The sequence below is a fragment of the Cynocephalus volans genome, chromosome 4 (genome assembly GCF_027409185.1).
Source record: "Cynocephalus volans isolate mCynVol1 chromosome 4, mCynVol1.pri, whole genome shotgun sequence".
Lineage (NCBI taxonomy): Eukaryota > Metazoa > Chordata > Mammalia > Dermoptera > Cynocephalidae > Cynocephalus > Cynocephalus volans.
The window spans coordinates 167,945,921-168,187,617 of NC_084463.1; the positions used below are offsets into that span (position 1 = coordinate 167,945,921).

Consider the following 241,697-nt stretch of genomic DNA (forward strand, 5'->3'; position numbering starts at 1 on the left):
TGATCCATTCATGGAGTAATGAGTTGTCACGGGTGTGGTTCTGATGGCTTCCAAGGAGGGTGAGTGAGCAGGTTAGCTCTGTTGCTCCGCCTCTTTTCCCATGGAACACCCTGCATTGCTGTAGAGAGTCACCGCCCAGAAGAACACCCTCACCAGGTGTGTTCCCTGGACCTTGGACTTCCCAGCCTCCAAACTGTAAGAAATAAATTTGCTTTCTTTATAAATTACCCTGTTTCAGGTACTCTGTTACAAACAACAGAAATGGACTAATACACCCAGCAACTACTGATCTGTTCTCCATCTGTATAGTTTAGCCTTTTTGAGAACACCATGAGAATGGAATCATACAGTGTATAAACTATTGAGATGAAGTGCCTTTGAGATTCATCAGGTTGTTGTGGGTGTCATCAGTTCACCCCTTTTATTGCTGAGTGGTGTTCCATGGCACAGATGGGCCACAGTTTACCCACGCACTTGGTGAAGGACATTTGGGTTGTTTTCAGTTTGGGGAGATTTTGAATGAAGCCACTGAAAATGTTAACATGCAGATTTTTGTGTGAACATAAGTTTTCATTTCTCCAGGGAAGAAACCCAGGAGTGGGATCCCTGGGCCACATGGTAGGTATAGGTTTAACTTTATAAGAAACCACTGAACTGTCTTCCAGAGTGGCCATGCCGTTTGTATATTAACTTTTGCAAAGCACTGTCCCAGTGACCTTGGGCCAGATTTCTCTGAGGTATGTGCCCAAAAGTGGAGTGGCCAGGGTGTAGGATATGCCCACCTTCAGCCTCCCCAGATGTTGCTAACTTGCTGTCAAAGTGGGGATACTAATATACATCCCTACCAGCAGGAATGACAGCTCCAATTTTTAACACCCTTGTGAATACTTGGAATTTTACACATTTAATTGCATTTGCATTGATTGACAGATTAGTTTAGAGGAGAACACTAGAAAGTCTTCTCCCCCAGGCACATTTATTTAGTTTTTAAAATGTCTTCTATATTGCTTTATAATTTTCTCCGGATAAGTCACTTACCAGTCCTGTTAGGGATATCCCTACTTACCTTATAATTTCTGTTGCTATTGTGAAAGGCTTTTAAAAAAATCACAACTTCTAATTTGTTGTTACTTGTGTATAGGCATGACATTGCTTCAGCCTTTCTGATTTCTCTTCTTAGTTTTAACAGCTTGCCTATAGATTCACCTGATTTTCCAGGGAGGTAGTCATACAATCTGTGAATCCCCACTTTTGCGTTTTTCCAAACCTCACATTGTTCATTTCTTTTCCTTGTCATATTGCATTGGCTCAGATCTCTATTATAATGTCAATACACAGGGTGATCGTGGGATCATTCCTACATTCCTTAGAAAGCAGCCAAAGACAAATCTTAATGCAAATGTTTTCTGGAAGGATGCCATCCCAGGGGAAGGGAGAGGGAACACCATCAAGCCAGGGGAGGAGGGGAAGCAAATGCAAGGTGGTTTCTTACCCCACTGGCCACAGCCTTTTAGGAAGTTGCAGCCGGTTGCTTGTCTACATGCCATCTCCTGGGAGGCCTTACGGAGACGTGGCATCTCAGAACAGTCTGCAAGGAGGATGGAGGGAGAACAATTTATCTGCAAGCTCCTTCCTGTCTTCGGCTCTCACGGGTCAAAGTTTGCCTCATGGAGAATTAACCTCCTGCTCCTTTGGTTGTGTTACTGGCCCCTCTGGGCAGCTGCTGGAAAGGCTGGAGCATCTGAGGGTTCAGCAAATTTGGACCAGGGTGCAGGAGCTTCTGGAGGTCCTGTTGCTGCAGACGTAGTGACAGTCAAACCAAAGGCTGACCCCCTCTGAGAAGTAAGGAAAGGGACTGAGGGCCATGTGTGGGGGGGTCACAGGCCGTACTGTGCAATAGATACTCCTTCTGTTACCTGAGCTCTGTTTCCCAAAGTGAGCTAGCTGCTCTGCAGGCCTTGCCCCAAAGCTGTCATCCTGGGATCTCCCTGTGCCACCGCTGGGTGACTTACTTCAGCCATAAAAGTTTGCAGCCCCCTGTTCCTCCCCTTGCCGTGGCCTAAACCTCACCCTTGTGCGAATGCCCCTTCTCCTGAAGGCCATCAAGTGCAGGGGTGCAGACTGGGCGTTAGGAGCGCCAAGGAGGAGTTTGTTTTAAGGCAGCCATGTGCTCCTGGCCCCTCCAGCAGCAGATGCTCAACCTCCGCCAGGCCAGTAAGTGCCCCTCGGGTCTTCCCCTAGCCCCCCATGGCCTGAATTTCTTGGTTGCTTACCCCATCAATGTCATCTCTGGGGACCCTGAGAGCATTTGTTATTCCTGTCCTGGGTTTTGTCAGGCATTGTACAGGCCTTGTCTGGTTTGGGGCTGGGAGATCTATCTTCCTCCAGGACCTTTTTAGGACCCAAATCATCACAGCCCCCCACACGGGGCCTCTGAGTACCCACAAGCAAGGTGGTGGCACCTCCTCCTTGTAGAGGCAGATCCTAACAGCCCATCAGCCGTTCTCTGCAGCCAGTGGGGAGCAGCCGTGGCCTCGGGCTTGAGACAGCCCTGACACATAGGCCATAGGACTTTATCAGCCTTGGGATATCTCCTGGCTTGGCCATACTGGGGTCATTGAAACAGAAATCCAAATAGCAACCCCACAGAATGGATTGGAGTGTGGAGCTGCCTGGGGGATGCCCGGCTGTGGCTGCCAACTTGGAGAGCGTGACTCTATTGCCCCTTGGCCCTCAGACCACCACCACCCTCAGTCTGCTGACCCAGGCATCTGGTCCCCCCCCCTTCCCTCTCTCTGTGGTCCGCGCCCACGGGGTGACCAGTTCCCTGCTTTCTTTCTGTCCTGACCGAGCACACAGAGTTGCTCTGACTGCTGTGACCCGGTCAGCTGCAGGCATGAACCCAAGCAGAGCTGGGCCTGGAACATTCCCAGGCCCCGATGAAGGCGTTTAGGTTCTTACCTGAACACTGAAAGATCAAATATGTCATTAAACACATAGAAACCAGCCCTGTCCTGAGCCAAATTCCTCACACCCTTGTGCGAACTACATAACCTGAGCCCTCGCTGTGGACTCACCTGGTGGAACACGCCTGTCTTGCTGTGTCCGTCTGGAGAACACTGTATGTAAGTCCCCCTGATAAGTGCTGTGGACTGATCACCCTGCTGTTTACTGCTTCTTTCTTTGGAATCCCAACCAGCCCTATTGCTGGAGGATTCGGCGGAAGCCCTGGTGGGAACTTTCCTGCCACCACATGTGGGGTGCCTCCTGCCACGGATCCGGGTGGACAGAACAGCCTCTCTGTCCTCTGCAGAGGGATCACCTTGCCCTCGAGATGGTCCTGGTCATGGCTGTCAGCACAGGGCATGGCTGTGCTTTCTCTCCGGGGCCCGGGGGCTCTCCTGGTCCCCTATCCCATGGGAGAGCTGGCACGACCATGGCTCTCCTCGGCGGCTGGTTTCAGTCCATTCTGCCCGCTCAGCTCCCGTCCATCAGCAGGTAGTGCGGTGGCTCCCGGGGAATTTCTTCACGGTACATTGTTAGCTCGTCGGCATTTCCTTCTGATCCTGCTTTGTGCTGAAGTTTCATTTATTTTTTAAATCATGAATGGGTATTGAATTTTATGAAATGCTTTTTCTACCTCGAGTGGGATGATCATAACTTTTTCCTCTTTTATTCTAGGAGTGTGGTAGATTACATCAATTGGATTTTGAGTGTCAGATCAGTCTTTTGTTTCTTTCATATAACTAGATTTGATTTGATACTTTGCTAGATTGTCACCCTTGTTCGTGAGGAATTTTGGCATGTAAATTGTCTTTCTTGTATGTCTCTGTCTGGTTTTAATGTCAAGAGCATGCTACTCTCATGAAGTAAATTGGGAGGCGTTACGTCTTTTACGTTCTCTGAGTTTGTGAAAGATTTGTTTATCGGTTTCCTATTGCTGCTGGAACAAATTCCCACAAATTTAGTGGCTTAAGATAACACAAGTTTATTACCGTAATGTTCTGAAAGTCAGGAGTGCAAAATAGGTCTTACAGGCTGGGACAAAGTGCTCAGCAGAGCTGTGTTCCTTCCGGAGGCTCGAGGAGAGAATCTTCTGCTTGCCTTTTCCAGCTTCTAGAGGCCCATCCATCTGCTCCTTGACTTCAACCCTCATGCCCCCTCTCATAAAGACCCTTGTGATTTACATTGGACCCACCTGGACAACCCAGGATAGTCCCCCTATTTCAAGGTCATTAACCTTGATCACATCTGCAAAGTCCCTCTTGCCATGTAAGGTTGCATATTCACAGGTTCAAAGGATTAGGATGGGGACATCTTTGGGTGTCCATTATTCTGTCTACCACAATCGATATTATTTCTTCCTTAAATATTTGGAAGAATTTATTCTCAAACTCATCTGGCCTGATGCTTTCTTTGTGGGAAGGTTTTTAATTCCAGATTCAGTTTTTTCAACGACTGTAGGACTGTTCACGCTTTCTATTTCTCCTTGTATCAGTTGTGGTAAAGTTGTGTTTTTCAAGGAACATGTCTCTTTTGTCTAAATTTTCAAATTGTTCACATAAATTTATTCTCAATGCCTAGTTATTATGTTTTTAACGTGTAGGATATGCAGTGATGTGCCATTTTCATTTCTGTTATTCATAGTTTATCTTTTTTGCTATTTTTCTTGGGCAGTATTGCTAGTGGTTTCTAAATTTCATTAATCTCTAAGATGAATAAACACTTGGCTTTGTTAACTTTCTCTATTCTACAACTGATTTCAGTGTGACGGATTTATGTCCCTACCTTTATTTCCTTTCTTCTACTTTATTTGGATTCAATTTGCTTTTCTTTTTTTAGCTTTTTGAGATGGAAATTTAGACAATCACTTTTCAACTATTCTCCTTTTCTAAAATATGTATTTTGGGTTTTCTCTAAGCACGGCTTTAGCATCATCCAACAGGTTTTGATGTCATATTTACATTATAAGGTAGTACAAAATATCTTCTAATTTCTACTGTAATTTCTTATTTGCCTTAGTTATTCAGAAGTCTATGACTTAGGGCTGGCCCCGTGGCTCACTCAGAGAGTGCGGCACTGGTAGCGCTGAGGCCGCGGGTTCGGATCCTATATAGGAATGGCCGGTGCGCTCACTGGCTGAGTGCCGGTCACGAAATAGACAAAAAAAAAAAAAAAGAAGTCTATGACTTAATTTTTAAACACTTGGGGATTTTAAAAAGATATCTTTCTCTTATCGATTGCTAGTTTGATTCCCCTCCTTCGAGGAACTTACCCTGTAAGATTTCAATATATGTCAGTTAGGTCAACCTGGTTAATCCCGATGTTCAGATCATCTGTATCCTTATTGATTTGTTTTATCTTCCTGTTATATGAGTTACTAAGAGAGATTCATTGAAATTCTCAATTATTCGCTTAAATTCCCAATTATAACCAGAAGTATATTTGTGGATTTGTGTATCTCTTGTTTTAGTTTAAAAATTGCTTTCTTCTTCTTTTTTTTTTTTTAAGATGACCGGTAAGGGGATCTGAACCATTGACTTGGTGTTGTCAGCACCACGCTCTCCCAAGTGAGCAAACCGGCCATCCCTGTATAGGATCCGAACCCGTGGCCTCGGTGTTATCAGCACCACACTCTCCCGAGTGAGCCACAGGCCGGCCCAAAAACTTGCTTTCTTCTGTTAGCTTTGGAGTTATGTATTCACATATTCTTTAATGGCTACCCTAGAGGTTATATTTTACATCCTTGACTTATTATAATGCACTATAAATTAGTAATCTCGTGACTTCCTGAACCTTGCACCTGTTTATTTCCACTTACCCCTCTCCTGACTTTTGTGCTGCTGTTTTCACATATTTTACTTTCACAAAGATTAAGAATCATACAGGGTAATAACATACTGTTTTAAGCAGTTCGTTTTCATTTATACCTACCTACATATTTGCTCTTTACTCGTTCTTGAAGTTCCGTGCTTCTCTATGGGGTTACTTTACTTCAGCCCGAAGAACTTCCTTTAGTATTTCAAGTGGGGTGAGTTGTTTGATGATCACTTCTCTTATCTGAAAACAGCTCTTTCACTTGCATTCTGAAAGTTATTTTCACTAGGTATAAAATTTTAGGTTGGCAGGGTTTTTTCCTCTCCTCACCTTAAAATATCATTCCATTATCTTCTGGCTTCCATCATTTAGGTTGAAAAGTCAATCGCCATTTCTCTTGCTGTTCCTCCAAAAGTAATGTGTCTGTTTTCTACTGTTGCTTTTAAGGTTTTCTCTTGCTCTTTGGTGTTTAGAAAGTTTCCTATGGCATGCCAACTCTGTTATGAGTTGGCTGAGCTTTTTGAATCTGCAGACTCATGATTTTTACCAATTTTGAAAAAAATATTATGCCATTATCTCTTTTTTCTTTTTCTTTTTCTTTTAAAAGATGACCAGTAAGGGGGTCTTAACCCTTGCCTTGGTGTTGTCAGCACCACGCTCTCCCAAGTAAGCCACGGGCCGGCCCATTATCTCTTTTTTCTTTAAGACAGGAGAAGAGATGATTTATTGTATGTATTTAAGATGATTTATCTCACTTGGCCACACTGAGGGCAGAACTAGTCCAGAATGCCACGGGTTCAGGACAAGGGACTAATTTGGTATGAACAAGGTGGGTCTCTCAGTGGTGGTCTCGGCAACCAGATGGTGATGGAAGTTCTAGACTCACTGAGAGAAATTCTAGACAGTAGCATGCAGCCCGGTGACTTGTACCAGCATCCCCAGCCTTTGGCATCCTGTATGCTGCTCCTGTGGCCTCCATGGGTGCACGAGCTGGTGGTTTACTTGGACCTTTTGTGCCTGCACATTTGCTTCTTACTGCAGTCGGCTCTCGTGGTGTAGAGGTTTCTAAGCAGAAGGTCCTGAGGCCGTGAGTGCCATGAGCTCTTCAATCTAGCCTCTGTTTCATTATTTCTTGCTTCTCCTTCTGCAAGCCTAGATATGTTTTAAGTGATGTTTCACACGTCTCTTGTGCTCTGTTCCATTCTTTTTATTTATTTTCTCTTTTTTTCATGGCTGGACAGTACAGGGATTCAAACCTGGACCTTGGCGTTGTCAGCACCACACCCTAACTGGCTGAGCTAAGCGGCCAGCCCGTCTATTCACATTGTCTATATTTTTTCTTTCTATGTGTCAGTGAGGACTTTCTACTTATATATTTTTGTGTTCTTTAAACTTCTTGTCTGTTGTTAAGTCTGTCCAATGAGTATTTAATTTAAGGTATTCAGATATCGCATTTCTTGGTATTAGAATGTTCCTTTAAAATTTTATAATACATTCCATTCTCTGTGGAAAAGTCTGTCTTCTCATCCATTTTGTTTATCTTTTTCTTTATTTCCTTTAACATATTGATCACAGTTACTTTAAAGTCCTTGTTGGCTAGCTCCGATGTGCGGGCCATCTGAGAATCTGCTCCTACTGTTAGTCTTCCCCTTGATCGTCGATGTCCTTCCCTTGCCACCCTCCGTGTCTAGTAGTTCACGGCTGTATGTCAGACATGTGTGTAAGACAACGACGGAGGGGCTGTGGCGCCCTCCAGCGGGGAGCACTTGGCCTTTTCTCTCTTATGTGCATAGACTGAGGAGCTGAGCACTTCGATCCCGTTAGAAGCTGGGCTGTGTTGGCTGACCCATCAGCTCAGTTGGTTAGAGCACAGCCTTATAACACCACGGTCAAAGGTTCAGAGCCCAATACCAACCAGCTGCGCCCCAAAAGAAAGTGTACACACGCACACACGCACACACACATGCACGCACGCACACACACATGCACACGCACATGCACACACACGCACGCACACACACACATGCACACGCACGTGCACACACACGCACACATAAACACGCACACACATGCACGCACACACACACACATGCACACGCACACACGCACACACACGCACGCACACGCACACGCACATGCACACACACACACGCACGCACACACACATGCACACGCACGTGCACACACGCACACACAAACACGCACACACACACGCATACACATGCACACGCACATGCACACATGCACACACACGCACGCACACACGCACATGCACACGCACATGCACACACACGCACACACAAACACGCACACACACACACACATGCACATGCACACATGCACGCACACGCACATGCACACACACACATGCACGCACACACACACATGCACACGCACGTGCACACACGCACACACAAACACGCACACACACACACATGCACGCACACACACACATGCACACGCACGTGCACACACACGCACACACAAACACGCGCACACACACATGCACGCACACGCACACGCGCGCACACACACACGCGCACGCACACACGCACACGCGCGCACACACACACACACATCCAGCAAAAAGCTGGGCTGTGTTTAGGCTCACTGCACTTTAGTGACCTGCTCTCACATGTGGCTTTCCTGCACTTTGGTTCAGAACCTGGCCAGTCTCTGTCTTCTCAGCCCTGAAGGGCTTTAGGAGATTCAATTCTTCCCCTTAGATATTTTGTTTCTGTTTTTGCTTTAGTGTCTGGCTGGTATGGGGATCTGAACCCCTGGCCTTGGTGTCATCAGCACCTGCTCTAACCAACTGAGCTAGCTGGCCAGCCCCCTAACCCCAACTTAGGTATTTTAAGCTTAGCTCTTCAGTTTTCTGCTCACTCAACTTCAAAATTTGGAGAATATCTTAAGGTGCAGATTAGCCTGTGCCCGAGGCAGGACCCCGTTCTCCAGAAGGAGTCTGTGTTCCAAGCACCACAAGGCCACACGAGATCTCACTTTGTGGAAGCCCCAGGCCTGGCTTCCTAGCCTTTCTCACAGCCCCAGAAATTAGCAAATGTCCCAGTTTTCTACACCAGCCCCTGTGGCTGCTAAAAGCGCCGCTGGTTTTTATTCTTCCCAGTACAGTCCCTCTTGCTGGGCCAGGCCTGGCGCTCAGCTCACACCAGAATTGGTTGGTTCCCGAAGGAAGAAAACATGGCAATGGTGCTCAGAAGGGCCCTTCCCCTCCGGGATGTTTTTCGTCTGGTCTTCGGTGCTCCCGCTGGTCTCTAATGTCTTTTCTACAGATATATTTTTCCAGTGTTTAAAAACTGTGGTTAAAATACACATAATCTAAAACTTACTGATGTCTTTTAGCCTATGAGTTTTGTAATTAATTTGGTCTTTTCTGGTTGCCACAAGGGAATCGTTGACCTTCCGTGAATGTTACATCCCTTTAGAATGTAGTATTTATATTCTTCTGGTTTTTTACGCATTATCACAAGCCTTCGTATTTAGAGGCTGAGGACATGGCCTCAGAACCAGGCTGCCTGCGTTTCAGCCCCGGCTCTGTGGCTCTCTCCGTGGGACGATAGACAAGGTGTTACTGTTTTGTGGTTGCTCTTGGAAGATGGGATCAACCCTGCACCCAAAAATTGGGTTGGGTGTCTACACTGATGACGTGACACACGCACCGAGGTGGCAGGAAGGGCGTGTACCCTGGCTGGGCAGAGCAGGTGCAATGGTCCAGAGAGGCTGGGGGGAGCACGTGCTCTGGTAGTCACAGTGGCTGGGGCTGGGGCTGGGCTGGGGTTTGAGCGGTTTGAATGTCCCCACCAGTGACGATGGACTTTCTCATGGCTTGCCCAGATGTGGAGTAGAGAGGGGAAGGTGGAGGGACGGGCCGGACATTGTCAGTGGTCCAACGTCAAAAGCGGGGCCAGGAGCTGGCCAGTGAGCTCGCTTGAGTGTGGTGCTGATAACCCCAAGGCTAGGGGTTCAGACCCCAGTCTAGGCCAGCTGCCAAAAATTTTTTTAAAAAAGTGGAGCCAGACTCTTGATTCCGTAGCCCCCTGTGTTTCAGTCTCGCCCCCAATGTTGGGGCTGAGGCGGCATGTGGAGAGCCAGGCCCCCAGGCCCACGCAGAAGACACTTGGGAACTATTTCACTTTGGCCTGGCGGCTGCAGGGAAGTCACTGAGGGCCACAGCGCGTTGGCTGGGCACTCGGGCATGGGTGTGCTCGAGCTCTCCAGCCTGCAGCCACCGGGCCGTCCACACAGTGCTCCGGAGGCAGGTGACCTCGGCAGCCCAGTTCGCAGGTGTGGATGCTGCAGTCCTAGGTGCTCGTAGTTGGTGGGTGTTCGGGGCACAGGGTGGGGGTGGAGAGCACAGAGCGCCCCAGGAGCAAGTGCCGGGAGTGGCCAGGGCTGTGAGCAGGCTGGGGCCGGAGCCCAGGCACCCCAAGGGCGGTGGGGCGTGGAAGGTGGCAGCAGGTGCCCCACAAGATTGGCCTGGCAGCGTTTGGCAGATAGAAGGGAGGCTCTGATGGCAGGACCCTGAGGCTTGCAGGCAGGGCAGTCAGTGGGGGCTCCAAAGAGGCAGAAGGAGCCTCAGCTCTGCTCCCACGGTGGGGACGGCCCCAGCCCAGCTCCCAACCTCGGGACGGATCCCGTCAGTGTTGCTGGGCCAGTGTCCCCACTCACAGCCTGCATTCCCTGCCTCTAATTATTGAATTGGTCCTTCTCTCATGTCCAAGCTGGGCCTTCTCAGGAGGAGTATGAGTCTGGGGACCAAATGCTCGGCCCTCGCCCTGCTCCAGCACTGACCCCTTGGATATCTCCTCCTCCCTGGACAAGCAGAGTCCTATCAGTGTCCTGTCCCTGCACTGGCCGCGAGTCCCAGCGCCGCCGTGCACATTCATCTGGTGTGGGGAGAAAGGTTACAGCTGACGGCGTTGGGTGGGCTTCGGCCCCAAAGCTCAGCCCACCCTCAGCAGACGCGCCCCGTGGGAGCCCGGGGGCAAGGAACTGAGCCGCCTGCCGAGTGCCTTGGGAATCAGAATGTGGACACAGTGCTCAAAGGGACAGTTCAGCAGTGGCAGCTGAGGCCAGAGGTCTACAGAGAGAAACTGAGAGACAGGCCGCGACTGTGACCGGGTGACAGCACCAGCAGGCGGAAGCTGCCGGAGACAGACCCCCAAACTCGACCCCCACACGCCCCTCAGTCCTTCCTGTTCTTGCCCCTCCCCTGCCCCCCACCCCCTCGTCCACTCCTCCCCGCCAACCTCCGACCTTCCATCTCCCGACACCCCAAGTGATCACACTCCCTCCAGGCCTCATCCCCAGAGTCTACAGTGAGGCCCAAGTTTGAGGACGAGGGAGGGAGGGAGGCCGTGCACATGACACCAGAGTTCCCTTGGTGAGCTGGAGACTGCTGCGGTCTCAGTGTGTGTCCCCCCAGAACTCACTGCCGTGGTGTTAGGAGGTGGCCTTTGGGAGGTGATTAGATCATGAGGGTGGAGCCGTGATGAATGGGGCCAGGGCCTTATAGAAGAGGCTGCCTTGGCTCTCACCACACCTGCCGGCACCCCGGTCTCAGGCTTCCACACTCCGGAGCTGTGCGACACATGCTCCTGCTGCTTGTAAGCCGCCCAGTCTAAGGCACTTTGTTATGGCAGCCCAAGGGACCAAGACCATGAGGACACCCAGTGCTTGCTTTTGCCTGGTCAAGGCAAGACCCCGCCCCCAGCCACGTGCCAAGTAGGTGTGGTGGACTCTGTACAGTGACGGATGTGCCAGGCGGTCACTGGAGCTCCTGCCTGCGACAGCAACCACAGGCCTCCAGTCTGGTTCAGGGCGTGTGTGTGTTTCCTGGGGAACAGAGTGGCCATGGGCGTTATTCCAGTGCAGTGTCCCCCACCCCACACCAGACAGAAATAAAGAGATAAATACACCGACACAGCAGTGGGGCGCTGGGCAAATGGCTTTATTCAATGTTGAAAGGACACGGATCTGAGCTCTGAGTGCTGCTGAGTGAGCTGGCCGGGAAGCGCTCATGGCCACCCCTGCATGGCGTCCGCTCTGGAGAAGGTGCCAGCTGGGCAGAGGCTGGCGATGGGCACTGGCTGCAGGTGGCTAGGACACGTCTCTAGATGCTGGAGGTGAGGCCCTGGAAGTCATTCTTCCTGGATGTGAGGGCCCAGAGCAGCTCTTGGCAGGAGGTCAAAGGGAAGCGTTCATGCTTGCCAAGGGGGAGGAGAGCCAAGAGGGCAGCGGGAGGAAGTGCTGGGAAGAGGCAGGTAAAGGCTGGACTGGGGGCCGCCACAGGAGCCACAGCCCCCCTTAGAGCCGCCACAGGAGCCACAGCTCCCTTTGCCACAGCTGGAGCAGGAACAGGCTGGCACACAGCAGCGCACGGGTTTGCAGCAGCAGGTGGGCACACAGCAGCTGGAGCCGCAGCCCCCACAGCCGGAGCCGCAGCCCCCACAGCTGGAGCCGCAGCCTCCGGAACAGCCACAGCAGCCCATGGTTCCGGTGGTTGAGGGTGGAGTGGGTCTGAGGAGCAGGTGGGGACGGAGTGTTCAGGTGTGGAGCCTCCTGGGCCTGGGCCCTTTATACCCCTGCCAGGGTCGGGGGGCGCTGGGCTCGTGGTCATGTCTTGGTTCCTGTTTGTGCCGTTTTTTTCTTTCTCTTGTTTTCCTCCCGATATCAGCCCCTGGCGTAAGGCCTGTGTGCCTTCGGTGACTTCTCGTCTGCTCAGTGGCCCAGCTCTCTTGCTGAGCCCATGTCCTGATTTGAGGGAGGCCCCAACAGTCCAGCTCATCCCCGTTGACCACAGAGCCACGTTTGATTTAAAAAGTCATCTACTATAGCTGTACAAAGGGTACAGAGAACAGTACGTCAAATAACATGGAAAAACGCCCAACCTATGAGAAATCACACAAGCGGCAGCCGCACCCTTCCTGCCTTTCCCCACATTGTTTCTGCCTAGTCCGTGAGTTCCTGGATTTGGAATTCACTGCTCTCATGCAGGTCCTGACACGCCTACTAAATACACATGTTCTTTAGACATATTTTGCATGCTTAAAACTTTACGTAACTGGCATGACACCATCTTTCTCTCCTGCAAATTGCTTTTGAAAACGTTGGTGCTATGTTGAAGAGATTTTCTCCAGGTGATATGTATGCCTCTAGTTTATTCTTTTTTCCTCATCTCTAGAGAGTCACCATTGACTTTTCCATTTACCTGCTGGTGGCCACTCTGTTTCATTTCTTTCAAGCAATGCTGCCACTTTCTTGCTGGAAGCTCCTGGTGCTTACGAGAGTGGCGTGGAGCCGAGCTGCCCGGCCCCGCAGGTCCAGCCTTTACCAGGTTGCCCATCGTCTCCCCAGGGCTGGTCCCAGCAGCTGGTGTCCAACCAGCACTGCAGGAGGATTCCCGTTTCTGCACACCCTCTCCCAGACGGTGGCTGCCCGCCTGAACCCCTCCCGATCTGACCAGATGGAGGGTCCTGTGGCTCGCTGTCCCGTGTGCCTGTTCCCTGCGACGTCATGCGCCTCTCCCTGCGCTCACCTGTCAGCAGAGTCTCGATAATTCCTCTTCAAATCCTTTGCCCACTTAAAATGGAGTTCCTTGTTATTTTCACTGGTGTCTGAAGTTCTTTGAATGATCACGATTCTAATCAACAACAGGCACTGATTACAGATCTCCTTTCCCAGTCTTGGCTTTTCATATGATTTCCCTGGTGATTTCTGGTGGACCAAGCTTTAAAATCTGAACGTTGTAAAATGTGATAATCTTTTCCCTTACAGTTTATAGTTTTGCTTTTTATTCAGAAAATCATTTCCTTTCCCAAGGTCATTAAGATAATCCTCTCTGTATTTTTTTCAATCTAAAAGATTTTTTTTTTTTTTTTTCCTGGCTCAGACTTTACTCGCTCCCAGTGCCATGAGCACAAGAAGCACCACCCGGAGTGTGGGACCCACTGGGCAGGGCTCTGCTCAGCACCAGGCCTCCTGGGCATCCCAGGACAAAGGGCTCTGCGGGGCTCCGCAAAGCCCACCTGGCTTGGGAGCTGCATGGCTAGCACAGGAAAACCAGGATTCACCCACTGCCCACAGGTGCCCTCATGGCCAGCTCAGGCTGTGTCCGCAGGCACAGGAGGGCAGTGTGGTCACTTCCCGCCGGCTCTCTTCTGCACCACTGCAGGCTCTGACAGCGCCTGTTGCTGAAACCGCTCAATGAGCTCCTCCAACTGCACAAATGTCGAACCTACTGTTTGTCCCCTTGGGTCTCTTTAAAAAACAACAACAAAAAAAAGCTTTATTGCGACAAAATCCACATACCGTACAGTTCGTCCGTTTAAAGAGTACAATTTCATGGTTTTTAGCACATCCATAGAATTGTGCAACCGTATCACCATCTCCACCCCAAAAAGGGAACCCCATGCCCATGTCAGTCACCTCGTGTTCCCCCACCTTCCCCCCCACCCCAGTGCCCAGCCACGTCCTGTCTCTAGATTCGCTCACTGCGGACATCTCATGTAAATGGAATCGTGGACTATGAGGTCTTTGGTGACCAGCCCCTGTCACTCGCAGAGCACTTTTGGGGTTTGCCCACGTGGCAAGGCACACCAGCACTCCCTCCTTCCTAGGCCAAGCGATAGCCCGCTGTTTGGACAGTGCCAGTGCACGTGACGTTTGCCTGCTCATCAGCTGAGGACATCTGGGTGGCCTCCACGCTTTGGCTATCACGGGTGGTGGCTGCACACTTGTGTACATGTTTTATGTGGGTTTATGTTTTTGTTTCCCTGGGGCAGATGCCTAGGAACAGAGTTGTTCAACCTGAGGTGACTCTGCAGTGACCTTTTGACAAGCTTTCGGACTGTCCCACATGTCCTAGCTGACCCTTCTCAGTGACCATCTCTTGTCTCTCAGGGCTACATTCTGGACATTTTCTTTGGATTTACCTTCCTGTTCACCTAGTCTCCCTTTGGATACAATCGTTGATGACTAAATTGAGTTTTTCATTTTCAGCAGGTCTGCTTTGCCCTTCCCATGTGCCTGGTCTATCACATGAAACTATCTTGAACGGTTCTGATTTTTGCATCTCAAATATTTCAAGCACATTCTGCTCCTTCCCTGAGATTACTGACATCTGACGCTCCTGGGATTCCAATTCTGCTGACGGCTTTCGGGCTGACTCTCTCCCACAGTGGTTTGTTCTGGTGGTGTCTAATTCTGAACTGTGACCTCAAGGTCACTAGCACTTAAGCTGTGGTAGCCATCCTGTAGGCCTGAGGTGAGGGAGCACTTCCCAAGAGCTTTTCTTATTTCTCACACTGGGGCCACTTCATGTGACCACACAGGGAGTGCCACTCTGCATCCCACGTGAGGGCAGGCCTGAGTTCCTGGGGGGATGTGTCTCCCGAGTATGCAGGCCGAATCAGACAGGTGTCCTTGTCAATGTCTTTACCACAGTCTGGAGTCTTTCTGGCCGCCCTCTCCCTGCAACTGAGGGTTCTACTTGTGCGAGGGGGTCATTCTGACCCTTGCCAGCCTGTGATCTCTGAAATCGTCTTTGGGTTTGGCCAAGACCCCTGGGACACTTCTGCCGGCAGAAGCTGCCGTCCCACTCCGACACTGCTAGTCCACACCCCCCGGATTCTGCTCTCTGTGTCTCGCACTTATTCTGGTGGGAGACATGCGCTGCTCGCCATGGCCACTGGCTGGAGAGGAGCCTGGTGGGGCAGGGAAGAGCTCGGGCTGGCGCAGGTGGCACTTGCCATCAGTTCCTTTGTTGTCTGTCCTCCAGGTCGCAGTGAGAAGGGAGACGTGTTGGGAGGCTGCGGAGAAATGCGGATCGTCCAGACCACTCTCCCACATAGCGTGAGGACATGTCTGTCCCCACGGGAGGCCAAGCGGGCTGCAGAGGTGGCCGTGGAAGACGGTGCCAGCTGAGGCACGGAACAGCGGCCCAGATCCGGCTGTGCTGCCGGGCAGGGTCTGGCAGGAGTCTGGATTCTTCAGAAATGAAGAGAGGGAAGGAAGGTGGCGGTGCTGGCCTCTTGCCCGGCCCTGGACCCGGTCTTGGTCTCTGTAGTCCGGGTGGGTCTTGGTGGTCCCTTAGGGCGATTCCATCCCTGAAAGGCCCGGAAAGCTTCAAGGGTTGTCCTCTGCAAGAGGAAGTAGTTGGGGGTCTCAGACAGCACATGGGGCTACAAAACCCACGGCTTACACGTCTTACTTGTGGCCCATGGACACCGAGTACTGGATATTTCTGGAAAACACAAAATTTTAGAAGCGGTACAAGAAGGGCCGACCTGTGGCTCACTTGGGAGAGCCTGGTGCTGACAACACCCAGTCAAGGGTTAAGGTCCCCTCACCGGTCATCTTTAAAAAAAAGAGAGAGAGAGAGAGAGAAGCGGTACAAGAAGAAATAGAAAAATTGAATAACTAACAACTATTAAAGGAATTGAAATGTTCACTGAAATTCTTCCTGCCTTTCAAAATACCAGACCCATGTGGTTTTACAGGTGAGTTATTTCAAGAAACACATAATCCCTACTGTGTGCAATTTATTCCTAATTCCAGATAATAAAAAAAGAACGAAAGCTGCTTAGCTTGTTTTATGTAGCCTTAGTAGCAAAACTAGATAAGGATAATATGAGGAAAACAGAATAAACCAATGTCTCTTATGAAAATAAGATGAAAAAAATTCTAACTCAGATATTAGCTTACCAAAACGTGCAGAGTATTAAAAATCATATATAAAAATCAAGGAAGGTTTATCCCAAGAATGCAAAACTGGTTCAACATCAGAAAATCCATCAGTAAACCCATTGCATTAATGAACTAAAGGACAAAAGTCCCTTCAACAGGAGCCAAAAAGACAAAGTTCGGCACATGTCTGTGATGATGGCTCTTAGAAGACTAGGACAGGGAGGAAATAGAAGACTTTCTGTACTAGGGGAAGGCTAACAAAAGCTTGCAGCAGAAATGACACTCAGTGAAGAAGTTTTAGAAATATTCTCTTTAAGATTGAGAACAAGACAGGGCTGACCACTGTTGAACACAGGATGGGGGAAGAGAGAAAATCATTATATTCTTGCAGAGAGTATGATAATTTATATTAAATGCCTCACAGAATCAATAGGTAACAAAATAAAATTAATGTTCTTAAGTTTGCCAGATCAACCAACAAAAATAGAGCATTTCTCTTCACTGTAAATAACGTAGAAAATCTAATGGAAAATAATGTATCATTTAAAATATCAACAAAATCTTGTGCATCTGAGAATTAATCTGTAAAGAGTGCCTGAGACTTCTATGGAGGAAATGTAAAAATTGTTTGTAAAAAAAAAGAACCTGGAAGAACTGGATAAATGGAGAAATATACCATGTTCACGGATGGAAAGTCTGAACGTTATAAAAAGAATTTTCCTCATATTAATGCATATATTCAATGGATTTAATTCTAGTTCCAGACGAACTTGATTTTGGAGTTTTTCCCATGATATGAAATTTATGTGTGAAGTTTGTGAATAACTGAGATAATTACAAATAATATGCAGAAGGGGGTCTCTGCCAGATATTAAGGCATAATAAAGTCTCAGCTATTAAAACACCACTAGCAGCATATAAATAAATAGAATAAGACACAGAATAGGAGCCCAGAAAAGATCTATGTATTGGGAACTTTAGTTTTTAATAAATCAGATAGGGAATAGGCCCACTCTATGCAGAAAATTATCATTAGCTACCTACCTCCCACCCTCTGAAATCCAGATGGATTTAAGATCTAAAAGTATTTGTAAAAGTGAAAGAAAAAATATAACAAGAGTAGAAGATAATGTAGAGGTTGTGTTTATTATCCTGGAGTCAGGAAAGGAATTTCTAAATATCCCCAGAGTAAAAACAATAATTAGGGAAATGCTGGGTTTAACCACATCGTAGCTACAGATTTATGTCTGGTGGTCACCACATAAAACCATTAAGAGATGATTGATAAACTGGGAGGATGTATTTGCTATGTTTATAACCACTAAGAGGTTCATGTCTAGGCTGTACTAGGAACTCCTGCAAATCCACAAAAAAGGACAGGAAACCCAGTGGAAAAATGGTCAAAGAATAACAATAGGCCACTCACAAATGGCTAATGAGGACATGAAAGGATCTCCAACCTTGTTCTTAGCCCGAGTAAAGCAAATGAAAACAAACTACTTTATTGTTGAAGAGAGTGGAAACCCTTTCAGTCTGCAGAGCAATCTGTCAGTACCTAGTGACGTTAGTATGTGCTTACCTTTGACATATGCATTCTGCCCCCGGGTACATACCCCAGAGAAACTCTCATACAGACGCTGAGGAACAAGACTATCCATCATGGGGTCTTGTGCGCTAGCACGGAGCCCCCAACAGGGCACTCGATATGGGAAGTGTGGGGTCTGAATCTAGTAGAACATTCTTCAGTGGCCAGAAGTAGTGCACTGTATTTTCATGTAGCAATGCAAATAAATCTCAAAAACACCAGATTTGCTTAAAAAAATGAGAAACAGAGCAAGATTTATAACAGTCACACTGTTAAATACACTGGTAAATACATATTTGTTGTGTCTCTATGCACATATGTAAATAAACCTATGGAAGATGGTTGGAAAGATACGAACAAGGATGGGCACCTATGGGTGGGAGATAATGGGATTGGAGATGATGGCAACAGAGAAAAAGTTTGATAAAAACAATGTCTGTAGGATTCATTAACAGAGTTACAATCTATGCAATTCTCAGCACATATGTGATGCATAAGTATATATATGTGGATGTTTTATAGATGCGTATGTTAATTTTGTAGTATGAAAAAGCTGCAAAGGTAGGCTATGTTCTCAGTATAAAATGTAAAAATCATATTGTCGTGCTCCAGCTAATGTCGGAATCCTGTCGACATCACCATTTGTAGAGCTCTTAATCCTGTTCATGACGCCAATTGTAAAGCTCCACGACCACGCCAGTTGTCGGGCTCTTTTACCTGCCTGTAATCCTGCCAACTGGGCTGATTGTCAAGCTAGGGCTGGGTCTGGAGCTCACAGACCCCTCAAGCCTGTTCACAGACTGGGTCACAAACCCTTCACAGGCCAGGCTGGTCACCAGACCACTTACATGCCAGGCTGGGTCACCAGACCCTTTACAAGCAGGTTTATGAGCTACATAATCGACAAACAGGTCCTCGGAAGCTGTAGGCTGGAGAGCATGGCCGAGGGGAGCTGATGCCCGAGACAGACGCCAGCCAAGGTGGCAGCACCTGGCATGCACACTAAGTCCACCCACACACGCAATTTGCTTACAAAGAATGCCCTGCACCACCCCCAACCAGACCTAAGGCGAGGAGACCCTGATTAAATTATTCTATTTCCCCAACACACATATAAAGAAAAAAAGTGAAAACCCTGCTTTTCTCCTCACCTTGTACGATATGAAAGACGTCGCAACTGTTAACAGGTTGAAGAGATATATCGTGTAATTTGCTTATTTTCACCCACTTTTACCTCATTCTTGAAAGCTGTTGGTCATAGTAAGATGCTATATTGGTCAAAGCTTTTGTTTTTTAACTTCCAACCATTTGTTCCAGTTCCTTTTCTTAGTGTCTGGCTTATTTCTGCTGCAGAGACGGCTCATGCCCTGTGCAGTATCAGCCTTTGCTGAGTCACTTCATGGCCAGCCTTCCTTAATTTCTGTAAATGTTCCATGTGTTCTTTAAGAGAATGTGTGTTCTGTAGTTGGTGTGCAATCCTCTCTCTCAGTGGTTTGGATCAGCTTGTTAATTGTGAGGCTCAAATACTCCAAAGCTGCCCTGGTAATTTTTGTCTATTTGTGTATAAATTAGAGACAGGAATGTTAAAATCTTCCACTATGATCTTGGTTTTGTCTTTTGCACCCTGTAGTTTGTCAAATGTTGCTTTATGTATCTTGAGGCTGTTTTATTGTGTACATACAAATTTTACATGGTTGGTGCGTCCTGGTTTATTGAAATGGTACCCTTTGTCTCTTATAGTTTTGTTTTGGCCTTTATTTCCTGTTTTCTTTTTTTTATCTTTTATAAACAAATTGTGTTAATACTATCTGGTGGTAAAGAAAAAAATCACACATGCATACACACATATACATGAACATACACACAGAAACAGATCTTACAGATTTTTATTTTAAACCCTTAACCATGTACAATAGGTATGATAATGATGTCAGAGGTAGGGTTCGGGGGCTCAACGGCCGGCCTCAACCCACCCCGTCCTCTTACCAGGTTCTTGGCTCCACCACAGGACAGAATTCAAGGGCAGAGTCACAGCGGACAGTGAGAACAGGTTTAATATAACAGATAAGAACTGCAGGTTCCACAGAGAGGGTGCGGCATGCTGCGGAGACTGAGCGGGGCCCACACCAAGTCTAACACAAAAGCAAGTTCAGTACAGACACCGAGTCCAACACAAAGGCAAGAAACACACACTGAAAGCTCAGTACAGAGCGCAGCTGGCTCCAGGGAGTGCGCGGCCGCTGCTCAAAGTAAGTTCGACACAAAGAGAGAGAAACACGCGCTGCAGGGCAGAGTGTAGCCGGGTCCAGGGCAGCGAGCAGCAGCCCTGCCTTCTGCTGGGATTGGCTTCTACAGTTTCTCTATCTAATGAACACTCAGTTAAGGGGAGGCTCCCAGTCACAGAACATTTAGTCTTGCACGTGCTCAGTCGGTCTCTTCCTGGAGCAGGTTCATGGTCAGACCTGGTCACATGCACCAGACATATTCTAGAATGTTCTGTGCTCTCTACTGAGCATGCCCAGCCACAGGACTTGCATAACCCAGCCCCTGTGGTCTCATTTTCCCCAAGTTGGTGCTGAAAATAAGTCTAACTGGCAACAGTCACTTTCCTCCAGGGGAGAGCCCAGAGGAGGGGGCCTGAGACCTCAGGGAGTGGCTGGAAACCCAGAGGCCTGTCCTGAAACCCCAGCCCAGGGACACTGAGCTCCTGTTGTGTCAACAACACAATACTTGCTAGCTTACAAAATGTGGATTCAAACTGTGTTTTTATCAGACGAGCATGTTAAGATTACTCACCTTGATGGCTAATGTTTTTTCCTAATATTCATAGATGAGACAAGATTTCTATTTGCCCAATTTCTAAATATCTCACTTTTTTCTTCTTTTCTGATGAGTCATCTTCCCCACATTTGCATTTTAAAAAATAGCTATTATGTCCTAGAGAAGACAAGGTAGAAAATTTACATATAAAAGGCACAGGGCATAGCTTTCATTATTTGTGGCCTTTATTTCTATTTTGCCTATGATTGTATAGCTTTCTGTGCAGTTATGTCTGTTTTTAACCTTTTAGTATTCTTACATTTTAGATGCAGCTTTTGAATTTTGCATGTAGCTGGATTTTTAAAAAATCTAGTCTAGCAATTTAAGATGACCTGTAAGGGGATCTTAACCCTTGACTTGTTGTCAGCACCACGCTCTCCTAAGTGAGCCATGGGCAGGTCCCTAGTCTAGCAATCTGTATATGTCAACTAGAGCATTTTGTTTACTTGTGTTTAATATAATTACTGAAATATTTGGGTTTAGATCTACCATGTTAATTTGTATTTTCTATTGCATCATCTGATCTGTATTTCTTTTCTCTTTCTTTCTTTTTTATTTTTATTTTTATTTTTATTTCTTTTGGTTAATGACTTTTTCTTATTCTGTTTTCTTCCTGTAATAGTTTGAATGTCATACACAGCTCTTCTAGGTTTCTAAGAAAGACTCCTACTAGGTGTTATGTTGGATCCTCTTTGCCTATTTTCAAGTTTTGTCATTTTCTCTTGAATCCTTTTTATCTCTTCATTTCTTTCTGGCTTTTTAAACTTGTGCTTGTTTGGTCTTGTGCTGTTTCCATTTTAGACTTTTATTTCTGAAATGACTTTTTCTTCCGTCTCTCATTTTCGCTTTAGTGCTGTCACTTCTTCTAGTAGTTTTTCTATTTCTGTTGCTGCCATATGTCTCGTACCATTTATTTCTGTTGTGTATTAGCTTGTTTGGAAACAGTAGGCTGACCTGTTCATCTGTTCTCTGGCATGTCTTGCTTGTGTTTCTTTATTGCCTGCAGGGACTTGACAAGGGCCCTTGCACCCCCTCACCACTGGAGTGAGGACAGCCTCCCCGCTGCAGTGCTGAGTCCAGAATGCCTGCTGTGCTTGTCCAGTGAGTACCTGTGGCCATCTTGAGGTTCTCCTGTTTCCAGGTCTGTCGGATATCCCTTTGCCTCTCTTAGCTTTCTCCTGCACAGACTGATACCATGGAGGACAGTGGCTCTTGGACCTTTGTCCCCATTTGTTGGTACTTTTGGGGTTCACCTGGTTTTGTTGCAAGTTTCAACTGTGAAGTTTTGCTTTTGCTTTCTAGTTGCTTTGTCTGGTTTTACGTGGGGTGCAGGAGCACACAACACTTGGCCACAGTGAACTTGGGCTTCCCCCGCTGCTGCTGCTGCCCTCTCCTGAGTCCCACATTTGAATTTCTGACCGAAAAAGTATCAGGTAACAAACAATATCCACGTTCCCTAGTAAGATGACACCTTTGGCACACTCTTATTCTCTCTCCTAGATGTAGTTGAAATACTCTAAATTGTTATTTCTAGATTATTTTATTTTTTTCTTGCATTGTATCTCTTTTGTCTCAGGAACTCTTCAAAATTAACATTTTTCTTACTGCTTTACCAACAGTTATTGAGATTTTGCTACATGTTTTATTGGAATTCATTGGTCTCCAGTGTTTGCTGCATATTGTAATTTTCTTTCTTTTCATTTAGTGTTTATTTGGCTGGAGAATGTCCTCAGATAACTTTTGTCTTCTCCTCCCCAGAAATGGTGCAATTTCTAGAACGTCGCCTACTTGCCCTGTTCAGAGGGTAGTCTCCGCTTGGCAGCACATCATCATGGGACAGTTTTGCTTTGCTCAGGGTCCCCTACGTGCACCACCTTAATCTTCCCTTTCTCGCTGGCACACCAATCCGTGAATGACGCCACATGTAGTTCTGTAGCTTTCTGGTTACATTTATTTATTAAAAGCCTGTTCAGCTTATAATTCCAATTTTGTATTGAATACAAAACACTGATTTTGTATTGAATCAAAGGAGGGTGAGTGGCTCGGTGGGGAGGGAGATGGGGTCTGCCATTTTACTCCTCCCCTCCTCTGACCTTGGCCTGCTCTGGGATTCTTCCAAGGGTTCCATCCTTGCAAGGACCTGGGAGGAGAATGGGAAGAGGGGAGCCCTGCCTGGTTGGTTGTCAGTGCACAGGACCTCCTGTGGTGGGCACCAAGTGCCGACTCCTCCCTGGGCTGAGCCCTCTCATCCTGCAAGCAGAAAGAGTGAAGACACATGGTGGCCACTGGGAAGACAGAAGTAAATGGCGTGGTTCTCTGTGGGTGTGCCGGGCATTCTGGCAGGGATTTCCCAGCTGAGCTGACAGATCCCAAGCACACATGTGGGGGACTGCGGGTTAGTTCCCATACAGGGAAGGGGCTGCAAAGAAAGATTTGCACCAAAGTATGCAATTGGTTTACTGAGATGGGAGGCTTTATTAAAAGGAAATTTATTTGTTATTTTGCTTTTTTTAAAAAAAACAGATTAAGTTGGAGGCAACAGGAAAGAAGAAAGCCTCTTGGCGAGGTGAGTCATAAGGGACTACAGAGTGACGCAAGAGGACCCAAGGTTCCAACAGTTGAGAAGCTGGTTCAAGCAATCCTCGACTGATCACTCAGAAACATCAGCCTGGCCTTGTGGGGTCAGCCCTTGCATCTCATTCAGCCCAGGGAGAGGCAGGAGGTGATCCACAGCCAAGTCAGGGCCACCGTGGCATTCAGCTGGGCACCTGCTTCTAAGCTGCCTCAGGATGACATGCTCAAGTTTCTCCGTGACACGCTGTCCGTGGAAACATGCTTCTCCAGCATCCAGGAAACACGCTTCTCCTGAGTGAGGAGGAAAAAGACAGGGTGCAGACAGAGAGCTGAGCCATGCAAGGAGATAGTGCATGGATGAAAAGTAGGAAAATGTAGATCCTCAGGGAGGACGTGTGGAAGGAGCTGATTCAGGGAAACCGCAGGAGACACCTGATGGCCTGGGTCCAGAGCCTCAGATCATGCACTGGCAGCACATGGGGACACAGTAGCTGGACTGGGAGCACACGGGGATGCAGCAGCTGGACTGCGAGCAGTGGGGCTTGCAGCGGCTGCACTGGGAGCACACCGGGATGCAGCAGCTGGAGTGGGAGCAGTGGGGCTTGCAGCAGCTGCACTGGAAGCACATGGGGACACAGCAGCTGGACTGGGAGCACACGGGGACACAGCAGCTGGACTGGCAGCACACGGGGACGCAGCAGCTGGACTGCAAGCAGTAGGGTTTGCAGCATCTGGACTGGGAGCACACGGAGACATGGCAGCTGGACTGGGAACACATGGGGACACAGCAGCTGGACTGGGAGCAGCAGGGCTTGCAGCAGCTGGGCACTGAAATTCCCTGGAATTGAAGATTTTGTTTTCAGTAGGTGGTAACTGCAAATTCAGTTTCTTTGGTGGTTATAGGACTGTTCCAGCTATCTATTTCATCTTGAATAAGTTTTGCAAGTTTGTGTTTTTTGAGGAATTAGTCCAACTTTGGATGTCTTCTTCACAATTGTTTTGGCTGTACTAATAGGTCTTTTGAATTTCCATATAAATTTTACAGTCAGTTTGTCAGTTTCTTCAAAAAGGCCTGTTAGTAGTTTTATTGGTAATGCATTGAGTCGTTGGATAAGTTTAGGGAAGACAGTCATATTACCAGCATTAAATCTTCTGAACGAGGAACATGGTATATGTCTCCATTTCCTTAAGTTTTTTTAAATTTTGCTTTGTAATATTTTGCAGCTTTTAGTTTACATCTCTTGCACAACTTTTGTTAAATCTATTCCTGAGTATTTCATTGTTGATGGTATTGTAAGTGGAGTTGTTTCTTTAATTTTTATTGTATACATAATGCAATTGACCTTATTCACTGCAACATTCCTAAAGTCACTCATTCTTTCCAGTAGATATTTTATAGGTTCTTTAGGTTTATCTACATATATAAATATATTGTGTGCACATATAGACAGTTCTGCATCTTTCTGATCTTTATGTCTCTCATTTCTTTTACTTGTCTTATTGCACTGGCTAGATCCTTCCACAATGTTAAATAGAAGCATTAAGAGCAGACATCCAAGTTGTTTTTGATTTTAGAGTGGCCTTTACCACTGAGTGTGATGTTAGCTGCAGAGCTGTAAATGTCCTTATTTTGTTGAAGATGTTATCTCATTTCTAGCTTGCTGAGAGTTTTTATCATAAAGAGTGATTTTTTTCAAGTGCTTCTCCCACATGTAATGAGATTATCATTTGTTTTTCTCCTATATTTTATTAACATAGTGGATTACATTGACTGGTTTTCACGTGTTAAGCCAACCTTGCATTCCTGGAGTAAGCCTTACTTGGTCTTAATGTATTAGCCTTTGTGTATATTGTTGGATTCAACTTGCCAGTGTTTTGCTATGAATTTTTGCATCTATATTCATGAGAGGTATCAAGCTATAGTTAGCTTTTCTTGTCACTGGTTTTGGAATCAGCATAAATAAATATAAATTTTTTTATATTTTGAATTTTTAAAATTTATACTCATATCTTTATGAATTATGTCATGTCTTATTTGCTCTTCTTTTACTGGATTATTAAGGTAGAAGTTTAGATCATTATTTGAGACCTTCCTTTTTTCTACAATAGTAACCAAATGCTATTAATGTCTATGAAATGCTTTAGCTGCATTCCACAAATTTTGATGTGTTTTTGATGTGTTTATTTTTGATCTATTCAAAATACTTACTAGTTTTGTTTATAGCTTCCTCTTCAATCTATAGGTTATTTAGAAATGTGTGTCCCAATGTCCAAGTAATTGGGGATTTTCCGCATAGCTCTCTGTTGTTGATTTTTTAGTTTAATTCCATTGTGGTTAGCGAACATATTTTGTATGATTTCGATTGAGTTGAGTTTTGTTGGGTTTTGCTTTATGACCAGAATATGGCCCTATTTTTGTGAATGTTCCATGTGCACTGGAAAAGCATGTGTCTTCCTACTACTGTAGGGTAGATCATTCTGTCCCTATCCATCGGGTTAGGTAGGTTTATAATGTTCTTTCAGACCTTCTTCGTCCTTACTGATTTTCTCTCTACTTCTTCTATTGCTTACTGAGAGAAAAGTGTTGAGGTTTCCAACTGTATTTGGATTTGTCTTTTTCTCCTTTCATTTCCATAAGTTTTTGCTTCACGTAGATTACAGTTCTATTGTTAGGTGCACACCCATTTAGGATTATGAATTTTCTTCTTGACTTGACTCCTTTCTTACTGTATAGTGTCCCTCTCTGTCCTTGCTAATATTTTTTTTTTTTTTTTTTAAAGATGACTGGTAAGGGGATCTTAACCCTTGACTTGGTGTTGTCAGCACCACGCTCAGCCAGTGAGCTAACCGGCCATCCCTATATGGGATCCGAACCCGTGGCCTTGGTGTTATAAGCACCGCACTCTCCCAAGTGAGCCACAGGCCGGCCCATTTGCTAATATTTCTTGCTCTCAAGTCTAGCTTGTCTGGTAGGAACGCAGCCATTCCGGCTTTCTCTTGGCGTGTGTCAGCATGGGACATCTTTTCCATCCTGTCATTTTTCACCTGTGTATGTGTTAGTATTTACAGTGAGCTTCTTGTAGACACAGAATCAATTGTGGCTTTTTTTTTAAATCCAGTCTGATGATCTGTCTTTTCATTGAGTTGTCTATACATATACATTTAGCGTCATTGTTGACAGAGTTGGATTTAAATCTACCATCTTGTTAGTTGTTTTCTATTTGCTCCATGGTTCTTTGCTCCTTTTTTTCTCAATATATGCCTTTTGTTGTTGTTTAATTAAACATTTTTATTATTCTATTTTTATCTCAGCTCAAGGGAAGGCAGCCACTGGAGGTCACACTTCGTACACAGTATTTATCAAAGTCAGGCCCACCACATATGTGCAGTATCCCCCCGTCCTGTGTCCAGAGCCTGTGTGACAGGACCCCAGAGGGGGCTGAGGGACCCTCTCTGAACTTTTCTGCCCCACCTACCCCACCCCACCCCCACCCCCCAGGAATCTGCTGGACCTTGGCTGTGCACAGTGGCCAACCCAGATCCCTGAGGCACTCACTCAAACCACACAGCGCAGTGTCTCTGCCTGAGTTTATTACCGTAAAGCAAAGGATTGAACAGACTCAGAAAATAAATATCTGCAGCGAGGAAAGCAAGCTTAGGAGGTGAGGAAGCTCAAAGAGTCAGCGGGAGGATGGGGAAGCAGGGGCAGGGTGGGGCCTGCGTGGCCACGCCGACCCCGCTCACTCCCTCCCCAGACGCCGGGGGCTGGAGCGCCGGGCACGGACGGAGGTGTCTTCGCTGGTCCACTGGGGCTCGCAGACAGTGTCCTGGCACAGGCAGCTCTCGATGTGGGTGTAGGTGTAGTTCAGCAAGCCACCATGGGGGCAGCTCAGGAGCACCTCGCGCTGGCTGGTTGTCTCCTCTTTGCAGCAGGAGCATCTGTGGTCCAGGGACTGGGCCTCGGCAGAGTACCTGGGCGAGAAGGGCTGGGAGTGAGCAGCCACGTCTCTGGGGCCTCCCGGCAGCCACGCTGGGCTCCACTGCCCCCCACCAGGGCACACTCGCAGCCTGGGACTCACATGGCAAAAGTCCCGCAGGACCCTGAGCAATAATTCATGGTGACGTTCTTGGTGCAGCCAGCATGAGAAATTTCCCTGATGGTGGGGATGGTGGAGCAGGGAACTCTAGTCTGGTTGCGTGGGGTGCCTGGGCAGAGGGAGGCAGAGGTTCAGGGCTGGGGCCTCCGCTGCTCTGTGGGACCACACCGGCTGTCCCTCGCTGCTTGCTCTCCCCTCCCCACCACCTTCCGGGAGGCAGGCACCAGTCCCCAGCTGCCCTGTGGCTGGGGCTCTGTCCTGCTTCTCCCTGGGAAGGGACTCAGGCTTCCTGGGCACCCCAGGTGATACCCTCAAACTCAGCATCTGGAAGGGAGGGGAGCAGGGCTCCTGGGGCACCAGCCCCCTGTGCCTTCCTCTCCTTGAGGGGACCCTTGGGTAGTCACCCCCTGCCAGGCCGGCCCTGCGAGCCACTGGCTGGCAGACTGCACTCACATGTTCTGCAGCACCCGTTCGACATGAATGTGATGGAGCCCTGGAGGGAAAGAAGAATAAGCCGGGGCCCCCAGGTGCCCCCCCCCAGTGTGTGAGCACCCCCTTCCTGCAGAAGGGCCAGGGCTAAGCCTCCCGGGGCAGCTGCAGACCAGACCAGAGGCCACCATCCCAGCATTGGGGACCCCCCATTCCCAGCAGAGCACGCGCGGCCAGTGCCCCAGATGGCCTACTCACCGGGAGGCAAATGCTGGGGTCGAAGTCGGGGCAGCTGATGTTTGAGACGGATGAGATGAGCTGGTTGTGGATTTTCACACAGCTGAAGAACGTGCAGTTGTTCGTGGGGTCGCTCTTTACGTCCCCAGGCTGTGGGGCAGGGGAGAGTGCTGGTGAGGGCAAGTGGGCAGGCCCGCCCCACAGGCCAACCCAGGACAGACCAGAAACTCCTGGCACCTGTGGTTTCCGGGACAGGAGGGCCGGCCTGTGGGCCCAAAGCCATGGGGCAAAGGACACTGGGCAGGGCCCAGGGACAGACACAAGCCTGTAGTCCATACAACCCAAAAAGGCATAACCACGTTCAAACTGCCAGAACCCGTGCATGTGACCGTATTTGGACAAAGGGTCTTTGCAGGTGTAATTAAGTGAAGGCTCTCAAGATGAGAGCATCCTGGAGTAGACGGGCACTAAATCCAATGACAAGTGTCCTTGTAAGAGACAGAAGAGGAGACACAGACACAGAGGAGAAGCCACGTGAAGATGGAGACAGAGAGTGGAGCAAAGCTGCCATAAGCCCAGGGACGCCTGGAGCCCTGGGAAGCTGGACGATGCAGGAAGGATCCTCCCCGGAGCCTCCACAGGGAGTGTAGCCCCGCCACGCCTGAGTCCTGCACTTCTGGCCTCCAGAACCAGCAGAAGCAGTTTCTGCTATTTTAAGCCACCCAGCTGTGGTTGTTATGGCAGCCCCAGGATACTGGGACACAGCTGTGCCGGGGACTGGGAGAATTCAGCCAGGCAAGCCAGAGTCATTCAGTCCTTGCCATGGGCTCTGGTGGGCACACTACGTCAGGGGCCCAGGGGCCGTGGAGAGCTGGTGCACCTGGAGGACGGCGGGCTCACTGCCGGGCCTGCTGATGATGCAATGTGTCTGCACGCACCTCTTGCAGCACTCGCCAGGGACCTCCAGGAGTTCAAAGCCCTAGGACACAGACACACCCAGGCTGAGCACATGGGGCCACGGGCAGGCTCAGGCCAGGTGGGGAGTTGGGGACGGACACAGATTGTCATTGAAAAAAGGAAAGAAACTGGTAGGACAACACTCCATGGGTACACGTTTAGGGCCTGTGAGCACGTACGGGGCTGCAGGAGGTGTTGCAGGACACGTGGGTGCAGGTGATGACATTGAGCATGGTGCTGCTGTTCACGGCGCTGGTGCAGATGCAGTCCTGGCACTTGGAGGAGTAAACTGGAGAACCGGGCTTCGGGCACAGGGAGAGATGGTGAGGGGCCACCTTCAGCGTGGGGCCCTCCCCAGCACCCAGCCAGCCCAAGAGCCTGCCAGGGACCCCCACACCCCAGCCCCATCCCCTCACCCACCTGCCCTCCCTGCCCAGGCCTTACCTGGTACTCGGCGTTCTCGTGAACACACACGCCCTTAGGCTCTGCGAGAAAGGGACGGAAGGGCCATCAGTCCTGCAGCAGTGGCCCCACCTGTCCCCATGGCTCCCAACAGACAGGGCAGGCACTCGGGGCTGAGGCGGGTGTGTCAGCCCTGCTACTGTCTGTGTCCCCTGAATCCGACACCCCTGGGAGGGAGCTGTTGCACTGCAGCCGCCCCCTCCTGCCGCCACTGCAGGCCCCTCTTACCACACCAGTAGACGGGGCAGCACCTTCCGGACACCATCTTGCTCTTCACCTGGAACCCCAGTGGGCACACAGGGGGCTCCGCCTTGCACAGGCTGGTGTTGCACTCTGAAGGCAGGGCGACACGCAGCCGTGAGGACCGCTGAACATGGCTGGGCTCCCTGGGCCAGCAGCCGCCTGCAACACCCCCTCGGGTGGGCACATCCCAGCCCCCAGCCTCCAGCAGGCCCCCAGCCACTGTTCCCTCACTCGCCGAGGAGGGTGCACGGTCCCCAGGGGCCTGGGCTCAGTCCCTCCCGGGGGGCGGCCTTACTACACAAGGTGATGTTGCAGCAGGGATTGGCTGGATTGGCCTCCGTGGCGAGGTAGGTGCCATCCTCCTCGCACTGGGTGGGGGACTTCTGGTCACAATTCTTGGTCTGGCAGACGATGCCACGTCCGCCCTCCAGGCAGGTGCAGTCCTTGCAGTCGAACTCAAAGCTCTCCCCGAACTGCAGGGAGGAGGAGTTGAGCCGGGAGGAGAGGCGCTGGCCGCCGGCCTCGCCAGGGCTGCACCGTGGCGCGTCTGCAGCTGGCAGCCCGTGGAGGGGCCCCGTGCCAGCCACATGCCTCCCACCTCCGAGCACTTGGGGCAGGTCCTGGCACAGGACAGCGGCTGCCCATTCAGGGCACCAGGTTGCTAACATCACAGAGCCATGACCAGTGCACCAGCCTCTGCCAACACAGGGGCACGTGGCAGGTGCACTGCTGGTGTCTGTTGGGCACGTGCAGCATGGAACAAGGGAGTCAACCCATAGCTGTGACCTCACGCAGGAGACACAGACAGCACTGGTGGCCAAGACGTCACCTCAAGTTTAGGCAGATCATTTTGTGACCATGAGTGGGTGGCGTGGATGGACGGACAGGTGGGTGGGTGGCTAAAGGTCCCTGCTAGCTCAGCTTCCGGGACTTAAAGGGCTCACTTCCCCATCTTCGAGGCTCCCAAGTCCTCCTTTCCATCCCATCCCATTCCCCAGCACCAAGCGGGAGAGCCCACCTCTCGGGGCACATTGTCAGGTCCCACGCAGCCTGGGGAGGAGGAAAAGACAAGTCCTGTTAGCAGAGTCCTGGTGTGGCAGGTGGCCCCCGCCTCTGTGGACCCCGAGGAGGAGGCAGGAAGGAGCCACGTGAGAGGGGGACATACCGCAGGTCTTCACGCACACATCGAAGCCGGGGGCGTAGTTCATGGTGCCCTCAGGACAGAAGCAGCCCTCCACCAGGCCCGTGCTATTCTGCTGGGAGGAACTGGGGGCAGAAGGGCGTCATCAGCTGGGAGTGGGCTTGCAGGACCACCATGCCCAGACAGTGCCACCCAGGTGCATGCCCAGAGGGGCGAGCCCATGTCCTAGCAAACCGTCTTCAAACCCACTTCAAAAAAAAAATGTGACGTACATGGACTTGCAGGTGGATTCCTGTGCAGGGCCACAGGCCTTGTACTCCCTGTGAGATGGGCACGTCACAGCTGCGGGAATCAGAAGGGCCAGGTCAGGAGGACCAGGCCCATGTTGCCCTTGAGTGACAGTGCCCAGCCCCTCGGCAGAGCCTGGAGACCCCCTGGCCCACAGGCCCCCAGCACAGGGGCAGGGACAGGTTACTTACAGCAGGTCCCTTGGGTGTGTTTCCTCCAGTCGATGCAGATGCCCTGCTGTGCACACAGGGCCGCGTAGGTCTGCAGACTGGCACACTCCATGCCCGAGTCGGGCACGAAGCAGCTGTCGAACACGCAGGCATCGTAGTAGCGCTGGGGGGGCACGAGGGCGTGGCACTGGGCGAACAGGCTGTGGGGATGGGTCACGGTCACGCTCCGCCGAGGTGCTCAGCACTGCCGCCCCCACCCTCCCCATCACCTGCACCACCAGACAGTGCCCGAAGCTGACTGTAGCGGGCAGGGCCGGCCTCGGGGAAGGAGGCTGGGCACTGAGGCTCCAGCATGCGGCACTGTGTTGTGGCTCCCAGAGATGGAAGCTGCTCGGCTACGTGGCCACCTGGTGCCAGGATCCCCTCCAGCAGCCCTGGTAGAGGGCCACCCAACTTCTACTCGACGCACACACATTGGGGGACCGGGCACTCCCTCCCTGCGGCCCCCAGCTTTGGGAGAGCCCCCACCACTGCCCTATGTAAGCCCAAACCTGCCTTCCCAGTATGAGCCCTGGGTGCACACCCTGTCCTGGGCCCACTGGTCTACCCCGGGCCTCAAATTCAGCTGACCCTGCACCATCCTGAGAGGCGGGAGAGTTTTGGGAGGTCAAAAAAGGCACAGGGAGGGCCAGCCCGTGGCTCACTCGGGAGAGTGCAGTGCTGATAACACCAAGGCCATGGGTTCGGATCCTATATAGGGATGACCGGTTCGCTCACTTGGGAGAGCATGGTACTGACAACACCAAGTCAAGGGTTAAGATCTCCTTACCGGTCATCTTTAAAAAAAAAAAAACAAGAAAGAAAAAGACAAAAGGCACGGGGAAGTCTAACATGGCAGCTTGGTCCTGTGAATACTGAAGCCCAGCTCCTGGGCCCCTTTGTCACCTGGCACCTGCCCGTGGTGTCATGACCTCCTGCCTTCCTAGTGCCACACTCTACGGGAGCCGCCGCCGCCTCTTTGTAGACCTTGTAGGGGCTGGGAGGGCATCGCGGCCACTTCCTGAGGCCCTGTAACTCACTAGTGGCCAAGGCCACAAGCAGGCCTAGGGTCAGGGTCACCTGTCCTTGATGAGCTGGCAGAGAAGAGACTCGGTGCAGGTCTTGTTGCTCCCTGGCTTCGTGGGGACAGGGTGCTGGGTTGTGAAACTGCTGTGTGTACAGTGTGGCTTGGAGGGGTCGTTCACCACCCACTGGTCAGCTGCGACCTCGCAGTTGGAGATGACTTCCCTGCTGGGCAGCATGCAGTCGTCCACAGTGGTGTTGGTGCAGGTGCCTGCCTCCGCAAGAAGGGCCATGCTGAACCGGCACTGGGCGACGTCGCCCAGCACACAGGGCAGCCCCTCAGCTCCCTCCCCTCTCCAGCCCAGATCCCCTGGCATCTGGCAGACCAGGGCCGAGGGCGTAGACTAGGCCAAGCCACATCTGACTGGCTCCCTGCAGGGACCACCACCACGGGTGGCCCCAAGCAGAGGAGCAGGAGACCCCCAGCTGGGCTGGTGGCACTCACTCCGCCCTGGCCCAGCCACCCTCCCGGGGCAGAGCGCGGGTGCTGGTGGGGCCGCAGGGCTCACCACACTGGCCCTTGGTGTTGTTGCCAAATAGGTGGTAGGGCAGCCTGATGGAGAAGGACAGGCCATTGTAGGAGATGAGGGCGCCCAGCTCGGGGATGTCCACCACGTAGTTGATGCCCGATTCGTACACCTGTAGCCCATACTTCTCGTAGGGCAGTGCCACTGTCTGGCCGTTGACCTGCACCTGTGACCAATACACCTGGGGTCAGGGAGGGCCTTGGGGGAGGAGCTGGCAGCCACCTGGCTAGAGCTGGCCCTGCCCTGGCATGCCCCGTCCTCTCCAGGAGCGCTGTGTTTCTGGCCAAGCCACCCGAGCCACATCTTGGAAGAGCACCTGGGGCCGCCCCTCCCCCACCTGCTAGACCTACACATGCAGTGGGGGGCCTCTGGCCACGCCCCTGCCCCTCCCCCACCCCCATTCTTGCTTCCTTTTCATTGTGCAGAGCCAGACCCTTGTCCCAGCTGGTCCCAGGGTAAACCAGAGAAAGTGCTCCTGGGAGCCCCCTGAGGGGGTAGGGCTCCCCAGGCCTCTGCAGGTGAGGAGGAGGAAGCTGGGAGTGTGCAGAGCCCCTGCCCACCTTCCCCTGTCCTCAGGGAGGGGGCATGACCTGCTGGACTCAGAGGGGTGTCCCTGAACACACTTGGAAAGCCCGTGGGAACAGGGTGTGTCCCCGAGTGAGGCCTCCGCCCTCTCCCACTTTTCCAGCCTGGCTCTGGGGGAGGCTGCACTGGGGCCACTGAGGCCAAGTCCTCTGTCGCATGGGGAACCACCATGTGAGAGGGCCCGCACCGGCATGCGCCACCGAGGACGCCAGTGACTGCAGTCTCACGTACCTGCACCTCCATGGGCGTCATCTGCACGGTCTTGATCAGTACCTCCTGGGTCTCATGGCGCACGATGATTGTGCGGGGACAGGACACTTTGTCGTTGACGTCACAGTGGTAGTTGTCAATATAGACCCCGAAGTTGTCCACGGTGGGGGTGACCTCCTCCACCAGCACGTAGGTGCAGTTACCCTGGTAGCTGTAGTAGAGCCCATCGAAGGTGACGAAGTGCGGGTCCCCCCAGCCTGTGCAGTAGCCTGCAGAGGGAGCTTGGTGAGCTGGCACCACAGAGCTGGTCACAGCCCCAGGCCAGGGTGGGGTGCGGGGACCAAGGCTCTGTCAGGATTCACAGGATAGGCTGGAAGAGCAGCAGGAACCAAGGGGGCCCCGAAAACCCTGCTCCTGGGCTCAGGCACGTGGCGCACACGAGCTCGGTGGATCCGGTGCCGCTCGTGGCACCCGTTCTGTAGGACGGAGCCTAGCTTAGGAGCCAGAGATCCAGGGTTCCAACCCAGCCTGTCCCTCTCAGCCTCAGAAGCACCCTTGTTGCAGGCAGGTACCCGTGCCCCACCACGCAAGCCTTCCACTTGCCCAGGCCCCCTGTCCAAGACGGCGTGAGAAGTCTCTCAGACTGTTCCTGGCCCTCAGCCGGCACTCGGCCATTGGGGCTGTGCCGGTGGAGTCTCAGCCCTTCCACTCCCCAGACACCGGCCCTGCGCCCCCACCCACAGAGAAGGGGGGTGGCCGCAGCACGTACAGTCGCACTCCCAGTGCCAGCAGCAGCCATCGGGGTCCATGACTTGCACTGGCTTGAGGTCATTGGAGCAGGTGGGCATGGGCGGGGGCTCGCACTTCACCTCCTCGATCTCCACGGTGTTGTTGTGCTTGCAAGTGGCGATGATGCAGTCACACAGCGACCAGGTCTCGTTCTCCTGTGGGTGGAGGGTGAAGGGCGGTCAGTGGGACCCACCGCACCACAGACCGCAAGGAGGGGGTGGGCCATGCTCAGGAGGCCTCGGCGTGAGTGCCCAGAGCCCTGCCCGGGAGGCAGAGGGCTGGGCCTGTCTTCACTGGCCACTCACTATGGCAAGCTTGGGCACAGAGAGAGGGGCAGGGCTCGGCAGACACTGCGCCTGGGAGGGTGTTGGAAGCCTCAGCCCTGCTGGACACGGCGCAGAGTGCAGCAAGAGGAGCATCTTGGATGACCACCAGAAAGGTGGCACCTGGTCCCTGAACGCCTGGACAGGGTGCACTTCGTGCCGAGGGGACAAAGCCACCATGGCCCACTGACCTGTCTGGGAGGATCAAAGTCTGGGCATGCAGGGGGCTTGGTGGTGGCTGGAGAGATGTGGGTCGGTGTGGAGGGCGAGCTGGGCGTTGGTGCGCTGGGTGTTGGGGAGGGTGTTGAGGGGCAGGATGAGTTGTGGAACTCGAAGGTGCAGTTCACTGAGCAGTTCACGTAATAGCAGGTGTCTCCAAATGTTCCGTTGTACACCAGCTCACCTGCCCAGGGAGAGACCCCATCCCAACACCATAGAGAAGCAAGTTCCCACAGAGGCCCCCAGAGGGAAGCCCACCATGCCCTATTTCGGGCACGTGGGTGTCCCCACCTCACTTAGCCCCTGGACCACAGGTGAACTCTGGTCCCCAACTCATGTTTCCAGCAAGCTGGGCTGGCCCCAGAGAGGTCCACCCCCACCCGGCATCCAGCTTCCCAAGCAAGCTGCCAGGTTGGACCTTAGCCCTGATCCTAAGCATCTTCAGAAGTGCACAGCACGTTACCTGGGCCGTAGTATGTGCCATTCAGGACGCAGCATATGACTAAACTAACGGTGGTGAGTCCCTGGCCTGTGCTCATGCTGATGCTGGGAGAGACAAGCGGGCTCAGCGTGGGGGTCGGCGCCCTGGAGGCCGAGGTGCTGGTGGTCTCGGGCATGGTGGGTGTGGTCCCATTGCTTGGAGGGGTCTTGGAAGAGGTGGTCGTGCCTGTGAGGAAGGTGGTCAGGAGTGGGAGTGAGCAGTGAGGTGGGAAGGCCTCATGTCCCTTCCCGGGCTCCCGTAGTCACGAAGAAGGTGGGGCTGCGGGGCTGCAGTCACAGTACATGGTGAGTGTGACAAGGAGATACATGGGGGAGCTGGTGCTGCAGGCAGCACACAGCTTGCTGGCAAACTCTACTGCCAGCAAGAGGTGGCTGGAGGGGGATTTGCCACAGCATACCAGTCCGCCTCAGAGAGGCTGGACCAGCTGCCCTATAAGGCCACCTGTGCCAGGCCAGAGAGGCCCCAGAGGTGCCGAGTAGGGAGGCACAGATAGAAGTGGGAAGGGAAGCAAGGGTCTTTCAGGGCACCTCACTGGCAGCCTCTGCCCCACACAGCCTGGCCCCACACACTGGAGGTCTCCCCACGGTATGGGTTTGGTCCACATGGCTGCACCACAGAGTGGTATGCTGAGGGGTCTGCCTTTGGGCTCTGCTATCCACATACAGGCCGGTGGTCAGTGGCTCCCTGAACACAGAGTGATGGGGCTCAGCAGGCAGAGGCTGCCATGAGGATTCCTGGGAATCGGCCCTCACTGGGCAGAGCAGGGACCCATGGCACAAGGTGGCACCCAGACCAGAGTTCCCTGGCAGGAGAGTGGATGCTCCTGGAAGAGGAGGAACCAGATGTCTGTTTACCTGGAGGCGCTGTGGAGCTCCCACCTGTGGGGACCACGGTGGGTGTTGGTGGAGGAATGGGCGTGGCTGTTGGTGAGGTGGTAGAGGTGGTCGATGGTGGAAGGGTGGGCGTGGCCATTGATGAGGTGGTAGAGGTGGTCGTTGATGGAGCAGGGGACGTGGCTGTTGGTGAGGTGGTCGTTGATGGAGGGGTGGGTGTGGCCGTTGATGAGGTGGTGGCGATGGGCGTTGGTGGAGGGCTGGGCATGGCCGTTGGCGAGGTGGTAGAGGTGGTTGTTGGTGGAGGCGTGGGCGCAGCCGTTGATGAGGTGGTGGTGGTGGGCGTTGGTGGAGGGCTGGGCATGGCCGTTGACGAGGTGGTAGAAGCAGTTGTTGGTGGAGGCGTGGGCGTGGCCGTTGGTGAGGTGGAAGAGGAGGGCGTTGGTGGAGGGCTGGACGTGGCTGTTGGTGAGTTGGTAGAGGTGGTCGTTGATGGAGCAGGGGGCGTGGCCGTTGGTGAGGTGGTCGTTGCTGGAGGCGTGGGTGTGGCCGTTGGCCAAGTTTTAGAGGTGGTTGTTGGTGGATGCGTGGGTGTGGTCGTTGGTGAGCTGGTAGAGGTAGGTGTTGGTGGAGGACTGGTCGTGGCCGTTGGTGAGGTGGTAGAGCTGGTTATTGGTGGGGGTGTGGCTGTGGCTGTTGGTGAGGTGGTAGAGCTGGTTATTGGTAGGGGTGTGGGTGTGGCTGTTGGTGAGGTGGAAAAGCTGGTTACTGGTGGAGGTATGGGTGTGGCTGTTGGTGAGGTGGTAGAGCTGGTAATTGGTGGGGGTGTGGGCGTGGCCATTGGTGAGGTGGTAGAGCTGGTTATTGGTGGGGGTGTGGGTGTGGCCGTTGATGAGGTGGTAGAGCTGGTTATTGGTGGGGGTGTGGGTGTGGCTGTTGGTGAGGTGGTAGAGCTGGTAATTGGTGGAGGTGTGGGTGTGGCTGTTGGTGAGGTGGTAGAGCTGGTTACTGGTGGAGGCGTGGGTGTGGCTGTTGGTGAGGTGGTAGAGCTGGTAATTGGTGGAGGTGTGGGCGTGGCCGTTGGTGAGCTGGTAGAGCTGAGCGCTGGTGGAGGTGTGGGCGTGGATGCCAGTGTTGTGCTCCCTGTGGTTGTGGTCGTGGTGGTGGTTGCAGGGGTGGTGGGTGGCGAAGGCCCAGAGGCACACTCACAGCAGTAAACGTTGATCTCGTAGTTGAGACAGTAAGGCATGGGGATGGTCCCCCCTGACTTTTGGTCTTCGTTTTTGCACACCAGACCAACAGATTTGTCACACACCACTGTCTGTCCAAGGTCTCCAATTGGAATGTCGGGGTATGCTGTGGCTCTGCAGGATATGTTCGCTGTCCAGCCTGCACAGACGTCTTCAGTCAATTCAACATCTCCACCTGTTTGAGTATAGTCGGGTTTACCAGAATCAAACCAGCCAGTCCATTTACAGTCAGGCACACATGGGGTGGTTGATGATCCGGCGGTGGACAGGGTAGTTATGACAGTGGTGACTGATTCTGCTGTAGGCATGGTGGTGGTTACAGTTGTAGTGGGCTCTGATGTAACTATGGATGTCGTAGTGGTGGCTGTCACCGAAGTAGTCCTTTCTGTGGCAGTGGTGGTTGTGGTAGTTGTCGATGGGAAAGAGGTGGGAGTTGTTGGTGAAGGTAATGGAGCGGTCATTGGTGGAGGGGTGGGCGTGGCCGTTGGTGAGGTGGCAGAGGTGGTCGTTGATGGAGGTGTGGGCGTTGCTGTTGGTGAGGTGGCAGAGGTGGGCACTGGTGGATGTGTGGCAGTGGCCATTGGTGAGGTGGTGGAGGTGGGCGTTGGTGTATGGCTGGGCGTGGCCGTTGGTGAGGTGGTAGAGGTGGGCGCTGTTGGAGGGGTGGTCGTGGCTGTTGGTGAGGTGGTAGAGGTGATCGTTGGTGGACCAGTGGGCAGGACCGTTGGTGAGGTGGTAGAGGTCGGACTTGGTGGAGGTGTGGACATGGCTGTTGGTGAGGTGGTAGAGGTGGTTACTGGTGAAGGCGTGGGTGTGGCCGTTGGCGAGGTTTTAGAGGTGGTTGTTGGTGGATGCGTGGGTGTGGTCGTTGGAGAGCTGGTAGAGGTAGGTGTTGGTAGAGGGCTGGTCGTGGCCGTTGGTGAGGTGGTAGAGCTGGTTGTTGGTGGAGGCGTGGGCGTGGCTGTTCGTGTAGTGATAGAGGTGGTAGCTGGTGGAGGCGTGGGCGTGGCTGTTGGTGAGGTGGTAGAGGTGGGACTTGGTGGTGGGCTGGGCCTGGCTGTTGGTGAGGTGGTAGAGGTGGTCACTGGTGAAGGCGTGGGCGTAGCTGTTGGCGAGGTTTTAGAGGTGGTTGTTGGTGGTTGCGTGGGTGTGGCCGTTGGTGAGCTGGTAGAGGTAGGTGTTGGTGGAGGACTGGTCGAGGCTGTTGGTGAGGTGGTAGAGCTGGTTATTGGTGGGGGTGTGGCTGTGGCTGTTGGTGAGGTGGTAGAGGTAGGTGTTGGTGGAGGGCTGGTCGAGGCCGTTGGTGAGGTGGTAGAGCTGGTAATTGGTGGAGGCGTGGGTGTGGCTGTTGGTGAGATGGTAGAGCTGGTTATTGGTGGGGGTGTGGGTGAGGCTGTTGGTGAGGTGGTAGAGCTGGTTACTGGTGGAGGTGTGGGCGTGGCCGTTGGTGAGGTGGTAGAGCTGGTAATTGGTGGAGGCGTGGGTGTGGCTGTTGGTGTGGTGGTAGAGCTGGTAATTGGTGGAGGCGTGGGTGTGGCTGTTGGTGAGGTGGTAGAGCTGGTTACTGGTGGAGGCGTGGGTGTGGCTGTTGGTGAGCTGGTAGAGCTGGTAATTGGTGGAGGTGTGGGCGTGGCCGTTGGTGAGCTGGTAGAGCTGAGCGTTGGTGGAGGTGTGGGCGTGGATGCCAGTGTTGTGCTCCCTGTGGTTGTGGTCGTGGTGGTGGTTGCAGGGGTGGTGGGTGGCGAAGGCCCAGAGGCACACTCACAGCAGTAAACGTTGATCTCGTAGTTGAGACAGTAAGGCATGGGGATGGTCCCCCCTGACTTTTGGTCTTCGTTTTTGCACACCAGACCAACAGATTTGTCACACACCACTGTCTGTCCAAGTTCTCCAATTGGAATGTCGGGGTATGCTGTGGCTCTGCAGGATATGTTCGCTGCCCAACCTGCACAGACGTCTTCGGTCAATTCAACATCTCCACCTGTTTGAGTATAGTCGGGTTTACCAGAATCAAACCAGCCAGTCCATTTACAGTCAGGCACACATGGGGTGGTTGATGATCCGGCGGTGGACAGGGTAGTTATGACAGTGGTGACTGATTCTGCTGTAGGCATGGTGGTGGTTACAGTTGTAGTGGGCTCTGATGTAACTATGGATGTTGTAGTGGTGGCTGACACCGAAGTAGTCCTTTCTGTGGCAGTGGTGGTTGTGGTAGTTGTCGATGGGAAAGAGGTGGGAGTTGTTGGTGAAGGAAATGGAGCGGTCATTGGTGGAGGGGTGGGCGTGGCCGTTGTTGAGGTGGCGGAGGTGGTCGTTGATGGAGGTGTCGGCGTTGCTGTTGGAGAGGTGGCCGAGGTGGGCACTGGTGGAGGCGTGGCAGTGGCCATTGGTGAGGTGGTGGAGGTGGGCGTTGGTGGATGGGTGGGCGTTGAAATTGGTGAGGTTGTAGAGGTGGTTGTTGGTGGATGGCTGGGCGTTGCCGTTGGCAAGGTTGTAGAGGTGGTTATTTGTGAAGGGCTGGGCGTGACCATGGGTGAGGTGGTAGAGGTAGGCACTGGTGGAGGGGTGTGCGTGGCCGTTGGTGACGTGGTAGAGGTGTGCGTAGGTGGAGGGCTGGCTATGGCCGTTGATGAGGTTGTAGAGCTGGGCGGTGGTGGATGCGTGGGCGTGGCCGTTGGTGAAGTGGTAGAGGTAGGCGTTGGTGTATGGCTGGGCGTGGCCGTTGTTGAGGTGGCAGTGGTGGCTGTTGGTGGAGGCGTGGGCGTTGCCTTTGGTGAGGTGGCAGAGGTGGTTGTTGGTGGAGGCGTGGGCGTGGCTGTTGGTGAGGTGGCAGAGGGGGTTGTTGGTGGATGTGTGGGCGTGGCCGTTGGTGAGGTGGTAGAGGTGGGCGCTGTTGGAGGGGTGGTCGTGGCTGTTGGTGAGGTGGTAGAGGTGGTCACTGGTGAAGGCGTGGGCGTGGCTGTTGGCGAGGTTTTAGAGGTGGTGGTTGGTGGTTGCGTGGGTGTGGTCGTTGGTGAGTTGGTAGAGGTAGGTGTTGGTGGAGGGCTGGTCGAGGCCGTTGGTGAGGTGGTAGAGCTGGTTACTGGTGGAGGCGTGGGTGTGGCTGTTGGTGCGGTGGTAGAGCTGGTTATTGGTGGAGGTGTGGGCATGGCCGTTGGTGAGGTGGTAGAGCTGGTTACTGCTGGAGGCGTGGGCGTGGCTGTTGGTGAGGTGGTAGACGTGGGAGTTGGTGGTGGGCTGGGCCTGGCCGTTGATGAGGTGGTAGAGGTGGTTGTTGGTGGAGGCGTGGGCATGGCTGTTGGTGAGGTGGCAGAGGGGGTTGTTGGTGGATGTGTGGGCGTGGCCGTTGGTGAGGTGGTAGAGGTGGGCGCTGTTGGAGGGGTGGTCGTGGCTGTTGGTGAGGTGGTAGAGGTGGTCACTGGTGAAGGTGTGGGCGTGGCTGTTGGCGAGGTTTTAGAGGTGGTTGTTGGTGGTTGCGTGGGTGTGGTCGTTGGTGAGCTGGTAGAGGTAGGTGTTGGTGGAGGGCTGGTCGAGGCCGTTGGTGAGGTGGTAGAGCTGGTTATTGGTGGGGGTGTGGGTGTGGCTGTTGGTGAGGTGGTAGAGCTGGTTACTGGTGGAGGTGTGGGCGTGGCCGTTGGTGAGGTGGTAGAGCTGGTAATTGGTGGAGGTGTGGGTGTGGCTGTTGGTGAGGTGGTAGAGCTGGTTACTGGTGGAGGCGTGGGTGTGGCTGTTGGTGAGGTGGTAGAGCTGGTAATTGGTGGAGGTGTGGGCGTGGCCGTTGGTGAGCTGGTAGAGCTGAGCATTGGTGGAGGTGTGGGCGTGGATGCCAGTGTTGTGCTCCCTGTGGTTGTGGTCGTGGTGGTGGTTGCAGGGGTGGTGGGTGGCGAAGGCCCAGAGGCACACTCACAGCAGTAAACGTTGATCTCGTAGTTGAGACAGTAAGGCATGGGGATGGTCCCCCCTGACTTTTGGTCTTCGTTTTTGCACACCAGACCAACAGATTTGTCACACACCACTGTCTGTCCAAGTTCTCCAATTGGAATGTCGGGGTATGCTGTGGCTCTGCAGGATATGTTTGCTGCCCAGCCTGCACAGACGTCTTCGGTCAATTCAACATCTCCACCTGTTTGAGTATAGTCGGGTTTACCAGAATCAAACCAGCCAGTCCATTTACAGTCAGGCACACATGGGGTGGTTGATGATCCGGCGGTGGACAGGGTAGTTATGACAGTGGTGACTGATTCTGCTGTAGGCATGGTGGTGGTTACAGTTGTAGTGGGCTCTGATGTAACTATGGATGTCGTAGTGGTGGCTGTCACCGAAGTAGTCCTTTCTGTGGCAGTGGTGGTTGTGGTAGTTGTCGATGGGAAAGAGGTGGGAGTTGTTGGTGAAGGTAATGGAGCGGTCATTGGTGGAGGGGTGGGCGTGGCCGTTGGTGAGGTGGCGGAGGTGGTCGTTGATGGAGGTGTGGGCGTTGCTGTTGGTGAGGTGGCAGAGGTGGGCACTGGTGGAGGCGTGGCAGTGGCCATTGGTGAGGTGGTGGAGGTGGGCGTTTGTGTATGGGTGGGCGTTGAAATTGGCGAGGTTGTAGAGGTGGTTGTTGGTGGATGGGTGGGCGTTGCCGTTGGCGATGTTGTAGAGGTGGTTATTTGTGCAGGGCTGGGCGTGACCATTGGTGAGGTGGTAGAGGTGGGCACTGGTGGAGGGGTGTGCGTGGCCGTTGGTGAAGTGGTAGAGGTGTGCGTAGGTGGAGGGCTGGCTGTGGCTGCTGATGAGGTGGTAGAGCTGGGCGCTGGTGTATGCGTGGGCGTGGCCGTTGGTGAAGTGGTAGAGGTAGGCGTTGGTGTACGGCTCGGCATGGCCGTTGTTGAGGTGGCAGTGGTTGATGGATGGGTGGGCGTTGCCTTTGATGAGGTGGTAGAGGTGGTTGTTGGTGGAGGCGTGGGCGTGGCTATTGGTGAGGTGGCAGAGGGGGTTGTTGGTGGATGTGTGGGCGTGGCCGTTGGTGAGGTGGTAGAGGTGGGCGCTGTTGGAGGGGTGGTCGTGGCTGTTAGTGAGGTGGTAGAGGTGGTCACTGGTGAAGGCGTGGGCGTGGCTGTTGGCGAGGTTTTAGAGGTGGTTGTTGGTGGTTGCGTGGGTGTGGTCGTTGGTGAGCTGGTAGAGGTAGGTATTGGTGGAGGGCTGGTCGAGGCCGTTGGTGAGGTGGTAGAGCTGGTTATTGGTGGGGGTGTGGGTGTGGCTGTTGGTGAGGTGGTAGAGCTGGTTACTGGTGGAGGCGTGGGTGTGGCCGTTGGTGAGGTGGTAGAGCTGGTAATTGGTGGAGGTGTGGGCGTTGCTGTTGGTGAGGTGGCAGAGGTGGGCACTGGTGGAGGTGTGGCAGTGGCCGTTGGTGAGGTAGTGGAGGTGGTTGTTGGTGGATGGGTGGGCGTTGAAATTGGCGAGGTTGTAAAGGTGGTTATTTGTGCAGGGCTGGGCGTGACCATTGGTGAGGTGGTAGAGGTGGGCACTGGTGGAGGTGTGTGCGTGGCCGTTGGTGAAGTGGTAGAGGTGTGCGTAGGTGGATGGCTGGCTGTGGCCGTTGATGAGGTTGTAGAGCTTAGCGTTGGTGGATGCGTGGGCGTGGCCGTTGCTGAAGTGGTAGAGGTAGGCGTTGGTGTATGGCTGGGCGTGGCCGTTGGTGACGTGGCAGTAGTGGTTGTTGGTGGATGGGTGGGCGTTGCCTTTGATGAGGTAGCAGAGGGGGTTGTTGGTGGAGGTGTGGGTGTGCCTGTTGGTGAAGTGGTAGAGGTGGGCACTGGTGGATGCGTGGGTGTGGCCGTTGGTGAGGTGGTAAAGGTGGTCGTTGGTGGAGGGGTGGGCGTGGCTGTTCGTGTGGTGGTAGAGGTGGTTGTTGGTGGCGGCGTGGGCATGGCTGTTGGTGAGGTGGTAGAGGTGGGAGTTGGTGGTGGGCTGGGCTTGGCCGTTGATGAGGTGGTAGAGGTGGTTATTGGTGGTGGCGTTGGGGTGGCTGTTGGTGAGGTGGCAGAGGGGGTTGTTGGTGGATGTGTGGGCGTGGCCGTTGGTGAGGTGGTAGAGGTGGGCACTGGTGGAGGGGTGTGCGTGGCCGTTGGTAAAGTGGTAGAGGTGTGCGTAGGTGGAGGGCTGGCTGTGGCCGTTGATGAGGTTGTAGTGCTGGGCGTTGGTGGATGAGTGGGCGTGGCCGTTGGTGAAGTGGTAGAGGTAGGCGTTGGTGTATGGCTGGGCGTGGCCGTTGGTGAGGTGGCAGTAGTGGTTTTTGGTGGATGGGTGGGCGTTGCCTTTGGTGAGGTGGCAGAGGTGGTTGTTGGTGGAGGTGTGGGTGTGCCCGTTGGTGAGGTGGTAGAGCTGGTTACTGCTGGAGGCGTGGGCGTGGCCGTTGGTGAGGTGGTAGAGCTGGTTACTGGTGGAGGTGTGGGTGTGGCCGTTGGTGAGGTGGTAGAGCTGGTTACTGGTGGAGGCGTGGGTGTGGCTGTTGGTGCGGTGGTAGAGCTGGTTATTGGTGGAGGTGTGGGCATGGCCGTTGGTGAGGTGGTAGAGCTGGTTACTGCTGGAGGCGTGGGCGTGGCTGTTGGTGAGGTGGTAGACATGGGAGTTGGTGGTGGGCTGGGCCTGGCCGTTAATGAGGTGGTAGAGGTGGTTGTTGGTGGAGGCGTGGGCGTGGCTGTTGGTGAGGTGGCAGAGGGGGTTGTTGGTGGATGTGTGGGCGTGGCCGTTGGTGAGGTGGTAGAGGTGGGCGCTGTTGGAGGGGTGGTCGTGGCTGTTGGTGAGGTGGTAGAGGTGGTCACTGGTGAAGGTGTGGGCGTGGCTGTTGGCGAGGTTTTAGAGGTGGTTGTTGGTGGTTGCGTGGGTGTGGTCGTTGGTGAGCTGGTAGAGGTAGGTGTTGGTGGAGGGCTGGTCGAGGCCGTTGGTGAGGTGGTAGAGCTGGTTATTGGTGGGGGTGTGGGTGTGGCTGTTGGTGAGGTGGTAGAGCTGGTTACTGGTGGAGGTGTGGGCGTGGCCGTTGGTGAGGTGGTAGAGCTGGTAATTGGTGGAGGTGTGGGTGTGGCTGTTGGTGAGGTGGTAGAGCTGGTTACTGGTGGAGGCGTGGGTGTGGCTGTTGGTGAGGTGGTAGAGCTGGTAATTGGTGGAGGTGTGGGCGTGGCCGTTGGTGAGCTGGTAGAGCTGAGCGTTGGTGGAGGTGTGGGCGTGGATGCCAGTGTTGTGCTCCCTGTGGTTGTGGTCGTGGTGGTGGTTGCAGGGGTGGTGGGTGGCGAAGGCCCAGAGGCACACTCACAGCAGTAAACGTTGATCTCGTAGTTGAGACAGTAAGGCATGGGGATGGTCCCCCCTGACTTTTGGTCTTCGTTTTTGCACACCAGACCAACAGATTTGTCACACACCACTGTCTGTCCAAGGTCTCCAATTGGAATGTCGGGGTATGCTGTGGCTCTGCAGGATATGTTCGCTGTCCAGCCTGCACAGACGTCTTCAGTCAATTCAACATCTCCACCTGTTTGAGTATAGTCGGGTTTACCAGAATCAAACCAGCCAGTCCATTTACAGTCAGGCACACATGGGGTGGTTGATGATCCGGCGGTGGACAGGGTAGTTATGACAGTGGTGACTGATTCTGCTGTAGGCATGGTGGTGGTTACAGTTGTAGTGGGCTCTGATGTAACTATGGATGTCGTAGTGGTGGCTGTCACCGAAGTAGTCCTTTCTGTGGCAGTGGTGGTTGTGGTAGTTGTCGATGGGAAAGAGGTGGGAGTTGTTGGTGAAGGAAATGGAGCGGTCATTGGTGGAGGGGTGGGCGTGGCCGTTGGTGAGGTGGTGGAGGTGGGCGTTGGTGGATGGGTGGGTGTTGTCGTTGGTGAGGTTGTAGAGGTGGTTGTTGGTGGATGGGTGGGCGTTGCTGTTGGCGAGGTTGTAGAGGTGGTTATTTGTGCAGGGCTGGGCGTGACCATTGGTGAGGTGGTAGAGATGGGCACTGGTGGAGGGGTGTGCGTGGCCGTTGGTGAAGTGGTAGAGGTGTGCGTAGGTGGAGGGCTGGCTGTGGCCGTTGATGAGGTTGTAGAGGTGGTCGTTGATGGAGGTGTGGGCGTTGCTGTTGGTGAGGTGGCAGAGGTGGGCACTGGTGGAGGCGTGGCAGTGGCCGTTGGTGAGGTGGTAAAGGTGGTCGTTGGTGGAGGGGTGGGCGTGGCTGTTGGTGAGGTGGTAGAGGTGGGAGTTGGTGGTGGGCTGGGCCTGGCCGTTGATGAGGTGGTAGAGGTGGTCGTTGATGGAGGTGTGGGCGTTGCTGTTGGTGAGGTGGCAGAGGTGGGCACTGGTGGAGGTGTGGCAGTGGCCGTTGGTGCGGTGGTAAAGGTGGTCGTTGGTGGAGGGGTGGGCGTGGCCGTTGGTGAGGTGGTAGAGGTGGTTGTTGGTGGAGGCGTGGGCGTGCCTGTTGGTGAGGTGGTAGAGGTGGGCGTTGGTGGTGGGCTGGGCCTGGCCGTTGGTGAGGTGGTAGAGGTGGTCGTTGATGGAGGTGTGGGCATTGCTGTTGGTGAGGTGGCAGAGGTGGGCACTGGTGGAGGCGTGGCAGTGGCCGTTGGTGAGGTGGTGGAGGTGGGCGTTGGTGGATGGGTGGGCGTTGCCGTTAGCGAGGTTGTAGAGGTGGTTATTTGTGCAGGGCTGGGCGTGACCATTGGTGAGGTGGTAGAGGTGGGCACTGGTGGAGGGGTGTGCGTGGCGGTTGGTGAAGTGGTAGAGGTGTGCGTAGGTGGAGGGCTGGCTGTGGCCATTGATGAGGTTGTAGAGGTGGGCGTTGGTAGATGCGTGGGCATGGCTGTTGGTGAAGTGGTAGAGGTAGGCGTTGGTGTATGGCTGGGCGTGGCCGTTGGTGAGGTGGTAGAGGTGGGCACTGGTGGAGGCGTGGGTGTGGCCGTTGGTGAGGTGGTAAAGGTGGTCGTTGGTGGAGGGGTGGGCGTGGCCGTTGGTGAGGTGGTAGAGGTGGTTGTTGGTGGAGGCGTGGGCGTGGCTGTTGGTGAGGTGGTATAGGTGTGAGTTGGTGGTGGGCTGGGCCTGGCCGTTGATGAGGTGGTAGAGGTGGTTGTTGGTGGAGGCGTGGTCGTGGCCGTTGGTGAGGTGGCAGAGGTGGGCACTGGTGGAGGCGTGGCAGTGGCCGTTGGTGAGGTGGTAATGGTGGTCGTTGGTGGATGCGTGGGTGTGGTCGTTGGTGAGCTGGTAGAGGTAGGCGTTGGTGTATGGCTGGGCGTGGCCGTTGGTGAGGAGGCAGAGGTGGTTGTTGGTGGACGGGTGGGCGTTGCCGTTGGTGAGGTGGCAGAGGTGGGCGCTGTTGGAGGGGTGGTCGTGGCTGTTGGTGAGGTGGTAGAGGCGGGCACTGGTGTAGGGCTGGGAGTTGTGGTGGTGGTGGTTGTGGCTGGGGTGGACACAGGGCACTCATCCATCGGCAGGCAACATTTCACACGTATCTCGTAGTCATAACATAGTCCGAATGGTCCATTCCCGAATTGCTCTTCATTCTTGCAAATGAACCCAAGCGATATGTCGCACTTTGCCTTCTGGCCGAGCTCCTCCCAGCTGAGGTGAGGCTCTGTGGCTGACCTGCATTCAATGTCCTCAGGAGCCACACAGACACTGTCGAATGTCTCTTGGTCCCCGTCATCACCGCCACTGCTCGGGTGGTCTTCGTTGATCCAGTCAGACCAGAAGCAGCACAGCTCTGGGGAAGCAAAGCCCAGCATTGGTCATTGGTGCCTCGGCACAGGCACCCTCAGGAGGTGATTGAGAGGACTCAGGGACCTCCGTGCCCATCCCACAGATACAGCCCATCCCTCCCCATCACCACCAAGGGACCAGGTTGTAGGGCATAGTGGAGGGCTGGACACCACTTCCCACTTCACAAGTGAAAAACTGAGGCCCAGAGAGAAGGGGCTACCCAAGGACACTCCTGGGTATGACCGACCCAGGTCTGGAAGCTCCAGCCCAGTGTCCTTCCTCAGCTATTTTCAAATCCTTGTGTCAGAAAACTAAGTAGCAAAAGGACCACCCATCCCAGTAAAGGAAGTGTGCCAGAAGGGGCTTCGTCTCTGCTCTTGACCAACAATGTTGTCACCCGCAGCCAGTCAAGTCCCTCTTCATGAGTCCCAGGACTCCATAAACCATGAAAAGTCAGCAAAACACATGCATCTTTGGTGCACAGGCAGCTGGGACCAGCCCAGCTTGGCCTTGCACCGGGCCCTGAAGGGAGCTTCCCGGGATGGGGGCGGCTTCGCTCTTCTTTACCCTGTTTAGCTCCAGAAGAATCAATGTCACTTACTTGGAGTTGTCGATAACGCTGCAATAGAGTGGGGGAAGAGGCTATCATTATATAGTTCGAGATTTTTAAAAATCTTCTTTTAATTTTTAAGAGTCCATTTTCTGCATGGCAGTCATATCCCTGGCATCTTGTTCCAAAGCTGCTACAATTCCAACCAGAACAAGCACAGAGGAATTTAAGGAAATGGCTCTCTAACCCTGAGGGATATTTTCTTGCTGGTATTTGGAAATTTCCCCAAGTCGCTTTCCACTGTGGTCTGGGCTTGGGGATGTGGTCATAGCGCTGGCATCCCAACTCACAAGGCCAGGGGACTGGGGACACTCCCCCCACGCTCAGAGGAACATCAGTGTCACCTTGTTATGAACTGACTGGCTGCACCATGCTGGTCCCCTGCCCTACAACAGCCATTTGTGCTGGGTGCTGGGTACTGGGGAAGGCAAGAGCCTCAGTAGGTAAGGGAGGCATGGCCACGGGGGCCTCACCTGTGCTGGGGGTCGGGGTGGTGGTGGTGGTGGTGATGGTGGCGGCGGTGGCGGTGGTGGTGGTGGGGACGGTAGTGGAGGTCGTCAGGGTGGATGGGGGTGGTGTGGTGGACACACAGATGTTGAAGTGCTTCTCCACTGTCCCGTTGGGGCCACAGATCTCCCAGTAGCAGAAGGCGCCATCCTGGGTCTGGTTGAGGATTTGTCCTGGGGGAGAGAAGGAGGCCATCAACACGTCGTGGTTGGGGGAGACAGAATCTCAAGGCTTCCCCCCACCTGTTACAAGTGAGGGAAGGCTGGGTGTCCTCCAGGTCTAATAAGAGGCAAACAAATGCCCCAGTGAGACCCCATCTCCAGAATCCCTCCCTTTGAAGAAGAGGACCCCATCAGAATACAGAAGCAGGTTCCAGTAGAGGAGCGACAGAAGTCCCCACAGGGCACCATCTCCCCACGGGGTCGCCACACAGCAGAGGCAGGTCTGAGCTAGGAAGGGTCCCAGGGAAACAAAGGGGCAGAGCCCAGGAGGAGACCAGCCCCCACCCAGCTGTCCCCAGAAGCCCAGGAACAGGGGCTTACCTTCCTCCGGCCGGCAGATGACTTCTGAGGAGCTGGAGCACACGCTGTAAAGCAAGCACAGTGCTCAGGGGGCACCAGCCTGGCTTCGCCCTCCTGATCAGACACCTGCCTCTGTGCCCGAGCCCCCCTCTGGCACTGCCCCAAAAGCCAGCTCAAAGGAGCCCCACCCATTGGGTTCTGTGGGCAGAGCGGGGACAAGAGGAGGTAGGAAAAAGCCGGATTGCAAGGACAGGATGAGAAGAGAAACACCCCTCACCCCCATGGAGAGCGACCGGTGGCTCACGTGGCATGTGTGTGCCTGTGTTTGACAGTGCATCCCTGTACACGTATGCATTGTGTGCAGGTGTGTGCAGACACGTGTGCGTGATAGACACGTGTGCATGATAGGCACGTGTGCATGTGCACCGTGTGTGTGGCTGCGCCCATGCGTGTGCTCACACATGTGCGTGAGTGTGTGTGCCTGTGTGTGTGCTGGCCTCCCCAGTCCCCTGGGATCTGGGCTTAGGTACCAAGACTTGCAGATCTCCTCAGTGGGAACTGATGATCCGGGTAGGTAGCGGGTGTCCTCGACATAACAGCCACACTTGTCCCCCGAGACACACTTCTTCAGGTCCTCATCGTAGATGGGCCTGTTCTTGGGGCACCGGGGGTAGCAGCCTGGTGGGCACAGGGCAGGGGCTTGGACCACCACAGAGGACCCTACCCATCGTCCCTAACCTGTCAGGCCTTTCCCTTGAGATGTTTCTCTGGGAAGACCAGGTATGGGGAAGGTAGAGGCTTGTTGTCTCCCCACTCGACTGGGCCCCACACAGTGCCACACAGCCACATAGCCAGCACAGCTCTGCCCAGGCTCTTATGGCCCCCTGAGCCACCACCCCCGCATCCCGTGGTGGGATCCTCCCTCCCCGATCTTCACATGACTCACTCTGTGTCTCTAGTTCTCAGCTTGAATGCCAGCGCCCGCCAGAGGCCTCCCCTGACCTGGGTCTGAACACCCCACCTTGCCCTGCTCTGTGTGTTCCTCAGCACTCCCCGCCCCTGGCGGGTCAGCTTGTGTACTAACCTGCTCCTTTTCTGCTCTGCTGTGAGGGCAGGGCCTCAGCTCAAGCACCAAGCCCACCGTGCAATGAACAAACTCTGCAGCAAGCTAAGCCCGGCCCACCCTGGGCCTCAGGTCCCCCTGGCCCTCTCACGCGTCGCTCTGGGTGTCCCCATGGGTCTCCAGACAACACTGGCCTTCAGCCTCACAGAGGCCATCACATTCCCTGGACGGCCCCGCCCTGCACGGCCACCAGCACCCACTCACCCTCCAGGTAGGACACAGAGATGTTGGAGTGGATGCCGTTGATGGTCCTGCAGGTCTCGAAGGTGCGGTTCCCACAGGGCTCGTAGTGCCACTCACACTCGTCCCGGGGGTTGTAGTAGTCACAGAAGACGGCTGGGAGTGGACGGGGATGGGGTCAGACTAGAGAAGGCACAGGGGGGTGCCAGGGGGAGGGCGGGCTGGGGTGGGGGGACAGGGGCAGAGACACGTCAGACTCGCTCCTGCCAACCCAGGTCCCCCAGTGGGCGGGTGAGGAGTGCTGCCCCAGCCTGCATGTAGTGGCCCCCAGCCCTGGGCCCAGGACAGAGGGCACTCACGGCACAGGTCTGGTGTCCTCCAGAACACACAGGCGCCCTCCTTGGTGCACTCCTGGGCATAGGAGGCCACAGCAGAGCAGAAGCACTCGCAGTCCCCGCCAGTGTCACAGGAGCACGAATCGTGCACGCAGGCATCATAGAAGACCGTGGGGTCCACCTGGGGAGGAGACCTCGGTGTGCCCTGGGTCCGTGCTGCCTTCATGGGGCCAGAACTTGCCCGGTAGATCCCGGAGCTCAGGACCCTGAAACTGGCCCTGCTCCTGGACAGGGTACAGTTAACCAGGTTACCTAGCACCGGCCTCCCAGGGCCCTGGTGGGGCTGATCCTGGGACGGGGGACTGTCCAGAGACATTTGGCCAGTCCTGGCTGTTCAGACCTGGTGCCCAGCCCCTCAGGGCCTTGGGGTCCTCAGCTGTAAGACGGCAGTCCTAACACCTGCCCATCCCCCATGCCGGGAGCCAAGGGACAGCTGAGCACTAGGGAATCTGCATCCTTCCTCTTTTCCTGGTGAGCATGGCAGCCTGGGGGTCCAGCCAGGGGTCTCAGAGGGCAGGCTGGTCATCTGACCACGTGTCTAAAGGACACAGAGCCAAAGGACGCAAGAGAACGGAGATGAAGGACGAGGGCTGCACGGTGATGGGGCCGGCGGCTCCCAGTGTGCAAAGAGCGCCCCGCCCCCAGCCAGCCTAACGCCCTTCTCTGCCCATGCGCGAAGCCGGCCCCGGCCCCACCCACTGCCCTGCTCCGCCTACGGCCGGCCCCGCCTCCAGCCGCACCCGCCGCGCGCCCCGCCCCGCGCACGCGCGCCCCGGCCCGGCCCCGCCCACCTTGCTGTGGCAGGCGCCGAACACCGAGCTCTTGAGGATGCTGCACTGCTTCTCGGCCCAGGCGCGCCGGTGCGGGTTCAGGCTGCAGGGCTCGGGGGTGGTGCTCACGTCCGGGCAGGTGGGGGCCTCCTTCCAGCTGTTCCCGAAGTCCAGCTCGCTGCTCACCACCATGTGGTCCCGCGTGGTGAAGTCGTTGTTGGAGCGGTAGTCGAAGTTCCCGCACAGGCCGCACACCGTGCCCTGCAGGAGACAAGCATCCCCGGGGCGCTCGGGTGGGAGGGAGGGCAGGGGGCTCGCTCCCCCGCGTGCCTGGGAGGCCCGGCGGGGCACGTGAGAGGGGGCCGGCCCGGAGAGGCCGGGTCGGGCAGGGGCAGCCCACCTGGTAGGAGGGGGCCAGCTTGATGAAGACGGTGGTCCTCTTGTCCCAGATGACAATGATGCCGATGCTGGCCTCGACCACCAGGTACTGGCCCACCTCCCGCGTGGTGTAGGCCACGTGGTGGCCCTCGTCGCGCTGGATCACTATGCGGTGCTTGTCTTCCAACTTCAGCTCCGTCTTCTGCTCGGAGGGGGGAGAGGGCCGGTCACTGGCCAGGTCCGAGGGTCCCCGAGGGCTCACGCATCCCCAGGGGCAGGCAGCACTCACCCCCAGGAAGATCTTGATGGCCTTGGAGCAGGTGACACCAGTGGTGCCACAGGGAACATTCTCAGTGATGACACTGAAGGTGCCCAGCGAGGAGTTCTGGCCACAGTAATCCTGGGGGCCAACAGGGCAGCGTCAGCTGGACGCTGGGCCACAGGTGCCTGGGGTGCACCCACCCCAGCTGGTGGGGCTGGGGCAGCCACTGAGCAGACCTTGGCTCTGCCCCTTCCAGTCGGGGAGGCTGAGCCCCACTTCAGACCTCACAGAGCCTCAGCCCCTCCTGTGGTGGCTGGGATAACCACGGGGTGTGGGGGATTTGGATTGGCAAAGCTCCTGGCTCTGACCCTCCCTTGGCCTGTCATAACTCCCCCCACCCACCACACACACACACACACACACACACACAGGCCCCTCATCCCCCATGGCTGGTCTGTCAAACCTATCCCCTCCTCTGTGTTCCCGCAGGAGGATCATGGAACTGGACGGTGGAGAGGGGGGCTTCATCATGCCCACCCCACTCACTGCTAGAAACCCAAATCCTCCTGACGGGGTGGGGTCTTGGGAGGAGGAAGGGCCAGCCCCTCCCACTCCCAGGTCCCCCACATCTCAGGGCTTCCTTGCTGGGCTGAGCAGAGCAGGCACAGGCCTGGCCCTGGCGGTTCCACGGCCTCACCTGAACAGCCACGTAGGAGCAGTGCCCGTCAAAGTCATAGTATTTCCCGTCAAAGGTAATGTAGTGGCCACTCCCATAGATGGAACAGGTGCCATGGCACATGGACTGGGTGCACACCCAGTGTCCTTTCTGGCAGGTGCTGCAGAGATCAGAGAGGAGCCTGAAGGCACCTGCCCAGATGGTGGCCTGGCCGAGACCCCAGGGGCCACGCGGACAGCTCCCCAGGAAGCCCACACGTGACACCTGCAAGTGCCCACAGCAGCCCCAAAAGTGCCATCGCAAACATGCACCCACACCCCTGCGCCAGGCCAGTGGCAGACAAGAGACCACCCTGCGGGCCTTGGGCAGTAGCCAGGGCCAGGCTGGCTCACCAGGTGTTGCAGTCCACCTGGATCTTGTCCCCTGGGGAGTACAGGTCCTTGTTGTGCACACACGGGCACTCTTCCTCCACCACACAGCCACCTCGGCCATCATCCATCAGCCCATCGGGACACACGCAGCCGCTGATACACTCCGTATGGTACTGGGGGCAGCCAGAGAGTGGGGTTCAGGGAGGGGACAGGTGAGGCTGAAGCCCTCCCTGGAAGTCAGGACTACATGGCAGGCTAGGGAAGGTCTGACAGCTCAGATTCCCCCCGTGTCCTGGGACCCCTGACCTCCCTCCGTGGTCAGGCCCCAGGACCCCCTCCCCTCAGGCCCACCACTGGGCAGAGAAGCCGGTGAGGGTTGCCTGCCAAGGGCCCCTAAACTGGCCCCTGTGCCCAGTGGGCACACAGAGTGCCCCTTCCCTCCCAGCAACAGGAGTGTCAAGGCCCATGTGGCCACAGTATTTGGCCTCCAGACCCTAGGGTGGGGCACAGTATGGGAGTCTCCGTAACAGGCTCAGACAGTCAGATGCCCGCCCAGCCCTCCCACAGCGGCCCTGCCCAGCACGCACATAGCCGGCAGCCAGCGTCTGGCAGCTCATGGGGCGGGGTTTCAAGACGGCCAGCGCCGTCAGATTGCTGCAGTCCACGTGGATCTTCGGGTCCGCACAGCCTGCAGGACAGACAGGGCTGCCTTAGCTCAAGCTGAATGTGGGGGGCCCCGGGGGTAGGGGAGGGCATAGGGGAGCAGGCCTGGCGGCGGGGTCCACGCACAGGGCAGCAGCCACTTACTCTGGCCCAGGAGCTTGACCAGCTGGCAATGCAGCCTCCCGTTCTGGCAAACGCTACAAGAGAGGGGTGGGAGGTGAATGGCTCCCGGGCGCAATCCCCACACAGATGGTCATGGGAAGCCACCACTGCCTGGGGACGGATGCAAGCCTGGCCACTCTTAGAATCCCCCTCCCCAGGCACCTCTGTAGCCCTCGGGTTCTCAGCTCCACCAGGTAGAGCCTCCCCGTCCTCAGCTTGGAGCAGATTCAGAAGGAGCCCCCCACGTCCCACCCTGTGCCGTCCCTTCCCAGTTCAGGCCACCCACCATCGCTCCTCCTGCCTCAAGACCACGTCCCCCGCCTCCAGGTAGAGGCCTTGGTGGTAGCAGGAGCACTTGGCGAGGGGCACACAGCGGCCCTTCTCATCCTGGAAGGTGCGGTCGGGGCAGCCGCAGCCGTCCACAGGTGCAAAGCCCTTGAGGCAGTGAGTGTCAGCCTCGGACAGTGAGCGGCACGTCCGCTGGCAGGTGGTCAGGTTGTACAGGAAGATCTGCGAGTTAGGGCAGGAGTCCACGTCCTCGTCTGCAAAGGAGACATGGGGGCCGGCGTGAGGGGCAGGAGAGACTGCACCCCCAGCTTCTATCCCTGTAGGCTGTCCCTGAGCCCTCACTCTGCCAGGATGGCAGATGCCCACCCAGCCACCCTGGGACCCCTGCCCTGAACTTGGCTGCCACAGCTCCAGGCCCGTCACAGGCCCCTGGTCCTTGCAACATCACAGCCCCTCGCTGCAAGCAGAGAGCTGGAGGGGCTGGTTTCCCGCCGCCCCTGGCAGATGGAGCTGGGAGGTGGGTTGCTGGCTGCAGGGGGCTGACGCCTCTTCTGGACTGCCCATGCTCAGGGCCCCCAGCCCTGTCCCAGGATGCAGCCAGCAGGGGTGGTACTCACTGCAGACCCGCTCCCGCCAGCCCCACAGCATGACGCCCTTGGTGGCACAGGCGCGCGCATAGGAGGACAGAGCCGCGCACATGCAGTCCTCGTTGTTCTCGCAGTTGCAGGTGTCATATCTGCACCTCTGGGAAGGAAACCGAGCCAGCGGACAGTGAGGTGGGGAGGCTGGGACATGGCCGTCAGCCCCCCATGTCCACATGCCTGCATGTGTGCTGGCACTCACAGACACGTGCTTACACACACACATGCACACTCAGCACGCCTTGAGGGCTCTGGGGACCTGTCCACGCCATCATGTGGGTGGGGGTGGGCATGTGTGCAGGTCCCACTCACCTTGTAATACTCAGTGGGGTCCACGGCTGAGTGGCACCTGCCAAAGGGGGTCTCCGTGCTCTTCAGGAGGGAGCACCAGTGCTCAGCATAGTTGGCTGGGGAGTGAGGGGTCAGAACCTCAGCAGGGGCTGGGACCACCTGCACATGTCCCCTGGGTCTGACTCTCTGGTCACCCAGGCTGGAGTGGACCCAAGTCCAGGCCTCTTCTTCCCATGGGTCAAATCTCTGGGCAACTCCAAGCAGGATAGGGCCCCCTTGCAGGATGCCCACTGCCTCCCTCTCTTGACCCCAAGGGCCCAGGCATCCCCGGATGTGGTGGGGTGGCAAGTAGGAGGGTATGCTGTCATGGCTCCAGGCAGCCCCTGGACAAGGGCCACCTCCCAGCAGTTAGCTGGCCTGGCCCTTCTGCCATGCCGCTTGGCAGGTGCCACCATGGGCCATCATAAACCAGCAGCACAGCGGGAAGCAGTAGGCAGACAGGCTGGTGTCCAGCGTGGAGGGCCCTCTTACCTCCACCCACCTCTCACACACCACGTGCCACCAGAACCCCCCTGACCCGAAAGGCCACGCTGGCCGGGGGTCAGCTCTCCCAGTCAGGCTGCAGGTAGCAGCATCCAGTGGCGCCCGAGCCTCACCACTCTCGATGTTGAGGGAGCAGGGGTCATCCAGCCAGTCCAGCTTGTCCTGGCAGCTCGACTGGGCCTTCCAGGTGTTGGCAAAGCTGGCTCCTGTGGCCTCCACCAGCCCGCTGGCTGTCTTGAAGTCATCGCTTTCCAAGCCATTGAAGTTCCCGCAGAGGCCTGGGGGGCCAGGACAGGGTTGGGGAGGGGCCGAGGCTGGCAGGGGGTAGGCCCCAAATGGGGCCTTGGCAAGGGCGAGCTGAGTGGGGCCACTCACCCTGCACCTGCCCCTGGGCGTCCTGCTCCAGCGTGGCAAAGAGCTGCATGACAGGGACCAGCTGCACCTGCAGCCGCAAGCCATAGGCCGTGTTCACGATGATGTGGTAGGAGGAAGGTTGCAAGATGGAGAAGCTCGCTGCAAGGCAGGGAGCACAGTGAGGCAGCGGGGCTCCCCACACCCTGCCTCGCCCAGGATGCCTTCAGCAGGAGAGCAACAGCCTCCCACTGTCCCCCCTCAGCAGAGGCCCAAGGATGTAGAGTCCGCCAGATGCCACAGGGGTACCCGCTCCCCATGACCAACCTCCTGGGCCCAGAGCAGCTGGCCGTGGATCACGGCGGGCCCAGCTGAGTTGGAAGTGGTTCCAAGGCCCCATCCTGGACCAGGACTCACCAGTCACGTGGGGCAGGTTGACCTGCAGTTCATTCAGCATCACGCTGCCGTCAGTCTTGAAGACCACCACCTGCAGGAAGGTCAAGGGTACATGGGGCTGAGAAGGGCCTCGAGGACGCTGGGTGTGCTGGGATGGGAGGGCGGGCACCTACGTTCTTCCTCTTGTCGGCCAGCAGCACCACCGTCTTCAGGCAGGTCTGCTTGTCCGTGGAGCCGCAGGGGGCCAGCTCGCCCAGGAGGGCGTAGGAGTCGTTGTGGTCGCCCTGTGTGGGAAGGCACGTTGTAGCGACTGGTGGCCAGGGGCAGGAAGCACCCCAGGAGCCCGGCGGTGGCTCGGAAGGGAAAGCCCGCCTGTCATTCGGCCTGAGAGCGGCAACCCCCTTCTCAGCCCATGGGCACTTCTCCAGGGACCATTCACCTGCCCACCCCGGGACCCAGGCAGTCTGGGTGCCAAGCCCCCAGCTCCACCCCACCCCAGGCCTTGGGCCTGCCTACCTTGCTCAGGACATAGTAGCAGTCCCCATGGAAGGTGAACTTTTTCCCATCAAAGGTGGTGATGTGCGAGCCACCTTCCAGGGCGCAGGTCCCGGGGCATGGCAGGTCTGTGCACACCCAGCGGCCGGCGTTGCAGACACTGCCGGGCAGCGGGGCACAGGGTTAGGGCTCAGCTGCCACCCAGCCTGCCCCAGCCCCCAAGCCCAGGGCCCAAGACTCACCAGTGCTCGCAGTCGTTGGTAACCTCCTGGCCTGGTGCGTGCAGGCGTCCATGCAGCTTACAGTGACACTGGCTCACAGGGATGCAGCCGCTGCCCGCAACGTCATCATATACAGTGTCTGGGACAGCCAGGGACATGACGTTACCATAGGCAGGCCTTGGAAAGTGCCAGAGTCCCCACAGTGCAGCTGCCCTTCAGGCCTCCCACCAACAGGCACCACCGGTCTTTGGGCCAACACCCGTGATCCCCACCTAATCTCTGGGTCAGGGGTCTGCCCATGGGGGGTGGGCCTCCAGGCCACCTTCCTGCCCCTCAGAGTCCAGCGCCTTCCAGGGGCCTACAGGCTCAGGGCTGGGGGCGGAGCAGGAGGAGTTCCGTCCATGTATCCCCTTCTCAGAGCCTCCCCGAAGCCACCATGTGGGAGGGTCTTTGGCATTTATGTCCCTTCTGCCCAGACCTGCCCCTGATGTCAGGGTGGGACTGGGGGGTACGTCCTGTACCATCACTATCCCCACATCCAGCAAAGCTCTTCCCTCGATGCGGGTGAGAACCCGAGGCCCAAGGCACAAGGCCGCTTATCCAGCGCACGAGCCAGGGTGGGCTGCATCAGGGCAGCACCCCCTTGTCCTGCCCTGCAGCACCCCCGAGCTCGCACCTTCCGGGCAGAAACAGCCGTCCATGCGGTGCTCCTCGCACAGGCTGCTGACCTCCAGGTGAGAGCAGGTGTCCATGCAGGGCGAGCCGCTCTCCAGGTAAATCATGTTCCCGGGGCAGCTCTTGGCTGGAATGGCAAAGGCAGCCCCGTGAGCCGGCTCCACGTGCGCCGCCCCGAGCGCCCCCCGTGGTCCCCCGGCCCTTACGGCAGAGCGTGTCGGTCCTCCAGGTGCCGGGCTGGCCGCCGGCGTGCGAGCACTGGCGGGAGAACTCGGCGAGCGTGCTGCAGACGCAGGAGCGGTTCCCCGCGCACTGGCAGCGGTCCTGCATGCAGGCGAGCACGTAGGGCTCCAGCGGCAGCAGCGCCTGGCACGGCTCGAAGGCCTCGGCGGTCAGCAGACTCTCGCAGTCGTCGCGCTGGTGGGAAGGACGCCGGGGACCGGCCGTCACACCCCTCTTCCCACCCGCACGGGTCCCCAGCAGAGGTCGGCGGGTGCCGGGGTCCCCGAGAGCCCTGGGGGAGAAGCCACTCTGCTCCTGGAGGGCCCTCACCCTGGGAGCGGCTGGGAGCCCCAGCCTGGCGACTCACGTGCTCAGAGCAGGACTCGGAGGACGTCCCCGTCACCTCCTCTGGGTCCTCACACTCCACCTCAGGCTTGCTGATCTTCTGCATGTTCCCAAACTCGATGGGACTGAAGAGTATGCCTGGGGGAGCAGGGCCCGTCAGGGAACGGGGCCCTCCTGGGAGCCTGGGAGCCCTGCCCCACCCTGCCCCCCACTAGCCAAGTCCTCAGCCCCCCTCACCTTCAGAGAGGAATTCCGAGTAGGTCTGCAGGCCGTTGTAGTCCCCACAGAGGCCGCAGGTGTGGTTCTGGAACTTACTGTCCAGCTCCAGCTATCCGGGAAAGGGGGCAGGTGAGCTGGTCTGTGGGCCACTGGGCACCACAGGGTCCCAGGCAGTCAAGGGAGCCACTCCTCCACCGGACTCTTGTTTGAAGGATAGCAGGTGGGGCAGGAGGGCAGGGGTCAGTGGCCAGGGGGTGTCCTGTCACTGCAGGCCACTGAGAAGCAGCATGTGCTTGTGGGAAAGGGTGAGGGCCAGTCCACTGCCCCCGAGGCCCTGTGGGCCCTTCCTAGGGCCGGGCAGGCTTCCGCTGCTCCGCACTCTCCCCACCCGCCGCCCCTCCACCTGCCCTCTTGGGTGAGGGGTCGGACCGCAGTCCTCCCAGTCCTCCCTCACGGCGGCCCCGCACCCCAGGCGCCCGTGTCGCTGGCGCCCACCATGAGTGAGTCCTCCCGGTTCCACATCAGGGTGATGCCGCTGCGGGAGTAGACCTTGGTGTAGGCCTCGTTCTTCTCAATGAGCAGCCCGGAGCTGTAGTGCGGGGTGCTGACCCTGCGAGGGGACACCAGGAGTCGTGCCAGCCCACCGCCCAGGGCCCGCCAGCGCTCATCCTCCCTGGGGTCCTGCTGCCCACAGGGGGCTGCAGCTGTGTGCATCATGTGTGGGGGGATGGCCCCCAGCCCAGTCCTGCCAAGACCAACTCCTGCCTGGAAGTCATGAACTTGGAGGAGAGATGTGAGCAGTGGCCACAGAGCCACCGTCCGCCATGGCTGGCCAGGCTTCCCCTGGGCACAGCCAGGCCCTTCCCTACACCCCCCTCCTCGGGGGTGTCCTGGGCAGGGACCCCTCCCAGAATCTAGGGGAGGAAGGAGGTCTGGGCTGCCCAAACCCCTTCCTGTCCCTGTCCTCAGAGGGATGTCCCCTCCCACAAGGTGTCTGCCTGGGTTGGGGCTTCTCCAGCCCCTGCCCACCCCATCCCCCTGGGGCCGTCCCTGCTGCTGTCAGGGACCCCACCCCAACTCCTGCCAGTGCCAGTCACCCCAACCTCGGTGCCTCCACCCCCAAGAGCCCTCCACCTCACTCCTGTCCCCCCAGGAGACTGAGGCCGACAGGGCAAGGAAAATAGTGCGGGAAATAGAGTCCTGGAGCCGCGAAAGGGCACGTCCCGCAGGCGGGGAAGCCGCTGGACAGGAATGCGCTTAAGAGAGCTTCATTGTTCCCGGGACAATACGGGAACAATAGGTGGGTGCGGGGAAGGGGCCCCCACAGCCTCTCCCTCACCCTGCCCTGTAACTCTAGCCTGGGGAACAGCACACAAGACCTCAAGACAGACGGCCACCAGGACCGGGACCAGAGCTGTCCCGAGCCCGGTGGGCTCCGAGGGGAGGGGCTGTAGGGGACGCAGAGGATAAATAAAAGCCCTGGCCTCTCGAGGGGGGCTTCTGATGGGGGCGCACCAGTGTCTGCTGAATGAACCAGCGACCCAGACTCAGACCTCAAGCCTCTCCTTAGCGGTGTGCTGGGGCACAGGGGGTCTCGCGGGGGCTGCCCAGGGACGGCTGGCTCTCAGGAGCCATCAGGCCCTACCCCCATTACTAGGGACTGTGGGAGGAGACAGTGCCCAGCCCCACTCACATGGCCCCGTTCACCACCACCAGCTGGCCGGTGAGGTAGATGGTGTCGTCTCCGACGGTCAGCAGGACGGACTCGACCTGGGGGAGGCCCCCGCCACTGTCCAGGCCCCGCTTCAGGTGCACGGCGAACTCTTTGTAGGAGTCTCGGCAGTCGGAGGCGAAGTTGTAGTCGCAGAGGCCGGGAAAGCGGAAGATGTCCCCGTCGAAAGTCTTGTAGTGAAAGTCGCCCCAGGTGCTGCAGACGTTGTGGCCGTGGTTTTGGGTCCTGCCTTCTGAAGAAGCAGGGGACAAGAGGTGAGCAGCCCAGGCCCGGGGAGGGCCGCTCCCGCCCCCAGCCCCCAAAGCTGCCCACTGAAACCCCTCCAGGAGCTCCCGGAAGCAGCTTAGAGCCTGTCAGGGTCCTGAAGCAGGGCCATCAGCTGGGGCAGGTCCCTCCCTGCAGGAGGGGCCTGCTGGGCCTTGCTCATCTTGCCCCCGGGGCCTCCAGCTGCTACGTCCTCCCACCCCTGTCCTAGTGTGGAGTGCAGCCATTTGCTGAGCAGGGAGCCGGGGCAGAGGGGCTTTTGGGCACCCCGGTCGCCAGGTCCACCTGGCCCAGTGCCCCCCACTGCTCCCTGCTGTACTCCCTCCACTCGATGCCTTCCCAGGCCCCCCAGCGCCCCTCACCCAGCAGGAGGACTAGGCTGGGCCCCTCCGAGGCTGCCCACACCTTGTCCATCCACAGGGACACCAGGGTCTCCTGCACCAGGATGTGACCCCACTACGGCTTTGCATCCAGCTGATGGGATGGGGGTTTCCCCGCGGTACATTCGTGGACTTTTCTGGCCAAAGTGACCCTGCACTAGGTGGACAAGCACCCCACGCTCCAGGAGGAGCCATCTCGGCCTCAACACTCAGAGGGTCCCTGATCCCTAGGCCTCCTGGTGGTGCTTGGGGCCCTGGGACCTCCCCCAGCATGGCTCCTCCAGCCTTCCCTTCCTCCCCACACCCACGGCTCAGGTGTGGCTGCCCGGGCTGCTGTTTCCGCCTGGCACCACCCCTGGACCCACACTCTGGCCGGGCAGCCAACCTCAGGGGGATGGGGGAAACCCAAGACCCCGTCCTTCTTTCCTAACCCCTGGAAGTCAGCAGGGAAGGAAGACCCCTGCAAGGAAGCCTTGGCTGCAGCTGTCCAGGCTGTCCTGGGGCATCTCGGACCACCCCAAAGGCTAGGCAGAGGAGAACCACCTCCTACTCCTGGGTACGACGCGCCAGCTCTGGGCTGCCCCAGCCTTCCTGCCACCACCACAGGACCTTCTTGCCTGGTCCCCTTGCCCCCTGGCCCAGCCTCTCACCTCTCTGGAGCTCTGAGCCCCTGGCCAAGGACAGGGCCAGGCAGACAGCTGCCAGGCGGGCCAGTGGCAGCCCCATGGTGGCTCAGGAGGGCGGTGTGGAGGAGCAACCCGGGCAGGGGTCCGGGCCTTTTATGCCCCAGTGGGAGGGCGGGAGGGCAGGGGAGGGGCGAGGGGTGGGTGGGGCATTTGCCAGATTATCAAGAAAACAGCTGTGGGGGCTCCCATGAGCTTATCTTTTATGAGGTTTATCTTTTATGGCTCCCTGGGTAAACTTAGCCTTCCTCAGGATGCAGCAGCCCCGATTGCCCCAATGCCAACACACGCCCAAGCTGAACCCTGTCCCTCCCAGCTGCCGGTGGGACCAGGCCCGGGGCGGGGGGAGGGTTGTGCCGGAAGCATGTCCTGGCAGGCTCCATGGTCCGCCACGGCCTCCCAGACCCCAGTCTATCCCCCAGCACAGCCCAGGTCAAACAAGGTGCTTCTGCGCGGGGGCCCCTGCCCAATATTCGCTTCTCTCTCCCATCCTGGGGACACTGCCCCTCACTGAGCAGCACGGACTGAGGCCCCACAGGCCCCACAGGCCTGCTCAGGCCCATGTCACCCTAGGGGAACCAAACCCTCCCCCAGCGGGGGCCCAAGCTCTGGAGTGGGGGGAGAGATCCAGGACTCAGCGGTCACCTGTACCTGACCACAGCAAGCAGCCTCCCCGAGGGCAGGGGGACGTGGGCTCCCGTGGGGTCCAGGGGCCCCGCCCCATCTGGATGTGGGGCTCTCGCTCTGTCCGAGGCCCTCAGCTCCATTTACCCTGCAATCTCCTCCTTTTCCCAAGCTGAGCCGGTCTCTGGAATTACATGTAATTGGAACTTGGGGAGCACCCAGCCCAGCCAGGGGATGCTTTACGGGATCAGGTCCTCTGCGGCACAGGGGGAACTGGCTCCCGGCCCAGAGTGGGCGTCCCTGAGGGGAATGGGGCCGGTCCCGGACACAGAGCCAGGCAGAGGTGGGGAGGACGTCCCCGCACCCGGGCCCTGCTCCTGCAGGTTCCCACTGCTGCTCGGGGGAGCACAGGCTCTCCCGGGCCACACTAGTCAATGGACAAAGGAGGGTCCTGCCCCAGAGAGAGCTGCGGCCTCTGATGCATCTCAGACCCCCCCCCGCCAGTTCTGGGACTGGCCGCTGTCCCACCGATTGTCTGGAAAACCCTTGGGGAATCGTAGTATGACATTCAAACTTGAATCAACCAAACACGACCCCACCAGGCATGCCAGTCTTTGTGGCCAGCCCAGGAGGGCACGCGCAGGCACGACCTGTCACTGGTGGGTAAACTGAGGCCTGCGGGTCCTCCCTCTACGTTTTCCTCTTCCTGAAAACAGAGACAGATCTGGAATTTAGTTTCTGACATTGGCCAGAGGGCAGACTGTGGGGAAGGCTTGAACCCCAGCCTGGTCCCTGAGTTCCAGGGGCCGGGGGGTGGGATTCTTCCCAACAGTTAAGGAGACTCTGGGCCAGGGGGCACTGAGCTCCTTCCCCCAACCACCCCACTGCCCTGATCAGGCCCCCACACAGAGGTGGTGACCCCTGCTGGGGCTGAAGCCCTCGCTTGGGCCGGAAGCCTGTGTGGGGAGCCTCGCCGGCCTCCCGCAACAGCTGCGTCCAAGCCCTGTGTGCTGATGTCACCTGCCACTCAGGCCTCCGGGCCCTGCAGACAGGACCTCCATGCCACAGGGACAGACCAGGGGCCAGAAAGGGGTCTCTGCACTGCTAGGACGTCAGGGATGCGAATGAACAGGAACCCGGAGCCTGGGAGGAGGCCCGTCATCCCATCCTGCTGCGCCCACCAGCCTCAGGCCCAGGTGCTGTCCTACCTGTAAGGACTTGGGCACATGGGGACGCTGAGTGTGTGGCCTGAGCCAGCAGGAGCAGGGATTAGGAAACCAGAGCCGGCTAGGCCACAGCAGGGCCATTGTGCCACTTCCCTGTGTGGGCTTCACACGTTGGCACCGAGCCCCGGGGAAACCCAAAGACGGGGCCTAGCACCTGCGCCCCTGGGAGGAAGTGATTTTCCACGCCGGGCCCCTTCCGCCCTGGTGGGGGTCAGAGGAATCCTGACTAGACACAGAATGACCAGCACAGCCACTCCTGCCCTGAGGTCTGAAAAGTGGGTCCTCCCAGGATGGAGGAGGTGGGTCCTCCTGGGTCTGAGAGGGTCCACCCTATGTTCCCTCTGGATGGAGAAGTGGTGGCGACCCCTTCTCAACCCATCAAGGGTCTCAGGTGGGGACCTTGTGTGAGCTGTGACAGCAGGCAGCTGTGCATGCGGCAGACACCAAGATCCAAACCTCACTCCCTAATGGAGGGAAAGGAGCTGGTTGGGGAAGACGGCAGTGATGGCTCCGACAGCCCGGGGTGACTGGAGTCACCCCCACCGCCCCCAAAGTGAGAGTGTCTCAAACCACATCCCAGGCCCAGTCCACCATCAGATCCCTGGCCAGGCTTCACTGCCAGCTTCTCAGCTGCCAAGCACAGTCATCACGGTGCCCCTGGCAGGTGACGGGGACCAGGTGGGTGCGGGAAGGAGCTCAGGGTAAGGGGCCAGTGCTCCACTACAGGACAACAATAAACTTGGAAATGCCCAAATCAGGCTGCAGACGCCGCGGTGCACTTAGACACTTGGCTTTATCCAGACATAACACGACAGACGCAGGATGACGGCTCTGTCTGCCTGGCTCGCCGCTCTCCTCTGTGCAGCTGGGGGGCAGGCAGCTGTCACCAGCCTCAGAGCTCAATTCTCTGCCCTTGACAAGCACAGGGGGACCCCCACCACCGCCCTGGTGGAGGGAGACAGTAGGGGCTTCCGACATGCTGTCGGTACCACTTTTCTGTGACACCGAGGAGAGGGGAATGGCCACCCCACCCAGCCACAGGGGGACGCGGCTGGGCCTCGTGGAGCACAAGCCCCCAGGCTGATGGGGTCCGAGGCGCCCGGCCTCCCCGGCCAGGCCCCACACCCAGCAGTAATTACCCCCATGCTGTTGCCAGCGACTGCACGGAATCTGCGGTCATGACCACAGGGAGGAGCCAGCAAAGACGTCACGCAGACGCCCAGAATGACTGTCCCACCACTGTGTGTCCACAAACCCTGACTCATCAGGAAGCCGGGGACGGGGCAGAGGGGCAGTGATGGTGCGGAGGGACTAGAGCCACAGGAGGAGGAGGGAAAGGGAGAGGAGGAGCGGGAGCAGGGGGGCGAGAGGAAGGGCCGCGCCCTGCTGGAGACAGCAGGTGCACCCCAGCCCCCACCCCTTCTCAGTCGCCTTGTGTGATGGTTACTTTTATGTGTCACTTTGGCTGAGCAGATGACCCCCATACTGCGGGTGGGCTTCGCTCTATCAGTCGAAGGCCTTAAAAGCAGCAAAGACTGAGGCCCCCCAAAGAAAGGGGATTCTGCACCCAGGTGGCCTTTGGGCTCCAGCGGCAGCGTCAACTCCCTGGGGTCTCCAGCCCGCCCTGAAGATTCCAGACTTGCAGCCCCACAATCACAACAGCAATCCCTTAAGATAGCACCCCACCCTGTCCCCCCCATGCACACACACACACGGCCACACCCTACTGGTTCTGTGTCTCGGGGGAACTCTGACTGACGTACCCGGCATGGCCCGGATCCCTCCCACAGGGCTTGTGGAGAGCATTTTTCCTGCCTGCGCTGCAGCTTTGGGATGTCCCGCCCCCTGAGCCCTCCTTTCCCTGCCCTGTTTTGACCCAAATGCAGCCCACGCTGACATTTACTAAAATGACGCTTCCATCCTTACTCCCTGTCGGTCACATATATCATCTCGGGCCATCCCCTCATAACTCCATGGGGTCAGTCCAATGATTAACCCATGTTACGGAAGGAGAAACTGAGTCACTGAGCGTCTAAGGCAGTGTCTCCCAGGGAGCAGGGGGTGAGCCTGGCTCAGTGCCATGCTGTTGACCATCGCCATCCTGCCCAGCCAAGACCCGCCAGCACCAGGCCACCCAGCCCCACCCGCTGCTGGACTTAAGTGGGGCAGCACAGGCTGATGGCCCAACCCTAGTGCCACGGCTCTGGCCTCACCTTAGAGGGCAGATGGAGGGTGGGCCCAGAGAAGCCACAGTTCCCACCCTTCTGGACACCCAAGGGAGATCCCAGTCTCAGCCACCCACAGGGACAGAGTGGCAAAGCCCAGACCTCATCCCTGGTGGGCAAGCATCTGAGGACTCAAGACACCAGCCACCTCCACCCCCATGTCCTCCCTCAAGACATCGGAAGGGCAAACTCAGACATCACAAGCATGTCCACTTCCTCAGCCTTCAGAGGTTCAGAACAGCCTGGGGGTGTGCACATCTGACCCACACTACCTCCCCTATCCAACGTGGGGTTAAAAGCAGCATGTCGGCCTCACTGTCTTATGCAAAGGGCAAGTAAACACACAGAGGTGTCTGTTCTCGGGCAAGAGGGTCAGGAGAGGCTGAGTTGGCAGGTTGGGCTCCTTGACCAAGCCAGGGCTCCGATGAGCAGGTGAGCATTGGACAGGCCTCCTTGTGGGGAAAGGGCAGCCCTTTCCACCATCAGGTGGGTCACTGCACCTCAGGATTTAGCCACCCTCAGGCAGTTACCCTTGTCCTCTCAAGACCTGGTCCACATGTCACACCTTTACCCTGATGACTGTCCTCCCCACCCTGACCACACTGTGTGACCATTGCTGCCTTTCTGCTTTGAGTGCTCTGAGGACAGAAGCTTATGAGGGCTCTTCCATGGTCCACCGTCACAGTAAATGCAATTGAAAACTTTGCTTCTGGATGGGTGGATGAGCGGATGGCTGGATGGATGAATGTGTGGATGGGTGTGTGGATGAATGGGTGGGGGGGGGATGGATGGGTGGTTGAGTGTACGGGTGGATGAGGGGTGGATGGATGGATTGATGGATGGATGGGTGGATGAATGGATGGATGATGGGTGGATGGGTGGGTGGGTGTGTGGATGGATGGGTGGGTGGGTGTGTCGATGGATGGGTGGGTGGGAGGGTGGATGGATGGATGGATGGATGGATGATGGGTGGATGGGTGGGTGGATTGTGGATGGATGGGTGGATGATGGGTGGATGGATGGATGGATGGATGGATGAATGGACAGATGGATGGATGGATGGACGGATGGATGAGTGGACGGGTGGATGGATGGATGGACGGGTGGATGGATGGATGGATGGGTGGATGGATGGATGAGTGGGTGGATGGGTGGATGGATGGATGAGTGGATGGGTGGGTGGATGGTGGATGGGTGGATGGATGGATGATGGGTAGATGGGTGGGTGGATTGTGGATGGATGGGTGGATGGTGGATGGATGGATGAACAAATGAAATCTCTGGGGTAGTGGGGTGGGCCTTCTGTAGCAGCTCTGCAGAGCTCCTCCTTTCACGAGGGCTCCTCATGTGCAGGCACAGGCCAAGTGCTCAGTAGTCCCACTTCACTAAAGCCCTGCACAGCCCTGGGAGGCCGGCACTCACATTACTCCATTCTACAGACAAGGAAACCAAGACTCAGGGGGTGAAAGAGCTCCTTGAGCTTGTCCAGCCAGAGAATGGCAGAGCTATGAGGTGGCCACAGGGAGTCCTCCCAGCCCCAACCCATGCTGTCCCCCACTTTTTTGCAAAGGGGAGACTCTTGCTTTTTGGAGAAACCCTGGTCATGAATAACAGAGAAATTAGAGATTCCTGGTTGGTGTCACAGCCCCAAAGGAGGAAGCTTGTGTCCCTTTCCCCCTTGCTGAGGTGCCCCACTGGAAGAGCCTTCAATTTCCCCTGACCCCCTTCAGCGAGTTCATTTCATGCATTTGTCATGTAATTGGGTTGTTGCATCACATTCTGCACTCCATCCTGGGATCCCCCAGCCTCCTCCTAAATATTTTTCAATTTTGCCTACATTAAGGTTCACTCTTTGTGCTATACAGTTTCCTGGTGTTTGACAAATATACAGTGTCAAGTGTCCACCATTATGGTATCATTCAGAATAGTTTCAGCACCCTAGAGTAGGACCTGTGCCTCAACTATTCAACCCTTCCCCCAAATCCCTAGTAACCACTGGTCTTTTTTATCGTAGCTATAGTTTTGTCTCTAATATATTTTTATGATTAATTTCTAAGAGCCAAAAATTCTAGAATATCATGCAGCCACTATAAATTATGACTACGATTTTATTTAGCAATAAGAAAAACACTTATGACTTACTGGTCAGGAAAGTGCAGGATAGTATTGTCTAGAAGCTCCCATCCAAACTATTTTAAAACAGCTTTACTGAGGTGTAAATGATCCGTAACAGACCGTACGTGTCTAAGTGTGGGATCTGGTCAGCTTTGACATGGACACCTGTGTGACCACTGTCACGGTCAGGGTGGTGACCATATCCACATCCATCACCCAACTCCCGCCCTGCTGGAACCGCTCCCCTGCCCTTCCCCACTTGGGAGGTCACCACAGACCTGTTCTCTGTCACTATAGGTTAGTTTGCATTTTCTAGGACTTTATTAAATAGGTCCACACAGTATTTATTCTTTTCTGGTTCGGATTCCTTCACTCAGCATAATCATATTGAGATTCACCCGCATTGTTGCACGTGTCGAGAGTCCACTCCTTTCTGGGGACATGTCACAGTGTGTTCAGCCCCTCACCTGCTGATAACATTTCTGTCGTTTCCAGTTTGAAGCTATTGCCAGTAAAACCGTGAGGAACATTTGTGTACAAGTCTTTGTGTGGACATGTGCTGTCTTTTCTCCTGGGTAAATACCCAGCGGCAGAGTATTGGTAAGTGTATGTTCAACTTTTTAAGAAACCACAAGACTGTTTTGCAATGTGGTTGTACGTTTTGCCCTCCCGCGAGCGGTGTGCGAGAGCCCAGCTGCTCCCAGCACTCGGTGTGTTGGTCCTGGTCAGTTCAGCCATCCCGATAAGAGTGTGGTGTCTCTCACGATGGCTTTAAGTTGCATGTCCCTAATGATGAGTGATGCTGAGAATTTTTTTCTTTTGGCAGCTGACTGGTACAGAGCAGAGTGTTTGTTTCTATGTGCCTACCTGCCATCACGTGTCTTCTTTGATGAAGTGTCTACTCAGATCTCCCGCCTGCGATTTGTTGGGTTACTTGGGTGGGTTTTGTTATTGAGCTGTAACAGTGATTTACATATTCTGGACACGAGCTCTTTAGCAGAGACGTCCTTTGGGAACACTGTCCCCCCAGGTCACGGCGCGTCTTTTCATTCTCTTCGCAGTGTCTTTTGACATGAGAAGAAGAGTTTGATTCTCCCGAGGCCTCATTTGCCCGTTTACTCTTTTCTGGATTGTGCCTTTCGTATTATATGTAAGAAATAGTTGCCTAACCTAGTGTCACAGATATTCTGCCCTGCATTTTCTTCCAGAGATTTTATGGTTTTCAGTTTTACGAGTTCTGCTCTGACTCAGTTTCTGGGCGTGGGGTGGGGCGCGGCTCACAGCCCGCCTGCGGCGTTGGCTTCGCAGTTCTTGGCACGGCCCGTTGGCAGGGCCGCCCTCTCTTCGCTGCGGTGCCCGTGCTCCTCTGCTGAGATTAATGGCTCACACACGCGTGGATTTATTTCGGGCCTCTGTTTTCTGTCCCATTGACCTGTTTGTCCGTCTTTATGCTAACACCACACTGCCCCGACTGCCGCAGCTTTGTGATAAATCTTCGCACCGGCCAGGTCAGTGCTCAGCTCTGCCTCACGTTCTCTCTCCGGCTTGCTTGGCGAGTCTACGTCCTCTGCACGTCCATCTGAATTTAGAAGCTACTTTCCAATTTCTACAATAAAAATTTTTTTTAAATAAAAGCCTGCAGGGCTTTTGGCTGAGATCGAATTGAACATAGATGAGTTCAGGGAAAATTTACCTCTTAGCAATGTCGAGTCTCCCGACCCACGAACAAGGCCTGTCACGCCGTTTAATTAGGTCTGTAATTTCTCTCTGCGGCGTTTTGTGGATTTCGGCGTACTAGTCTTTCACATCTTTTGTCGGATTTTTCCCTACATATTTCATATTTTTGATGCTATTGTAAACGGTATTACAATTATTTTCAATTATTTGTCGCCAATATACAAAAGTAAAATTGATTTTTTTTCAAGATTTTTTATTGTGGTAAAATATACGTAACATTTACCATCTTAACCATTTTCTGTGTACAGCTCGGTGGCATTAAATACATTCATGATGTTGTGCAGCCATCAGCCCATCCATCTCCAGCCTCTTTTCATCCCGCAAAACTGAAACTCTGTCCCCATTAAACGCCAGCTCCCTGTCCTCCCCTGCCCCAGCCCCCGGCACCTGCCACACAACTTCCTGACTCTACGAATTCACTGCTCTAGGGTCCTCTGTCAGTGGAAGTTTCTGTGCCAGGCTGACCTCCCCTTGCACCCACGCAGCACGTTTCAGAATCCTTGTCCCTCTTATACTGGAATAATTCTCCATCCCGTGTCCACACGACAGGCCGCCTCTCACTCACCCGTCAGAGGACACTTGGCTGCTCCCACGTTCCAGCTGTCGTGAATAATGCTGCTCTGCACGTGCTCACAGGCACACAAATATCCCTTCGAGGCCCTGCTTTCAGTCCTTTGGGGTATGGGCATCCAAAGTGGAACTGGCGAATCACGTGGGAATGCTGTGTTCAGTTTTTGGGGAACTGCCATGCTGTCTTGCACGGCAGCTGCACCGCTGCAGGCCCCGCCAGTGGTGCGGGATCTAATTTCTCCGCATCCTCAGCGACGCTTGTCACTTGTTTTGTCACAGCCGTCCGGAGGATGTGAGGAGCTGTCTCACTGTGGTGTCGTTTGCATTTCCCTCGTGAAATGACGCGGAGCATCTTGTCATGTGGTTCTTGGCCATTCTGTGTCCCATGTGGAGAAATGTCTGCTCAGGTCCTTTGCCCACTTTTAAATTACTGATTTTTTTACATTGATCTTGTGGTACCCGCAGCCTTGATAAACTCACCCATTGATTACAGTAGCTTTTTCGTAGGTTCCAGATTTTCCACATAGACGATCATGTCGTTTGTGAATGAAGACAGTTTCGCTTCCTCCTTTGCTTTCTAGACGTTTTTTGTTAACTTTCCTTCCCGGTTGCCCTGGCTGTGATTTCCAGCACAAGGCCGATCAGAGGACATCCCGGTCCGACTTCTGCTTCCAGGGGAAAGCGCTCGGTCCTTAGGTTCGATGTCAGCTGACTGCTTTCTGCGAACGCTCTTTGTGAGGCTGAGGACGTTCTCTTCTGTGTTCAGTTTGCTGAGAGTTTTTCACCAGGAATGGGTGTTGAATTTTGTCAAGTGCTTTTTTTCTGCGTTTATGGAGATGACCGTATAGTTTGCCTTGTTTAATCTGTTTATAGGGTGAATTACACTGACTTTACATGTTAAGCCAACCATGCATTCCTGGAATAAACCCCATTTGGTCACAGGTCACAATTTTAATCTATTGTCAGATTTCATTTGCTAAAATTTTGTTTAAAACTTTTGCTTTTTTTTTTTTTTTTTTTTTCTTGCAACGTCTTTGTGTGGTTTTGGCGTTAGGGTAACACCGGCCTCGGCGAGAGTTGAGAGCATTCCTTCCTTTTCGACTTTTTGGGAGAGTTTGTGTATTTCTTCCTTAAATGTCTGGTAGAATTCTCCGCAGGACCATCTGAGCCTGGAGTTTTCTTTGTGGGAGGGTTTTGTTCTGCTGCATTTTAATTGCAGTTCAATCCCTTTAGTGTACGGGCCTGTCCGAGTCACTCCTGTCTGAGGGAGCCTCAGGAAATTGCGTCCTCAAGGACTTTGTCCATTTCACCCAGTGCTGAAGTTACTGGCATGAAGTTGCTCGTGGCGTCCGCGTTCCTGTTCGGTGTCTGTGGAGTCTGCAGCGGTGTCACCCTCCCCCTGACACTGGCTGCTGTGTCTCCTCCCTTCCTTCCCGTCAGTCTGGCTGGAGGTTTATCAATTTTATTGATCTTCTCGAAGAACCAGCTTTTGGCTTCTCTGAGTTTTCCCCAGTGTTCTGTTTTTTCATTTTATCAACGATTTTCCTTCTTTCTGCTCGGCTTGTGTTTAATTTGCTCTTCTTTTTCTTTCCTGATTTCCTAAGGTACAGAGTCATCGATTTGAGACCTTTCTGCTTTTTTGATGGAGCAGTTCAGTGCTGTGAGTTTCCCCTAAATGCTGCTTTAGTGACGTAACAAATTGCAAATCCCCCTCCTCCCCGGGTTCTGTCTCCTCGTCTTCTTTCTGGTCTTTCTCCAGCCTCTGTTCCTTGAACTGACCTTGGAGACCCACTTTGTATCCATTACTGTCGAGACAGAAGGAAAGCACCGGTAGGCAGCTCAAACAAAGGGAGCCGGGACAGAGAACCGGTTACCCAGGTGCTGAAAGCTGGAAGAGCAAGACGGGGCACTGAGGCACCCGGCATTATGAGCAGCAGGAAGCAGCCTCTGCGCCCGGGTTGAGGGAACAGAAGGGAAGATGTGGGACGACCAGAGCCCAGGAGCAGGGACAGGAGGGGCCCTGAGAGGTTTTGGCAGAGCTGGTATTCGGAGAGCCAAAAGCAGCTGCAGGCTGGAGCGGGAGCCACCTTCTGTGCCTGGAAGGACTCCGACAGAAGCTGGCAAAGGCAAGGAAGTCTCTTCTCTCCTCTCCACACCTCCCAACAGTGCCTTCCAGGAAGGCATCTGGTCAAGGAGGCTGGAAACATATTTTTCAAGGTCCCAGCCATGTGTACCAGTCAGCTATTGCTGTATAATAAAGCACCCCCAAACCCAGTGACTTAAAACATAAGTATTAGATAGATGATAGACAGGATAAGATAGAGATGCGTGCATGTGCGTGTGTGCGTGTGCACGTGTGTGTGTGCAGGCTAGTACACATATGTGTCTTCTTCCAGTGCTGTCCCTTGAGAAGGCCCACGAGCAATGACATCCCAATAGTAATGACCACGCCTAATGCTTAGATCTTGGTTTCTAAATACCATCCTCCAACACAAGGAACCACAGCTCCTTGTACAGGTAACTGAATTTCTGGGCAAGGAAATTACAAGATAAGCCTGGAGTATTTTGTGGCACCAGAGAATGAGAAAATGCTCTTTAAAAGGACACGAAAAGGACACAAAAGCCAATGTGAAGGAGCTCCCAGTGGCCGAAGCTGAAATCATATGAGCAACAAAATAAAGAAGGTATTGGTTTATAACCCAAAGAATGAAACAAATACCTATGAATCTCTATTGATATAAATAATTGCACAAATAAATGAGAGAGAAGAAACAGCTCATTTTTATAGAAAAATTTCAATTAATTAATGTAGAATAAATGAGGGAACTAGAAAACACCATCAGAACCCCACAGTATTAATTGCTACAGGCAGTTTCTACAGATAGATACTAAAACCCGTGGTCTAAAGTTTGAAGAAATACATGTTATGTGCAAAATAGTAACTTGGCAGTGGAGGAACGTGGCAGACACCACCTTAACCAAGTGACCAAGGTTAACATCCCCACAATATTAATTGCTACAGGCAGTACCTACAGATAGATACTAAAACCCGTGGTCTAAAGTTTGAAGAAATACATGTTATGTGCAAAATAGTAACTTGGCAGTGGAGGAACGTGGCAGACACCACCTTAACCAAGTGACCAAGGTTAACATCCCCACAATATTAATTGCTACAGGCAGTACCTACAGATAGATACTAAAACCCGTGGTCTAAAGTTTGAAGAAATACATGTTATGTGCAAAATAGTAACTTGGCAGTGGAGGAACGTGGCAGACACCACCTTAACTAAGTGACCGAGGTTAACATCCCCAGCAGTGGGCATGTCAACGTTACACGTTCTCTAACAAGATGTGCTAAGAGCACATGGCTCCTGTGGGATTCTTGCCAAAAATGCATAACCCCAATCTTAATCATGAGGAAACCTCCTGTGAACTCAAATGGAGGCACATTCCACAAATGCCTGGCCAGAGCTCTTCAAAAGTGTCAAGGTCATGAAAGACAAGGGAATGAGGATCTGTCGTGGGATATATATGAAGGGATATATGGCAGGTGCTGTCACAGGCGCTGAAAAGAGAAAGGACAACTAATGCAGCCTCTGGTCTGGTGGGGTGGAGGACCCCGTTCGCGATGTCAACTCAGCTGTCATGGTCACTTGGAGTCCATGCTGGGCAGTCCCCACAGGGCCCAGGAGCAAGCCAGGACCTGGCAGGCTGAAGGCTCTGCATGGCTCAGCAACACAATTACCCTGCTCACCACAGAGGCCAGCCCCCTGATCCCAACACAGTGCCATTCCCCAGGGGACAGGCCAGCCACTTGTTCCCCATGCACCATGGAGGGCCAGCAATTGGTCCCCACAGTTTTCCTGGATATGGATTTGCTTTTCCTTCCCACAGAGCTTCTTCCAGCCCTGCATTCGTGGACTCAACGACATCTTGTTACCACCTCACTCCCACATTCAACATGGCTTTTTTTTTTTTTTTTTTTGTCTTTTTCGTGACCGGCGCTCAGCCAGTGAGCACACCGGCCATTCCTATATAGGATCCGAACCCGCGGTGAGAGCGTCGCTGCGCTCCCAGCGCCGCACTCTCCCGAGTGCGCCACGGGCTCGGCCCTCAACATGGCTTTCTGAAAAGGATTCATCTCACAGCCAGAGGAGAGCCTGAAGGGCTTCAACCCGTGTGACCACCGTCTTCCCTTCACCGGACCCCACTGGCCAGGGGCGGCTGGTCTGATGCCGTGGTTCAATGGCCCACTGAAGAATAGCTGTGGAGCCAGGTGGGAGACCACTCCTGAAAGAATGTGGATCTCTGTCCTACAGGATGGACCAGATGCTTGGAGTCAACGTCCAGTACTGCTTCCCCGTGGCCCTGATGCACAGGTCTGGGAATGAAGGGGTGGACGTCACAGTGGCTGCTCTTGCCGTTGCAGCTGGCCACCTGCTCACAAGACACTGCTGTCTATCCCAGCTTTGAGGTCTTGCTTCCTAAGAAACAAACTCTCCCTGGGGGCATGGCACTGGCTGCATGGAATTAGAAGTGGGGATGCCTCCAGAGGTCTCTCTTGCCACTGAGTCGACAGGAGAGAATGTGAAATCGCTGTCAGGGCTGTGGGTGATGGATCCTGGTCACCGAGGGAGCAGAGTGGCTGCTGCTACAGTGCGGGGGCAGGGAGGACTATGTGTGGGGTTGAGCCCACAACGGAGGCCAGAAGACCTACAGACCCTGAGCAATAACAAACGCTTATTTTTGCATACTTGTTTCTTTTATTGTACATATTCATCACGTACACCATGATGGTTTGAAATATGTGGACATTGTGGAATGGCTAAATCAAACTAATTAACATGTGCATCACCTCACACACATCATTTTTTGTGGTGAGAACACAAAATCTCTTTTTATCGATTTTCAAGAGTGCAATACAGTATTATTAACTTTAGTCACCATGTCGTACAACAGATCTGAACTTTTTCCTCTATCTAATGGAAATTTCATAGACTTTAACCGGCATCTCCCCAATGCCCGCCTCCGCACCCCCAGCCCCTGGCAGCCAACATTCCACCCTCCGCTTCTGTGAGATCAGCTTTTTTAGGTCCCACTTATACGTGAGACCATGCGGTGTTTGTCTTTCTGTGCCTGGCTTATTTCACTGAACATAATGTCCTTCAGGTTCATCCATGTTCTTTCAAATGACAGGATTTCCTTCTTTTTAAAGGCTGAGGAGTTGGGGCCGGCCCGTGGCTCACTCGGGAGAGTGCGGTGCTGATAACACCAAGGCCCCGGGTTCGGATCCCATATACGGATGGCCGGTTCGCTCACTGGCTGAGTGTGGTGCTGACAACACCAAGTCAAGGGTTAAGATCCCCTTACCGGTCATCTTTAAAAAATAAATAAATAAATAAATAAATAAAGGCTGAGGAGTATTCCACTGTGTATACAGACCACATTTTCTTTATCCAGTCATCCATCAGTGGACACTTAGGTGGGTTCCATGTCTTGGCTATTGTAAATAGAGCTGTGATGGACCTCAGAGTGCAGGTGTCTCTTTGACATACTGATTTCATTTCATGTATATGTATACCCAGTACTGGGATTCTGGATTATACGGTAGTTCTATTTTTATTTTTGCTGGAACCTCCATACTGTTTTCCATATGGCTGTACTAACGAATTTCTTATCATAAAATAATTTTAGGCTTGAATAGTTGTAAGAATAGTACAAAGAATCGTGATCTGCAGAAGAGGCCATGGCCTCACTTCTAATACCCAGGTCCTGTGCTGGGCTTTCCCACAGAGCCCATGAGAAACTCTGTGGGACATCTCTGTTTGCCACAGAAACTTCTGCCAAGTTGGAGACACATAAACTGTGCCAGGTGTTTCAAATGGAGGGTTTTCAACACAGAGAATTTTTACAGCAGGGTTGGAAGGCTTCTAGCACCACAGAGGAGTCCTGAAGTAACCAGATATTAGTGAATGCAACAATGACTCCTAGGTCTAGAGGGCAAAAAGGAAGAGGTGGGGTTAGCAGAACCCAGGCACTGAGAGGAGGGGCCCCTCGCAGCCAGTGCTCAGGCTGAGGGGTGTGTTGCAGCTGCAGCCAGTATCTGGGAGCAGGCTGGCATGGTGCAAAGGGGAAGGAGGCCCGTTGGCCCCCCATCTCCCACCAGCTCCTCTCATAGGCAGTGCCCATCGGAAGAACCTGGCAAAGGAGCTTTTGGGAAGGCCCCATAGGACAGAGCACAGGGGGTGGCTCAGGCTGAGAGGCAGAAAGAAGGGAAGCACACACACAGCTCCCCTGGGAAGGAGTACCCTGGAGGGAAGGGGTGTTACTGAGCCCTGGGTCCACCTGACTTCCCAACACTACTGGATCCTGCAGAGACCAGTCGGGGAGGCAGGGGGCATCCTGTCCTGACCCTAAACATGTTCCTCTCCAGAAAGATTCCTGGATACAGACATGGAAAATGTGCTCTCTCCCTAAACTCAAGAAATACAAACTACAGACACTGTTTCACTGAGCAGCTTAGCAAAGAACTGTCTCTTAAACAAATTGTTTGAGAAGTGCTGTGGACTGAATTGTGTCCCCACCAAATTCAGGTGTTGAAGATCTAACCCCTAATGGGATGGTATTTGCAGATGGGACCTTTGGGAGGAGATTGGGGTGAGGTGAGGTCATGAGGGGGGCCCCAGGACAGGATCAGTGCCCTTGTCAGAAGAGACACTGGAGCCTGCTCTTCCCACCATGTGAGGGCATAGGGAGAAGGCGGCCGTCTGCAAGTCAGGAAGAGAGCCCTCACCAAGAACCAGATCTGCCGGTGCCTGATCTTGGACTTCCAGCCCCCAGAACTGTGAGAAATAAATGTGTATTTTGTGAGCCCCCCCGTCTGTGGTATTTCATCAGAGCAGCCCAAGCTAAGGCAGAGAGCAACACCTCGTGTCTGAGGACATCACCCAAAACTGGACAAGGTTGATGGGGCAGTCCTGGAGATTGGTGACACTGGGTCAGACCAGAGGAGTGGTCCTCAGTAGCACAGTGAGGAAGGAAGGGAGCGTGGTGCGGATGGGGGAATGTTGTTGTAAATCAGCTCCCAGGATTGTCCTGACGGGATGGGGAAGCCCACCAGCCCCCGGCTGAGAGTTGCCCCTGTGGCTGCAGGTGAGCTCATAGGAGGACAGGGGGTGGGCCAGGCTACCCTCTGCCACAGCCCACCCCCATACATGCCAAGCCCACCACTGAGACTGTGCCCGTGCTCCTGGGTGGCAGCTGGCCCGTCTGTAGCTGAGTGTGTAGAATGGAAGGGCCAGGGGACAAGCGAGTTCCCACCGCTGCTGCCAGTCCTGAGGTCATTCCTGTTGACCACCCCCTCTTCTGCCACCCTTCTAGAAGCCCCTACCCGTGATCAGCACTGTCACTGATCTATGCAGCTTACCTGTTGGACGTGGAATCACCAGTCCGGGCCCCAGTAGATACTTGCCCAAGATCCAGATGTGCCCAAGACCCAGCCCACATCCTGTGGCAGCAGCTTTAACTCCGTGAGGTCATCCGGTCTGTGACTTCTGCGCACGAAGCAGCTCTGTCTCCGTTGGCTGGTCTATCTCGACAGCAGCCAGTCAGGATGACCAGGTGGGAACCCTAGCTTCTGGTGGAGAGGAACCCTGGCTGTGTCCGCTGCTGAGGTGTTCCCGGTGGTCCCACATTGCCTAAAGTTATGAGCATTGGAGACTCCAGTTCTCAGGTGTGGCATATGCCACCTTCCATATCCAAAGAGGCCACCAAGTGCCGTATATCTGTTAGCAGAGGAAGGTGTGAGGGGCAGTGGCTGTCCTTTACTGCAGGGGTGTCCTGCCACTCCTAAATGTCTCACCAATGTGGCAAGCCCCTCAGTCTTTATAGAACTGGTCTCCCACATTTGGGCACAAATGTGTCTCTCAGGGTAACCAGAGTCCCTTCCAATTCTTGTTCCCGAGTCCAAGTAGCATGATGTCATCAACATGGTGGACCAGCCTGACCCCTCTGGGCTCCATCTTGCCGGCAGATCCCTGGGGCCAGGTGCTGAATGTGTCTCGCTGCCCTTCCCGTGGCAATGAGAGCGATTTAAGATCCTGTTGTCCGCTGGAGATTGGAAAGGACACTTTAGACAGATTAACTACCGTGCAACAAATGCCAGAGGCCGTGTTAATCTGCTCTGAGACGCCACCTCGGGTGCAGCCGTGGAGTCTTTAGCTACCGCTTGGTCGAGCTTCTGACGGTCCATCACCCGCACCACCCCCTGGTTGCCTCAGGGGCCACACAGACTCTGAGGACAGCAAAAGCCTCTGGGATTATGGCCGGAGTGCAGAAGTCCCCCCATTACCGATCTGCTGTCTCAGCTGGGGCAGGCAGTGAGTTTCAGACCCTCCCATTTGCCCCTTTTGGTGTCGTAATGGATCTTCCTTCAGAGGCCAGGAGCCGGAGCGTGGACTCCAGCACACGCTCACGGAACAGGAAACTTCCAGGCGGAGCCCCCAGACCCACCGGGCCCAGCGTGAGGGGGATTTTCACCAAAACTCCATTCCTCGCCTGGGTCCCGCGCCTCTTCACTCCAGCAGAGATGACATGGTTTCTTGGGTACCTGGATGTCAGCGTCCACTCAGGCCAGCCCGCCAGCCCTTGACAAACCTGGCTGGTCTCGCTCCTCCGCTACGGCTGCTGTGACAGGCCTGGGGGGGAGCAGGGGCCGGCTGCGGGGGGTCGCCAGGTGGCCCGCGGTCAATGAGCTCGGGTCAAGGACCAGTGCAGGTGGGGAGCGGCAGGGCTCCTACTTTCCCACAGGTGTGGCCTCCAGTCTCCAGCTGTTGACCGTTTGGTCACATAGTAGGTCCAGCGACGTCCTCGGGGGTCCCGTGCATATTCCTCCGTGCTGTGGGCCGAGGCCCCTCACCCGCCTGCCGGCTCTGCTGCCTTCTGTGGCCTCTCCTCCTGCCGATCCTCACCGTCCTCCTGCCCTTCAGACGGCTCCACTCGCCCCCTGACCCCTCCTGTGGAAGTGCCCACATGCGGCCTCTCCTCTCCTCTGTCAACACTCACCTGGCAATGTCCGTCCAGCCTCAAGGCTTTCTGTAGGACGCCTCGCACGGGTCCACCTCCAGACCGGCCTCCCTGGGAGACCGTGCTCCTGTGGTCACCTCACCCCCGGATGTCTGGAGGACACCCTGCTGGATGCATCCAAAGGCCGCTCCTGTGCCTGCTGGGTCTCCAGCTTTCAGTCCACGGTGACTCCATCCTTCCACCCGCTCCAGACAGGAACATCCTGGACTCTGCTTCCCCTCACACCCACACCCGACCCGTCAGCAAATCCCGTCTGCTAAACACACACGAGAGTCCCACTGCCCCTCACCCCACCCTGGCCAGTGCAGAGCAGAGTGCGGCGGGTGCTACTAGCAGGGGAGCGAGGGAGAGAGGCGGCAGGCTTGCTGTCACGTGCTACAGCGGCTCAGGGGTGGCCCCAGAACATGCCTATCCTTAAAATCCATCCTCTAAGTGGAAATGCATGATTCTTCCACTTAGAGATGCAGGGACGTGTGTGAGAATGGATATTAACGGTGTATAAACGAAATGCCAGAACTGCCTTGGTTTACCACCCAGGGAAGGATCCAAAGGCTTAGGGAGATTAGAAAGCCGGAGAGGATTTGTCACTTAAGACCTACTCACCCTGGGAGGCTCCGGGAGACGCACCTGTCACCAGGACTTTGAGAAACAGATCTGTGAGGGGAGCCCCAGCGTCCTGGAACAGCTCCCAGGTTGCTCTTCACTGTAGGCCCGACCTTATGGCGGGAATCACAGCCACTCGCCTGGGAAACCTAAATGCCGTGGGACTAATTGGTCCAAGAGTGGCGGAGGCCGAGGCCGGGTGGGCGTGGCTGCCGTGACGGACAGCAGAGACAAAGCAGCGGCCAGAGCAGCCCAAGTCCCGCAGAACCAGGGCGGTGGCGAGTCAATCCCACAGTTCCTAGCAGCGAAAGCGATGGGAACCCGCTACACTTCTGCTGGATCCGTGCAAGCAGAGAACTTCCAGGACAAGGGAACAAACATCTGACCTGAATCGTGGCCTCTATCAATTCCCAGACCGGAGCCAGTTTACAGACCCAGACCCCTCGGATGAAGGGGGGGCTGGGTCCCCTCGAGGAAGGGTCCTGGTCCACTACCGAGAATTTACACTGTTAATCTTGTCCCCAGCCGTCCCCAAAGGGACAAACGGCCTCTTACCATGGTAACTGTGCATGGGGGAACAGGAAATAATTGGGCCCTTTGAGGACTACCGGACACTGGCTCTGAACAGACATTGATTCCAGGAGACCCAAAAAAGTCTCTGTGGCCCTCCAGTCAGAGCAGGGGCTTTTGCAGGCCAGGCCTGTCTCTCAGCGGGCCACCCTGCAGGTGCTTCCCCAGTTCCGGCGTGCACACTTGGAAGAGACATGCACCTGCCAGAGCCCCACCTGCTGCCCTCTCGGAGCCTCGCCTGCCTCAAATCTCAAAGAGGGGCCCAAGCGGCACTTGTCCAAAGGTCAAAGGCACTTCCCAAAAACTAACGAGAAGGTTCAGTCTTGTGGAAATGCAGTGTTTGCCCGTCAAGTTGGCCATTGCCCCAAGGGAGGGTGTGTCCAGAGCGTAGGGCAAGGGTGAGGGAACGGAGGGCCCCAGCACCCTGCGGCCCGGCTAGTGTCTGAGTATTTACCACCAGCAAGCAACCAGAGACGACCCAAAGATGTCCCAAACTGCCAGCAGCCCAGTGTCCCACCACCCATGTGGCTGTGCCGTAGAATGTTCCACAGCCATCAGAAGTCATGTTCTCAGCAGATGTTTAATGTTTCATCTAACTTCCCCAATATACTGCTGAGGAAATAGGCTGTAAAGCAATGCGAGGTAATGACCGGAACACTAAGGAGCACCACAAGTGCCCGTGCCAGAGCAAAGGGACTCATAAACACTGTTCTCACCACAGCCCGCGACGGCTGCCAGCCTTACCCATTGCGGATGAGCGACCGCACCTCACTGAGGACACAGTCGCATCACCCGGCTGATCCCCCCCGTCTGGAACTACATCGCCACTTGGGGACCCCAGGCCATTGATGATAGGACCTTGGTAAAGGGACCTCAGTGGAGGAACAAGGAGACAGAGCTCCCTTCTTAATCCGCTCCTGCGTTCTGCACATCCCTCCGGTGCATAAGAATGGCTTTATGTTCAGAGACGTTAAATGTTATTTGATAAAAGATTTGGGGCACAGAATTGTCCGCAGGAATGCGCACAGGGAAGTCAACCACCGCCCAGACCTGCACAGAGAAAGGGGGGACAGACTCGAGGGCCCAGGAGGTGTGCAGCTCCTCGTTAGTATAGTGGTGAGTATCCCCGCCTGTCGAGGGCCCAGGAGGCTCCCGGGGTGGGGAAGGGAAACCGTCCTCACCTACTGCTCTGGGTTTTCCAGTTTCTGAGATGAGCGTCCACGGCTGCACGTGTGAACTACTCCAGGGCCTGGCATCTCTCCCAACTCCTGCCACATAAATCAACGGCTGCCCCGCAGCATCACTCACAAAGTAAAGAAGGAAAGGGCCAGGCCTTGCTCCGGCACCCTGGGGCCATAAATTCCTGCCTCCTACACCTCAGGCATCATTTAATGGCACTAAGTGGCACATAAAGGAAGAAGACCATAAAGGAGGCAAATGTCAGGCTCGTGGCATCCCGGGTACAGGACCCACATCCGGTGTCTAGCCCTACTGGGTTGGGGTGTGGGATCTCTGAGGGTCCGGGTGGCTCCAGCCTGAGACTGGAGCTGGGACAGGATGGCGAGACCTTACCCTGCATCCCAGCCAAATCCGCACGCCACACTTCAGCCTCAGCTCAGAGACGTGGGACACATGGATACCCTGGCCCCGGGGGAGGCTCATGGGGGGTTCTGGGTGCCCTTCAAGGAAAAGGAGACCACTGGACACCCCTCCCTTGGCAGGTCCCCTCAGGGCAGTGCGACTCAGACCCCTTCTCCAGCCTCTGATCTGACAAGAGCCAGGGACCAGGGCTCCCCTGAGCAAGGTGAGGCGCAGGAGCCTTGGTGGGGCTTCTGATGAGGCAGCCCACAGGCCAATCCCCAGGGTCCAGGGCATCACACCCACTAGGCTGGCTATTACTAAAAAGCAAACAAACAAACAAAAACAGAAAATAAGCGCTGGCGAGCACGTGGAAAGACAGGCACCCCCCGCACTGCTGGTGGGAACATACACGGTGCAGTTGCTGTGGGAACAGCGTGCTGGGCCTTCAGAAAGTTACACACGGAACTAGCATATGCTCCAGCAGCCCCAGTCCCAGGTGCGCATCCAAAAGAAGCGAAATCAGAGTCGCTAACATGTCTGCGTGCCCGTGAGCACGTGGCATCACCCACAGTAGCCAAAAGGTGGAGACAACCCAAGTGTCCATCCACAGGTGCCAGATGAACAAAGTGGCCCATCCACACAGCGGACGGTCACTCAGCTTCAAACAGGAAGGAAATCCTGGCACATGCTGCAACACGGAGGAACCGTGGGGACACTATGCTGAGTGAGACAAGCCGGACACAGAGGGACACACACTGTGAGTTTACTCCTAGGAGGCCTGTAGAGTTGTCAGCTCCACAGAGACAGAAAGTAGGACGGTGGGCGCCAGCGGCTGGGGAGGGGCTGGGGAGCTGGTGCGTGGTGGGGACAGAGCTTCAGTTTGAGATGAAAAGTTCTGGGATGGATCGTGGCGATGGCCGCACAGCAGTGTGAATGTGCTTAATGCCCCTGAACTGTGCCCTTAAAGATGGTTAAAACAGTAAATTATATGTTGACCATATTTTATCACAACAAAAAAATTAATTTTTTAAAGGAAAAAAATAGTTTTAAATAATAAACGAATAAAGGCCGGGGCAGCCAGCCCCCAGCTATGACCCCGCGGGGAAGGGCCCAGCGCAGGGGCAGCCCTGTTGGGGAGGCTGTGCGGGGTCAGCTCCTCTGCGTGGGGCGACCTCACCCCTCCTCAAGACGGGAATCCAGAAGGAGGGGCCGGGGGGCCTGGGAGCACACGTTCCAGTTGACAGTGCGGGTGTCTCCAGCAGGACCATCCTCACCAAGGACAGGGGCAGATCAGCAGTTTTGGAACCCTCCTACCTCAAGACCCCCTTACATTTTTAAAAAGTATCAAGGGCTCCAGAGAGCTTTGGGTTATATGGATGGCATTAAAACAGAAATTTTTAAAATGTTATTTCATTTTAAAATAATGATAATAAACCCACTGCATGCTAAGAACAATAACGCTGTTATGAAAAATAACTATTTTCCAAAACACAAGTGAGGGGAGCGGCGTTAGGACCCACCGCTGCAGGTCTCCTCGACGGCAGGTCCCTGCACTGCCTCGGTCACCAGGACACTTGCTTTGGGTGAAGTAGGTGAAGAAAATCCAGCTTCTCCCAGGTCTGTGCTGGGGAAAGGGACGAGCACTTTAACAGGCGTTTCGGGTGACCGGGGCCTTCTGTGAGTGGCTCTTTGGCCTGTGGTACTGGTGTGACGTCCTGCACTGGTCGTCTGCATCCACCGACGTCACCACCGAGCTCCTCAGGTCATCGGGCCTCCAGGTCAGGTTCCAAAATTCTACCTGCCACTCGCAGGTGGATTTGTTTCAGCAACGAAGACGTTGGTTGTGTTCACTTTGCTCGTTCTGGGAAAAACGTCTACCAAGCTCCCGGGTCTGAACAAGCACCCCACGTCGGCAACGTGTCCTTCAAGTCACCCGGCGAGGGCGGCCAGTGCAGCCCCAGCTGCGGCATCGCCCGGAGCTCCTCCTGGGACGCCGGACACCCGCGTGCAGCACACCCGATGCTCGCGTGCCCGGCCGAGATAGGATTGCGCTAAAATAGTGACGTGTGCTGGTCTGCCCAGGACATCCCTACTGACCTGTCCCCTCTTGCCCCATGGGTACATGGTGGGGAAGAGGCACCTGCCCGGTCGGGCCACGCTGGGATCCACACAAACGCAACACAGGAAAAAGGCGAGTCGTTTCTCAGTCTCATTATGAAAATCGTCTAGAGCTCACCGCTTCCCCCTGAAAGGGTGTGGGGACCTTCAGGGACCCCTGGACCAAGCCAGAGAGCAGCCGAGACAGCTTTTCTCCTGTCTAACCCGGGTGAGTACTGATACCTCGGTGGGTACGCGGCCCGGGAACAGCCAGGTGGCGAGCAGGAAGAAACGCCGTCAGTTTCCCTGCTCCTGGCCCCCGTTCAAAACTGAAATCAATGACAGCAGCCAGTCCTGCCTTTCCTCACCACCACCTTCCTCAGCCCAAGATCAGCCTCACCCGAGACAAGCCACCCACCCTGACCCCAGCTCGGGTCTGGCTGATGGACAAGCTGACTTCGCGCATATTCTGCCTTTTCTGGGCCCCAGTGTCTCTGTCTGGTCACCAGTGCCTCTTCAGGCTTGCACCTGGCTGCTGAGTGGCGTGGGTACAGGCAGAAGCGGTAGCAAGCAGGGCCCCCCAGGCCTGTAGAGGAGCCGGCCGGGGCTAGGGCGGGCGACGCCACCAGCTCCTTCAAAGAACAAACAAAGGTGCCAGTCCTGGGCATGGCTGACAGCTGTGGGCCAGGCTGGGAGGAAAGTCCACCAGGAGGGTCAGCTGTCCACACCGCAGCCTCGCCCCACTGGGATTTATGGCCAAGTCCTGTTGCGGGCACAGGTCCAGGGCCGCCACCCTTCCTCCTGCCAGCATCTTCCGGGAACCAGACGGGGCAGTAGGAACTCTGGGACCTGGGAGCCAGGAGACTGGCGGGGGGTGGGGGAAACCGGCGGCTTGTCCTGCCATCCGAATCACAGGATGGTGGCAGCATCACGGAGAGCGGGCACTAAAGCGCCCCCAAATCTCCCAGCAGGGCCCTCCCAGAGCCACGTGCGGTTTGGCTGCCCCTGGCCCAGGTTGGATGTGCCCGGGGAGGACAGGTGTGGCTGGTGCGGTTGGGGCCCAGCACCCGTGTCTGTCCTTCAGGTCCTACAGATGCAGCCGCAGCAGAGCCCCCAGAGCCCTCAGTGTCAGCTGCGGATGGCGGGGCAGTAGATGGCGTGTAGGGTCAGGAGCATGTTTGGAGGGTTTCCAGGGGGCTTCCGGTAGGGGGTTAGGGTGAGGTTGGGGGTTAGGAGTTAGGGCCAAGCGGCTTGGGGTGGGAATTTAGGGGTAGGCTGGGGTGAGGGTAGTTAGGGGTGAGATGTGAGGGTGGAGAGTTAGGTCCGGAGCCTGGGACCACACCTGGGTCTGGCTCACTGGAGGGCAATGTGTCAGCCATCAAATGGAACAGGACACACCGCCCTGGGAGGCGCAGGGACATCAGAGCTGGCTCCTACACTCCAGGTCAGCCTGCAGGGCCCTGCTAGCTGCCTCCTTATCCCTGAGGGACAGTGGATCCAGTCTCTGGATCCTTCCCCCTGGGCAGGGGACACCGGCGTGCCCAGCTGACCATGCCCTCCAGCTGCCCTCAGGCCACTCAGAAGCACAGGTCCAGGGCCACAGGGGTGGGCGCTGCCGAATGTCTTCTCAACATCCAGGCAGGTCCTGGGTGCCCGGGTGGGGCCTGATACACAGAGGGCGGGAGAGCCGCAGGCCGCCTCTGCCCGCGGGAAGTTGTTTCCTCCAGCGGCCGCGAGGGCTGCACCGTCCGTGCCCGGTCGCCCCCTCGCTGCAGCTCGCGCAACAGCTGGAGCAGACGCCAGGGGAGGGCGCCAGAGAGCTGGGGCAGCTGCAGGCAGGAGGGGAGGAGCTGGCAGCGTCCCCCAGGCGGTGGCGCCGCTCCTGGGACTTTCCCTGGCCCTTCAGACCCGCCCCACCAGGCCCCGATCAGCCCCACCGTTCGCTGCGGGCCGCCCGCCCCAGCGCGTTCCGCCGTTCCGTGCCCGGCGTGGGGGTGCCGCCTCCCGGCCCGCCCTGTGCGCCGTGGCCTTCGAGGGGCTCCCCGGGGCCTGCAGTCACAGGCAGGGGTGTCCGAGCTGCCAGGGAGGAGGGAGCGGGTCCTGCGGCCGCGGCAAGGGGGGTCTGCAGCGGGGAGGTGCCGATTTCCAGGGGCCCTGACAGGCGTCAGCTTGGGGCGCAGGTGCGTGGGGGGCGCCGCCGCTGGAGCCCCCGGCAGTGGTGGGGTCAGCTCCGTGACCGCACGTCACTCTGCGGGGGACAGCCGTAGAGGGGTCTGTGCGTCTGCAGGGACGCGTGGGGACCCACCTGCTCAGGAGGGGCTGCCTGGAAGGCGGATGCAGGCCAGGGACTGGGGCCTCCCGCTCCGCTCCCCACCCTGCGGACGAAAGGGGAAACTGAGGCTGTTGCCCCGCCCATGGGCGGAGCCAGGATGGGCCAAGCGGGACGCGGCCCGCGGAGAACCTCCCAGACCCGCCGCCCCGTCCCAGTGGGTCCAGGCGGACCCGGGTCTCGCTGCCAGTCTCCCGAGCACTGGGGGCGCAGGGGGTGTCTGGCCCTGCCCTGTGGGGCGTCGTGGGGAGGAAGCTCCCCACGCGGTGTGCAAGGAGCTGGGGGCCTCTGGAGTCACAGGAAGCCGTCGGGGCCATGGGGTCCCGCCCACCACGTCGGGCCGTGTCTGAGGGTGGGGGACACACCCTGGACTTCGGGGCCTGAGCCACGGTGACCTGGAGCCCCTTGAGAAGCCGGGAGGGCCTCCGGGACGCCTCGCCGCCCCTCCGACACCCCCAGACTGGCCTGGGCGCCCGAGAACCCGGTGTCTGGCGGGGGCCCCGCCCCGCGGCGCAGAAACCCCGATGCCCCGCGGCAGCCCCGGTGCCCACGCGTGTGCGAGCGAGGCGCATGGGGGTGCAGGGCGCCTGTGCGCGGGGCGGGGCTGTGAGTGCGGCCACTCGGCCAGGCTGAGGCCCTCCCGCCGTGGGGATGGGGGCAGCAGGCCCCCGGGCACCGCCTGCCCCTCCCCCAGGTCATCCATGCAACACCTGACCCCACCTTTGCCCACACAGCAGGCCTGCGCCAGCCGCCTGCATGCCCTAGCTGGGCCCAAGGGCGTCCGGCTCCTCCTCCTCCTCCAGCGACCTTGGCAGGTCATTCGCCTCTGTGCCTCCATTTGCCTACGCGGAGACAGCAGCCCTCTCTACCTCCAGTAAATCCGCAGTGATGGCAGGAAGCATCCAGCAGCCCTCACGCACACGGGGACCCTTTTGCTCCGAGGCTGGCACTGGGGTGGGGGCTCTGTCCTGGCCCTGGACCCTCCCTGCCTGGCCCACCTCTGACCCTGTGTCCGGGAAGCTCGGTCCCTGTGCTGCCACTTCCAGGCCTGTGTCCAGCTGCGGCTCCTCCGTCCCTGAGCGACCCTCTTCTCCACCGACCGCCGTGGAGGAGCTTTGCCCTGATAGCAGCTGTGCCCCAGCGCCGCCTCCCGCTGACGACCTTCCTCCACCCCACAACCTGTGTCCTGCCTGTGACCAGGATGAAGGTGGCCATGTCCACACTGGGGCAGGGGACACATGAACAAGCTGAGAGTGCTGGGGAAGTGTGCCAGATCACCCCCACAGTTCTGGGGGTGAGTGAAGGGGGCCCTGGCTGGAGTCCAGCCACATGGGCACCCCCAAGCAGTGAGGCTGGACAGCCAGGATTCACAGCTCCATCCCCAAGAAAGGGAGCCTGTCCTCCCTGATACATTGCCATGGCGGCCTGGGAATGTCCCCACTTTCCTGCAGATGGGGAAGTACCCGCTGGGGAGCAGGCGCGGCAGCCAGTCCGCGGTGATTCCCAGGAGGGGCAGGGACCCCACAGAGCCAGAATCCCAGAGCCGGACCTGGGGCTCTGGGGGAGCGGATGTGGCCTTTGCACCAGCAGACAGAAGTGCTAACCAAGCGGTCGAGCAAACAGCCAGAGACGGTCAGCCAGCACTGGGCTGGGATGGGCTCTGCAGGGCGGGTGGTGGGTGGCAGATGCCAGCCCCGGCTGTCAGCCCTGGGAGCCCCAGCGGTGTCATGCCCACTTGAAGGACCAGAGCCCAGCACCGGGTAGTAAGTGTTCTCTGTTGTAGTGGTCCTTGCTGTTTTTCTGCTCATGACTATCACCAGGAAACTCACCCACGTCCTTCAGGCTGGGAGTGTCCTGCGAGTTTTGGAGCAGAGAGCTGGGGACCGAGGCTGTCAAGGTCCAGGCCTGGAACGCACCACGTTCATCCCAGGGAAACAAAGACCTGGGGGAGGCAGGTGGGGGAGGGGAGATGCTGGCCCTTGGGAGGTCCCATGGGGGCTAATTGTGAGCACTGGTGTATTAGTCTATTTCTGCTGCTTATACCAAAATATCTGGAACTAGATAATTTGTAAAAAAACGAAATTTATTGCTTACAGTTTCTGAGGCTGGGAAGTCCAAAGTCCAAGGAACACATCTGGTGGTGGCGTCAGTGACGCAGGAGTCTCACACTGCAAGATGGTGGAAGTGGAGACTAACCTCCTCAATGCACTCTGCTTTAGAGCCCTCCAAACCATGTCCCTGACACCATTATTAATCCGTTCACTACTGCACAGTCCTACAATCTAATCACCTCTTCAAGGCTCCTCCTTTTAATTACCATAATAGGATTTCCACCCTCAACAGTTACAGTGGGAATTAAGCTTTTGGGGGGACTCAACCCAAGGCAGCTGGAGACTGGAGGCCTGAGGAAGACCGGTCTGGCTCAGAGGCTGTGTCTGTGGCCCGGACCCTCTTTGACAAGGCAGGAGCTGGAGGGCCCTTGAATGACCCTGCGAGCAGCATTCCAGCCGTCCTGAGATAATCTTCTCCTTTGGTGACAGTATGGGCCAGGGTATTTACTGTGATGGAGGAGAGCGGGCAGAGGCTTCGGGAAGAGCAGGCTGGCCCACCCATCCATTCCCCCCGAGATGAAAAAGATTTGCCATGTAGTCCCCGAAGCAGAGTTTCCAGAGAGCAGAATTCCTGCACCGTGGCCTCGCGTGGACACGGCTGAACACGGAAGTGTGGTGTGATATTGAATCGTGCCCCCCGCCACATTCATGAGCTGAAGTCCTAACCCCTGGTGCCTCAGAATGTGACCTTATTTGGAAATAGTGTCATGGCAGATGCAGTTAGTTAAGATGAGGTGATTAGGGTGTGCCCCTATTCCAAGATGACGGGTGTCCTTACAGGAAGGGGACATGTAGACACAGACACTCACAGGGAGAATGCCACGCAAATACAAAGGCAGGGATCAGGGTGTGGCTTCTACAAGCCAAGAAATTCCAAGGGCGGCCAGCAGCCAGCATAAGCTGAGGGACAGGCGCAGGACAGATTCTCCGCACGGCCTCGGAAGGAGCCAGCCTAACTGTGAGACCACTCTGTCCCTGGCACTTGGTCACAGCAGTCCCGGGAAAGCGATCTGGGAGTGTGATAACACCGCCTGACACCTCGGGTGTGGACAGCAGGCGTGCAGGGGGCGCCAGCGGCTCCTCTTTTGTGGACATGAAAGGGACCTTAGCCAGAAAAACAACCATCTTTGCGGTAACTAGGACCAAGCAGAACATTTCAGTCCGTCCTTAACTTGGGAGCTGATAACCATCAACTCCCCAAGGTTAGCAGAAGAATTGCCAGGAGATGCAATCACCCCTGTTATGCTGACTTACTTCAGGGGGGTGCGCCTGCAGTGAAGGACGAAACTAAGCTTCTTGTTTTTCTTACCTAATTGGCTGCAAACAAGGAGAGGTAAGAGAAGGCAGGCAGCCCAGCTGGCTGCAAACTCCCCTTACTTAAAGGAAAGCTGCATTCACGTTAATTAGAAGTCCAAGTCGGATGTTCATGTGATGTTTGACTGAGGTTATTATCCTCCAGCTCTCCCTAGGAGATAAGGACACCAGCCTCGAGGGAACATCAAGGACTCGAAGCTGACCACAGACTCTGTGACACTGAAGTTTCCAGTCCATCATGGGACCCTGACATCTGACTCAGACCGTCTGCCGCTTCCAGACTCTTCCCGCACCCCCTTTTTTTCTTTAGAGCAGAGACCCTCACCTCATCTTCCTGCCTCTTCCCCTTTATAAACCTCAGAACAGGCAACAGAAGGTGGGATGATTTTAGCCTGGTCATCCCCCAGATGCCGGTCATCTGAATAAACTTGCCAATCCTTGCACCAGCTTCTGGACTTTCGAGTCATTTGTTTAACGCTAGAGGGCAAGCCGAGCCCGGCCTGGTCCGGTGGTGACAGAGGACTCTGGGGGGAGCGTTTATCTTCTTGCTGCTGTTCTGCATTTTCCTCCCATTTTATTTAGTGACCGTGTACCACTTTATAGTTTCTAAAAATTCATGAAGAGTCCACCTAATCAGGACCTCCATCTTCTGCAGAGACAGCAGCAGAGACCAAAAGACGGGACTAAACATGTGAAACGAACATTGTCCAGACTCCAGGCCATGAGCAGCGGTGGACTGGGGGAGACCGTGGGTCAGTCTGTTTGGGCTGCTATAACAAAATGCCATAGGCTGGGTGCTGCGTAAACAACAAAAATGCATTTTCTCACAGTTCTGGAGTCCGGAAGTCCAAGGTCAAGACACTGGCAGACTCGGCGTCCGGTGAGGACCTGCTCCCTCGTTCACAGACAGCACCTTTTCACTGTTTCCTCACGTGGTGGGAGGGGCAAGGGGTCTCTCCGGGGTCTCTTCTGCAAGGACACTAATCCCATGCATAAAGGTTCTGCCTTCATGACCTGGTCCCCTCCCAAATCCCCCATCTCCTAATACCATCATCTTGGGGGTTAGGATTTCTTTTTTCTTCTTTTTTTTAAAAAAGATGACCGGTAAGGGGATCTTAACCCTTGACTTGGTGTTGTCAGCACCATGCTCTCCCAGGTAAGCTACGGGTCAAGCCCTGGGGGGTTAGGATTTCAATGCAGGAATTTGGCAGGGACACAAACATTCAGACCACAGCAGGCAGAAAACAACAAGGGAGCCCTACAACTGCCCAGGTCACCACCTTGAGAAAGTCACCTTGAGAAAGTTTCCAGGATGTGGTGCTGGGAGGGGGAGCCCAGGAACAGCTCGGCTGAGAGTCTAGGGAGATGAAGGAAGCTGGAGTGCACAGAATACTGGCGAGGAGAGGGCTGCACAGAGAGAAGCCTGGAGACTTGCACAAAGTCCGTCTTGAGTGTCCAGCAGAGAAGTGCCCAGCACATGCCTCAGGGGAGACTAGCTGAGGCTGGGAAGGAGCCACCTGAAAGGATTAGAGGGAGCAGTAGATGGAGCTCACTCACTCAGGCTGGGAATAATGACTGTTCCCACCAGCAATACTGAGAAACAATAACCTCATTTTATTCATCTGTTTCTGTTGCTTATAACAAAATATGTGGAACTGGGTAATTAATAAGAAAACAAAATTTATTGCTACAGTTTCAGAAGTCCAAAGTCCAGGGAACACATCTGGTGAGGGTCTTCTTTGGTGGTGACTTTACAGCAATGCAGGGGTCTCACATGGCAGAAAGTGGCAGAGCAAAGAGAGAGACTCTCATGTGCTCCTCTTTTAAAGCCCTCAGAACCATGCCCCTGACCACCATTATTAATCCACTCACTATGGCACGGTCCTACAATCTAATCACCTCAAGGCCCCACCTATCAATTGCCATAATAGGATTTTCACCCTCAACACTTACAGTGGGGATTTAAGCTTCAATGAGGTTGGGGGGACATCCAATCTACAGCATAATGAATGGCACAATCTGCAGGGTCTTGCCTCAATAGTAAGGAATATTTTTCCCTGCAGTGGGCATTACTCTGAATCCCACCTAACAAATCAAAAAAGTAAGACCCAAAAGGATCAGATTGTTTCCAGTACCTTAATTGTGTCCAGGTCAAAGCTCCAGAATATTTATAGGAATACAAAAATATCCAGAACTCAACATGGTAAAATTCACAATGTCTGGCATCCAGTCAAAGAGTACTAAGCAGGCAAAGAAAAAGGATAATTCAACCCATAATTAGGAGAAAACTCAATCAAAATCAACACAAAACTAACCGAGATGCTAGAATTAGCAGACAAGAACATTAAAACATTTATTATAACTGTTTCCATGTGATCAAAAAGCTACAGAAGGGCTGGCCAGTTAGTTCAATTGGTTAGAGTGCAGTGTTGTAACACCGGGGTCAGAGGTTCAAATCCTTGTACCAGGCAGCTGCAGAACAAAACAAAACAAAACTATTGGAAAGATTGAACTGTTAAGTAGAGACCTGAGAGATATAAAAAAAAAAAAAAAAAAAAAAAAAAGACCCAAATTAAACTTCTAGAGATGAAAATGACCATGAATGACATGAAAAATGCACTGGATAAATTAACAGCAAATTAGACACTGCAGAAGAAAAGAGCAGTGAACCTGAAAACAAGCAATGGAAACTATGCAGAATGAAACACAGAAAGAGAGAAGCATCTAAAAAATAAATAGCTCATGAATGAGCAGTGAGTGGGACAACTTCAAGCAGCTTAATACATGTATAAATGGAGCCCACAAAAAAAGAGAGGGGGACAGGAAAAATTAAATAATAGCCAAAATTTGTTCAAACTTTTTTTTGTAACCAAAACTTTAATCCCAAGGATTCTCACAAAACATATTACAAATGACACCATGAAAAAAATCTTGCACAGTAACTCAAAGTTCAGCTCTACAATGTACCCTTAAACTGGCAGGACACTGGTATTTTGAAAATTTCCAAAAAATGTTATAAACAGCTATGTGTTCATATATAGTAATCACATAAGAACTTGTGACCTAAAGCAAAGGTAAACTTTCTTGAAACTTAACAGATTCCATACCAAATAGGCAATCTCTAACCAGGATAAAGACTAGTTGGATTTTTCAAAGACCTGTAATTTAGTTTAATGGTGCAGCTTTGATTTTTACCTGCTGGCTTGCGTTCACAGCAGTTTTTAAAGACTATAGCTGCGTACCATATCCCAGCTATGGAAAAAAGTAAATCTTAGTTCAAATTTTGCCAGTTTTATTTCTATATTAATACATCACACTTTAGCTGGGCAGGACTTAGAGGTTTGTTATCAGTCTACACAAGACTAGAGTTCAAAGCAAATTCTATTTTGCTTAAGGGAACATTGTAGAGTAACAATTCTTGGTATTACATGCCTCATATGATCCATTTCAAACCATAAAGAATTACATCTTTGTGTGTGTCACTGTTCCAAGAGACAAACAAATTTGAACAGCTAAAACATCTTAAAAATGCACCAAGCTTATGAAGTCTCAAACACAACTTGAATTTTCTGTGCACACTCCTGTCAAATGAAGTTATTCCTTGTACACCGCCTCTCTTGCAAACTGGTCTTCTGTTTCCTTTCACTTGACCTAGATTGGCTACAAGACCTAGAGAAGGATCGGGACGGCTTGTGATTTCTCTCCCGAGACAGTGATCTCTCTCTTCTCCTGTCTCTAGAAAGAGACTTGCTCCGGCTGCAAGAGACGCTTCTCCTTCCTGGACGTCTGCGATGAGGTGGAGGATTCCTTCTTCAATAATCATCTCGAGCGCCACAATTTCGACTTCTTTTCCACCAGTGGACAGTTCCACTCCTACACGGCAGCCACACAGTGTTCCCCCATCTAGCTCTCGGACAGCCTCAGCTGCATCTCGGGGATCTTCCAACTCAACAAAAGCAAAGCCAGGAGGGTTCCTAGCAACCCACAAACTTCGGAGTGGTCCATAAAGCCAAAAGCCCGTTCCAATTCAGTCTTGTTGCCCTTGTTTCCAAGATGACCTACATAAACCTCACAGTCCAATGGACAGGAATCACAATGCATTTTGAGATCCTGGTATAGAAATGTGGAGGCTCAAATCCACAGGCTCGGATGGGTCCCCCCGTTCTCCTCTGGCCGGGTTCCTACAGACAGTCGCATTTACCCAGCATCCACAAAATGGCCAAAATTTGTTCAAATTTGATGAAAACTAGAAACCATAGGTCCAAAAAGCTCAATGAGCCCCATCTACCAGAAACATGAAGGAAAGTATGCCAAGCCAAATCATAATCCAATTGCTCAAAATCAGTGACATAAAGAATATCCTAATATAAGTCAGAGGAGGGGAGTGTGTTACATAAAAAGGAACACATAAAGATGACAGCAGATTTTGTGTCGGAAACTATGCAAGTGAGAAGACAGCAGAGCAACACCTTCAGAGAACAAAGAGAAAAATAAACAACCATCCTAGAAAAGTATCTTTCACAAACAAACCAAATGAAGATACTTTCAGACATACAACCATTACACTGCTCATTAACAAGAAATGTTAAAGAAAGTCCTTCAGGCAGATGGAAATAAGGATCTACACAAAGGGATGAAAACGTCTGAAATGGTAATTGTATGGGTAAATATGAGAGATTTTTTAGTTATTATTTAAGTCTCTTTAAAAGATCGTTGATTAAATAAAAATGATAACAATGTAGTGCGGTGTGTGTAAGAAGATATGAGGGTACTTCAAAAAGTTCATGGAAAAATAGAATTAAAAGATAATATTAACCTTTCCAAAAATAACACAAAGCCTGAGAGGAGAGATATGGAAATATGTGGTTTTAAGGTTCTTACTCTATACGTGAAGTGTTATAATATCTTTGGAAGGTAGACTGTGACACGTTAAAGACATGAACTATAAACCCTAAGGCAACTACTAACAATAAAACAAAGAGTTACAGCAGAAAAGCAAACAAAGGAGATAAAATTGAATCATAAAAAAATACTCAACTAATCGAAAAGAAGGCAGAAGAGAGGAAAAGCAAAACAACAAATAGATGGAAGAAACAGAATACAAATAGCAAGTTGGTAGATGTTAACCTAGCCCCGACAGTAATTATGTTAAATGTAACAATCTAAACACCTCATAAAAAGGTATGGATTGGAAGACTGGACTAAAAAGAAAGACCACTCTAGAAGCTGCCTGAAGAAACTCACTATAAATATAAAACACAACTAAGTTACTAAAAATAAAAGGACAGAAAAAGACATACCATGCTAACATAGAAAGATTGAGTGGCAATATTATTATCAGACAAAGTACATTTTAGAGCAAGGAATGTTACCAGGCATAAAGAAGGTCTTTTATAATGACAAAATCTTTGTGACCTTGGGTTAGGCAAAAATTTCTTAGATACAACACTAACAGCATGATCCACAAGATGAACTGAACTTTGTCAAAATTAAGAACTTGTGCTCTTTGAAAGACACTATCATGAGGATAAAAAAACAAGCTACAGACTGGGAAAGAAATCTTTGCATAGCCTACCTCTAATAAAGATCTTGGATCCAGAACACCTAAGAACTCTCAAAACCAAATAATAAGCAAGCAGGGCTGGCTGGTTCTCTCGGTTGGTTAGAGCACAGTGTTGGTAACACCAAGGTTGAGGTGTTACCCCCATATTGGCCAGCTGCCAAAAATAAATACATAAAAGTCTTCAAATATGATTTTTAAAAAACCAAACAAATAATAAGTAAGCAAGGGCCAGCCTGTGGCTCACTTGGGTGAGCATGGTGCTGACAACACCAAGTCAGGGGTTCAGATCCCCTTACCAGTCATCTTTAAAAAAAAAAAAAAAGGTAAGCAAATAACCCAAGTTAAAAATGGGCAAAAGACTGGAACAGACACTTGACCAGAGAAAACATGATTAGCAAAATAAACACATGAAAGACGCTCCACACCCTTAGGCATTAGGGAAATTCAAACTAAAACCACAATCAGATAGCACTGCACACCTGTGAGAACGGCTGACATTTCTAAAATTGATCCTGCCAACTACTGAGGAGGCTGTGGAGCGGCACGCTCACGCATCGCTGGTGGGGTGGAAAACAGCAGAGCCGCGCTACAACAGTGTGGCAGTCTCTTCAGACGTCAGACACCAGCCGTGTGGCCCAGCCTCTCCACTCGCAGAGAAATGGCAGCGTTGCTCTTTCGAGACTGGCATACACGCTCCCAGCAGCTTTGTTTGTGGCAGCCCCAAACAGGAAACACATCCATCCGTGGGTGAATACGTACACCGTGGTCCATTCACCCTTGGGTGGCCATTTGGGTTGTTTCCATTTGGGACTGCTACAGAAAAGCTTCTAGGAACATGTGTACACTCATGTCCACCTCCAGCACTGGTCGTCCACCTGAAAGTGGGTGGTGTTAGGACTTGGAGGCTGCTGCCCACATCCAGCGAGCATCCATGCGGGCACCAGTCAGGAGCCAGACTCGGTGGGCGAGTCAGGGACTGTCCTCAGTCACCCCCACTTGTGCCCCTGTCGTGGGAGGGTTGGGGTTAGAGGACTCTTCCTGGAGGCAGCGCCACCCACCCCCCACCAGCCCATGGGGGCTGCTTCAGCTGAAGGGGAACTGCTGAGGCCATGGGCATTGGCTGCTCCTAAGGACAGAGGCCAGAGCCTCTGACTTCCCGGGACTCCCAGGGTCTGGCTGCGAGGCTGCCTTTCATGCCACCAGCTTCTGTGTGACTTCACTGGTCTCAGCCCTCCATCCAGCTGCTTCTGGATGGTCAGACCAGCAGCCACCAGCTCTCCCGGGCACTGTGGGCAGGTGTAGTGCCTCCCACAGGTGGCCGCCGCAACACACACACCACCGGACAGAAAGCCCGCTGGGTTGGCACCTTGCATGAGTGGCCCCAGAGACCAACTGTTCCCACGCAGCCTCCACTGTGGACCCTCAGGCTCAGGCCCTGCCCCCTCGCCTGTGCTTGTCCAGGCCCCAATTGCTGACCCCAGCCCCTTCCCGCATCCTGGGTGTTCCTGGCGCAGTCAGGTCTGGCTGTGGCATCAGGTACTTTTCTGGGGAGGGTCCACAGCTCTCTCCAAATTCCCTGCAGGGTCTTGGCCTCACGGCTGAAGAGCATGTCCTCTTCCCACCTGCTAGTGGAGCTGGCAACCCGTCCCCCTCGGCCAGGCACCCTGCCCAACCCTGTGCCAGCACATGCCACCTCCCAAGGCTGGGTCAGGGGCCCTTTCCTGTTCCCAGATCTTGGTGTTCAGTTTACCCATTTCTTCTAGCTCACTCCAGGCCCAGCACGCCCTCTGGCCTGTCCCCCACCCTCTCACAAGTGTCCCCACAGTCACACAGTCACCTTCTGGGCCCCTCCACCAGCCCTGGCCCTCCCTGCTCCGGCTGCACCTGCCCCAGATGCCATTTGACTCCTGCTTCTGAAGCCCTGCTGGTTGCCAAACATGACACCCCCGTGATGGGGACTGAGGGTTCCTGGGGGAGAGGTGGTCATGCAGATGGCTGCCCAGTGCCCTCCCACCTCCTAAAGGCCCCCTAACCAGCTGCCCTCGGGGAGCAAACATTCTCTGACTCCCATACAGCTTCACTCGCTTGGGAGGCAAAAGGCAGCCAGATAAGCCTGGCCCCAAACCCTACACCCTTATCTGTTTGCTTTCACTACACATCCGCCCTTGTATTCAGGACTAGGAGCTGGAAATGTGTGAATGTTTCCCCCAGGATGTTGGAGGTGGGCCCAGCCATCAGGACACCAGAGGGTGCCCTGAGCACCTGCTCGAGCCAGGCCTGAGCTGAAGGCTCTGTGGGGTGGGGCAGGGGCATGCTCCTTCTTGGGGGGGGGAGGGGTGTGAGGTGGCTCCCCACAACCATGGGGTTCAGAAGTGCCCTGACCCAGGGTCTGGCATGGTTGAGGACGGGCCAGGTGGGTGCATGCCAGGGTACTTGTCCAAGGCTGCAGGCCGGTAGCTCTCCCTCCTGGGGGTGGGAGGGCCAGAGAGCAATTACCCCTCTGCCCCAGCTAAGCTGCCACCTCATGGGAGGGGCATCTCGGCCAGGCCCCCATCCTGTGTGGGCTGCCTGGGCACTAGGTGGGTGTCCAGCCCCAGCCCACCCCCCACCCCAAGGCTGGAACGCACTAGCTCCCTGGGGGCCCCTCCCTGACACCCACCCCTATTGTCTGTGGTTCCCCCATGGGGCCCCAGCACCAGGTGTACGTGGACAGAAAGGACCACAGGCCTCCGGTCCAAGGGAGCAGGCAGTGAGCAACCTGCCTGTTCTGGAACTCGGCAGATCCTGGCTGCTCCTTAACTTGCCCTTCCCCCACAGGGTCCCCTCCTGGAGCCACAGACACGATGTTCTGTCCACTCATGGCCACACAATGGGGCTGTGGGCAGCGGTCAGCACAGGGGTGGGGTGGGGGCCGAGTCCAGGGGGAGGGCCTGGAGGGGACTCAGTCTGCATAAGAGTGTCCTGCTCCTGGATGCCAGGGGGTGGGGGGGACAGTGCTGGGGGGTGGTGGGGAGCCCTGGGGAGCCCCATGCCCTCAGAGCCCCTGGGCGGGAAGCTGAGAAGGGGCTCACCAAGGAAAGGGCTCTGGAGGCACCAGGATGAGCCGCACTGCCAACCCCTGCAGCCACCCTCCCAGGTCATACTCCCCCTCCCCAGGACCCGAGGCCCCTGGCCTGTGACATACACTTGCCAGTTCAGTTGTTACCTCCAGCAGAGTCAACCCAGCAGCTCAGGGTGGGGGTCTGCAAAGCCAGTGGAGAAGCAGGAGTTGGCCAGGGAGTCAGGGCAGCACTTGATGTGCTGTGGGGATGTGGGGGGTATAATGCACCCGTAGCTCCAGGACAGGGGTCCCAGTGGGCAGGATCCAAGGGAGGGGTGGCTGCAGGCCCAAGGGAGGTGGACAAGGTGTCAGGGCTTCACAACACGCTCTGGAGGGAAAACCGGCAGGGTCTGGGGACAGATGGGCTGGCACGTGGGGGAAGGGGCATCAGTGACACATAAGGGCAGGGGAGAGGAGGGGGGTCCCTACTGGGACAGGTGGCCGGGCAGCAGCATCCAGGGCTGGCCACTACCCAGCACACACAGGATCTTGGAGGGAGGGCTGGTGGGCAGGTGATTCTCGCTCTCAGGCCTGAAGCCCCCTCCCACCATTCCTCCCAGCCCTCTGTGCCCAGGGTCTCCTGGTTCCTGCCATCTCCCCAGGCGGTGGGCACCCACCACTGCCCAGCTGCTCCCCCTCCAGCAAGGGGTCAGCTCAGGCTGACCCTGCAGCCCCTCTCAAGACATCAGGAGTCCAGGTCAACGGAAAACCATGACATGACCCCTTGGCTGCGCAGCCACACTCCGGCCAGTCATCACAGGTTCCTCAGGCCACCAACAGCACACTCTGTGGAGGGACCACGGCAGCTGGCCAGGCCCGGAGCACGGCTCTGCTGCAAAGGTGCACTCCCACTCCCACTCCCAGGTTCGAAACCTTTCCCGAAAAGCCACAGCTTGCAGTCCTTTGATCTGATAATCAGTTGCCAAGCCTTAGGGTGTGAAACCCCACCTGTTCCCCCCAAGGGGAAGTCACACCTGACCAAGGTCAGGCCAGCCAGGCAGGGACAGGGGAGGCAGCGGAGGGGTGGGCAGGGTGGGCTGGCCAGCATGTCTACTCTGGCACCACCAGGAACAAGAGTCCCAGCAAACCCAGGGTCCTGGGGCTTCTTGCCAGTGGTGGGAGCCAGGACTGAGCCACTTCCAGAACCTTCTGGAGGCACCTGTGGGGGAGAATACCAAGGTACTCATCTAGGCCCTTGGGCCCAAGCCAGGGTCTGCTCATGGCTGTCCAGGGAGCCTCAGCCTAGGGCATAACACCCACCCTCACAATTGAGCCAGGAGGCGGGAGCCCTCTCCTCTCCCTGGACAGTGGCCCTCGGGCCTGCCACACAGACAAATGTGGAGGGCAGAAGTCTCAGCGGGCTGTGAACACAATCACTCGGTTGTCTGGGCTGCGGCTCCTCTTTCCAAGGCTGGCGCAGGACACGCTCTTATCACTGAGATTGCTCCGGAACAATGGCCACACACACACCTATCTCAGGGCTGTTTGCTCAGTGCACTCTGGCGCTCCCAGGTCAGGGGGCAAACCATGTTCTGGTGATTTCCCGCCAACCAGTGCATCAGGAGGGAGGGGGACCGGCAGCCACTGGAGCCCTCATCCCACCAGGATGCAGCCCCTGGGTGGTGGCAGGCTGCAAGCCAGGGCCAGCTACTCCTCCTAAGTGCACGCACCCTGGGCAGCCTGAGTGAATAGAGACAGTGGTCTGGAGTGCACAGCTTCTCACGGGAGATTCAACCAAGTCTCACACATGGCACATGCACACACTTACACATGTGCTCACACGCGTACATACACACATGGGCCTCTTCAGCACAGGCCCTGTGGGCAGCACGCAGGCCAATGGCATCTACCCCCATGCAGGGCACACCTGCATTCCTCCAGCTGCAGGGACTCGCTCTGAGGGGACATCAGGACCCCTGAGCTTCACGGCCACGGCTTCAAGTGGTCGGGGCGGTGTCTCTGCCATTTCACAGCTGGGAAATTGAAGCCTCAGTGGCCCAGACCCCAAGGCCCTGCAGGCCTGGCGGGGAACAGAAGCGTCCTCCAGACCTCACCCCAAACTCTACCTCTGCCCCTACATGCGGAGTTTCACGGATCCCCTGTGAGGACCTGAGCTCTCTGAAGGCAGGGAGAGCCCCCCAGGGCAGCCTCATGGGGAAGCCGAGACTGATGGTCAGACAAGCCCGGCCGCCTAGCTGACCAGAGATTTTCTATTGAAACAATTTCATTTCTTCTAATTTAAAGCAATTTTATATTAAAACTAAAGACTATTGAAGGTAAAACACGACATCTACTATACTGATCCCAAGTACCTGTGGGGTTCTCTCCTGGGGGTGCGATAGAGGGGGACAGTGACCCTCATCCTTACCTTCACCCTCACCATGACAGTCACCCTCACTCTGAACTTCATCCTCACCCAGACCTTCAACCTCACCCTCACCATGACCTTTAATCTCATCGACCTTCACCTTCACCCTGACCTTCACCGTCACCCTGATCTTCACCCTGACCTGACCCCCACCCTTGCCCTGACCCTGACCCCTCGAAGCACTGGCATGTGCCTCTCCAGACAAGCCCCACCTCCCCTCCTCCTGCCCCCCATGTTTCCCCACAGGAGCCCTGTCCATCTCCCAGCGGATTGTGGGCAGCAGCTGCTGATCCACTACCTGAAGGAGAGATGAGCGTGCACACTGGGGGGTCCACTGGTGCCCCTCCCCCACAGACCCCCAGGAAGAGCAGCCCCTGAGAGCCGTCCCAACCCTGCTCTGTCCTAGGCACTGCAGCATGACCCCTCCCTCCCCTGCCCCTCCCAAGAGGCCAGGCTGAGGAGGGGTCTCCAGGAAGGAGCTGGCCAGCCCGGGCCTCGGGAACTGCAGGGACATGGGGACATCCTGGGCAGCCCCTCAGGCATCCAGGGAGGAAACCTTAGCAGACCCAAGGCCCCACCATGCATCTGCTCCCCCACCCCCCTCGGCACAGTCTCTCCCCAGGTGGTCTTTCCTCCCAGGCAGAAAACTTGAGATGAAGTGGTAGGGCCCAGCATGCTGGTGCCTTTAGGGGGACCTGGGGTCCAGGCGAGGGCCCCCAGCACTCTGGGCTCCTGGCAGGAACAGGGGGTGCCCCAGGCCCCTCACATCCCCCTAGGCAAGCCCATCCCAGCTGCCCAGGAGAGTGGCTGATGATGCCCATGCTGACCCAGCAGTGGGGAGGGCCCCAGGCAGGGACCTGCCTGGCCCCCAGGACGGCCCCAACGCAGGAGGCATTTGTAGGACCCTGGGGCATGTGTCAGCCCCCTGCTGGGAGTGGGTGATAAAGGGGCCATAGCCACTACAAAATTTTCCTAAGGCGGCCAAATCCTGATAAAGCAGGACCCAAGATCCTGTTTGGCCACCACCGTAGCTGGTCGGAGCTGGAGCGTGGGGCGCAGGCGGGTGTGGCAGGGGCAGGGCCTGCCACCCCTACATAAGGTGCCCGGACTGGGCACTTGAGTCACAAAGGTGGCAGAGGCAGGACTGCTCGGCAGCAACCTCTCTTCTGCACACGGGTGGCACCATGCTGGGGCTCTGGCTGCTGGTTCTGCTGTCCTGCGGGCGAACCCTGCTCAGCGATGGTGAGAGGGGACCTGCCAGGCCATGTCCGAGGGGTGGCCGGACACTCCGATGACCTCAGAGGGCCCCTGTGCAACAGAAGGTCTCCAGGCCTTCCTTCTTGCTTGGCTGATGGCTGGAGGCGGGCTGGCCCATGTGGACATTTACGGATGGGAGGCGAGAGGCAGGCTGGCCTGGGAGGACCTTCCTCAGCTCTGTGACTGTCCTACGCTGCCCAAGCTGGGTCTCCATCCACAGCCTCAGAACCTGGCTCTGCCAGTTTGGGTCAGGGTCTGGGAGGAGTCCGGCTGGAGATGCTCGCTGGCCCCTCCCCACGGGGCCACAGAGCTGGGGACCCAGTCCTTCTGCTCCACCCTGCCTGGCTCCTGCAAGCTGGGCACAATGGCCAGGGAAGGAGGACGCTCAACTAGAGCAGGGGCTCGGTCCCCTGAGCACAGCAGAACCCAGGTGTGCTTGGCCTCCAGGACTGGCACTCTTGCTGTCTCAGGGCCACAAGTTCCTCCAGCCCTGGACATGCTGGGAGCCTTGTGAGCATTAGAGTGAATCCCTTAGTGGACACACGGCCCCATCAAGTCCTGACCATGAATAGGATGAGCCACAAAGTGGGGTGCGGGCCTCAGTTTCCACGTCTGTAAGAGTGGGAACAATGTCTCCTCCTCACCATGAGGATTAAAAAAAGGGACAGTGTAGGGCTGACCACCCCCTCCCAGAACTCCCCATCCTCTTGGGCCTTCCTTGGGCAGGGCTAATGCCCTGGACCTTCTGCCAACCACCTGCCCAAGGACCAGAGGCAGGCAGCCATTGTTCCTGCCCCTGCCCTAGAAGGGGCCAGCCTCCAGGGGTCCCACTGTGGCCACAGGTGAGGCCCCAGGGATGTTCCTCCTTGCTGACCCAGGCACAGACCCGCTGGTGATGCCATCCTGTGCCCAGGCCTCTGTGCTCCCCTTTATCGTAGCCCTCCACCTGCTGCCCCCATCAGCAGCTCAGGAGACCCCTTGGGGGAAAATGGCTAGATGGGGCACAGCCCTGAGGCTGCCGCCCAGTCTGGGGGTTGAGGTGCTGGGCGGGCCTGGACTCAGAGCGAGCATGACCCCCACACTCAGCCAGCTGTCCCCCCAGCCTGCCCCACCGCCACCACGCCAGGCACCTCCCATCACACCAGGGGCCACTCTGAGCCCCAACCAGTGACATCCTCACATCGGGGCTCTTGGGACCTCTGCCTGGCCCCATGCCTGCCCCGGCTGCACGCCTGGCACGGGGCTCAGGAGCTGGTGGCAGGAAGAGGGGCGGGGTCGACCTCACATTAGAGCTGGACCCTGGATCTCTCAGGCCCACAGGCCCAGAACCAGGGAGGGAGAGGCGTTGGGGCGGGCCTGGGGGTGTGGGGGTGTGGGGCACTGTTGGTCTGGGCTATGAGGGCTGCAGAGGGTGGAAGGCCAGGCTGGGGGTGTCCGTCCCTCACGTCAGCAAGCACTCTCTGCGGGCGCAGGAGAAAGGCAGAGGCCGGCCGGCACATGAGGTCAGATGGCAGGGACGTGTGGGACCTGGGGCCACAGGGCTGGGAAGGAGGCCCCTAGCCAACAGGGTTGACCCAGAGGGTGGGGGCAGGCAGGACCGCCAAGCATGCCAAAAAACAGCCAGTGCACCGGCCATCGTGTAGCCGTCCAGGGGCAGAGAAAGGCGGGGGGTGGTGTAGGAGCCACTCAGGAGGCCCCAGCTGAGGGACCAGTCAACAGGAAGTCAGCCGGTCCGGGCAGGAGGGCACAGTGCTGTGGGCCTCTGGGCATCTTCAAAGGAGGATCCAGGAGGCAGCTGGATGCGTGAGGCTGGCACCCGGGTGACAGGCAAAGGGGAGGAGCTCGCTGGGGGAGGGGGCGCCACCTGTGAGTGGGAGTGGGGGAGAGGGCCCAGGCATGGGTCTGCAGTATCCCTGCCACGCAGCGTAGGTCTGGTGGGGAGGATGACTCCTAAGTGCCATCGTCCCATCTGAAAGGTGGAAAAACTGAGTCACAAAGGGTCTTGCCTAGGAGCAACTGGTCAAGACTCTGCATCCACCAGAGGTGCTGGCCCAGGGGCCGGTTGTGACTACCTCCCTCCTCCCCGACCAGAGGCAGGTCACAGCTGGCAGGGGAGCTCCTGAAGGACAGGCCAGAAGCTGGGACCCTAAGAAGGGGGGTGGGGAGGAGCAGGCACGTGCTTGGGCACATGCCTAGCATGAGCCCCACCCCCACTTCAGTTAAACATGGTATAAGCCAGGTGCAGCAGAAAACAGTCTCAAGGTCACAGGAGACACAGCCGAATGGGCTGACCCCTGGTCAAGGGCACCATCTTCTTAAATCCAGTCACTCAAACACCTGGAGCTCCTGCCCATGCCAGACAGAAAGACTCACACTGGGCCTGCTGTGGGTCCTGAGTCCCGAGAGATCAGACAGATGCTGTAGCTCGGTTTCCTCCTCAACCCTGAGCAACACAACCCCTCAGCCAGCATGACCCTGCTCCCTGGTGTCGCCCAGAGACACACAACGCTCTGGTGCTGGCCCCTGAGCTGCGTCTTAAGGGATGCACCATGTGCCCAGATGATGGCAGGGTGTGAGCAACAGCAGATCGAGACCCGAGAGGGGTCACCTGCCCGGTCAGCAACCAGACATCAGTGCAGGCCCACAGGGGCCGCAGGAAAGGCGGGAGCCTGGGAGGCAGGGGTCAGGGTTGGAGAAGTTTCCAGAAGCCCTCCTCTGGATAAGGGAGAGGAAGGGCAGGAGCAGGCAGGGAAGGGCTTGCCCCATCCGAGCCTCCAGGAGCCTGGGCAGTAGTACCCTCTTCTGCTGCCCTGCCCTGAGGTCGCCATGACCAATGCTATCTGGGCATTTCTCTGGCAATGGTCACCAGGACCTGGGTCAGTCTCAGGACATGATGCCAGGCTGTCAGACAGGAGAGAAGCAGAAAAATGGGCACATTTAAGGTCCCAGTGCTGGCCAAGAGCAGGGAGAACCTGCCGTGGGGCCTTGGCAGAGCCAGTGCAGACCCCACAGGGAAACCACATGGATGAGCTGGGAATGCACGGGGTGCGGCAAGCAGAGGGGACAGGGGACAGGCCAGATCTGCCAGCTCAGTCCCCCAGCACACCCTACGCCCACCCCCTTCTCACCTCAACCAGGGGGCCACGCAGGAGCCTGGCTCCCAGCCACCCAGCCCAGCATGCCACAGTTTGGCAGGTTCCCTCTGGGCCATTACCGCACTTGGGGCCCAGCACGTCTGGGGGAAGTGAGTGACTGGAGCCATACACAGGCAAGCAGTGTCTCGGGACTCCACCCCCAGTACCTCCTGTTTCCCCAGGGAGATCCCTCAGCTGGCTTCCAGTCTCCCCAGGCTCTCTGTCCCCATCACGTGCAGCCCCTTCCCCATGAAAGGCAGCATCCCGCTCACCACCCTTCTGCAGCGTGTGTGTGCCTTCCTGGAGTGGGGTCCTCCCTGTGCACTCCAGCACACAACAGCAGCTCCGTGCACACTTGCTGAACTGGTGACCCAAAGAAGACGTGAGCGTGGCGTGGGCCATGCATGCAGCACTGATGCGGGCAGTTGCTCTGAGGGCAGGGCTGTGAGGGTCAAGCACAAGGCAGCCCTTGAGCAGAGGTGGCCTAAGCCGTCAGGGACGACGATGGGGAGGTCCTGGCGCTGACCCCGGTCCTGTCCATGCAGGTCTGGACGACCCCTCCTTTGCCAACCCAGGGTTCAGTGGGCTAAAGGACACTCCACAGAGAGATGAGGGCCACTGTCTTGCTGCCCAGAGTCCCCAGGGCCCAGTGTGCATGAGGGAGGGGTCTGGAGCCCAGGCCACGCCCAAGAGAAGCGCACGTGGGCAACGGCACTGGGTTCACCGGTGCCTGTGGCCTGGGCTCCCATGAGAGGGACCCAGCTACAGAAGGGCCATAGGAGGGCTCCGCCCAGGGGAAACAGGACTGCTTGCCGGGCAGCGACCTCTGCCAGGGAGGGGAGGCTGGGCTGCAGCTTTGCGTCTGACAGTCCCCAGGACTGGTGATGCCACAGGCCCTGCCAGAACAGCAGCTTGCACTCCTGTAAGGCCCAGGGCAGGAGGCAGACCCCAGCCCAGAGCTGGATGGGTGTGGGGGGTGGGGGAGGCCAGGCCTCTGCTGGGCAGGTCCTCTTTCCCACCCACGCCAGAAGACTTCCCAGTTCTCTCCCAGTGCGAGCTTCCCGGGGTCCCAGCTCATGGGCCGGGCCACCCTAGACCTGCCTTGCTGGTCAGCAGGACTGGGCCACTCTCTCCACAGACCTGGACAAGGGCTGGTGCTCCACGTGGGGGGCCGGCCACTTCTCCACCTTCGACCGCCACATGTACGACTTCTTGGGGACGTGCAACTACATCTTCGCAGCCAGCTGCCAGGACGCCTCACCCACCTTTAGCATCCAGCTGCGGCGAGGCCCTGATGGGAACATCTCCCGGATCATCATGGAGCTGGGGGCCTCTGTGGTCACCGTGAATGAGGGGACTACCTCCATCAAGGATGTTGGGTAGGCCACACAGGCTGGGCTGGGCTGGGCGGGCAGCCAGGGTGAAGGCCAGATACTGACTGCTCTTGCCCCACAGGGTCATCAGCCTGCCCTACACCGGCAATGGGCTGCAGGTCATGCCTTTTGGCCAGGGTGTGCAGCTGGTGGCCAAGCAGCTGGAGCTGGAGCTGGAGGTCCTGTGGGGCCCAGATGCCCACCTCATGGTGAGGACGGTGGGGGCCAGGCTGGGCCTGGAGACCTGTGGCAGAGCTGGGGGGATGAGCAGGGCCCTGGAGGAGCTGCCTTCCTTGGGATAAGGGTCCTGGAACAGAAGTGAGTGGCCTCTATAGCTGGGCAGGGGTCCTGGGGCACAAGGAGCCTCAGTGCCCAGCAGTGCCCACCCACCCACAGGTCCTGGTGGAGCGGAAGTACATGGGCCAGGTGTGTGGGCTTTGCGGGAACTTCGATGGGAAGGATACCAACGAGTTTCTTAGCGAAGATGGTAGGTGGTGGGGGTAGGGCTGGGGTCCCGGTCTCTCTGTGGCTTGGCCCCACTGTGTGACCCCATGCCCTGTGTCCCCAGGCGAACTCCTAGAGCTGCACAAGTATGCTGCCCTCCAGAAGCTGGATGACCCCAATGAGATCTGTGTCTACCAGGCCATCCCCAGCCCCGCAGTCCTGCAGGACCAGCACGTACGTGAGCCAACGGGGGGGCTGACCCAAGGGTCCGGCGAGGTCTCCGAGGCCAATGATGGCTCCAACTAGCCTTCCAAGTCACCGGCATGGGGTAGACGTGGCCAGGGCCCCCATGACCCCACGTGGCCCTCCGCCCAGGCTGGAATCTGCGCCCAGCTGCTGACCCTAGTGTCGTCTGAGTGTGACGTGCCCAAGGAGCCGTTTGTGAGGAGCTGCCAGGCAGACATGGCCACGTGCGCCCACCCGGACCAGCACAACTGCAGCTGCGCCACGCTGTCCGAGTACTCCCGCCAGTGCAGCATGGACGATGAGCCCGTCAGCAGCTGGCGGGGTCCCAGCCTCTGCTGTGAGTCCCCAAAGCCTGGCGGGGAGGGCAGCTAGTAGGCCCAGGGCCCCAGACCCAGGTCTCCCAGATCCAGTGCCGCCTGATGTGAACCCAAATCCCCGTCTGTGATACAGGAGACCCTGACAGCTCTTCTGGGAGGAGGAGAGGCTAGGCTAAGTCTTGCCTAGGCAGGGTGGGGCGGGGCCCTCTCACTAAAGCCATGTGTGCCCGCAGCCGTGGGCCAGTGCCCAGCCACCCAGGTGTACCAGGAGTGCGGTGCGGCCTGCGCCAAGACCTGCTCCAACCCGCAGCACAGCTGCTCCAGCTTCTGCACCTTTGGCTGCTTTTGCCCGGAAGGTGAGGGTGGACGCCAGCACCCAACCTTCCCTGGGATGCCAGACCCCACTCCCACCTGGCTCACCCCAGTGCTCAAGCCTACCACGTCCAGCCCCACAGCCATGCAGGCAAACCCACAGGACTGAGGTGGTGCCCACTGGGGAGCCTGAGAGCCTCCGGGAGGAGGTGGGATTTGAGCTGGGCCCGAGGGGCAGTTTTACACTGGTGACAGTAGCCAGGGGCCTGCCACTCACCATGAACGGCCCCTGGGTCTAGGCTCATTGGCACAAGGGCTGGTGGGATGCCCAGGGGTGTTCCAGCAGCTGCAAATGCCAGGGGGCTGGAGCAAGAAGTCACAGCCGAGGCTCAACGAGGCTGTCTTCCCGGAGCCAGGCACAGGGGAGGAGAGAGAGCCTGTGCCTGCCCTAGCTGCCCACACAGCACAGCCAGGGAGGGGCTGCCCAGCAGAGGGTGGGAGGTGGCCAGTCCCACCCAGGCCCCAGGAAGCCCCTCTCCTGCAGGTACGGTCCTTAATGACCTCTCCAAAAACCACACCTGCGTGCCAGTCGCCCAGTGCCCCTGCATGCTCAACGGGGCAGTCTACGCTCCCGGGGAGGTCACCATGGCCGCCTGCCAAACCTGGTGAGTACAGAGGACAAGAGGGGACTCTGGCCAGCAGGCAGTGAGGCGGGGGGGGCTCAGCCCTGCAGGCAGGAGGGGAGGGTGCTGCATGGGGTCACCCTCATGCCCACCTGCAGCCGGTGCACCATGGGCCGCTGGACATGCACAGAGCGGCCATGCCCCGGCCACTGCTCCCTGGAAGGCGGATCCTTCGTCACCACGTTCGACGCCAGGCCCTACCGCTTCCATGGAACCTGCACCTACATCCTCCTCCAGGTAGGATGAGCTGAGGCCAGCAGGGAGTGGGCACCCCAGCCCCTCGGTGCCTGAGCCTCCACTCTCTTCCCCAGAGCCCCCAGCTCCCCCACGAGGGCACCCTCATGGCTGTGTATGGCAAGTCAGGTTACTCGCACTCGGAGACCTCCCTAGTGGCTGTCATCTACCTGTCCAGTGAGGTAAGGCCTTCCTGCACTTCCCCGAGCAGGTGCTGTGGTCGTTCCCACCAGCAGGGCCCCACATGTCCAGTACCTTCCCCACTCCTGCCCCCCTGACTCAGACCGCCCTCCCTCCAGGACAAAATCATGATCTCTCAGGACGGGGTGATCACAGACAACGGAGACACTAAGTGGCTGCCATACAAGACCGGTGGGTCCCCAGCTCCTGCCCAGCACCTACGGCCTCGCTGACGTGGGTCTCCAGGTGGGCCCTCGGAGGGTGGGCGGGGCCCAAACAGCCTACTCAGTGCCTCGTCCTTGCAGGCAGCATCACAGTCTTCAGGCAGACGTCCACCCATCTGCAGATGGCCACCACCTTTGGGCTGGAGCTCGTGATACAGCTGCAACCCATCTTCCAGGTGTACATCACTGTTGGGCCCCAATTCAGGGACCAGACCCGAGGTGAGCCTCTGCCCCACCGGTCACGCCCAGGGTTGGCCTGGCTGCCTTGCCCAGGGGAGAAGGGGCCCAAGAGGGGCTGACCCCTCACGGCCAGGGAGCTCATGGCCCCCAGTACCCCTGGGTATGGCCAAGCATGTCTAGGGAAGGCCTCTCACCCTGGCGCAGTTAGAGAGAGGAGAGGCACTTTGGGGCGTGTGGGGCAGGTCAGGGCTCAGGCCTTCACGAGCCAGCCCTCTCAGGGCTCTGCGGCAACTTCAACGGGGACACAACCGACGACTTCACAACCAGCGTGGGCATCACCGAAGGCACGGCCTCACTCTTTGTGGACTCCTGGCGAGCGGGGAACTGCCCAGCTGCCCTGGAGCGTGAGACCGACCCCTGCTCCATGAGCCAGCTCAATAGTGAGTGTTGTCTGCCCTCCTGCAGCTCTGATGGCCTCATGGACCCAGTGCAGGCCCAGAGGCCAGGGTACAGGGGCTGGGGTGGGGTTTCTGGGAGGGGATGGGAGACCCACACTGGGCCTGTCACTCCAGAGGTGTGCTCAGAGACCCACTGCTCGGTGCTACTGAAGAAGGACGCCGTGTTCGAGAAGTGCCACGCCACGGTGGACCCCAAGCCCTTCTACAAGGTGAGGGTGCAGGTGTTTGGGGAGGGCAAGAGGAGGCTGTGGTGGCCGACGCAGTCTTGGGCACCATGGAGGCCCTGTCCTGGGCATAGCGTTTGGGGCTCCCCGTGTCCCCGGGGAAGGTGGGAGCCCCACGGCCAGCCCACGACCAGCACTCTGCCCGCAGAGGTGTGTGTACCAGGCCTGCAACTACGAGGAGACATTCCCCCACATCTGTGCGGCCCTGGGCGACTATGCACGTGCCTGCTCCTTGCGGGGTGTACTGCTCTGGGGCTGGAGAAACAGCGTGGACAACTGCAGTGAGTGTCCACCAGGGCAGGGGGCAGGAGTCACAATGGGGGAGGGTCTCAGGGCCCCAAGATCTTCCTGGCTGTCCCACTGCCCAGCCAGCCAGCAGCACAGTCCCAAGCCCCCACCCCTCCCTGGTCACCCTCTCCTGAGGGCCTGACTCCTGGGTCCCCCGCAGCCATCCCTTGCACAGGCAACTGCACATTCAGCTACAACAGCCAGGCCTGTGACCGCACCTGCCTGTCGCTGTCCCACCCCGAGGCCGAGTGCCACCCCAGCGCAGTCCCTGTGGATGGCTGCAACTGCCCCGACGGCACCTACCTGGATCACAGGGACGAGTGTGTTCTCAAAGCCCAGTGCCCCTGTGTGCTGGAGGACGGCAAGCTCATCCTGCCTCAGCAGTCCACTGTGGTCAAAGGCGTCATCTGGTGAGGGGACCTGGGCCAGGTGGGGGAGGGGTCTCTGCCCCAGGGCTGGCAGGCCTGACTCGGCCTCTCTCCTGTAGCTACTGCATCAACGGGCAGCTGAGCTGCCGCGGGCAGCCGCAGACACTCTTGGGTGCGTATAGCAGCTGGTGGACTGGGACCGTGAGGTGTCCTCAGCCCCCTCTGAGCCCACCTGACATCCCCCAATCCCCGCACCCTCCTCTTCCCTGCAGCTTCCTGCTCAGCTCCCAAGACGTTTCAGTCCTGCGGCCAGTCTTCAGAAAACAAGTTTGCCGCAGCCTGCGCCCCCACGTGCCAGATGCTGGCCACTGGCATCACCTGCGTAAGGGGCACCAGTGAGGAGCAGGGACACACCCCGAGCCCCTCGCTGGGCCTCGAGGGGATTGCTGCAGATCCCTGGGACAACAGGGTGCTGTGTCAGCCGCATGCTGTCCCCATCCATCCCGGAGGCTGGTGCCGGTGGGGACTTGGGCAGCCAGGAGGTGCCCTGTGGCCAGCGGCAGCAGGCGACTGCTCATCTATGGGGTTCTGTGAGGACAGCAGACCAGCCTGCTACTCGGGGAGGGTCTGCCTCCCATGCGTGGAGGGTCGGGAGCACATAGGAACTGGAACCTTCCGTGAGGGATGGGGCGGCTTTGCTGAGAAAAGCCCAGCTGCCCACGAGAACCCAGAGCAGGGGAGGGCCTGGGAAAATGTGGGGGGAGGATCTCAGAAGGGCCCGGGGCTGGGGGCAGTGTGGGCTGAGGCTACCCTCCAGGGGCTGCTTCCTACGCTTCCCTCCAGGTGCCCACCAAGTGTGAACCCGGCTGTGTCTGTGCCAAGGGGCTCTATGAGAATGCCCATGGGCAGTGTGTGCCCCCCGAGGAGTGCCCATGTGAGTTTGCGGGGGTCTCCTACCCCGGGGGAGCTGAGCTCCACACTGACTGTAAGACCTGGTAAGCCATAGCCTCATCCTGGCCACCCTGGGATGCCTGGGGGGCTGTATGGGGCATGAAGGGGGCACCTGCAGGTGGGGGTTTCTGGAGGTGGGGTTTACAGAGGTGGGGGTGCCTGGAGATGTGGCCTGGGCCCCGGGAACCCCAGGGACACCACCCAGTATGGGAGGGTGTGGCCCTACCACCCCACTGTGGCTCTCCCCAGCACCTGCTCAAGGGGGAAGTGGACATGCCTGCAGAGCGCCCACTGTCCCTCCACCTGCACCCTCTACGGGGAGGGCCATGTAGTCACCTTCGACGGGCAGCGCTTTGTGTTTGACGGCACCTGCGAGTACATCCTGGCCACGGTAGCCACCTGGGGCAGGGGCTGCAGGGAGCCAGGGCACAAGGGCGGCTTCCAGGGCTCCTCCTGAGCACCCCCTCCCTGCAGGACGGCTGTGGCGCTAACAACTCCCAGTCCACCTTCAAGATCATGACAGAGAACGTCATCTGTGGGAAGTTGGGGGTCACATGCTCCCGGGCCATCAAGATCTTCCTGGGGGTGAGCATGGCCCTGGTGGGGTGGGGTGGGGGGTGCCGTGGGCCCTGCCATGCAGCTGGACCCTCCCCACTCACCCCCTTATCTATGCAACGGGCACGGGTGGAGGTGCCCGTTGCCCCTTCTTGGCAGAGACTGTCACCAACCAGGCATTTTCACACTCAGGACTGGTGGCCGTGAGACCTCCGCCAGGTTCCGGGACTGAGAGCATCTCCCAGACAGAGGGGAGGGGGCCCTCTGGAAAGCCTGAGTTTCAGCTCTCAGCTGTTCCAGAATCTTGTGCCCAGAGCCGGCTCTCAGCAGATGCCCTGCCCATGTGTCCTTGACAGACGTGGTCAGACCTACCTCAAAGGGCTCGGTCCGGCCGCAGGATGGCCAGCTGCCCGGGGACAGGGGGCATGAGAGAGAGGCAGCCCACTGACAGCCCCACCTCTCCAGGGCCTTTCCATCATGCTGGCGAGCAGAAACTACACAGTCAGTGGGGAAGACCCCCGTGTGCAGTTCCAGGTGAAGCCCGGCTCCCTGAACCTGGTTCTAGACATCAGCATCCCAGGAAAGTACAGCCTGACGCTCATCTGGAACAGGCACATGACCCTCTTTATCAAGGTCACTCGCACCTCCCAGGTACCTGCCCACGCCCAGTCTGGCCTGGGGGCGGGCAGGTGCTGAGGCCAGCCAGCACCCCACTGACACCGACCCATGCAGGACGCCCTCTGCGGCTTGTGCGGCAACCACAATGGGAACATGAAGGACGACTTTGAGACACGCAGCAAGTATGTGGCATCCAGCGAGCTGGAGTTTGTGAACTCGTGGAAGGAGAGCCCGCTGTGCGGGGACGTGAGCTTCGTGGCAGAGCCCTGCAGCCTCAATGCCTTCCGTCGCTCCTGGGCAGAGCGCAAGTGTGGCATCATCAACAGCCAGACCTTTGCCACCTGCCACAGCAAGGTGGGCGCCGCCTGGGACAGGCCAGTGCCATGGGTCATCCCCCAAACATCCGGTCAAGGGTGCCAGGCCCTGCCCCAGTCCCAGATGGGGAAGCAAGACAAGGCTCTTCCACTGTGGTGCTCAGGGACTGGCCAGGGAAACCGGTGGTGGAGAGAGAGGTTGAGACCAGTGGTCCCACCAGCTCTGATGCTGTAGGAAGTTCGGCAGCACCCTTGGCCTCCGCCCACCAGATGCCAGCAACATCCCCCCTGACAGTGCCCCAAGTCCCCTGGGGGGCAGCACCACTCCAGTGGAACCCTGCCCTAGGGCGAGTGGTCAGCAGAGGAGACACTCAAGGGTGTGAGGCCCAGCTCTGCCCGGGGCCTGTGCTCCTGGCCCTCAAGCTCCTAGAATGGCCCCTGATTCCTGGGACTCAGAGAGAACTGAGAGGAGGAAGTGCCCTGAGTAGATGGGGGAGAGTACCATGCAGCAGCACAGACAGTGCAAAGACCCTGAGGCAGGGAGTGGCATGGAATGTGCTGCCAGGCTCTCATCACCATGAGCACAGGGGAATGGGAGGCCCCAGAGGGCTGGTGTGCTGGCCAGAGGAGCGGCAATGGCTGTGGTTAGTGGCGCCTTGGCCCCAGTGGGGATCTGGGGATGTGAGTACGGGTCAGGATCCTCCGTGGCAGCCCTCAACTGAGGGCCACCAGCACCAGCTTTCAGAGAATGGTCAGTGGTCAGGGATGTGGTTCCCACGTGGTGGTCGCTCACACGGTGCAGTGTGGGGGGTGCTGCCACCACACACTGACCAGCGCCCACTCCCGCAGGTGTACCGCATGCCCTACTACGAGGCCTGCGTGCGTGACACTTGTGGGTGTGATGAAGGTGGGGACTGCGAGTGTCTGTGCGATGCTGTGGCTGCCTACGCCAAGGCCTGCCTGGACAAGGGCGTGTGCGTAGACTGGAGGGCCCCAGACTTCTGCCGTGAGTGTCCTGCCTCCCCCAGCCACCCCCACCCCAACCTCCCCCACCAGGCTCAGGATCCCAGCTGTGTGCACGTGAAGGGCCTCTGCTGTGCCAGGGCGAGGGCCAGCATCCACTGATGGGCTCCCTTCCTCCCAGCGATCTACTGCGACTTCTACAACACCCACACGAGGGTGGGCAGCGGCCAGTACCAGTACGTGCAGGAGGCCAACTGCACCTGGCACTACCAGCCGTGTCTTTGCCCTGGCCAGCTGCTGAGCATCCCGGACACCAACATGGAAGGTACCGGGTGGCAGGGACGCAGCGCAGGGACGCAGCGCAGGGACGCACAGGGGCAAGCACCCAGTCATTCATTTACACGTGTGTTGACTCACTCACTCAGCACATGTATCCTGAGGAACTCTGAGCCCCAGGCTGGGTTCTGGGTTAGGGACATGGCCTTACAGAAAACAAATGGCCCTGCCCTCCAGGAGCTTTCCTCCCAGCAGGGGAGAGGTGCTTGGAAACAGGACAAGGGAGAAAAGCAGTGTTGAGTGACATCTACATATCAGGGGAAATGGGGCAGGGGTCTGAGAGAGAGAGAAATGAGGACTGCCTTGTTCAACAGGGCAGGCAGGATGGCCTCAGGGAGGTAGACAGTTGGGCCAGGACTCAAGGAGGTGAGGGGGCCAGGAAGGCACCATGCAGGGAACAACCAGGCCACGCCCTGAGGCACGGTGGGCCTTGTGCCAAGGAACCTGCAGGGAGCCGGATGCAGAGAGAGGGAGGCAGCGTGGGGGGCAGGGGCAGCGGAGGGCATGGGCAGCATGCAACAGGGTCCGCAGGGCCGTGTCCCTGCTCCCCGTTCCAAGGCAGAGGTGTGAGCACGCGATGGACCTGGGTTTAACAGGCTGGGTGGAGAGGAAGCTGGAGGAGGGTCAGGACGGGACAGAGTGACCACAAGGCTGACACACAGTGATCACGTAGTGACCAGGGAAGACCTAGAGGTGGCTTTGGCCCCTGGAGCATCAGGATGTGCTGACGGGTAGATGCGCTGGGTTCCAGGAGGACAGTGCAGGGCACACGGATGGGACGAGAAGCCTGTGGCGGGCTTAGAGCATGTCCAAGCTGGCCTGGAGGAGACAGAAGAGGGCCTGCATCGGGGGTCCAGAGGGTAGCACTGAAGTTTCAGCACTGGCTGGGTCAGTGGGGGGTGGATGTGTACACAGAAGTGGGGACCAAGGCCTGCAGGAGGCCTAGGTGGAAAAACGGAATCATCAGGGCCATGAGGGGGCAAGTTAGGCCACTGTTTCTGATGGGCCCAGAACAGGAGGTCAGAGGTGTGGGGTATAACAAGGCTGGTGTGAGGCAGACAGGAGGGGGCAGGTCAAGAGGCAGGGCATGCAGCGGGGAGCACAACAGGCATAGCCAGTGTGGCCAGAAGGGAGAGGACACCTGCGTGAGGGGCTCGCTGAGCCTGGCCACTGTCCACCCAGGCTGCTACAACTGCTCCCAAGATGAGTACTTTGACCATGATGCGGGGACGTGTGTGCCATGTGGTAAGTCCAGTCAGCACCCCCCCAGGCCCCACCTCCAGCAGTCTGGGCCTCACCCTCATGCAGGCAGAAAGTACTTCTGCATCCTGCAAACGTGGAAGAGGCCCCTTGGTGCACCAAGCCCCAGCACTCCACTGCCCAGGACCCTGTGCCCTTGCAGTGCTGACCCCCAGAGACACGGGCAACCTCCTCAGCCTGACAGCAGCGACAGAGAAAACAACACAAAGCCCAATTCCAGGCCCTCCCTCCCCGACCCCCCCCCCCAGCCTGCAGCCTCACGGCAGGGTCCCCCAGACCTGCCAGAGTTTCTGGGGCATAGGTGGGCCCCCCAGGAATCCAGCTCCAGGCACGTGGAGAGACACTGCCCAGCAGCTCACACAGGGCCACCACACCCTGGCAGGACCCTCCCCTCCCAGACAGGCCTGATAACAGAGGGAGGGGGAGAGGAGGGCTGACCACTCCCTCTGCTGAGGGCTCCAAGTCCCTCCACCCCTGCCCTGGGTGAGTGTCTCAGGTCCTGTGAAGGGTCCTGGAGGCCCCTGTGGCTGAGGCCAGTGGGTAACTGACCACCACTCCCTTTGCAGAGCTACCAGCCACGGCATCACCACTGCTATCTACCCCAGGTGACTGCTTGCATGCTAGGTACTGAGGTGACGCGGGCTCTACCTGGGCTCTCCCCTGGCTCCACTGGCCAGTACCCAACCAGCCTAGCCTCAGTGTCTATCGGCGGGGGAGGGGGAGGGCAGCTGGCAGGGAGGGGAAAGGGAAGTCAGAGGTGGGAGGGACAAAGCCTAGCTCCTGGCCTACTGATGGCTGGCCCACCACAGCCCACGCTACACCTGCCACTGAGCACAAAGTGGGACCACAAGTGAGCCACCCCCCATGCAGAAGGTCCTGCCAGGAGCCCACGCCACGGGGGCTGCAAGGCTTAGGGGGGCCAGCAGGCCCGAGAGTGGACTCCTCCCAAACAATGTGCCAGGGCTGCCCCTCTATCCCACAATGGTGCATCTGTCCCACTCAGGCTTGTCACCCACAGAGGCACAGCCCACCATGGCAACCCCCAACACCACTGGGCTCCTCAGGTCCACTGGATCCTCACCCAGCTCCCCACCCACATCTGCGGGCCCCACCCACTCACCCTATCTTCCAGACCTGGCCCCTTCCTCCGTACAGGCAGGGACAGCCTTGACCACACAGAGCAAGTCCACAGTCTCCTTGGGAGGTAACGTGCACCCCTGCCGGGGCCCACGTCCCCCTTCTGAGGCCACAGAAAACACATGCAGCCCTGGGGCTCCAGGGCAGGGAGGGCCAAAGACAGGCCGCAAAGTGTGGCCACTCTTTTTTTTTTTTTTTTTTTTTTTTTTTTTTGCCGTTTTTTCGTGACCAGCACTCAGCCAGTGAGTTCACCGGTCAGTTCTATATAGGATCCGAACCCGCGGCGGGAGCGTCGCCGCGCTGCCAGCGCAGCACTCTACCGAGTGCGCCACGGGCTCGGCCTAAGTGTGGCCACTCTTTGCTGTCTGACTCCATCACTAGAAAACGTGTGGGGCCTGATGGCCTTCCCGTGGCAACACCCCTCACACAGCAGCACCCCCATACACGGCCAGAGACCTGTGGAGAGACAGGACGTAGGTCCACTCAGCTGACCAACGATGGGCACAGAGGCAGCTAGGAGTCCACATGAGTGTGAGGCCATGGAGGGCAAAGGTGGGGTCCCCTCCAAGGAGGGAGTCCTGGACAGCCAACAAGAGGTACTGGGAGGGCCGAGCCCGTGGCGCACTTGGTAGAGTGCTGCGCTGGCAGCGCGGCAACGCTCCCGCCGCAGGTTCGGATCCTATATAGGACTGACCGGTGCACTCACTGGCTGAGTGCCGGTCACGAAAAAACGACAAAAAAAAAAAAAAAAAAAAAAGAGGTACTGGGACACACAGGGGTCAGGGCCCTCAGACACAGCCTGGGAAAATGCAGAGGGGACCAAAAAGAGATGCTCTAAAAAGTGCCCTCTGCAGAACTACCTCAAACCACCACCACTGTCACTCCACGAACAAAACTGCTGCCGACGCCCACAGCCATGCTGAGGTCAACAGCTACAGGACCAACCGTGACCCAGGCCATGACCCAGCCCACAGCACCCTCCCCAGGCCTGGCCACGAAGTCCACAGCTCAGTCCATGGCACGCACAACAGAGGCACCACCAGCCCCACCAGCGGCAGAAAACACCCCAAGCCCAGGTGAGTCAGGGGCCCCATGAGATGCTGTACTCCTAAGGCACATTCCCCAGCTCTGGTCCAGGGCATGCAGGTTCAGCCACAAAAAAGGCCCTGAGATTCCCAGAGCACAGTCCAGCAGGAGCAGGGGGTGGTCGTGGTATGCACCCACACACACAGGCCTGGGAAAGTTGAGGCGCACCAACCCATCAACCACAGTCAGGACTGCAGCCCAAATGCACAGGAAAGGTCCACAAGAAAGAGCACAAAATCAGCAGAGCTGAGAGGACCCCACGTGGGGCCTTTCAGAGACCAAGAGAGAAAAACAGGAAATATCAAAAGCCAAACTGAGGGAGGACAGTGGAATAGAAGACAGGTTAAGGCTGGGAGACGGAAGGGTCCAAACTAACAGCTGCGCTGACTCCCAAAGCAGCTCCCACCCACCAGGGAACCCTACACCACGCAACGACCTGGACGACACAGCACAAAGGAAGACCTACTACCCCTGCCAGCACAGCTGCTCAAACAACACATCCAGCTGGCCACACCACCACGCCCATGGGAACAGCAACAAGGAAAGCAACAATTCCAAGCACGGTGTCCTCGACCAGAACCCAAAAAATCCCATTCGCCACCATGTCCCGAACCACAGTGTCTGTCCCCAATTCTCACTACACCACAGGGCTCCCCTCCAGAACGTCCTTCAAGACCACCACCAGCCAGCCAACCCCATGGCACGCACAGACCTCCCTCGCCCCTCACGTTCTGCCATTTTCTACCTCCTCGGTCACTCCAACCTCGCACCCGGTCCTCAGCCCCAGCAGCCCAGCGATGGCCTCGTCCGCCTCCACCCCAACATCAACAGGCACCATTTCTCCAACAACAACATTAACGGGCACAGGACCCACTCACACAGTCGAACCAGTGACTAGGACCACCAGTGGGACCATCCAAGCCCACACGTCAGTCGGCACAGTCACAACCTCAAGTCCCTTGGTGTCTCACCCTTCCTACACACCCCACCATGAGTCCACATCAGCTTTTGCCAGCACCGTCACCCCCAAGTCCTCCAGTACAACTGGGAAACCAGAGGACCACACCACTTCACTCACACAAGGCACTCCCCACACCTTGCTCACCACACACTCCCGACCCACAGGCTCTGTCTCCACCACTCCACATACCACAGGACCTCCCTCTATGACATCCTTCAAGACTACCACCAGCCAGCCAACCCCATCGCACGCACATACCTCCCTCGCCCCTCACCTTCTACCATTTTCTACCTCCTCGGTCACTCCAACTTCGCACCCGGTCCTCAGCCCCAGCAGCCCAGCGATGGCCTCTTCCGCCTCCACCCCAACATCAACAGGCACCATTTCTCCAACAACATTTACGGGCACAGGACCCACACACACAGTCGAACCAATGACTAGGACCACGAGTGGGACCAGCCAAGCCCACATGTCAGTCGGCACAGTCACAACCTCAAGTCCCTTGGTGTCTCACCCTTCCTACACACCCCACCATGAATCGACATCAGCTTCTACCACCACCGTCACCCCCAAGTCCTCCGGTAAAACTGAGACACCAGAGGTCCACACCACTTCACCCACACCAAGCACCCCCTACACCTCGTTCACCACACAGTCCCGACACACAGGCTCTGTCTCCACCACTCCACACACCATAGGACCCCCATCCACGAATTCCTTCAAGACCACCACCAGCCAGCCAACCCCATCACACGCACTGACCTCCCTCGCCCCTCACGTTCTGCCATTTTCTACCTCCTCGGTCACTCCAACTTCGCACACGATCCTCAGCCCCAGCAGCCCAGAGATGGCCTCTTCTGCCTCCACCCCAACATCAACAGGCACCATTTCTCCAACAACAACATTAACGGGCACAGGACCCACACACACAGCCGAACCAATGACTAGGACCACCAGTGGGACCAGCCAAGCCCACACGTCAGTCAGCACAGTCACAACCTCAAGTCCCTTGGTGTCTCACCCTTCCTACACACCCCATCATGAGACCACATCAGCTTCTACCGCCACCGTCACCCCCAAGTCCTCCAGTACAACTGGGACACCAGAGGTCCACACCACTTCACTCACACCAAGCACTCCCCACACCTTGCTCACCACACACTCCCGACCCACAGGCTCTGTCTCCACCACTCCACATACCACAGGACCCCCATCCACGAATTCCTTCAAGACCACCACCAGTCAGCCAACCCCATCACAAGCACAGACCTCCCTTGCCCCTCATGTTCTACCATTTTCTACCTCCTCGGTCACTCCAACTTCTCACACGATCCTCAGCCCCAGCAGCCCAGCGATGGCCTCTTCCGCCTCCACCCCAACATCAACAGGCACCATTTCTCCAACAACAACATTAACGGGCACAGGACCCACACACACAGTCGAACCAGTGACTAGGACCACCAGTGGGACCATCCAAGCCCACACGTCAGTCGGCACAGTCACAACCTCAAGTCCCTTGGTGTCTCACCCTTCCTACACACCCCACCATGAGTCCACATCAGCTTTTGCCACCGTCGTCACTCCGAAGTCCTCCAGTACAACTGGGACACCAGAGGTCCACACCACTTCGCTCACACCAAGCACTCCCCACACCTTGCTCACCACACACTCCCGACCCACAGGCTCTGTCTCCACCACTCCACATACCACAGGACCTCCCTCTATGACATCCTTCAAGACTACCACCAGCCAGCCAACCCCATCGCACGCACATACCTCCCTCGCCCCTCACCTTCTACCATTTTCTAACTCCTCGGTCACTCCAACTTCGCACCCGGTCCTCAGCCCCAGCAGCCCAGCGATGGCCTCTTCCGCCTCCACACTAACATCAACAGGGACCACTCCTTCAACAAGAACGTTAACGGGCACAGGACCCACACACACAGCCGAACCAGTGACTAGGACCACCAGTGGGACCAGCCAAGCCCACACGTCAGTCAGCACAGTCACAACCTCAAGTCCCTTGGTGTCTCACCCTTCCTACACACCCCATCATGAGACCACATCAGCTTCTACCACCACCGTCACCCCCAAGTCCTCCAGTACAACTGGGAAACCAGAGGTCCACACCACTTCACTCACACCAAGCACTCCCCACACCTTGCTCACCACACACTCCCGACCCACAGGCTCTGTCTCCACCACTCCACATACCACAGGACCCCCATCCACGAATTCCTTCAAGACCACCACCAGTCAGCCAACCCCATCACAAGCACAGACCTCCCTTGCCCCTCATGTTCTACCATTTTCTACCTCCTCGGTCACTCCAACTTCTCACACGATCCTCAGCCCCAGCAGCCCAGCGATGGCCTCTTCCGCCTCCACCCCAACATCAACAGGCACCATTTCTCCAACAACATTAACGGGCACAGGACCCACACACACAGTCGAACCAGTGACTAGGACCACCAGTGGGACCATCCAAACCCACACGTCAGTCGGCACAGTCACAACCTCAAGTCCCTTGGTGTCTCACCCTTCCTACACACCCCACCATGAGTCCACATCAGCTTTTGCCACCGTCGTCACTCCGAAGTCCTCCAGTACAACTGGGACACCAGAGGTCCACACCAGTTCGCTCACACCAAGCACTCCCCACACCTTGCTCACCACACACTCCCGACCCACAGGCTCTGTCTCCACCACTCCACATACCACAGGACCTCCCTCTATGACATCCTTCAAGACTACCACGAGCCAGCCAACCCCATCGCACGCACAGACCTCCCTTGCCCCTCACGTTCTGCCATTTTCTACCTCCTCGGTCACTCCAACATCGCACACGATCCTCAGCCCCAGCAGCCCAGCGATGGCCTCTTCTGCCTCCACCCCAACATCAACAGGCACCATTTCTCCAACAACAACATTAACGGGCACAGGACCCACACACACAGCCGAACCAGTGACTAGGACCACCAGTGGGACCAGCCAAGCCCACACGTCAGTTGGCACAGTCACAACCTCAAGTTCCTTGGTGTCTCACCCTTCCTACACACCCCACCATGAATCGACATCAACTTCTACCACCACCATCACCCCCAACACCACCAATACAACTGGGACACCGGTGGTCCACACCACTTCACACACACCAAGCACCCCCTACACCTCGTTCACCACACACTCCCGACCCACAGGCTCTGTCTCAACCACTCCACACACCACAGGACCCCCATCCACGAATTCCTTCAAGACCACCACCAGTCAGCCAACCCCATCACAAGCACAGACCTCCCTTGCCCCTCATGTTCTACCATTTTCTACCTCCTCGGTCACTCCAACTTCTCACACGATCCTCAGCCCCAGCAGCCCAGCGATGGCCTCTTCCGCCTCCACCCCAACATCAACAGGCACCATTTCTCCAACAACAACATTAACGGGCACAGGACCCACACACACTGTCGAACCAGTGACTAGGACCACCAGTGGGACCATCCAAGCCCACACGTCAGTCGGCACAGTCACAACCTCAAGTCCCTTGGTGTCTCACCCTTCCTACACACCCCACCATGAGTCCACATCAGCTTTTGCCACCGTCGTCACTCCGAAGTCCTCCAGTACAACTGGGACACCAGAGGTCCACACCACTTCGCTCACACCAAGCACTCCCCACACCTTGCTCACCACACACTCCCGACCCACAGGCTCTGTCTCCACCACTCCACATACCACAGGACCTCCCTCTATGACATCCTTCAAGACTACCACCAGCCAGCCAACCCCATCGCACGCACATACCTCCCTCGCCCCTCACCTTCTACCATTTTCTAACTCCTCGGTCACTCCAACTTCTCACCCGGTCCTCAGCCCCAGCAGCCCAGCGATGGCCTCTTCCGCCTCCACACTAACATCAACAGGGACCACTCCTTCAACAAGAACGTTAACGGGCACAGGACCCACACACACAGCTGAACCAGTGACTAGGACCACCAGTGGGACCAGCCAAGCCCACACGTCAGTCAGCACAGTCACAACCTCAAGTCCCTTGGTGTCTCACCCTTCTTACACACCCCACCATGAATCGACATCAATTTCTACCACCACCATCACCCCCAACACCACCAATACAACTGAGACACCAGTGGTCCACACCACTTCACTCACACCAAGCACTCCCCACACCTCGTTCACCACATACTCCCGACCCACAGGCTCTGTCTCAACCACTCCACATACCACAGGACCTCCCTCTATGACATCCTTCAAGACTACCACCAGCCAGCCAACCCCATCACACGCACAGACATCCCTTGCCACTCACGTTCTGCCATTTTCTACCTCCTCGGTCACTCCAACTTCTCACCCGGTCCTCAGCCCCAGCAGCCCAGCGATGGCCTCTTCCGCCTCCACCCCAACATCAACAGGGACCACTCCTTCAACAAGAACGTTAACGGGCACAGGACCCACACACACAGCCGAACCAATGACTAGGACCACCAGTGGGGCCAGCCAAGCCCACACGTCAGTCAGCACAGTCACAACCTCAAGTCCCTTGGTGTCTCACCCTTCCTACACACCCCATCCTGAGACCACATCAGCTTCTACCACCACCGTCACCCCCAAGTCCTCCAGTACAACTGGGAAACCAGAGGTCCACACCACTTCACTCACACAAGGCACTCCCCACACCTTGCTCACCACACACTCCCGACCCACAGGATCTGTCTCCACCACTCCACACACCACAGGACCTCCCTCTATGACATCCTTCAAGACTACCACCAGCCAGCCAACCCCATCGCACGCACAGACCTCCCTTGCCCCTCACCTTCTACCATTCTCTACCTCCTCGGTCACTCTAACTTCGCACCTGGTCCTCAGCCCCAGCAGCCCAGCGATGGCCTCTTCCGCCTCCACCCCAACATCAACAGGGACCATTCCTTCAACAAGAACATTAACGGGCACAGGACCCACACACACAGTCGAACCAGTGACTAGGACCACCAGTGGGACCAGCCAAGCCCACACGTCAGTTGGCACAGTCACAACCTCAAGTCCCTTGGTGTCTCACCCTTCTTACACACCCCACCATGAATTGACATCAATTTCTACCACCACCATCACTCCCAACACCACCAATACAACTGAGACACCAGTGGTCCACACCACTTCACTCACACCAAGCACTCCCTACACCTCGTTCACCACATACTCCCGACCCACAGGCTCTGTCTCAACCACTCCACACACCACAGGACCCCCATCCACGAATTCCTTCAAGACCACCACCAGTCAGCCAACCCCATCACAAGCACAGACCTCCCTTGCCCCTCATGTTCTACCATTTTCTACCTCCTCGGTCACTCCAACTTCTCACACGATCCGCAGCCCCAGCAGCCCAGCGATGGCCTCTTCCGCCTCCACCCCAACATCAACAGGCACCATTTCTCCAACAACAACATTAACGGGCACAGGACCCACACACACAGTCAAACCAGTCACTAGGACCACCAGTGGGACCAGCCAAGCCCACACGTCAGTTGGCACAGTCACAACCTCAAGTCCCTTGGTGTCTCACCCTTCCTACACACCCCACCATGAGTCCACATCAGCTTTTGCCACCGTCGTCACTGCGAAGTCCTCCAGTACAACTGGGACACCAGAGGTCCACACCACTTCACTCACACCAAGCACTCCCCACACCTTGCTCACCACACACTCCCGACCCACAGGCTCTGTCTCCACCACTCCACATACCACAGGACCTCCCTCTATGACATCCTTCAAGACTACCACCAGCCAGCCAACCCCATCGCACGCACAGACCTCCCTCGCCCCTCACCTTCTACCATTTTCTACCTCCTCGGTCACTCCAACTTCGCACCCGGTCCTCAGCCCAAGCAGCCCAGCGATGGCCTCTTCTGCCTCCACCCCAACATCAACAGGGACCATTCCTTCAACAAGAATGTTAACGGGCACAGGACCCACACACACAGCCGAACCAGTGACTAGGACCACCAGTGGGACCAGCCAAGACCACAGCTCAGTCGGCAGGGGCACAAGCTCAACTTCCCCAGTGAGTCCTTCCTCGCTTCCCCACATCTCTAGTGTCAGCCCTCCTTTAACATTTTCTACAAGTTCACTACTCCGTCTCACGTCCTCTAACCACTCTTCTTTCTCCAACCAGTCTTCCACATTATTCTACATTTTGGCCCAGGACCTCAACTGCATCCTCTCTGCCAACCCTCAGTCAGTCCACCCTTTCTATATCCTCTTCCATGTCCTCCTCTATTTCTCCTACTCACCAGGCAACTACTGCAGTCCCTCCTCTACCCCTCATACCTACCCGCAGCTCAGTCTCCTACACTCCCATTTTCCACTCAACCCACAAATATATCTCATCCTGCATCTCTACCTACTTTCCCTTCTTCTCTAGCTGCCTCCACTCCTATTAGGGCCTCCTTGTCACCTCTTGTCACCCTATCTACCCCTCACTTTGCCTCTCCTTCCATGCCTCCTGTCCACGTGTCTCTCACTCCATTCACTGTCGCAGTCTCCAGTACCACAGGCCCTCTGTCCACACCCAGGACCACATCCAGCGTCCCCATTTCCTCTGTGTTCTCCTCTCAGTCCACCGCCTCGCGATTCACTTCTGTCACCTCGCGAGTCCCCACGCCAGGCCTTGCATCATCCACCCTGGGCGTGACAGCCATCCCAAGTTCTCCAGCCACCAACCTCACCACCAGGCATCCTGGGACAACGCAACTGCCTACCACTGTGTTCCTGACCAGCCCCTTCAGAGAGTCCTCTTCCACTGAGGGCCCTACGGTCTCTCTTGGTACATCTGCACTGAGCTCACCTGGTAAGTAGGACCTCCATAGCCCAGCCCTGTGACCCTTGGTGCATGGCCCTCCTGCTGGCCTTGCTTCTCCACTCTGGATGGCCCTCAATATCACCTCCCGTGTAATCCCTGCCTTCATTTGTTCCCTCACACTCCCATGTTACCCCATGTCCTCAGGCCTGTGGTAGGCCTTCCTTGACCTGGCTCTAGCTCCCTTTCTCCTCTCCTGTCTTGAGCACTTCTCATGCAAACTCCAGTTTCCCCAGGTAGGCACGTTCCCCCCTCTGGACATTTGCTGTTTCCTGACCTAGGCTCTTGTGCCCCCCACCCCCGTGTTCCCACTGCAGTCTTGGCCTTCCTTTAGGGTGACATCACCCCCAAGCAGCCTTACACAGCTGCCCCTTTTGGAGCTCATAAGATGTTAGGAACTGCAAAGACCCTGCAGCTCAAGTAGCACAGCCCTCCCTCAGGTTGCAGAGAGGAAAAGGAGCACATGTGTGCCTCACCCCAGGTGAACCAAGACCAAGGCTCCTGCCTGGTGTGAGCACAAGCTCCAGGTCTCACAGCTGCAGCCTCCTCCCAGCTACCACTTGCCCTCCAGCATGTCCAGCGCCCGTAGGCCCTGGGCTCCCCACAGACAGAGCAAGTCCTCAGGAGTCCTCAGGCCATGCCTCAGCTGCAGTGCTGCTGATCCCACCTTGTGCTACAGGAATGCCCTTCCCCCCCTCTTTGGATATTCCTCGCACCATCTATCCCGGGATTGGGGTCCCCTCACATGCCCTGGGCTTTCCCAGAGAGCACATTCCAGCAGTGCCAATTGCCAGCTTTGAGTCCTCTCCTGTGGGTGATGGCTCCTTGCTGCAGGCTGACAAAATCTTGGTTTAGGTCGCTCCCCGAGAAAAGTACTTGGGTGCAGCCTTTACTGGGGAGGTGATCCCAGGAAGTAGAGGTGAGGGAGGAGGAGGTCAAGAGTAAGGGACAGCTGGAATCAGTTGGTCCATGGGACCACCCAGAGCTCTCCCTCACCACCTCTTAGAGAGAGCCCTTGGCGGAGAAGCAGGGCAGGTGGGTTGTCTGCCTTCTCTGCTGCCAGGAAACAGACTTGGGTTTAGGCAGGGGAGGGGCATTGGGACAGAGTATCCAGTCTTTGCCCAGGAATCTTTTCAAAGTTTTTAACCTGAGATCCACACTGGCTGTTTCTAATGCCAGTGTTGCCATCCTCTCCATCAGCTGACTTTGCTCAGAGCTGCTCGCTGGCCTCCAGTCATGGCCTGGGCCCCCACCTACCCTTTCCAGGAGCTCAGACCAAGGGGCTTGCTCCAATTCCCTCCTCCTGAGCTGGGGTGCAGGGAGCTCCATGACACCATGTGCCCCATCTGGGGACACTGACACTCACTCCTCTGCCCTCTGCAGGGTCTGGGTCCAGCAGATCAGAGACACCTATGCCCACAGGTTGGTATCTGGGGTGGGAAGGGAAGTGGCAGGGATGCTGGGAGCCAGGGGCAGTGGGTCACCCAAGCCAAGCGCTCAGTATCTGCCAAGTTCCCTGAGACCCAGCTCACTGCTAGGTCTTCTGAGAAAATCCTTACCCTTGAGGGACTCCCAGTGTAGCCAACTTGAGAGGCTGTCAGGTTGTCCCTGTGTGTGGCTGAGGTCAGCTCCGTGAGGCTCTGACAAGGGGAGACGGCAGGGGGTTATGGGAAGCACAAGGGGACCTCATGTTCAGATGGTTATGCAGTGGGTGGCTCCCTCTGTGCTCACCTGCCCTGGAGTGGGGAGCGCACCTAACTCCCCAATTGGCTCCCAGGGGTCTGCAGTGTGCAGGAGCAGGAGGAGAAGATTACGTACAAGGGGTGCACAGTGAACGTGACCCTGACCCGTTGTGAGGGCGTCTGTGCCTCCTCCGCCAGGTGAGTCTCAGCCTGGAACCCGCCACAGGAACTGGGTTCTCAGGGGCTCACAGCCCCTTCCCCACAGAGGAGTCATGGCAGAGGTCAGGGTGGCCCATCACTGCCTGTGAACCAGACAGTGGGCGGGTAGCAGCAACTCCTGTGGGCCCAGCCTGGGGAAGGAAGGGACCTTTGGGAGCAGGCGGCAGCCCTGACCCTTGCCTGTCTTGGCTCCTCCCAGCTTCAACATCAACACCCAGCAGGTGGACGCCCAATGCAGCTGTTGCCACCCCCTGAGCTCCCATGAGAAGCAGCTCAAGCTGCCTTGCCAGGACCCCAGTGTGCCCGGACAGTGGCTGGAGCTCACTCTGCAGGTGTTCAGAAGCTGTGTGTGCAGCCCCCAGCGTTGTGGAGTCTAGAACACCACCTGTTCTCCCAGATGTGAAGGGTTGTAGATTAAAAAGCAAGGACAAACACCACTGCCCACACCTCCTTGGGGCTAGCTGTGCTGGCAGCCCCTTTCCTGGTCACTGGCATGGCCTGGGAAGAGCCCTCGGACATGGCTCACCTGGGTACCTGTGGGGAAAGGGAATGCCAGGCAGGGGCTCTGACCACCCACACTCCTGAAGACCCTGATCAGGCAGAGCAGGTGTGAGGTGGACAACGAACCACTGACCCTCCTGGGTATATAGGGCACTTCCTGATCATACCAGCCAATCATCACACATCCGAGCCTTTGATTATGGCCATGCAGCCCTGCCGGGTCAGGACCCTGGAGATGAGACCCCAGCAACAGACTGCAGGAAGTGGGCAGCTCCAGAGGGGGTACCTGGGGAGAGGCAGGACTGGTCAGATCAGTTGGAGGCAGGCACCTGGGTAGGGATGGATGGGGCAGGAGGCACAAGCAAGCACCAAAAACAGCAGAGGCGAGGCGTTCCCAGTCAGGGAAGGGCAGGGTGACAGGGAGGGTGGGGGAGGGCCGCAGTCCTCACCAGGCAGCACGGCCCCACCAGGACCCATGTGCACCCCAGCAAAGCTTGTCCTCGGAGGCTGCTGCCTACCCATGAATAGATTCCAATAAACAGTTCTCAGGCAAAGAGGCTGGTCTGTGAGCACTGCTTCTGCCATCGCCCAAGCCCTCGGGTATTAAGCCCCCAACCCCCACCTGTGCCCATCAGCCCTCCAGGATCAGGGAGTGGAGGGCTATGTCCCCCAAGCCAAGTATGGGCCGGGAGAGACTCTGCCCCTGGCCTTGGGCCCCTCCACTCCCACACTCAGGACTGTCAGAGAGTCTCTGGGGAAGCCCACCATCCCCTGGGGGCCACTCCTCCCTGGTCTGTACCTCGGAGCCCCTCCTGTGCCTTGTCTGTGGCTACCTCACCCCTGTGTGTGACTCGGCAGGTTTGCTCCCCAGGAAGGAACCCCCTGGGCTTTTTTGTCCTATGCGCCTTAAATTCGAAGCCTCCAGAGGGAAGTGACTCTTGGGGTGCTGCACCCCCAACACACGCTGAAGAGTGAGGAGGCACAAGGCCAGGCTGATGAGTCCCCATAGGACCAGAGTCCAGAAAGGCTCAACCACACACCCAGAATCAAACTGGTGGAGCAAAAGGCATGCTGCTTCCTGGCACACATGCTGTTTTGGCACCCCACACCCACACCCAGGGCAGGCAAGGCCCAATCAGTACCTCACACAGCCCAACAGGAGGGGTTGTGATGGCACGTAGGACGTTTTCTCCCCTATAGACAATGCACATGTTCCGACACTGTTCTAGCATTTATTTTTCTTTGAAAAGGAGCACAGTGTACCGAGAGACATGTCCTCCAGATGGAGCAGCCTCTCCTCTGCTCAGGGGAGGGAGTTAACTGACACAGAAGAACTCTGCCACCGACCTGCACGTGGCTATGAGCAAATGCCACATGGCCTGGCAGTCCACACACAGGACAGCAACACTGTCCAGCAGGCTTGAACCAGAGGACGAGGAGCACCTCCCGGGTGCACGGCCAGGCCATCCATCTGTAGTGCAAGCCTGGTGCTGCAGCCAGGGAGTTGCGATATGGGCACAGCCACAAACCATGGGCTCCACAGGACACAGACGGGAGGTGCCAGTGACTCTGATGCCGCCACCCTCAGATCAGAGTCCAATATGGTGGAATGCGAGCCACGCAGACTGCGCAGATTACAGAGTGGGGGCTGTAGGGACCTCGAGTGGGACGCGATTCCCTGCAGCTCCCCTCAGCAGCACCCACTCTGCAGCAGACGCTCTGCAGCAGCCGATGGCCTGAGGCTGAAGTGAAGGCCCTCGTGTGGGCGGATCCCCTGCTGCAGCTGGGCAGCAGCGACTCTGGAAGACAGGGAGTTGATGACGGGGCCTGTGCTCTTCCTACATCTCAGGTGCTGACAACAGCTGTGTGTCTGCGCCAATCCCAGAGCCTCATCTCAGGTACGGAGTAGAAGGCCCCAGCCTGGGTTCCCTGGGCCTCTTGGCCCCACTCCACTGTCCTCTGCTTGAGATGCCAGACATGCGGCCCAGGTATGGACAGAGGGACAACACAGGAGCTGAGCCAACCGGAGCAGCACGTGGCTCCAGCATATCCTCGCCACCCTGGCATCTTCATTTCCTGACCAAACACAAAGAGGCTGCCCTCCTCCACCCCTACCTCCAGCAGCGACTGGACAGGTGCAGGCCCACAGCACTCAGCCTCACCCCTGACCCAGGATAACTGCACTGACAGGGGAAGCCACTGAACGGGGGGAGACAAGCATGCCCTCCAGAGTCCTGCTCCGTCGCCACAAGTGAACCCTCCATGTCCTCAGGCCCACCGTGGGACGGTGCACTCACTTGGAGCTGGAGGGTGAGCAAAGTGCACGCCCTCCAGGGCCGCCAGGAACCTCTGCCCACCAAACTGTAAATTTAAGGTCTCAAAAAAACGGTAAAAACATCACAAATATCCCTTTAAGAACACTGGTGCTGGGAAAAGGGAAACAATTCAATCTAGCCGAGACACGTGGTTTTGCCAATAGAGTCTTAAAGACAAATGTTTCTAACTTCTAGATTTAAAATCCTGCCCCAAGAAAACTGTCCTATAGGTGCTGCTGCAAACCCACATGGACACCGTGGACACTGTGCTCTTCCTCCCAGGGGCCCAGGGATTGTGCTGGGGCACGGCACCTCTGAGGGTGCACACCTCAGCCACGGGTCAGCCTCACCACAAGCACCACAGTGCTGCTGCTCTCAGTGAACCAGAGACGAAGATTAGCCACAGAGCAGCAGCATTCCAATAAAATTTCAAAAAATTTTCCATTTTCATCCAAACTTCTAATTTCCCTTTAATTTGTAGATTTAACCACAGAACTGTCTTGATTTCTATGGAAAGTGATCCCAGGACCCACACCCCTCCTCTGACTCAGCAGGCCCACTGTGGTCAGGCTCAGCTTCTCTTCTTAAACCACATATTTATGTTCCTAGCCACACCCAAAAGGGACAGGCTCTGGAAAAGCAGGATTGGGAGGTGCCTCGAACCGCAGTACTCAGATGGGGTATTTATTTGCAGTGTGGTAATGAAGACAAACAGCAGAGATGAAGAAAACGCACAAATGCGTGGCCTGACCTTCCACCTGCATTGATTAAAACTGCTCTGACAGCAGCTCACACAGCCTCTGCGAGACGGCTTCTTTGCTTGTTCGCAGTGTGAGTCGGTACATCTGAAACAGAGAGCACAGCAGGTTAGGGGTTTGTGAGAGCTCGTGGGGCTCTTGGCAGGCAGTCCCTGGGTCCAGGCCAGCCATGTGCAGAGGTGGCTTGAGCTCTCCTGGAGGCATCCGCGTTCCACAGTGAAAATAAGAAAGGTTGAGGACAGCAGATGCAGCAAGCAGTGGAGTGGCAGGGCTCACACACACGCTGGGGTGCACATTCACTGAGCGTTAGCCCTATGAGCCGGCAGCTGTACTCATGGGTGTCACTCAAATGGACTTAAACAGAAGCCCATCATCAGGAGGACCAGGGCAGTATAGTATATCCACGAGGAGAAGCACGGCTCAGTGGAGAGAGGAATGGCCCTGACACAAGCAGAAACAAGGTCAGGAGCCTGAGGCTGTGCTGGGGCACCAGTCACACTGGCAGCATAGGACATATAGCTCAGAGCTCAGAGCCCGTGGCATGACTAGGTCACAGTGGCAGCCTCTGGGGGCAGCCAGGACACTTCTGGGGTGATGCAAATGTCACACATGTGGATAGGGCGGCAGTTACATGAGTGTACACACTGATCAAAACTGATAGAACTATACTTAAGATCTATGCACCTCACTGTGTAAAAACTATGCCACAATGAAAATCCATTTAAGTGCATTCAGTAGTTTCCTCAAGAGGCCTGACCTGGGCTTGTAGATTTGGCTCCAAACGTAGTAAGCAACCAATCTGGGTGGTTTTGGTATGTATGATACCAGCTCCCACAAAATTTGCAGGATTAGGATCAACTTCTTCAAGGAGTGCAGAACCAAATCCAATAATCTGTCCAAAAGAAATAGGAGAATGGGAATACTGACGCTGGGTCACAGGCAGTGTACCCACCTCTGGGAATGTCCCCACACAGGCATTTACCTTTGCTTTAGTAATTTCCGTGTCCATTGGATGCTTTGCTTTGAAAATGTTCTGTACTTCTTGTTGTGGACTATGGAAGTAACGACAAGAGTAAGTATTCTAAGCTGGGTCAGAGCCTCGAAGACCATATTGTAAATGACCCCTCCCCCCCCAGACTCCTGCCCACTCCCCCCCACCCCTTACAGGACAGGCCTCTCACTTGCTCAACTGCTTCCAGCGCTGAAAGAAATCCTGAGAAGCCATTTCTGTGGGCTGGAAAAACTTGTTCAGTGTGATGGGCAGCTTAACGGACACATTCTGAAAGGTGCCCCCATACCTATGGGCCAGAGAGATGTATTGAAAAGAATAAATGGACAGACAGAAACTCCTAGCTTGCAAGTCTTCAGAGAACAGGAAAGTGCCACGTGTGTAAGGCTGTCCCCACCGTCAACGAGAGCCCAGTGTGTTCTTTAAGGGGGACTGAGCAACAAACCCCCACAATCAGGATGTCTGGTGCATCACACCACATGCAGCCTAGTGTGCAACCTCATTCGCAGATGAGGAGAACGGCGCTGTGCCGAGGGTGGGGACAAGCCCCTCCCCCTCCTCGCTAGGACTCCCCACTCAGGACTCCCGCCACCGCTTCACTTGTCCCTGTCAATCTGTTGTCCAGAACTCCAAGTCTGTGTAAATTGCGTGGGGTGTTTTTTTCCATGAAAAGACTAAAGAATAGCATTTTCCTACAGAATTAAACAAAATTTTTACATCTACCTCCCTAAATTCTGCAAAGTACACAATCTTAAGTTCTGCGTATTTTTATTATTTGAAAATGTGCTTCTCCAAATATTTTAACTCCATGAGCACTGATAGAGTTTGGACGTCTTGTCCCCACCAAGACTCATGTGGAAATCTGATTCTTGATGTGGCAGTGTTAGGAACTGTTTGAGTCATGGGGGTTGATCCCTCATGAATAGATTAATGCTCTCCCTAAGGGAAGGGGACCTGAGTGAGATCTCAATTAGTTCCCATGAGAGCTGGTTGTTTAAAAGACCCTGGCACCTCCTCTCTCTCTCTTGTTTCCTCTTGCCATGTGATCTGCTTGTACCCACCAGCTGCCTGCCATTTTCCGCCATGAGTAGAAGCAGCCTGAGGCCCACACCAGATTCAGCTGTCCCAGAATCGTGAGCCAAATAAACCTCTTTTCTTTATAAATACCCAGTCTCAGGTGTTCTGTTATAGCAACACAAAACTGACTCATACAGGAATCCAGCAGGGAACTGGTTGACTATATACACACCTTTGTAGTCATTGAGAAATGACATTAATGGCATTATTAATAAAGAGCTCAGAAAAAAAAAGAAAAATGATATTAACAAACAGTCACACCACCACTTATGTCTTTAAAAATAAGCAAAATAGCATGTATCGTCTGAGTATATGGATACAGAAACACACACCCTGGGCCAGGGTCTGGAGGGTGCAGCCACCAGCACTCTGCAGCTCCCTTTCAACTGGCTGCCCCCAGCCTGTGGGCGGGCTCCTCAGCATGAAAGCACTGGGCTCAGAAAGGTCCTCCGGCAGCCACCAATGCCGTTCCAGCTCACTTCTCCCCTCCTGTCCTGAACTCTGAGGGTACAGTGCCCAGCATGCACCAGTATGAACCACATGTACTCCATGACCTGGGATGCATGGACAGCTCTTACCTAAACTGAATGTTGAGGACTGGTGCCTCTGTGAAGTCGGACACACACTCTATGTTGACCACCTGCTGCACCTGCGCGCCCCCGTCCACAGTGGGGTCCACTGGCTTGGTCTGCAGGTTCAGATGTGTGCACGTTAAGGAGTCCCGACCAACTCTGGAAAAGCAGGCCCAGTCAAGTAGCAGTGGTCAGCTGGAGGTGCTGGGCCCCCAGTCCCAGCATGACCTGCGGAGGTGAGCACACGCCCCACACCGGACACGGGCCCCACACGTCCCAGCCCTGCCCTTCCACCCATGCTACGCCCCACGTGCCCACACAATCCACCAAACACTACTTGTAATCTCACTATTCCCAAACTGACCCCTTATTTGTAAAAAGTCACTTAGATTATATATTGGCTATTTTACTTATTTGTTTTGATTTTATGAAACTCATAAAAGTCTGGTACTTACATATAGGTTTTTGTTGTCGTTAACAGAAACTAGAACTCAGTACTATAACCAGACAATTTTTAAGAATTCTAGGAACGGGCTTCTGAGCACTATGAATCAGAAAAAAAATCTGCCGTATTCTGACCAATGTTTATCTTTATGCTGACAAAGGGCTTGTCTGTGGCCACCCTGAAGAAACAACCTTTATAACCAAGACTGGATCCTTCTCTCCTTCCCTCCAGACCATGTGCCCACCAGCCATTCTGTGCCATCCCCTGGCCCTGCAGAGCCCAGTGAACTCCAGAAGAAGAGACATCTACAAGGGGACTCTGTGGGAGTCAGAGCTTATGCTCCTGCTCTTGGACAAAGAATCTAATACAGTTGATCCTACATATGTGTATTTTTAATGACTGTCTTGAAATACTTTAATAATCTGTGTTTAATTGTATTCACCTTAAAATAAACACAGATCTGGTCCATGGTAAGGTGGTTACTGCTTCACTTGTGTCTACAAATCCCAAGGGAAGCGTCACAGTCTGTGGTCAAGCTGGGGCCCTCCTTACCCTGACTGGATTTGGTGGACCTATCCTTGGAGGAAGGGGTATATGGACAACAGAGCTGACACCAGCTTTTCCATCTTTAGCTGGACAAGCTCTAGGAACAGTTCTGATATTTATTAAGGGACAAGCCTTCAGGCTGAACGAAGAGTCGCCAGGGCAAACACAAGCCTTCCCGAGTACATGGATGGCAAGGGCCCCAGCTGTGAGACTTCACACACCCGAGACCAGGGCTCAGAAGGGACTTCCGGGTGATGTCGTGGGAGAACAAAACGAGCTGAGAAAGAAAGGGACTCAAACGAGCCAAATGAGACCGACGTGTGCAATTCCAGATGCGCCATCAAAGGCCAGCTCTCGGATGGTGGGCCGCCTGACCTACTGCAGACACCTTGCTATTGCGACTGAAGCAAAAAACAAAGAAAAACCTTCCCAAAAGCTTCCTCTAGATCCCCAATGACATCTGTGGGCATGGGGGAAATGGAGCCAAGGATATCAGACTGCAGGTCATCTGAACAGATTAGTGTCGGAGTAAAACTCAAGAACTGTGTGGAGGTCTTGTTACCATAAAATATAAACATCCGACCTAGAAGGAAACAAAAACAGTTTATTTACACACTTCATTTCGCTTATCCTGAAAATTAACAGTGAAAAACAAAACAGCCCCTATAATCGCAGTTAAATTTAAGGTTATTATTGTTAATGACGGACTGTTGTTACAATTAAGAGCAAATTTTTTCTAGTTTTAAAAATAACATGCCAAAGTTGGAAACAGGGATTATTAATCCTTGTATCTCTCAGGGGCGACTCTTACCCTGCCCTTCTCCTACAGCCTCCTTCTCCATGCCACATATGGATGGGTGGGACCACACACGTGTGGACAGGGAAGAACCCAGGGGGCACCTTCTCCAGGGAAATCACGATCACACTGGCCTCTGCTGGTCCTGCCCTGCGACTGCAACACGCAGACATAGACCTGATTCCACTGCCTCCTCCTAGAGGGGCCTGGCTGGACCTGCACCCACCAGCCACACAGTGTGGCTGCTGTCCAGGTCGGGTGGGAACTGTCCTTCAGAAACAATGCACTCTGAGCCTTCACTGTGCCTGCCATCGTCTACGTGCAAGCACACATTCAGGATGTTCCACTGTTCCCGATCATTTATATCACAGTAAAAATCTTTACATAAATCTTTGTGAATATTTTAACATCCTTTGAATTCAGGAAAGAAAGTAAACTTGACATATTCTGAAAAGGACAGGCAGTTTGGCATCACTCCTCCCACAAACTAAAAACCAAAACCCGAAACCTAGGTGAAGTCATCATTCCCACAGGAATACAGTGTAACCCCTTCTCAATAGGACATGTCCCTGAGTTAATTCTGTTCCTCCTCCTCATGTCCCTGAAAGGTCCCTGGAGAGTGGGTGTACTCTTACCCTTTTTTTTTTCACAAGAGTCCTCGCAAGGCTCAAGGAGGGTGCCCTGGGAGCGAGGGGGCATGTACGGCTCAGGAGGGGCCCACAGCAGCAGCAGCTCCAACCGTTTGGTGGGCATAATTTTTTTTTTGACTCAATAGCTTTTTTTCTTCTCTTTTTTAAAATCGTGATAAGGTATACATAACATTTACCATCTTGACCATTTTTAAGGGCACAGCTCAGTGGCATTAAGCATATTCACACTGCTGTGCGGCCATCACCGTCGTCCATCTCCAGAATCCTCATCTTCCCAAACTGAAGCTCTGTCCCCATTAAACACCAGCACCCCATCTCCTCCCCAGTTCCTGTCTCCGTGGATGTGACGACTCTAGGGACCTCACATGAGTGGAATCACATAGTGTTTGTCCTTTTGTAACATGTTTATTTCACATAGCATAGTGTCCCCAAGGTTCATCCATGTTGCAGCATGTCAGAATTTCCTTCCTTGTTAAGGCTGAATAATATTCCACTGCGTGGATTGACAACGTTTTCCTCATCTATCCATCTGTCAGTGGACACCTGGGTGGCACCCGCCCACCTCTTGGCTGCTGTGAATGATGCTGCTGTGAACCTGGGTGTGCAAACACCTCTTCAAGACCCTGCTCTCAATTCTTTCGGCTCTAGACCCAGAAGTGGAATTGCTGCACAGGACAGTAACTTCATTTTTAACTTTCTGAGGACCCACCATATTGTTCTCACAGCGGCTGCACTGTTCACAGTCCCATCAGCAGTGCACAGGGGCGCCTGTCTTTCCACATCCTCGCCAGCGCTTGTCATTCTGTTTGTTTTACAACGGCCACCCTAACGGGAGTGGGCAGTGTCTCACTGCAGTTTTCATTTGCTTTTCCCTAATGACCATGATGCCCCGCATGTCTTCATGTGCTGTTGACCTCTGTGTATCTTCTCTGGAGAATGTCTGTTCAAGTCCTTTATAGGAGTTCTTTATACATTCTGGATTTTAATACTTTACCAATATGTGATTTGCAAATATTTTCTCATTATTTCCCATTAATTCATCAGTTTTCATTAAGTAATTAAAATACATACCTAAATTCTGCCGAAATTCAGACTTAAGTCCAATTTGAAGCAGCTGGTTTTCAAACAACACACCGTTATTTTTACAAACGAACCTGGAAGAAAAGAGACAGCAGTGTGTCACTTTAAGCCACCCACTGGAAACACAAGGGTTCGCTTTGAAAAAGGGTTTCAAGCACACTAAGGCAGAAAAATCTCTTTGGGGCATGAGGGAAGAAAAAGTAGAAAAACATTCCAAAGACCATCATAGCAAGAGGCCACTAGAGAAGGAAGAGAGTCAAAAATAGTGACATAGAGTGTCCCGACGAGGCCTGGGGGTGGCTGAACCACAGCTCACGGTGTCTCGTGGATACAGACAGGACAGGGCATGAACCACACATGCACACACACTTTCTGGTCAGACCCACAGACTCCATCCAACACGGGCACTGAACTTCCACCCAGGTGAGGACCCTCGCAGCGCTCCCTCCCCTCTTTGCCTCCCCTCCCTAAACAGTGCTACTAAGCTGCACAGGGAGCCCAGGGGTTTGTTCACTACAGGACATCTACACTACATGGAATTAGAAGAAATAAAACAACCTATGTTAGTTTTCACTTGTGTTTATCTCAGAAGAGCTTGAAGTTTTCTTCTCTAACATAAATTACAAATACACAGGGAATGGGCACCAAAGGCAAGGAGAGAGAGGTGGGCCGTTCATATGCCCCCAGGGCAAGGGCTCCTCAGCAGGTACAGCTCAGGAATGAGAGAACTGGGATGAGGAGGTGGGGCCCCATGCAGCACATAGGGGCGCAGCCCACACCTCAAAAACCCCACATCAGTGTACACGGACTCAGAGGAGATCAAGACCCATGACACCAGTGCCCTCCTGTCCTTCCTAACTTTACTGCAAGTGCCCACCCTGCGAGACCAGTTCATCAGCATCGTGAGCACTTCCAGCTGGGTCCTCAGAAATTAGCTCCGCTGCCGCCAGGCTGGGGCTGCCTCAAGCAACACAGGAAGACGACACCCGTGACAGAGGCAGTGAGAGCCACGGTCAGTGAGACAGGCAGGCTTCAGCTGGCGCAGCCCTGCTCCTCTGCCTCAGGCTGTGGCACCCACACACACATATCCTCGGAGGCCACAGCTGCCCTCTGCCTCTTCTGAGGCCACCCCCAACTGACTAACTATCCAGTGTTGGCCATACATGAAGCTTCACAAAGTCAGAGGCAGTCTGTACAATATGCAGAACAGTTTTCCCAAACACATCTTAGAACACGTGCTACTGTATTTCACCTGGAACTTACCACAACGGACAACCATTCCATAACACGAGTGGCCAGGAGAACCCCCTGCTCCAGGGTCACTGCTCCACCCACCAGCTGCAACTCCATGGAAGGGGCCGGTGCAGGCACCAGGCCATGGAGCTGACACACTTGATTTGGACTAAACCACTCTAAACTGGAGTCTGTCGAGGATATGGGGGCTAGTGATGTATCACCCATTGCATGACAGAGAAATCCCTGCAGCCTCCATCCCCAGCAACCTCAGTGGCTGAGCTTGCCCCACAGTACTCTGTCCTTCCAATGTGTCCCAGATACACCTCACACACCTGACCACCCTTTGTAGCCCAATCAAGGCCAAGACGGCCAAGCTCCAGCACACGCCAAGTCCCACAGGAGACTGTGCCAATGCTGGGCCTCCAGAGCTGCCCAACGTGACGAAAGAGCAGGGGCCACGCACCACTTCCAGAGCAGCCACACGGAGAAGAGGCAGGTGTGGGAGGGCCGTGCCCAGGAAAGGAGGGGCCGCAATGCTGTCGGGGCTGCCACACATTCGTCCCCTCCTCCCTCACATACGCCACCAGCTGCCCCTTAGGGCCACCTGGGAAGCCCAGCCACTGGGACACAGCAAAGGCTAAGAGTGCCCAGGGAGGCCCCTGCCCTGCCAGTCTCCACGAAGACCACCACCCAGACCAGGGCCTCCAGCGTGGGGCCCACACCCTCCCCAGGACACACAGCAGCTTCCACTGCGAGGGCCTTAGAAGCTGGGTTCTCAAACTCAGAAATCCGAAAAGCAGTAAGAAGCCTGCTCTCAGTCAGAGCAAGGCCACCTGTACCAAAGCCAAAGCTGTGTTGCAGACACCTCTCATTCCTGAGCAATGTTTCAACACGTGACAGGAATGGGAATTAGTTCGCAGTTTGAACACAAAGGATGAGGAAGCTCGAAGCCACGAGAGTTCTGACTCTGCTCGAGTCTTCAAAGCTGGGGACATAGGGCCATTCCTCGCAGACGTTCTAATCCACACCCAGGACAGAAGTGTGCATCCGTGCTCCCACTCTGCAGGGCTGGCAGGTGAGGGGGACTGGTTCGGGAGAGGGGACCGGATGTGAAAGCAGGAGAGACGGGGTGAGAGACAGACAGCAGGAGGGAAACACACAGGACCATTCGAAAGAACAAGTGCTGGGGACAGCAGTCGGGCACTTCTGTTTTGAAAGTGGGAGGAAACAGGGAGTGAAGACGCCTGAGCAGAGACCTCTGTGCACAGGAAGCCAGGACGCGCTGACATGTCTGAGGAGAGTCAGGGCAGAGAGAGGACAAGGACAGGCAGAGCGTGGCCACAGGAAGAGGACCAACACAGGCTGCAGAGGACAGGCTTGTGGGACAAGTGAACAGTTCAGCAACTAAAGAGTGTTCTTTAAAAAGAGGAGGCAGACAAGGATGTGATGGTTTGAGTCAGAGCTGAACGCAGCTGGACTAGAGAGGAGGGTAAAGGAAAGAAAACTACCACCACGACGGGCGTCAATCACACACTCTAAAAAGAACAGCCAAAACAACACGACCAGACCTCTCCACACACACAGACACGACTGACAACCAGCCCGGGGGCTTGTTTTTACCTTACTTTCCTTCTTGAGCATGAGAACTGTCTTCAGCCAATGAAGACTAGCGATCTACAAAGGTCTGGGGGAGCACTGAGAAAACCCTCCCATAGCATGGCAGCCTCCACGGCCTCTGCCAAGTAGTGCCCAGGAGGCAAACACCACTGCCCACTCTGTCCAGCTGACCGTGGGCCACGCCCGAAGCCAGGAGGGCCCTGCCTTCAGGACTCAGGAGACCTGACTACCTGGCAAAGTTGTCTTCGGAGCCAGGAGCAAGAGGTGCAACTGCAGAAGCCGAGTCTGAGAACACGTCCACGAGCAGCCCGCCGCCAGAGGAGGGTGGGGGGCCCGTGGGGGCAGGGGGAGCAGACCCCAGACCCAGCAGGTCTGCCGACGGAGAAGGCGTAGACTGGAAAAGAAGGAAGGAGAGTGTCAACGTGGAACCTTTCTGGCACAGCCAACTCCAAGGACACTCGAGTGCATGTGGCCTCTCCCCACATGGTGTCCACAGGGTTCCAGTGGCCAGGGAGAGCTGCTGAAGGGTCAATGGGCAGCCTGGAGACTTGCTGACCAGGAAGTGGGGACTCACAGCCATTTTCTGAGAAGCAAGTACACCCAGAGTCCAGCCTAAAGATAATTACACTTAAAGATTAGCCACACTTCCACACTAGAAGAATAGCCTACATTTTCACAAATGCTATTACAATGAAAAAAAGTTCTGAAAAAAATTTTGCCATGGAAGAGATCAAAAAGAAATGTATGGTTTAAGAAATAAGACCATACCAATTACTACTGTCAATTGTCCAAAAAGAAGTAAGCTAAAAAGATGAAAAAGTAATAAGGAAGTAACTTATCAGAGGTGCATTCTTAGTTAATTGTTAAGTTTTATAAAGTTATAGGGGAAAAAAATAGGTAAAAAGTCTACAGAATGGGTATTTTTTAAAAAATAATTGCCTTTTGGCAGAGGCACAAGAAAAGAGCCACTATGAAAGCACTGTTAAACTCACTCTTCAGACACCACAGCACAGTTGCCTTTTGCCATGGCAGAGACACCAGTGGCCACAAGGTAGGACCTTGGCTCTGCTCTGGGCACTGTGGTCCTGCCACCCAACGGCCGTGCACCGGGAGGACCCGCTACACCTTATGACACTCACACGTGGACGCTGTGCTCAGCGGCTTTTAGTGGCAGAGACATCCCACCCCACGAGGGGCATCCTAGAGATATGGAGGTTTGGTGGTCACTACGATTACAGGATACTATTGGCTCTTCAGTCAAAAAACCAGAGATGTGACATATCCTGCCTTAAGACTCATCTTGAATGACTTTTGAATGTTCCACTGGACATTCATGAAAGTAAAAAATCAGTTTACATTATCTGAGATTACATCCCGATGCCATCTTACAACATGTGTTTTGCTCAGTTTGCTGATTCTTCCAAGAATGAAACCACACTGTGAACCGAGAGAAGGCTGTGCTTTCTGCAGCACAAAGAAATACCAGCAGTGGGCACTGGCCCTGTCCCCTGGCCCCTGGCTCAGCCTCAGGGCATTTCAACTTTATATTAAGTTAGGGTGTAGCACTGCATTTTTGAAAAATTACATGTGTAGATATGTGATATTATGCATGACTTTTACTTCGAGATAAATAAGACATTACAAAATATGTGTTATGCAAAGAGGGTGTGGGTCTGAGCCACAGAGCCCCACAGCCTACCCCAGGCTTCCCAGGTGCCAGGTGAGGCCCAAAGACAAACCTTGCCAGGCAAAGCAGGTTTCTGCTAGGGGCCAGCGGCTCCAAGGGGGGTGTGAGGGGGTCAAAGACAGGGCAGGCTCCTGGGCTCTGCTCTTGTGACTGCGAACCTCTGTAAGAGGAGGGGGCCCCAGAGGGCCGCAGAGGAGCTGGCAAGAGAAGATACTGGAAATGTCTGAAGTGGGAAGTATACAGATGAAACCATCAAAAGGCAGTTTTCTGCCTCCTCCACACCTGAGGTTGATCTAATTTGAATACACACTCTACCATTTTACTAATCATTTTATCACCAGGATTGTAGTGGACTGAATGTCCCCCCCAAACTCACTGAAGCTTGAATTGTGTCCCCCAAGTTTATGTATTAGAAACCTGGCCTCCACTGTGACAGTCAAGAGGGTGGAAATCCTATTCTGGTAACTGAAAGGTGGAGCCTTAAAGAGCTGATTAGATTGTAGGACCGTGCAGGAGTGAATGGATTAAAAATGGTGGTCAGGGGCGTGGTTCTGAGGGCGTTAAAAGAGAGTAAATGAAGAGGCTGCTCTCTGTTCTCTCTCTGCTTCCACCATCGTGCAATGTGAGACCCCTGAGTCACTGTTGCCACCACCAAGGCCTTTACCAGCTGTGTCCCCTGCACTGTATACTTTCCAGCCTCCAAAACTGTAAGCAATAAATTTTTTTTCTTGATAAATCACCCAGTTCCTGGTATTTTGTTATAAGCAACAGAAACAGACTAATACAAGGAATGTGACCACCTGAGGAGCTACAAGAGCTGTGAATTATGCAAGAAAGTCATCTTCTTAGGATACACCTGCAGCCTGAATGGGGCTAATTCCTCCTCAGCCACTTATTCAAAGATTTTTACCACTGGTTCCTGATTAATGGTTCAAATATATCTGTGGTTTCAAACTCTTTTTAAAGTAGGAAACCCCTTTTGTCCAATTAAATAAAACATATGCCCCAAAAGTTACAAGAGGCTGCAAGCAAGTCTGCTCTGTGGGGAGGACCTTGCAGGCCAGACACAACACCCCCTCTGGGCTCTGCCCCACTGTCCCTTCACCTCCTCTTCTCTTTTTGAACCTGGGGACATCTCTGGTGCCCAGACTGCACAACTTACACCTCCTCCCTCAGACAACACGACAGCAGAAATTCAGACAGCAAAAAGCACCCTGTACAAAGACTTAACCTATGAGGGCTCCAGGCTCCTCCACTGGAGGTCAGGATGCCTGTGGTGCTTCATTTGGCCCTCCCGATGCGCACCCCTAGGAAGCCCTAGCCACAGGATGTCAAGAGCCCAGCCTGCTCCACATGTGCAAGGGGAGCAGATTTTTGCTAAGAAAAACAATGCTCTGGCATCATCTATGATCTTAAGTAAAAGATATCTTGGCCAATATTACACCAAAATACAACATGCCAATGTGTTTCATGTAAAATCCAGACATGTCATCACCCTCTCGAGGTGGTGCCTCCCCTCCCAAGCTAATCCCAGAAAGATCTTGAGAAGAATTTAGCCAAGAGTGACACCTCCCCTTCTGTCCTGCTCCTCCTTCCTCAACCCCCAGCCCACCACTAGTGTCTGCCCCCTGTCCGTCTTCTGAGCACTGAGGAAAGCATGTGGCAGAGACCTCAGGGCTCTCTACTCCAGACATCACTTACGGAGCCTCCACTCGCTAGGCACCATCTACAGTCAGAAAAGAGGTGTGCCACTTAAAGTCAGGAAATTCACTGAATTAACCTTGAAGAGGGCTCACTGCCAGAAATGCGCCCAAATGCAACGTTGAGTCTTGCTGACCCCTCAGCTGCCTTTTCAGAGGACAGCACACGGCTCACATCCAGGGGCAGGAAGGTTCCTCCTGACTCCTGCTAAGCCACTTAGCCAAGCACCAAATCCTACAATCCAGGCTCACCTCAAAGTCCATCCTGAGCCTAGGTGAGCAGACCTGGGTGTCGCAGAAGGCCTGCAGCACATGTGCACCTTACTTCTCAAATAAGAACCAAATAAAGACGGGCCAACAACAACCGTCAAAACCGCTGTCAAAGTCCCCTCCTGTGCTCCCGTAAGCATGCTCCTCTCAGAGTCAGAGTCGCTGGAGAGGAATGAGAGTGCCTAGAGCCTTCCTAGGCTAAGACAAGCAATCACAGCGTTTCTTGGAAGGCTTCATGGTGACTTTGCTCAAAGCCAGCCATTAGGAAGCCCTGCACTCCAGCCTCCCACAGTTCCTCCAGACACCTCTGCCTCTTGCTTGGGATGACACCTCCCTCTCTGCAAGGTGGAGCTGCCACCATTTCGCCCTGGCATGGGCCCCACAGAAGAGCCACTGCCCAGCGCCCCTGGGAAGGCCCTGCCCCAGTGCAGCACAAACATCAGTTCAGACAAACCTTCACGTGTGCTCCTGCTCTGGAAACCTGTCACTTTGCCAATTCAACCTATCAAGAAATTTTGATAGGCTAGGATGACCTTCATGACCTCTTCAAAACCAGAGTGTCAAGATGTCTGAGAGCGAGGCAGATGGACTCGAGGACTGAGGGCCAGTCGTGCACCGCAAGGCACCTGGTTACTGACACCCCACAGGACCAGCTCAAAGGCACAGGTCTCTAGCACCACAGAGCATGTTAGAAAACAGTGGGAGGGGCCGACCCCGTGGCTCACTCGGGAGAGTGTGGCGCTGGGAGCGCAGCGGCGCTCCCACCGCGGGTTCGGATCCTATATAGGGATGGCCGGTGCGCTCACTGGCTAAGCGCGGTGTGGGCAACACCAAGCCAAGGGGTGCAATCCCCTTACCGGTCACAAAAAAAAAAAAAAAAGAAAAGAAAAGAAAAGAAAAGAAAACAGTGGGAGAACATAAAAAGCTAACCCATGTACATTACTCAGGCACAGACAAAATGGACTCTTTCGGACAAAAAATGCATTTATCATTCATTCCAAAGCCAATTCATTATGAAATTCAAGCTGCCAGAAGCCACTAAGCATGCACCATAGGCAAACACAGCAACACATCAGGACAGGAGAAAGGGCCTGTGCAGGGACAGCGCCAGGGTGGGGGCGCCTGGCTGGAGGGGGAGAGGAGCCTTCTGATGAGGTGTTGGGCTCAGCCTGACGGGAGGACACATGGTCAGCATGGAGCACACAAGCAGACCCCCCCCCCCCCATCAAAAAGCACCAGGACCCAGATGTTAGCACGCTCCTGACTAGCACAGCACATGTCACTGCAAGGGCTTGTCCTGGCAAAGCGGCCCCAACACTGTTAAGCAGCTTTAATTCCTGCCACTGGAAAAGTCTAAGCTGGGGAGCCTCCTGGGGAGCGGGTGCGGTGCCAAGGGGACACAGCTGGTGTGCAGCGTGAAGCTTTGGCAGGATGGCCAGACACCTGCTTTCACGGAGTTCCAATGCAGGCAGAAAAGAAACGTGAATGCAACCCTTAAAAGGACATTTCCCACCCGACAAGTAAAATTTGCTCTCACCCAACTCACTAGAAAACCTCTAACAGGGCAAGGCAGGTCTGTACCACAGCAACACAGAGCACATGGACAGGCCTCCCATGCAAGGAAGGCAGTCCCATAAGAGCAGTAGCAACCACACTCGAAACTAGCCAAGGGAGGGAGGGTGTGGAGCTGGCCTGGACTCAAGAAGACAGCGTGAAAGATGCATCTGGTAGAGACGCTGGCATCCAGGGACAGGCCAGCTGTGAGCACAAGAGTGGTCTGTGGAGAGCCCCAGGGGTGGGAGCGGGCGCCTGAGCACAGGCCTCAAGCTTGGGGCTACTGTGGGGCTCTTGGCTCGTACTCTGGTAATTAACAAAAAATTCTCCCTGACAGGCAAATGCTCTGCTGGTCCCAGATCTCAGGGCTTGGGGCCCTGACAGGGTCTGGGGCCACAGTGGGTGAAGGACCCACCACGGCACTGGCACTGGCGGGGGTGGGCTCAGGGCCCCCATTCACGTCAACACTCCTCTCCCGCTTGGTCTCCTCCAGGTCGGTCACCGTGCTCGGGCCCTTCTTCTTCTTGAGCTTTGCCAAGATGGAGGACTCACGCTCTGGGAATGGGGGCATCTCCTCCAGGACGGTTGCCTTGTTGGGAAGAACAAAGGGTGAGTGTGGTCCAGAGGCCCCTCCCACTTCAACCCTAGACAAGTGACCCTATTGCTGGGGTGGGGGTAGGGGGCACTAGCAGAAAAGCTCTCCACAGAGCAGCAGTCTGGGGCACGGGGGTGCAGGGCTGGCCGGCTGCCCACCAGGATGTCAGTGCTGGCCACGGTGCTGAGCCGCAGGTACTCCACTGCCCGCTGCTGCAGCTCCACGTCCGCATTCCGCAGCTGGCTGTCACTGCGCAGCACATCTTGAATGGTGGTCTTCACCTCTGGGAAGAGGTTCACGAACTTGATGTAGGCAGACAGCAGCAGTGCGCGCGTGGGGACGCTGCACAGGTGGAACTTGGAGTGCAGCAGGTTGAACTGGATCAGAGGGCTGGGGGTGCAGATGGGAGGAAGTGACTGTGACCTCACACATCCTTGCACATTTGGCCTGTCAGAGACCTCCTGAGTGGCCATGGCAGGGAGAGATGATAGCAAGGGCCCCTCCTCTACACCATTTCCAGTTCCAGATCTGACTGCAAATTTCCCCTCCTGACCAATCTCTACATTTTCAACTAGAATCCCTGTTTTCTGCACTGCTTGAGGAAAAAATTAAAAGATGTCGACCAGAAGAAAGTGGTTTTGCTGGACTTGAAAGTGAAGCCCAGCTTCTGTGTTGGGCTGTCAACACAGGCATCAAGGACCCCTGCCACCTTCTGCTCAGACCCCCACGCCCCACTGACCCCCACAGGGGCTCCTACCTGGACCGTGGGTCCCCGGCTATCAAGTTTCCAAACTCCCCTAGGATGTAGCCTCCCACTTTGACCAGGTTCTCGTGGCATGCTGGGGCCTGAAGAGCCTGCGAAACCATGAACACGGTGAGCCGGCTACGGGGGCTTCCCATCAGGGACAGGGCCAAGAAGCAGCCAAGCGCTGAGGAGGGCTCAGGAGTGAGGTGCCTCGGGCGCTTGCCTGCGGAGTGCCAGCTTTCTCCGCAGCTTGCTGGAGCCCTGACTTCCCGTGGCCATCCTCAGCAGGGCTGGCCTGACAGCAGAGACAGGGCCCACGCAAGTTTGGCTCTCGATGGGCCTTGATCGGGCTCTCTGCTCCGGGGCAGTGTACACCCTCACCCCGGCACCACCCTCACCTGTGCTGCTGGAGACAGACTCCACAGCACACTCTCACACACAGAGACCACATCAAGGCTCTCGAGAGCCAAATCTATCTTACCCATGGTCTGTGGTTTGAAAATCAGGGTAAAAAGAAATCGAGACCAACAAGGGGTAACAGCAGCAGAAGAGCCAGAACCTCGCAGAATGGCTGATGGGAGCAAGAGGGGAGCCGAACAAGGCCCACCAGACGCTGGGGCCTCCTGCAGCCAGGACCTGGGGCCTGCTGCTCTGCACCAAGTACCCTGCCCTTCCCTCCCACTGGTGCCCACCGGGCCATACCTCAAACACCGTCTTGGCAGCGTAGCCCTGCACATCATCCCGGTTTATGACAATCTGGATGACACGGTACCACACCTCCTCGCTAACATAATCGCCAGCAATGCGGATCAGGTTCAAGATGGTGTCCACGTACCAGGTGTAGTCCACTGCGTACTTCTCGGCCAGGATGGCGACCTTCAGCACCTGCAGGGGACGCAGGTTAGGGCAGCTGCCCATGGCCACTGGCAGGAACAGGGGCCAGCTGTCACCCAAAGGCTGCGTTAGGGCTTCAGAAGGACCTGCACATTTCTGCAAAACCTTGGGGTGCGTGAGAAGTTTCACCAGATTCTGTATGGAGGCCACAAGCCCAGAAGGGTTATGGTTCACCGACGTAACTGAGGAAAGCTGAGATGACGTCCAGAACATGCAGAAACACTGGGTCAAGTGTGCAGAAGAACCAAGAGCCTTGCGGCAGCTGCAAACTACCCTCAAAGAAGCCCTGTGACTGTACCCAGGCCCCACCCAGGCCAGCTCCCACCAAGAGTCCTCTCCATCACCCCCAAGCCAGCACCTTGGAGCAGCAGCTCTGCCAGACGGCCCCACCCCAGGTCCCTGGTGGTCATTCTCCTCTCACAGTTTCCTCCTGGTCTAGGTAGTCTTTCTCATGGGCTCCCCCCAAACACCAGCATCCTGGGGCCCCCACATGTCTCTCCTATCACTCTCCATGGGAGGCCCACCTGCTCATTTATCCACCATACCCACCGGACAGCTCTGTGGCTGTCCAAAGCCACTTGTGCCCCCAAGTCACCCTCTGCTTATACTGAGTCCTCCCTGCACAGCATCCAGCACCAGAACTGCAACCAGCAGCAGCAAGACTATGCCCCCAGAGCCCGTGCCTGGAGCCTGGACCACCTGTCCATCTGCTCTGCCCCGGCCCTCACCCCAAAACTGACTCCATGATACATCCAAAGCTTCATTCCAAAACACGCTGCCTTCGAGCCCAGCACTCGCCAGCAGCCGTGAACTCAGGGCTTCCCACCCACACACTCACCCCCACCACATACACTGTGCTAAGCTGCCTCCCGCACCCCTCCACATGCTGCCACTTCTCCTGCCCTCCCAGGGGTCTCCACACCATCGTCCTCTCTTGACCACGTCCCCAGGACCACTGCCTCCATCCATCCCCACCCACTGTCCTGCTTACGATCCCACCGAAAGCTCCATGTGGGAAGGGAATGAGCCAGGTCCAGGTCTGGACAACCAGCTTCTAGTGCAGCCGCAAACACACACTCTGAACACCTGGCAGGAGAACAGCGGAGTGCTCATGATGGGGCTGAAAGACAGCCTCCTCTCACTCTGTGTGACTAAAACTGACGGGACCGGCACCCGTTCATTTACTCAAAAGGGAATCAGAGCAAACGCTGAGCTGATGAACACTTAGACCTTAAGTCCACACAAGCGTACTAAAAATGTGCCACTTCTGCTCTAAAACACCCAGGGACGGCCAGTCAGCTTGGCTGGTTACAGCATGATGTTAGGACACCAAGGTCGCAGGTTCAGATCCCTATACCAGCCAGCCGCCATCCAGAACAAGGGTAAGGAATGACGTTCCAGTGACTGCTGTCCCCAGAGCCAACTCCACCTTACCACAGGGTTGGGATTGGCCACACTGTCCCAGGGAGGCTGGAAACAAACCCCTGGCCAAAGTCACCAGGTCACTTGCCTGGCCACACTGCAAATAAGACACACCCAGCCCCCACTCTGCCCCAAAGCTCCTCCCTGCCCCCCACTCTCCTGGAGGGCCAGCAGTCCCACCTCCACTAGGAAGCCAACCCTGACCTCTCCTCTCGGGCAGGACTCAAGCTCCTCCCCAGAGTGCCTGGCCTCATTCCATAAACGACCCCATAACCCTGAGTGTCCCCTATGCATTACCAGCCTTTCCTTCACACACCCGCCCACGGTAATCCCAAAACCACTTGCTGCTAGCTCAGACAGCACTGCTCTACAAAGTGCCCAAGGAGGCTCAAGCTATACTTTGATCTGCAAAAAGACATAAGAAAATGCTTTTCATACGATGGAGAGGCGCTGTCTCAGCCTCAATGAGAGGCTGTGGTCCTGGCCAATGGTGGCAGCTGATGTCTGAACATAGAGCAGCACACTGTCCTCCCCCACTTGGACTCTCCCATCATACCGAACTTGAGAGGTGGCTGAGAAGCCGGCGCCAGGCCCAAGTGTGCATCACAAGACAGCTCAGGGCTTCTCTGTGGGCCACGTGGCTGGCAAGTTTCTCCCCTTCAATTCTGTGTTAATTCCGTCTTTTACACAATGAGGAAGGGTTTGCTGAACTTTAACAATTTCTCAGATGTGTGCACCTACTTGCAGATGACAAGAGTGAGAGTGAAACTAAGACTACCACATAGACAACTATGGCTCAGATTTGTTCTTTCCTAGAGATGTCACGGAGACATGAGGAAAACATGCCAAGCAAGGAAGTATTAATTCAAGGGTTCAAAATCTAAGCACAATTAAATGGAATTTTGCCCACAGCAATCTGAATTCATGCTCACCTCAAAGACCTACAATGAAAGGACAGAGAGCCAAGGACACGTGCTAAGAGTGGACATTCTAGTTATTCTGCGGTCTGAAAGACTCTACTGAATATGCTGATTAAAAAGCTGATGGAAAGGAATCTTTTATCCAGTGTGCAGTATTTTCTCAGTCAAGCCTGTTGAACAGAGTCACAGAGCACTAAGGAAATCCTTCAGGTGTGTGGAGGACACCAACATTTATAAAGCAAATGTATTTTACAGGGCCTGACTTTTTAGAGTTGCACATAAAAATGCTTAGCTTGGGAAAAACGGAAAACTTTCCCAATACTAAAGTCTCTGCTGCAGATTAAAAAAAATAATTGTAACACAGCAAAAATGCTTGCTCTAAGGGCAGTCGTCCTTGGTGCAGCTAAAGCTAATGATGGGAAAGTATGTGAGCTAAAGGCTTCAAGGCTGCTGGTTGGGGGATGTTCCTCATCTCACCTTCAGTTGTTTCTTTAAGTTCTTAGTGAACTAAGCGTTGCCATGACAATTATCTCATTGTCCTTTTTGTAACCATCTGTGTTCCTTTTCTGCAACTTTCTTGCCTGGACAATAAAAACTAGGAGAAAACCTAATTCAGGGTTAATTCTTGGGAATTCTTCTCTCTTGAAAGAATTGATCCTAGGATTAACCCCTTTTGGGCCTCTCACTGCTCTGGAGAAATGGGCTTTGAGTAATCCTTTGCATCTCCGTCACCCAGGGAGAGGTGACAAGGTGAGACCCTGCCTGCAGCAGATGATGACACGTGGCTGTAGAACTTACAATCTCCTCTCGGATGGAGTAGTCAGCCGTCTCCAGGTAGCTCAGCATCTCAGCCACAATCTGCTGGGCGCTGCTGCGGTCACACATGGCGTAAAGGAGGTCCACTGCCCGCTGCCGCACACTCACGTCCCGCTCCGTCTGGGGATGAGGCACATAGTAATTGGCTGCACAAGCAAAGCCCATGGACAGGTGTTGTCCACTGCAGTCCATGGGGCCTCATGCTCCATGGGAGCTGCTTCAGGCTGCCCTGTGGTCCTGACCAGGAGCCCTGCTGTCTTGATACGTGTGCTGAGCCCTCTTCCTTGCTCTGTGCGTATCCAGGGAGCCCAACAGGCCCTGGCCACACAGAGCCCCTCATCCCCACTCACATGCCCCCCTCGCTGTCCACACTTGGACCAAGCACACAGGTCTGGATGGCCTAGAACTGAGCTCCATGACGCTCACAGTCACCCTACCTGCCTTACTGGACAGCTGCTCCAAGGACCACACTCCAGCCCAGCAGGTGGTCAGCAAGGTTCTGAAGCCCCACCCAGTGTGCTCTAATAAGACCCCCAGAGGCTTCCCAGCACAGGAGTCTGGGAAGCACTGGTGCAGTTTGTATAGAGGCTTCAGCTGGCCACTACCCCGTCGGTGGTGGCAAGCTACATACACACCCGCCAAGGACAGAGAAGGCCCCAGCAACTAGGCACCAGCAACATGCAGGCGAGGGCTGGGCTGACTACGGGAAATGACTGGAACAGACACCACAATCAGGACCAAGAGGAATTCAGAATACCAGAAAGCTAAATTACAAAACCCTTGTAGGGCCTCTTGTTTAAAACAGGACCCAAAATGTCTGAGTCCCACGCACACACCAAGGGACAGAATCAGACCTGCTCTGCCACAGCCACGAGGCTGGGCCACACACACAGGCTGCAGTTCCCCACATGCCGTCCGTTTCCCGACCTGCCTGCAGTGACAGCTAGGGTGCAGCAGACACAGCACATGCCTGACTGCACGGAGCAGCCTCGCAGGTCGCTCCAGAAACTTAAGATGGCAGACAGTGAGAGCAGACAGCCTCGACTAGACTCTTCCAACTTGGGAATTTTAATCCTTGAGAAAGGGGAATTTTCCTTGCAAATGGTGAGTTTTCTTGGAGATAAGAACAAAATATTTTATCTTCCTACCAAAAAGAACCACTTCCAGTTGCTGAACTATTAGCTGGGACTCAGTGTGTGCAGGAGGCTCGCATGATCATCCTGCAGCCAGGAACAGAACTGCCTGGGACATGTGCAGACGGCTGAATGGGGAAGCGAGGGCCTGGGGCAGCCGTGGCCAGAACCCCGCTCCATTGGCCAGGTGGCACGGCCTCAAGACATGGTAGGACTTCACCACTGGGTGGGTGACCACTTCTCACCCAACTCCCATAGCCACCCTGAGGAACAGCACCACCAGCACTGGATGATTGCTGAGGGAACTCGTCCGTATCACCAATGAGCACCACATACTCCCGACCTCCATACGAAGGCCCCCATGCCTGCATGGTGAGCGAGTGGACTCCAGGACAGAGCACTCACCTTCAGAGCATTGATAACGGTCTCAATGTGTGTTTTGACTGCCTCATGGGAGAACTCAGAGCTAGCCAGTGTGCACATGCTCTCCAGGGCCAGGTAGCGCAGGTTGGTCTCACGGTGCTGCAGGAACTGGCCCAGCTGGTTACAGGCGCGGACAAGTAGGTTTGGCTCACTGCATGGATGGGAGAGAAGCGGGGTATAGTTTCCTCTCCACGTGTCACACAGGCCGGGGGACAGCAGGATGGCAGACGGCAAAGTCGCACCACAGTTACTATCACCACGTCACTAAAGGGAAACTTCAGGGGCCTCTTCAGACGTGGGGCCTTAAACTTAAATCCTGAGGTCAGTTTCACATCTACTCTGCTCATAACCACAATGAAAACCAGAAGCTCAAATGCCCAGTGGAACTCTTCTAATCACATCTGCAGAATTCCTCCTACTCCAAAGAGCTGACAAGAGAGGAGCCCACACAAGCCAACACGCCTGGCCTCAGCTCTGTACTGCACCAGCAGAGGCAGACACTCCACCTTCATCTGCCAGAGGCAGTCAGCCCAGCACAGTTGCATAGAGGCCCTGACGGTGACAAGGCCAGGAAAAGGTCTGTGAACAGTGAAGGACCAATGACTAGAGAATTCAGGTTAATTCTTCACTTACTCTTTACCTTTTCATGATGTTGTTTGTCTTTAAATACATTTAATAAAGACAAAGAGGTTTCATCTATGTTGGAAATTTCATTTTTAATACTCCCAACCCTGTTGAAGTGTCGTCTCTCAGACTGAGTTTTTGTCACGGGAAACCATATTTTTAAAAAACACCATGGTAGAAAATGACTGGTTTTAGCTAGCTGTAGAGAACATCTGTGCCAAGGCACTGTGTCTGCCACAGGCTGGCCTGCTCCATGTCATTGGGAGCCTGGTGGGTGTCAACAGCCCCACCTGTGAACCACACTGTAGCTCTCACACCACGGGCAAGCCACATGCAGGGAGCACACTGTGGGATCTGAGAGAGGAGGCAGGGAAGCAGACCCTCCCAATGTCTACGTGACATCAAAAGACATGGTCATCTCCACCAATTCCTCAGGCTGACCCTGGACCACACTGAGTGCGGCCCTGTGCCCCAGTGAAGCCAACGGGGCACATGCACCCACACACCCCCTTTCCTCTCCACATCATCACATGAGAAGTCAGGAGCAGACGCTCAGGGGAAACAGGAGAAGGCCCTCGGAAGATGAGACCCCAGCCCGCCAAGCAATGGGTGGGGAAATTCTGAGACCACAGCAAGGATGCCAGACTGGATAAGAGAGAAGAGGGACCTAGGGAGCACGTGGACAACTGGGAAGGACAGGGAGGCCACTCCAGCGTTTGTGGAATGGGTAAACCCTGACTGTTACACACTCGGTCTAATGCCAGGGAGAAGGAGGCAGGAACCTTCCACAGGCAGACAACTCACCTATCGTGGTGAATGATTAAGCTGATCGCCTCGAAGAGCACGGCATTCTTTGCATTCGAATGTTGGACTTTCTTTGACTTGGGTGGCTCCTGGGCTTTGTTCAGAATGGTCTCCAGGCACTCTGTCAGGCGGCCTCGAACTGCAGGGTCTTCTGGGCAACACAGAAAGTCATTGGCTGGGCTCCAGCAGCCCTCAGCCCCCCTGCCCCTAAGCTGCACCCCTCAGGGACAAGAAGCCCTCCTGACACACTGCCCAACTTGTAAACATTCTTAATACAGTCTATTCCTATTTGCACACAGGTAGGAGCATTTATAAAACTGTGTGAGAAAATGGTGGTAAGTACAGTGACCTCCCTTAACTCCAGCTTCGTTTGCCATGCTCAACCACAGTCTAGTATTCATAAATAACTCATAAGCTTCAACGTGTGCGCTGTTCTGAGTAGCAGGACAGAATCCATGCCTTCCTGCCCGGGATGTGAATCACCCCTTCATCCCACACGCCCACGGCGTGGACATTCCCCGCCCGCCCGTGAGGTACTTAGCACTTAGCAGCTGTCTCCTCCACCAGCTGACTGCCACCGTGTCCACTGCTTATGCTCAAGTGACCCTGATTTTAACTTCATAACGATCCCAATGCACAAGAGCAGTGATGCTGGCGATTTGGATAAGTGTTTCCTTTAAGTGAAAATGTGAAAGCTCTCAACTCAATAGGGAAAGAAAACATCATGTGCTGGGGTTGCCGAACCTGCTATCTGTGAAACTGTGAGAAAGGAAAAGACATCTGTGCTGGTTTTGCTGTTATGCCTCAAACAGCCACAGTGCGTGGAAGTGCTCAGCTGAGATGGAAAAGGCACTGAATGTGTGGGTGGGAGACACGAGCAGAACATGCTCCGATAAAGGGCAATCGGGTTCAGCACTATCCACAGTTTCAGGCATCTACTGGGGTCTTGGAAGGTGTACCCCACAGATAAGGGGAACTACTGTAACCCTATTCAAATGGTATAAGTAACACAGAATACATTTGCTGAGAAATAGATTATATAAGTGAAGAAAAAATAAAATTTCAGAGACATGGACAAAACACATAATAAAAATGTTTGAGGGAAAAGGGGACAAAAGATTTTTTTCTCTACTGACTATTACCAAAAGAAATAGAGAAAAGGTTGTAAATAGAAATAAAGAGAGGAGGAAAAAATTTAAACTCGTACTTGAACCAGAAGAAAAGAAACAATGAACAAAAAAGAGTAAGAAACCAATAAAAATACCAGAACATCAAAAATAATTCATGCAACATGTCTACCAAAAATCCACCACCACATCCAGACTGCTGCAGCCAGCCATTCAGGATAGAGACGGTGTCCTGCCGAACCGTGCGGGGGTCAGACACGGAGGGCTCCACTGGAAACTGCACTGCACAAACTTTCACACTGAGACACGATGGGGAGGAAGGGTGGAGATTCCACAAACCCTATCACAGCAGAAATGGCCAAGAGGGCAAAAGAAACTCCAGACCAAAAGGGGGAGGAGGATCATGAAATTCACAAGGGTGGGCAAGTGGAAGGGGCCTGGGTCTGCGTCCCCCTAGACCTCAGAAGGAGTTAGGCCAGACATTCTAAGGAGGCAGGTCCGGTCCAACAGAAAGATCTGCTGCAGCCACTGGACGAGAATGCGCTGCACCAGGCGGGGGCGGGGGCGTGAGGCCCCTCCCCCACTGACTCTGAGGCTGGGTGTGCAGTTCAATATGGTCAGCGTTTCTATTTCAGTTAAAAAGATTTATATAGGAAGTTACTTAACTTTAACAAAGAAGATCCTATAAAAAAATCAATAAATGAATTAGATAAATAAATTAGATTGAAATTAAAGGTTAGAAAAACAGAGCAATCTTTTTAGAGGGCAACTTGAAAACCTGACAAAAAAAAAATTTTGTGTGTGTGCTGGCTAGCACAGGGACTGAACCCTAGACCTTGGTGTCAGCAGCAAGTTAACTGAGCTAACAGGCCAGAATAAAATATCAATGCATATTCTTCAACCAAGAAATTCTATTTCTAGGTACTTTATCTTAGGAGTTGAATGTAATGTTTTAGGATGAAATATGAACATAAAAATATCTTTGATGTGTATATTAAGGGTATATAGATTATTAGAATTTTAGGATATAAAATTTCTGGTGGCTTCAAGTTTTATTTTAAAAGATTGTCTCAAAAAAAAAAAAAAAAAAAAAAAACTGGGGCCAGCCCGTGGCTCACTCGGGAGAGTGTGGTGCTGATAACACCAAGGCCACAGGTTCAGATCCCATATAGGGATGGCCGGTTAGCTCACTGGGTGAGCATGGTGTTGACAACACCAAGTCAAGGGTTAAGATCCCCTTACCGGTCATCTTTAAAAAAAAACCAAAAAACTGCACAGATCTGTTATTACAAAAGCACAGATAAATCTAAATCTTAAAAAAATTGTGAGTTCTCTAATAACGACTCTGTAAAAGGCAAGATGCGAGACAGCGCCAACAGAAGGACCCATGAAACAAGAACCGGGCAAGTCACGCACTTCTCATAACAGAACTCAATCCCCTCTAGCCAGGTGCCGTTACCTGGGGGCGGGTAGCACTGTAGCAACCGCAGAAGCTTGACTGACAGCCAGGGAGCTGGGACAAAGTAGTACGTGTAATCCTGCAGATCAGTTGATGCAGATGTCACAATCTGGAAGACAACAGGAGGTGGTGAGACGCCACCCAGCAAGGACCCCACTGAGGGGACCCAGAGAGAGCCATGTTCGTTCCTTAGGTCACACCTTAACTGGAAAAACAGTTCCGCTTAGTGTGCTAGCGTTAAGCTGCCATCTATCTCGTAGAGATAGCACAGCATGGACACGGCAGTCAGTGGGTGGCACTCACTGTACTCTACAGCACACACGCAGGCCAAGACCGCACACCAGCAACAGCTGAAGAGCCACCACCTCTTGGTACAGAATACCTCCATTTCCCTACCCCCTCCCTCCTCCCCCTCCTCCTGCTCTGCAACATCTTAGAATGTAAAAAAAAAATAAGAAATGAATTAATTTTTTTTTAAAAACTGCATAATACATGGTCAAATGATTTTTGACAAGGATGCTGAGAACATTCATAGGGGAAGGACTGTCTCTTCAACAAAAGTGCTGGGAAAACTGGGTATCCACATGCAAAAGAGTAGAGCTGGACCTCTACCTCACACCACATACATAATAACTCAAACTGTATCAAAGGCCTAATGTAAGACTCAAAACAACAAAACTCTCAGAAGAGAGAAAACACAGGGCAAAAGCTTCAGGACACTGGATTTGGGGATGATTACTTGGATATGACACCAAAGGCACACACAACAAAAGAAAAAAATAGAAAATTGGCACATCAAAAGACACTATCAGGTCAAGGGTTCCAATCCTGGTACCAGCCACAAAAAATAAAAACAAAAAAATGATCAATAGAGTTAAAAGGCAACCAACAGAATGGGAGAAAAAATTTTCAAATCATATATCTGATAAGAGATTAATATCCTGAACTCCTAAAACTCAACAACAAGAAAATAATCAGGGCTGTCTGGTTAGCTCACTTGGTAGAGAGTGGTGCTGATAACACTGAAGTCAAAGGCTTGGATGCCTGTATCAGCCAGCTGCCCAAAAAATCCAAAAACCAAAAAACAATCAAACTAACTGAAAAATGGGAGAAAAACTTGAATAACATTTCTCCGAAGAAGATATAAAATGGCCAGTAAGCACATGAAAAGACACTCAACATAACTAATCATTAGAGAAACAAAAATCAAAACCACAATGAGATACCTACCACCTTATACCTAGAATGGCTACTATCAAAAAACAGAAAATAACAAGTGTTGGAGAGGATGTCTCCTGCACGCACAGACACCAGTGCCGGGTAGGCTTTCAATCCTGGCGTGAGACCTCAGAAGAGGGAAAGACTCCGTGAAAAGGCCACCAAAAGCACCGATCACAAAGGAGAGGATGAGTGAGCCTAACAACATCACAAAGTGCAGAACTTCTGGCCATGGGACACGTCACTGAGAGAGCAGCACGCCAAGTGACAGAGTGAGCAAGGCTTTAAACACAAATCAGGCTGAACCATACAAAGTTGCCATTTCTGAAAACCAATAATGGTTAAATGTTGGCAATTGGTATGATCCAAGTTAATATAACCAACACAGCGGTCACCTAAAATGCACAAAGAATTTCTATAAAACCACAAAAAAGACAACCCAGTAGAAAAATAGGCAGAAGACGTAGGCACTTCACAAAAAAAGAAATCCAGATAGCCAATCAACATGCTAAGTTGCTCACCCTCATTGATAATCAGGAGGATGAAGATTTAAATCACAATGAGATACTACTACACATCCAGAATGGTGAACATCTAAGACACCACCACTGCCTGCGGGCCAAGGCGTGGAGCAGTGGAACTTGTCCACACTGCTAGCGGCTATGCCAGCTGGAAGCTGCAGCACTGCCTCCTCAGTGGAAGCACTGCCACTGTGACCCACAATGCCCTCTCTAGGATGTGCCACCAGCACTGCAGGAGCGTGTAAACAAGAGACATCCTAAGACTGACCACAGCAAATTACAACAGTCCCAGAGTGTACAGGAGTGTGTTTAACAACAGACAATGGATAAACAGTGTTCACTTGAATTCTATATAGCATCAAAAACACATGAATGACAGCTGCACAAAATAAACATGAGAGTTTCACAACATCGAGCAAAACAAGTCAAAATACCACAGAATATGTGCTCTGTGATCCACTGACAAAAAAAACACAGTCAAAGCTAAATGACAGGTTTTAGGATGCATGTTCAGGAGGCAAAATTACAAAGGAAAACAAGGAGTGCACTGAGCACAAAAGTTAGGACAGGGTCCCTTCAGTGAGGAGGGAAGGAGAAGTGAGTGGGGGAACACAGGGTTTCTGGGCGCTGCGTGACAGCTGAATGCTGGCTCCTGCGACAGGAGCAGAGAGCTGTACTCTCGGCTTCATACACAGTCCTGTGCAGACAAGACATTTCTCAATTCACCAAAAGGTTGAAAGAAAAGCCTAACGCTAACCAAGACAGTTTTCATTCTTGAATTTACAAACTGGGCCAGATATCTTGCATTCTAAAAAGTAAACTAATACATTAATTAAAATAACTAAGACAAAACCCACCCTGACTTCTGTTTCCCCATCAACAGACTTACTCTGCTTAATCTGGAGACCGCCAGCGAGACAGAGGTTTTAAACTCCTCTGGGTTCTTTTGTGCTAAAGTGGTGATCAGACTTGTGGCGGCGGTCACCACACCCTGCAAGAGAAACACACACATTCAACAACAGCATTTGTATCCCTGTATAAATTCTTGAAGCTGACCACTCACTTTAAACTCATTTTCCAAATACACTTTGAAAGCAACCCTGGCAGCCCACGAGACACCTCAGCCCTACTCTGATGGACCCACGATGTTTTCAAAAATTGAGATAGCACACACAGGTTGTTTTCTTTTTCAGCATCTCTTTGAAACCTGAGAAATCTAGCCATGCTCAGCCCAGATTCCACCTTGGTGGAGGCAGCAGGGGGCCAGGGCAGCTCGGGCACTCCAGACCACCTGCTGGCTCCGACTTAAACCAGTCATTGTCACCTGTAGAGGAAGACGTTATCTTCAGACTCACTCAAGCCTTTCCACCCAAAATCCAGACTATAACAAACAGCAACCGAAGAAGTCTCTTGTTCTTTTTGTAGAGTGGTGCTAGTTGCGTCCCTGAAGCACACTGCCTGGCTCTGGTGGGAACGAATTCAGACCCTGGGGTATGAGCAGTCTCCCTCAAAGCACAGGGGAGCCTGTTACTGCCCCAGGACAACCACTAGTTATTTGCAATAATTCATAGTTCTTGAAACAAATTTTGGTGAACTAAAGAAATTCTCTCACAAATATTAAAAAAAAGTAAGAAAATGAATGATACACATTGACTCTGAGCCCAGCCAGCGAGTAGGCACAGTCTTTGCAGCTGTGACCCAACAAAGACAGGCAAGCCCAGTACCGCCGGGACCCCCGAGAACCACTGCACACAGCTTCTCTAGCTTGCCAATGAAAATGTGAACACTACACACATGTTGAAGAAATCGCTCTCACTGGTCTTACTGTGTGTTTCTCAGTGCGCACAGTAAGTGGTAGCAGTTTCCCACGTCCAACCGAGAAGTGCTAAGAAGCTGTGTTTAGGATGTGTAAACTCCATCCGGGAAGAGGGCGATTCTCCACTGGGGTCCCAAGTGTTTGGAGCGAAGCTGATCCACAAGAAATGTGCATCTGTGGAATTGATCATGGTATCTGCTCATGATCAGCTCACCGGCTACTGAACTCAGGGCTTTCTCTCCTTCTCAGCAGTGAGACTCTGCAGGACACCACGTGTGCTGGCAGGCAGCACGGGACCCTTCCCCTCTGGCCATTCTGGCCTTCTCCAGGAGGCAGCTTCTGTCTTCACCCCTGTAAGCCACCTGCTCCATCATGTGACCTGCTGGCTTATCATGACGGCACCCTCAGCACCAGGACCACCGTGTACAGCACCCAGGACAGGGCCCAGGCCACATCACACCCCTCCCCACCAGTGCCATTCCCTGTGCTTTTGCTCCCTGTGCTTGACTAACAGCCAAACTTCTTCTTTTTTTGTTGTTTTTTTAAAGATGACAAATAAGGGGATCTTAACCCTTGACTTGGTGTTGTCAGCACCACACTCTCCCAACTGAGCTAACCGGCCATCCCTATAGAGGGATCCGAACCCGTGGCCTTGGTGTTATCGGCACCACACTCTCCTGAGTGAGCCACGGGCCAGCCCTCAACCAAACTTCTGACCATCATCTACCAGGTTCTCCCCACACCTCCCCTCACCCAACTCCACAAGACCCCTTGGCTGCTCCACTGCTCTTCAAAGGGCGTGGGGGCTTCCCAGGGATTCCTGAACTTGAGACCAAAGAAAGCCAAGTCTCAGGCCTTCTGCAGTGGCAAAGCCAGAAGGTGCTCTGCAAATAGAATAGCTACTGCCACAGGGAGGATGGCCACCTGCGAGATGAGAGTGCATGTGAGGAGCAGCAGAGATGAAGGAGGCGCTGGGCCACGGGGCCTCCCTGGAGCGGGGCTGTGATGCCCCTTGACCTTATCTGCTTCAGTTGAGTTTGTTGCGGTAATCAGGAATACATGAACCTACACACCTGGTGAAATAAAGTCATGCATGTGAAAATACAAAAGCAAAGCAAGGAGCTGGGGTCACAAAGTCCTGAAGTGTCCCATGAGTGGGGCCCCCATGGCCACATGAGGAACAGCCCCTGCCACCCTAAAAAGCACTCAGTCAGGCTCTCTGACCATCAGAAGCTCCCCTCCCAGGTAGGAGTGATGACAATATTGGGCCAGGATCCCACGGAATGGCCACAGATATGTCTGCAGAAAGCACTGTGAGACGTGGAAAGCCCTGAACCCCATCTGCAACCCCGCATCCGGCGGCTGAGTCAGGCAGGAGCACACGCCCATCACCACCCAGGCCTGCTGCTAGCTTGCCCACCTGCTCATAGCTCCCTCCCACTGTTTCACCTGCACATTCACACAGCACCTGGGGCCAGGACAGCCCAACACCGCCACCAGAGTCCTCCGCAAACTCCTAGCTCAAATCTGGGTCTGTCAGAAGCCATTTAATCTTTCTGAGCCTTAGTTTCTTCATTTGCAAAACTGGAAAAATCCCACTGCCTCACAGGATCCATTTGGTGGTGAGACATGAACACACAGCTGACAATTCTAAGTCATATTCTGACCCTACCATGGGGCCTGAGCCCAATAGACCACACAGACCTGGGTCTCATCACCACCAGCATGTGAAGCAGCGTCCTCAATGCTTCCTCCCGAGGTCCTTCTGCCTTCTCCCTGAAACATGACAATGTCTGATCCCCAACTTTGTTTTGTATTCCTGATGAGCGTAAGAAGGAACAGCACAGGACAGCACGCACAGCTGTCCTGCCACACAGCAAGATGCCCAGCGCAACCCCTGCTATCCCACCTCCAAATCTACGCATAATGATCAGTTACTTTTAATTTTTTTTAATTTAATTTTCTCTTCTGGGGAAAAAATGTAGTGACCAGCTAACGCACTCACCCTTACCTACTCAGAAGTAAAATACTTCTGTTAGTGTCGATCCTGATTCTCTCATTTACACAACAGAACTCAGGCAGAACAAGGCCATCCTGCCCACACCTGCTCCTGCCTGACGCAGTGGACAAACTGTGGCAACCAACAACCCTGCCTCCAGTGTTCACACTCTTGTGGGCCCTCCCCCGGGTGTGGCAGGACTTGCACCTTGCTTCTTGCCACTCTCAACCTCCAATGCCCGTCTATGAAGTAGGGGGACAGTCAGGCCTCACACACAGCTTGGTCCTATAGACTGACTAACTCAGTTGAGCTCAGATCGGGACCACAGGACGCCCCATCATAGCCCGAAACCGGGCAGCCAACAGGGACACCAGGAGGGAGTCGCCCCTCACTGGGCAGGCTGCTTCAGAGGACTCTGATCTCAGTCTTGCGCACCTACAGAGCCTCTGTACATAACAAGTCCAGCACGCTGGAGGTCCTCACAAATGCCTAGTTACGGACAGCCTCTTTTTCCTTCTGATGCCCACGAAGGGCAATCTCCACTGCCTTCAGCACAGGTGCCACAGGTCTGACGCACTGAACTGCTCCAAATACGCAGCATAAAAACTACGTCGGGTTTCTTTCACAATGGCTATTCCACAAAAGGTCCTCTAGTGGGGTAAGAGTGGAATCGAATCCAAAGACATTTACCAAATGCTGGTCGTTGAGGAGGTGCACCACTCGGGACGTCCAGTCACCCATGGGGACGAGGTCAGGAGACGTTCTGTACAGGCGCAGCAGGCACAGGGCAGCACTTTGCTTCACGCTGTCCATGGTGTCCCTGAAAGACAAATATCATGGTCATTCGAGAACACGGCTGGCCCACTGCATGGCCCCCATGAGCTTACAGCCCAGAGTCACTTGATGAGGCGGGAGAGACATAGATGGGTCTGGCCTGGAGGTCAAGAAGGCCTGGACGACCCTCAGAGTAAGGCCATTTCCTGCCACCTCCTCCTGCCACGTGAGCCCCAGTGAGCCAACACTGTGGCGTTCACAGGAAGTCCTGCTGTCAACTTCCTCACCTCCAAAAATATTTTTCCCAACTGCTGAATACGACCTTGGCTATGTAGGCTGACCATGTTCAATTAATGTTGCTCATTAATTGTTTGAACTACAGCACTTTTTTCTTTTACAATTCACTTAATAATCCACACAATGAAGAAGTGTCTGAGGGCCTCTCACCATCAGGAACTCCAAGTTCCCTGTGATATCCTCTTTCAGCCCCACCCTGCTTCCCTTCCCTGACAGGTGGAAGTCCAGAGAAGCCACAGCACTAGAAAAGGGCATGGCTTTCACTAGCATTAACAAGATTAACAAACGGGAACATGTAAGAGAAAACACTTTACGTGAAATCCCACCTCAATGACACAAATATTGTCACTCTATATCCCTTCTTGGCCTTTAGCCTCATTCAGGAGGAATGTGTGTTACTCTGTTCTGCTTGTCTTCACTACAACAAGCATTTTCCAAGTAGTCGCAAAGCCTAAACCACACTGTGTAACAGTCTTGCACAAGTCGTACTCCTGGGCCAGGGAGCCCAGCGTCCTGGAATCGGAGGTATGCACCCTCCGAGCACCAGGACAGAACAAAGGGCTCCAGGTCATCCAGACACCTGGGAGGGGGAGGCACCGTAGGGCTTTTCTCTCTGGCTTGAATACATTTGTGGAGGGCCCAGACCGTTTCCAGTGCTGTGTATCCTTCCTGCTCACTACCCCCAGCCAAATTCTGCTACGTAGCTGGGAAAGTGACAGACCCCACAAGGAGTCCTCTAGTGGTGACTGAATGCACCTGAAAAGGAAGCAGTACCATCAAAGCACATAACAAACTTACGCGGGGACTATTCCATTTGGAAGAAAGAAAGGGTTTGAGGACTATCTCTACCACTTACCTTTTGGCTTTTTTATTCCTAAATGAGTCCAAACCAACATGAGAAACCCCTAAATGTCCCCATACTATCCCAAAGAGAAACTGCTTTGGTAAAATGCTCTTCTTTTGGATGGGAACACCCTGGGAAAGAGCAGCACATTGAGTCCCTCATGAGGTCAGCCCCAGAGCAGGAACCTCGAGCCCACCACTTGTGCCCATACTGGTGGGCTGGTGAAGCCACTGGGGGAGGTGCAGAGCACCAGTCAGGATGCCTGCCCCGACCCTCCGGAGAGCAGGCACAGCTTGTTTCCACGCTTGACACTGTGAATGGCCCCCACAGGCGGGGGGAGGCATATGCCCATCGCGCCCACACTGAGGTAAGCAGAGACACTCACAGTAAGAACATCCAAGAGAGAAATAAGCACCGAGTTTTGCAGGCCCCACCCAGGGGGACGCGGGGAACCCTGCCCACTGGGGGACAGTCACCAGCTGCCCCACGTGTACTGAATGCTTCTCTCCGTGAGTTCAGCAGAGCTCAGTGATGCTGCGTCCTACTCCTGTCACCCCTCCCTCCTCAGTCCCTACTTCTGGCAGCCCTTAACTTCCCCTCTGCACCCACCATCCCTCTGTCTCTAGGTCCTCCAACCATGGGACTGCCTCTCCTGAGCACTCCATCTTGAGTCATCTGCTACGTAGTTGGATTTCAAGAGTTGGTCACTTTATTCAAGGGGGGCCCATGGGCACCACATCACCTGGCTTTCTGAGGTAGGAAGATGCCTCTTCCCCTGCAGGACCACCCAGCCAGGTACAAAAGCCCAGGGCCACATGCTCCCCACCTGCCAGCCCTCATGCAGGCTGGGTCTCGATGTGCTCCCTTCCACACAAGCAGTATACTCTTCACCCAGGGAATGCTTCGCCCAGGGAATGCTCCTGCTTCTTGCTCTGAGCACTTCTCAGGATTGCCTTTGTCTGTTTACATTTCGCTCACTGAGCACTCACGATGGACCAACAGCGACAGCAGACAAAACTCTTGGACCTGGGGAGCCTGCACAGATGGCAGAGACAGGCCACGAACAGAGCAGTCGCTGGGTGTGTCCAGGACAGGAAGGGCGGGGGCAGGGGAAGCCTCACCGGAGACCCTGAGGCAGCCCTCCCAGGTGAGGAGAGGTTCAGAGCAGCCTGGATGGAATCTTCTCTAGCTTCTTCTTCCTAAGCCCCAGGCCCTCACTCATACTGACGGTCGCTTCATTTTCAGGGCATCCACACTGTTCTCTGCGCCTTCCGACCGACTATATGTGTAACAGTGTCCGCCAGGCTCTCCACTTATGTCCTCAGCTCTGCAGTCCTCCTGCTGGTCCACCCACCTCTGAACTCTTGCGTTTCTGAATTTCTGTCTCCACGGGGCTGTTCTGGCCTCTCTGCCAGCCTGGCTCCTGTGTCTGCCTCTCTGGGACACTCTCATCACTCCCCTGTGGCTCATGGGCACCCTGCTGCTGCCCTCCATGTGGCCTGTGGCCCAGGCGCTCCATCTGGCCCAGGGCTGAGCCTTGGCTGACAGCGGGGCTGGATCATTCTTTGCTGTGGCTGCCATCCTGCACAGGGCAGCATGCTGAGCAACATCCCTGGTCTCTACCCACTAGATGCCAGTGGCACCCCTTCCACTGCCCGGGTCCCCTGGAGACAGCATGGCCCAGTTGAGAACCCTAGATGAGACCTGTTTCTCTGGCACCTTCCCACTGCCTTGGTTTTGGTCCTCACTGTGAGTTCTAAGGGCTGTGTCCACCCACCTTCTGGTGGCTTGCAGTGCCTGCTCAGTCCACTGACAAGGTGTCCTGATCTCTCGTGAGTCATGGCGCATGGGCCGTGGGTTAGTTTACCAACTTGGCAAAGTCTCCTGGACATGCAGGTGGTGGTTGCCCTGTGTCTGCCAGGCCCCTGTGCCACAGGCAGCCCAGGACTGTTTTAAACTCTCCAGAGCTGGTTCCTCAGCCTCTTCTGCTCTCCCCAAATTAATGAAAGGGTTGGGGGGGGACAGATTATTAAGAATCCTCAGGATTCAGGGGCCTGACCTTCTCTGGAATGCTGCCAAGCCACACCACAGGAAGGCTTTGCACTTTCCTCTCCTTGGTGCCCATGCATGACTGAAGCCCTTTCTTGGTGTGGTTGTGGCTGGCAGGGTGTGCGCTTTCTCCTTTATCTATTTCTAAATCTCAGTGGTATTGGGGAGGGAAAGTCTGACTGGACTTCACCTGAAATGGTACCTCTTGATCCAACTTCAGTCTGTATCCCATCTCCCCATCACATAAGATGTGGAGATTAAAACATGTACAAATCAAGCAGTTACATATCCAATGTATCTAACATAAGAAAGAAGTGTGTTCTCAAGTGGCTGATACAAACCCCGCCACGAGGATTTTGGGGATCTCCCCGGCGAAGGCTTCGGCCATCTCGCGGCTGCCCACGTTGGCAATGCAGTGCAGGGCCAGGCCCATGAATGTGGGGTTGCGGCTGGCCAAGTCGTTCCTGATGGCGTTGTTGATCAGGCGGATCAGCTCGCTGTTGGAGTTCACCAGCACCGAGATGAAAAGGTAGCCCTGTGCTCCAAAAAGACAGAACAGAAAGTGTGTGACAACCTGTGTCCCCCCACGGCCCAGATGCACAGACGCTGGGCCTTCCTTCAGGAAACCTACAGCACCCTCCCGTCTGCTTGGCATGCGGCCACCTCACTCTCCACACTCTCCCAAAGAGGCCCTTTGCTGGGTGCAGCCCGCTATGCCAACCCTGTTCCTCCTGCCCCCAATTAATATCCCCTCACTCCTCAGGCCACCTCAACACATATGCCACCCTCCCTCAGAGTCCATGCTAAGGCACTGGCCACAGCTGCCATTCTACTTTTATGGGGCCATCAGATGCCCATCCCTCCAGTGGACATGGGTGGGGCCCATGTCTGCTTTTGGTCACTGCAGCCAGGAGTCTCCCTGGCACACTGCTTGGTGCATGGTAGGCACCCCACAATTACTGTTGACTAAATTGCCAATATTTTTTAAAAACCCTGAGACACCTACAGTATTTTTTAATTTCTGCAAGTTAAATTTTTTGACAAATTGAAGAAAATGTTACTTTATAACCCTGGGGAAAACATATAGAATTAACATTATTTCAAAAGAATGCAGAGCTTCTCAGGTTTTGGCAGTGGGAAGTACCCTTCCACTGTGGGTCTGCTCGGGCAAGGCTGGGGCATGAGGATGCTGCCCTGCGGCTTTGATTCTAACCACATGCATGTGGAGCCTACTGCAGAAACAAAGTCCTGCCAGCGGCTGTGGGATAAGGAGCCATGCTGCTTCCTCTGAGGCCGACCTGGTGGGAGACAGCAGCGGCACCCAGGGCACCATCACACCACACGCTGGGCTCAAGCAGCGCCCACATAAACCAACAGGGAAATCCTTAGACTTGTCAGATGTGAAGTGGTAAAGAAAAGTAGCAAGAAAAGAAATGGCCTCCTTATTAAAAGAACCTAATCCAGAAACAAAACCTCCTCCTCCAGTGTTACTGCCTCCTGAAGAGCATCCAGCTGGGCTGGAAAGGGGAGGGGGACTTAGGTGTCAGCACCAGGGGCTACCATGGGGTACTCACAATCTGCTTCTCCGTGTATCGGTTTGAACTCAGCAAGTTCACAGCCTCCATGTGTCCGAAGTCAATGTCATGACCAAGGAGGAAGATGAAGAGCAACTTGCAGACATATTTTTTTTTACTATAGCCATCAAGAGCCTTGTCGCCTGCAGAGAAGGTAGAAAAAGGTCTCACTGCAGGTGGGCAAGGCGGGAGAGCAGGAAGAACGAACCAAGGGGAAGTGGCAGACACCATGCTGAGCATGAATAATATTTCTAAACTGGTGGTGCATGTCAGAATCCGAATTTTTGGCTTCCCTTTTAAAAACAGAAACCAGAATACCTGGCAGCAAGAGTTCTGCCCTCCTAGGACAACCCTGGGCAGGCGCATCCAGCAGGGCCCTCCCTGGGCCTCACTTGGACCAGCCATAATCCCACCAAGGCCTCTACAGTGATGGAATTTGCAAACCCTGCCGTAAACCATCAAGTTAATCTTTTAAATACATTTATTCGTTTAAGCAGTTGAACATACACTAAATTATCTTCCATTCTACAACAGTTTTAGGACAAATAACCTAGCTATAAAAAGGAGACACACACACACACACACACACACACACACACACACAGAGGCCCCAGAAGGATTCTTGTTTCTTTACCCCAATCACTGTATAACCGAATGCCTCACAGGAGATCACAGCAAGGCAGAGTCAAAACATGTAATTGGCAGAATATAAAATTCCCACTTAAAAGGAGGACCCATCCGCACCATCATTTTAAATGCCAGAAATTCTTGTTTCACTTGAGAAGTGCAGAAATATTCTTCAGAGCCGACCTCTACAGATTGCAGAGGGGACAACTGAAAAGGCTGGTCTTCTTACAGGGTTGGGCCTTACAGTGACACAGCTCTCACAGGATGAAGGGCAGGGAAGAGACCTCAGCAATACTCGCTGCTCCAGCCCACTCCTTGTTACGGGTGGGTTTTTTAGAATAACGACCCACTGCACCTTGAGGAGATCCTGAGAAACCCTTCCTCCCTGTGGGCAGCAAATTAATATATCCTTTAAAAGACCAAACAACATAAAAGCAGATCCGAAGTGGCTCCAACCCGGAAGCCTGTTACTCTCTCCTGCCCGCCCATCTGCTCGCTGTGCCTTGTCGGTGAGTGCAGCATGGCGTGAGGGAAGCGGGGAGCCCTCCATGAGGAAGCTCTAGTGCCATGCTTCCCACCCAGCCAAGATTCCACTGCCTCTGGAAACCTCCTGTGACAACCACAGCCAAAAATACAGCTTGATGCCCTCATACCCCCTGGGGACTTGTCCCTATTACTAACTTACAGAACTTCTTAAAGGAAAAAAATAACAGTGTAAGAGGGGAGAGAACTGATAGCCCGATCAGCCTGAGTCCTGTGGAGACAGCCCCTGGACACCCAAGCCTTTGTGTGGACCCCCCTGGCTCCTGCTCCTGCAGAACCCTGAGGAAGACCCTTTGTGGCAGCCCTCCCCGATGAGGGGGCCTACAGTGGGCACGCCATCAGAGGGTGTGCCCACCAGGAAGTGAGTAAGGCCATCACCAAGGCAGACAGGCAGTGAGCAGAAGCCCCTGAGGCCCAGAAGGCAGTTTGGGGGACTCACAGAGTACCTGCCAGAGAAAGGTCTTTCTCTAGCAGCCCCAGCACCGTGGGGAGTCAACAGGAGACCTGCCTAAAGTCAGAACACCCAAAATCAGCTATGTCTTCAGCAAAGGGAGGGCCTGCACCTGCAAAAGGACCTGGCAGGGATCTGTCTTGTCATACCACAGCTCCAGACAGGAAGAACCAATAGCCCTCCCACCCGAGGATATATGGCCCAGGCCCACTCTCACTTGGGTCTGGGCTCTGGTCTCCCCCAGCCCAGGTCAGGGGCATGGCAGGGGGCAGACATAGCATTCTCCCGTGGTGTCACCCCCACCTGCACCTCACCTGGCTCAGGTGTTCTTCACCTGCTCAAAGGTGACACCTGGGGGTTACTCTTCCTTTCCATCATATCCAAATGAGTCCCCAACCCTGAGTCCTCTCTCTACAGTGCTCTCCCTCATGGAGACCCGCAGCTGTTGGCAGGCTTCCTCAACATCCCCTACAAGGAGGGTCCACAAAGACGTGGATGGCTATAGGCAGTACTGCTGCTCACAGGACCTGGGTCAAGGGGGTCCTCCTGTGTTCATTTCCCAACACCCACCCACTGGAAGCAGGCAGGGGGGTCTGTGGAGCTTCTGCCTGGCCTGGTGGGCACTTGCTGCAGGCCGCTGACTTGCAGTCTCAGAGTTCCTGGTGACCCAAGGTCTTTCTCTAGCAGGTTTCAAACCATCAGCCCTCCCAGACCTCACTTCTCAGCTCAGCTGGCTGTGAGGGCTGCAGGCTTCAAGAGGACAGTGTGGGGCCACCTCCAGGCCGCAGAGGGACATCATAAAGCAGGCTCCCTAGAGCACACGGCTACTGTTCCCAGATCACCTTAACTACAGTGCGAGGAGCAGGACTGCAGTGCTCTGTGCCCTCCTCTCATGACAGCACTTTCATTCCCAATGAACCAGGTGCCTCAAAGAACAGCAGCAGTGCTCACTCCACACAGCCCGTTGCCTCTGTTGGGAAGGCATTTTCACTGCATGTTGCCTGGTCACGGAGTGCATGTGAGGAACTGGGATCTGATGCCCACACAGACCTGCCAAGCAGATCACAGGCCAGTGCCCAATGCCAACACTCAGCATCAGGACATGGCATCTTTGTGCCATGTGTGAGCTATGCCTCCCAGCGCCAAGTGCACCCTGCCTTGGACAGTGCCTCCACACCTCCCTTTCACACTTTTGCAGTAGTGGGCGGGGCTCCATGGTCATGCCACCTCACAGCCATGGCCACCCTCTCAACATGACCCCAGTGCCCTAGGGGCCCTGCCCACAGCAGCACCCAGGTTCTCTCTGTAGCCCCATGTGACTTGCTAGGGACCAAGGTTGCCAGCCCTCTGCATGCCCACAAATAGGCCGGCCCAGCCAGAGAACTTCTCTGCTTTCCAGTGAGCTGAAATCACACTCCAGCTTTGGGGAAGGGCCTCCAATATGTCTCGCCATGGAGACCCTCCTCCAGCCCTGGGAGCAAACACATACAGTCTCCTTATATCCTGGAATAACTTTATCACAGCTCAGCAATTCTTCATGATAAACATCCTTCCTTAATCCACTGTGTGGTTTCTCTCTCTGATTGGACCCAGACTGATACAGTCTTCAAAATGCGAGTTTGTGTATTGGGCTAGAATTGTTTTTTCATTCCAACAATTTCAAATTGTTATGTTGAACCTTAATTTTCTGAGCTGTGAAATGGGAGAATAATAGTAATACCTACTTCCCTGGCTTGTTGTGAAGATCAAAAGAGAATGGGTGGGAAACCTTTATCCTAAACCACAAAAGCATCATAATTAAGAACTAAGACTCAAGTCTGAAGGGTTCAGCCGCTTGCTAAGGCTATGATCTCAGACAAGTTTCTTAACCTGTCTAGGCTCCAGTTTCCTCAATGGGTTATGACAAAAATGAAATAGGATCCTGCACACAGAGCTGAGCCATGCTGGGATGGCATAAGAGCACACGCAAGTTAGTGTGCACCATGTTTCACTAACTGGTGAGGTGATACTCGTTTCACAGATGTTAAAAGGTTTAAAATGTCTGCCTTAGACGGACTGAAAACTGGTATTTTTTATAACAAAACATCAAGTGGGATGAGACGCATGGGGAGTGGGTCAGGCACCACAGCATCCTGACACTGCTTCGTCCTGAAGGGCCTGGGTCGAAAATGGACAGAAGCCGTAAGCAATCACAGTTACCAGGTCAGAGGCTCCACAGATGCCCTTGAGGACAGGGGCCCCATCTCCTTCCTCACTCCAGGCGCCAAGAGCACCAACAGCAGTGCTTAGCACAAGGGTTTTTTATTCATTAAATAAACAAATGGATAATCAAACAAACCAACTGTAAATTGGAAAACAGGACTACCCAAGTAAAAGAAAAATTAAGTTTTTAAATCTAACAACTTAGTAATTTATTTATAAAATTTAACTATAAATTTATAACTTATGTTAAATTAAGAATAAAATACTTTTGTATTCCCACCACAAAAAAAAGTATACAAAGTAATGCACATGTTAAATTGCTTGATCTAGCCATTTCCCAATGTACACATATATTAAAACATCATGTTGTACACCATACATATTACAATCTTTACTTGTCAAATAAAAAAATAAAATTAAAAAATATTTTTAATTAAAAAAACACCTTTTGATATCAACTCAATGAGTCTTTCTTTACTTTAATGAAACAGAACTGATTGTACATATCTGTGGGGTACAGTGCTGAATATCAATACCTGTGTGCAATATGTGATGCTCAAATCAGGATAATTATTATATTCAACATTACACAATGTAATCGTTTTTTGTGTCCATTAACCAATTTCTCAGTAACCCGCATTTCCCTCCCCCTTTCCCACCTCTGCTGGCCTCAGTTCTGTTCACTCTTTTTGAAAGTTCAATGAATTATGGTGATTGTTGTATCTTTCTTTCTTTCTTTACTTGTTTATTCCTTTAGCTCCCATTTATGAGTGAGGACAAGTGGTATTTTCTCTTTCTGTGCCTGGCTTATTTCACTTGACATAATTTTCTCTAAGTTCATCCATGTTGCTGCAAGTGGCAGAATTTCATTCTTTTTTTATGGCAAGAGGTACGGGTCTGGTTTCATTCTTTTACATATGGATGTCCAGTTTTCCCAGCACCATTTATTGAAGAGGCAGTCTTTCCCAAAGTATGCTCCTGCTGCCCTTGTCAAAGATCAGTTGGCTGTAAGTATGTGGGTTGATTTCTGGGTTCTCTGTTCTGTTCCATTGTTCCAAGTGTCTGTTTCTATGCTAGTACCATGCTGTTTTGGTTACTATAGCTTTGTAGTATATTTTGAGGTCTGGTAGTGTAATGCCTCAAGCTTTATTTTTTTTCCTCAGGATTGCTTTGGCTATCAGGGTCTTTTATTGTTCCATATGAATGTTAGGATTATTTTTTCTAATTCTGTGAAGAATGTCATTGGTGTTTTGATGGGGTTTGCACTGCATCTGTAGATCGCTTTGGGTAGCACTGACATTTTCGCTATGTCAATTCTTCCAATCCAAGAGCATGGAATGTCTCTCCATCTTTTTGTGTCCTCTTTAACTTCTTTCTCCAGTAATTTGTAGTTCTCATTGTAGAGATCTTTCACCTCCTAGGTTAAATTTATTCCTAGGTATATTGTTTTGGGGGGTGACTACTGCAAATAGGCTTGCTTTCTTGATTTCTTTTTCTGCTAGTTCATTATAGGAGTATAAAAATGCTACCAATTTACATGCTGATTTTGTATCCTGCAACTTCACTGAAATTGTTTATCAGCCCTAAGAGTTGTTTTTGTTTTTGTTTTTTTTTTTGTAGAATCTTTTGGTTTTTCTATATATAGGATCATGTCATCTGCAAACAGGGACAGTTTGAATTTGTCTTTTCCAATCTGGATGCCCTTTAATTTCTTTCTCTTTCCTGATGGCTCTGGCTAGAATTTCCAATACTATGTTGAACAGGAGTGGTAAGAGTGGGCATCCTTGTCTTCCTGTTCTTAAGGGAAAAGCTTTTATCTTTTCTCCATTCAGGATGATACTGGTGGTGAGTTTGTCATAAATGGCTCTTACTGTGTTGACATAGTTTCCTTCTATACTTAATTTGCTGAGAGTCTTTATCATGAAGGGATGTTGAATTTTGTCAAATGCTTTTTCTGCATCTATTGAAATAACCATATGGTATTTTTCCTTTGGTTTCACTGATGTGGTCTATCACATTTATTGACTTGTGTATGTTGAACCATCCTTGCATCCCTGAGATGAATCCCACCTGATCATGTGTATAATTTTTTGATGTGCTATTGTATTCTGTTTGCTAATGTTTTGTTGAAGATTTTTGCATGTATGTTCATCAGAGATACTGGACTGTAGTTTTCTTTTATTGTATCTTTGTCTGGTTTTGGTGTCAGGGTGATGCTGGCCTCATAGAATGAGTTTGGGAGAATGGCCTCTCCTTCAATTTTTTGAAGAGAATTGTTATTAATTGCTGTTTAAAGGTCTGGAAAAATTCAGCAGTAAAGCCATCTGGTCCTGGCCTTTTCTTTCTTGGGAGACTACTGATTACTGCTTAAATCTCATTGCTCATTACTGATCTGTTCAGTTTTTCAATTTCTTCTTGATTCACTCTCAGTAGTTTGTATGTGTCCAAAAATTTATCCATTTCCTCCAGGTCTTCAAATTTGTTGGCATATGGTTATTTATAATAGTCTCTAAAGAGTCTCTGTATTTCTGTGGTATCAGTTGTAATGTCTCCTTTATCATTTCTGATTTTTGTTATTTGGGTCTTCTCTCTTTTTAGTTAGCCTAGCTAATGATTTGTCTATTTTGTTTATCTGCTCAAAAAATCAACTTTTCGTTTCATTGATCTTTTGTATAGTTTTCTGTGTCTCTATTTCATTTAGATCTGCTCTTATTTTAATTCTTTCTGTCTACTAATTTTGTTCCTATTTTTCTAGTTCTTTGAGGTGTACCATTAGATTATTTGAAATCTTTCTATTCTTTCGATGTAAGCATTTATTACAATAAGCTTCCCTCTCAGTACTGCTTTTGCAGTATCCCATAGGTTTTAGTATAACATATCCTTATTTTCGTTGTTTCAAGAAATTTTTTTATTCCCTGTTTAATTTCTTCTTGGACCCCTAAGTCATTCATGTTGTTTAATTTCCATGTATTCGTAGTTTCCAGAGTTTCACTTGTTATTTAGTTCTAGTTTTAATCTGTTACACTCTGAAAAGATACTTAAAATGATTTCAGTTTTTTAAAAATTTGTTGAGGGCTGGCCCCGTGGCTCACTCGGGAGAGTGTGGCGCTGGTAGTGCCAAGGCCGTGGGTTCGGATCCTATATAGGGGTGGCCAGTGTGCTCACTGGCTGAGCATGGTGTGGACAACACCGTGCTGAGGGTTGCAATCCCCTTACTGGTCAAAAAAAAAAATTTGTTGAGACTTGATTTGTGACTTAACATGTGGTCTATCCTAAAGAATGTTTCATGTGCTGAAGAGAAGAAAGTATATGCTGTAGTTATTGGACGAAATGTTCTGCAGAAATCTGTCATGTCCAGTTGGTCTAAAGTGCAGTTCAAATCCTATGAGTCTCTGCTGATTTGTAGCCTAGATGATCAGTCCAAAGCTGAAAGGGGAGTTCAGGTCCCCAACGATTGTCATATTGAGATCTAGTCTATCTCTTTCTTTAGGTCTAATAATGTTTGCTCTATACATTTGGGTGCTACAGTGTTGGGTGTGTGTATATTTATGATTGTTATGTCTTCTTGCTGGATAGATTTCTTTACCATTATATAATAGCCTTCTCTGTCTCTTTTTCTGGTTTCTGGTTTAAAGTCTATTTTATCTGACATAAGAATAGCTACTCCTGCTCATTTTTGGTTTCCATTTATGTCGTATATCTTTTTCTATCCCTTCACTATTAGTCTGTGTGTGTCTTTACAGGTGAGGTGAATCTCTTGTAGACAACAAACAGTTGGGCCTAGCTTTTTAATCCAGTCAGTCTGTGTTTTTTGAGTGGGGAATTTAATCCATTTACATTTAGGGTCGTTATTGAAAGGTACTGTCTTGCTCCTGTCATTTTATCAATTTTCATGGGGATGTTTTAAATATCTTTTGTTCCATTCTTCTTTCATTGTTTGTCTTTGGTATTTGTTGATTTTTTGAGATGGTAAACACAGTTTCTTTCTCTTTCTCATTTGCATTTTTGTTCTAACAATGGGTTTTTTTTCTTTCTCATGTATTCATGGTAGTGATTATCATTTTGGGGATTCCAGATACAGGATTCCCTTGACGATTTCTTGCAGGGCTGGCCATGTGGTGGTAAACACCCACAGTTTTTATTTGTCTGGGAAATACACTGTTTTAGTCTGTTTTGTCTTGCTATAACAGAAATACCTGAGACTGGGTAATTTATAAGGAAAAGAGGTTTATTTAGCTTATGATTCTGGGACAGCTGCATCTGGCACGGGCATCAGACTGCTTCTACTCATGGCAGAAAGCAGCAGGCAGCCAGTGGGTACAAGCAGATCACATGGCGAGAGGAAGCAAGAGAGAGAGAAAGAGAGAAGGCGCCAGGGTCCTTTAAACAATCAGGTCTTGCGGGAACTAACAGAGCGAGAACTCACTCACTACCCCTCCTCCCCCAGGGAAAGCATTAATCCATTCATGAGGGATCCGCCCCCACAACTCAATCAGTTTCTAACACTGCCACATTGGAGATCAAATTTCTACATGAGTTTTGGAGGGGACAATACATCCAAACTCCATCATACACCATTTCTCTCCCATTTCTGAAGGATAGCCCTGCTGGGTATAGTATTCTTGGTTAGCAGTTTTTCTGAGTATTTTGTCTTTTTTTTTTTTTTTTTTTTTTTTAAAGATGACCGGTAAGGGAATCTTAACCCTTGACTTGGTGTTGTCAGCACCACACTCTCCCAAGTGAGCTAACCAGCCATCCCTATATGGGATCCAAACCCATGGCCTTGGTGTTATCAGCACCACACTCTCCCAAGTGAGCCACAGCTGGCCCTTCTTTGAGTATTTTGAATTATCAACCCATTTTCTTCTGGCCTGTAGAGTTTCTGTTGAGAAGTCTGCTGTTAGTCTAATGGGGACTCTCTTATAGGTGACTTGATGCTTTTCTTGTGTTGTTTTTAAGATTCTGTCTTTGACTTTTGCCAGTTTGACTACAATATGTCTTGGAAAGAACCTATTTGGATTGAATCTGTTTGGGGATCTTTGAGTCTCCTGGATCTGAAAGTCCGTGTCTCTCCCTATACCTGGGAAATTTTATGCTTTTATTTAATTGAATAGGTCTTCAATGCCTTTTCTTTTCTCTTCCCCTTCCAGAACACCCATGATTTGAATGTTTGTGTCTGCTAGCTTGCTTAGATTTTCATTTTTGTTGATTCTTTTTTCTTTTTGTCCACTAGGGTTATTTTGAAAAGATTGTTTGAGATCAGAAATTCTTTCTTCTGCTTGCTCTAGCCTGCTGCTTAAGCTCTTGGTTGTGTTTTTTTATTTCACTGAATGAATCCTTCAGTCCCAGGAGTTCTACTACATTCTTTCATAAGGTATTAATCTCTTTGTTAATTTCCTCCTTCATATCCTAGACAATTTTTATCATTTCACTGTGTTGTCTAACTGAGTCTTCCTGTATCTCATTGAGTTTCCTTAGGATTATTGCTCGGAATTCCTTCTCAGTCACTTTAAATACTTGAGAATTATTGTATCCTTTGATGGTGTCATATTTTCTCGTTTTTTCATATTTCTAGTATCTCTGCATTAAAATACAGATAAATGTTGAGGACAATATGCTCAGTGAAAGAAGCCAGACACAAAAGGACAAATACTGTATGATTCCATCCATGAGGCTCCTACAGTCATCAGACTCACAGAGACAGAGGAGGGAGGAGGAATGGGGAGTTAGTGTTGAATGGGGACAGAGTTTCAGATTTGCAAGATATAAAAAGTTCTGGAGATGGATGATGGTGTTGGCTGCACCTCAACATGAATGCACTTAACAATACTGAATTGTACACTTCAAAATGGTAAATTTTATGCTGTGTGTATTTTGTCACAATTTTTTTAAATTTTTTTAGTATTTTTTTTAATATGAAGAAAAGGTATAACAAATTTTAATTATATCATAGTTTTACAAGACACAGAGCCTGAAGGCAGACCTCTTTAAAAAACTGCAAGTACACTAATAAAAGTACAATGATACTTGAAAAATTTCATGGAAAGATTAGTATTATCTTTTAATTCTATTTTTCCACAAACTTTTTTAAGCAGCCTCATATTCTTAGGTATCCCATTATCTTTAAATACCATGAAAATAATCAAATTACAGAAGTTTTTTTCTAAGTGAAAAACAATGATGAACTGATTTTCTATTTTAAAAAGTCAAATGTAAAGTTAACTTGAAGATAATGTCACCCCTTGTAGTCCCCACTCCCGGCATGTACAGTCCTGGTTTTCAATCCACAATTCCCCAAGAACAAAGAGGCAGCAAGCACATTTATGTTAATCCTATTTCTGAATGTCTCACACACAAGAAAAACACTCCAGCCACATGAATTTTTAGGGCCAAAGTCTTGCTAATTTTAAACATTAGGTTCTATTTTTCTATTTGTATAAACCTAAAGGAAAAAACAATATTCAAATTAAATTAATGCAAATTAATTTTCAAATCCAATCATTCCCACAGCTGTAAATCCACTTTAATTTAAGTTTTAAGCTCTGAAGACAAAGTATTAAATATTTTATATTCTCATCCTTAACAACTAAATGTAGAAATCCCGTCTTTAAGAACTGGCACCATAGGCTCTACTTGTCACAAAGCTGAGTAAAGAATTGGAAACCTTAAGAGATCTTGGATTCACGCTCTCCATCCTTTTTAACCTAAAACTCCACCCACTTAGTTACTCACGCTTCTGAGGCCACCCCATCCTGTCTCTTTCCACCATGGATACAGACAAAATTAGACCAAGATCACTGCTCTTTAGGGATTGAGGAAATACAGCCAGTCCAGCACCTGTAAGCTTTGCCTATGACTGGAGCAGCCTCCAGCTGCCACAAACTGACCATCCATCAGAAGCACTGGTCTGAAGGCTGAGAAAGGCATGCTGCACACAGAGACGGTGCTGTCCACGTGGCCAGGATATGCAGGTTTCTACCATGGGGTTGGGGGACCACACATCTGTCCCCCAAAAAGGGAAGGGGTGGGAGGGCTCCTCGCCCACCATGAGATGAACCTGACCACCCTCACTAGACGCCACCTTGCCAAGAGAGACATTCCTGTCTGACACCAAGATAGCAGGCATCACTCTGGTCTCTGCATGCCCAGATGCTGCTCTTTCTCATTAGGAAAATGCCAATGACCAAACTCTCTGGATGACGTCTGAACCAGGACTTTTTTTTACTCTTTCACCCACAGTGCCTGGGACTCAACAGTGCAGCACTGTGCTCAGCATGGTAAAGAGAGCAGGACACCAGTTGTACGTGGACTCTTGCTTTTGCACCACTGCAGCACCTCCCACCCACTGGGCACTCCTTTGAGCTCAGCTGAGGCACCTTTTCCTCCATGAGCCATCCTAGAGCTACTCACACCACAAGCATTAATTCAGCCCTCGCCAGTAACCCCCAGAGACCTGGGCATTTTCTGGACTATATTCAACAGTTCACTGAGTTTATTGTTTAAAAAACGTCTTTCTGGTATCATAGTAATCAGTGAGATACAAATTAAAACCACAGTGAAGTACCACTACACACCTACTACAGTTACTAAAATTAGAAAGACTAGCCATACCAAGTTCTGGCAAGATTGTGGGGCAACAAGAACTCTCATGCACTACAAAATGGTGCAGCCACTTTGGAAAATGGTTTGGCAGTTTCTTACAAAGTGAAACATACAATGGTACTTCAAAAAGTTCACTGAAAAACAGAATTAAAAGATATTGGTTAGAGCACAGTGTTACAACACCATGGTCAAGGGTTTGGATCCCAATACTGTCTAGCTGCCAAAAAAAAAAAAAAAAGATAATATGAATCCATGAGCTCTCTGAAGTACTCTCGGAGACCTTCCCTACGACCCCACCATTCCACTCCTAGGTATCTACCCAAGCATGATGGAAACATGCGTCCACACAAAGATTTGTTCACAAATGCTTTACTCCTACCAGCCATCAACTGGAAACAACCTGAATGTCCATCAGCTGGTAAGTAGATAAACAGCACACATAGCACCCAGCCTTAAAAGGGACCGATCACTGATAAACTGATAAACATAGCACGAGTGAGTCTACGATAAGTCAGAGAAGTTTTGACTCCTTCATGATTCCTTTTCTGTAAACTTTTAGAAATGGAAAAGCTAGAGGGACCAAGAGTAGGTCAGTGGCTGCTGGGGTCAGGGAGAGTGTGTAAGTGCTGACTGAAATGACCTGTATCTGGATTGTGGTGGTAGCTGCGTGGCTGCATGCACTTGTCAAAATCCAAACTGCACATTGAAAATGGATGAATTTTATTGTGAATAAATTACATTTCATAAAGCTGGTAAATTTATTCTGTCAAAATATTCCAGTAAAAAAAAAGGAGCAAAAGATGAAAGAACATCAACAAAACGGTGGGCACCAGTGCAAGTGGTCAACAGGAGGCTCCACAGGAGGATGGTGCAAGGAGCCCTGTGCACGTGAGCCCTGACAGTTCCTCAGTGAAAAGCTGTGTTTTTTTAAGTCTTTCTGTGCCTACAATAACACAAGCTAGCTATGGGAAGGAACGATGAATTTTTAAATTCATCTTTGTATCCCCAGTGCCTAGAATCTAGTAAACACCAGTAGTTATTTATAAAATTAATGTGTGGTAAACTCCTGAAGATGATCAGTCATAAGAAATTACCATGTCTCTATAGAGTATGAAAACACAACAGTTGTTTTCTAAAGATTTCAAGGTTGAGGCTATGCTAGTCAACGTGATACTAACTACATGCCACCCAAAATGTAACGGTCTGCACAACAAGCGCTGATCCTCGCTCACAAGCCTGCAGGTCCACTGAGGCTCACTGACCTCGATAGGCCTGGCTGGGCTTACCTGGTGAGGCCTGCCCCATGTGCCTCTCCACCTGTCCCTGTGGCCAGCCAGAGCATGTTCTCCTGATGGAGGTAGGAAGGTCCCCCAGAGGCACAGGGAAACCAGAAATTCTCCTTTGGCTCAGGTTTGGAACTGGCACACAACACTTCTGCCCACACTCCACAAGCCTAGTCACATGACCAAGCCCAGCCTCGTTCCTCAAATAAAATCACAGAGAAGCCACCTGGACCTACAGCTTCCTTGATGGCAAGTTTTTATTTTTATTTTTATTTATTTATTTATTTATTTTTAATTTATTTTATTTATTGAATCAAAATTGATTATACATATTTTGGGGGTTCAACATTGAGATACGTTGATCAAATCAATATTACTAGCATATATATTGTTACAAATCATACTTATTCTTTATGCCCCTTGTCCAAGCTCTCCCCCTCCCCCTCTCCCTTCCCCCTCCCCCCTCTAATGACCCTAGATTTCTTCTCTCCTTCTGAAAGAGTAATGGTTACTCTGTTGATTTGTTGCCTAGATGATCTGTCCGATGCTGAGAGTTGTGATCAAGTCCCCCAATGTTATCATACAGCAGATGCTTCTTCGTCACTCTGAAATGGGCTTTATGGAGAGAGACATCCTTTTCTTTTCTTTATCTCTGCTGGTGACTCTGCTTGTTTCAATGCACTCCAGTGGCTGGTGGACCATCCATGTGGTAATTGTGGTGTCTAGCTGCTCTCACGGCAGCCATGGTTATTGTGGTGGCTGCAGTGGGCCACCCACATGGAGGTGATGTTTTTGGCATGCTCCTTGCCACTGGCAGTGTGCCTGGTTGTGGGGTGTGTCTGGTCCCCAACTCCATGCCTTGGGTCCCTGGATGGGCCCCGAGGCGCTGGCACAGTGTGCCTGGTTGTAGGAGGGGGATCCGGTCCCTTTTTCCAGGCCTCGAAGTCACCAGGCGGACTCCAAGGCCCTGGCGTCGTGTGTCTGGTTATGGGCGGGGGGTCCGGTCCCCTCCTCCATACTTCGGGTCCCCGGGCAGGCCCCAAGGCGCTGGCGCAGTGTGCCAGGTTGTGGGAAGGGATTGATGGCAAGTTTTTAAATTAGAGATCCAACTTTCTTTTTTTAAAAAAGATGACCGGTAAGGGGATCTTAACCATTGACTTGGTGTTGTCAGCACCACGCTCTCCCAAGTGAGCAACCCGCCATCCCTATATGGGATCCGAACCCCTGGCCTTGGTGTTATCAGCACCACACTCTCCCAAGTGAACCACGGGCCGGCCCTAGAGATTCAACTTTCTAGCTCACCAGACTTCTCAAGTTTCATCACCTTTTGTCTGTTGTTATGTATTTTATTTCTATATGCATTTGAAACTCCACAAGACATTATTGAACAACGATCAGTTAAACTTACCTACACATCTACCACTTTCTTTTTCATTCTTTTCTACATCTCTGACTCTCATCTGGAATTATTTTTCTTTACAATTTCACCTGGGATTAACACCCTTTAGAGTTTCCTTTTGCACAGAACTTCTGGTGGGAAATTCTCTCCATTTCTGTTGTGAAAAGGCCTGTTTTAGCTTCATGCTAAGGGATGTTTTGCTGGGTGTGGACTCCTCGGCAGGTTGTTGCTTCCTCAGCACTGGAGAGAGCATTCTGCTGCTCCTGCTTTCCACTGTCACCGCTGCTCCTTGCAGATGTCCATCCTTCCCCTCTGGCTACTTTTAAGACTTTCTGTCTTCAGATTTCTGCATTTCGCAATAACATATCTAAGAGTAGGTCTCTTTTTATTTATTCTGTGTTTGTTTTGTGGATTCTTAAAGGTTCTCTTTAATTAAACACTGCCTGTCACATCATCGCCCCTTTCCCACCTTCTCACTGTACCCCAATGTCTCCCACCCACTCTTCTGCTTTTCTACTTGCTCTGGCTATTCTCAAGAGAGCTTTTTTCTGACCTATCTTTCAGAACACTAAATCTCTCTAAACTGTGTCTGTCATTATATCCATCCATTGAGTTCATTTCGGTTACTGCACATTTCAGTTCTAGAATCTGCTATGTAACTTTTCATACTTTCCAAGGCTCCTGCTCAGATTTTCAAGTTTGTCTTTTATTTATTTAAACCGTGGTAAACCTGTTATTGGTCCTGATCTGAATCTGGTATCACAGGTCTCTGTGATTCCGTGTCAGTGGCCTCTGCTGGAGATTCCTCATAACGTCCTGTTTCTCTGTGTGCCTGGTTATTGCTGACCATATGCTGGACGTTATATTTGAAGAATCAGCTGGAGGAATCATCTGACACCTATGATTACAGTATCTCCCTCCAGGGAGGTTTGTTTCTCCTCACCACAACCAAGTAGGGAGCGTGAGGTTGCTTGGAGCAGCAGATGTCCAGAAGCCCAGCTGCAGGCCTGGGGAGGACTTGCTCACTGCCAGTCCACTCTTGCCCTGGGGGTACTGCCTTTTGTGAGGGGTGGGTCTCAGTTTAAAGTGGAAGGTGGTCTCCAGTTCTGGACGGCTTTGACTTTTTTCCCTGTAGACCAGAGCTCCTCAACCTCATAACTACTGACATCTTCGGCCAGATAATTCTTTGGTGTGGGGACTGTTCTGTGTTGGGTGTTCAGCAGCCCCCTGGCCTCTACCTGCTAGATGTCAGTAGCACCCCCCCTTCCCCAGTTGTGACAACCAATAATGTCTCCTGGTATTGCTAAATATCTTGGGGGCGGGGGGGGGGGGAGTCAGGGGCGGGGCAAAATCACCCTGATTGATAACTATTGCTCTAGACCTTCAAAGGTCACCAAAAACATAGCTCAGTTTTGTGTGTTTCTTTGGGATTAGCAAATGCTCTCAAGTTACCATAGTTGCTTAAGTGGGTTCTTGCCTTCTCCAAGGTATGGCTTAGTAATTATACTTCTTCCCTGTTACTCTTTAATGCTTTGAAGATTTTTTTTAACGCTATGTTTTTTTGTTTTTTTGATTTTTCTGCACAGCTTGCTGGTACAGGGATCTGAATCCTTAACCTTGATGTCTATCTTTTCAAACTGTTTTCAGTGGAAGTGCTATGGGTTAAATGTGTCCCCAAGAAGTTCATGTACTGGAAGTAAGCCCCACAGTAACAGTGTTAAGAGGATAGGGAATCCAATTACGGTGTTTCAGAGGTGAAGGATGGTGCCCTTGTGAATGGACTGATCCATTCATGGAGTCATGGGTGTGCTTCCAGTGGCTTCAAAAGGAGAGCAAGTGAGGTCAGCTTTCTTGCTCAGCCTGTTCTAGCCATGTGACACCCGGTCAACCTCGGACCCTGTAGAGAGTCCCACTAAGAAGAAGGCCCTCACCAGATGTGCTCCCTGGACTTTGGGTTTCCCAGCCTCTGAAACTATAAGAAATAAATTTCATTCCTTTATAAACTACCCAGTATCTGTTATAAGCAACAGAAAATGGACTAATACTGGAAGGGTTGGTCTAAATCTGCAGTGTCCAACATGGAGGCCTCTGGCCACACATGGTTACTGACCACTTGAAATGTGGTGGTCCAAACTGAGATGTGCTCTAAGTATAAAATATATGCCAGATTTTGAAAACTTGGTATGATAAAACATGTAAAATATTTCAGTAATTTTTTCACTGACTACATATTGCAATGATATTTTAGGTACATTGGGCTAAATAAAATATATCATTAAAGTTCCTTTCATGTGCTTCGTTTCACTTTTTTCAATAAGAATACTAGAAAATCTAGACTCAGGAGTGTGGCCTCTACTATATTTCTACTGGATGGCACAGACAGAAGTCACCTAATTCACATAACTGGAAGGAGAGCCCCAGACTGACATTTCTTGAGGATAAGGGCTAGATTTTCTTTTGCATCTTTTGGTACTACTGAAAGTATATACATGCTCAATAAATGCCAAATGGTTAATAAATAAGAGGAAACCTCTTTCCCTATCTAGGATGGCTCAGCTTTAGGCAGGCATGAAAGCAGAAGTAACAAAGGTCTTTAGTCCCACAACATTTATACAGACAGTTTGTGAATTTAATAGCTTAACAAAGTCTTTAATCTTAAAGTTACAGGTCGACAAATTAGATTATTATTCTAAAATCTATAAAATCTCACATTCAAATTTAATCTTTACCACTTTGTGAGGGCCTGAGCTCTTTTCATAACAACAACACGGATGGACATTCATAAGGTGCTCACTTTCTATCAGGCAAGTTGTGTATTTTCTCATACAGACACATTAGAACAGCACACACAGCCTGGAGCCTCTATCAAGTGTGTGGCTGGCTGACGGGTGTTAATTTCGTTAGGGTCTGGCTCCCTCAGCTTTGGAGCCCAGGCTGAGCAAGGGGGTGAGACGAAGGCCCACCCACCTCAACCCAATGCCAGACTCCTCCAACAGGCAATCTGTGCCCCAAAGCTCCTGCATGGGCGAGGGTGACAGTCTGAGATCAACATTGCTCTCTGGTGCCTCCCCACCTCCATCTAACTCTGAGTCCTCCCTCTACTTTCCACTGGTGTTACTCCTAATAAAGCTTTTGTATGCAACACCATCTCAGGGTCTGCATCCTACAGAATCCAGCTTGAGATAATTAGTATCCCCACCTTCCAGCTGAGAAAAGAGACTCAGAGGTAAGTAACATGCCCAAGATAACACAGCTAACAAGAGCAGGGACGTAACCTGGAGACAGTCAGACGACCTTGCTCGGAACTACCCCATGATATTCCCTCTCTTTACAAAGCAATTAGACGTGCCCCCTGCCCCCCCCCACACACAAATATATATATAAGCAAACTATTTCACACACAATTTCAGGAGTTTCATATACCTGGAGGATCCTTGGGCCTTGTTTTGAAATATTAAAACTTAACACTTTTCTTAGAGCTCAATAGAGCATGTACCAATTAGTAACAACTTAAATCCCACTAGTTTTTGCATCACCTGAAAATACAGGATATCCATCCTCAAGCCACCAAAAAGCACCAATGCCAAGAAACTCTAGAAGTCCCCAGGGCTGTCCCTCTAGTATCTCAGGGTTCAGTCCTAGCCCTCTCCTCTCCTCACTGTTTTTGGTCAATTTCAGCTACTCTCGTGGCCAAAGTATGCTCAGAGACTTGAGCCAGGTCTCACACCTGTAAAAATTAACTGAAAAACTAAGGATTAACTAGGCTTTCACAAATGTCCTATAACTGATCTTTTTTTTTTTCCTTTTTTGGTGCCTGGCCAGTACAAGGATCCAAACCTGTGACCTTGGTGTTATAAGGCTGCGCTCTAACCAACTGAGCTAACCAGCCAGCCCCAGTGTCCCAAAACTGAGAGTTAGGACGTTCAGGAAAGGCACCCATTCTACAAACTGGCTTACAGAGGTGTCTGCCTCCAGTGGGTCAGGTCCCTGCTTACTGTCGCATGGAAAGTTACTCATTAACACTTCAACACAGGAAGTGCTTAGATTACCTTAGATTACTTGACAATACTTCAAACAAATAACTAGAGGCCTCAAGAAGAGCATTTCCTGTTATTTCATGTTCATCCTTTGAGTCCCCAAAGCCGCAGGCCCTCTGGCTCACACCCCCAGCCCATGGCTGAGCAGCACCACCAGACACTAAACTGTGCTGTCCCAACCCCAAGCAAAGGCCCAATGGCCAGGAGGGGCCTCACTAATTCAACACACCCTTCAAACAACTCCAGAGTAACCAATGGCTTGATTTTAAACATTTTTTAATTCTGACAGAGCCATGACAGTAACTGTACTAACTGAGAACTTAACTTTGGTTTGGGGTGAAAAAAATGGTATTAAAAGATTAGATCCTTACTATATAAAATTTACTACAGAACATTTCATGGACAAGGTTAAACACACTTACCTTTAAATTTTGATCTAATATTTGCCAGTTCCTTGTTTATCCTCTTTATTTCTGCTTCTTTACTTTTGCCTAAAAAAAGGAAAACACAAAGGCATTCTTATTCTAACTGATCTCTAAAGAAATACCCGTTTCCCTGATAAGACCACACTCAGCACTAAAGGCAGAATCCCTGTGTCAAGGAGTGGAACGAGGCCCTGCAGTCTCCAGCTCAGCCTCTTTTTTTTAAGGCAGGAGAAGAGCCCAAGGAAAGAAGCAATCTGCCTCCAACCCAGAACCAGCGGCAGGAGCCGTGCAAAGCCTAGGACAACACAAAGGTCCACAGATGCCCCACAGGGAAGCACCTGGTCTACCCAGAGAGGTGCCCTGCAGCCCACTTTGATTCTACCTTTTACCAGGTTCTGGAACTGGAAGACACTAAAAATACCTGCTGAATGTTTCCTGCAATAAATCACCACCAGCTAACAATACTCCACTCCTAAAATTGACTTTAACTGCCACAGATAATAAAAGTATACAGTTTTAAATCCGTTGGCTTCCAACATTCTCTCCTTATGAAATTGACCAACCTACAAAATCTGGTAAGTCCACTCTTATAATATCCAGTGAAGTCTGGGAATTCTCCACTTTACAAAAAAGAGACAGAAGGTACCTTAGGTACATAACAGTCACTAACTCTATCACTAAAGTGGCCTCCATGCGACAGACACCTGTGTGTACACAACGTGGGAGGCACTGAATAGAGACACCATATGCCGTTTAACTCCACCTGGACTAGGTGTGAAAACTGAGGTTTAGAGAGCACGAGTGACTTCACTAGGACCAGACATATCTAACACACACATAAAAACACAAGACAGATGGTTTGCAATGGTTTGAATGTTTGTCCCCTCCAAAGCTAAGTTGAAGCTTTGTCCCAAAAATGGCATTTGAAAGGTGATTGGATAGTGAGGACTATGCCCTCATGAGTGGATTAATCCACTCGTGGGTCAATGGGCTAATGAGTTAATGGGTTATTGGGTAGTAGACTGGGGGCTTTACGGGGAAAGGAAGAAGTGTGTTAGCACATGCTCTTGCTCAGCCCTCGCTGGGTGACACCCTGCATCACCACAGGACTCTGCAGAGCCCCCAGCCCGAAGACCCTCACCAGATATGCCCCCCTGACCTTGCCCTTCCCAGCCTCCCAAACTGTAAGAAGTAAATGTCATTTTCTTATCAATTACCAAGTCCAGGTATTCTGTCATAAGCAACAGAAAGAGCCCAACACTATTCATCACACAAGATAAGGTGAGTCTGTGTGAGTGTAAGTTACTCCTTGAAAGCACCAATATTGCTACCAACGAGGGCCTCTCAAGTGAGTCCTTCGTTTAAGGGTTATGTCTCCAGTGGAGTAAACGGCCCCTGCAGCAGCCTGCCCACATCAGAACACTGCACAAGCAGCCCCACTGGCCACTGCTCACGGATCCCCAGGACACTGGGCCCACCCTGCCCTCCCCAGCCTTGAGGCCCTGACTTGGCCAGTGCTCCCAAAACCTATCTCGCCTTCTCCAGCAACACAACTGCCCTCCTCCAGGAATATCGCTTATCTGCCAATACATATTTCCTAACGAATATGGCTTAATATTTGCTGAATTAAAGGGACATTCTTTTGAGCCAATCCTACCCTAGAAAACTCCAAACAAACAGTAGGTCAGGACAGGAAAGGAGAGAACCCATGCAAGGGCCCCCCACCCAGCCACCGTTCCAGGGCTGTGGGCAGATGCTAAAACAATAGCTCCAGCCCTCAGGGAACCTTAAACCAGATATGGAGACACTCAAACCACCTGCCAAGCTCCTCTCTCTTCCTACTCCAACCTGGTGCAGGAAAGCCATTCAGAGCAGTGACCCTTGGGCAGGCTACCGCATCTCAGGCCCCTCTCTGTATGACGGCTGACCAGCTGAAGGCTCCATGAAGGAGCAGAGCAGCCAGCAGCCTGATGCCCCAGGGTAGCAGATAAAGGGCAAAAAAAACTTTTTTTTTTTTGAGGCAGGCTGGTAAGGAGATTTGAACCCTTGACCTCGGTGATACAACAGCATGCTCTAACCAACCAAGCTAACAGGCCAGCAAGGGCAAACTTCTTTCTGAAACTCTTCTTAAAATGTAATAGCTTTGCTGAAATACATTTTTTTAAACCTGGCTGAAAAGATCATGAAAACATCTTGGGAGCTTCCGCCACATACCTGCCATGACCGCAGGCAGCATCAAATAGCCTGGGCTGAACACAGATGAAGCATTCTGCCCAGGAGGCCACACGTGCCTGCCTGTGCATGCCTCCTGCCTGTACATGCCTGTGTGCCTGTGTGTGCCTATGTACGCACACCCAGGTGTGCCTGTGCCCACGTCTCTATGCGCCTACGTGTGCCTGTGTACACGTGCTTGTGTATGCATGCCTGTATACACATGCCCGTGACTGCATGTGCCTACGTACGCATGCCTAGGTGTGCCTGTGCACACGTGTCTGTGTATGCCTGTGTGTGCCTGTGCACACATGTCTCTGTGTGCCTGGGTGTGCCTGTGTGTGCATGCCTGGGGGCAGGGGCAGTGTGTTTGTGTACATGTGCACTTCTCACAAAGATGTACACAAATCTGTGCTTGTTGGCACAAAAGGAGGCCTTGCATTCTCTCTGGTATGTGCACGTTAGTTCACCTGCCCAAACACCAGGAAAAGAGATCACTTTGAATGGAAAAAGTTACATAGTCCAGAGTCCAAAGGGGTCAGGTCTAAAGCAGAAATAATAAAAACACTGAGAGGCAGTAGAAAGGGGAAATAATGTTAAATAAGCTAAATCAACTTTCATAAGGGGAATCCACAGATTTTATCTAAGATTATTAAATCACAAAATAAAACTAAAAGCACATAGCTTAGAAAGGTAACCATCAGAAGAAACAGAAGTAGCTAAACCACATTCCCTCTAACAAAAGTGGGAAGCAAAAATCTATAACTTCTCATTCACAGCTTTTTTTTATGGCCAATTTATAACACACACACATACACACGCATACACACAAACACACACTTTTTTCAATAAGGCTGGGTCAGGGCTCCCCAGCAGGAGCACAGAGTGCGGGGACAAGAGTGGGCTTTGGGGCAGGGCACATGCAGCTGAAATCCAAGAGCAGCCTCAGATTCGCTCTCCAACTTCTCTGAGCCAGTTCCCTCAAAAGGAAAAACCACAAAAGCCACAAGACCTCAGGGTGTCCTGTCTGTGAGAGAGAAGATGGAAAAACAGCGCATCAGGCAGACTCAGGTGTTCACAAAGGGCTGCGTGTGACACATGGACAACAGGCCCCCCCACTGAGCAGAGGCTGTTGGGGCTGGGGTGCACCCCAGCAGCACAGGAACACAGAGACAGGGGAAAGGGGAGGTCCAATAAAAACAGACAGTCAGAGCCAGGGGCCTCCTAAAGCAGCTCCGTGAAGAAAACAGAGGAAGGAGCACTAGACGTAGGAGAGCCACCCTGACTGCACCTCCTCTGACAATTAGGGAAAATTAATTTCACATAGAAATAAGCAATCAGAAAATACTGAGGTCAGGGCCAGCCCGTGGCTCACTCTGGAGAGTGTGGTGCTGGTAACACCAAGGCCACGGGTTCGGATCCCTATATAGGGATGGCCAGTTAACTCACTTGGGAGAGCGTGGTGCTGACAACACCAAGTCAAGGGTTAAGATCCCCTTACCTGTCATATTTAAAAAAAAAAAAAAGTACAGAGGTCAAATTCCACACAAAGGACTATAAGAAAGAACAAGCAGCAGAATAACATCCCTGTGAACAACCAAAGATCCTCAGAAAGACATCCCACAGAACAAATCAAAACCAGAGCTATTTCAAAATAAGCTGAAAAACATTGAGAAAAATATACTAGACACTTTAAAAATCCATTAGAACAACTCAAGCTATTAGATAACAGAAATCAGGAAATCAGAAACAAAAGATCGTTTAAGAAATTAAGAATGAACTAGAAGGAATACAAGAACAAATAAATACAACAGAGTGTTGAAAGAAATAGAGGATGAAAAGAAAGAGACCTGTTTAAATCAGAAAGAAATGAAGAATGAGATAAAGGACCCAAGAGGAAGTAGCAATACTGAGAGCTGTAAAAGCAGCAGCAAACAGGCAGTCAGAGCCCCAAAGATGACCAAGGATGCAGCGGAACAGCCGGAAGACCTGTCACGTGAGGAAGCTTTCCTGAAATTAAACGAAATAAGATTTAAAACCACATATTAAAAAACCACACCACATACCTAGGAATATCAACCCCAAATGACACATACCAACACATATTCTAAAATTACTGAACTTCAAAGAAAAGAGAAAAAAATCCTTTGGACATCTAGGAAAAAAGAGCAAGTGGCTTATGTGAGAAGGAAATCCAGGACCAGCAGACATGGGCAGGGCCTGACATCAGTAGATAGGTGCCATACGCTTCACATATGCGAGCACTTTTGTTGGGAAAACAGAGTAATTTAATCAGGGCCCCTCGCCTTAGGTCTGGTTGGGGGTGATGTGGGGCATTCTTTGCAAGCAAATGGGGTGGAGTTAGTGCATATGTGCAGTGTGCAACTTGGTTGGCGTCTACTGCCTCGGGCATCTGCTCCCCTCAGCCATGCTCTCCAACCTACAGCTTCCAAGGACCTGTTTTCTGGTTACCTAGCTCATAGACCAGCATTTGAGGGGTCTGATGACCCAGCCTGGTGTGTGAGGGGTCAGGGGACCCAACCTGGCGTGTCAAGGGTTTGTGACCCAATCTGGACAACAGGCTTGAGGGGTCTGTGAGCTCCAGACCCAGCCCTAGCTCGACAATTGGCCCAGTCTGCAGGATTACGGGCAGGTAAAAGAGGCCGACAAATGGCATAGTCTGTGACAGGATTCTGAGCAGGTACAGGAGCCGAAAGCCTTTGGAAGAAGGAGGAAACGTGGCTACTTTTGAATATGTTCTGCCCTATGGCCACTTTCCTATTGACCAGGATCTGGCTGCTGCACACTGTACTGCAAGGCAGCATAGACCAGGCATTACAACAGAAAACTCCTTGGGAAGGGGAGGAAAAGTGGCTATCCTTGAGCACGTGTTGGCCAGTGGCCACTTTTCTGCTGACCGGAGCCTGGGTACTGCTCACTATGCTGAAAACTGATCGAGATTTGCAGCAGAAAGCAGAGTTGTAGGAAGCACGGATAAATGACCTGGAGGATGACGTGCAGTGACTGGCCAGTCCTGCCTCTCACACCAGGGAAGACGACCAACCCAGTGGTGAGTTGGGGGAAACCGTGCATCTCCAGGCACGACCTGCTGTGCACGAGAAATTGAAACACGAACAGCCTATGGGACCGGACAGACAACCGGTAGGTGATCCACAGGTGACCCAGTTCACCACCTATTTTCCATATACCCAGGTTGAACTGGTTGACTTGAGGAGACAGTTCAGGCAAAAACACGGGGAGACCCTGACTGCTTGGCTGTTGCAGTTATGGGACCTAGGGGTGGATAGTGTGATGTGCTCTGGTGAGGAGACAGAGAAATTGGCCTCCATTACCATACACCCATCCCTGAGGCAGCCGCTGCAGAATAGCTGCAGATATGCACAAGGGCAAGGTAATCACTCCTTGATGGACTGGGTGAATGCAGCTGCCCGAACCCTGCGGGCAAATGCTAGAGAACTGCCCAAGATTGTTAGTAAATGGCAAACATATGCTGAGCTGGTCCAAATCATTCAGGAGCTGGGAATGTGGCAGTCCATGTTTAATGTGAGCACTCCTGGCCTGGACAATTAAAACTTTACAGGCAGCATGAGAGACATAGTGCTGCAAAATGCCCCATCAACGTCCTTTGGGTCACTGATGGCCATACTGGACCCATACACTGGTCATCCTATACATGAGGTAATGACCATGACAGCCGGCTTGGGTGAAGTAGGGATAGCAAGACAAGCAAAAGTGGTCTGAAAGGTGGCTAAGACCAAACCCCCAAGAAATGCTCAAGATTTTATCCCAAAGGGACCAAGCAAGATTAGCCGTAAGCAGATGTGGCTTGACTTGTTTGAAGCAGGGGTTGATAGAAAATTGACTGGCAGCCAAATGCAGTCCTGTTTGCCTTGTGGCAGCAATTGCACCCTGAATGGCATTTCACCAAATGTCCGGAAACAGGTAGCAAGGTACACGCAGTGCATTTAAAAGATTTTTTGGTTGCTTCCCGAGGAGGCGGATGAACTGTTCCATTTTGACTAGGGAGCAGGCCAAGGTACTCATCTTTTGGGGGCAGGCGAGGACCAGAGGCCTCATGCTGAATTGGCAATATATTGGTTGAGGACTAATGTGCAGCATGTTTTGGCACTGGTGGATACAGGTGCAGAATGTAGCATGGTATATGGCAATCCAGATAAGTTTCCAGGGGCCACAGTTCATATAGATGGCTATGGAGGACACACTACTGAGGTCAAAGCTGTGTCACTGCCATTGGGCACAGGAAGATTACCTCCTCACGTATGTACTGTATATATATCTCCTGTAGCTGAATACATCTTGGGTATGGATGTACCTTATGGCTTGCACCTGCAAACGACAGTTGGAGAGTTTCGACTGCGAATATGGACAGTAAAGCCTGTGTTACAAGGATATGCTAAACATGACCCACATGTGTTACCCAAGCCAAGACATGTAGTTAATGTAAAGCAGTATCACCCACCAGGAGGACATGCAGAGATAAGTGCCACTATATTGGGATTAGAGAAAGTTGGCATTATTCGTCCAGTTCATAGCCCATTTAATGCTCTGGTATGGCCAGTGAAAAAGCCCGATGGTACCTGGAGAATGACTGTAGATTATCGAGAACTGAACAAAGTAGTGCCTCCTTTGCATGCAGCTGTGCCTTCAGTTCACTACTTGATGGAAAGGCTGATGACTCAGCTGGGAACTTATCATTATGTATTGGACCTTGCAAATACTTTTTTCTCTATTCCAATCTCGGCTGATAGCCAAGATCAGTTCGTCTTCACCTGGGAAGGAAGACAGTGGACCTTTCAAGTATTGCCCCAAAGTTATCTGCATAGCCCAACCATCTGTCATGGTTTGGTGGCTGGGGACCTAGCCAAGTGGACTAGGCCCAGCACAGTTACAATGTTTCACTACATTGATGACGTGTTCCTAACCTCTGATTCTCTTGCAGATTTAACCCAGGAAGCTCCAATGCTGCTAAGTCACTTGGAACAATGTGGGTGAGCTGTGAACACAGCCAAAGTGCAAGGACCTGGGCTGTCAGTCAAAATCCTGGGAGTGGTCTGGTCGGATAAGACCAGAGTCATCCCAGAAGCTATTATTGATAAGATACAGGCATACCCTCGACCCACAACTGTAGCTCAGCTACAGACATATTTGGGACTTCTGGGCTATTGCAGAGCTTTTGTACCCCATATGGCCCAAATGGCACACCCAGTATATGCATTAACAAAGAAAGGAGCCCTCTGGGATTGGACTGAGGAAGTAGAACAAGCTTACCGGGCTACAAAAAGGGCAATACAGCAAGTACAGGCTTTACAAGTGGCTGATCCCACTAAGCCATTTGAGTTAGACATACATATAACCCAGGAGGGGTTAGGATGGGTTTTGTGGCAGAGGCAGGACTGATTCCGCACACCTGTAGGATTCTGGCCTCAGCTCTGGAAGGGTGCTGAAGTATGCTATTCTCTAATAGAAAAGCAGTTAGCAGCTGTGTATTCTGCCTTGATAGCCACTGAAGCTATCACAGGAACTGCCGAAGTCCTAGTTAGGACAACATACCCCATATGAGGTTGGCTGCACGCGTGGCCAACCAGCCCTAAAACGGGTGTAGCTCAGATTCCCACTTGGTCTAAATGGGGAGCGTATATAAAACAAAGGAGCACTGTGTCAACGAGTCCTCTGTCCAAAGAGCTGCAAACTGTGCTAGGCCTAGTAGAGGTTGTGGAGGAAACTTTGACTCAACCATTACCCATGAAGGTGGAGACTACACCTTTCCATGAGGGACAGGGACCTATCACAGAGCAAGCTTGGTATACAGATGGCTCTAGCATATGAACTTCAGCATCATGGACAGCTGTTGCTGTCCAGCCCTTAACAGATACCATGTGGTATGAAAATGGTACAGGGCAAAGCAGTCAACGGGCTGAATTGAGAGCAGTATGGATGGTGATAAAAAATGAGCCTGGGCCATTAACCATCTGTACCAACAGGTGGGCTATGTACAAAGGTTTAACCCTTTGGGTTTCTACTTGGAAGTATCAACGGTGGATGGTAGGCCACCAACCCCTGTGGGGACAAGGCATGTGGCAAGAGTTATGGGAATTAGGACATGAGAAAGAAGTAACTCTTTTCCACGTCACAGGACACTTCCCGTTTAGCCAGTCTAGGAAATGATGAAGCCGATGCCTTGGCTAAGGTAAGATGGCTGGAGAGAGTCCCAGCTACTGATGTAGCCCAATGGTTACATCGATGAATGCAGCATGCTGGCAGCAAAACCATGTGGATGGTGGCTCAAAGATGGTCCTGCCTATAAAATGGGAAGATGTAGTGAATGCCTGTCGTGCTTGTCCAGTGTGTGCTCAAGAGAGTCCACACCCCTGGCGGATGCCCCCTACAGATGGGCAAATAACTCAAGGAAGGGTGCCCCTGACTCGATGGCAAGTGGACTTTGTCAGACCACTGCCAAGGTCAGAGAATTTCAGATACATCTTTACAGCTGTTGATACGGCTACTGGTCTTCTGTTTGTATGGCCTTGTAAGGTCCCAGACCAAGTAAACACTGTGAAGGCACTGAATAGCCTTACTGCTCTGTACGTCCGGCCTGTAGAGTGATAATGGAACTCACTTTACTGGACATGGGGTTCAGAGGTGGGCCTCCCAGTTGTCTATTCAGTGGAAGTTACATGTGCCATGTTATCCCCTGGCAGCGGGAATGATTGAACAATACAATGGACTTTTTAAAAAGGGACTAAGGAGATCTACCCAACCCCCATCCCTGAAGGGTGGACCCAGCGATTATGGCCCACAGTCAGAATTCTAAATGAGAGACCCCGCAAGGGCGGACCCTCTCCAGTGGAAGCTCTGTTGTATAGGGCTGCAGCGCCTATACAGCTGCAAATCACTACTAAAGATAAGCTTTTGAAGCCAGGATATGGCAAGAATGGAAATATTCTCTTACCCGCCCCAACCTGTTTGCAACAGGGACAGACAGTACAATGGGAATGGCCTTGAAGAATAAAAGTCCCCCATATACGCTGGGTAGGTCTAATAGGGCCTTGGGGGAAAGGATTAGAAGAAGACTTGCAAGTTTCACCTTGAGTGACAAGTACCTGGCCTCCTCAAGTAAAGGTAACATGGCCTGGGATAGATAAGCACTCTATTCCAAAGGGCACATTTGTATTATCATTATGGCCAATTATGAGTTCCCCTATACTGTTACATGTAGAACCTACAGATCCAACAGTGTTAGCAGATAAAGTATGGTATCATAAGCCAGGTAAGATACCTATGCCTGCAACCATCCTTTCTCAGGATGGCAAACTGGCATGTATCTGATCGAGGGGCAAGAACTTCCCCTATTGTTATTAATAACTCTTCTGTCTTTTCGTCCATAGTGTGCTGGCTGTAGGCACTGCACCAGAGTCAACTGGGTACATACATATGTTCGCGTGATCATCTACTGAATATGCATTGAACTGCCCATCAGTATGACTGCAGGATTCCCATGGAGAATCACACCAGTGGTGACTACTAACCGGACATATGTGGCTAACAGTTAAAAGAACAGAACTACAAGCCTTAAGGCATATTGAACAAACAATAGATTATGTAAATGTAAGGATCATTTATCCTTGCTAAGGGAACATAGTGGAAGATTTTGAAGGCATAGATTGTACAGCAGAGGGACCCTGAAGGGGTGGATTGTTGGGAAAATAGAATAATTTAATCATGTCCCCTCATCTTGGGTCTGGTTGGGGGTGGTGTGGAGCATTCTTCGTAAGCAAATTGTGAATGTGGGTGGTTAGTGCGCATGTGGGCACCACAAGTTGGCTGGTGTCTACTGCCTCGGGCATCCACTCCATGCGGCCATGCTCTCCAACCTACGGCTTCCAAGGACCTGTTTGCTGGTTACCTACATCATAGACCTATGCGTGAGGGGTCTAGTGACCCATCCTGGTGTGTGAGGGATCTGGGGACCCAGCCTGGCATGTCAAGGGTTTGTGACCCGGTCTGGACAACAGGCTTGAGGGGTCTGTGAGCTCCAGACCCAGCCCTAGCTTGACAATTGGCCCAGTCGGCAGGATTACAGGCAGGTAAAAGAGCACTACAACTTCACATCCAACAAAATTAACCTTCAAATAACAAACGCCATAGACAAACTCTATCAACACATAAGAATCCAGAGGACAATGCTCTCACTGCCCTCTCTGGGGGGACCTGTGAGCCTCAGGAGGAGCACATCAGTGACGGATTTGTGCTCAGACGGTATCTAGTATGACCAATACAAGGGGAGCCTGGGGTGAGCCATCCTCAGAAATCACACTGATGGTGGTAGTATCCAAGATTGTTGTGGGTGCAACTTAGGATCAAGTTTCTAAGTGATCACTGAGACAGCCTAATTGAACTCAGTTCACTTGAGCTCCCCAGTGTGTAAGAAAGGAGACACAGAAGTAAACAAAATAGATAAATAAGAAACCTTGGCAGGCCTGACCTGCTGTGGGAGGTACCACAATGCCTCCTGAGGAATCCTTCCTAAGCTTGTCCATGATCGCATCCCAGAAACAGCTGAGCATCCCTGGAACTCAGACTTTTGCTGTGAAATGCCACCTCTCACTAAGAGAAACAAGGGCTTCACTGAGAAAGGCTGATTCCAGTCTGAGGTGGGGAATGCACACACAGAGGTGCCTAGCTCTGACCATCTGCTTTTACGAGACCTCCCCTTTCCCTGTCTCTGAGTTCCTGTCCTGCCAGGGTGGACGCCACTCCCAACAGCCTCTGCTCAGTGGAGGACCTGAGGCCAGGCCACTTGGCCTGTCATCTGCATGTCACACACAGCCCTCCACGGACACCTGGGCCTGGCCAATGCACAGTTCTTCCATATTCTCTTGCACAGACAGGACACAATAAGGTCTTGTGGCTATTGTGGTTTTCCTTTCGAGGGAAATGCAGCTAAAAGTTTGGACATGACTAACCAGAGCAGGGAGGCTGTCAAAGACCACAGAGCACTAGGACCACATGGAAATGACTCAAGAGCCAAATGAAGAAATTCTCAGGAGCCAGAGATGTTTAAACTCATGAGTTCAAAATTACATGAAAAAAACATCCTAACTGGTCACCTTCAGAGAATGTCAAGGGACAATTTATCTTGAAAATTGGTAAAGAAAGGGGAAGAACCAAGGAGCTGTCCTGCCATCCTACACGAACTGTACCCCTCGGTAACCAGATAGCACAGGAAGGGAAGGGTCAGTTTATAAAACTATTCTAACAAAAAAGTGGAAAAAAATACAGAATTAGGATATTACCATTTTTTCAATCCAAATGAATGAATGGAACTGGGAAGGGAACATGGACAGCTCTAGCTTCACAAAGAGCCACCAACACACCACAAGCCCACAAGAAACAGCAGAGCATCGCCTCAGTCTGGCCAAGGGGGTGGCCATGTCTGGGGCAGCCACAGCTGACCTGGCCACTGGACCCAGCTGCCAGACAGCAAAGGAGCATGGTGAACATCCCCTAGAGCCTCAGCTCTTCAACAGACACAGTATAAGGAAAAGAAAAAAAAAAGGAGTACAGATTAAAAGAGGATTAAAGAACAAGAAACATTTAGATATAGGCATTCCCCGTACTGGCCAGCCACCAACTAAAAAAATTAGAAATGGGCAAGACTAAACCCCTAGGGTTTGGGATGTGCCCTTGGATGAGAAACCTGTAAGAGACATGGGAACCCAACAACATGGTTATGCTGGGGTGGGATGAACAGGCTTCTGGGAAGGTGACCTGCATGGTAGTTACAAGGGTGTTTGCCTTGTAACAACTCAGTAGGCATTAGAAATGTGCCTTATGTGATTTTCCGTATCTTTGCTTTATTTTACAATAGAAGGAAAAGATGAGAGAAGACTGCCTGGTGAGGCAGTGGATTCCGAACTCCACAAAGGTTGAGGCTAGATGTTCCCCTCCCTCTGCTGGCTCCCTAAGTTCATCTGACGACAGCCTCCCCTGCACAGAGCCCAAGTCTCCTCCAGGTGCAGGGGGTGATGTCCACACCCTTGTGTGGCCTGAGCACAAGACCCTGTCTGTCTGGGCCCTGCCCACCTGTTTACTACTTCTACCCTAACGGCAGACCCCCAAACGTGCCTGCCTCCCCCACTCCTAGTTCTCAAGTATTCACTACCTCTACTTGTTGCCTCCCCTCCAACCCTTCAACCAACCAGCCAGGCCATCACCCTTCTAGAAATCCTTCCTTTACCCCTGTAACCGGATTAGGTGACCCTCCCTCATCTGCTACTACTGAATGCTGGCTGCCAACCAACGCAGACCAGATCAGAGGCTGAGGGGCTGCAGGAGACAGGAAAGAATGACCAGAGGGTGCCCCACAAGAAGGAACAGGTGCGCCCATCTGGGAATACCGGCCTGAGGGGAAGCCATGAGACGTGCACAAATGCCCTGCACATGGACACTTAGACCCTGGAGGGCAAGTGCATGCCAGGAGCACACAGTGCCATTCGGTCCAAACACTGCGCTGACTAAACACCGGGCTCTGTGACACCCTCCGAGCCTGGTCTGGTGATGCAGACAGAAACGCCAACCCCGTGCCAGCGTGAGGATGGGGGAGCATGAGCATTCAAAACAGTGCCTGGCACATGAGCCACAAACATGAGCCCTTCATACACCTCTCGTGTTCTTCAGCAGAGCAAGGCTGCCACTGAGTGCTATGCCCTGGAGCTTCCAAAGGAGAAATTCATGGGAGCAAATCGCTGTGCTGGATTCAGATGTGCCTGTCCATAGTAGTGCTACAAAGACAATCCAGCACGACTCTATGACAGATGACCTGTGCACAGATTGACACGTTCAAATCAACACTATGTCCTAAATTTACCACAGATGCTCTGGTAGGTGGCATCTTGCACTGTGCACCATCAATGTACCACTCTCGCAGCTGTGAAGGCACAAACGCATCACAGTCTGTGCACCCTGGTGCCCGTCAGGAGCTCTCCTACAGAAGAACTGAGCCCAGTTCATGCTCCCTGATGCTGCACTTCCATCCACAGGGAGGGCCTCATGGAGAACTTCAACCTCCCCACTTTGCTGGGAACAGATCTAGCAAAAAATATTAAAGCTTTTCAGATAAAGAATTAGCTTTAGGGGAAAGGATGACCATAACTTTACCGACCCACCCTGACTTCAAAAATCAATTTAAAAATTAGGGTAAAGTACCAGCCAGAGTAACTGACCTGCAGTGACAAGCCCCACCATACACATCTGATCTTTCTTCCACACTAAAGAGATTCTAGTCTAAGCTGCCCTGCACTATGTCTATCTGAAATGCAGCAAGTCCATCAGCCACCGAGGAAACCATGCGTACAGCAGGCAATCCCCACAGTGGCCTTAGGAGCTCTGGTAGCTAATGAATAACGTAGACTAGCCATAACCACTGGCCTAAAGTAAGTTACAATTTACACTCAGAAAGGAGCAAAGAATGCACTCTGTGGGGACAGGCTTTTATGAAAGCTTTCAAATTTTTAGAATTATTGACACTGGTCATTCTTGAGGAACAACATGCTGGTTAATGATTTCTTCTTGTGTGCAGGCTGAGCTAATCAACTGACAACATTAGCATTCTACAAACAGCCCAACAGATAATTATAAAACACCAAACTACCAAAATCTTAAATCTTTGAAATGTACATTAAAGCTTGTTCTAAATAAAAAATCTTAGTCTTTGTATAAAGTGATTTCACTAAATAAGCCAAAAGTCTACAAGTGACCAAGCAAAAGCCTATCCTTGAAAGAAAATCTTATTGCTAAAATGATTCTGAAGGTGCTTAGCCCAGTGGCCAAGCAGGCAAACTGAAATCAAGCCTGGACTGCAATGCTGCTCCATGTCATGCTAGCCATGTGACGCTGGGCTAGCAACTTAATCTCTGCCGCTTCAGTTTCTCTTTCTTCAAACAGGAGTACCATCAGTCAAAGAGCTGTGCTGAGGACCACATGAGACAAGGAGGTAAAAGCACAGAGTCTGCCACAGGAAGCCGTCCGTGACCAGAGATGCCTCTCCATGTTCTCACGGGAAGGGTAGGCCTCAACAGAAACCTTCGCCAACAACAAACTGGGATAAAGGAGTTTGAAGAATGTTAAAAACTGTTCTGCTGACAAGCCAAAGAAGATAAATCCATTTTTGACTCTGTCAAATGTTAACTGGCATATCTTTTTTTTTTTTTTTTTTTTTATGTCTTTTTCGTGACCGGCACTCAGCCAGTGAGTGCACCGGCCATTCCTATATAGGATCCGAACCCGTGGCGGGAGGCGGGAGCGTCGCTGCACTCCCAGCGCCGCACTCTCCCGAGTGCGCCACGGGCTCGGCCCTGGCATATCTTTTTTTAACAGCTTTATTTGGATATAATTCACATACCATACAATTCCCTCATTCAAAGCATGTAATTCAATGGCTTTTTGTATATTCAAAAATGGGATGGTTATCCATTCATTACCACAATCTAATTCCAGTAAATTTTCATCTCCCCCAAAAGAAATGCACACCCATTAGTCACTCACCAACCCCTCCCTCTTCCAGCCCCCAGCAACCACTAATTGACTTTCATCTCTATTGATTTACCTCTTCTAAACATTTCATACATTATATGGTCCTCTGTAACTGGCTTTCACTTAATACAATGTTTTCAAGATAGCATTAAACAATACTTCATTTCTTTTTACTGCTTTATAATATCCTACTGTATGGGTATACTGTATTCTGTTAACCATTCATCACCTGATGGATTTTTAAGAATCCTTCCTTTACCTTCTAAGCCTGGGTTAGATGTCTTCCCTGTGTGTTCTTATGACATAGTCTAACTTCTTGTATCATAGCACTTCATTGAATGTATTGAAAATATTTTCTTACTGGTATTTCCCCACTCAATGGTAATCTCAAAAAGGTCAAGAGTATATCCAGTTAATATTGTAATCCCAGGGCCGGCCCGTGGCTCACTCGGGAGAGTGTGGTGCTGATAACACCAAGGCCACAGGTTCGAATCCCATATAGGGATGGCCGGTTAGCTCACTGCGTGAGCATGGTGCTGACAACACCAAGTCAAGGGTTAAGATCCCCTTACCGGTCACCTTTAAATAAAAAAAAATAAAAAATAAAAAAACTGTAATCCCAGTGCCTAGTGGAATATAAAAAGATTGAATCAAAAGTAAAATCTAACTAAACTATGTTTGACAATAAATGCTCAAATTTTTCAGTAAGGGCTGGCCAGTTAGCTCAGACGGTTAGAGCATGGTGTTATAACACCAAGGTAAAAGTTTGGATCCCTGCACTGGCCAGCTGCAAAAAAAAAAAAATTTTTTTCAATAAGGAGCAAACACTCTCAGATTAGTTTATCAGATTGCAAAATTTCTATTGAACTTTATTAAATTCACTGAATCTTTACTCTGACATCTCAAATCTACTATTGATCCTCTCTAGAGAATTACTAAATATGAGCTAGCAAATTTTTAAATTAAAAATACTGCATCATGACCAAGTAAATTTTATTACAGTAAGGGTATTTCAGTATTATAAAATTGAGACATAATTTGTTACATCGAAAACTGAAGCTGGGGGCCGGCCTGTGTCTCACTCGGGAGAATGTGGTGCTGATAACACCAAGACCTCAGGTTCGGATCCTATATAGGGATGGCTGGTTTGCTCACTGGCTGAGCGTGGTGCTGACAACACCAAGCCAAGGGTTAAGATCCCCTTACCGGTCATCTTTTAAAAAAAAAAAAAAAAAACTGAAGCTGGGCCAGCCCCATGGCTTACTCGGTTGAGAGCGGTGCTGTTAGCACCGAGGCCACAAGTTCAGATCCTGTATAGGGACGGCTGGTGCGCTCACTGGCTGAGCATGGTGTGAATGACACCAAGCTGAGGGTTGCGATCCCCTTACCGGTCCAAAAAAAAAAAAACTGAAGCAGTAGGGCCAGCCCGTGGCTCACTTGGGAGAATGTGGTGCTGATAACACCAAGACCACGGGTTTGGATCCCTATATAAAGGGATCGCCAGTTAGCTCACTTGGGAGAGCGTGGTGCTGACAACACCAAGTCAAGGGTTAAGACCCCCTAACCAGTCATCTTTAAATTTAAAAAAAAAACTGAAGCAAAACAAAACAATAATATCAATAAAGAAAGAAAAAGACACTTAATAAAATTCAATGAGTAATACTAATCTAAGTTATACAAAGAAGAAAACTAAATATGATAAGGACTACTAAAAACCAAGAATAGTGTTATAGTAAAACATTAAAAACATTTTTTATTTTGTCTCATCAGTAGTTAATCTTACATTGAATTTTCCACCAAATATAGTAATAAAGGATCATCACAAACATTGCAAAAGAACAGATAAAATATCATATTTTTTGCTGACAGTGTGATTGTTCATATGGAAAACCTGCAAGACTCCAGTTCGAACACAAAACAAACAAACAAAAAAAAGTCCTCTGAGAATTAACAGGAGAACACAATATGCTAGCTGCACAGCAAGTTATCATAAACTATACAAAAACTGTCAATAGTTTTTCTCTACGTGAACAATAAATAAATAAAACATGGCATTTTATTAACCATACCAAAAACCATACAATATTTGCAATTACATTAATTGAGAAACATGGGACCTGTATGAAGAAAACTATAAAATCTTTTCATAAGATTTTTAATGTAGCTCTCTGCTCCACCATTTTCTGCCATGTGAGATCCTGCATTGCTACAGCCACCACGAAAGAAGACCTACACCAGATGTGTTCCCTGGACTTTGGACTTCTCAGCCTCCAAAACTATACCTCTCAAGGATCTCCTGAACCAAACTGAAGGAGAAACTAATAAAGCTCTAAACAGAAAAATGAGTTAAGAGAATACTTTTTTAGAATGATCAGCCAGCCTGGAGCTGCAGACTTGCTACAAGACAGAATAAAGATTCTGAGAATAAAGATTCTGGCAGAATAAAAGATTCAGTGAATTTAATATAGTTCAATAGAAATTTTGCAAGCTGATATACTAATCTGAGAGTGTTTGCTTTTTATTGAAAAAAAAATTTTTTTCTTGGCAGCTGGCCAGTGCAGGGATCTAAACTTTGACCTTGGTGTCATGTCCAAACCCTGAGAAACCAGGAAGACATCAATAAAACTGTGCTGATTCCACCACTCTAGCAGGACCCTGAGATAATGGCAAGAACAGGAGCAGAAACCAGAAGAAGCCTTGGGCAGACCTTGCACCTGGCTCTTGAACAGAACCCCCACAGCTCACATCCCCCTCCCTCCTGCTTTTCACTTCCCATGTTCCGTTCCCTGAACTCACTCTTTAAAAACCCCTCGGTAAATCTGAGTCTTGGAAATGGCTTTGGTCTGGCCATTGTCCTTCAGGTTTACTGGAGAGATGGGTTAGCCTGACATCTCTCCTCAGGTCATCAGTATTCCTGAATAAAAGCTGACTTCCATTTTTACTTTTAAAAAAAAAAAGATGCTTAATCTAAATTATTAAACTAAGAATTCCTTTATAAAGACACAATAAAAGCTGAATCCCTGTAAAGGCATTCGATCTTGGATAAGGACACAATATGAATTAAATTCAATTTTCTGAAAATTAGCATATATTCAATACAATTCTAATTAGAATATTAACATTTAAAATTTTAGAATGAGGTAAAATGGTATTCAAATTGATATGGAAAAATGAATGACTGAAAATGCCAAAATGTTATGAGGAAAAAATATGTCAGGGGGACTAGCTCCACCAAAAACCCAAAACATGCTATAAAAACACTAAAAAATCAACACAGTATTCTAAAGGAATAGGCAAGTAAATCACTACGAAATAATAGAAAACTCCAAAACAGTTCTCCTATATATGATAATATAGTATACACCAAAAGCATATACTATATTAGGTGTTAATTCAATGCTTTAATTTAATACGTGCTGCTGTTACAGCTGGCTAAACATCTGGAAGGAAAAAAACTTGAACCTTTACCTCACAATAAATGAAAAAATAAATTCCAGATGGATTAAAGGAAAACTTTTAAAGTTCGAAAATCAAAAAGGTTTCTTGAAGACATTAAAAAAAGATAAGGCTTAGAGAGACCATGTTAAAACAAAACCCAGAGTAATAAATATATATATATATATAGGCATATTTGACTCTAAATAATGAGATACACTTGAATACATGACATATCAGAAATTGAACTCGCAACATCTGACTTCCCCCAAGCCTGCTCCTCCCTCCTTCCCACAGGGTCTCTTCTTTCATTTCTGATTTTAGTAATTTAAGTCTTTTTTTTTTTTGGTTAATCTAGCTAAAGATTTGTCAATTTTGCTGATATTTTCAGAAAAGCAGTCTTTGCTCTCACCATTGCTACTTTCTTCCTTCTGCCTATTTTGGGTTTATTTATTTGTTTTCTGGTTTCTTGGGAAGAATATTAGGTTAATGATTTGAGATCTTTCTTCTTTTTTTTTTTTTTTTTTATTTTGTCAATATACAATGTGTTTAATTATTGTGGCCCATTGCCGAAACCTCCCTCCCTCCTCCCACTCCCCCCTCCCTCCCAACAATGTCCTTTCTGTTAGCTTCTCGTATCAACTTCAAGGAATTGTAGTTGTTATGTCTTCTTTCACCCCCCCCGGGGGGGGGGTTGTGTGTGTGTGTGTGTGTGTGTGTGTGTGTGTGAATTTATTTATTTCTTTTTAGCTCCCACCAATAAATGAGAACATGTGATATTTCTCTTTCTGTGCCTGACTTGTTTCATTTAATATAATTCTCTCTAGGTCCATCCATGTCGTTGCAAATGGCAGTATTTCATTCATTTTTATAACTGAGTAGTATTCCATTGTGTAGATATACGACATTTTCCATATCCACTAATCCGATGATGGACATTTGGGCTGGTTCCAACTCTTGGCTATTGTAAAGAGTGCTGCGATGAACATTGGGGAAGTGGTGTACCTTTGACTCGATGATTTCCATTCCTCTGGGTATATTCCCAGCAGTGGGATAGCTGGGTCATATGGTAGATCTATCTGCAATTGTTTGAGGAACCTCCATACCATTTTCCATAGAGGCTGCACCATTCTGCAATCCCACCAACAATGTATGAGAGTTCCTTTTTCTCCACAACCTCGCCAGCATTTATTGTTCAGAGTCTTTTGGATTTTAGCCATCCTAACTGGGGTGAGATGGTATCTCAGTGTGGTTTTGATTTGCATTTCCGGAATGCTGAGTGATGTTGAGCATTTTTTCATATGTCTGTTGGCCATTTGTATATCTTCCTTAGAGAAATGCCTACTTAGCTCTTTTGCCCATTTTTTAATTGGGTTGCTTGTTTTTTTCTTGTAAAGTTGTTTGAGTTCCTTGTATATTCTGGATATAAATCCTTTGTCAGATTTTTTTTTTTTTTTTTTAAAGATGACCAGTAAGGGGATCTTAACCCCTGGCTTGGTGTTGTCAGCACCACGCTCACCCAGTGAGCTAACTGGCCATCCCTATATAGGATCCGAACCCGTGGCCCTGGTGTTATCAGCACCACACTCTCCCAAGTGAGCCACGGGCCGGCCCTGTCAGATGTATATTTTGCAAATATTTTCTCCCACTCTGTTGGTTGTCTTTTAACTCTGTTAATTGTTTCTTATGCTGTGCAGAAGCTCTTTAGTTTGATATAATCCCATTTGTTTATTTTTCCTTTGGTTGCCCGTGCTATTGGGGTCATATTCATGAAGTCTGTGTCCAGTCCTACTTTCTGAAGTGTTTCTCCTATATTTTCTTTAAGAAGTTTTATTGTTTCAGGGTGTATATTTAACTCTTTAATCCATTTTGAGTTGACTTTAGTGTATGGTGAAAGGTATGGGTCTAGTTTCATTCTCTAGCATATTGATATCCAGTTCTCCCAGCACCATTTGCTGAAGAGGCAGTCTCTTCCCCAGTGTACAGGCTTGGTGCCTTTGTCAAAGATCAGATGGCTGTAGGTGTGTGGGTTGATTTCTGGATTCTCTATTCTATTCCATTCATCAGTGTGTCTGTTTTTATGCCAGTACCATACTGTTTTGGTTATTATAGCTTTGTAGTATAGATTAAAGTCAGGTAGTGTTATGCCTCCAGCTTTATTTTATTCTTTGTTCAGTGTTGCTTTGGCTATGCGTGGTCTTTTGTTATTCCACATAAATGTCTGGATAGTTCTTTCCATTTCTGAGAAAAATGTCACTGGAATTTTGATGGGGATTGCACTGAATTTGTATATAACTTTGGGTAGTATGGACATTTTCACTATGTTGATTCTTCCAATCCAAGAGCATGGGATATCTTTCCATCTTCTTGTATCCTCTCTAATTTCTCTCAGCAGTTGTTGGCAGTTCTCATTACAGAGATTTTTCACATTCTTGGTTAACTCAATTCCTAAGTATTTTATTTTTGTGGTGGCTATTGTAAATGGGCAAGCTTTCTTGATTTCCTTTTCTGCATGTTCACTATGGGAGAAAAGAAATGCTACTGATTTTTGTGTGTTGATTTTGTATCCTGCTACAGTGCTGAAATCATTTATCAACTCCAAGAGTTTTTTTTGTAGAGGCTTTAGGCTGTTCAATATATAGGATCATGTCATCTGCAAACAGGGACAGTTTGACTTCAACTTTTCCAATCTGGATGCCCTTTATTTCCTTCTCTTCTCTGATTGCTCTGGCTAGTACTTCCAACACTATGTTGAATAGGAGTGGTGAGAGTGGGCATCCTTGTCTAGTTCCTGTTCTTAAAGGAAAAGCTTTCAGCTTTTCCCCATTCAGGATGATATTGACAGTGGGTTTATCATATATGCCCTTAATTACGTTGAGATACTTGCCATCTATACCTAACTTATAAAGGGTCTTTGTCATGAACGAATGTTGAATTTTATCAAATGCTTTTTCAGCATCTATAGAGATGACCATATGGTCCTTGTGTTTGATTTTATTAATATGGTGTATCACATTTATTGATTTGCGTATGTTGAACCAACCTTGCATCCCTGGGATGAATCCCACTTGATCGTGGTGAATAATTTTACGTATGTGTTGCTGTATTCTGTTGGCTAGTATTTTAGTGAGGATTTTTGCATCTATATTCGTCAAGGATATTGGCCTGTAGTTTTCTTTTTTGCTTATATCTTTACCTGGTTTTGGTATCAGGATGATGTTTGCTTCATAGAATGAGTTTGGGAGATTTGCGTCTGTTTCAATCTTTTGGAATAGTTTGTAAAGAATTGGTGTCAATTCCACTTTGAATGTTTGGTAAAATTCTGCTGTGAATCCATTTGGTCCTGGGCTTTTCTTTGTTGGGAGCCTTCTGATAACAGCTTCAATCTCCTCTATTGTTATTGGTCTGTTCAGATTTTCTACGGTGGCTCAGTTTTGGGAGCTTATGTGTGTCCAGAAATTTATCCATTTCCTCCAGATTTTCAAATTTGTTGGTGTATAGTTGTTTATAGTAGTCTTGAATGATTCCTTGTATTTCAGATGAATCAGTGGTAATATCACCTTCTTCATTTCTAATTTTTGTTATTTGAATCTCCTCTCTTCTTTTTTTGGTTAGCCATGATAATAGTTTGTCAATTTTATTTATCTTTTCAAAAAACCAACTTTTTGATTCATTGATCTTTTGTATTGTTTTTTGGGTTTCAATTTCATTAAGTTCTGCTCTGATCTTAATGATTTCTTTCCGTCTGCTAACTTTAGGTTTGGATTGTTCTTGTTTTTCTAGTTCTTTAAGGTGAAATGTTAGGTTATTCCCTTGCCATCTTTCCATTCTTCTGAAGTGAGCATTTAATGTGATACATTTCCCCCTTAGTACTGCTTTTGCAGTATCCCACAGGTTTTGGTATGATGTATCATTATTTTTATTAGTTTCAATTAATTTTTTGATTTCCTGCTTGATTTCTTCTTGGACCCATATGTCATTAAGTAGAAAGCTGTTTAATTTCCATGAGTTTCTATTGTTTCCAGAATTTCGTTACTGATTTCTAATTTTAATCCATTGTGGTCTGAGAAAATACATGGGATAATTCCAATTTTCTTGAATTTGTTGAGACTTGATTTGTGACCTAATATGTGATCTATCCTGGAGAATGATCCATGTGCTGATGAGAAGAATGAATATTCTGAGGTTGTTGGATGGAATGTTCTGTAGATATCTGCCAAGTCCAATTGGTCTAGAGTGTTGTTTAGATCTAGTGTTTCTCTGCTGATTCTTTGCCTAGATGATATGTCCAATATTGACAGTGGGGTGTTCAGGTCCCCTGCTAATATGGTATTAGTGTCTATTTCCTTTTTTTTTTTTAATGCTAAATTTCTTTTTTTTTTTTTAATTTTATTTTGTCGATATACATTGTGGCTGATTATTGCTCCCCATCACCAAAACCTCCCTCCCTTCTCCCTCCCCCCCTCCCCCCCAACAATGTCCTTTCTGTTTGCTTGTCGTATCAACTTCAAGTAATTGTGGTTGTTATATCTTCTCCCCCCCCCTGGTTTTGTGTGTGTGTGTGTGTGTGTGTGTGTGTGTGTGTGTGTGTGTGAATTTATATATTAATTTTTAGCTCCCACCAATCAGTGAGAACATGTGGTATTTCTCTTTCTGTGCCTGACTTGTTTCACTTAATATAATTCTCTCGAGGTCCATCCATGTTGTTGCAAATGGCAATATTTCATTCGTTTTTATAGCTGAGTAGTATTCCATTGTGTAGATGTACCACATTTTCCGTATCCACTCATCTGATGATGGACATTTGGGCTGGTTCCAACTCTAGGCTATTGTAAAGTGTGCTGCGATGAACACCGGGGAATAGGTATACCGTCGAATTGATGATTTCCATTCTTCTGGGTATATTCCCAGCAGTGGGATAGCTGGGTCATATGGTAGATCTATCTGCAATTGTTTGAGGAACCTCCATACCATTTTCCATAGAGGCTGCACCATTTTGCAGTCCCACCAACAATGTATGAGAGTTCCTTTTTCTCCGCAACCTCTCCAGCATTTATCGTTCAGAGTCTTTTGGATTTTAGCCATCCTAACTGGGGTTAGATGGTATCTCAAAGTGGTTTTGATTTGCATTTCCCGGATGCTGAGTGATGTTGAGCATTTTTTCATATGTCTGTTGGCCATTTGTATATCTTCCTTAGAGAAATGCCTACTTAGCTCTTTTGTCCATTTTTTAATTGGGTTGCCTGTTTTCTTCTTGTAAAGTTGTTTGAGTTCCTTATATATTCTGGATATTAATCCTTTGTCAGATGTATATTTTGCAAATATTTTCTCCCACTCTGCTGGTTGTCTTTTAACTCTGTTAATTGTTTCTTTTGCTGTGCAGAAGCTTTTTAGTTTGATATAATCCCATTTGTTTATTTTTCCTTTGGTTGCCTGTGCTTTTGGGGTCATTTTCATGAAGTTTGTGTCCAGTCCTATTTCCTGAAGTGTTTCTCCTATGTTTTCTTTAAGAAGTTTTATTGTTTCAGGGTGTATATTTAAATCCTTAATCCATTTTGAGTTGATTTTAGTATACGGTGAGAGGTATGGATCTAGTTTCATTCTCCTGCATATGGATATCCAGTTATCCCAGCACCATTTGCTGAAGAGGCAGTCCCTTCCCCAGTGAATAGGCTTGGTGCCTTTGTCAAAGATCAGATGGCAGTAACTGTGTGGGTTGATTTCTGGATTATCTATTCTATTCCATTGGTCAGTGTGTCTGTTTTTATGCCAGTACCATACTGTTTTGGTTATTATAGCTTTGTAGTACAGCTTAAAGTCAGGTAGTGTTATGCCTCCAGCTTTATTTTTTTGGCTCAGCATTGCTTTGGCTATGCGTGGTCTTTTATTGTTCCATATAAATGACTGGATACTTTTTTCCATTTCTGAGAAAAATGTCTTTGGAATTTTGATGGGGATTGCACTGAATTTGTATATCACTTTGGGTAGTATGGACATTTTCACTATGTTGATTCTTCCAGTCCAAGAGCATGGGATATCTTTCCATCTTCTTGTATCCTCTCTAATTTCTCTCAGCAGTGGTTTGTAGTTCTCATTATAGAGATTTTTTACCTCTTTGGTTAACTCAATTCCTAAGTATTTTATTTTTTTGGTGGCTATTGTAAATGGGCAGGCTTTATTGATTTTTCGTTCTGCATGTTCACTATTGGAGAAAAGAAATGCTACTGATTTTTGTGTGTTGATTTTGTATCCTGCTACTGTGCTGAAATCATTTATCAATTCCAGCAGTTTTTTTGTATTGGTTTTAGGCTGTTCAATATATAGGATCATGTCATCTGCAAACAGGGACAGTTTGACTTCATCTTTTCCAATCTGGATGCCCTTTATTTCCTTCTCTTCTCTGATTGCTCTGGCTAGTACTTCCAACACTATGTTGAATAGGAGTGGTGAGAGTGGGCATCCTTGTCTAGTTCCTGTTCTTAAAGGAAAAGTTTTCAGCTTTTCCCCATTCAGGATGATATTGACAGTGGGTTTGGCATATATGGCTTTAATTATGTTGAGATACTTTCCCTCTATACCTAACTTATAGAGGGTCTTTGTCATGAATGAGTGCTGAACTTTATCAAATGCTTTTTCAGCATCTATAGAGATGATCATATGGTCCTTGTGTTTGAGTTTATTAATATGGTGTATCACATTTATTGATTTGCGTATGTTGAACCAACCTTGCATCCCTGGGATAAATCCCATTTGATCGCGATGAATAATTTTTCGTATGTGTTGCTGCATTCTGTTTGCTAGTATTTTAGTGAGGATTTTTGCATCTATATTCATCAAGGATATCAGCCTGTAGTTTTCTTTTTTCGTTATATCTTTACCTGGTTTTGGTATCAGGATGATGTTTGCTTCATAGACTGAGTTTGGGAGATTTGCGTCCGTTTCAATCTTTTGGAATAGTTTGTAGAGAATCGGTTTCAATTCCTCTTTGAATGTTTGGTAAAATTCTGCTGTGAATCCATCTGGTCCTGGGCTTTTCTTTGTTGGGAGCCTTCTGATAACAGCTTCAATCTCCTTTATTGTTATTGGTCTGTTCAAATTTTCTACGTCTTCATGGTTCAGTTTTGGGAGCTTGTGTGTGTCCAGAAATTTATCCATTTCCTCCAGATTTTCAAATTTGTTGGCGTATAGTTGTTTATAGTAGTCTCGAATGATTCCTTGTATTTCAGATGAATCAGTTGTAATATCGCCTTTTTCATTTCTAATTTTTGTTATTTGAGTCTTCTCTCTTCTTTTTTTTGTTAGCCATGCTAATGGTTTGTCAATTTTATTTATCTTTTCAAAAAACCAACTTTTTGATTCATTGATCTTTTGAATTGTTTTTTGGTTTTCAACTTCATTCAGTTCTGCTCTGATCTTAATGATTTCTTTCCGTCTGCTAACTTTAGGTTTGGATTGTTCTTGTTTTTCAAGTTCTTTAAGGTGAAGTGTTAGGTTGTTCACATGCCATCTTTCCATTCTTCTGAAGTGAGCGTTTAATGCCATAAATTTCCCCCTCAATACTGCTTTTGCAGTATCCCACAGGTTTTGGTATGATGTATCATTGTTTTCATTAGTTTCAATAAATTTTTTGATTTCCTGCTTGATTTCTTCTTGGACCCATATGTCATTAAGTAGAATGCTGTTTAATTTCCATGTGTTTGTATAGTTTCCAGAGTTTCGTTTGTTATTAATTTCTAGTTTTAATCCATTGTGGTCTGAGAAGATACATGGGATAATTCCAATTTTCTTGAATTTATTGAGACTTGATTTGTGACCTAATATGTGATCTATCCTGGAGAATGATCCATGTGCTGATGAGAAGAATGAATATTCTGAGGTTGTTGGGTGGAATGTTCTGTAGATATCTGCCAATTCCAATTGGTCTAGAGTCTTGTTTAGATCTTGTGTTTCTCTACTGATTCTTTGCCTAGATGATCTGTCCAATATTGACAGTGGGGTGTTCAGGTCCCCTGCTATTATGGTATTAGTGTCTATTTGCTTCTTTAGGTCTAATAGGGTTTGTTTTATAAATCTGGCTGCTCCAACATTGGGTGCATATATATTTATGATTGTTATGATCTTCTTGATGGATCAATCCTTTTATCATTACGTAGTGTCCCTCATTGTCTCTTTTTATGGTTTTTAGTTTAAAGTCTATTTTATCAGATATAAGAATAGCTACTCCAGCTCGTTTTTCTTTTCTGTTTGCATAGTAAATCTTTTTCCATCCTTTCACTCTTAGTCTATGTGAGTCCTTATGGGTGAGGTGGGTCTCTTGAAGGCAGCATATAGTTGGGTCCTCCTTTTTAATCTAGTCAGCCAGTCTGTGTCTTTTGACTGGGGAATTTAAGCCTTTTACATTAAGAGTTGTTATTGAAAAATACTGACTTATTCCTAGCATTTTATTGATTATTGTTTGGTTGTCTTAGGTGTCTTTTGTTCCTTTCTTTCTGATTTACTGTTTGTTTTCTGTATTTGTTGGTTCCTTGGGTTGTAGATAGCCTTTTTGTTTGTTTTCTCTTCATGAATGCCATTTTTATTATACTGGTGGGTTTTGATTTTTCTTGGGTTTTTATGGCAGTAGTAGTTATTTTTCAGGAACCAAACCAAGTACTCCCTTGAGAATTTCTTGTAAGGGTGGTCGTGTGGTGGTGAACTCCTGCAGTTTTTGTTTGTCTGAGAAATATACTATTTGCTCTTCATTCCGGAAGGATAGCCTTGCCGGGTAGAGTATCCTTTGCTGGCAATCTCTGTCTTTTAGTATTTTGAATACATCATCCCATTCCTTTCTGGCTTTTAGGGTTTGTGATGAAAAGTCTGATGTTAGTCTGATTGGGGCTCCCTTATAGGTGATTTGACACTTTTCTCTTGCAGCTTTTAAGATTCTCTCTTTGTCTTCGAGTTTTGCCAATTTGACTATAACATGTCTTGGAGAAGACCTTTTTGGGTTGAATACATTTGGGGATCTTTGAGCTTCCTGGATCTGAAGATCTGTGATTTTTCCTATACCTGAGACGTTTTTGGCCACTATTTTGTTGAATATGTTTTCAATGCAATCTCTTTTTTCCTCCCCTTCTGGAATACCCATGACTCGGATATTTGAGCACTTAAGGTTGTCTGATATCTCTCTCAGATTTTCTTTAATGCCTTTGATTCTTTTTTCTTTTTTTTTTTTGTCTGCCTTTCTTATTTCAAACAGCCCATCTTCAAGTTCAGAGGTTCTCTCTTCAACTTCCGCAAGCCTGCTGGTTAAACTCTCTGTTGTGTTTTTTATTTCACTGAATAAATTCTTCAGTTCAGCAAGTTCTGCTACATTTTTTCTCAGGGCATTGATTTCCTTGTACATTTCTTCTTTCAGGTCCTGTATTCTTTTCCTCATTTCATCATGTTGTCTAGCTGAGTTTTCTTGTATCTCATTCAGTTTCCTTAGAATTATCACTTGAAATTCCTTGTCAACATTGCAAGGGCTTCTTGTTCTATAGGATCTAGAGCTTGAGAGTTATTACCCTTTGGTGGTGTACTTTCTTGATTTTTCGTATTTCTGGTATCTTTTCTTTGATATTTACTCATTGTGGCAGGGGGGTTCACAGTCCACAGGTTTGACACTATTGTCTGACTAAGATGTTGCTGGGGTTGCCAATTTGGTATGGCTACCTCAGTGACTGCTCAGTTGGCCACTAGTGCCTTGCATGTGTGGTTGCCTCGGGTCTTGGGCCTCTCTGGGGAGCCACCTCTCTGGTCAGCTTGGACTCGACTGGGCTGCTGGGTCACGGGGTGGTACCACAGGGTGTGTGGTCTCCGTCGAGCTTCCACCTCCCCTGCTGGACGTCTCCCTGTTCTGCGTGCACTTGGCTGGGCTGCTGGGATGCATAGAGGCACCACAGAGCATGTCATCTCTGCAGAGCTTCCCCTTCCCCTGCTGGACGTCTCCCTGCTCCATGCACGCTGGGCCGGGCTTGGGATTGAGCCAGGTGGTGGCAGTGAAGCCTACCTGCTGCTGGATCATGCAGCAGTGGCCCCCCCCACAAGGTGTGTGGTCTCTACAGAGCTTCCGCCTCCCCTGCTGGACATCTCTCTGCTCTGTACGCACTGGGCTGGGCTGCTGGATGGCACAGCGGCGGTGTGGTCCCCGCGGAGTTCCCGCCTCCCCTGCTGGATGTCTCCCCACTCCGTGCACACTGGGCTGGGCTGGAAATGGAGCCGGGTGGCGGCGGTGAAGCCTATCTGCTGAATCGCGCAATGGCAGCCCCGCAGGGCACGTGGTCTCCGCGGAGCTTCTGCCTCCTCTGCTAGACGTCTCCCCGTTCCGTATGCACTTGATGTTACGTTTTTATAGTTGTAAATCGGTTGATTTGTGGGAGAGGGTGATGCTAGGGACCGTCTATTCTGCCATCTTGACCAGATGTCCTCAACTCTCTTCTTTTTGAAAGTTTCTGAGGCTGGGAAGGCCAAAGTCCATCTGGTGGTGGCAACAGTTGACTCAGGGGTCTAGGGTGCTTCTGCTGCTCAAGTCTTCTTCACACACCAAAGCAGTGTCACTCTCTGAGTCTGGCAGTGGCATGGCCCCAACTTTATGGCTTTTAGAAGAAATCACTTTTTGCTTTGTGTACTTAGAACAACAGATGTAGAGATGTGCTTCTCTGGGGCCTTAGATCAAGTCATTCATTTTCCTGCAGAATTGGGCTGAATCCACCTCATTCCACACTGCCTAATCTCACTTGATGGAGAGTGATAAGTGCCTGGTGGAATAAGCTACTTTGAGGTCATCTTCACCAACAGCTGTCTTATATCTTTGCAGCCACAAGTTGATTTAGCTTCAAAGGCTGGGAAGTCCAAAGTCCAGGGAACACATCTGGTGAAGGCCTTCTTTGACAGTGATTTCAGCAATTCAGGGTATCACAAGTTGCAGAGGCTGGGAAGTCCAAAGTCCAGGGAACACATCTGGTGAAGGCCTTCTTTGGTGGTGATTTCAGCAATGCAGGGTATCACATTGCAAAAATGGGAAAGCAGAAATCTCTTTCTTCTTAATGTAGGCTATAAATTCCCCCCCAAAGCCCTGCTTCCACTATAAGTTTTGGTATGCTGTGTTTTTTTCATTTATCTCCATGTATTTTTTAACCTCCCTTATGTTTTCTTCTTTGACCCATTCATTATTTAGTAGGATGTTGTTTAATTTCCACATATTTGTGAATTTCCCAAATTTCCTCCTCTCACTGATTTCTAATTTCACTCCATTGTGGTTGGAGAACATACTTTATACGGTTTCAATCCTTTTCAGTTTATTGAGTCTTGTTTTATAGCATAACATATGGTCTATTCTGGAGAACATTCCATGTGCACCTGAGAAGAATGTGTGTATTCTGCTCTTGTTGGGTGGAGTAGTATATAGATGTTTGTTAGGTCTATTGGTTTATACTGTTGTTCAAGTCTTCTATTCATTGTTAATCTTCTGTCTAGTTATTGTACCCATTATTGAAAGTGAAGCATTGAAATCTCCAACTATTATTGTCAAACATCAATTTCTCCCCTCAATTCTGTCAGTTGTTGCCTCTTTGGAACTCTGTTGTTAAGTGTGTATATGTTTATAACTGATATATCTTCTTGAGGGACTTATTCTTTAGCATTATCAATGATCTGTGTCTCTAGTAACAATTTTTGTCTTAAAGTTTAGCCACCCTAGCTCTCTTCTGGTTACTACTCCCAAGGTATATCACTTTTCTTCCTTTCACTTGTATCACTTTTTTTAACTGACATGTAATAATTGTACATACTTATGAGGTACAGAGTTATACTGCAATACATATGTACAATGTGTGATGATCAAATCAAGGTAATTAGCATATCCATCATCATAAAAATTTATCACTTCTTTGTTAGGACAGCATTCGAGTTCCTCTTCTAGCCATTTGAAAGCATACAATAAGTTACTGATAATTATAGACACCTAGCTCTACTGCAGACCACAAGCTTTCTGTTTAGGGTTTTTTGTTTTGTTTTGTTTTGGCAGCTAGCTGGTACTGGGAATGAACCCTGAACCTTGGTGTTATCAGCACCATGGACCACTAGAAATTACTTTTCCTATCTAGTTGTAATTTTATATCCATTAACCAATCTCTCCCTGTACCCCCTCCTCTACCCAGCCTCTACCAGTCACAATTTCACTAGTATCTTTTAATCTACAGTGTCTCCCTTGTAAACAGTAATAGTTGGATCATGTTTTTTTATACACTTTTCTAATCTCTGTCTTTCAAAATTCAAGTGTTTAACCCATTTGTATTTAAGGTCATTACTGATAAGGTAGGATTTACATCTGCCATTTTAATGTGTTTTCTATATGCCTTAAGTCTTCGTTCCTCTATTCCTTCATCACTGTTTTCTTTTGTGTTAAATGGATTTTTCGGGGGGGGAGGTACAATTTTAATTGTTTCTTTTACTACAGTTTTTTAGTTATTTTCTTAGTGGTTGTCTGGGGATTACAATTAGCACCTTACCTTAAAACAACCCAGTTTGTATTAATACAAACTTAATTTTAATAGTATAGAGAAATTTTGCTCCAGGACAGCTCTGTTCCCTTCCCCCTCCTTTTTGCTATTATTGTCATACAAATTACATATTCGTACATTATAAGCCCATCAACAAGGTTTTACAATTATTGCTTTATGCAGCTGTCTTTTAAGTCAGATAGGAGACAAAAATTTTATATTTACCTATGTAGTTGTCCTTACTATTGCTCTTTATTTCCTCATATATTCTACCACCTAGTGTCCTTTCATTTTAACCAAAGAACTCCCTTTAGTATTAACTGTAAGCCAGGTTTAACAACAAAAATATTTATCTGGTAATATCTTCATTCCTCTAATTTTGAATCATAGTTTTGCTGGATACAGAATTCTCAACTAACAGTCCTTTTCTTTCAGCACTTTGTACATGTCAACCCACTGCTTGCTGGTCTCCATGGTTTTGGATAAGAAATCAGCTGTTAATCTTAAGGATCTCTTACATGTGATGAGTCATTTTCATCTTGGTGCTTTCAAGATTCTCCCTTTTTCTTTGTCTTTCAACAGATTATGCTGTGTCTAGGTGTTGATCTCCTTGAGTTTATTCTTACTTGGAGGTCACTGACCTTGGATGTGTAGATTTATTTTTGTCACCAAATTTGGGGAGTTTATGTCTTCAAAGATTCTTTCTGCCTCTTTCTCTCTTTCCTTTCCTTAGGGAATTCCAATTATGCATATATCAGTAGGCTTAATGGTGTCTCACAGGTCTCCGAGGTTCTGTTGATTTTTCTTCTGTTCCTCAGACTGGACACTCATAATGGACCCATTCGCAAATTTGCTGACTTTTTCTTCTACTAGCTCAAGCCTACAATTGAGCTCCTGTAGTGAATTTTTCATTTTAGTTATTGTATTTTCAACTCTAGAATTTCTATTTGGTTCTTTTTTATAATTTCTTCCTCTTCATTAATATTCTCTATTTAGTCAGATATTGTTCTCATACTTTCCTTTAAATCTTTAGATATGATTTCCTTTAGTTCCTGAAACATATTTATAACAGCCAATTTAAAGTATTTGCCTAGTAAGTCCAAGATCCAGATCATTTCAAGGTAGTTTCTATCGACTACTTTTTTCCTGTGTATGGACCATGTTTTCATGTTTTTTTGCATCTCATTTCTTATTGAAAACTGGATATTTTAAATAGTGTAATGTAGCAACTCTAGGAATCAGACTGCCCCTCCTCATAGACTGTTGCTACTTGTTTAGTGACTTTCCTGGGCTAGTTCTGTGAAGTCTGTATTCCTTGTAGTAGACAGCCACTAAAGTCTTTGCTCAGTCAGCTTATAAGCAGCTAATGATTCATCAGGGATTACCTTAAACACGTTGAACCAATAATTCTTTCAGACATTGCCAAGGGACTGTGTGCGTGTTGAGGAACACCTTCAATCCTTAGGCAGTTACAACTCTGCCTGAGCCTTTACTTCTGATGTTCTCAGGGACTCAAGGTTAGCCAGAGGTGAGAAACTGGGGCCCTTTCAAGACTTTCTTGAGCATATGCACAGTACTCCACATGTGCAGACCTCTGGATCCCAAGGGATCTAGCAGAGCTTTTCAAAGCCCTCTGATGGCATCTTGGTCTTCAGATCTTCCTTGTCAGTTCTGGTCAGACTCTTGTTGACCCACCTGGTATCACAGATTCAAGCAGCTGTAATATTAAACAACTGCCACCAATTGTTTTCCACAAATGCCCTCAGGATAGGGTTTTTCCCAACGAGCTATTAAGGTCTGTATTAGTCCATTTCTGTTACTTATTTTTTGTTTGTTTTTTTGTCATTTTTTCGTGACCGGCACTCAGCCAGTGAGTGCACCGGTCATTCCTATATAGGATCCGAACCCGCGGCGGGAGCGTCGCTGCGCTCCCAGCGCAACACTCTACCAAGTGCGCCACAGGCTCGGCCCATTTCTGTTACTTATAACAAAACACTTGGAACTGGGTAATTTGTAAAGAAAACAAAATTTATCACTTACAGTTTTGGAGGCTGGGAAGTCCAAAGTCCAGGGGACACATCTGGTAAGGGTCTTCATGGTGGCAACAATGACCCAGAGATCTCACATGGTGGAAAATGGTGGAGCAGAGAGAGACTAACCTCTCATGTGCTCTTCTTTTAAAGACCTCAGAACCATGCCCATGACCACCATTTTTAATCCATTCACTAGGCATGGTCCTTAGAATCTAATCACTTCTTCAAGGCCCCACCTTTCAACTCCCATAATAGGACTTCCCACCCTCTTAACAGTCACAGTGGGGATCAAGCTACTAACACATGAAAGTTGGAGAACACAGGGCCAGCCCATGGCTCACTCAGGAGAGTGTGGTGCTGATAACACCAAGGCCATGGGTTCGGATCCCTATATAGGGATGGCCGGTTAGCTCACTTGGGAGAGCATGGTGCTGACAACACCAAGTCAAGGGTTAAGATCCCCTTACCAGTTATCTTTTTTTTTTTTTAAAAGATGACTGGTAAGGGGATCTTAACCCTTGACTTGGTGTTGTCAGCACCACGCTCACCCAGTGAGCAAACCGGCCATCCCTATATGGGATCCGAACCCGCGGCCTTGGCGCTCCCAGCGCCACACTCTCCCGAGTGAGCCACGGGCTCAGCCCTTACCAGTTATCTTTTAAAAAAAAAAATGAAAGTTGGAGAACACAATCCATATCAAGGTCAAATAATGACAAGCTCTATAAGTGGGGCTTTTCCAGAGAGCTCCAAGACAGATCAATTAGTAACAACACTTTGAGGATGGGACTTTTTGAGGAGCTCCAAACCTGATTTTTCCCCTCCAATGGATGCAAGCCTGCTGGTTTTCACAGCAACCATGGTTGTGAGGCTGATGGTTTTCAAAGGTACTATGAATCTGGGGAGAGGAGAATGAGAGCAGGTCAAGTTAATAGGTTCAATAATCTCTGTCCTTTGGTTAGTTTCTAGAGATCTGACAAAGTTGATTTTGACCATTTTTACCAGTGTTTTAATTACTTTTATGGAGGGGTGGATTAACAGAGGTCTTCATTCCATTGTTCCAGCTAAATAGCATTTCTGATGTAGATCTAGAGCCACTATGAATAAGGAATATTGTAGCATCCAAGTCTCTTCTCAGTTCTAATTTTCTAAACCTCCTACTTGTCCATTCCTACTGCCTTGATTCAGATCCTCGCCATCTCCTGTAGACCAAAACAACTGATCTTTTCCTAACTGGCTTTCCTGCCTCTTAGCCTAGTCTAAAATCCAACCTCTATATCCAAAATAATGATTCTGCTAATAAAAAAGAAATTGCATAGTGTCATTCCCCTGCTTAAAATGTTTCAATGGCATTTGTTGTCCACAGAGGAGGCTCTTGTGACCTGGCTCTGGCCCACCTCTCCTACCACATCCCCCACCTACAAGGCACTACTCATGCTAGAATCCACCCCCAACTCCTTGAGTGCGTCCTGCTGCCACTCACACCTCCCTGGAACACAGTACACGGTGGCCCACCCCTTCCCTGGACCATCCCCCTACATCCTGTCAGCCTAGCAAGAGCTGACCCAAGTATTACCCCTACATTTCTGTGCCTGACCCTGGGCTGCTCATCACTCATTTGCACACCATTTACCATCACAGGGGCTTGAGCTACTCAGTGTTTAATATTTGAGAAAAAAAGCCACAATCTTTACAATGCTCTACAAAATAACCCTGTCCCCCCACTTCCATTACCCCTCTGACCTAACCCCCTCTCCCTTCCCCCTGCTTGCTCTCACACAGCCACTGGCCTCCTGCTGCTTCCTGAACATGCCAGTTCTCTTTCCACCATGAGGGCCTCTGCACATGCTGTTCCCTCTGCCTGTGATGACCGCCCCCCAACTTCCACGTGGCCCAGTGCTTCACTCCCTTCAAGTCCTTGCTCAGCAAGGCCAATCTTGGTTACCCTGTTTAAAATTGAAAACCCATGCCTTGACTTACCCAGTCACCTTCCCTCCTTAATTTTTCTCTGTTGTACTTACTATCTTCTAATATACCACAAACTTTTCTTTTTATTTTTTTTCTCCATCTACTAGAATATAAGCTCCACATGAGCATGGGGTTTTGTATGTTGTATTCACTGCTACAGTCCCAGAAACCAGGACAGTGCCTGGCACTGGAGCAGGAACTCAACATATACTGGGTGAGGATAAATGCCCGGCATGTAGTAGGTGTTCAATAGTTGCCACATGAATATTTATAACGTGCTAAAAACTGTCCCAAGAGTTTTTTTTTTTTTTTTTTTTAAAGATGACCGGTAAGGGGATCTCAAGCCTTGGCTTGGTGTTGTCAACACCACGCTCAGCTAGTGAGCCAACCGGCCATCCCTATATAGGATCCGAATCCGTGGCCTTGGTGTTATTAGCACCGCACTCTCGTGAGTGAGCCACGGGCCGGCCTGTCCCAAGAGCTTTTAAACAACAGAGCTGGAAAACAACTAACATTAATTGAGCACTGGAACTACCACGAACCCAGGTGATGCCATGTTTTTAATCTTTAACCAAAACCTCTTCTCTGAGGTCCTCCCTCTCCCACACACCCATCCTATCAGTAAATCTGTTCATTTTTCCTGCAAATGCTTTATTCTCACCATCTTCACAGCCACAGTCTCCTCTTTGGACTATAACATCTCTCACCTTCCACTCCTGGCCACCTCCAACCTATTTTGCACAAAGAATCCAGGGTCACCTTTCAAATATAATTGAACCTGTCATTCACTTGCTTCTCTGCAGCAGCTGCCTACATGGCACCGAGGACAAAACCAAACTCACTGTCAGGCCTTCAAGGCCCAGCATCTAGCTTCTCTCCACTACTCCCCCTCTCCCTCACTGTGCGTCCAGCTATGCTGGACCGGGTCCTGAGACAGAACAAGCTCTCCACCCACTCCAGCCCTCTCCCCTCACATGGCTGATCCCAGACAGCATCAGGACCCAGCTGAAATATTGCTTCCTCAGAGAGGCCTTTTATGAACACCTGACCTAAGGTAGTCTCCCTTTTATCAACTACGATGAAGTACATTCTAAAAGATATTTCCATTTTTAAAAATTTCTTCAGAATTTAAACAAAACTCTTTGGAAAATTCAGGTCTTCAAACTCCTCTGGGTTGACTCATCATTACTAATAATAGAATCCACTGACTAATCTACAAAGAAGTTTCCATTTACTATATAGTCTATTACCAGCAAGAAACGGCCTCGTTAACACAGATCATGTCTATAAAACAAAAAGCCTATCTCCCTTGCCTTGATTTCTGGGTTTCAGAGCACTGCACACTAAACCCATAAGAAGTATTGTTCTATTTAATAGAGAACAAGATCCTCCCTACTTTTAAGGAATTCATGTAAGGAATAAATGCCGCAAAGTCATACATTCTCCTTACAATTCCACTTAGAAACATGCCAAACAACCTTTAAGTGAGAATTGCCTGCCCAAAGTTGATTTATTCTTCCCCAAGGCCTTCTCTCAAGGATTAGAAATAAAAGTCATAGAGTACACACATATACACACATACACACACACAGTTACTTCAAAAAGTTCACAGAAAAATGGAATTAAAAGATAATATGAATCTTTCCATGAACTTTGTGAAGACCCCTCATGTATACAGAAATAGTCATAAAGAAGATGAAAGAGGTCACCACAATTTTGGATGCTGGAAACAATGGTTAAATTGTACCCCCAACTGCCTGCAGGAAGGAGGACAAGTAAAAAGCAAACCTTCTCAGAGAACCTGAAAATGAAAGGTGACAGGAACCTCAGGAGACAGATGTCAGGAGAAGGGACTGAAGTCTGTGTGAGGGAGCAGCAGACCCCTCCACTAGATCCTGTAGCCAGGTAGCCCCCGTACCCATTTCAGTAAAAGACAAGAGGCTTCCTCTCTGGAAAAGAAAGAAAACAGAAGCTTTAGGTTCCACCGAGTGCCGGAGCAAGAGGCATGGTAAGAACAGCACAACTGAGTGGCAGACTCAAGGAACGGTGAGACACCCCCTCCCAGAATAACTGCAGCAAGGTTTACAACACCCATCCACCCATCAAGCAAGAGAAGAGACTACAGAGTTCTCAGGAAGAACTGAACAGCTCCTGAGAGATGACAGAGAGATCCTCACATCTCAGTGGGCATGCTGTAAGGCCCCTGCTGAAGCCCTACCCAGGAGCTGGTGGAAGTGAGTGGACAGACACCAACCCCCAGGCATGAACCAGACACAAAAGCAGACCTAAGGAACAGGAATTCAAAGCAAAGAAACCATGCAGAGAAGGAAACTCCAAAACAATGAACACTTACACACAGATAAGGTAAAATACAGCTTTGCCACCAAAAAAGGAGCACTGGGGCAGTAAGAAAGCCCTCAGATGATAAAGGTTATAGCAGAGATTGGAAACTCACAAGGAGAGCTGGAGGACAAACTGGAGAGTCTCAGAAGACGAGAGACAGGAAGGTAAGAACATTTAAGCCAGGAGGTACAAATTTCAATATTATTAGAGGAATACTGAGAAAAGAGAAAGTGGAACGAAACAAAGGAGATCATCAAAGAAAGAAAATGAGAGCACCTCCAAACCTGAAGGACATAAGTTTCCAGACTGACTAAGGCCACCAACTGCCATACCTGGACACATCATCTTAAAATTTCTGGCCACTAGAAACTGAGAGTAAAAGCTGAGGAAAAATTATTTCCAGTCTTTTCTTTTTTGGTTGCTGCGGGGATCCGAACCCTTGACCTTGGTGTTACAACACCATGTGCTCTGACTGAGCTCACCAGCCAGATTATTTCCAGTCTAGAATTGTACCTGAGGCAAATTCTTAACTAGTAAGAAGGTAAAAAAAAATACACTTTTTTCAAAAATGCAAAATCTCCAAACAATTTTATCTCCTATGCACTCTTAGGTGCACAGAAGACGTGCACCACCTAACCCACAAGCAAGCATGAGCCAAGAGGATAGACACAGGGTCTCCAAAGCCAGGGGATGAGCCAGTGAGAGACAACGGAGTGAGCACAGGCCTGTCAGGGTTACAGCAGGACAGACCATGCCAAGAAGGGCATTTCCAACAGGAAAGTAGGGGCTGATGAGCCAGCTGATGTGTCTGACCACCTTAAGAGGGAGGGGTCCTGCGTAATATCCAAAAGTTTGGGGCTGAAAAGCAACAAGTACATTAAGAAGTAAGCAAAAGGCAATGCTTAACTCCAAAGAAATTAAAAATTGAACTAAAAGCTGAACCATTATTCTCAGCTGAGAACAATATTTTCAGACATTAATGAAATGCTAGACATTAATCAAATAAAATATTGTCACATATTAGAGAATGTGAGAAGAGAATCTTGGGTAAAAGTCAAATCCTCATCTTTTTTTTTTTTTTTTTTTTTTTAAAGATGACCGGTAAGGGGATCTTAACCCTCGACTTGGTGTTGTCAGCACCACGCTCAGCCAGTGAGCGAACCGGCCATCCGTATATGGGATCCGAACCCGGGGCCTTGGTGTTATCAGCACCGCACTCTACCGAGTGAGCCACGGGCCGGCCCTAAATCCTCATCTTCCATAGTAAAAAGTCAATAAGTAATAACCAAATGGGGGGAAAACACCCATAAGTTGTATAAAGAGTTAATAAGTATCATATTTTTTAAGTGAATATGAGAAGAAACAGCTATAAAATTAAAATAACTGACTGAGGTTTAGAATGGGGGGGCAAGGTGGAGACCGGTGTTTTACAATTAACTTCTTAAACTACATTCTTTAAGGTTTTTTTTTAATTTTTAAAAAATATTTAAGTAAGGGCAAGACTAGGTGAAAAAATAACAAAAATGAACGCTACTGGGAAGACCTGGCCAATTATTTACTATAAAACTGAAAATAAACAAATTGCTGTTTTCATGGGACAGACTACGAAGCACAGAAACAGCCTGTAAGACATATAAAGAATTCAAGAATACAGTAAAGTGGCATCACAAACAGGGAAAGAAAGTACCACTTTACAAATGCTTTGGGAGATATTGGGTAAACAATTCAGAGAGAGGAGTGATGTTGGATCCTCATCTAACAAGAAAATGAACTCTACAAGGGGTTAACAAGATAAAAAAAATAATTTTTAAAAAGTATTAAAACCTAAACATTTTATAGGTCTTTGGTGGGGGGACTAAAGGAATGGAAGAAGCCACACCGGGGGGTCTGTACCATATCAGGATGGAAAGGTGACCCTGCGTGGCACTGGCCAGCACACCACAAGCCAAGAGCATGAGGCCTCAGAGGCAGGTTCCATCCTAACTACAAAGCAAGGCCCAGTGACACCCCACATGGCAAGAGTACAGGTTAAGTCACAGGATAGATGGATCACCAGTAAGCATGCGTTTGTTTCTTGTTTTTGAAATGAGACACTCTCTCCAGGTAGGAGCACATACTGGTACCCGGTACTGAGGGCAGTCCTCAGAGGCGAGCAGAGCAGCAGTAAGCACTTAGGGACAGACCGACTTGGTCCCAACCCCAGCTCTGCCTCTCTGAGCCCAGTGACCTCAGCTAAACTACCGCTTCTCTGTACCTCAGTTTCCTCATCTGTAAGTAAGTACAGTTGGTCCCCATCTTACGATGGTTCAATTTACAATTTTTCAACTTTACAATGGTGCAAAAGCAATACGCATTCAAAACCATACTTCAGGTACCCATACATCCATTCCGTTTTTCATGTTCAATACAGTAGTCATTAAATTACCTGAGATATTCAACACCTGATTACAAAACTGACTTTGTGTTGGATGATTTGGCCCAACTGCAGGCTGATGTGAGTGTTCCAAGCACGGGTTTATCAGGACGTGACCCCATCACAAGCTAAGGTGCAGCTGTAGTTCTGATTTTGGAACCATGTTCCCAGCAAGTGCGCCCTGAAAGCACTGAATGGATGACGTGAGGGACGTTGGGGAGGGAGAGCAGCAACTGGCTCCACCAAGGACACAGGAGGAGAGGGTGTGGTTCAGAAGGACACTGAACTTTCAGCAGAGAAACGAAGCTGTGGGTGAGAGGAAAAGAGCAGCTTGCATGCAGCCGGCTCAGAAGCCACAAGCAACTGGGAGGCAAACACAAAATCACCGCTGGGTCACCTACATAACTCCTGCCTGCCAAAGTGATGACCCGCCTTTTAAAAGCAGACTCTCCCAAAGTTTTAAAAATTGTATCCCTTAGAGTTATTTGGTTCTAAGTTTTAAAATCACTTGAGAGAAACCTATAAATCAAGAAGATCCACTTTAGACAGAAAGATGCCGAAGATGGCAACGTAACTACTTCTCACAATTACCGAGGCAAGAAAGGATACTGCTTTTGAACAAAACTAAAAAACAAGTCAAAAAAAAAAAAAAAAAGGCATATACACGCTCCTTTTGTTGAGTACTTATTTTTGACAAAAATATCCAAAGTGGGGCCGACCCTGTGGCGCACTCGGGAGAGTGCAGCGCTGGGAGCACAGCGATGCTCCCGCCGCCGGTTCGGATCCTATATAGGACTGGCCGGTGCACTCACTGGCTGAGTGCCGGTCACGAAAAAGACAAAAAAATATATATATATATCCAAAGTGAACTTTTAAAAGATAGTGTTCAATGTGTACTTTGGGGAGATGGAAGAGATACTGCCATTAGCACACTGCGCTGAGGGCCTCTTCCCAGGGGGTTGACAGCGGCACCCACCACACACTCAACAGGTGCTGTGCTGTACTGCGGTCAACAGTAAATAACAATGCTCTAGGGCCAGACTCTAGGTCACCAGCTCACATCGACCAACTGAGGCAAGTCACCTGCCCTGATTGTCCTGCCTCCCTCCTGCTCAAGAATCAACCAGGCTTCCTTCCACATCTCCCCGCACCAGCTTCCAGGACCTGTCTACTTCACATCCACCCCCATCAACCTTATTCCAGATTACTACCCAATATGCACATAATGGCCTCACCAGTCCCACGCCTACCTCCCACATTAAGCCCCCAGACTCACCCTGTCTCTCCATCTCTCGTCTCTCCTCTTCAAGTTCTACCTCCCCCAATTTCTCCAGTCCCTGCCTTTCTCTTCTCTGACTTTATGGCACACCAGGTCCCCATTATGAACTTAAATACTCCTTTTCTCCAAGCATGGCAGCTTTCTCACTCCAGCTACCTCTCCGTCCAGAAGAAAGGGGCTGCCCCTTAAACTGTGCTGCATCCCCACGGCCATACCAAGTACACAGACTCTGCAGCTATGGAAGGAGGAAGCTACTGGGCACATGAGGGATTACTACACGCTCACTGATCACTGGGTTTCCTTCTCACCATGCTCTCTGAAACCTACAGCCAGTCTCCAGCAAATTCCCTAAATCGTCAGCTTCTCTAACATTCTCTTCACCTTCTCCCACTGTCATCCAGAAGTGGGAAATATGTCCTTGTCACTCCTCACAGTCACTTCCCCATCCTCCTCCCCCCTTTCCCCTACAATACTCAGCGCTGAGGAAACCCATGGCTCCTCCTTCAGACACCTCCTCACCCCTGAAGAGCCCAGCTTCTGGCTGATGGTGGTGCAAGTGATCTCTCCAAGCCACAGCCCCAGCCTGTCTATGCCTTGCTGCAGGTGTCCCACTAGGTAAGAAACACTCAACACCGTTTGGGCCCCCCAGGACCACCATCTCTCTCCCATTCCATATCCTCACCCCCTTAGCCAGCTTCAATCCCATCATACAAACCAACCCTCACAACAGCCTTCTCAAGCCCTAACTCTCTTCTCCACTTGTGCATTCACTTGGCAAAACCCCTCCCTGCTGAAATCCAGTTCTTGGCCAACTGGCAACTGAGCCTGCAGAGCTGAGTGTGCCTGATGAGACCACACCTCCAGCCGCTGACCCCAGGGAAAACCCAGGCAGGCCCTGTCCACTCTCCCACACGGTCCTCACAGCCTCTCCCCGACCTCCTACACTCCTCCTGCCCCCACTAGCAGCTGGTGAGCCTGCTACCTGTTCACAGAGAACATCCAGGGCAGTCACTAGCTCCACAGCCAGGGTCTTCATCTTCCCAGCAGCACATAAACATGCTCACACCTCCCCAGGCCTCACCTTTCTCACCTGGACCTCCTATCTCAGTAGGTCTGCCTGCCTCCTCCTCCCCTGCCCTTCTCAACAGGGTACCCAGCGTAATGCTTTTTAAAAAAAGAAAAAGTCCCTTCTCTGCTCACCCCCCACTGGCTCCGCATGTCTACAGGGTAAGAGGAGTTCTCATAATGGCCTACAAGCCCCTACACCCGGCTCTGATGTCCCAGACTCTGTCCCTGGCACCTTCCACTCCAGCCACACTGGCCAGAGCTCAGGGCATGCCTGACCCCAGCAATGCTATCTAAATCACATCCCCTCCAACACATCTTATCCTCTTTCCTCCTTTATTTCTTCCCTTAATACAGTACATAATGTACTATATATTATACTTATTGATTTTATGTTTATCTGGCTAGAATGTAAGCCACAGGAGAGCAGGTATTTTTGTCTGTTTTGTTTACTGCACAAAATAGGCACTTGGCAAATCTGTTGAACAAATAGATGAACCCTAAAAAACAAACAAAACTCTCCTGACCCCACCATGATAGGCAGAATACCCCCACAAAGATACCCACACCTAATACTAGGATCCTGCACGTTACCTTACATAGCAAAAGGAACTTTGCAAATGTAATTAACACAGGGGAATGATCCTGGATTGTCTAGGTGGCACAATCCCATCACATGAGCCCTTAAAAGCAGACAGCTTTCTCTGCCTGGAGGCAGGAGATGGGCTGATGAAGAAGTCAGAAAGATCAGAATCTTCACAGAGAATCACTGGAGGAGCCCCACGGAAAACATACGGAGGAGGAATTCGGGCAAGATCCAGGGTCAAAGACTATGCAGCTAACAGGCAGCAGAGAACCTGCAAGGAGCTGAGTTCAGCCAGTGGTCTGAGTGGCTTGGAGCTTGGAAGCGGATTCATCACCAGGGGCTCCAGAAAAGATCACAGCCCTGCAGGGCCACACAACTTCTCATCCGAAGAACTGTGAGATAATAAAGGGGTATTCTTTTGTGCTGCTGAATTAGTGGTAATTTGTTGCCACAGAAAGCTGATACACCTGCCTCTGCAGTCACCGTCTCATTCTGTTCTCTAATCCACAGCAAAACTCCTCAAGAGTTGAGCCTCATGTTTCCCATTATTCTGCCTTTGGGTTCACGAAGGCCCAGTCCTCTCATGTGACCTACCCACCCCCTCCTCCACTCGGCTAGTCCCCCACATCTCCCTGACCACATGGTGCCAGCACGCCCCGGACTCTTTACATCCTTCTGGAGATGATGCAGCATGAGGGTCTGAACACTGAGCCCTACCACCCAACAGGCAGGTGTATGGCCTTGGGCTTCCGTGCCATAAAGCAGGAGAACCACAGGACCGACTGTGAGCTATCTTCATGAGATCAGGTGAGTAGATGGCACACAGCTCACCAGGGGAGCGCCGGCTGTGTTTGGTGACTTCCACTCACTCCTTCCGTGAGTTCCCCAAGCTCATGGCTTTAGACACCATCTATAAACAATGCCCCATACTTCTGCCTCTACCCCCAACCTCTTCTCTGAACTCCAGTCTTATATATATAACTGCATACTCGACATCTCTCCCCAAAACCTACTGGCCACAAAGAGGAACTGGATTTACCCTCTCACCTTAAATAACTAAAAACCTGGACAAAAATATATGAAATGATAGCTTTCAGACACTGGACAACAGACCATGGAAGACAGTAGTCTCTGAGAGATGCAAACAAGCAAGGTAAGCCTGCAGCTGTTCCAGCCCACTGCCTGGGGAGGGGTACCAAGCAGAGCCTGCAGGTCTCCCTGAATTGAGGAGATAGGGTTGAGATTTCAGGGAGGCTTGGAGGCTGGTCTGCAAGGCAGAGAGCCAGAGCAGGTCTGCTGCAAGGAGAACTGAGAGACAGGAAACTCCCTCAGGCGAGGGAAGAGCCACCAGAAAGCAGGAGGTAACAGCACTGCAGCTAGCATTGGGGTCCCAAGCCGGAAGAAAAACCCTCATAAAACACAGGGCATCGGGCCGGCCTGTGGCTCACTCGGGAGAGTGTGGTGCTGATAACACCAAGGCCACGGGTTCGGATCCCATATAGGGATGGCCGGTTGCTCACTGGCTGAGCGTGGTGCTGACAATACCAAGTCAAGGGTTAAGATCCCCTTACCGGTCATCTTTTTTAAAAAATTAAAAAATTAAAAAATTAAAAAACACAGGGCATTACGTAGAGCTCCGAGAAGGATACTGCCTCAAGAGTGGGGTAAAATTAGCCCTGGAGTAAAGGCTACTCTGGTCCCACCCTGTAAGGATCAAACTGTTCCCAAATAAGCTTCATCCCACAACAAAGCTCAAAAATATTTAAAGAAACACAAAAATATTCAGCACCATGAAGGTAAAATCCACAATGTCTGGCAACCAATAAAAAATTACCAGGAAGGCAAAGAAACAGTAAAATAAACTATAATGAGTAACTGGAGCGTCCAAAGGAGGGGAGAGGACAGAAAAAATATTTGAAGAAATAGTTCATATTTATGTATTAATTACCTCCCCAGGCCTCACCTTTCTCACCTGGGCCTCCTATCTCAGCAGGTCTGCCTGCCTCCTCCTCCCCTGCCCTGAGATTTTTCAAATTTGATGAAAATTATAAACCCACTGATCTCAGAAGCTCAAATCCCAAGCACAAGAAACATGACAAAAATTACAAGGCACATCATAAATCAAATTGCCTAAAACCAGTAATTAAGAAAAAAGATGCATTATATATACATAAACAATGATAAAAATGGTAGCAGACTTATCTGGAAACAGTGCAAGCCTAACACTTAGAGCAGAGTCTTCAAAGCACCAGAACAATGCACACGGGGACTGTGGCCATTCTAACACCTCTCTCTGGTCCAAGCCAGCCCTGTCTCCCAACTGGGTGTGACAATACCACCCAAGCTGTCTCCCTGCTTCAACCCTTGCTCTGACTGCTTATTCCAAATACAAAAGCCAGATGATCTTAATAAAAGCAAAAATAATTAGGACCAAATCACTCCTGTGCTCAAAACCTCCAAAGGATTCCCACGAGGCCATGCATGACCTGTGCCCCACTCCTGCCTGCGGTCCTCAACTCCTGCTCACCACACCTTCACTCTGCCGACCCCCTACAGCACACACCCGCACACAGGGCCCCTGTGCCTCCACGCAGAGAGCTCTCCTCCTGATGTTCCATGGTTCACTTCCATACTTCCTTCCAGTTTCCTTAAAATTTACCTTTCCAAGCTACCTAACCTGTCACCTTCCTTAAGTAGCAAACTCTTTCCCTACTCTCTAGTCTTCTTCCCTACTTTATTTTTCTCTATGATGAACAGATGTATGGAAAGAGACACATACATATATGTTTTTCTCATTCATTTTGTCTGTCTATTCTCACAAGAATATAAGTTCTGAAAGTAGGGGGATTTTGTCCATCTGGCTAACCACTGAGTCCTCAGTGCCTACAATAATGCCTGTCACAGAGCAGATATTTAATGGATTTGCTGAATGGATGAATTAATTATACAATTACGGCAGAAAATAGAATCTAGCAAAATAAGGAAGTAAATTTTAAAATAATACCTTCAAAATGCCCTTCACTGTTGGGGTTGCATCAAAAAGATAGCAAAACAAGGCCAGCCCGTGGCTCACTTGGGAGAATGTGGTGCTGATAACACCAAGACCACAGGTTCAGATCCCTCTATAGGGATGGCCAGTTAGCTCACTTGGGAGAGTGTGGTGCTGACAACACCAAGTCAAGGGTTAAGATCCCCTTACCAGTCATCTTTGAAAAAAAAAAACAAAAACAAATTTAAATTAGATCTATAGCAAATGCTGCATTCAAGAACACTTCTCAAGGAGACATCAACACTAAAAAGAACCTTGCATCTCTGGTTCCTCTTTAACCAACATCACATACGGGGATCCACACCGCCGTTCCACGGAGAACAAGCTCAGAAAGGCCAAGCCTCAGGAACTGAACGACGGGGCACCAACTGATCCACAGACCTCACCCTTGCCTCTTCCTTCTCTTCCACCTCTTCAGCTCTTTGGAGAGCTGGACATGCTACTCTAAGCAAGGACAACTCAAACTGTAGTTAAATAATAAGGCAACAAAATTTTAAATAGAGAATTAACTGAACAAAAGACACAAGTTAATTAAAAGCAGTAACACATTGTGAGGAATCTATAGGGCAGGATGACTGACAGAAGGCTCCTTGCAGGTAGGTGCCTTCAGCAGGAACTCAGTCACAGACAGTGCAAAGCAGCACCTCAGGGTTCACAACGAGGCTCTGATCTGGTTATTCTGTACATGAGCAAACAATGCTACAGAACTGCATTTTTCCACAGCAATAAGTGCAATTCCAAAGTGTCCTGAAATATTCATTTATATGTTTTCTATTGGCTTTTTTAAAAGACTATTTGACATCAATTTGGTGCTCTCTTTTCAATGCTCTTTAAACTATGATGGAAACATATACGGTGCTTGCTATCTCAGCTGCATCACGTGAAGGAGGTGGTCCACAGAAAAGCCAAACTGTAAATCCTACTATGGTACCGCCTGCCCTGAGAAGCTCAAGGTGCTTTAGGTACACTAAATAATCCTCGTTATACCCTTGTGTTGCCATCAGTAGGGACTTTAAAGGTAAGACAAGCAATGTAAAACCAAAACCAAGCAATCCAACTTAGATGCTGGTCTCTGCACTTCCAAGCAGTCCTTGCAGGCAGACCCCCAAGTCTCCAGGCAGGTGGGAAGAAAGGTTAACAGGAACTATCCTGAACACAAGGAGAGAAATCAATGCAAATCCACCATCACTCTGAGTTTAAATTACGGGCAAAAGTGAAGACTCCAAGCTCTCAACAGGGCCACAATCTGTGAAGGCAGGAAAGGAAGGGGAGCAGAACCAGGACCTAACCAAAACCACTGGCTAGAAGTTTATTTACTAAATGAACACATCCTGCAAAAGTCAGCCATTTAACCCAGTCTCCTGAGCTATCAGGAGGCCAAGTGAACTACACAGGGCCAAGCCTTGTCAGAAGGACTTCCCTCTCCTTCAGGGGCACAGAAGAGATGTGGGCACATCACTGCCCCTCTGAAGATCCTGCAGCCACCCCCAACACCAGCGGCCCCACCCCGTGCTCCTCCCAGCTTCCCACTTGATAGAAGCCTTTGTGACCCCATTTCCCACACTCTAATTACTAGTTGAGTGTGGGCCCCGGTCTTATTAGTCTCTCCCAACGATGTTGAATGAAAAGCATGATGAGTTGGCAGGAAGTGATGTCTGAAAGGCAGGCAGGGACCAGAGTGTGGCTACAAGCTGGCACGGCATCTCACAGGCCATCCCAGCTCCTTGGGTAAGGACCCGTCCCTGGGACTCACCTCTCACTCCCTGGTGCTGTGTATCCCGCTGCACCATGCTCTTCTTGTCTTCTTCTCAATTCTGGTCTCCAGGACACTATTGTGGAGATGGCACTGGGTCCTACCCATTTACTATTTAGTCTATGTATCTCGGCTGCAGCCTTACAGCCTTGTCTCTGGAACAGAGCTACTCTTATCACACAGCCTCAGCTCCCACTTCCCTTTTTTTTTTTTTCCTGACCGGTAAGGGGATCGCAACCCTTGGCTCAGTGTCATCGGCACCACGCTCAGCAAGTAAGTGCACCGGCTATCCCTATATATGATCCGAACCTGCGGCCTCGGCGCTACCAGCACCACACTCTCCCGAGTGAGCCACGGGGCCGGCCCCTCAGCTCCCACTTCTGTATGGGAGCACCCACTTGAACCCACACACCCTGAAATGCTCTCACAATAAAACTGCACATACTGCTTCTCAAGACATTTCAATGTTCACACCAAAGCCAGGAAGGTTCTGAAGAAGGTAAATGCTGCCACAATAAGTAAATACAGTTTTGTAATCTATATCTGAGACATCATGTGGCCTACTAAAGATTGTTCATTTCTGTTTTGAGTTAATTCAACTTATTTTCTTTAACTGGAGGAAAAGTTATTTAGTTTATTCCATACAGCTCTGGAAGCCAATAGAAGCCATCCAACTTTCTAACTCCCAAACTTGAAGTTTCAATATCAAACCTTGATGTTGCTTAAATCAGGCCAGATTCTGTGCTGACCAGCAACGTGCAAGGGCGGGATGGGAGGGGGACATCTCTATTCATTCTACACTCGTGTGATCACAACAGATGGGGGGAGGGAACATGGACCAGACACACTTCAACGGAAAAAAAGAAGGCTCACTCGACAAGGCCACACACAAAGGTGGACCATTCCGAAGCTTAACTTGGAATCGGTCTTTTACAGATGTTCAAGCACCTTGTGTGCCTCCATTACTTTTCTCTGCCTTCCCTCTGTGACCTTCCACCTGTCAATCAGACCAGTCCTCAGTGCACGGTCCCACCTGTGCATCTTGATGTCCTCTTACTCCCCACACACCAATCCTGAATGCAGGAGCATGCACTAGAACTCAGCCCGTTTGTCTCTGACCCCACAGCATCTCACACAACAGGACCAGATCTACCATCCCTTATCTGAAACCTGAGGCCAAATTTGTTTCCAAACTCAGCACTGCTCAGACTTTAGGAAGAAGCACATCACCCCCATGGCAGCAGGCAGGGCAGTGTCCTGTGAGCACAGGAAAGAGTCTGCAGAAGACCTGGGAACACCCACATGGGAGCAAGACCACACAGAGCCTCACCACAGTGCAGGTCCAGCATTTAGCCAAACAAGTTTACCATAAATCTACAAAAAGACTTTTGGTTTTTGGAACCTTACAAATTCTGAAGTTTGAGCTAAGGGAAGGTGGCCCCATGCTCAAGAACCTACTACACAGACAGGTGAGGTTCCAAGCTCCTGCTCAGGAGCTCACACCACATGTTCAAATTCTCTCTTCATACAAGTGCAAATATACTAGACTCCAATCTTCCCCTCTGGTCTGACTCTAGCTGATTTTTTTTAAAAGCCAAGGAAATGCTACTTAATCCCACAAAGATAGCCTCTTCAGTAACTCTGGGACAACAAAATCTTAACACATATTGTTGTCAAAAGCAACAGAATGAAATCATTTTAAGAAGAATGAAAAGTAATGCTACATATCTGGCATGGAACATGCTTATCACCGGGACATTTCAACTTGTCCTAAGAGAAGATGAGTGACCCCAGCCTTCAGAGGAGCCAGAAGGAAAACCTACGAAGAACATGCAGGTGTTTCCTAGAAGCAGCAACCACCAACCTTGGCAGAAAAATTCAACCTGGAGCAAAGACTTCCTCCTCTGGCTCAGAGGTTCGTCCCTCTCCTTACCCTCCGTCACACACTTCCTAAATTGGTTTCCAAGGAATATAAACTATGCATGAGTGCAAAAGAAAATATGCAAGAAGAGCATTCTTTTTTAAAAGTCAGCATTTTAAGAATGTACAGTCAAGAAAGACAAAATGAACTTTTAACTTTGGAGATTCTTTCAAAAATATAAAAGCAGACTGACTATGATTCTGGCCTTTACTACCATACAGGAAAATCAGATAGCAACTTCATATTTAAGTTTTACACTGAAGTTTGAGCAGAATTTAAATTTTTATGTTCAGTTCCTCTATGTCCAATTTATGACTCATAACAATTGGAATTTTACAAACAAATAGTTTTTTTTCTTTTTTGTGGCTGGCCAGTGCGAGGATCTGAATCTGTGACCTTGGGGTTACAAGGCGGCACTCTAACCAACTGAGCTAACTGACCAGCCCCTAAAATTTTTTAAACTTTAGTCACTCTAAAATATACTTCAAAGGAGTGTCCAATTTCAACAAAGTTAACAGAGATGGAAGAGACCAAGTTTTGTGCCACTGAGCAGAGAGCTAATAATTACTCCACCAGCTTATCACTGCACGTGCAGCAGAAGCAGAAAGCTTTCTTCTGTAACACTGGAAATTCACGTTCACCAACTTGCTAATCACATCTCTCCACTTGTTTCTCTTCATTTTGAGTACCTGGAAGGATTAAATAAAATGCCTCCAACCATGATAGAAGTATCTAGATTCATCTGTACAGCACCAGCACCCCATGCACAGAGGAAGAGATAGCAATTTCCTGCCCACTGGCAACGTGACTGGTCTTACAACAAGGACCTATCACTTCTCCCGTTTGTTGCAGTCCTGATTATTTTGCAGTCAATTCTCAGAGTCCAACAACATTTTCAGCAGTTTTCTATTTCCAACAATAGCCTAACGTTGGCACGTCAACAGCAAGACATTAAGACATGTGTTAATTAAATAATATATGACGCTCCTTTGCAGATACATCACTTGTGTAAAAGCAAACGAAAGTTCCATAATAACTGAATGAATAGTAAATAATAGTTATCTTATTTTCCCAATTTTGGCAGTTCTTTTGTTTTTTTAGAATCCTTTGCTAGAATATAATGCCAAGCAACACAACACGCTGGATGGACCTCAACAGAATTGTAGTGAGTGAAAAAAGCCGGTCTCAATGTCACATAAGGGCCAGCCCGTGGCTCACTTGGGAGAGTGTGATGCTGATAACACCAAGTCAAGGGTTAAGATCTCCTTACTGGTCATCTTTAATTTAAAAAAAAAAAAAAAAGTCACATATTACGATTCCATTTATATGACATCCTTGAGATCACAAAATTATAGAGATGGAGAACAGACTAGCAGTTGCAGGCGGTGCGGGGGGGAGGGTAGCATGAGTGAGCTTTGTGATAATGGAACAGCCCTGAGTCTGAACTGAGGTAGGGGCTGCAGGGAGCTGCACGTGCTAAAACCACATAGAACTACACTCATACAGACACGCACACGTGCGCGCGCACATAAAACTAATGAAATCTGAATACGCCTGGTGGTTTGTACCAATGTAAGTTTCCTGGTGTTAAAACTGTCCTATAGTTATGCAAGATATGCACATTAGGAATAGTGGGGTGAAGGATGCCAGGGACCTCCCTATCCATTTCCTGGCAACTTCCTGTGAATTCATAATCATTTCAAAATAAAGAATTATTTAAGAACTGGGACTAAATAAAAGGACTAGAATTGTTATTTTTTTTTAAAAGATGACCAGTAAGGGGATCTTAACCCTTGACTTGGTGGTGAGCTAACCAGCCATCCCTATGTAGGGACCCGAACCCGTGGCCTTGGTGTTATTGGCACCACACTCTCCCAAGAGAGCCACGGGCCAGCCCTGGACTAAAATTAATGACAATTTTAAAAAAGAGAGAAAACAGTTCATTAACTCCCACACACTGAACTCATATTAGCCAAACTCAGTGGTCCCTGGCTTGAAGTTAATCAGAAAGGATCAAGTTAATTTTATGAGACACTAAATTAGTTCACTACCTGAATGACAAAATCTACAGGTTTGAGTGGAACTGCATGACATGGGGAACCTTCTCGAATTCTAGTACATATTCACTGCTGCCTATGGTAAGAAGAGTAATGCTCCCAGCCAGTGCCTGGGTGTGGACACTAACTTGAAGTGCAAACAGATGCAGAGCACATGCCACCATATTTCCTACTGCCCCTTACACACTGTCCTCAGATACTTAGCACAGAGTCTTGAAGGAAGAAAAACTAGTCAGAAAGGTAAAAAGGGGCCGAGCCCGTGGCGCACTCGGGAGAGTGCAGCGCTGGGAGCGCGGCGACGCTCCCGCCACGGGTTCGGATCCTGTATAGGACTGGCCGGTGCACTCACTGGCTGAGTGCTGGTCACGAAAAAGACAAAAAAAAAAAAAAAAAAAAAAGAAGAAAGGTAAAAAGGAGCTGCAAATTCAGACTTGAAACAGACTTCTGTCAGTTGGGGAAACTAAGGCTCAGTAGCTGGTGGCTTCTAGTCATGGAGCTGGTAAGAGGCAGAGTCGGGATCAAGCACCTTGGCTGCCAGCTCAGTGTCCTCTCTCCACAGATCCTGGCTGCTCAAATCACTCACCTTCACAATGGGAAGACAGTAAGCACACAAAATCAAAGCAGGACAGGGCAAGGGGGAAGGACTGACCCCCTCCCTGCAACACGGGGTCAAGATCAGACTGGCTCTAGCCCTCATTTGCTCTCCAATCCCATCTCCAGGCACTGGCCCACACTTTGTTTCAAACGTTAATTCCCTGCTGCTCCCTGCACACCTTGGCCTTCTGCCTGAAGTGCCCTCTGGACAAAACCAGCCAAGCATCACCTTCTAGGTGAGGTCTTCTCTGGCGCACTCGTCTATCTGTTCACTGGGCACACATCTAGTGCCAGATGCTGTGACAGGCACAGGAGGAATGGTGTGATGAGCAAGACATACAGGGTCCCCACCTTGTGAAAGCTTACAGTGGGGGACACAGAGTGCACTGGAAAAAACAACACCAAACTGAGGACACTGCTTGAAGGAGAACAGTGCTATGGCTGATGAGAAGGCGACCCAACAGTGAGGTTGGAAAGGTGTTTCTGAGGAAGGGGGCCATATTAAACAAGAGACCTGGCTCCACCAAGAAGAACTAGGTACCCTTCTTCTAATAGCTCCGTTAGGGGAGGGATTGTCTCATTCATTGGTTTACACCAGAGGTTCTCAACCAAGGACAACAATGCCCCTCGGAGGACATTTGTCAATGCCTGGAGACATTTTTGATTGTCACAACTAAGGCATCTAGTGCTGCACAGGACAGTCCACCACAACAAAGGATAATCCAGCCCCTATGTCAGCTGTGCCAAGGTGGAGACAGTCTGATCCACACAGCTGTTCAACAAGCATTTAGAGTTCTCGCTAGACAGTAGGCACCATCTCATCAAATGCAGGACCTGGCACAGAACATATATCTAATAAGTGGGTGTTCAGTGTCTGAGAAAACAGTTTTCAATCTCAATGCTCTACCCAATGCAATATTTTCCAAAATGAAAGGACAGACATCATAGCTAATTTAAGGCTGCTAAGCCTTTGTCCAAGGGGTCCCCTTAACAAGTAATACACGGTTTTACAAAATACATTATGATCGTGAATGTTATTGTCTCCGTAATTTCGTTACATAGCAAAAAAGAAGAGAAAAAAAAAGAGAATGACGCCCTACTTGTGAAAGTCCTGATCTAAAATGTATTTCTATGCTTTTTTTTTTTTTTTCTGAGTAGGGAAAGGGACACACAGTCTTCTACCCCTCCACAATACCGAGTCTGGCAGAAGCAGACTAGCATCCTGGTCCTGCACGTAGTCTAAGGAGGTGAGGGTTTAAAGAGAAGGTTCAGTTCAACAGCATCTGCCAGTAATAAGGTCACAAAAATTCCTGAAAATTTACATTAAACCTAAGGTAATAAAAATTAGGAAGTCAATCATTTGCTGGATGACAAGGAAAAAATAAACACACCAAACCCGGAAACTGGCTTTTTTCTATCTTAAATTAAGAAAGGAGACCGTCTCTGATAACCAGAAAGACTTTCTGCATGCCAAAGCCCAATTGATTGTGGACCATGCACCCACCCGCTGTCCTTTCTACAGGCCATGCCTTCCTGGCTTTTTGGTGTGGATTTTTTCCACCGCAGGGGACTCCGCGTCCCTGAGAGGCGGTCTGTAACCGAGACATCGGGCAGCGCAGTTCCCGAAGCCATCCCACACCCCGACTGCCCCCGTCTGATGCCCTCCGGGAATGAGTCACTTCAATCTTAGCGGGTGAGCTCCCATCAGGGCGTGATAAGCCGTGTCACAGAGCTGCTTCCCGGAGGACCGTTTCTAGATTTCCACTCCCCAAGCGAACATCAATGCCGTTTTGGAAAACGCTGAGTTAAACGCTCCATTACTAGAAAGACCGAGATGACATCATGCTGGGGGGGGGCGTCTTGGCCGGAACCCCCCGGTCGGTGCCACAGCCAAAAGGGGCGCGGGTGCGGGACGCCGCCTGCACCCCCGCACCCGGTCTCAGCACCGCACCCTCATCCCACCGCCCCCGCCTGCGCCCTCCCCGCCGCCAGATCCGCACCCAGACCCCATCCCGCACCCCGGCCTACGCCCCCACTCCAGCCCCCAACCCCCACCGCCAGAACCACACCCCAGACCCCCACCCCGCACCCCCGCCCAGGGCCCCGCCAGCTTCGCACCTTGGCCTGCGCCAGGCCCGCAACCCAGACCCCCGCCTCGCACTGCGGCCCACAGCCCCGCGCCGCCCTCCGCCCCCCGCCCGCAGGCCCGGTCCGGCGCCCGGGGCCACTCACAGTTGCGGATGTCGGAGATGAAGACCGCCAGGCCGCGCATCCCGTCCCCCTTGGACACGGCCGGCATCTTCGAGCCCCGGGAGCGGCCTCGGCTGACGAGCCCCGGAGCAGGAGCGCGGAGCGCGGGCCGCAGCCGCCTCACAGCCTCCGCCTCAGCCGCCGCCTCCGGCTGCGAGCGCCGCGCTCTGGGACGCCGCGTGCGCGCACGCACGACGCTCGCGCGCGCACGCGCGCGCGAGGCGACGGACGGCGGCCGGACGGGCAGCGCAGGAGACGGCGCGCGCGCGTCCGCGGCGCGGGAGTGAGCACGTCGAGGCGGGGGCGCCCCCTGGAGACGGGCGCCGCCTGCTGGAGCCGCGCTGGGGCCGAGGGTTCGCGTCCCGGGCCGCGCTGGCCGGCGCTGCTGCCGGCGTCCCCCACGCCCAGGGACGTTCGTGACGGTCACTGCAAAAGGCGCTGGTGGCCCTGGGCCCCGGCTCTGCTTTGCGCTCTCCAGATCCTCGTTTTCCTCGTTGAGATAGACGGACTCGTAAATGCTGCGCGGCCGCGCATTGACACGGACGATGCCAGGCGGACATCGGGATGGGGTCCCAGGCGGCCCCAGGCTTCGCGGGCCCAAGAACGTCCCGGGTGGGGCCCAGGCCACAAGCCACGCGGAGGGCGGGGGGACAGTCGCTGCGGGGACAACCTCTGGCTGCTCCTGGCTCCAGCGAGGAAATCCTCCCCTAGCCCAGGACCCTGAGATGGTGGGACCCGCCCGCCCCTCCCTAGGCCTGGCAGCCTCTGAGCTGGCGTGGCGGGGTACACCGTCCTTGACCACGCCCGACGTCTCGGAGCTTGCTCCACATGGCCTGGACTGTCCAGAGCCAGCCGCTTCCTTTACCAATGGGGAAGACTGAGGCCTGAGGAGAAAGGACCGCCCGCCCCAGCCCCATGACAGCAGCAGGCGGCTGCAGCCCAGTCCAGAACTTCACCCCTCAAAGCCTGGCCAGCGCGTTTTTGCCACTTTGCCGCTGTTGCCACTGCCCACCTCTGCTCCCAGGCCCCCTCTGGCCCCAGCGAGGTGAGGCACAGGACTGCCCCTGTGGACCCACCGGGAGGGAGGACCTGGCTGGGCTGGGCTGCACTGGATGGGCCTTGGCTGGGCACAGACCCCCAGGAAGGAGTCTGT

General features: G+C 51.8%; 3 protein-coding genes and 1 pseudogene across 4 annotated transcripts; 1 reads left to right on the forward strand and 3 right to left on the reverse strand.

Annotated features, from left to right (window-relative positions):
• Window positions 1-27,243: 27,243 nt before the first annotated feature.
• Window positions 27,244-62,008, reverse strand: MUC2 (mucin 2, oligomeric mucus/gel-forming). The gene is made up of 52 exons (XM_063095205.1): window positions 61,933-62,008; window positions 60,600-60,870; window positions 59,402-59,516; window positions 58,925-59,015; window positions 58,710-58,825; window positions 58,327-58,537; window positions 58,122-58,247; window positions 57,467-57,584; window positions 57,246-57,384; window positions 56,903-57,013; window positions 56,751-56,820; window positions 56,358-56,495; window positions 56,096-56,260; window positions 55,461-55,555; window positions 55,125-55,251; window positions 54,506-54,761; window positions 54,202-54,254; window positions 53,982-54,082; window positions 53,416-53,567; window positions 53,045-53,183; window positions 52,375-52,485; window positions 52,108-52,287; window positions 51,729-51,968; window positions 50,902-51,058; window positions 50,567-50,698; window positions 49,770-49,917; window positions 49,261-49,304; window positions 48,685-48,891; window positions 46,613-47,605; window positions 45,697-46,405; window positions 43,363-44,970; window positions 40,445-43,098; window positions 36,659-39,943; window positions 35,766-35,969; window positions 35,275-35,486; window positions 34,741-34,915; window positions 33,993-34,240; window positions 33,159-33,342; window positions 32,647-32,860; window positions 31,549-31,727; window positions 31,342-31,411; window positions 31,094-31,194; window positions 30,947-30,978; window positions 30,224-30,401; window positions 29,914-30,018; window positions 29,668-29,708; window positions 29,403-29,525; window positions 29,147-29,245; window positions 28,288-28,416; window positions 28,054-28,093; window positions 27,583-27,709; window positions 27,244-27,475 (listed from the first exon to the last, which is right to left on the reverse strand). Exons 1-52 carry the CDS (start codon window positions 62,006-62,008, stop codon window positions 27,244-27,246), a joined length of 15,831 nt encoding a protein of 5,276 aa, XP_062951275.1.
• A 31,727-nt stretch (window positions 62,009-93,735) lies between these two features.
• On the reverse strand, window positions 93,736-94,252 carry LOC134376730 (serine/arginine-rich splicing factor 3-like; annotated as a pseudogene).
• An 11,570-nt stretch (window positions 94,253-105,822) lies between these two features.
• Window positions 105,823-130,739, forward strand: MUC6 (mucin 6, oligomeric mucus/gel-forming). Its single transcript, XM_063095206.1, has 40 exons — window positions 105,823-105,955; window positions 106,119-106,274; window positions 106,712-106,952; window positions 107,029-107,164; window positions 107,250-107,433; window positions 107,515-107,624; window positions 107,766-107,973; window positions 108,187-108,309; window positions 108,810-108,930; window positions 109,047-109,185; window positions 109,260-109,364; window positions 109,482-109,554; window positions 109,668-109,805; window positions 110,045-110,206; window positions 110,339-110,433; window positions 110,597-110,729; window positions 110,897-111,146; window positions 111,224-111,276; window positions 111,377-111,486; window positions 111,948-112,099; window positions 112,305-112,446; window positions 112,530-112,640; window positions 113,076-113,261; window positions 113,343-113,582; window positions 114,392-114,548; window positions 114,687-114,830; window positions 116,024-116,086; window positions 118,093-118,314; window positions 118,738-119,214; window positions 121,475-122,925; window positions 123,156-123,235; window positions 123,500-123,742; window positions 124,037-124,249; window positions 125,051-125,292; window positions 125,641-126,150; window positions 127,937-128,039; window positions 128,260-128,426; window positions 128,522-128,667; window positions 130,276-130,459; window positions 130,537-130,739. The coding sequence occupies exons 1-40, from the start codon at window positions 105,823-105,825 to the stop codon at window positions 130,737-130,739; spliced, it is 8,106 nt and encodes a 2,701-aa protein (XP_062951276.1).
• AP2A2 (adaptor related protein complex 2 subunit alpha 2) lies at window positions 129,780-240,709 on the reverse strand. 2 transcript variants are annotated; one of them, XM_063093427.1, is made up of 22 exons: window positions 240,527-240,709; window positions 186,494-186,562; window positions 167,928-168,070; window positions 166,695-166,888; window positions 163,080-163,209; window positions 159,464-159,565; window positions 156,836-156,944; window positions 154,250-154,397; window positions 152,804-152,972; window positions 151,248-151,385; window positions 147,916-148,098; window positions 147,226-147,323; window positions 146,627-146,858; window positions 146,289-146,462; window positions 140,893-141,056; window positions 137,801-137,883; window positions 135,775-135,866; window positions 134,299-134,420; window positions 132,816-132,932; window positions 132,617-132,686; window positions 132,392-132,526; window positions 129,780-131,721 (listed from the first exon to the last, which is right to left on the reverse strand). In XM_063093427.1, exons 1-22 carry the CDS (start codon window positions 240,591-240,593, stop codon window positions 131,644-131,646), a joined length of 2,817 nt encoding a protein of 938 aa, XP_062949497.1. In that variant the 5' UTR covers window positions 240,594-240,709; the 3' UTR covers window positions 129,780-131,643. The 2 variants fall into 2 exon arrangements, with proteins under 2 accessions (XP_062949497.1, XP_062949496.1); XM_063093426.1 differs by having other exon boundaries at window positions 154,250-154,400.
• Between the last annotated feature and the right edge of the window lie 988 nt (window positions 240,710-241,697).

Excerpts from the sequence above, each read along its gene's own strand:
- MUC2 (XM_063095205.1), bottom strand. The coding sequence starts at position 62,008 with ATGGGGCTGCCACTGGCCCGCCTGGCAGCTGTCTGCCTGGCCCTGTCC. Across the intron at positions 34,241-34,740 it reads CTGGCACTGGGAGTGCGACT|GCTACTGCACAGGCTGGGGG; the intron begins GTACGTGCTGCG and ends CTCCCTCTGCAG. Across the intron at positions 28,094-28,287 it reads ACCCCAGCATTTGCCTCCCG|GGCTCCATCACATTCATGTC; the intron begins GTGAGTAGGCCA and ends CTTTCCCTCCAG.
- MUC6 (XM_063095206.1), top strand. The coding sequence starts at position 105,823 with ATGAAAGGCAGCATCCCGCTCACCACCCTTCTGCAGCGTGTGTGTGCC. Across the intron at positions 105,956-106,118 it reads ACTGGTGACCCAAAGAAGAC|GTCTGGACGACCCCTCCTTT; the intron begins GTGAGCGTGGCG and ends CTGTCCATGCAG. Across the intron at positions 112,447-112,529 it reads GCGAGTACATCCTGGCCACG|GACGGCTGTGGCGCTAACAA; the intron begins GTAGCCACCTGG and ends CCCTCCCTGCAG.
- AP2A2 (XM_063093426.1), bottom strand. The coding sequence starts at position 240,593 with ATGCCGGCCGTGTCCAAGGGGGACGGGATGCGCGGCCTGGCGGTCTTC. Across the intron at positions 152,973-154,249 it reads TTAATCATTCACCACGATAG|TGAGCCAAACCTACTTGTCC; the intron begins GTGAGTTGTCTG and ends CCATCCATGCAG. Across the intron at positions 146,463-146,626 it reads TGGCCAGCACTGACATCCTG|GCAACCGTCCTGGAGGAGAT; the intron begins GTGGGCAGCCGG and ends CTTCCCAACAAG.